At 37.0% G+C, this 288,358-nt stretch overlaps 6 protein-coding genes and 2 long non-coding RNA genes across 12 annotated transcripts; 2 read left to right on the top strand and 6 right to left on the bottom strand.

Moving 5' to 3' along the window:
- Nucleotides 1–9,769: 9,769 nt before the first annotated feature.
- LOC149933632 (glutamine--fructose-6-phosphate aminotransferase [isomerizing] 1-like) lies at nucleotides 9,770–21,126 on the top strand. Of its 2 annotated transcripts, XM_090155978.1 has the most exons (19): nucleotides 9,770–9,975; nucleotides 11,847–11,954; nucleotides 12,033–12,119; nucleotides 13,334–13,459; nucleotides 13,540–13,598; nucleotides 13,846–13,974; nucleotides 14,422–14,483; nucleotides 14,550–14,629; nucleotides 14,956–14,979; nucleotides 15,507–15,645; nucleotides 15,706–15,776; nucleotides 16,193–16,285; nucleotides 16,930–17,123; nucleotides 18,187–18,465; nucleotides 19,238–19,352; nucleotides 19,424–19,551; nucleotides 19,805–19,957; nucleotides 20,388–20,564; nucleotides 20,842–21,126. In XM_090155978.1, the coding sequence occupies exons 1-19, from the start codon at nucleotides 9,969–9,971 to the stop codon at nucleotides 20,884–20,886; spliced, it is 2,076 nt and encodes a 691-aa protein (XP_090012104.1). In that variant the 5' UTR covers nucleotides 9,770–9,968; the 3' UTR covers nucleotides 20,887–21,126. The 2 variants fall into 2 exon arrangements, with proteins under 2 accessions (XP_090012104.1, XP_090012105.1); XM_090155979.1 differs by lacking the exon at nucleotides 14,956–14,979.
- Nucleotides 21,127–58,259: 37,133 nt separating this feature from the next.
- Nucleotides 58,260–222,014, bottom strand: LOC149933628 (uncharacterized). Of its 2 annotated transcripts, none has more exons than XM_090156662.1 (3): nucleotides 221,857–222,014; nucleotides 220,300–220,470; nucleotides 58,260–58,316 (listed from the first exon to the last, which is right to left on the bottom strand). In XM_090156662.1, exons 1-3 carry the CDS (start codon nucleotides 221,915–221,917, stop codon nucleotides 58,288–58,290), a joined length of 261 nt encoding a protein of 86 aa, XP_090012788.1. In that variant the 5' UTR covers nucleotides 221,918–222,014; the 3' UTR covers nucleotides 58,260–58,287. The 2 variants fall into 2 exon arrangements, with proteins under 2 accessions (XP_090012788.1, XP_090012787.1); XM_090156661.1 differs by lacking the exon at nucleotides 58,260–58,316 and adding an exon at nucleotides 218,593–218,919.
- Nucleotides 177,832–180,600, bottom strand: LOC149933631 (uncharacterized). Its single transcript, XM_090156456.1, has 3 exons — nucleotides 180,418–180,600; nucleotides 178,792–178,962; nucleotides 177,832–178,100 (listed from the first exon to the last, which is right to left on the bottom strand). Exons 1-3 carry the CDS (start codon nucleotides 180,476–180,478, stop codon nucleotides 177,832–177,834), a joined length of 501 nt encoding a protein of 166 aa, XP_090012582.1. The 5' UTR covers nucleotides 180,479–180,600.
- On the bottom strand, nucleotides 182,145–183,797 carry LOC149933630 (uncharacterized). 3 transcript variants are annotated; one of them, XM_090156837.1, is made up of 4 exons: nucleotides 183,704–183,797; nucleotides 183,560–183,619; nucleotides 182,585–182,760; nucleotides 182,145–182,507 (listed from the first exon to the last, which is right to left on the bottom strand). In XM_090156837.1, the coding sequence occupies exons 3-4, from the start codon at nucleotides 182,669–182,671 to the stop codon at nucleotides 182,238–182,240; spliced, it is 357 nt and encodes a 118-aa protein (XP_090012963.1). In that variant the 5' UTR covers nucleotides 182,672–182,760; nucleotides 183,560–183,619; nucleotides 183,704–183,797; the 3' UTR covers nucleotides 182,145–182,237. The 3 variants fall into 3 exon arrangements, with proteins under 3 accessions (XP_090012963.1, XP_090012964.1, XP_090012962.1); XM_090156838.1 differs by having other exon boundaries at nucleotides 182,585–182,796; nucleotides 183,560–183,797; XM_090156836.1 differs by having other exon boundaries at nucleotides 183,560–183,797.
- LOC149933629 (uncharacterized) lies at nucleotides 219,750–220,294 on the bottom strand. Its single transcript, XR_016473017.1, has 2 exons — nucleotides 220,206–220,294; nucleotides 219,750–219,912 (listed from the first exon to the last, which is right to left on the bottom strand). It is a non-coding gene; the product is annotated as an uncharacterized LOC149933629 (long non-coding RNA).
- Nucleotides 222,015–234,297: 12,283 nt separating the features above from the next.
- On the top strand, nucleotides 234,298–236,742 carry LOC149933627 (zinc finger MYM-type protein 1-like). Its single transcript, XM_090157356.1, has 4 exons — nucleotides 234,298–234,483; nucleotides 234,546–234,726; nucleotides 235,192–236,580; nucleotides 236,696–236,742. The coding sequence occupies exons 1-4, from the start codon at nucleotides 234,298–234,300 to the stop codon at nucleotides 236,740–236,742; spliced, it is 1,803 nt and encodes a 600-aa protein (XP_090013482.1).
- Nucleotides 236,743–237,391: 649 nt separating this feature from the next.
- LOC149933626 (uncharacterized) lies at nucleotides 237,392–246,199 on the bottom strand. Its single transcript, XM_090157355.1, has 7 exons — nucleotides 244,898–246,199; nucleotides 244,004–244,649; nucleotides 243,435–243,962; nucleotides 243,224–243,374; nucleotides 243,045–243,151; nucleotides 241,855–243,003; nucleotides 237,392–237,510 (listed from the first exon to the last, which is right to left on the bottom strand). The coding sequence occupies exons 1-7, from the start codon at nucleotides 246,197–246,199 to the stop codon at nucleotides 237,392–237,394; spliced, it is 4,002 nt and encodes a 1,333-aa protein (XP_090013481.1).
- A 13,534-nt stretch (nucleotides 246,200–259,733) lies between these two features.
- On the bottom strand, nucleotides 259,734–272,766 carry LOC149933625 (uncharacterized). Its single transcript, XR_016473036.1, has 3 exons — nucleotides 272,612–272,766; nucleotides 262,412–262,581; nucleotides 259,734–260,065 (listed from the first exon to the last, which is right to left on the bottom strand). It is a non-coding gene; the product is annotated as an uncharacterized LOC149933625 (long non-coding RNA).
- Nucleotides 272,767–288,358: the final 15,592 nt, after the last annotated feature.

Genomic DNA, 288,358 nt, shown 5'->3' with positions numbered 1-288,358 from the left:
CACTCGCAAATACACCACAAATCTTACATTTATTGAAATACATTAAAATTTAAGCTTATTTTATGATTGGTTTACATCTATCTAAAGCTTATCACGCTAATAAATTATATAATTATTACATTATTATCATGCCATTTAAATAAAATTATTAAATTTCGACAGGGTTGGCACGGTGGTAACCAGTCCGGTTTTATCCACCTGGATTAAAACCAGGTTAAACCGCGTTAAAAAATCGATGAAAAAATCCGGACTTTTCAAAAACTCATTGTTTTAAAAAAATCACTAAGAAACGTTTCTATACTTAGCCAAAAAAAGCTTTTTATTAGTGGAAACATACAGTTTAATCTATGGAACTATCCCAAATTTGCTGTAATTAAGTGTAATAACAGTAATTTACTGTTATTATAATTCATAAGCTAGGGGGTCACTGGTCATAAGGACCAGTTAAAAAAAAACTTATTTCCAAGGCTGGTGTTGGATTCCAAAAGGGGGTGGGCATCATAGTGGACGACGGAAAATAACACGATTTTATTTATAACAAGGCAAATGTATGATTTTTGAAAAACCCGGATAAAACTCCAAAAATCCGGACTTTTCAAGAAAAAACCGTTTTTTTGCCAACCCTGAATTTCGACCAATTTAAAATAATTGCAAATTTAGGTTCAAGTACATAGGGCATATGGAAATTATCTGTCATACTGTAGTATTTTTAGCCAAATACGCCCCTGAGCGTATACTAAACAACTAGCTACCTCTATTAACTATTCGGTCGGGCGGAAAATAACTCTACCCTTCGGCCATACGTAAGAATAAAAAGGCATACTTGATTTAAATGAGTAACCCATAAGAATAATTTTAAATGAAAGATGTGATCGCTTTGATAATAAATGTAACGGATAAAGTTTTCTTTCAAAATAACGCATTGTGTTAGCTTAATAAAAAAATATGCAAGTACATACACACTATAAATCATGAAAGGTTTTAAGATTGTGCCTGAAATTTACAATTTAAAGCCTAACCTATACTAATAACTAGTACTTCACAATTTTAGGTTAAATACTTTTTGAGAAATAAAACAATTTCAGGCAGACTGTAGAAGAATATTGTAGGGTGAGAATATAGTTCTTTGGCTCCCTCTATAACTAATTCTTAAAAAAATTGAAATATTTGAAGAACTAGAGGATAAGTGTTCTGGCATTTTTCAATGGCAGCGAGTTTTAAGCTGTTTTGGATCTAGAATGAAAAAATGCACAAGCTCCCTGATGTATATATTCAATTACTCTTATAATCCCAACGATGTATTAAATAAATCATGCAATTTAATTTAAATTTAAAACTAATTTCTAATCACTCTACCCATTAACTTAATTCGCTTTCTATATATAAGTAGCTAAGATAAACCTTTAACTAACGGAGCGTTTACTGAAGTCGCCTGTATATTCACCCTGTACTTTAATATGATTCGCGCACTAAGCATTAACTTTACCACGAAGAAAACACAATAGAGCGCTATCTCAATCACCTGGAAAAATTAGCAACGATTTTTATAAACAATAGTTTTCTGAACCACCATGATAATACTTTAACAAACTAAATGTAATTTTTAACCACTCTCAACCACTCAGCCCCTGTAGCACAACATTTAAATATCCCGTAAATATGATAATCGCCTTGTACAAGAACTACAATATATCAATCATCCTTTTCTTTAAAAAATATAGCTCCCTAAACATTACCGAACTAAAGCCAACTTTACCTAAAAGAAAAATCCCTATCAACCCTATTATACTCAGCCATATTTCAATCACTCTGTATAGGAAATATAATATAAATTTTAATTACACTTTTCAGTAAGAACAATACATTAACAACCCTGTACATTAACAACATAATATCAATCACCCTGTACATTAACAACATAATATCAATCACCCTGTACATTTACAACATAATATCAATCACTCCGTACATTAACAACATAATATCAATCACTCCGTACATTAACAACATAATATCAATTACCCTGTACATTAACAACATAATATCAATCACCCCGTACATTAACAACATAATACCAATCACCCCGTACATTAACAACATAATATCAATCACCGTGTACATTTACAACATAATATCAATCACCCTGTACATTTACAACATAATATCAATCACCCCTTACATTAACAACATAATATAAATCACCCTGTACATTAACAACATAATATCAATCACCGTGTACATTTACAACATAATATCAATCACCCTGTACATTTACAACATAATATCAATCACTCCGTACATTAACAACATAATATCAATCACCCCGTACATTAACAACATAATATCAATCACCCCGTACATTAACAACATAATATCAATCACCCTTTACATTAACAACATAATATCAATCACCCCGTACATTAACAACATAATATCAATCACCCCGTACATTAACAACATAATATCAATCACCCCGTACATTAACAACATAATATCAATCACCCTTTACATTAACAACATAATATCAATCACCCCGTACATTAACAACATAATATCAATCACCCTGTACATTAACAACATATCACATTAAAAACAGAATATCAATTAAACATTCATTACCGCTATCATAATCACTATGTCCATTTGAAAGAAATTTTTAATCACCCTGTCCATTAGAATGAAAATTTCAATCACCCTGTCCATTAGAAAGTAAATTTTAATAACCCTGTCTATTACTATTAACTTAATAAGCACACTATAATAATATAAATGTATTATTTAAGAAAGGAGTTTTCTTAACCGAGCGGTCCACAAGGGACAATATTCCAATTACCTGTACATTAAGATATAACATTCAAAATTGCTCTTTCTTATCGAAATTACCAAACTAAGAGTGGATTTAATAACAATATAATCCAGTACAAATCTATCTTAATCACCCTGTCCAGGAGCACTTCTTTAAGCAAACTGTACATTAAAAACAAATCGTACGTGTCATTAACGCACTAACAATGGTAAGCGTAAGCAACCGGAGAAAACATGATCATGAAGTAGACGTTTTCACATCAACGAACGAAATGTTTATTTTTTACCACTCAGAAAAATCAATAACAATAATAACAATAACGAAATTGAATTTTACAAAATCCGCTAATGTTATAGAGTTCGTATTTTCATCTGGATTTTTTGTTCAATATTTTAAAATAAATAAAATAACGCATCCCAAATCAAATTCAATTGGATATATTTCGATAATAGCTAGGACGATTTAGGCCTAATTTGTTTTTCGAATAATTGAATTCAAATAAGTACATTTGAACACTTACCGCTGGAGAGGACTCAGACGAGCGTAGGATTGGCCAGGCTTGCGATTTTGCATCATTGCAACCCAACCCAAACTCTCGGGGAAAATGTGATACGAGTATCTTTAAATATACGAGTTAAATATCTCTCGAGAAACTGCCCATGACGTCGAGTTTCGAATAATTTTTATCGTTTGATCGCCTACCAATTTAAATTTACTCTATAAAATCTCCGCTTTCTAAGAATTATTACTCAAGTTTCGAGATATCATCCGAATGACAAATATCGAAAGTAAAAGTTATACATTTGCGAACGTAGTGGTATACGAACGTGACAATAAGCAAAATTACTACTCGTAAAACGCGAACGTCGAGCGTCTTCGACTAATGAACGAAATCGATCTTTTACGAAAGTTATTTATCGGCTCGTTGTAATTTGGATACACGGCTTTAACGTCTCTGTAAATGAACAAATGAAGAAGATATCTCTACGGGGTTTTCCAGCTCCGCGTTTGAAGTTGTAAAGTGACCACTTAATCTCGCTTTTAGGACCAGTTTTCTAGAGAGAGAGAGAGAGAGAGAGAGGAGGAAGTAGCCTTAGAATATAAGAAACATGTAAGCCACCAAATGCCTTGTCTTATTAACGGATGTCTGGAATTTTTCTACAATGAACACTTTATTTCTGATAATGAAACGATAAAATTAGATATTTAAACTGAAAAAACCAAAACACTTTACTGTGTAAAAAATATTAACTTACTTTCTTTCATAAAGCTTACAGAATTACCACCAGGGCATGAAAACTCCGGTATATTTCAAATGAAATATATTTAAAACATTTCCACGAAGTAACCATATTTTTAAAACCTTTTTACTTTTAAATATATACAAAGAGTTTTATTTGGTCAAATAACTCTTTTTGCAATTTTTGATTAGTTTCAATAGTAAAGGAAAATAACACTAGCCGTATACCATAGGTGGTTCTACGGGGTTAAATGTAAGTGCTTTAACTTCAAATATTTTAACTTCACGTGATTATGTAGCTCCAACCTCAAACTATTTTGTGTCCCTTTAAGTAGAAAAATAATTGCTTTTTAATACCACTTTTAATAAAACAATTTCTAAGAAAAAAAGTCCGAAAATATTAAGATTAAAGTTCTGATAATTACGATTTCAGGCCTCTGCAGTAAACCCCGCAAAATAGAAGCAAGGGAATTAAAAAAAACCATGCGGGTTCATTTTCCGTTACTAAACCTTAGTAAGGTTTGACTTGATGTTACTCCTACATGTAGATCTATTTCGTTTTGTCGCGTTTCCAGCTGTATGCAAATACAGGGTGTTAACTAAAAAACGATACAGAGCCAATTACTCAAAATTTGTTTTATGTAAGAATTTGAAATTTGCAGGTTACATAGAGGGTGCAGGGGGACATTGGACAATGAAAATTTCAATGACCTTGAACCATGTCTTCAAGGTCATTCAAATTTTATCTCGAGAACCATTAGGATTAGAAGAATGGTATCAATTATAAATGTGTTCTACGTTTAATTTTAAATCTAAACAGTTTTGACCCGATCTAATTTGACCAATGGGAAGCCGATAAATATTAGACCAAAAACCATATGGTCGTGTGTGGTATTCTAATCAAGGCCACATTTAAGGGCTTATAAATCGAAAACTACCGGATCTAATGGATCAAAATTGTCGTGACACTGTAAACTGAGTGGGGAGTTCAAAATTTGTAACTTACGATGACCTTGAAACATTTGAGGGGGGGATTCAATTTTTGCCAACTTAAAGCCTAAAAATTGCCAACTTCATGGAAAATATTTTTCACCATCAACTGTCTAATAGGCGCTTAAATAAAACATCTTCCCAGAAATTGCCTAGAAGTAATATTTCCGACAGCCAGGACTCATAAGTTACTATTTATATAGTGCTTGTTGAAATATTAGAAAGCTGGAAACTTTTCTCGAACATAACATCGGTTTTTTGAAAAGCCTTAACATGCCAAAAAACGTTACCTGGTTAAAAGGAAACACTTGTTGCATACCGTACTGCAAAAGTAATACGTTTAGTTCTAAAGAAATTAGTTTTCAACTTTTTCCGAAAGATAATTTTATACGAAATGAATTAACTCTGTCTCCATGAGAAGCCTTAAAATTGCCCGGTAATATAAAAATATTCCGTATAATTTTCATTATTTGTACCATACGAGGATGATAATAATAATAATATTATCTTCTAATACTTAGTTTTAGTAACATTATATAGTTTACCTTAAAATATATTATCGAAAATTAACATTCGTATGAGAGCCGACGCATTTCTTATCTGACGCAAAATTCTCATGAGGGCAAAAACGCGTCTCCAATTGGCTTAAATATGACTTTTTGGCTAGCCATTCTAACCGTTTAACCGACCGACCGGAAATAGTTCCTTCCCAGATGAATTTGGAGAGGGGAGTAAAAACCGAGTATCTTTTATTGAAGCGTCCATTTAATTCATAGTAAATGACTTTTATTCAATAATATCACTAAAAATATATTGGATTACGGGAAATATTGGTGTAAACCCAGATTTAACGCGAATGGTTTAAAAAGCTACGCCAAGAATGTTTGGCGGGTCGGTTTGGTGAGTATAGTGTAACCCTTCAGGTTCATCTTTCCCCGCATACTTAAATTTTATTGTGTTGTTTACTTTTGCCATTACATTTCCCCCCCCCCGCAATATTGACCGTTTTTGATACTTATTTAGCTATTTATTGATAGTATTCTTGATTATTCCTAAAAACCCATATGCTTAATGACTTAACATTTAAAGATTTAATTATTAAAAATAATCCCCGTTGTTAAATAATATTTAATTAACATTAACTAGAAACTTAAATAACTTTTAAATGTCACATACAAATTAAAAATAGGTTATACAGATAATAGAATTTGACTTACCCCCGCTATAAAAAATAAAATTAAGCTAATTAACTAAACCATTCTTTCAAAATAAATTAAAAACTAAATCCCTGCCTGCAGCAGGGCTAAAATCAAATCCCTCGCTAATCAAAAGTGTTTTTCTCTTTGTCACTAGACCGTGTTGCAATACATTCCTCTCCCTTCACAAGCCCAGATTTGTCCAAAACTTTTCCGAGCTATGAGTTAGACAAAGACAAAACCAGAAACATTCCCTCAGCTTACAGAGATCCCATGAAACCATTTTCATGTTCACAGGCGTCAGAAACGAAACTAAAAGTAACCCCGAGATCCTCTGGAACCCCCCCGCAATCACGAGCGAAATTCCCTAGATCAGAATACGTCATCCGGAGCATCACGGGACACCAGTCTTAAGTGCACCAATCATTCACATAAAAAATGAGGGCACCATTTGTTTTTATTTCAACTCCGCTCCACAATACCCGGAACCAAACCAGCTTGAGACAGATCCCCAAAAAGGCAGAATCCTGATTCTCGGAATAAATACAAAAGAATGCGCTGTGAAGTCGCGCTCATATCCACCTTAACCCTCGTTGAATCCCTCTCGCCAGATGACATCCATCCAGGGCATTTGAATCAGAAGAGCATAATCCAAATGGCCATGAATCTGGGAAGCGTAATGTCCTCGCCACCCTCAAATCACCTGGTGATCACCAATTATCTAGCCATTCCGAGAGAAGAAAGCCAGATGAATGAGACCGATTCCCTCGCCGAAATAAATGTTTCAGATCGAAACCCGAAGTACCTACAACCGCTTGTAAGAAGTTCGTCGTCGTCGTCGTCATCCGGACATCCGTACCGTAATCGTTAGTTACCCTAATCCTGGCATCAGTGCCGTAAGCGAGACGATTTGACAGTTTGGAACTGTCACCGCGAAACAAGAAGCCCCCATCGAACCCCTCCAAGAAAGCGCGTGTGTGTGACTGGCGTAATCCGCTTCCTTAGAGCCATAGGGCGCCTGAATTTACAGATTCAGGAACTGATCCCATGGAAAACCGTAAGAGATAAAATTTTCATGAATATATGGTCAAGTAGTGTATTGTTGAATTATATTAATTAAAAATATAGTCGTGGTGGCTTAACCATCACGAGAGTAAAGTAGAATTATTCCCCTGGACCCCTCGCTATCAAAAGGATGATAATCATTTCCCCCATTTTGTTCATTTTGTATCTAGTGTTTTATAAATAAGTGTTAAATAAAGATTTTTGTGATTGATTATAGACAAAGGGTTTTCATTCTGAATTCGAATCTATCCTCTTTCCCTTCTTATGTAACCCCCTCTCTCAGATTTAATTCACCCCACGATAAGGTGAATTAATATCTTTGATCAAGGGTAGGAATATTTTCTAGACCTTATTCGTTATCCCAACCGATACGATACGCGTTGTTTGGGAAATATAATCCGAAAGGTTGCAATAGTTACGAACTTACGACGGATGGAGCATTCTCTAGGTATTTTTCCGTTAAGCCGTGGTACACGAAAAAATGAAAAGTGCTTAGACGAGGCTAAAGCAATTATAATAAAAAGCTCATAGGACTGCAGATCGTGATTTCTATTCCATCATCATGTACCCTATTGTAGAAAAAATACTAGCCATCCACCTAGGCTCATTGTTTGTTCCGTCGTCTTTCCTTAAAGGGGAACGGCCAAGCTTTTCCAAATATGGCCTTATTTCCGTATCAAAAGATTAACAAGACGTTCAATATACTAACACGTATCTTTTTTGTCTTAAAAAAATAGCTTTAGGCCCAAAAAGTTGAAACGAAAAATAACGCCAGGTGTTTGGGTTTGAATTTTCGCCGCCATCTTAGGGGCTACCTCCAGCGCCCCTAACCCCGTATGAGCGATTTGCGAACTATCCTAACTTTTAAAATCGCGCAATTTAGGCTTACGTCTCTTATAACTGGAACGGGCCGCGCGTGCAAAACATATTTTTTGCGTCTTCAGCAGCGCGCGCTTTTACGTTCTTCTGCTGTCTCACCGAATTCTCACCAGGTGTCGCGGCGGACGGGCGCTTTTCGATTTCCTGAAATTTCTTTATTTTATTGAAAATTAACCACTCAATATTTTTTGATGCGGTTTTCGCCATAATGGGCTATAGGGCTATCTAACTGGTTAAAGCTTGACCTTTAAGAAAGGGAGGAACGACTGCGGAACAGACCAAGCTAGGAGGTAGCAGAAGTGAGTATGCCCCAGATTTGGGGGAAAGGAACCAAATTTTATAGCCCTGACTTTCGGAAACGTCTATGCGAAACGTATTAATTTACGAAGAATACCATGTAAAATTAAGTAACAATATTATACAGGTTGCCCACTAAAATATGGAATAGGGCGAATATCTCCAAAACTCTTTTAGGTGCGAATTGGAAATTTTAAGGTCGCATAGAGTGTGTAGGGAGAAACCTACTTTGAAAATTTCGATGACCTTGAAGACATCCAATAACTATTTCGAGAACCGTAAGTGTTAGAAAGTTGGTTCCAATTATAAAAATGTCCGGATTCGACCAATAGTAAGTCGAGAAAAATTTTACCAAAATCAAAAAGGTCGTAAAAGAGAAAATTGCAAGACAGCGCTAATAACTCCAAAACAAGTCGTGCTACATTATCGAAATTTTCTAGATAATCGCATCATGGTAGGAGATCTTAATATTCGGAAAATTGTATGACCTTGAACCATGTCTTCAAGGTCATACTAAAATTATCTCGAGAACCATTAGGTTTAGATCAAAAATTCCAATTAGAAATTATAATTTCAAAACTTATTTCAAGTAATGAATACATAAAATATGACGAAGAACAACTTTCTTTTATGAAACTATACATGTAAACAAGTATCCAATATATTATAGACTGTATAGATAAAATGTAAGCACTGGCGAGTTTTAGATTACTCTCTCACTGTAGTTTCATTTTTAATCAATTTTTTGGGCAAGGGTTAAGGGGGTTGATGAGAAATAGTTTATTAGAAACGACGATATTCCCACAGTTGTTTAGCATTATCTACACGTATTTGCTTATAATAGTTAGTAGATTTATTTAAATTTTATTAACGCTTAGTTTATATATTTATTTATTTAATTTATAAGTTATTTATATTTATTAGATATTTGTATCCGTTTTCTCTCCCACTAAAGAGTTTATGAACTCATTCTTAGGCATTGGCTGAACTATTCCAGGGCATCATTTCAACAAGTTGGGCAAGCGTAAAGACATTTTATAAAATAAACTATTGATTATTTTCTTTATAACGCTTGGTAAAAAAATTTATCAATTAGATTTTAAATAAATTTTAACGCTTAGTATATTTTTTATAACGGCTATTATGCATATTGATTTTTACAACGGTTCTAAATGATTACGCGCTTAATTTTTGCTCCAGAATTTTAAACACTAGTTAATCGATTAAAAAGATCAAATTGTAAACACTTTTTTTGAGATTCAGTAATAGGTGTTTGAATTACCTTTGAACATTGGCTGGACACGGGGTCGAAGATTAAACGGTTAAAAATTTTATAAAGGAAAGCACACGCTGCTTTTAAGTTAGATCGTTCTCGACATCTCGTACGGTTTACCCTTTGATCAATAGTCGTTGATAAAGCCTCGGGCCAGTTTGTTCTTCAATACTGTTACTTATCGTATATCGGGAGTCAAGCTAGATTACTATCAATTATAAAATGTGTGGTAAGTTTAATTTTGATATATTATTAACTACGGTTTAGCTGAAACTAAGATTCCCTAGTTTATACAACCTTCAACTAAAAGACGAACCAACTGTAATATATTACAACAACTTGCTAATTTTATAAAATACGAAAAGGTATTGAAAATCAGAACTGTAATTGGAAAGTCGCGGTTTAAATTTTTTCCATATCATCATATTTTATTTCTTAATTTTAAATTAAAAGCACGTGTTTGCTTAAAGTTAAAAATAGGAAAGCGAGGTAGGGAAAAGATCTTGAGACTCGGAATAAAAATATTTTAATAGGTCCTTTATTTGGTTTTTTACTGCGCAAATACTGGTTTTACAAAATAAAGGGTTTGTACGAATGTGCGTTTTAATTTCTAAGCATTTAAACAGTTTATGCAAAGTATCGTGTCACGGATGTAGTGCCCAAACTATTTAGAATAGCATACATGTAGTAACCTCTCGCTGTGCTAATCATTAGTGGCAGGGCCGGATTAACCAATAGGCCGAATAGGCCTGGGCCTAGGGCACCAAGCCTACAAAGGGCACCAAGAACGTTCGAAAAAAATAAATGTACAAAACTTTAATCATTTGCTTTTCACAAAATATTTTCCGGAGTTATTTTAGTAAATGCGTCCACCCCTATGAACCAAAAACGTTTGATTGTCACATTCTCTGACGGACTGCCGTCTAGCCCCTGACGTCTGACGACATACTAAATCTGGCAGCAAAATGAATTTTCCTTCCATTTCTCAATTATAAAATGAGGAAGCGCCTAGCTCGCTTCGCTCGATATTGAAAGGGGGGCACCAAAATTAACTTGGGCCTAGGGCCCCATAAAGTCTTAATCCGGCCCTGATAAGTGGGTACGACACCCGCTGTATCAGGTTCACAGTTGCTTAATTAATAGTGGTAGATTACTAATACGGCGCAGGATAATCTGTAATATAAGTTTCCGTACTTAACACCATGGTGAAAAGAAACTAAGTGGTCAAGGTGTCCTAAATTAATATCAATATAGTTATGTACCAAATATTGAACTGCAAGACGTAGGCTTATTTAAACTGCACCTTTTGTAAAACCTTCATAATTGAAAAAAAAATTCTACGTTGAAATGACACTTCGATACCCAGGGGACGCTATGAAATATTTTTATAGATTAAAGACTGACAATTGTGAGTGCAACCTCCAGGATTCTTTCCTTCATGGTAATATTCATTGGTGGAAGCGTCCTATACAGCGTTACGTGAAGATTTTATCGTACCAACATTCATTGTTTCTGTTGTAATTATGAAAGTGTATAACACTGTATACGTAGTTTAATTTCTTATGTTTAATTGAAAAAGCGGCCGTTCAGAAATTACGTAGCAAAGAAATTATTTTTAAATTACTTTTATAAATAACTTAGATGCGTTTAATAAAATACCTTAACATCAAATTTATTTATTTAATACGATTATTAATACATCGTGATCTTCTGATAATTCGTTATTTAATAATAAACAAATTTATTAAAATAGACTGGTATTTCATTGTTAATAAACTATATTTATCATTTTGATAATATTTAAAGTTGTTGATAGTTTCTCATAGACCCTTAGTAATCAGTTAAATAATATTTAAAATTCGTGATAGGCTCTCATAGACCCTTAGTATTCGGTGATTTTAGTCTCCCTGACTTTTCGCTTAAAGAAAAAAACTCTTACTAAATGACGGCTATAGTCAAAGCTACGAAGTGATATTACACTGCAGAATATGTAGCTAAACCGGCCTGGCAGATTTTTGTGGTATTTTGTTTTATGCTGAAGTGTAGAAGCGTTTATTTAGCGCGCAGCTGTTACAATTAATTGGGAACCATGTCTTCCAGGAATTTTTGCCTACCTCAACTACCTGGAGCCTCGATCGAGGCAAGAAATTCTTAAATGTCTGATCAACGGATTGCAACGGCTGGAATACAGAGGATACGACTCCGCTGGTAATTATTTACCTTTTGAAAACAGCGCATCTCTATAGAAAGAAACCGAATTCTATCACTTTGCGTTGCCACTTAAAGGTGTCGCTGTGGATGGAGACGAAGGTTCCAAGATTAATATTATCAAACGCACGGGCAAAGTCAGTGCTCTCAAAGACGCGATTTCTTGTAAGTACGTTATGCTTTTTAAAAATGGTATTCGCCTTTTCAGTTGACATAGAGGCACGTAATGGTCATAGAGATAAGCTCTTAAAATGCTAGATTTATCTGCTAAATTTTGTTTTGTGATTTATCGCCTACTTAGCAGACGAAACCTGCAGTTCGTTAACTATTTAGGCAAGCCTAATTTTACTGGCCGACAAGTGTCTGGAAATTGCGGGACAACATTTGTGAACCAGTGCCTTCATTAATAATGCCAATTTCACATTGGGGAGGGGGGCGGGGGGCTGTGCCATGGCACACTTGTGAAGAAGGGGATTTAGGTGGTAGGAGTGGTAATAGGTGATAACCATTTAAATTCGAAAATTGGTCTTAGTAATTGGGGGGGGGGTAGTACTTTATTTTCAAATACCCGTTTAAGACAAGCAAATATGCACTCTACTGTCCTATGACGGGAGATTTACCTCCTGGCTTACGGAGTGGGACTGTGGGAATTAGGAAGATGTTACTACAGATGTTCGACCAAGTAACATTTGTTCATCCATCGTAGAACTTCCTCAAGGGCTTATCCAGGATCTAATTTAGAATGATTTCAAAACATTGCGCCCCCTTTTGACCTAAAAGCCACTTACCGTTTTGCACCCTTACCCTTGAGATCTAAAAGTAAATTTTAGTTTTGGCAGCGGACCAAGATCCATTTCGGACTGATAGTAAGGGTGTGCCGACCATAGGGGCAGCGGGCCGACTTCCCCTCGCTTCTATTTCGCAGCTTTTTTTTTCAGGGTGGATTTTGCGGGGAGCTGTAGTTCACAGAGGGTACTTTTATCCAGTGATTTGGGGGAACAGGCAAAATGATTATTGGCGCCTTCTAGTTATTGAAGCACACGCCTTGTCCTTTTCTCTTGCCGGGGAAAACTAAGCCATAGTGATGGAGCATCATTTCAACATCGCTATTTTAATCTACCCCTCGTGTGGCGAGAACTTGTAGAAATATAGATTTTTCACAATTAAGCCAAGTTTACAACCCTAAAAGTTTCTTCACTCGTATTTGAGGGCTGGCTTAATCACTATCCCAAAGTAGACCGAAATGCGTGCTTCTTTTCATTTTTGGTATCGCAATGTGGCAATTTGACTGTGGAAGTAGCGACAAATTATTTCTTTCAGATTTGAACAGTTATTCAACGTTATCAAGATATTTTAATATGTTAATTTGTCATTTGCAGGTGATTTGAGTAGTAACTTGGATCGGGCTTACGACATCCACGTGGGAATCGCGCATACTCGTTGGGCCACTCACGGCGCTCCGCACGAGTACAATAGTCACCCGCACAGGTCGGACACCACGAACGGTCAGTTATCCCTCGATGCACCCTCAGTTTAACAAACCATTAATCCTGATCACAATTGGTGGTTTTTGTTTCATTTTTAGAATTCGTAGTTGTTCACAATGGTATCATCACGAACTACAAGGATATTAAGCAATTTTTGGTACGTTTCATATAGTCTATCAGAAAGCAAAAATTATTAGTTTTCACCCGAACAAAAATTTACCCTTTTTACGATTTTCCAAATTATTCGCGTTCTAATTTTACACTAACTACTCTAGGCCGTAAACTGGAAGTAGAAGTTCGGACGCGTTGTCGTTTTATAAAAAAGACAGGGTTGAAGACATAATTATAACTTTTTATAAAATGTGTAATAATTAATAATCTCGTTATTTATGTCTTCTTGATAGATACTCAAAGGATTCGAATTTGAGTCAGAGACTGACACCGAAGTCATCGCCAAGTTGATGAAGCACATCGGAGACTGTCACCCCGACTCGTCATTCCGGGAATTGGTGGAGCAAGTCATTCAACAATTGGTTAGTGTACCACCGCTTTAGATAGCATGGGAACGCGAAAAGGATTGATATCTAAGAACTATTTGCGACACGTAATTACCCATAGTGAAGCGCGCTCTGCTCAATATAGAGATGGTCGTAGCATTCTTAGGTAAAGGATGATAAAATTGGCGAATAAGTAGATAAGTCCATAATGAAAAGGGATAATAAAGCTAAACCCTAAACAAATTTGAAGAAATTTAAAAACTTACTAATAGCTCGTACCGATAGGTCTTCGAGCAGACAAAAACTCGAAACTCGGAACCAAATAGGGTTTAGGGTTAAACTTGAGTAATAATGCTCTATAAGAAAAAAATAATGTGAAGTTTGAATCTCGATATATTCCCATTATTGTCACCCTTAAATGTTATTTAAATCAAATATTTTTTAATAAAACTACAACAGAAGTTAAATTTATTTAATTTTTAGGAAGGAGCCTTCGCCTTGGTCTTCAAAAGCACGAAGTTCCCGGGACAATGCGTCGCCACCAGGTCAGATTAGTGCTCCTTAATTCTATGCAATATCGGCGAAATGCTTGACGTTAATCTTTTAATTAGGAGCGGAAGTCCACTTCTAATTGGCATCAAAAGCAAAAACCAACTTGCAGCTAATTACATTCCCGTTGTATTCAGCAATGGTAATTTCATAAAAACATTAGAGTATACCAAAAGTACATTGATGCGTAAGTATGTCTCTTGTGGAAAATATTTTACTGAGCGCTATTCACGTAGTGACATGATCTCTATAAGAATATTAAACTGTAGCAAGGAGTTCTCAAAGGCTTCTTTGACGCCAGAGTTTATGATCATAAAAAAATTATGAAGCTCTTTACTCTTGTGTTGTGTATAGCTCTAAGAATTGGAAAGGTCATACTTATGAAGTCATAGACTGATCATATTTTACGGTTCGATTGCTAATATATTTCTTCTCATTTGTCATTTCGCTTTCCTGGTATTTCTACAGACTCCGACATCAAATCTGCAGAAGGTATTCATCTTTTCCTTAATTTTTTTGAGCATTCGACAAATTTTAGTCCAATATCAATCCACAACCTGCTGGTTATTTAATAAAGCTGTTGTATTAAGCATACCTTTTAAAATTTGTTTGTTGTTTGCTATTGTAATGAGCATAATCATTTTCAATTTATCAATTGTAAGCGTTACTACCTCAATTTAAAAATAATTTTAAACGATTTTTTAAAAAATAATTGCCACAAATCGAATTACGTACAGTTAAATTTAAGTATTATCAAGAGCATATAATACGTGGTTAAAAATACGTTTCAGAAGAAAGAAATAAAGTTTATAGGCAGTGTTATCTTTAAGTTTTACATAGCTAGGCAATAGACACCGTTATGTTTAAGGCCCATTAGAATCCGCTTGGAGCCGGTGAAATAAGTCTAGCCTAGGTGTCTAAATATCTCGTAAGAGGTATATTACAAACCTCTTGTTTTACTAATTTGCTAACAAAGAATCATTTTTGACTTGGAATAATAATAATTTTTATTTTGTCAGATCAGAGACATGGACAGTCGCAGCTAATCGGCCTGACATCTGTGCAAGGATCTGCTTACCAAAGGACGGACTCCACGATTGATTTCTGTCCATTGGGTGAAGAAAAACAGGTTGAGTATTTCTTTGCCTCGGATGCTAGGTAAGAAAAATATAATACCTTACTTTGTTCTAAATACCGTAATAAACGTTTCTCACGCAGTGCCGTCATCGAACATACGAACAGAGTCATGTTTTTGGAAGATGACGATGTGGCATCCGTTGAAGACGGACGTAAGTGTGCAATTAGCTCATTACTCGGGACTTTCTTCAAATTATGAATACAGGGACGTACAATATTATTACGAATACTTCAGGATTTCACTTCGGTGAAATTGCAACTGGGCTGAAGGTTTGCATATTTAGCGCTGCTGAGAAATTTAAGTCTTCGTATTAATTAATACAAAGAACATTGACTTATTACGCATACTAGCTGATTATTGTTTTAAAAATATTTCTGATCTGTGCCCATACGTTTAACTGATTCGTCTAATATTTTGTCGAACCTTGGTGAGAAGCTGTTGACTAGTCGCTCATTTAGGTTTTAAATTAGAGGCCAAAATGGAAAATGGCGCATACTATTATATCACTTAATAAACTGACCAATTAAATCCTATTTTAAATTTTTTGTAAAATCAATTATTGTGTAGGATTGAGCATTCATCGCGTGAAACGTACCCTGGATGGATCGTCGTCTCGAGAAATTATGACTCTCAAAATGGAAATCCAAGAAATCATGAAAGGTGAGAAAATTTGTCGTTTGAATGTGACCCAGTGGCGTCAATAGCTCCCCCACGGTGCGGGGGGCCCCTATTTTATGATTGAAATCGGTGCTATTTGAAAGGGCTCAGTCGTTTTTCGCAGGGGGGGGGGGCGGAGTTCCTAGTTACGCCACTGATGAGACCTAAATCATCGAACCAATTAGGAAGTTGGTACATCCACTAAAAACTGGCTGCGTGTAACTGCCAGGTAACGAAGCCAGCTAAGTTTCACTTGAAAGTATCAATAGCACTTCTTCTAAATGTACATTCAAATTTAGTACTAAAACCCCTTGACACGAATTTATAATCATCCGTTTTATCGACGTAACTTGCTACATAATCTACTTATGCTACTATAAGTGTTTTAGGTAGAGCAAGTAATTGCTGATAGCTGTGGTTGGAATTAACCAAAAAAAGGTGCATCTAGCGATAAAAATACGCAATTGAAAATCTTAGTACTAAAAAAAAGATCGGGTATTGGGACTAAAGACTTAATATATCACACTTGGAAGATAATGAACTGACAGACGAATGCTGGTAGGCATTCTGACAACAAAGAGCGATAAATTCCTAGGTTGTCCGAGAAATCTGAAAACATTTATATAAATAATTAATATTCTTTTCAGGAAGTTACAGTTCGTTCATGCAGAAGGAGATTTTCGAGCAGCCCGACTCCGTGGTCAATACCATGCGAGGTCGCGTTAATTTTGACAAGAACACGGTTGTCTTGGGCGGGGTCGCAGATTATCTCGACGAAATCAAGCGATGTCGCCGGCTTAGACTGATTGCTTGCGGAACCAGCTACCACAGCGCCATTGCCGTAAGTTTCATCAGATTCAACGCGACGGAAGTATATCGAGGTGGGAGTATTTAACTGCCCATGCAGACTTGCTTCATCGAGTAAAGTATAGCGTTGGAAGCGAAAGCACATAGCAATTAGACTTTTCAGTTTACATAGAGCCTCATAACGGCCAACGTGGAAAGCTCGTAAACTGCTGAATTTTCTTCTAAGCAGACGTAAATCGAGCAGTTAATGAGCTTCTCTGTGTAAATGAAAAATGATTATTCCTGCGAATATGTAAAATTAACCATTTCTATTAGTGCTACCAATAGTTCAAAAGCAATACTGAGTGTGCGTGAGAAAACGAATGACAGCCAGTGGAAATAATACGAAAATGAACAAGTCAGAGCGTCTTTTAATTAGATTTAAATCCGAAATGGGACGGATATGAAACGAGTCGGTGACACCGCAATTCACCGACCCCTTTTTTCAATTTTGAACAAGCGTGCCTCGCGCCGGCATGCACCTGCTCAAATTTGAATCTATCTTGATGTAACATGCTCTCGTAAACGCAGGAGTTCAACTTGATTTACTGCTAAAACTATATTTATTAGATCACATTTGAAAATGGACAGTACAGCTGAGCCATTTCTAGCTAAAATGTTTGGTTATTCTAGATTTTCGAGCAAGGAACGAAGCGTAGGACCAAATCTTGATACTTTTTTATTATAAGGTTGCATATTTTACCCGTTTGAGGCACTTATCGTTTTGGGTATGGCCTAATTCTATGTCACTCCAGACGTAGAGCTCTGATATAATCATAATTTAATGGCTATATACTTACTGTAGTACTCGCCCGGTGTCGACCTTCTAAATAACCCAAGTTCTGGAGTATGCAACTAAAACGTTGAAATTACTTCAAATACCAATAACGTATACACTGGTTGGAGTTCTAAGAATTAATAATAAAAATAGTTTAACGCCAACTGTAACGAACATCGCAAGAAAGTATTATTCGCTAAGTAGAGCGACCCTGGAGAGGCCTATGGAAATACTACCGAATAACATAAGCTTAATTTTAATAAATATTTATCATTCTTAGACGCGGCAGCTTTTGGAAGAACTGACGGAACTTCCGGTGATGTTGGAATTAGCCAGCGACTTCTTGGACCGCAATTCTCCAGTTTTCCGCGACGATGTCTGCATTTTCATCTCTCAATCCGGAGAAACGGCGGACACGCTGATGGCCTTGCGCTACTGCAAACGCAAAGGCGCCCTCATCATCGGAATCACCAACACAGTTGGCAGCAGCATTTGTCGGGAGAGCCACTGCGGCGTCCACGTCAACGCCGGACCCGAAATCGGAGTGGCCAGCACCAAAGTCAGTTACAAGATGGAAATTTACAATTGGCTTTTTTCAATTTCTTAAGAGCCCCGTAGCAACCAACGCGATAATCTCTTATACTATCCTGATTTTTTTGTCTTGGTATTTTATATTATGAAACTGAAAACTAAGCGAACGAATATCAAGCAGTATTAGCTTCACGGGTTGTCCGCTATGTGGCTTTGCAAACCTCAAAGGATAATTTGTAAGCATGTTCTATAGGCAGATGGGCAATAATCCACGGGGCTGCGATAAAATTTAGCTTTGGAGGCTGGTCACGTTACGGAGGGAACGGAAATATTCAACAATCGATTTCAATGGGTTTTAGACCTAACTTGGTTATTAGCCTAGCTGATAATAATTTTTTATACGACCACCTGCAGAAAATTACGCTCGTTTGCAATATAACGATGCGATTAATATTCGTTCGCTTACCTTACAGGTTGCTAGAGACATTATATTATTTCTGGCTAATTTTATCGGAGTTTTAAAATTAAAAAAGATTGTTACCAGCAATATGAAATTAACATTTTGTATCGCAAGAATCTATTGTGCTTTGGGGAGTGTGCCAAGTAATAAAATTAAGGGAAGGCCAATTGCCACACCGTCTGTAAGGTCAAAGTTGCGTGTACCAACAAATATCGGTAATACAATTGCGGTTTTTTACTTGACCAACTAGGCAATCATATTTTTTCGAATGCCCCGAAATAGTGAATCGGCTATGAAAAGCTAGTTATTTTTAAAAGTATAATACGTTTTCCTTTTTTAGGCTTACACCAGTCAATTCATTTCTTTGGTGATGTTCGCGCTAGTAATATGCGACGATAAAATTTCAACTGTTCCAAGAAGAAGAGAAATAATTCAGGGTTTAAAACACTTACCGGGTATGTAACTATACTCCCCTATTTAAATTCAAAAGCTAACTGAATGTTTTCGTTTCAAACGTGTTCAACAGAACACATAAAGGAAGTTCTGGCCCAAGATAGCAAAGTCTTGGAGCTGGCTAAAGAATTACACGACCAGAAGTCTTTGCTATTGATGGGGCGCGGTTACAATCACGCCACCTGCCTCGAAGGAGCCTTGGTAATTAAGTACACTAAAGCTACGGTCACACTAGTGCTTAACCTGTTTAAGTCAGGTTTGAATGCCAGTTTTGACTTATGAAATTCCGAGCCACTTGCTATGAAAACTGGTTTAAGCCGACGTTGTGAAAGCGGCTTTGGTTTGGTGTACTGCAGTCTTTTAACCCTAAAAGTCAATCTGAGTTGTGTCAAAAACGCGAATTTTGTTGCCTTCGAATGTCTCTATTCATTAAACCCTTATCTTCGTGATGTAGAAAATCAAGGAGTTGACGTACATGCATTCTGAAGGAATTTTGGCGGGAGAGCTGAAGCACGGTCCATTAGCCTTGATCGACCGAGCGATGCCGGTCATTATGGTCATGACCCGGGATCCTGTTTACATCAAATGCATGAACGCCCTTCAACAGGTAGGTCTCACCCTAATTGTTACGTCACAAATAAATGCGTAATACACTTCTATGCTAGGATTAGTCAAATGTTTAAATTTAATTTCAAATTGGTTGCCGGTCTCAATGCAGTTGACTGATAACGGCGTGACACAAATATCGCCCAAGTCTCGTACTAATCTATTATCATGAATGTATTAATTTCCATCTTAAACATAAACCTGCATTACCTTTTTTACCATCTGAACATTTCTGCATGGTACGAAATCTCGCTTAAGTCAATCAAAAGACTAGTGTTTGTCCTTGTGAAATTTGTTTTAGAATTGGCAAGAATTTTCTTTAAAGCATCAGTACTACTATGCAGTTTGGTATTCAGGGTGGAATTGAGCTCATCAATGTTAAAACCAAGTTATAAATTATTTAAAAAGTATTATCTGCGACATTCGAACAGGTGACTGCGCGAGATGGACGGCCTGTGATCATAGGCGAAAAGGGAGATTGCGAAACCCAAAAACTGTCTTTCCGCTATTTGGAAGTGCCTCACACCGTGGACTGTCTACAAGGCATCCTCACGGTCATCCCGTTGCAGCTGCTTTCCTACCACATCGCGGTGCTCAAGGGATGCAATGTAAGTACCGGTGATGCGTGCTATAGGCTCTTAAACGCGCCTTACCAATCGACCGCCATTACCTTACGGCCGACGGGGAGGGTGATGAAAAAACTGGTTTTGAGGGGATGAAATTTCTGCGGTAGAGGGATTGCTCGTTGGTTGTCTGTACGATAATGGCGGCGCGCAGTAAACGTTTCTAAAAAAGAGGGTATAGAAAGCAGAATTTATATATTCCTTCATGGGGGAGTGTTTTTTTAGTCCATCCATAATTAAATAATTTTATGTGTATGCTTAGGTTGATTGTCCGAGGAACTTGGCCAAATCTGTAACCGTGGAATGAAAAACTTGGAAATACTAAAATATCGTCATCAATTTCCTTAATTTTTAAAAGCATTTTAAAAGTAATACTTTCCTCCCAGAGAAACTGAATATCATTTTTAGTAAATAATTTTTTAAAATTTGGTAACCATTCCAACTTCATAATTTTTTAAAACCTAAATTTGGTTACTATAACCAAACTTAATATTTTAAAATCATTTCATTCTTTTTGAAGCAAAACATATTCCAAATTCTACTATAAGTTAAAATACTCGGGATTTATTTTTAAAGTATTCTAAAATTAAGACGATTTTTGAAATGGTATGTCAAAGTAAATCTAATTAATTTTCCTATGAACTGTATCCGCAACAATTCGTCATCTGCGGAAATCATTCCGTCATTTGACGTTACAATAAAAATATTTAACTTTAATATCCGGTCATTTTTCTTGACAGAAGAGCAACGAATATACTAGGTTAAGCCGATTCAATCTGGCAACTAGTGGTCGGACTATTATATTCCCGGTAGAAATATTTAACAACTATTTCAATTGCACCAAAGTTTCCATTCCGTTATTGCTGATATTAAAATGAAAGCAACCAAACATGACAAATTAGTCACGGCTTTACCCTTTTGCAATAATCATGAAACATTCCTGTGGGGCACGAATTATAGAAGTTCGGATAATAGAAAGACCTTTACTTATATTTTGGATTTAGGAAATTAAAACATTACCGACCATTTGAATTTGGAGAAAGGATATCATGAGTAATGGGTTTTTCCAATGTCAAAGTATCAAATTCATAATATCCCACTAGATCAGCGTTTTCTTTCTGGCATATCTCCGGCAGGGGAAGTCGACCGCCACGCCCGAAGCTTCGAGACTATCTTGCTCACATTTAAGGTAAATTAGAAAATATTTTAGCTTTTTTGTTGTAAAAAATTGCTTTAAAATTGTCCAAACACAACATTGTTATCGCATTTCTTACCTACTGTCGGGTTCAAGCCACCGTCGTCGTTTATTTTAACAACCGCTGATAAGATAGTGTCTCCTGCTTAACTGCAAAATGAAGAGACTAATACTATTGTTCGGATGCAACTACTCTGACTCATTTATTTTTTTCTATATAGTATTATCCAAACATGTTTTATATTTAGTATTATCCAAACATTTTTTCTATTTAGTATTATTCAAACATTTTTTCTATTTAGTATTATTCAAACATTTTTTCTATTTAGTATTATTCAAACATTTTTTCTATTTAGTATTATTCAAACATTTTTCTATATAATATTATCCAAACATTTTTTCTATATAATATTATCCAAACATTTTTTCTATACAGGGTATTACGGATAAGAGTACCGAAGCTTTCTATATGCATTCTATGGGTCTCTGAGTAAAAAATGTCTAATAAACATGGGTCCTAAAGTGCTTCGTTTCAGAGATATGGGCTCATAAATAACTACCCCAAAAAACCGGGCACACCCTTAAATCTGGCAATTAATATTCTTCCTTGAACCAAATTGTTTTCATTACACTATCAATTGTTTTTATCCGTGAGGCGAGAAACTTTAATAACAAGTGGCAAAAGTTCATTAATGTCCTTTTAGAAGTTGAATGAGTTTGAAGACAAATACAAGCCATTTTAATTTATTGATACGATTTTAATAATTAAATTTAAGATACAAATGTCATTAAAGATCTTAAGGAATGGTTTTAAAATTGTCTAATATTGTAGCTAATATGGCACATTGGTCTAGGAACGCTTATTGCACGGACGGACTCGATAAAAATGGGTTAGAAGCTCAAAGATTCAACCAGCAGTAGATTCCCAAAAGACTGGTGTCAGATCGACTGGCGTTTGAGTCTGTAGATAGACGGCTAAGATAAATACAATAAATTTGTATCTTTAAATTTAATTATTTAAATCGTATCAATAAATTAAAATGCCTTGTATTTGTCTTCAAACTCATTTTACTTCTTAAAGGACATTAATGAACTTTTGCCACTTGTTATTATGGTTTTTCGCCTCAATGATAAAAAACAATTGATAGTGTAATGAAAACAATTTGGTTCAAGGAAGAATATTGTTTGCCAGATTTAAAGCTGTGTCCGGGTTTTTTAGGTAGTTTTTTGAGTGCCCATATCTCTGAGAAACGAAGCACTTTAGGACCCATGTTTATTAGACATTTTTTACTCAGACCCATGGAATGCATATGGAAAGTTTCGGTACTCTTATCCGTAACACCCTGTATAGTATTATCCAGACATTTTTTCTATATAGTATTTTCCAAACATTTTTTCTATATAGTATTTTCCAAACATTTTTTCTATCTAGAATTATCCAAACATTTTTTCTATATAGTAGTATCCAAACGTTTTTTCTATATAGTAGTATCCAAACGTTTTTTCTATATAGTTATCCAAACATTTTTTCTATGCGTGTATCCTGCTGTCCTCTTATTTTTTTGTGAAGTTCATGATCGACCGCGAAACTTACAAAGTTGAGGATAATCCATGTAAAAATTTTCGAAGCTGACGTGGGGTATTGCAAATTACAAAAGCCTCGATGGAAAGATCTATCAGTACTGAATAAATCTAGAAACAGAATGGTACCCGGAACCCTGATGCAATGTATGCTGAAAAGAATTCAGGGGCCTGAGATTCCAACTGATATTCTTGGCAGGACAATGGACTTTTATGCATCGAAGAAAATGCGGTGGATACGATTGGTTTAAACTGTAACTATATTCTTTGGAATATTTAATTTTTAACAAATTTAAGATATTGTTTTAAATCATCAATGGCTTAAATGTAATATTAAAAGTAATTTTTTGGTGTACTGACGAACTTTTAATTCTGTTAAAGGAACATGTAGTTCGATTATTAAAAAACCATGGAGTAATTGCATTTTCCATCTATTTGTCAAATTTTATATTGAGGGAGCACCTTGTTCACTTCGCGTGGAGGGCTCGTTACGCTCGCCACTAGACCTCCGCACCCCCGGGGAAATTTTTTTCAGACAAACAGTATACTAGATACGTGATATAAAAATCAAATTTGTGCCTCCATCCGCTCTAGTCGGTTTCCTACAGACTCCTAACGACGTATGTAAACAAAATGCACTCGGTCAATTTTTTTCCGAATTTGCAATAGTTTGCCTCTGTAGTAATTTTGAAACCATTGGCTTTAAAGCTAAAGAAATCTATCAACATAATTATAAATTAATTTGACTAACGTTTTTTTGGACGTCACCAAGATGGCTTTCCAATCTCAGGATACCATGCACCATTCAGGCGCACTTACCAATTGGTCCATGTTTAAAAAAAAATCATTCTGTGTCGGATTAAGGACTAGGCCTACTAGACATAGGTCCCCACCAAACTCTGCCTAGTGCCCCACCTTCAGTAAATCCGGTACTGGAATAATTATAGCATTTGTCAGTTTATCAGAATGTTACTTAACTTAAAAACTAGTTATTTTTGCTTAAAATTTAATAACGTAATAATATTAGACCACGATCTAGCTTAGTTTATATTGGGTGTTTCCGATAAGTATGTCGTTAACTCTAGGGCGTGTTCTTTGGGCTCTAATTAGTTAAAAAAAAAGACCCAATGATCATGGGTGTTACAGTGCTTTCTTTCAGTGATATGGGCCTTCAAAAAGTACCGTCTTAAACAAAACTGCCTCAGATGTACCAAACGATATTGTGCCTTCAACCAAATTGTTTGAATGAAATCATGTTTTTATAGGTGATTAGTGAAATGTCAAAAAAAAAATTTTTTGTCTTTACAAGTATCTATTAAATCAGTGTTGTGTCGCAAAAATCATACTTTTTATACAACTTTGAGATGTATTGGCATTTATTTATTCTCCAATTAATTTAGAGGAGTTAAAAAAAGCCCGACTGAAAAAAATAAGTATTTGGAAGTTATAAAATAGGATGCTGTTTCTAAAAGTCGTACTTTCCATACAACTTTGTAAATGGTATCGTTTATTTAACTAATTCCAAATATGCGGATATGCAACAAGTCTTGAAAAAAGGGCGCTGAAGCTCTAAGATGGTACCAGGAACAGTTCCCCAAGAAAAGTAAGAGCTCGTCGCACATTCATGGCCGTTCATCGTAGACTAAGAGAGCCGCCGAATACAACCAGCAAGGAATCGATACAGAGCTCGAAACGATAAAGACTATACTGAAGAACAGATACATATAAAAACCATTCATTATTGGTACTTCCGCCAAAATTATTTAAACAGCGTAGGTACTTGCCATAATTGAATACTATCCTTGGACAAGTACCACACGGATTGGTCGGCGTATTTTACGTGGGCATCAATTTCACCCACACCCCTTCCTAAAAGGCTCAAGCCTTAAACGAAGCAGACTATCTTCTGCGAAATGACTTTTGTTAGTCGTTATTGAACAGAGTAGATAATGACTTCCAGTTCCCGAGTAGTCTGTTGACATCGGATGAGACAAATTTCTTTCGAGACGGAATATTTAATTTGAATAACAACCGCGAGTGGAGACAAAGAAACCCACACGCGTCTTGTGTTAGGTCTCACCAAGTGCATTTTAATATAAACGTCTAGTGTTGTATTGTCGGCGACCATTTGGTTGGATGCTAATTTTACCGCCTAGGCTAAATGGTTAGACTTACTTACGTTTTCTTCAAGATAATTTATTCGAAGATAACCCACGGAAAACAGACAAAGAATGCGGTTTTTGCATGACGGAGCTCGAGCCCATTTTAGTCACGATGTAAGCGCTCACCTGGATACTACGTTCCATTGAGCTGGATAGGACGAGGTGGAGCAGTTGTGGGTCTGTCCTGATCTGCAGATTTAAACATGTGCAATTTTTTCTATGGGGTTAATTGAAAGACTTGTGTGTCAGAATTTATAGCCCAGTGTACCTAGTAACAAAGACCATACCACCGGGGGTCTATCATCATAGTGCCCTACGCCAGCGCCCACAAGCCCAGACAGGTGACAAACCCAGCTTGAATAGTAGTACCCTACTACTGATGGTCGCACCTTCGACGCAAGCCACTCAACCCAGCTGAATGTGCAGCAATGGGACGACCAATCCCCACTTCGCACACAGCAGTGGGATTAAGAGTGGATGCTGTAGCAACTTCAGCCTACACCCTACCTACGTAGGTAAAGAGTCATACCCTTTGGAGAGAGCTCCTAAAGGGGAACGACGGGCACACAGCGGTAAACATCAGCCGGCACAGCTGGCACCGGAGATCCCGTTGTGCCCCAAAAGGCCGAGAAACAGGACCACTGCGCCTCATACGGAGACCCACCGCCCCACAGCAGGCTACCAACAGGTACTATATTAAATATCATTATTATAAGTAACATAATACCCTAGTGTCTAAAATCTGCTACTCTTATAACCTAATCATCAATGACAAAAACGTACCACTCTGTTTGGATCTAAGTCAGAGAGGAGTAATTAACGGTGTCATTAGAAAATTACCATAAAACAATAGGCAGTTTCCTACTTATTAGTGTTATTATACTTAGATAATTTGTTAAGTCAGTGTGATACCAGATATCAACTCCACTTATCCAAAAGCCTAACCATACGGAGACCTGACCGAAGTCGGAGGTGGAGATAGGACCATTTGATCAGAGCTAACATCTCCCAGTGCGCCACCGCCCTTATGGCTTACAAGAGCCGGACCCCGACTCCCCGTAAAGCCACCAGTTATTGCACCCTCTAACCAATTTAGGGCCGACCTTGAGGACCATAGAACTATGTATTTATACCCCGCCGTTCCGCATTAGCACTATGGCGGCCTACGAGACTAAACAGGCCGGGACAGAAAGTGCGCTTGCGAAACAACGTTCGGCTAGTGAGACAGCCATCGTGACTGCCCCACATATAGCAACAAACGCCCTCATCATGGCCCAACAGAAGGCGACACCGTGGGCTGCCCGAGACCCTCGCTCGCCCAGCTGAGGACTAGTGACTTATTCTTCCACTGCAAAACCACCCCTACCCTCCCCAGTAGGTTATAGAATGCCGAGTATGGAACACCCCTTAGGGTCCAGTGACCCAGAACGCCGGGTATAGAACCCCCCATGGGCTCTAGTGACCACATCAAACCACTAGATAGGGACAGCGGAACGACCTTGAGAACCAGTGACAACATGTAATTGAAAATGGTGAGACAATTCAAAACACGCCTGGAATTTTTGCCAGAGTTCGTGAAGCATTCGTTCAACGAGCCAATTCGTGTAGTCGAGCTGGCAATGTTCATTTCTATGAATTATTGTAATAGTTCTTAATATTAATTGCATCTTTAAATCTAAAAAATATATTAGTATCATAAGAATTTTTGTCAAAAATAAATTTACAACTGGTTTTTGAACGGTATCGAGACATATCAGGTTGGAATATTGTTGTTTTGGGCGCAACTGTTTTGTGACCCATATCTCTGAAACGAAGTACTGTAGGTGCCATATTCATTAAGACTAATTAGAACCCAAAGGACACGCTATCGAGTATTGGAAACACCTTGTATTTGACGGTCGAAGCTGATTTGTAAAATAATAAACTGTTATTTTGTTATTAAATTTTAAAATTATCTATTTATTGGGGCTAGAGCAACAACTAAACCGTCTTCTGAAATTTTGAAAAACAAGTAGCGTATTCTTAATCTGGTCCGGTGCCATGTTTGTGCCGGTTGTTACATAATGAAACAAGAATCTAGTTCATTCTTACAAAAAATATCCATAAATATTTTACCAAGAAATATTTATTTTACAAAACAGGTTACAAAGTGCTTTCTAAGTTTTTGCAAAGAAACAAATTTTTGTCGTTTGTTATAGAGCTTACAAAAGTTGTTTAAATTATGAAATGATATGACGTTGTAGAATTGTACAAGTAATATAATATAATCGTGTTTCTGGTTTAATTTGAAATTTTAAGAAATTTTACTAAAACATACTTCGAAAATAACGGATAACACGTTCAAACTTATTGAGGTTGAGATAGTAAAAACATGAACTATCGAAATCATATGAAATTAATACCAACATTTTCAGTATTAAAATCAATAGTTTGAGGTTCAATAGTTTTACAAAATTTTCAAAATTATTGGTTACAAATTTTACATTACTAACGATCCCCTCAAATTAGTTAACATATTTTTGAAAGGTTTGACGAAAGTTGTTTTTGATAATGTAGTAGTACAAAAATTATTTACACATGATTAACATTGTGTTTAACTTGAACAAAATTTTCAGTTTACTTTCCATAATTTTAAAACATGTGAATGACTAAATTAAAATGTTTTTGGAAGTAATTAACATTAGCAATTACATAACATTTATACAAATGAAAAATATAGAATAAAACCATAAAATTACAGTTTTTGAGTGACAAAAAGAAAATATTTTTGGGCATGATATTACATGACTTGAACATAAACAATTGTGGTTTACGCCAGTATAAAAAAAATTGATTAAAAATCAGAAATGATTGAATAAAATACTGTAGACTTTTACAGTTTGTTTCTAAAGCATAGGTTGCCACTATAAAATGAAACTCATTGCTATTAATACACGTAGTTTTAATTAACATTTGACGTTTAGTCCTGTTTGTGTAACTAAAAAAATGGTTAAAAAAATTCGAAACGATAATTAGTGTTAATTTTGATCCAAACATCTACCAGTTCGGACCTGGTTTCTCCTATTTTCACGTCGAAAAGTTAGTCGCAGTTTCCAATTACTAAGAAATTCCTTAGACAGCGCCCAGCCCTGTTTCCAGAAACATGTTGCGACTGTGGTTTGACTTCCGGTTTGGCCGATTGCTTCCCAGGTTTCTGCGTAATGCCACTGTAAGATGAACTTCCACTGTGGTATTTTCTGAAATGCCTTGTTAAATCCATTTCCTTTATGGCAGAGTACTTGCATTTCGTACAGAAAAAGGTCCTATTAACATCGTGGATTATTTTGTGACGATTCATGATGCTCTTGCTAGCGACGTAGCCGCATTCCAAACATGAAATTTGTTTGTATCTATCATCGCACATCTTGTGTTTTTCGGCAGTCGCCTTATTTACTCTATTAGAGAACAGATTGGACTTCCGCTTCGCAACTAGCTTCGAAGACGTGCTATTTCTAAATGGACTTTCATAATGGCACATACTGTGGTGACGTTTCAAGTCGAGACTTATTTTGGTAAAGTAATTACAACTGAGACAACGGAAAAGCTTGTCATTTCGGTGAATTAATTTGTACCGTTTAAAATCGTTTTCCCTACTAGTAACGAAGCTACATCCGGTAGATTTTAATTTAACGTCAGAATTTTCGTCAGCGGACATCTTCGTGTCACCAACTCGAACAGAAGGTTGCTTCGATTTCTCTGGGGTTTGAATTTTGAATGAACTTATACCGTGTTTAGTTCTCTGGTGACGTTTTAAGTCAGCCAGGCGTTTAACGCAATAAGAACAAATTGAACAGGCAAAAGGTCTGCCACCATCGTGAATTGTCTCGTGACGTTTCAGGTCGGTTTTCTTCTTCGTAAAATATCCATAATCAGGACCCATTATTTGCTGGTCAGAGTTTCTACTGTCGGACTTCTTTCGGGCCCTAGATGACATATCTACTTTAGCCGGCAATGGTTTGGACTTACGTTTTGCAACTGGCTTTTTAATGTTATTCGCGTCAGCATAGGACGTTCTTCGATGTTTTCCAGTTGACTTATCTACAATATCAGAAAATAAATTAAAAATTTTCTGTGTTTAGTGTTAGCCTAATTCTATAATTGCGTTCCATAAACGTGTCAGTTACTTTGTCGTAACTGCAATATATCTATTACGAGAGGAGTATTCGTCTACCTACATGTTTCTTGTTATGTTATTAGCTTAAGACACGTAACTACGCAGGCTCCCTGTGATTTTTCAAAAACTGTTTGGGAAGAATAAACAATGCGTGGCGAAGACGGCCATATACTGATTTTCAAATGCAATTTCATCAGGGGCGGCCCGTTAAAATTGGGAGCCCTGGACTAACACTGTTTGCGGCCTATCCAATTAACTCAAGTTCGGGGGTATCGGATGCATTTTGCAGGGTATATGGAAAATTTCGTTTTACTTAAATTTTTTAATTAAAATTATATTAATTATTTTAATTTTTTACCTTGAAGGGGGCCTTTTGATTGAATGGGGCCCCGGGCTGCAGCCCACGAAGACCATGCCTAAATCCACCCCTGTATTTCATCGGTAAAATTGGTTTATCAATTGCAAAATATCCCTACGCAGTTTTACATCTTAAAGCGAAGTAAATTTGAGCCGTGATAGTGCCCAACGGAATCAGTGTTGCCAGATTGCGAGAAATTTCCCATATTGTGGGAATTTGTGGGGTTCATTTTCGCTTTGTGGGAAAAAGTAATTTGTTTTCAAAAAAGTTGTTTTTGTGGGAGTTCATATGTGCGAGGTTTTTTAAATTGACTATCAATAGAAAGCTAAAAATTATCTAGAGCAGTGTATTTTCGTGAATCTTGGGATTTTATAAATAATATAAAGGAGGAGCCTCCTAATACTTCAATAGGAAGATATTTTTACCTTCTAAAATATAGGAAGATATTTTAACCTTCTAAAATATAGGATGATATTTCTACCCTCTAAAATATACGAAGATAATTTTACCTTCTAAAATATAGGAACCAAAATGTTTAAAAAATTTAATTTCAATACACTTTTATTTTAAGAAGTTCATTTTTACGTGAGATTTTCCATTGAGTCTTCGTTGGCGGCGGGGCTAAATAGGGGTTTGGGAATTCGTGAGAAATTTACTATCCAGCAATGGGAATTTCGACTTTTGAACATTGGCAACATGGAATGGAATCGCCGTCAAGCTCATTTAAAGGGCTTAAATAGATAGTTCTCTCGTAAGAAAATTGTGTCGTAGAATTGCAGTCATATCCAAATAAATAAGCGCCTCTTTCGAGAAAAAAACGCAACTAAGAACCCACTCAAAATAAGTCGATTTAAAGTTTCAGCACGGCTCTTTGCACGCGATCACTAAGACGATGAGGCATATAGCACGAAATTAAACCTAACGACTTACTCTGAAGTCTATCAAAAATGAGCAGTCATTCTAAAAGAAGACTCTCGGTAAACGCACTTATGTGAAACAGTTATAAACCTAAGGTGTTATTTAATAATGGTTACCTTCGAAGTTGCCCTTCCTTTTAGACGCGAGGTGGCGATTCTTGTCAGGTAGTTCTCCCTGATTTTCGTGGTGAGATTTGGAATTATATCGATAATCTCTGGCTTCCGATATCTTCGTGTGAATAAAAATTTCCTCAGTTGTCAGTTTTTCGATCTTTACGATACAGGGTTTGAATGGCTTCTCCATTTGACTTTTCACTTTTAACCTCTTGCGTTTCTGAATAACACTACTTCTCAATTCGTTTTGGCCGTGGTACTTCGTTTGGTGGGTTTTCAAATCGCCGTACCTTTTGCCAGCGTACTTGCATTTGGAACAGGGAAAAGGCCGGTTACCACTGTGCGTTTGAGTGTGTCGTACCAAATTATTTTTAATTTTGGACCCGTAGTTACATTCGGAACACGAATAAAGATTTTCCATTTTAATGGTTAGGGTATTTGTTTGAGTTCTTTCAGATTTCTTCGTATAAACTAATATCAATAAAAATATACATTAGAGATACGTTGGATAATAATGGGTGAAATGACGAATATAATTCAAGGGGTAGAGTCTAAGACAAGAGGGAAAATCTGTGATCGCGACCTTCAAAATGATGATCTTTTAAATTGGAAGTTTTGAGCAGCCCTCGCCTAAGAAACACGACATTTAGCAGAAGAGCGTTATTAGAATTATCGATTAAGATTATTCCCAAAGCCTTGTGCCTTTTTTGGGGATTAATTCGTCGTCCGCTTTTATAAATGGCGGAATTCTGAGCTCCCGAATCGCGATGGTTCCAACGCTAGACATTTTAAAATCTAGCGTGGGCATTTGCATTTACGCTTTTCATACGGTGTTTAAATTATCTAATATTGATTAATAGCGAGTTAATTTTATTGGTCAAAACGCTCAATCAAACCGACTTAAACTAGATTTGAAAAGTCTGGTGTCTTACCTTGTCTGCCTAATAAATGGTAACGACAAATCCGATAATTTATATATATTTATAAACAGATAAATAGGCGATGACTATACCTGAAGTTGTATTACATTTTGGGAAAATGAAGTTAAGCAGAGTACGCGAAAAGAAAGTCATTGTTTAGACAGTAAAACTGCAGTGAGCAGACGAACCATATATTCATTTTAATTGCAGTAGAACACAAAATATCTAGAATCTTATATTATCTCAATATCAAATTAATATTAAGTAACATCAGATTTGAGTAAGTTTTTACTTCATCATTTCTTAAATAACATTGAAATGGCTCCCCGCGGTAGTGACTTAGCAAACTATATTTCCAAAAATAATAAAATTGACAGCGCTTGCTTTTTCATCATTTGACGGGAAATAGGCGCGTCAATAAAACATCTTCAAGGAAATCACAAAAAAGTAATATTTCCGGGAGCCAGGACCAGCATATTACTATTTGTATAGTGCTTGTGGAATTAATGGACACTTTTCACCTGTACGGTATGCAACAATGGTTTACATTTAACCAGGTAGCTTGTTTTGACCTATAAAGACTTAGCAAAAACGCGACGTTCTGTTTACAAGTGAAATGTTTTCATTATTTCAACCTGTACTATACAAACAGTAACTTGCAAGTCCTGGCTCTTGGAAATTTTACTGGCCGATTTTCTCGAAGATGTTTTATTGAAGGGTCAATTTAAAAAGCTTTGAGACAGATAACTAACGGTTATTTTGTAGGCCCTATAAACCTCGTTGACACCTAAACAAATTAGTGACTTTATTTTTACACTTTTAAAGAAAAACGAAGTATATGTTTATTTTAGATTCCAAAAGAGAAAGAACAGTAGGATATAGCATATTTCTTTTATTAGACCTATATTTAGTTGTTGTGTTTTCCAAAATTAATTTCAGGAAGATGGCTAGAAAATATAAGGATATGCGAGAAAGATAAGATTACCTATATCGTCAGCCTAAATTACGCGCCCGGCATTTTGAGTAGTCATGTTTAAATTAAATTAAATTAAATGTTAATTTAGGTTATATTAATTTATATCAAGTTGGTAAGCCAAAATATACCTATCATCGGAAGAATTGTCCCTATATAGTGGTATTAATTTCTCGAGACGTCCCTTAAAGATATCTCCGCAATTCAGAGTTATTTACTAAAAACGTAATCCCGGTTCAATCCAGCCCGGTATACAATTTTAATTTTAATTTAAATAATTGAGACGAAACGACCGAGTTTAATTCGCCAAAGCTGGTTTCGAAAAACACCGTAGCTTAACAAGCGTCAGTGGCCCAGTGGTTAGAGTAAATCTCTTGCAACCAGCAGACTCTGGTTCGATTCCCGGCCGGCGCCAATAAATCGCGAATTGATACTAAGGCGAATACCGTGAACACTTGGTGGAAACCCTACCATTGGATGTTGAGAGGTTGCTATATGTCAATAAGAAGAAGTTGTACACACAACAAACACAACCGTCATAACACAAACACAACAAGCTCAGCATTCATACCCTACACATAAACATTACTATAATGAAATATCCAATGAAACTGAATTCAAACCGTCGCGACGGTGAGCGTTAACGAAAAAAACCAACCAAACCAACCCCACCCGCAAATTAATCCGTTAACGCTCACCGTCGCACGGTTCTTTTGCCAACCCTTCGACAGTCCTACTTGGTTTCTTATTTGTTGCCGTTAGCTCTCATAAAATATGTAAGCAATGAAATAAATAGAACCATGTACCGAAAATTTTTTCTCCCCGAGTACAGGTGGTGTTGAGATCGTCCAAAATTTAAAAAATAAAAAAGGTTTTCGGGGGGTATAGATAGTTGCGTATCTCTATAAGCGCTGCGACTCATAACATATCTGTTATTAGAGAGGCGTATCTCTTTCAAAAGCCGTATTTATTAATTTAGCGGGAAAATATCCACAGGATCCCGATAAGAGATGGCGCCACCAGTGTCGCCAGCTAGTAGCGCGCGCTTTAACATTAGGTGGTTAAAGCTAGTGTGGGCTACATCCGAGCCACTATGACATCTCTGTACCACAATTATGAAATTAAGTGTCGCCCTGAGCTTGCTCAGTTTATCTCTCTCTCTGAACAAGATCAGCCGACTTTCGAATTTTAAGCGCTCGTTCATTACTAGGTTATTTTCAAATTTGAGCGCTCGCAATTTTTGCCCATCTCTGGGTTATGGAGCTAATACCAAACACACCTTCTTGCCAGCTAGCGACGTTTACGTTTATTATTTTCTCCGTAATAAATCAACCTATTGTCATCCATAGAAATCGGATAACAAACTAGAACGCTTTTTGAAATTTTGTCGCGTTGTCCGATTAGAACTTTTAAAGAACCCGGCCTTTGGCCCATGCTTTTTGTTTGGCTGGCAACGAAAGTTACGCCATCGGCGCCGCACTGATGATCTAACATTCTATTTTGCCTAAGATTAAATGGCCGACTTTATCTCGCCGCTACCGTGGTTTATTTGACATATTGAAAGCGATTTATGTTGAATTAAAGTTGAAGAATGGCTAAAAATTGCGTAATTAAATCGTGTAAGAGTAAATACTCAAAAGAAAACATATCTTTTCACAGGTTAGTGTTATAAATATTTTTCTTTTTACCATAATTTCCAATCGCTAAGAACGAACTAGAAAACGCGTTTCTTTCAAATCATAGAAAGCTAGTTTTTTAAATGAAGAATGGTTCAAAATTGCGTAATTAAATATTTTAGGAGTAATTACTCAAAACTAAAACATATCTTTTCATAGGTTACCGTTAGAAATTGTTGTTTTACGCGCAATGGTTATGGGGAAACCGGTGCACAGTAATGGGTTATCGCGAATATCTACGTTAGTATTGTATGTATGGCTATAAACCCAATTACGAACATTAGGGCCCGGCTATTTCCTACAAAAAGTTCTATGAACATTTTACATACGAGCAATCGTTGTGTCGTATTCCCGGTTTTAACGTGGTACCCGAAACGCGTTTTAAAATTTTGCGCCTTCGTTGACTTAAAACGCGTCCGCCGCTCTTCATGTAACCGCGTTTAAAATTTTTCCACCCAGCTAACTCTTGTTATTTCTGCAATAAATCGCTTGAAAATGAAGCTATTGTGAAGGTTGTGTGAGAGAAAATGATGGGAAAGTCGGAATAATGGGTCACTTCAATTTAAGTTCATACTGACTGCCGTAAGTAAATAGTGAGGCCTATGTGACCAATGTAAAATTCCCAAACAAACAGTGAAGAAAAATTTAACTTTTGGATATGAGCTAGCTAGGTAACATGTAACTCCATAACATTAGCTTACAAGAGTGACAGAATCAGATAGCAAAGGCAAAACCTAAGCCTTACTAACTAGCCCTAAATACAGTAAATAATTTTTTTAATAATAAAGATAAGTTCTGGCTACAACAATTATTTAAAAGATAATCTATTATAAAATAACAAAGAAATGCTGTATTTACCTTTCGAAAAATATGAATCTGAAAACCACATTCTGGATAGTTGCAGATTTCTCTCGCTTTGTACTTACAGCTAAAACCATTAAAATTGGAAAGACCCCCAATGAATCAACAACACCTGTAAATGGTTATTTGCCTCAGTGCCTACGTTATTCACAAAGTAGACCCGATCACAAGATAAAATAAGCTTCGTGCGCGCGGCGTAGATGGTGTAACTGTCATTTTAGCCAAGAATCTAATCGGTGGACTGCCAGCCAGCGTTCTAGTTTGTTATCCGATTTCTATGTTGTCATCTCTGCATAATTAGGTTAAGGCGTAGTATGTGGTAAGAAAGAGTATGTTATCTTAGATATATCTAGTTTCGCACTCCCATCTCATATGGCAAAGCTGTCTAGCTACGCCGTTTGCTGAGTCCTCACGAGTATGACTTCAGCGACCGCTTACAACTTGTCCTTGTCGATGGTGTTGATAGCAAAGCAATGTCTTCATACCCTTATTATTTCTTGTAAACCTCAACAAGATTACCGACTTTATAATAAGATAAGGAAAAAGAGTGTGCATTCTGCTTTTTTTCGTTGGTAGCCCCAAAGAGTAGCGCGTTTACACAAAATGGAAACAAAGGGCGCGTGCCTTTAACTTTTTTTCAATTGTAGCAAGAGGAGCGCGTTTTTACGGTACGGAAGCGAAGGTCACGTTCTCTTGCTTTAATCATTGGTGGCTGCAAGAGGAGCGCGTCTTTACGGTAGGGAAGCGAAGGTCGCGTTCTCTTGCTTTAATCATTGGTAGCTGCAAGAGGAGCGCGTTTTTACGGTAGGGAAGCGAAGGTCGCGTTCTCTTGCTTTAATCATTGGTAGCTGCAAGAGGAGCGCGTTTTTACGGTAGGGAAGCGAAGGTCGCGTTCTCTTGCTTTAATCATTGGTAACTGCAACAGGAGCGCGTTTTTTACGGTAGGGAAGCGAAGGTCACGTTTCTTCTGCTTTTTTCTGTATTTTCGCTATAAGCCGCCAAGTGAAGCACGTTTTCATGATAGGGGAGCGAAGGGTGCGAGACTTTTGAATTTTTCGCTTTTAACCGAAAAGGGAAGCTTGGTTTTCACGAAAGGGAAGCGAAGGGCGCGTGCCTTCTTTTTTCTAATGATTTCCGCAAAGCGAAGCGCGTATTCATGATTGGAAAGTTATGGACGCGTGCCACCTGCTTTTTTAACTTGTAGCTGCAAAGAGCAGCGCAGCTTCACGATAGGGAAGCGAAGGGTGCGTGCTTTCTGCTTCCCTCGCTTGTAGCCGTAAAGTGAAGAGTGGTTTCACGATAGGGAAGCGAAGGGCGCGTTTCTTCTCCTTTTTCCATTGGAATCTGCAAAGCGAAGCTCGTTTTTTACGAAAGGGAAGCGAAGGGCGCGGGCGTACTCCTTTTTTCAACTGCGAGGCCCTTGAGTGTTGACTGTCGGCCACCCATGCAAATGTCTCCCCTGAAAATATTTTTCATTCAGATAATAACTAGGTACTTTTCTTGTTTGAAATTGTTTAATACAATTCAGTAACAAAAATTATTTCATTAGCTTCGGAATCACCATTCACCATTTTGTAAAACAAAAAATGTCTGATTCTTTACGTTATTTTGCGACGGGCAGACCATTGAATTGGGAATATTAATCTAGAGGTCCAATCAAAACGTGGGATTTCAGTATTTCGCGAAACAAGTTTAAAAAAAATAAGAATACTGCCATCTGTTCCCAAATCAAGGAGGATAGGAAGGGAGGCGAAGTAGGAGGGATGAACGCGCCAGCATCCTTGTAAGAAGCTCAGCGCGCGCTCGGCAGGAAAATTTCGATAAAATGGCGGCCAGATTGCGGCCACTACGCTACGTGTTGCCGCCATTTTTCCGAAATTTTCCCGCCGAGTTCGCGCTAAACTTCTTACAATGATGCAGGCTCGTTCATCCCTCCTACTTCGCCACCCTTCCTATCCTCCTTACCAAAATGACGAGAAAACTTTATCATTCTACCCGTGGCGCCGTCTATCTCACAATGGTTCGTTCAAATAAGACGCGTTTTTTTCCCAGAAAATAATGGTAGGCGCCACGGGCCATATGATAACGTTTTCTCGTCATTTTAGAGGAGACGGAGCAGATTTGATTGGATCTCTAGATTAATATTTCCAACTCAACGGGGCAGACTTTCGCGGATATGTGATAGACGTAACCCGAGTAGAGTCGTAAATTGTGTTTAGGGTCGGAACACCTGAGTTGGGAATAAATAGAGGTACAACTAAATCTGGCTGGCACGGGACCAATTTCGTTCAATAAGGAGACTTTATCAACTATATCGTTCTACCGTGGCGGCATCTGTCTCTAGTGGTGGCAATTATATTGCAATTGAATTTTTTCGCGAGCTGATGCGAAATCGACCATATTCCTATTTACGCCAAGCGGTGAAAAGGGGGAAGATCATCGGGGACAATGGAGTTTTTGTGCGGGCCTAATAGATTCAGAGGGCTCTGACCGATTATTGAGTAGCCTCTGATCGTAGATTGTTAAAATGGCGGCGTAGTTACACTCGGCGTTTGTTTTGACAGTTTTTTCGACTGCTTCCATTACGCATGTTTGTCGTACGATAAAGATAAGTTATTTATTTTATTCTTTTGTACTTGCACTTTACTTGGAAAAAATTCTAGAGTAAAATTTTATTTCTATCGTTTTTTCCCCCGAGATACCTCCCCTAAGCCTTGGCATATAATGCATGAAATATAATTATTAAAGCCACTATAAAACCCTTTTCGTGTTATTCAAAATCGCACAATAAGTTTTTTTTTTAAACTTAGCTGTTTTGGGCTTAAGATCTTTGATATATTTAAATCTTAGATATTTTGCTGAATAGTTAAAGTATGCTGTGTAACAAAATTATTAAATTTATTTCAGTTTCTAGGTGATGATGATGTTAGGATGAAACGGGCAAAAGCTGTTAAAAACAGTCTTATGATATTAAGAACTACGAAATAGTTTGTTTGATACATTTTGAAGAAAACTCGTGTTTGAGATCATTTGGTGTAGGAAAGATACCCATTCTGAAACACTATGCTACGCTACCGATATTTCCCTGGTCAACTGAAAATACTGAAACTGAGCAACATTCAGACCACGCTTATTCTCTGGCAGCCGAACACTACAGCAAAGCTTTGAAAGAACATTTTTATGTGTATACCAGCATGACCGATAAGTATATTTTACAAACAGGCAGTAGTGATGATCAGGAAACATTTCTATCAAGGACTTGGAAACTCCCATACCACAAGCTGAAGAACCAATTATTGATTCCCAATATGCCATTAAGTAGTATTGGATCTGATTATAGTACTATATCACTGGCAACTTAAAGTACCAATTTGTTTTTCAAACTGAGGCAAAAAGGGGAAATTGACTTAAAATAAATTTCTATGCAGCGATAAAACAATTACATTTTATACTGGATTTCCATCCTGTGAACAATTTTGTGCTTTCTACCAACTTTTGTTGCCCGAGGCAGCCTCCGTATCATACATTGGCCAGGAGGGTAAAACTAAAGAAGTGCTTGACGAGATAGCGAATGTTAAACGTGGTCCAACAAGATAATTAACTCCTATGGAGGAACTTTTCATTGTAATAGTGCACCTCTGTAACTCTGTAAAGTTATTATTGAAGTAAATATACATTTGGAAAACTAAATAGTTTATTTTGCTTCATTTTGTACATAGTCAGCCGTATTCTGCATGACCCCCTAGGCAAGAGAGGAGCCGCCCTCTTGCTTAAGAAGCTCCGGTTGGCTGAAATACACAGGAAACAGTTCTCCCTCCCCCCTTTCAAGCCTTCTTGTTTTGGCCCTTCTATTGGCTTATCACACGTCATTACTATGACGCAAAGATGATATAGATAGTTCAGTTCAGCTTAAGGCAGTTCACCCATAGACAATTTAATATGGCATGGACTAAGCACTACTTAATAGTCTGTTTATTTTCTGTTCCCAGCTTAGTGGCCTGCCATCTATTTGTGACCCTCACAAATTATCTACATTCAGCTCGCCATCTATTTGCAACCCTTAAAAATAAATATCATTTTATTCGCCATCTATTTGTGAACCTCACAAATTATTTACATTTAGTTCGCCATCTATTTGTAACCCTTAAAAATAAATATAATTTTATTCGCCATCTATTTGTTATTGTTAAAAATAATTAAAAAGTTAAATAATTATAAATAAATATTTTTAGTTAAATTATTTATAACATAAATTCAACATTTAAAGTCTTTTTTATTACATACAAATTATTTAATTTTAAATAAATTTTGTTTGTATAGTAAATTTAACCTCTTGACGTTTAAGTATTACTTAACATCTTTTAATAATGTAGAATTAACATGCAATAATGGTGCTACTATTTTCAATTTGCCATTTATTTAATCCAATTAGATCGTTGTGGTACAATAATTAATAAAAAAAAACTTAATACAATACACAAAATAAATTTGTAGTATGTTGTAACTATTAATGGTATAATTTTGTCTATATAAAGTCATGTTCAAATAAAAGAATTCTCTTTTGTTGGTTTTGATTATTCATATCACAAGCTAATAAACATTTTGAGAAAATTTACCCTTGGATATGGGACCTAAGAAGGTTAAAGGCAGAGCCTTTTCTGAGGAAGAGACCAATGTTTTGGTATCCTAGATGGAGGAACGAAACTTTACAGAACTTCGACAACATAAAGGTGCATTACATATCTTAGTTAAGAAAATTTTGGTTAATGAACGCATGCTGGGAGGAATTTGAATATTCTCGCGTTACCTCTATAAAAATTATTTTATATATTTTATCAAGGTGCTCTGAACACCCAGCAGCACAAATTATGGACAGAAATAACAGACGCAGTCAACGGGATTGGGTCACAAGATAGGAATCCCTCTGACATCCGCAAGAAGTGGAATACTTTAAAATCTAGTGTCCGGGCTAAAGCCGCTTCTAAAAATGCGAAGATCAAACAAACTGGAGGAGGTTCGGCATTTGATTTGCCAGAACTTACTCCATTGGAGGAGAGGGTAAAAGCTCTAATTGCAGAGGTTTCATATGCCGGAATACCAGGTGGTATCGACACTGCATATGATGCAGCAGCTTCTGGAAGTGCAGAGTAAATATTCATATTTGTAACGTACTTTCTAAAAAATAATATTGCGTATTACATTCCAAATATTAAAGCCATTATAGGACAATTTAAATACAATGGTAAAAGCTGAATAAAATGGTTAGCTGAATAATTGAAAACGATGAAAAGATAAAAAACCATTGCACGACATACAAATTAAATACAGCCCAAACATTAACATGCAAAAATAAACAAATAAATAAATATTTAAATACGGGCAAAACATGCGAATAAGTGTAAAGCACTAATAATTACAAATTAAATGTTTTTTAAGGAATGCTCCTGAGACCTTCCAGTTTGTGGATGAAATTGCCCTGTAATTGATAAATAATAACCAATAAATTGAATTATTCGTATTAACCTTAGCTACTATACATTTCTAGCGATGGCCAATCAACTAAAGAAACTGGCGGCGATAGCAATCCTTTTCAGACGCTATTTAATGCTGTGGCACTTGACATCACAAGTGGAATTTCCATTTCCAGTAAGATTGTTATCAATTTGGACTTGTTGTTCATAGTAATAAGAATGTTGTTATAGGTTTCGATGATGGTCAACAGGGACAGGGTGAAAGTGTTCAAAGCTCTACGCATAGTTTCCAAGAGCAGGAAGAAGCCACTAACACCCCAATTGTAGCTGTTCCGAGTAGTCGGCCAGAAGTGGTATCAAAAACACCTGCTGGTAAAATTTATAACATGAGTATGAATAATATTTGCAAAACAAAGGGGCAATACCTCGCAGGGAGGTGGTTTTATAATATCCACTACGAGACTGATTTGAGAACGCTTTCCTCAAATCAGTTTCTGGCTGCTTGGCCGTCATCAGTCGTAGGCAGGGTAACTTCCACTTGAAGCTCATTCCTATCCTTCTTATAGTTCCGGCTTCAAGGAAACGTACTCTCCCGTTTAAGGAGAGAATTGGTGATGCTCTGGATGGTTTTGCATCTGAGGAAAAAAAGCTAGCGGTTGAAATTGTGGAGTTGAAGGAAACTCAACAAGAAATAAGGGACACCTTGAATCGAGTAGCTGATACCTCAGAGAGGAATGCTTCAGCTCTTGAAGTAGTGGCCGACAGTTGTAGAAGGTTCGCTGATGCGCTTGAAAGACTGGTGGCTTGTGAAGAGCGAAAGACTGAAGCGATATGCCAGCTATTGCTAGCAGTCACTGCAGTTCAATTGCAGCCACCTGTTGTGGTAGATGAGTCATGAATTAATTTTTCTGGTTATGATGCCCGGGGACTTAGGCCTGAACCCAATTACAATTTTTGGAACTAAATGTGGTGATGGGATACCTCTTAAAAAAACGCGCCAATATATCTACCTTCGGGGTGGTGTGGAAACGAAATAACTCACATGATATTTTATTCACAAAAATGTTAGAAAAAATTTTACTATACCTTTAGTGTGCGATACAGAGGTCTACAAGCTGTTGTCGTAACAGTCGTCCACTTTCCAGAAATTTGTCTTCTCCCACTTCCTCTAATTCGTCATTTTGCATTTCATGGGCCGCAGCAATCCTGAGTACATCTGCAGCTACCTGTGCTGTAAGAGCCAAAATGTTTCAGAATTAATTAAAGTTCAAGGTCTTAATATTTAACAATTTTTATTTACCAGGTGCTACAGGATGAGGAACGTTGTTGTCAATGCAATAATTGTGCAAATAACAACAAGCTGTGATAATTTCACAAACTTTTGCTGGCTCATAGCACAAATGACCTCCACTTTCGTCAAGACATCTAAATCTTGATTTTGATATGCCATTTAGACGTTCAATAACGTTTCGTCCTATTACATCAACATCTTTTGATTATTTGGATATTTAAAATAATAGTTACACTTTACCTCGTTTATGTCTATTATTAAATTCTAGCTCATTTGGTGTTACAGCATCCAAGATGGGAGTTATCAGCCAAGGTTGCAATCCGTAACCATTATCACCAAGTAAATAACCTACAGGCATCCTTCCATTAACAAAACTTTGGAATAACCCACAGTTACGCCAAATGAAAGAATCATGTATGCAGCCAGGCCAACGAGCAACGACATTAAGAATCCTGAGGTTATTATCACAGACTATTTGGACATTGATTGAGTGGTTTCGATGTCGGTTCAGATACTCTACGGCATTTTCACTTGGTGCCTTTATATTCACATGCGTACAATCAACTGCTCCAATGATATGCGGTAAAGCACACCTATGCAAGAATGACCTCTGAAATTATGAAAATTTTGTAATTGTGTGACCATCATAGTATATTTCAATAAAACATACCTTAATTTCTTCAACCGTCTCAGCGAATACAGGAAACACGCATGTGTTAGGCATTGTTTCAATAACAGCTCTGGTAACTCTATTTATTGACCTACTAACAGACGGTTGGCTCATTCCAGTTTCATAGTTGCTAGCTACGATGCGTTGGAAAGAGCCAGAGCCATAAAATAGTAAGGTCGATAACACTTCATCTTCAACACTCAGAACATACTGGTTGACATCTTGTTTTATCAAATTTGGCCTTAATAAATCGCATAAACGACGCACATCACCTTTTCTCATACGGTATTTAGAAAGAAATTCCCTATCCGGCATTTCGAATGCATCGCGGCGTTCTCTTCTATAAATTTCATTTTCTTCTAAGCCTAACGCAGCTAGTGCGGCGACAGCAGCAACTGCTCCGGGAAGCGCCATAGTGAAGAATGATAAAAAAATGGCGGAACGAGCGCCGGAAGTCCAAATGTTACGTAACACTCATGACGTAACCAGAGCCAATAGAAAAACAAAGGCAAGAGAATTCCCGCCAAACATTTCAGCCAACCAGAGCTTCTTAAGCAAGAGGGCGGCTCCTCTCTTGCCTAGGGGGTCATGCAGAATACGGCTGAGTATCACAATATTTGAAAATAGAAAAACAATCAAAACTTAAATTCTGATTTCTCATTTTTTTTTAAATATCTCTCTACCACATTAGCTTTTTAATAAAATATGTATTGTGCAAAACACCAGTTGTTGTATGGCTACATTATCACGCTTCTGCCCATTTCATTCAAACATCTTCATCAGTTGGAAACTGAACGAAATAATGATTTTGTGGACTGTTCCCGGGTGTCGCTATGACATCCTACCACACAGCATACTTTAACCATTCTGCAACATTGCTAAATACCTTAGACTTAAATATTAAAAGATTATCACGACCCGTTAACTTTCGGGAGTGATCATCTTGTTATTTTTCTACTTTTTATCGTTTTTTCCGCAGTATAGCCATCTAGGGACCACTCATATATTGTTTTTTGTTTCATTGCGTTTCTCTGGCCTATTCTGGCAGTCCCGTAGCTTTTTTATTTATTTACACACCCCGATAAGATAAGGGGTCATCTATTTATCTAGTATATAAAGCCAAGTCAGCTTTGGACAAAAAAATCAGTTTTTCTTTAATTTGTTTCAATCGTAGTCTTCAAGGTTTTAATGATCAGGATGTGGTATACAGCATCCGGTGACGCGGTTCGACGTGAAGGTTAAAGTGCACGGTATTTGTGCGGGTATTTCGCGTCAGATTCGTGGTTGTTCGTGATAATTCTTGGTGAAGAGAATTATATGCGGTTCGTTCCTTGGTTTAAGGACGGTTACTTGAAGAACGTTAAGTACTTTTAAACTATATTGTTTCATTCTTTTGTTATTTATTTTGAAGTGTATTTTGTATAACTTTAACTTAAAAGATTCGGCCAACCATAGCCAATCTACTTAATTACCCAACCGAAGCTACCCCTACTATAGTCAGTATACACCCCAAAGAGCCCACCATAGCCATTAAGCATTAATCATCTCCAAATAATTACCAATGTTTATATAATTACCATAATTGAATCTGTTGTTACCAAGTCCAATAATAAACGAAGACTTATATTTTTGCATAATTACCATTGATTTCATTTACCTACTCTGTAACAATACCGACTCGAAGGATCCCGAACAAATAAATTCGATACATACGGGGAAATAAGTATTTAAATTTCCATCGAGTTTAGTGCGTGGGTCAGATTCTCAAGGTTACAATTGGAACTTTTTGAATCTTCCCTCCCTTCCAATCTCCACGACTCCCCCCCCTGAAAGTTATAGTGTCGTAATAAGATCTTAAGCCAAAAACAGTTAAGTTTAAAAAAATCTAAGTTTGCAATTTTTAATAAGACAAAAAGGGTTTTATAATAATAGTAGTCCTATTATTAATCCAAACTTAAATAACCCTATAGTTCATGCAATATTTGCCTAGGCTTAAGGAAAATACCTTGGGGGGAAAACGATAGAAATCGAATTTCACCCTAGAATCTTATTCCAAGTAAAGTGCAAGTATAAAAGAATAAAATAAATAACTTATCTTTATCGTACGACAAAAATTTGTAATGGAAGCAGTCGAAAAAACTGTCAAAACAAACGTCGCGTCGAGTGTAACTACGCCGCCATTTTAACAATCTACGATCAGAGACTACTCAATAATCGGTCAGAGCCCTCTGATCCTATTAGGCCCGCACAAAAACTCCATTGTCCCCCGATGATCTTCCCTATTTTCACCGCTTGGCGTAAATAGGAATATGGTCGATTGAAATGTATGATTACTCGTAACAAACAAACCTTTGAAGTTGTTTAAAAATAATTTTATTCTGTCAACACGATCCTTTTTAACTCAAGTTACGGTGAGTTAGCTAATAATTATTTATTTTTAGCTATATAACTTTACAAAATATAGATGGCGCTACCGCCCAAATATAAAGATGAATTTCGTACAATCTTACCAGAACAGTTCCCGCGTAACCATGGCAACGGTCATCGTAATTGTAATTCTAGCAGTATTATCCCCAATTCAATGGATAGACCATTGCCGGGAGTAGTGGCGTCGAGTACTCCTGTAATCCCAAGCATCTGGGAGGCAGAGTTTGTGGATGTCCCCACCCCTGTCCCCACGTATCCCCCAGTTGGCGTGGCCGTTACACATATCTCTCCCTGTTTATGTTTTGAAACAATTGTGAAAAAAGAAGCTGTTTCACGGTATGGCTTCTGTTGTGTACTCATTATTAGATTAATGATATCAATTTATAATTAAATGTTTAAAAATTATTAAATGAAATACCAGACTCAAAGCCTGGGTTAATGTGACTAGGAAATGTCTCCCAAGGAGAGTACCCGAGGTGTTTATTGCCGATTTTGTTCAAAGTCGGGCGTAATGTAGACCTATATGAAATTTCCCAAAAGGAGACGTTGTACTACCCATTCGATTTGCCATGGCAACCGAAAATGTTTTTGATCACTTAAAACAATAAAATCTCCATTTAAAAAAGCATGGGATTTTCTCGGTTTCACAGGGTCCTAGATACGAAAATTTTGAAAAATTTTGAAAATCACAAAATGTGTAATTTGGACCACATTTAGGTAAATTTCATCAAGTTTGGGTAAATTGAAACATTTTTAGGGAAAATTTGTAACAAATTTTGGGTAAAATAAGGAAAAAATCTTATTTTGGTAGTAAGTGGTCAAAAACATTTTCGGTTGCCATGGCAAATCGAATGGGTAGTGCAACGTCTCCTTTTGGGAAATTTCATATCTCATATAGGTCTACATTACGGCCGACTTTGAACTAAATCGGCAATAAACACCTCGGGTACTCTCCTTGTCAATAAAATGGGAAATTTAGAGAAGATTTATAGGGAATTATAGGACGTAAAATGGCACAATAAAAGAAATTATAGAAAATAAGCAGTGTAAATATGCCAAATAAAAACTTTAAAAAACGCATTATGATAATTAATCCAAATAATAAGTAGATGTGCCCTAAACAAAAATATTTTATGTGATGAGGTAGGATACCCGAAGACAAAATACCAAATACAAAGCTGAACCATCCACCAAAACCAAAAATGATAATATATACTAAATAATTAAAAATTATCAATCAATCAATCAAAGGAAATTAATAAATTCTAGTAAATATATCAATCGAGGTAAATAAAATAAATCAATACATAAACAATCAGGGTTAGCAAAAAAACTGGCTTTTTCGAAAAAATAAATAAATAGCCAGTGTAGTTTCAAGAATGTATTTATTTATATTTAGGAAAAATGATTATAATTGAGAGAAAGGCTAAAAACCGTCTCGACATAGACATTCTCCCTAGGTATAAATAAATACATTCTTGGTAGTTTTATCCTTAGAAAGTAAAAACGTTTTATTAAATTCAGTGTCTTGAATTGTTTTTCTCAGTGAGAAACTGAAAATTTTAAATTAATTTTTTAAAAATTAACTAAAATTTCGAAATTACGATTTCCTGAGGAAATTGTTACCCAAAAAGTGAAACAATTTAAAAGTAATTAATATATTATATCTGAGGGGTTCTTGTTTTGGAACAAAGATAGGCTTTTTAGCTAAACACTATGGGAGGACTCAGAATTTAATGGGTTAGCCCATGCAAAGATAATTTAAACTCGTACCCTTGATTCGAAATCACTCACTCGCGCGTTGCCGATAGCGTTTACCCACTTCCCGCTGGAACTCAGAAAAAATTCGATCCATGGTTTGCGCCTTACCGCAACAGATGGAGCCCGATTTTTCTGAGGTCACGTGCCGGAAAAAGGTAAACACTTCCTAACAAAACCGTCAATGGGAAAGCTCTTACAAGGAGACTAACCGAGGTGTAACTCAACGATTTTCTTTAAATTCAGGGATTAAGTAGACCTTCACGTAACTTAAAAAACCCCGAAGGGAAAAAATGCGATGGGCTTTAGTTTTACCATGGCAACCGAAAACGTTTTTGACAACTAAAATATGTAAATTAACATAGGAAAATTGAAGATTCCTAAATTATTCAAAGGTGGTTAATTTTGCTTAAATATCAAATTTGATATTTACCCAAAATTAACCAAATTGGTTTAAAAAAAATTGAATAATTTCATAACGGGGGACCCTTAGAATCTTCGATTTTCCTATGTTAATTTACATAGAGAAATATAATATTTTGTTGTCAAAAACGTTTTCGGTTGCCATGGTAAAACTAAAGCCCATCGCATTTTTTCCCTTTGGGGGTTTTTTTTAAGTTACGTGAAGGTCTACTTAATCCCTGAATTTAAACAAAATCGGTGAGTTTCACCTCGGGTAGTCTCCTTGTTAGTATTCGAATCTAGGGTACGAGTTTAAATTATCTTTGGCCCATGGAAGAAAGATATGGAAGGCCGACTCTGCCTTTGAGCCACATATGCTTAATATTAGTTTTTTTAAGGCGTGACGTGCCCAGAAGTAACCAATAAGAGTGACACTCAACGTGTGACCAGAAGTAACAAATAAATGTGATACCCAACGTCTGACCAGAAATAACAAACAAGTGTGACCACCGAAATAACGAACAAGTGTGACCACCGAAATAACGAACAAGTGTGACCACAGAAATAACGAACAAGTGTGACCACAGAAATAACGAACAAGTGTGACCACAGAAATAACGAACAAGTGTGACCACAGAAATAACGAACAAGTGTGACCACAGAAATAACGAACAAGTGTGACCACAGAAATAACGAAGTGTGACCACAGAAATAACGAACAAGTGTGACCACAGAAATAACGAACAAGTGTGACCACAGAAATAACGAACAAGTGTGACCACAGAAATAACGAACAAGCGTGACCACAGAAATAACGAACAAGCGTGACCACAGAAATAACGAACAAGCGTGACCACAGAAATAACGAACAAGCGTGACCACAGAAATAACGAACAAACGTGACCACAGAAATAACGAACAAGCGTGACCACAGAAATAACGAACAAGCGTGACCACAGAAATAACGAACAAGCGTGACCACAGAAATAACGAACAAGCGTGACCACAGAAATAACGAACAAGCGTGACCACAGAAATAACGAACAAGCGTGACCACAGAAATAACGAACAAGCGTGACCACAGAAATAACGAACAAGCGTGACCACAGAAATAACGAACAAGCGTGACCACAGAAATAACGAACAAGCGTGACCACAGAAATAACGAACAAGCGTGACCACAGAAATAACGAACAAGCGTGACCACAGAAATAACGAACAAGCGTGACCACAGAAATAACGAACAAGCGTGACCACAGAAATAACGAACAAGCGTGACCACAGAAATAACGAACAAGCGTGACCACAGAAATAACGAACAAGCGTGACCACAGAAATAACGAACAAGCGTGACCACAGAAATAACGAACAAGCGTGACCACAGAAATAACGAACAAGCGTGACCACAGAAATAACGAACAAGCGTGACCACAGAAATAACGAACAAGCGTGACCACAGAAATAACGAACAAGCGTGACCACAGAAATAACGAACAAGCGTGACCACAGAAATAACGAACAAGCGTGACCACAGAAATAACGAACAAGCGTGACCACAGAAATAACGAACAAGCGTGACCACAGAAATAACGAACAAGCGTGACCACAGAAATAACGAACAAGCGTGACCACAGAAATAACGAACAAGCGTGACCACAGAAATAACGAACAAGCGTGACCACAGAAATAACGAACAAGCGTGACCACAGAAATAACGAACAAGCGTGACCACAGAAATAACGAACAAGCGTGACCACAGAAATAACGAACAAGCGTGACCACAGAAATAACGAACAAGCGTGACCACAGAAATAACGAACAAGCGTGACCACAGAAATAACGAACAAGCGTGACCACAGAAATAACGAACAAGCGTGACCACAGAAATAACGAACAAGCGTGACCACAGAAATAACGAACAAGCGTGACCACAGAAATAACGAACAAGCGTGACCACAGAAATAACGAACAAGCGTGACCACAGAAATAACGAACAAGCGTGACCACAGAAATAACGAACAAGCGTGACCACAGAAATAACGAACAAGCGTGACCACAGAAATAACGAACAAGCGTGACCACAGAAATAACGAACAAGCGTGACCACAGAAATAACGAACAAGCGTGACCACAGAAATAACGAACAAGCGTGACCACAGAAATAACGAACAAGCGTGACCACAGAAATAACGAACAAGCGTGACCACAGAAATAACGAACAAGCGTGACCACAGAAATAACGAACAAGCGTGACCACAGAAATAACGAACAAGCGTGACCACAGAAATAACGAACAAGCGTGACCACAGAAATAACGAACAAGCGTGACCACAGAAATAACGAACAAGCGTGACCACAGAAATAACGAACAAGCGTGACCACAGAAATAACGAACAAGCGTGACCACAGAAATAACGAACAAGCGTGACCACAGAAATAACGAACAAGCGTGACCACAGAAATAACGAACAAGCGTGACCACAGAAATAACGAACAAGCGTGACCACAGAAATAACGAACAAGCGTGACCACAGAAATAACGAACAAGCGTGACCACAGAAATAACGAACAAGCGTGACCACAGAAATAACGAACAAGCGTGACCACAGAAATAACGAACAAGCGTGACCACAGAAATAACGAACAAGCGTGACCACAGAAATAACGAACAAGCGTGACCACAGAAATAACGAACAAGCGTGACCACAGAAATAACGAACAAGCGTGACCACAGAAATAACGAACAAGCGTGACCACAGAAATAACGAACAAGCGTGACCACAGAAATAACGAACAAGCGTGACCACAGAAATAACGAACAAGCGTGACCACAGAAATAACGAACAAGCGTGACCACAGAAATAACGAACAAGCGTGACCACAGAAATAACGAACAAGCGTGACCACAGAAATAACGAACAAGCGTGACCACAGAAATAACGAACAAGCGTGACCACAGAAATAACGAACAAGCGTGACCACAGAAATAACGAACAAGCGTGACCACAGAAATAACGAACAAGCGTGACCACAGAAATAACGAACAAGCGTGACCACAGAAATAACGAACAAGCGTGACCACAGAAATAACGAACAAGCGTGACCACAGAAATAACGAACAAGCGTGACCACAGAAATAACGAACAAGCGTGACCACAGAAATAACGAACAAGCGTGACCACAGAAATAACGAACAAGCGTGACCACAGAAATAACGAACAAGCGTGACCACAGAAATAACGAACAAGCGTGACCACAGAAATAACGAACAAGCGTGACCACAGAAATAACGAACAAGCGTGACCACAGAAATAACGAACAAGCGTGACCACAGAAATAACGAACAAGCGTGACCACAGAAATAACGAACAAGCGTGACCACAGAAATAACGAACAAGCGTGACCACAGAAATAACGAACAAGCGTGACCACAGAAATAACGAACAAGCGTGACCACAGAAATAACGAACAAGCGTGACCACAGAAATAACGAACAAGCGTGACCACAGAAATAACGAACAAGCGTGACCACAGAAATAACGAACAAGCGTGACCACAGAAATAACGAACAAGCGTGACCACAGAAATAACGAACAAGCGTGACCACAGAAATAACGAACAAGCGTGACCACAGAAATAACGAACAAGCGTGACCACAGAAATAACGAACAAGCGTGACCACAGAAATAACGAACAAGCGTGACCACAGAAATAACGAACAAGCGTGACCACAGAAATAACGAACAAGCGTGACCACAGAAATAACGAACAAGCGTGACCACAGAAATAACGAACAAGCGTGACCACAGAAATAACGAACAAGCGTGACCACAGAAATAACGAACAAGCGTGACCACAGAAATAACGAACAAGCGTGACCACAGAAATAACGAACAAGCGTGACCACAGAAATAACGAACAAGCGTGACCACAGAAATAACGAACAAGCGTGACCACAGAAATAACGAACAAGCGTGACCACAGAAATAACGAACAAGCGTGACCACAGAAATAACGAACAAGCGTGACCACAGAAATAACGAACAAGCGTGACCACAGAAATAACGAACAAGCGTGACCACAGAAATAACGAACAAGCGTGACCACAGAAATAACGAACAAGCGTGACCACAGAAATAACGAACAAGCGTGACCACAGAAATAACGAACAAGCGTGACCACAGAAATAACGAACAAGCGTGACCACAGAAATAACGAACAAGCGTGACCACAGAAATAACGAACAAGCGTGACCACAGAAATAACGAACAAGCGTGACCACAGAAATAACGAACAAGCGTGACCACAGAAATAACGAACAAGCGTGACCACAGAAATAACGAACAAGCGTGACCACAGAAATAACGAACAAGCGTGACCACAGAAATAACGAACAAGCGTGACCACAGAAATAACGAACAAGCGTGACCACAGAAATAACGAACAAGCGTGACCACAGAAATAACGAACAAGCGTGACCACAGAAATAACGAACAAGCGTGACCACAGAAATAACGAACAAGCGTGACCACAGAAATAACGAACAAGCGTGACCACAGAAATAACGAACAAGCGTGACCACAGAAATAACGAACAAGCGTGACCACAGAAATAACGAACAAGCGTGACCACAGAAATAACGAACAAGCGTGACCACAGAAATAACGAACAAGCGTGACCACAGAAATAACGAACAAGCGTGACCACAGAAATAACGAACAAGCGTGACCACAGAAATAACGAACAAGCGTGACCACAGAAATAACGAACAAGCGTGACCACAGAAATAACGAACAAGCGTGACCACAGAAATAACGAACAAGCGTGACCACAGAAATAACGAACAAGCGTGACCACAGAAATAACGAACAAGCGTGACCACAGAAATAACGAACAAGCGTGACCACAGAAATAACGAACAAGCGTGACCACAGAAATAACGAACAAGCGTGACCACAGAAATAACGAACAAGCGTGACCACAGAAATAACGAACAAGCGTGACCACAGAAATAACGAACAAGCGTGACCACAGAAATAACGAACAAGCGTGACCACAGAAATAACGAACAAGCGTGACCACAGAAATAACGAACAAGCGTGACCACAGAAATAACGAACAAGCGTGACCACAGAAATAACGAACAAGCGTGACCACAGAAATAACGAACAAGCGTGACCACAGAAATAACGAACAAGCGTGACCACAGAAATAACGAACAAGCGTGACCACAGAAATAACGAACAAGCGTGACCACAGAAATAACGAACAAGCGTGACCACAGAAATAACGAACAAGCGTGACCACAGAAATAACGAACAAGCGTGACCACAGAAATAACGAACAAGCGTGACCACAGAAATAACGAACAAGCGTGACCACAGAAATAACGAACAAGCGTGACCACAGAAATAACGAACAAGCGTGACCACAGAAATAACGAACAAGCGTGACCACAGAAATAACGAACAAGCGTGACCACAGAAATAACGAACAAGCGTGACCACAGAAATAACGAACAAGCGTGACCACAGAAATAACGAACAAGCGTGACCACAGAAATAACGAACAAGCGTGACCACAGAAATAACGAACAAGCGTGACCACAGAAATAACGAACAAGCGTGACCACAGAAATAACGAACAAGCGTGACCACAGAAATAACGAACAAGCGTGACCACAGAAATAACGAACAAGCGTGACCACAGAAATAACGAACAAGCGTGACCACAGAAATAACGAACAAGCGTGACCACAGAAATAACGAACAAGCGTGACCACAGAAATAACGAACAAGCGTGACCACAGAAATAACGAACAAGCGTGACCACAGAAATAACGAACAAGCGTGACCATTGAAATAACGAACAAGCGTGACCATTGAAATAACGAACAAGCGTGACCACTGAAATAACGAACAAGCGTGACCAGAGAAATAACGAACAAGCGTGACCAGAGAAATAACGAACAAGCGTGACCACTGAAATAACAAACAAGCGTGACCAGAGAAATAACGAACAAGCGTGACCACTGAAATAACAAACAAGCGTGACCACTGAAATAACAAACAAGCGTGACCACTGAAATAACAAACAAGCGTGACCACTGAAATAACAAACAAGCGTGACCACTGAAATAACAAACAAGCGTGACCACTGAAATAACAAACAAGCGTGACCACTGAAATAACAAACAAGCGTGACCACTGAAATAACAAACAAGCGTGACCACTGAAATAACAAACAAGCGTGACCACTGAAATAACAAACAAGCGTGACCACTGAAATAACAAACAAGCGTGACCACTGAAATAACAAACAAGCGTGACCACTGAAATAACAAACAAGCGTGACCACTGAAATAACAAACAAGCGTGACCACTGAAATAACAAACAAGCGTGACCACTGAAATAACAAACAAGCGTGACCACTGAAATAACAAACAAGCGTGACCACTGAAATAACAAACAAGCGTGACCACTGAAATAACAAACAAGCGTGACCACTGAAATAACAAACAAGCGTGACCACTGAAATAACAAACAAGCGTGACCACTGAAATAACAAACAAGCGTGACCACTGAAATAACAAACAAGCGTGACCACTGAAATAACAAACAAGCGTGACCACTGAAATAACAAACAAGCGTGACCACTGAAATAACAAACAAGCGTGACCACTGAAATAACAAACAAGCGTGACCACTGAAATAACAAACAAGCGTGACCACTGAAATAACAAACAAGCGTGACCACTGAAATAACAAACAAGCGTGACCACTGAAATAACAAACAAGCGTGACCAGAGAAATAACAAACAAGCGTGACCAGAGAAATAACAAACAAGCGTGACCAGAGAAATAACAAACAAGCGTGACCAGAGAAATAACAAACAAGCGTGACCAGAGAAATAACAAACAAGCGTGACCAGAGAAATAACAAACAAGCGTGACCAGAGAAATAACAAACAAGCGTGACCAGAGAAATAACAAACAAGCGTGACCAGAGAAATAACAAACAAGCGTGACCAGAGAAATAACAAACAAGCGTGACCAGAGAAATAACAAACAAGCGTGACCAGAGAAATAACAAACAAGCGTGACCAGAGAAATAACAAACAAGCGTGACCACTGAAATAACAAACAAGCGTGACCACTGAAATAACAAACAAGCGTGACCACTGAAATAACAAACAAGCGTGACCACTGAAATAACAAACAAGCGTGACCACTGAAATAACAAACAAGCGTGACCACTGAAATAACAAACAAGCGTGACCACTGAAATAACAAACAAGCGTGACCACTGAAATAACAAACAAGCGTGACCACTGAAATAACAAACAAGCGTGACCACTGAAATAACAAACAAGCGTGACCACTGAAATAACAAACAAGCGTGACCACTGAAATAACAAACAAGCGTGACCACTGAAATAACAAACAAGCGTGACCACTGAAATAACAAACAAGCGTGACCACTGAAATAACAAACAAGCGTGACCACTGAAATAACAAACAAGCGTGACCACTGAAATAACAAACAAGCGTGACCACTGAAATAACAAACAAGCGTGACCACTGAAATAACAAACAAGCGTGACCACTGAAATAACAAACAAGCGTGACCACTGAAAAAACAAACAAGCGTTACCACTGAAAAAACAAACAAGTATAAATGCAAATAGGTATGGCCGTGGATATATATTGGTTGTGATACCGGCGTTGCAGGTTGCTGTGAATAGCTCAAAGAAACTTAACACATCAGGAGGATTGTGTGTATTCTGACCGTCGTACGTCTTGTTTCACTTGTTGCCGCAAAGAGCAGCGGGTTTTCACAATAGGATAACGAAAAGCGCGTGCCTTCTGCTCGAACGTCTTTCAGAAATTTACTTTTAATGATGGAGAAAAAAAGGCTAGGACATTTTTAAGGACAATTTATTTTTTGTTGAACGTTTATACGATTTGATAAGTTTACAATTTTAAATGTGTCTAAAATATCTTATTTTCAATAAAAATTAATTGTCAATTGAAAAGTTAATTTAAGGGGGACACCCTTGATTTTCTAAATATAAGCTAATGTTTCTGTTAACTTCTTGAAATTTTCTTTCACATGTTTCTCGAACTCTTTTAAAAAAAAAATTGGGAGTGGGGAAGACAACCTCAGTTCTCAAAAGAACGTCCGTAAATTTATACAATATTCATATACGGCATTGGTGCCTAAATGCGCAATCTTTATTTAATATGGATATTAACGTTGAAAATGATGATCTTGACCATTATTGGCTTTAAGTACTTAGTCTTGGACGAGGTTCTTGCAATTTGGGGCTTGAGGTTAAACATAGAACCAAAATTTAAGAAATAAATTATTATTTAACTAAAATTAAGAATTAAATTTTTATTAAACTAAAATTAAGAATTAAATTATTTTTGAACTAAAATTAAGAATTAAATTATTTTTGAACTAAAATTAAGAATTAAATTATTTTTGAACTAAAATTAAGAATTAAATGATTATTTAACTAAAATTAAGAATTAAATGATTATTTAACTAAAATTAAGAATTAAATGATTATTTAACTAAAATTAAGAATTAAATGATTATTTAACTAAAATTAAGAATTAAATGATTATTTAACTAAAATTAAGAATTAAATGATTATTTAACTAAAATTAAGAATTAAATGATTATTTAATTAAAATTTAGAACAAAAAATCTCTCCGATTAATGTGTGATCTTTAGTAATGACGAACATATTAATATCTTATAATAAATAATTGTGGTGATCTTGACCGTGATATAATGTGGTTCTCGAACTTCAAAATGTCCATCTTTAGAAATCGATGATAGTAGTCGGTGTTTTCTATATAGGCCGCCAGGGGCTAGTCATGCGACCAACGCTCAATATGAGAATTGACAGAATCCCCGCGCCGCAGTCCGGCTGTAGCGAAGTAAGACTAAACACGCGCCATTAAATATTGTATTCTCTTGACAATCAAACGCTTTATTATTATTGTTATATCTTTATCAACTCGCACGTTATAATCAAATGAACATTCGACATTTGGGAAATCGCTCTAAGTCATTTGTGATAGCGTTTTCAATATTTGCCTCGATGCTTCAAACAATTCTAAAGCTTCATCCTTTTTCAGGGGCGGGGGGATTCCAGCAAGAGGGGGAAAGCATCGGGACTCCAACTGGAGAATTTGTCGTTTTGACTCACTCTTTGACGTCATCCCGGGCGAAGTAAGGGCCTGACCCTGATTTGCGGAATTTCATTTCGACGTCTGTCATTTTGGATGCTGAAAAATGTCACGATTGGTGGCGAATTAACTAATAGGCTGAGCAGGCTGAAGTAATAAGAACCCCCCATGGACCAAAATTGTAAGAGTGTTAAAACACAAGAAAAGATAGAAAGGTGCACAATGAAAAGGGAAAAAATAAAAGTTAAACCCTAATCGAATTAAATGATACTACAAGCTACTCATACTAATAAGTCTTTGGAAAATTCTGGCTATTTTATTTTATTTTTAATTGGTTTTTGACCCGATAATCGCGTCTTGAAGACCTATTGGTAACAGTAATTTTTAAGTTTGAAAATTTTGTTAAATTCGTTTATGGTTAGCTTTTATTTTTGACCATTTTCGAAGGGAATTTTTTAACTTTTCGCGTTTTCTATCATACTTTAGGAATGCTTAAAGGTCAAGGTTTTCTTCTGCCTGCCACCCTTTAAATTTACTTTCCTTCCAAACAAATACAATGGTGGAAGGCTAACAGCAGAACTCATTGGCTTACCACCAGGGTATTTTATTGGAAGAAAAGCAAACTTAAAGGGCGACAGGCACAAAAAAAACTTAGCCCTTAACGCCTAGGGGCCCACACACTTGCCTTTTGAAGTTCACACCTGGCGGCCCTCTTCGTGTTTTGTCACTCCCTATTTTTCTTAAGAAAATTCCATTTGCCTTAAGATTGGGAAGACTAGATCGAGCCGAATGACAATAGGTACGATGTCGCGATGTTTGAGTCCAAATATCCACCGTGGTCTATGGGAATTTGGAGCGTAGAAGCCTAGTGGCCGCGCTAGAGCCAAGGAGAGGAGTGCTGGCGGAACATTATTGAACTCCGGAAAGCTCGTTCAGTTTCCGGAAAGCGTCCAGCCCCAAAAGATCATTCCCGTAAGAAAAACCGGTTGACACTCCGCTCAGATCCTGGGCTTTCTCTCTTAAAGCAATTTGACTCCCAATCCCCATCACGCGCAAACAGCAACGTCCTTCTATCTAAAGATTATCCATTCTGCCCGGAATCTTATTGGCTCCCGAAAACTGACACGAAGCTCACGCCGGTGACGTTTTCTATTCTGCACTCTCGTTCTGGCAGAAAAACCAGATCCTGAGCGTCACACCGTTTTAATTATCCCTTATTATAAATAAATAAATTTTTAATCGAGGTATACGAATAATAAATATTCAGTTATTTTTATTTTATTTTATTTTATTTTTTTTTTATTTAGGATTAGTGTCCGAAGACTAAATTTGAGCTTAAAAGCATTGGAAAATTTGCCAAGATGAACTCCAACTGCCAGATTTAAAATTGTCACATCTGGCCTTTTTAGAATTAAAGCATTTCATCTTCGAGCAGTTAGAATCTGTTGTATTTTTCAATTGGTAGAATGGCTTTTTGCAAGTGCATTGACATGTTTGGTCACTACGGACCCTAGATAGTGAAAAGCATTTGGCTTTTTGCAATCAGATTCCTTTGCACGACGTGCGCTGGCAATTTTAGTCATTGTCGTCTGTCGATGGGCACTCTGTCAACGATAATTAATTTTCGGGGTTCAAATTTATTTCGTTACATCAAATAAATCAAATATTCGTTTCCTGATAAATGTTCACGAATATTCCCTTTTACGATCAAATAGCTTAATATTTTTCTTATTTCAAATAGTTCGCAAACTAGTTGGCTCTAAAATAAAATACTTAAATTATATGGTATTCGAAATACTATTTGGTATATCATTTTAAAAGTTGCGAATTTAATTTAAATATTCTTTTTGGTATTTGACGTGGCTAAAAAATAAATATTGGATATAGGATTCCCAAAAGATTGAATTTGCAAACTTATAAAAAGAGTTACATCTATTAAGCGCCATCTATTGCGAGCGAAAAAGAAACTACTCGTAGATATTCTTTTGAAAAATACTGTAACGAAAAAGATAAATTAAGATTCAAAATCCTAGATATTTTAATAGACTTTATATGTAAAATCCTACATAGAAAATTCCTAATTTTTAAAAAAATGCAAAATCTCGTAGCCCGAATTGTTTAATTACTTTCTCTGACAAAACTTTAAATTCAGGGTATATTTTTACCTCTCCGAGGGGACAATGTCCTCTAGGAGGGGTTTTACAATCATCGTGTCTGTCTGTCTGCGTGTGTCTGTCTGTGGGCTGTGAACGCATTACCGGGGCAAAGTCCAAAACGCGTTACCGGAGCAAAGTGGAAAACACGCTTTTGAAGGTTGGCGTCCACGGATAAATACGCGGTTGGTGCGGTTTGGTATTTATTTTCGTTAACGTTCACCGTCGTGACGGTTTCAACCCAGTTTTATTGACAATTTGGTTATTGCAATGTTTATGAGTAATGTGGGAATGCTAAGGTCAGTTTATGACGGATTAATGTGTTGTGTTTGCGTTTTTTAAGTATGGGCGTTTCCTCTCTAATTTCTTCTTATTGACTTTTAGGACGACCCGAGTGTTGAGGGTTACGATAAACGTCTACACGTCCAAATGGCAGTGTTTCCACCAATTGTTTACGGTATTCGTCTTAGTATCGATATGCGATCCCATCGGGTGGGATTCGAACCCGAGAACTCCTGTATGGCAGGTGAACGTTCTACCAAAGAACCACCGATACTTATTACGCTTCATCGAAAATTAAACCTTCCGCTTTATTGGAAGCGTTTATTACAAATTAACAGAGTATTAAATTTCGTTTTTTATTAAAATAGAACGAAATCGTGTTCCGTTTAAATTATTGCATCGAAAATATTCTAATGTAGCATCTTCTCTGTTGATTAAAAACGAATGCGCCTCCCAGGTTTCGAACCCGAGTCATTCTGCGTGGCAGGCGAATGTTCTACCACAGAACCAACGATACATTTTACACACCCTTTGTCTACATTTTTTACTTATGAAATTTTAAAGGTCAAATCTTGTTTTAGCGCAGTCAGCAGAGGTAAGAGGGTTAAAGGGTAGAACCTGTGGGTGGTCCACTTAGTTTTTGTTATTTATTTACGGGTTTGTTTATCGACTTAAATAAAGTTGTATTAATGCAAGCCGTTTATTTAACTTTTATTGATATACGAGCTGTCGTTTAGTCAAGTGGCTCTCTGTGCTTTGTTGATGATAAGGTTTTTGCTTCTTGTTAATTCATTTAGTGTGGATATTTGGATATCTACGATTCCTAATGCAGTCATTGATTTCCTGGGTGTTCGAGTCATTAAATGATATAAGAAATTGGACGGCATTGGTCTTTTTCATGCGGTATGTGTCACAACGTCAACTAGAAGTCTACGAGTGGTCCACTACCAGATGTCGAATATAGCTATTCTACGGTATCTTCATCAAGCGTGAGTGTTGAAATAAAATGAGCGTTAAAGATGCGGCAAGTATTTCGTAAGCGAGAAAAATACCAATACCCTCTGTGGATATTTCTTTCATTAAAATTTGCTTCGTATTATATTCAACTGATAAACTTGTGCTGTAAAAAAGGTTAAATTCAATTGTGCATTATTTTAGTACGTCTAACTCACTGTTGTAACTACTTAATTTATATTATTCTGAATAAATTAAAATAGGATGTTTTGTCTCAATTATTTTAATTATATTTAAAATTTTATACCGGACGGGATAAAACCGGGATTACGTTTTTAGTAAATAACTCTGAATTGCGGAGATATATCTTTAAGGATCATCTCGAGACATTAATACCACTAGGGACAATAGAGCGTTCTATAAAATCGGCCCAAAACCGGCCAAACGTTTCATACAGACTATAGAGCTAGTACAGCAGGACTAACAACTTTTGTTATTCTTTGGTTTAAGTGAATTCTGCTTATGTAATGTCTTTATATGAATATTTTACAGACGCAGCAATTAGGAGTTGTAGGAGGGACCCTAGGGGTTAAAGTATGTTTGGGGTTAAGGTTATTTTCATGATCTTAGTTTCTTTTTAACCCCGTGAATTTTGGGCTTATTTTCCATCATACATTTTCTACAAAAATTATTTTAAATAAAAAAAACGGCGCGAAAAGCCGGAAATTAGTGAAGCCTAGGCTAGCAACTACGCTACTCCTAAAAATCAACTACTCTCAATTTCTTACGGGTTTGCCAGATAAATATTTTTCACTCGCACGAAAAACTGGCCAAACCTTCACCTCCTCCGAACTCAAAAGGGGGAAAGCACACCACACCGATTTTATAGAACTCTCAATTCGTCCGAGGAAAGGTATATTTTGGCTTGCCAACTTGTTAATATTGACATATTTCATTTGCACTACCGCACAGTGTTCCAAAAGTTCGATATTTTGGCAAAAATTCCAGAGAATGCATATAATAAAAAACCTGGATTTGTGATATCTAAATACATTTTCATGCGACCCCTAGCGGCCAAGTTAGCTTCCGGTTGCGTTTTGGACAATTTTGACTTTGGCATTGGATAGATTAAGCTCTTCATAACACGTGGTATTTTTTGGATGGTGATGTCTCGTGTTCATATAAAGATACGATACGCAAACCCCCTTAAAATTCACAAAAGCAGCCACCTTTGACTGGCTTTAACTCCAAAGGAAACCAGCCAATTTCATAGATCTTTTCACTATGGGTAGACAAGAAGTCATATAATGTAGTAACGGTGAAATATCGGTGCGATCTCTGTTAGTTCGGCAACCATTGACGTTTATCTATGATCAAACAATTTCTTTAATATAGCCCAAATCTCGCGAAAATTTGGGCGATTTTTGGAGTGGAAAAATTAAATGTTAAAAACCAATTTCGAAACTTATATATTTTTTTCTCTTTTTAAGAATAGCAACCTATGTAAGATACATAATGCTGAGTTCCAATCTTTCAACATTACTCGCCAAAATTTAAATCGTTCTCTTTGGGAATGGTAAGGCCCGAATCCAGCCATGAAGCGTGAGCCATCTTTAAGTGTTTTCTACATCTGAAAGCGTCTTTCCTCCACTTATCAAAACGATACTTTTCCTTTCAAAAAAATATTTTAAGGATTTGAATGTCATCATTTGAACGATTACCTTTTAAGTGGTCTCCTAGCAAAGAAAGTGTTTTCTGGGCGCACACGTTTATATCTTTTTCGGATATAAATATAGTGACTAAATCTAACTTTTTAATGGAGATACTCGATTCCAGCTACACCTGTGTATTTTTATTTGTACATTCAGGCAGTGGCGTCGGAACGTTTTTAGACCTGGGTTGGGGCAAGGACATTGAAATAGGCACATATCGGCCTCGCTCGCTTCTCTCGCTCGCCGGTGTGCGTGTATTAACCAGTGGCGTAGCTATCATAGGGCTGGGCGGTGCGGTGCACCAGGGCCCCATAGCTTAAGGGGGCCCATAAGCCTAGGCTATACTGTGGAAAAATTCGGGAAATGCACGTATTTACGTTACGTAAATACTTCGACGCTTCGTCACACCGCGTGACGAAGCGTCGAAGTATTAGAGAAAGAAGAAGCCACGGGGTTTTAACCCTCTTACGGAAAGACGTTAGAGTCACGTGACGATATTCTAAAACTAAAACTAAAACTCTATCTCCACCCATAAGTTGCAGTTTAGCCTGTTTAGGCGCGCCGCTCGCATAAGAGGAATCGAGGACTCCGAGACCGGGTCATCGGGTCGCGATAAGATTCCTTCATCAAGTTTGGTGCGTTGCTGCCTTAGTTTAGAGGTTTTAAAGTTTAATAAAGTACTATTTTAATAATTTAATTATTTAATTATGGATAAAAAAAGGAAAGTAGTGGTGCTTTTAATCGAAAAAAAGAAACAAGAAAGAGAAGAAAGTAAACAAAAGTTGCCCAAACTAGATAAATATTTAGTTAAACCGGCCTCAGCTATTTCTGTGAAAGTGCCAGAGCCGCCCGGCCCGCCAGATTCTACTGTTGATAAGGAATTATTACCTGAAGATGTGGAACTGGTCGCCACCTCATCGGGTCAATCGGTTGAGAAATCTAGACTAGAGGCGCTAGATGGTCGATTCGATCCGACGTTTCAAATCAATACCCCAGCTGCCGCGGACAACCGTGTTGCAGCAAGCTCTGAGGAACAATCGACCCCCATACAGTCGTCCGATATTCTTGTGACATCCAATGACTTGGGAAACTTTATAAACAAGAAATTAACTGATCAAGTAAAACATTTAATTCTTGATATGGGACCATTACAGCCTTCAGGTCCTTTCCCAAAAGACCCACACCAGGACCGCAGGTGTTTTTCAGAATCATATTATGTTTCTACGTCGAAACATGGACCAGTCAATCGTTTTTGGCTCTGCTATTCCAAAATACTAGATACTGCCTATTGTCAACCCTTTTGGTTGTTTGCTTCGCAGGGAAATAAATGGTGTACGGGCATTAGAGACTGGAGGCATTTGTCAGATAGAATTAAACATCACAGCTTCTCGAATGGCCATATGGAAGCGTGTGCTGTTTACGAAACGTGGCAAAAACATAAGACTATTGATGAAGACCTTGAAAATGAAATTCGCAAAGAAGCGTCATTTTGGAAAATGGTTCTTCGAAGGTTATTTGATGTTATAATAACTCTTGCAAAAAGTTCATTGGCCTTAAGAGGGCACAGAGAGGATCTAAGTCAAGAAGGATACCACAGAAATTTTTTATCACTGGTACAGCTTGTAAGCAGATATGACCACGTCTTGTAACAAGTATTGGATATGCCTAAAGGTAATGGTTATGATTTGATTTCTTATAAATTTTACATGCGCATTATGACAGGCCAACTTGTTGAGGTTAACGGTAATAGGGAGCTGTTGGTTCGCATGGCGTGGAGAGCTTGCCACCACGCATTGTTACCCAGCCACCTGTTTCAAGGCATTAAAAGTCGCTCGATGACTTAGGTCTAACGTGGTGTCTTGGGTAATAGCTTAGCGTATAATATACGTATAATTGTTGTTTTTTAGGATCAACACTGTATCTAAGTTCAACAATTCAAAATGAAATGATTGAGTGTTTAGGCACCAAACTTGACGATTATCTGCTCGAACAAATTAGAGGTCGGGGATGGTTAACTTTTATTCAATAGATAAAGCTCTCAAAATTATTCGTAAAATGTTTTGATCAAGTAATTTATATTATCCGATTAATTTTAATAAATTTGTAAAATTAATCGGAAAAACGACGTTTTTTTCGATAAAAAGCTCAAATTTGACGAATAATACTGGTTTTTTAATCATTTTCCGAAATATTAACCGGTAAATTTCTTTGTTTACATTTTTTTTGCAAAAAAATCAATTTAATCATGGATAATGATTAACCGTTACCGACCTCTAGGAACAAATTAGAGCGTCGCCATTTTTTGCTATAATCATGGATACCACTCAAGAAATTTCGAAAGTAGATCAGCTAAGTATTGTTGTGAGATATACAAAGATATCCAGATCCGAAAATTTACAACCTGTCGGCATAGAAGTGAGAGAAGTGTTCCTAGGTTTCTATGTAGCCATCAAACACGGAGCAACTGACTTAGTCAACCAGACGAAAAATTTATTTTCCGAAAAAATCTTGATTTGAGAAAGTGTGTTTGCCAAGGTTATGACGGGGTATGAGTGGTATGTATAATGGTGTACAAAAACAAATTAAGGATATTCAGCCAAACGCCGAATATGTACACTGTGCTTGTCATAACCTAAATTTGGTGATAAACGATGTAGAGGATAGCGCCGCCGATCGAACGCCGCCGCCGCCGATTATTTAGATAACGTCGAAACGCCGCCGCCGATAAATTGAATTTCAGCGGCGCCGCCACCGCCGCCGAAACATGTTTATTTCGCCGCCGAATTAATTTCCATTATTAAAGTATAATAATTGCGTTTTGAGATCTAAATTCAAACTACATAGATTTTTCTATTGGTAGTGGTACGATTTATAGGCTGTTGGGTGCACACATAGAAATCTCAAAGGTAACTAGAATGCTGCCGCCTACGGCCGAGCTTGTCGCCAGTTCGTTTTGAACCTTCAGCCAATGAGAGGCCGTAGAGTGGTTCCGCTACTATCGCGGGAGATAGGTGACGTCATTCTCTCTGGTGACATTTAATTCTTGGCAGAACCACTCTTTGAGCTCTGATTGGCTGAGATCTGGCTATCGTCTGCCACGGCGTTTGGTCCATTTGCCAGTTACACGGCAGCATTCTAGTTACCTATGAGATTTCTATGGGTGCACCGTACTCGCGTTATAAAATTGGAAATAATTAATAATTTCCAAAAGAACTGGCACCATTGCACCGCGCGCACCAAGATTTTCTGCAGCAGACAGCTGGGATCGGAGAGAGAGAAACGAAAACGGCTTTGGAGTTGGCCAAGTTGCCTCGCCTCGTATTTTGTAATAAGTACAGAAACGAATCAGCTGCATTCAGCAATAACTAGTCTATTATATTTTTAAAATTCCTTTGATACAAAGATAAAATAACTTGTGATAATAGACTTTAACGCGCCTTCCCAATCGACCGCCATTACCTTACAGTCTACGGGGAGGGTGATGAAAAAAAAAACGGTTTTGGGGCGATGAAATTTCTGGGGTAGAGGGCCCGCTCGTTGATTGTCTGTACGATAATGGCGGCGCCCAATAAACGTTTCTAAAAAGAGTGTATAGATAATAATACTAGTGAAATGGTAGTAAATAAGTACAGTATTGTTATTACTAGCGTCAATGTTTTAGTTTAATAGTATCATATGTAACATAGTTACTCATAAGTGTGCCTCTGTTTAACATCTCTGTATTTAAAATAGATCTTTTTCGTTTGAAACGCGCCATCTACTGGGGATTCGCTAGGTATTATGGGTATCAACATTTTCGCGATTTCCGTCTGCTTAGCTAGGACCCTATAAATCGTCTGCTACGTAAGTTATCGGAAAGGCTTAACCAGTTTAGGTGTAAAATACGACTTTCAAACGAGATGGAGAGACAACACAGGTAATTAATAATAAATATTTTCGCTTATTTTATTGAATGTTCAATTTTTAATGATTGTATATTATTTTCAGTTCTTCAGAAACTCCCAAAAGGGGAGGAACAAGATGTTGTGTTATCGGTTGTGGGAAAAACAGCTACAAGAGTAAAGCTAGCTTTCTCATTTGTTTCCAAGGGACAAGACTTTGAAAGAGGAAAGGATTAGTAGGATTCAATCAGCTCCTCATGATTTTAAAACCATGCACAAGTTCAAAAGCAAAATTTGAAACTGGATTCCTTTAGCAACTAGCAAAATCTGTGGATACCATTTCAACCCAGCTGGAGTCAAACATTACAATGACTTTCTCCCTCGGTACTTTCCTTGGAAATCTTTTGAACATATTGTTTTAAAGCCTTTCAAAGGTTGGAAATTAACTTATAAATCCATTGTCATTTAAAACATTTTTACCGTGTTTTTATTTACAGAAAGGTTAGGTTATAACTAACTGGTTCTTCCTCCGGATGAAACATCGTCGCTAGGAGCAGATGTTGTTATTAACAACGAGAAAAGTACGTTACCAGTACCACAAATGAGCATGAAGAATGAGTTTACCATCAGCCACTGTGAACATTTGTATATAATAAAAGACCATTACTCATCAATTATCAATGAAAAGGATGCTCTGATTAAACAGTTGATATTTGAAAATAAGGAGCTTAAAGAGAAGGTTTCAACGCTTGAAAAAAATAAAAAAGACACCTTAAATGAATTAACGAATAAATGTAAAAAATTCATAAATCCTGAGATGCAATTTGAGGTTTACAAAGCAACTAATAAGTCATTCAACGTAAGAAGAAGTTACAGTTTTCGAAAGCAAAAAAAGTTTATGGGATTTTATAAATTTGTAATGGCTGGTTATGCTGTAGCTCGTGAAAAATTAAGGATACAGGCGTATTAGCAGATGTAAAGAATACCAGAAGTGGAAAACAATTCTATATTCCTGAAATTGACCAGCTCTTCCTGGTACTGTGTAGGCTACTGGAAAGTGATCTTGCGTATCGATCCTAACTTTCTTTGATCTGGCCATTTTATATCCTTTCGTAAAATGTTTACCTGACTTATGATTGTTTTTATATTTTATTATTTCCTGTTCACTGAAGGTTTTAGGAAATTTTGTTTTGTCCAATTTCTAGTTGGTATGTTAGGTTTCGCTATATCACAGTTATTTGACGAATAATTAACCACTAATCTACAAATAAAAACATTGTCATATTAAAAACTACTTAGCAATAGCAACGGTAACTATATTTACACCAGAGTCTATCCACTATGGACACTGTTTACACTGTAAATTCAACTTACTGGTTTTGGTTTTCCATGTTTGAAATATGTGTAAGAGATTTCTATTCCTCACATTACCACCTAGGCCTAGCTACAAATTTCAACTTTTTCTATAAAAATATAATATTTTGTATAATTTTATGTACGAAAACTATAAAGAATAGTTTAGGAATAAATTGCTTACCTGTTTAACGTATTCAACTTTTTCATTATCAAATTACTAAGATAATGCAGGAACGATTTAAAAAAAAACTTTTCCTAAGCAGACGATATTTCTGGAAAAATTTCAAAGAACTCTGGGTAAAATGTGATTTCCCATAATTCTCGGAATAGTTTGAATTTATTTCACCAGGTGTCGTATTCAAACGATAAAGAACTATTTAAATGAGACCTTGTTTCAAAGCCACCAAAGAAAAAACAGCACTAAAACTGGTTTTAACTTCCTTCCCTCCCCGCCAGAACTACTTTTGATGATGATAAAACCGCCATCCACTGGGAAGTGACGTCAATTACATCATATCTTTGCAAAAAGGTCTCATTGTGAAAAAGTTCTTTCTGGCACACTTATAATTAAATAAGTTACATATGATAGTATGTAACCAAAGTTACCTCTTTCTCGTTTTGGAAACAAGTGGTTCCTATTTTAATAAAATACATTCTATTAAACATGTATTTTTTAAAAATGTGTTTAACAGTTTAAGTTCTAGCGGTCTATTAAAAGAGTGGCGCTATTTCTGAGGGGGGGGGGGGGCAGTTTTTCCCCTTAGGCGCCGCCGCCGCCGACTTTTTTCAACGCCGCCGACTATTTTCTGCAAATCGGCGCGCCACTAATTATCGTTCCCGCCGCCGCCGTTGAAAATTGGTTCGGCGCTATGCTCTACGTGCGTGGTTGTGTGGAAATACAGAACTTTTTCGGAACTATTCAAGACCTGGATAATTTTTTTGGTAATAGCATTAAGCGTTGGGATCTGCTATCGAAATTCACTAGCGAATCAGAAATCAGCTTGAAAAAATTAAATCCAACCAGATGGTCCAGCAGGGTTAACACGTTATGTGCAGTGAAACTTCGTTTTTTCGATATTATCAAAGCATTGTCAGAAATAATCCTTAAAAGTCACAGTAAAGACGAACGGGTTGAAGCAGAAAATATTAAAACAAAAATGTTCAATTTCGAATTTTTGTTACTCTGCGAATTCATGCACCGTGTATTGAATGACATTAACTATGTTTCAAAATTTTTGCAAAAATGTGAAATCGACTTGGACGAGGCATGTAGAGCTTTAGAAGGCGCCCGAATTAAATTGAAAAGTTACAGAAATGACTTCGAATCATTTAAATGCAAGGCCAATGAAACTGCAGCAAAATATAATATAGATCCCCAATTTCAAGTAAAACGGCAGAGAAAAGTTAAAAAACATTTTGACGAATTAGCTTCTGACCACCGATTCGAAAAAAGGGAAGATATTTTTAAAGTGACCATTTTCAATAATGTGTTAGACATTTTGATATCTCAAGTAGAGCGGCGTTTTACTGGTATGAGAGAAATATGTAACACGTTTGATTTTCTAACGCCAAAGGTTTTAGTAGATATCGACGAAGCAGTTTTATTACAAAAATGTGATCAATTTCATTTAAAATATTCTGAAATAATTGGACCACATTTTTCGCTTCAATTTCTCAATGTTTACCATTTGCTTCTACCGGAATTAACCGAAGCGTGGACTGTTCAACAATTATGCAGTGTAATTATAACGAAATTTGGAGTTCTTGAATGTGACGTTACAGAAGTGTTCACTGCAATGTTATTATTTCACACTATGACTGTAACTTCTGCAACAGCTGAAAGATCTTTCAGCAAACTGAAAATAGTCTGCGGAATAGTCTGGGACAAAATCGGCTTTGTCATTTATCATTAATAGCAATCGAGAACAAGGCTGCATCAAAATTGAATTTGAATGAAGTGATTGATAATTTTTCACACATTAAAGCGCGCAAAAGATTGTAAGTTTTCGTTTAAAAGTTTTTAAATAGAAAAATAAAATATTTTTTATTATCTTTGGAAACATATTGGATTAGGGGCCCATTTGTTTTTTTTTGCACCGGGGCCCCTCGCCCTTTAGCTACGCCAGTGGTATTAACGCAATTATCCTACGTTATCCAAAAATGAAAAATGTTGCCTTATTTGAACTTAAGTCACTTAAAACATATTTCGAAATTTTTATGTATCGTACTTTTCGTTTATTTATTTTATTTAAAAGATTTTAATTATCGTAACGTTTAGGCATTTATTCACTTTTCCAGTATTCCTGTGTTTAAAACGGCTTCGCTAGCAAAGGGTTCCCTGCAACCCACTTTTTATTACTATCTTAAAGTATTCCGTAAGATGGCGCATTTTTATTTCGCGATGATTTATACTTTCATATTGGTTTTCTATCAGCAACAGTTTCTACTATATGTATAATAGAAAGTTACGTGTGTCGACGTCAAACAATCTTGTAGAGAGTTCGGCGGATAATTCGTCGTAAAATGCGATTTTTTTGCAATTCAAAATTTCAAACTCTTCACAAGGATTATTGCCCAGTAAACACAAATACATTCTACAAACGTCTCTAGGACAAAACATTGGATATTCAAATCTCCAAGATGACCAAATGTAAATAGTTTACAGTTCAATGATATATTCGGATATCCAGATGTTAAAGATTTGAACATCTCAAAATCATCTGAAAAACACTAAAAATGAGCTGTTTGGAGAATGTTTGCATAATAAAGATATTTATTTGACATTCAAAACAAGACATTTCGTTATTAGATTTATTTTAGATGTATTATTTTATAATTTTAGAAAATTCGCTATAAATATGATATTTGAAACGCATTAGGAACGTATGTTATGCATGAATACTTTTTAATGGATATTTAAGAGGCATTTGTTAGTTTTTTTTTAATTTTCCGCCTTGATATCGACCTTTTGAAATTAGCTAAGGTATCCTACGTGAAGTGAGAATGTTTAAAAATATAGCAATATTATTTATGAAATTTATCGACAGTCGATGGTATTGATGTTTCTTCCGTTTCATACGAAAACGAAGGAAAAGGTTTACGAGGCCATTGATATTTTAATTAATCATGAACATATATAGAACGAACTATTTTGGATAATTATATATATAATCTACCAGAGATTCTTGGACAAATACTTGATATCTAGGTAAAATTTTGCGCCTTGAATATTTCGATATTACCAAGAAAAGACTTTTAGTCCAAAATAAGATATTCCTGTGTTTGCTGGCTGAAAACTACGTTGTTTATAAACAGGACTTACCCGTTTTTTTACCCTTGGATTTGATGCCCCTCCCCCCGGTTCCAACGCCACTACAGTCAGGTGTACGTTTCCCTGTCTGAATTGGCATAATTTCACATCAACTACAATTTTTTTCGTAACTGAAAACAATCGTCTTGCCTGCTTTTGGCGATCTACGAAGACTTCAAGGATTGTATAAAACCAAGAAAGGAAAAACTGCGCACTTAATTGGAATCTTCTATAATATGGACTAAAAATGCATGTTATTTAAAAATAAAGACGCTTATAACGTTCAAGGTGGTGTCTTACATAGGTTGCTTTTCTTATAAAGGGTAAAAATACTATTTTTGAGGCAATTTAAGTTTTAAATTTTTTTCAATTTAATTTTTCCATCCCAAAAACCGCCCAAATTTTGGCGAGATTTGGGCTATATTAAAGAAATTGTTTTATCATAGATAAACGTCAATGGTTGCCGAACTAACAGAGATCGCAACGATTTTTCAACGTAATTACATTATATGACTTCTTGTCTACCCATAGTGAAAAGATCTATGAAATTGGCTAGTATCCTTTGGAGTTAAAGCCAGTCAAAGATGGCTGATTTTGTTAATTTTGGGAGGGTTTTCGTATCGTATCTTTATTTGCACGCGAGACATCACCATCCAAAAAATACCAAGCGATATGAATAGCTTAATCTATCCAATTCCAAAGTCAAAATTGTCCAAAACGCAACAAGAAGCTAACTTCGCCGCTAGGGGTCGCTTGTAAAAATATTTAGATTTCACAAATCCAGGTATTCTGTATAAACGTAATATCTAAAAATATTTATTATATGCACTCTCTGGAACTTTAGCAAAAATATTGGCTTTTTGCAACACTGTATACCGGGAAATTTAATTTAGTAGACAAAGTAATACATAGAAGTTGCAAAGAAAATTCAAAAACGCGCAAAACAACTTTTTTCTCTAGATTATGAGGCCATGAAAAATCTATAAATTATTCTACCTTAAAAACGTTTTCGTAAAGATAACAATATACAATTTATTTTAATTTGTTCAATGAGTTCAGGAAAAAGTTCAATTAAAGGTCCACCAGCCTTGGAAATATTGTTTTTTTTAACTGGTCCTTATGACCAGTGACCCCTTAAATTATGAATTATTAAACTGGTCTCATTTAAAATGTTCTAATGTCATTTTATAAGCCTATAAAAACCTATACTACATATGGTAACATTAATTTTACACGTATTCAAAATAGTTCACTTTATTTTATGAGATTCACAAGCAGAGGCGTAACCAGAAATTCGTCAAGGGGGTGGTAATCTAGTACAGTCAAAGGTACACGGAACCCCCTCCCTTGTCTACGCCACTGATCACAAGAATAGTACAATATAGTACTATCTCACCTAAGACTTCTGCCATAGCCTAGAAGACCCTCGTAATGGACCGTATTCTCTCTCTCTACTCTAGGCCCCGTAGCTCCCCGAGAGGATTGAGGGTTTGGGACTTCGAGGCCAGAGGGGGTTCGACAGTTCGACTCGTTCGTGGGATGCGGAGTCGCGGTACATAGAAATCCGGTGAATAGGGAAATCAAAATTGATAGAAACCTTGAAATAATAAACTGTTCATCTTCTCTTATTTGATATTATTTCGAACTATTAAACTGGTCACATTCTACTTTTTTGTAATTATTTCAAATTAATAAACTGGACACGGTGACCAGTGACCCGCCAAATTTTTAATAAATAAACTGGTCTGAGCAATTAATAAACTGGTCTTTGACCACCTGACCACCGTTATTTCCAAGGATGGTCTCCACCCGATGAATCTTGTTTCGAGGCTTGTCACGTGTCTTTGGTACACTCGTCCCTTTATATAGCCCCCGTTGACAACGTCCATCAGTGTCAGGTCTGCAACAGATCCAGGCACCGTCCTGTGGAAATCATAGTCCAGAGAAACGCAATTAACGTTCCCAAAGTTGTTGCAGTCTCGAAAAGCAACTGTCGGCTCTCATTGCCACCTGTATTATGAAAAGCCCCCTACAGATGACCATGAATCTATCCGATTCTTCGAAAAAAGGCGACTTAAGCGGAGAGCGTAGTGTCATCTATTAATGGCAAAGGAAGTGAAATTCCAAATAGCCAAATGAAACCGTTGACAGAGAGCCTTTGTAGAGTATTATATTTAGATAACTTAAACTTTATTTAGTGGGCTTTATCCTAAACTATATATCCCATTATAAAAATATTGTTTAAAATTACTGTAATTTATGTCATTGACCAATTTACATACGATCCAATAAACGCGAGGGGTACCTATAATACCCGCCATTTGGGTAAAAATGTAGCTGAACTAACTTGTTTTGATTACGATCATAGCGGCATCTGTTGAAAAAAAGAGCAACATGACGTCGAGCTGACACTTGCTTTAAGAGAACGGTTTTATGACTGTGTATTCTGTGAGGATTGCGTAAACTTAACAATTGATTTATTATAGCCGAATAATAATTCTACCATATTTTTAGTGATAATGAAGAGGCGTACTTGATAATATTGATTAAATGATATTTATTTAAGCTAAAGAAGGTGTCGTTTTAAAAGTGAAAACTCTCCATTGTACAGAGAATTGCAATGCGACCAAACATAGAGGCTTTGCCTACATTCCGATTGAATGGGAAATGGTTGAATTGTAATGAAAACGTTTTTATGACTTCATAATCTAGTGAGAAATCGGAAATTTTCCATAGAAGTTATTTCTTTTTCACCTTTTTGAGTATATCCAATAACTTTATCTTGAACTTTTAGTCTGCCATCTACCAGCGAAATCGTGAACCTTTTAATTTCTTTGAAATTGAGATATTAATAAAAACGCTAAACATGAAAATTTTGTAATTCTAACTTAAATATATTTTGAAGATTAGAATTAACACAAAATAATATTACAAAACAAAGGCTTATAAAAATTATATTTATAATTAATAATTATTATAATAATTATTAAGTGTAATATTTCGTAACCCTTTCAAGAGTTTGCGCTCTTGACCTAAAATCAAGATAGAGCCTAAAATGTGGCAGATTTCTAAAACTGTGGGTCGGTTCTAAAAGTCTGATAGATAAAATTTTCTTCTCCCTATCGTGTGAAGAGCTACTTCCCCTTCGTCTAACGTCCTCTGTTCCGTCGTCTTCCCAAAATTTGGTACAGTCGCGAAGAAGACGACGGAGTAGACGACGTCGTGACGTATGGGAAGTAGCCCTTCGCTAGAAAAGGGGGACGTTATTTTCATCTACTGATCTTAGAAATCTAATAATTTAAGTTGCTGCAATGAAGAATAAAAAGTATTTGAAACGTTTCTAAGAGATGAAACAATGAATCTATATAGAAATGATCAAATATGAAAATGGTGGTGCCTGGCTCCGAACTATCGCGCAATTCAGTGTGAAATCTTACCCCCGCAGTGTTTGAAGGGTCCGAGCCACTTTCCTTTGTCGCATATGATAGATTTGGTTCCCCCAGTTTCACATGGAATGGTGCATACCTGCATCGTCCGTCCATAAGCGGAATGAGGTATATCCGTACAACGATGCTTGGAGTGCATGAAGAATTCGTGATTAGGACAGTCTATTTAAAGAAAATAGAAATTATCTACGCAAATCTCGGCTTTGGTATAAAATGTGAAAAACACAAATTGACAAAACGTTTAAAGAAAGCGCTTCTATGTAGAAGCACCTTCCGGCAATATTTATGTCGAAAGTGGTTTGACCTCCATCTATTAATGGCAAAGCGTACTAAAAATGGCATTTTCAGTAGTAGTAGAAAGATTTTATGAGAATAGCGAGTACGTATTAAGTTGAGAAACGCATCGGATTACTTCGTCTGTATTTTCATTAGCTTTAGATCCAACCTTAAAACTTGATTTTTTCAAAGAACATTGCAGCAAGGCTAAATTTAAATTGGTCAAGGACACCATATTTAACACATGCAACGAGTTCTACGATACTAGAAACGAGGAGACAGCTGATGTTGACACCGAGGGTAGAGATTGTTTTTAAGCAATATATCCGAAACGACCAAAGAAATATGTGACAGGTGCTGAAATATTATAATATTTAAAGGACGATCTACTTCCTCCTCAAACGTATATTCTTCAGTGGTGGCAGGTACGTTCGATTATTACTAATGACAAATAAAGAATGTATACAGGATGTCCCAAAACGTTGAATCCAGCTAATTTACCCGAAAACTACATGTCGTAGCATCCTGAAATTTTCGAACGAATAGAAAAAATATAAATCTCTTTACTAAGAAAATATTTAAACTTTTAAAGGTCCACATCGGCGTTCAATAATTATGATCAAATTTTGTCACGTGATTACTAGTAACTCTTACTACGAAATTGTAGAGCACATGCAAAACAAAATTGAAATCCGTGAAATATTTTCCGAATTTATTGAAATTTATTTAATTATAATTATAAATTATTATTATTATTAACATTTATTTAAATCATTCAAATATACATTTATATTGGGTCTATTAATCCAGATCATTTTAGGATTTTACGTTGTAGTTTTTGAGTTAATACATGGATCATTTTGGATCAACCGTACCTAATTGTTTTATGTTTTTTAGATAAATGAAATAAACTACCCCACCGTAGGCAAAATGGCAAAAGACTACTTATGCATCCAGGGGTCGTCAGTTGCCTCAGAGAGATGTTTCTCATTAGGAGCAAATTTGATTGGTACGAAACGCTGTTCAATGAAGCCAAAAACCATATCGGCTATGAAGTGTCTTAAATCCTGGTGGAGTTAAAAATTTTAAATGTGGAAATTGAAATATTAAATTCAGATCGTATTAGCAGCTACTCCCATTATTTATTATCCTACAACAGGTTTACGATGTATAAAAGAAGGACTGAATCGATTAAAACAATTGTTGAAACTTTTAGTGATTGCTCCACCCCCCCCTCCAAAAAATAGGTCATGATATCCACAACTGTTTCTCACTTTCGTCCAAAGGTTAAACTCAAACCCTAAACCCTTGACCCAATTATGGGAAAGTTTGATTTGAACGGAAGTATAAAGTGTAAATAAAAAATCGTCTGCTATAAGGCGCTACTTCAACTATTACTTTATTTTATGCTATTTTTCTTAGGGTGGTGGGGTGGACGTATTTATCTTGGTGGCAGGGCCGGTTCAGCTGTTTTCCGGGTCCTAGGCTAACTCCTCGAACAGGGCCCCATACATGTACTTATTTTATTTTTCTATTATAGAACGTATTGCATTATAGTAATAAGTTCACAAAATTAAAATTAGTTTTATTCTTACTTTAATTTCTTCTTTCTTTTTATGTAGCCGCTATATCTGTATAAAAATTAGTCGGCTTTGTGTGACTCGTCAACCTTTCGAAGATAATATAGTTTTCGGTGCATCAGGGTACGTGAAGACAAAACTCACAAAAGGGCAGGAGTTAGTATTAATTAATTAAAACAATACTAAATCGTGCCCTTTTTGCGAGGTTTAACAGATTAAACATCCTTTTTATCACCATGTACCCTGTCTCAACTGAAATGTAAAAAGGTTTAAAAATTCTTTCGAAACCGTTTTCGTTTGGTCCGTTTTGCTAACCCTAGAGATTCCTTAGTTGGAGGACGTGTAGAAACAATTAAACTTTACCACGAAATAGATAACTTAATCGGAGAACAAATACGATATTTTGACTTTTGCAGCCTTTACGCTTTTTGTTTCCAAAAAAAAAGAGTTTGGATGTAAACAGGTTAATATTATTACAAAAAACTTTGATTATGCTCCTAACGCCTATTTGGAATTATTAGTTGTCGAATCCTCCCGCCTCGTGATCTCTACCTACCCGTTCTCCCTTTTCGTTTAAATAAGAAACTTTATTATCCTTTATGCGCAAGTTGTGTAAAAGAGAATGATGAAAAATGCACCCATACTATTGATGAACGAGCTATAACGGTGGTCTTACCCTCGGTGGAAATCTACTACGCGATAAAAGAGTGTCAATACCAATTGTTAGATATTTTCGAGGTCTACCACTACAGTTATATCACCAATTTTTTCAAACCATATATCGATATTTTTTTCAAAGCAAAAGTTAAAAATTCAGGATTTCCACCAAATATTAAAACATATCAAGAGCAAAAAGAATATTTAGACGCAATATACGAAGCGGATGGGGTTAGGTTAGAGCCTGAAGAAATTGTTGATAACCCATCTTTAAGCACTTCCGCGAAATTGGCTCAGAATTCTTTATATTGTAGGATGGCCCTAAGAATGGATAAATCAACGAATAAAATTAATCATCGCTACTCTCAATTAACAGAAATTCTCTCAGACCAAACAAACAGATTAACAGACTTTCATCTCATCAATAACGAGGTTGCCATGGTAATGTATTTACAAAAGGTAACGTAATAATCGCTGCCTTTGTCACTAGTTATGGACGTATTTATTTACATAAATTAATTAATAAGTTGGGAAATCGAGTACTTTATTTTGATACAGATGGTGTTCAATTTACACATTTACCAAACGAATGGCTACCCCCCCTCGGTGGTAACTTAGGTGAACTAACGTGCGAGACCCCGAATACCAACATAACAAAATTCGTATCTAGTGGTCCTAAGTCGTATAGTTTTATCACTGCAGATAACAAGACCGTTATAAAATTAAAAGGCAAATTATTTTTGTCCCAAATACAGAGTTTAAAGTAAAAATTCCTTTAAACGTAATAAAGGATAAATACCAAATGTTGTTGCGAATTGGTAATCTAAATAAAACTTTCAAAAAAACATTTAGTTAACGTGTATTAAAAGACAACCCCTGTAGCGTACCCTACGGTTATTTAGAATGTCAAAATGAACAATTGTAAAAGAAAATTATCATCTTTTAATCATAAGACTAAGAAAAAATGTGTGTAACAAAAAACCCACAAAACAAGTTTCTTTTAGCCAGATAGTTGTAATAAATGAAATTTCTACCGAAAATAGAGAAAATACTTTATTTTTAAACAATTTAAGGTTTAAACTTTTAATTTCTAAAATTGAATGTTTACTAAAAAATGGAAATTAATGTATAATTGGTGTTTATTTTTGGTAAAGGAATTATTATGTTTTTTATTCGTTTCTCAAAAATAATGTATGTTTTATTTTGAAACTTTATATATCTGGTGAAGGAATTTTTTTTAATAAATGATTTTGATTCAAGCATATTTTAATAAAATGATTTTTAAAATTAAAAATGTGTTTTTGTTGATTTTAAATATTTTGTATAAAAACCAACAATTTACTAACAAAGTCTTATATAAAACTTCTTTCACCCTTCCGAATAATGGTTTCAGGCCCTACAATGTCAGGAAAATCTTTTTGGGTTAATAACGTAATTTCTCGGAGGAATGTATTAATTGATAAACCTCCTATTAAAATTATTTATTGCTACTCCGTTTGGCAACCCGGTTACCAGGTTCTATCTCAACTTTTACCCGATGTAGAGTTTATTCAAGGACTACCTCCGATGGAGAGTGGTTTTTGGGAATCAAATAGAAATTCCTTGCTTATTATTGATGATTTAGCGGACGAGCTTTACAAAAATGATCAAATTGCTAAATTAGTCACTGTCGACCGCCATCATTATGAGATTTCAGTCATATTAATATCCCAAACCTTATTTCCTCGAGGCAAACAATCTCGTTTAATCTCTCTAAATATGTCATGTTTAAACCTGTTTAAATCTCCTCGAGATTTAAGTCAAATTCAATATTTAGCTAATCAGATATCTCCCAATAATACAAAACTAATTAAAAAAGCGTATAATATGGCTACTAGCGAACCTTACAATTCCCTATTTATAGATACATCTTTTACCACTCCAGATAGCTTACGATTAAGGTCGTACACATTCAACCAAAGCGGACCACAAATGGTAGTTTTTTCCGATAATAAATAATTTACTATATTATTATCAAGTTCATTAAAGACAATGGCTTCAAAAAAGACGGTACGAAAAAAACGAGTGCTATTGCAAACCCATCTACCAAGTTTAAAACACATTATCCATATTTGAATTTATTGTATAAATCTAAAGGGGACATACGTAAAAATTTATTAGCTCATAGTTCTCCAACTCAATTAAAAGCCTTACAAATTTGAAAGGTGGAGAAATTGTTTTATCTAAATCCAAGAAAAAACAATTATCACATATAAAAAACCAATAAGGTTTTTGGCCAGTCCGAAAATTTCCCAAAAACGGAAGTGTGCTTTGTTAATTCAGAAGGGAAACGGCTTTTTTATACCAGCTCTCCTAGTATCTATTGTTCCATTAATTGCGAATTTATTCAATAAAAGATAAAATGAAAAAAATTATTTTAGTTCCCGCATCGAGTGTCGGACAAATATCTCAAGAACATAAACACTTGTTTCCCCTCAGGAAACATATTACAACTTACTAGATAATGAAATGCAAAATATATTATCTTCAAATTTAAACAGTCGCTCCAAATTACGCGAATTTTTAAGAGAACTGAGCGAGGCCATAGCTGCACGCCCCGTGTTGGACTCGGGCTCGTCTCAAAGTTTTTACAGAAATGTTTAAGTGCTCGGGCTCAATATAAGGGAATATATTGTACAGGCTCAGCTCAGACTCAGTTAAAATGACAATATTCGAAACGTCTCGTCTCGGACTCGTGTTAAGCTTTATTTTTTCTGTGGACTAACCTCAGTCTCATTTGATTTAAAATTTTTCGCTTGTCTCGTCTCGAGCTCAATTTTCTCAAGTTAATGAATTTGGACTCGTCTCGGGCTCTTCTCACCTAAACAATTCGTTTAGGACTTGTCTCGTACTAGGTCTCTGAATAAATATTAGGGGCCTCAATCGTTTTGAGTCCACGGCTCAACACAAATTTAGCTATACTTAACTTAAAAATTATATTTTTATCAAAAAGAAAACGGTAGAAAGCAAAGCCAATCTGAGGCCCGTGGCGAAAGTTACTTGCGAGCCCTTTAGTTAGCCTCTCCCGTCCAGTTTCTGGGTTAACATGATTTGGCACCCCCACGCCTTGTAAACATTGTCCAAGTTATCCCCCTTGAGCCTTTAGAGCGTTTTAAATCCGTCTGATTTGAACCCCCCTGTTGTCTCTTTGATGGACCCCGATCAGTCCTTCGTGCAGTGGCGGACTTTGTCTTATATTTTGGGCTGCCAGAAGACAAAGGGCCCCAGCTTTAACAACTATAACGCGCTCATGTTTGAGGGGCCCACTTCATGAACGGTCCGTGGGGCCCACCTGCCATCGGGCCGGTTCACTCAATGGCCAGTCCACCACTGTCTTCGTGGGAGATTTTCAGCACTGCCCCGGGGATTTTGCCCCCTCCTGCACGGTCTTGATGAGTCACAAGATTTTTAGATATAGCATGATACGTGGATTACGTGACAAATAAATTTTAAGCTTTAAGTCTTTGTTTTGTGCCCTACGGAATTTTAACTATTGCTATAGTATAGTATCCTCCAATCCAGGGACGGAGATCCCGTGGGGGCTCCGGGGCCAGTGTCCCCAAAGAGAAAAAAGTAGGCGCATAGCACCCACTGAAAAATATTAGTGCGGAAAGCCCCAAGACCAATTTAAAACTATTGTTTTTAATTTATTAAAATGTAATAATTTGCTATTACTAAGGAAGGGTACATAAAAATAAATAAGCATAAGTTTTAGTCCTATAAAATGTTTAACCCAAAATTTATCCGTCGCGTACACAGCTTTATCAAAATATTTTAATTAACCGAAGACAACGACTTTGAATTAACTATAAATTAATTCATTGACGTTTCAGATATCAGAAAACACTTTTATAGAAATGAAACATTAATATTACCTATTTTAGTTTGATGTAAATAAATTTTATATGAAAAAATCAGCCGAGCGCCCACCATAATTTTTGTGATCGCCGCCGCTGCTCCAATCGCTTTTTGTACACCTTTGTGTACCCTGGTTTATGTAAAAATACCAATACTTAATTAATCCGATCATATGAAAACTGCCATGTCTAACACTTTTCCTCCTAATTAAGAGACTAACTAAATCTACTTTATGCGTTATAACATAAAATAACTATTGTACTATAATAATTAGTCTTTGGCATAAATCGAGTGTGTTATACCTCCCTGTATAAAAATGGGAACTGACTGGCAACCCTGTTTCCCCTTAACTAAGATCGGCTGCTGTAACGCGTGTGGCTAGCCACTTCTCTAGTTGATAAAATACGCAAAAAAGTAGATAAGTCCATAATTAAAAGGGATAATATAGCTAAATCCTAAACAAATTTGAAGAAAATTAAAAACTTACTAATAACTCGTACCGATAGGTCTTCGAGCAACGCGAAACTCGGATCAAATAGATCTTCGAGTAATAAACTAAATTAAAAATAAATAAAATAGCCAGAAATTCCAACGGTAGACCGGTTTCGTTCTATTTGGAACTCATCAGTACCGTGCGGGAAATCTGGCTGCCGACTATCAAATCGAAAAGAGAAACTAAGCCTAAACATTAAAAATTTCAAAACGCGTTGCGTATAGCAACGGAAAGCCGAAAAGGGGGGAGTGTGGTGGAGAATAGTATATACGATAAGTTAAGTTAGAAGAAACCACCTATGGACTATGAGAAGGATGATAAAATACGCAAAAAAGTAGATAAGTCCATAATTAAAAGGGATAATATAGCTAAATCCTAAACAAATTTGAAGAAAATTAAAAACTTACTAATAACTCGTACCGATAGGTCTTCGAGCAACGCGAAACTCGGATCAAATAGATCTTCGAGTAATAAACTAAATTAAAAATAAATAAAATAGCCAGAAATTCCAACGGTAGACCGGTTTCGTTCTATTTGGAACTCATCAGTACCGTGCGGGAAATCTGGCTGGCGACTATCAAATCGAAAAGAGAAACTAAGCCTAAACATTAAAAATTTCAAAACGCGTTGCGTATAGCAACGGAAAGCCGAAAAGGGGGGAGTGTGGTGGAGAATAGTATATACGATAAGTTAAGTTAGAAGAAACCACCTATGGACTATGAGAAGGATGATAAAATACGCAAAAAAGTAGATAAGTCCATAATTAAAAGGGATAATATAGCTAAATCCTAAACAAATTTGAAGAAAATTAAAAACTTACTAATAACTCGTACCGATAGGTCTTCGAGCAACGCGAAACTCGGATCAAATAGATCTTCGAGTAATAAACTAAATTAAAAATAAATAAAATAGCCAGAAATTCCAACGGTAGACCGGTTTCGTTCTATTTGGAACTCATCAGTACCGTGCGGGAAATCTGGCTGGCGACTATCAAATCGAAAAGAGAAACTAAGCCTAAACATTAAAAATTTCAAAACGCGTTGCGTATAGCAACGGAAAGCCGAAAAGGGGGGAGTGTGGTGGAGAATAGTATATACGATAAGTTAAGTTAGAAGAAACCACCTATGGACTATGAGAAGGATGATAAAATACGCAAAAAAGTAGATAAGTCCATAATTAAAAGGGATAATATAGCTAAATCCTAAACAAATTTGAAGAAAATTAAAAACTTACTAATAACTCGTACCGATAGGTCTTCGAGCAACGCGAAACTCGGATCAAATAGATCTTCGAGTAATAAACTAAATTAAAAATAAATAAAATAGCCAGAAATTCCAACGGTAGACCGGTTTCGTTCTATTTGGAACTCATCAGTACCGTGCGGGAAATCTGGCTGGCGACTATCAAATCGAAAAGAGAAACTAAGCCTAAACATTAAAAATTTCAAAACGCGTTGCGTATAGCAACGGAAAGCCGAAAAGGGGGGAGTGTGGTGGAGAATAGTATATACGATAAGTTAAGTTAGAAGAAACCACCTATGGACTATGAGAAGGATGATAAAATACGCAAAAAAGTAGATAAGTCCATAATTAAAAGGGATAATATAGCTAAATCCTAAACAAATTTGAAGAAAATTAAAAACTTACTAATAACTCGTACCGATAGGTCTTCGAGCAACGCGAAACTCGGATCAAATAGATCTTCGAGTAATAAACTAAATTAAAAATAAATAAAATAGCCAGAAATTCCAACGGTAGACCGGTTTCGTTCTATTTGGAACTCATCAGTACCGTGCGGGAAATCTGGCTGGCGACTATCAAATCGAAAAGAGAAACTAAGCCTAAACATTAAAAATTTCAAAACGCGTTGCGTATAGCAACGGAAAGCCGAAAAGGGGGGAGTGTGGTGGAGAATAGTATATACGATAAGTTAAGTTAGAAGAAACCACCTATGGACTATGAGAAGGATGATAAAATACGCAAAAAAGTAGATAAGTCCATAATTAAAAGGGATAATATAGCTAAATCCTAAACAAATTTGAAGAAAATTAAAAACTTACTAATAACTCGTACCGATAGGTCTTCGAGCAACGCGAAACTCGGATCAAATAGATCTTCGAGTAATAAACTAAATTAAAAATAAATAAAATAGCCAGAAATTCCAACGGTAGACCGGTTTCGTTCTATTTGGAACTCATCAGTACCGTGCGGGAAATCTGGCTGGCGACTATCAAATCGAAAAGAGAAACTAAGCCTAAACATTAAAAATTTCAAAACGCGTTGCGTATAGCAACGGAAAGCCGAAAAGGGGGGAGTGTGGTGGAGAATAGTATATACGATAAGTTAAGTTAGAAGAAACCACCTATGGACTATGAGAAGGATGATAAAATACGCAAAAAAGTAGATAAGTCCATAATTAAAAGGGATAATATAGCTAAATCCTAAACAAATTTGAAGAAAATTAAAAACTTACTAATAACTCGTACCGATAGGTCTTCGAGCAACGCGAAACTCGGATCAAATAGATCTTCGAGTAATAAACTAAATTAAAAATAAATAAAATAACCAGAAATTCCAACGGTAGACCGGTTTCGTTCTATTTGGAACTCATCAGTACCGTGCGGGAAATCTGGCTGGCGACTATCAAATCGAAAAGAGAAACTAAGCCTAAACATTAAAAATTTCAAAACGCGTTGCGTATAGCAACGGAAAGCCGAAAAGGGGGGAGTGTGGTGGAGAATAGTATATACGATAAGTTAAGTTAGAAGAAACCACCTATGGACTATGAGAAGGATGATAAAATACGCAAAAAAGTAGATAAGTCCATAATTAAAAGGGATAATATAGCTAAATCCTAAACAAATTTGAAGAAAATTAAAAACTTACTAATAACTCGTACCGATAGGTCTTCGAGCAACGCGAAACTCGGATCAAATAGATCTTCGAGTAATAAACTAAATTAAAAATAAATAAAATAGCCAGAAATTCCAACGGTAGACCGGTTTCGTTCTATTTGGAACTCATCAGTACCGTGCGGGAAATCTGGCTGGCGACTATCAAATCGAAAAGAGAAACTAAGCCTAAACATTAAAAATTTCAAAACGCGTTGCGTATAGCAACGGAAAGCCGAAAAGGGGGGAGTGTGGTGGAGAATAGTATATACGATAAGTTAAGTTAGAAGAAACCACCTATGGACTATGAGAAGGATGATAAAATACGCAAAAAAGTAGATAAGTCCATAATTAAAAGGGATAATATAGCTAAATCCTAAACAAATTTGAAGAAAATTAAAAACTTACTAATAACTCGTACCGATAGGTCTTCGAGCAACGCGAAACTCGGATCAAATAGATCTTCGAGTAATAAACTAAATTAAAAATAAATAAAATAGCCAGAAATTCCAACGGTAGACCGGTTTCGTTCTATTTGGAACTCATCAGTACCGTGCGGGAAATCTGGCTGGCGACTATCAAATCGAAAAGAGAAACTAAGCCTAAACATTAAAAATTTCAAAACGCGTTGCGTATAGCAACGGAAAGCCGAAAAGGGGGGAGTGTGGTGGAGAATAGTATATACGATAAGTTAAGTTAGAAGAAACCACCTATGGACTATGAGAAGGATGATAAAATACGCAAAAAAGTAGATAAGTCCATAATTAAAAGGGATAATATAGCTAAATCCTAAACAAATTTGAAGAAAATTAAAAACTTACTAATAACTCGTACCGATAGGTCTTCGAGCAACGCGAAACTCGGATCAAATAGATCTTCGAGTAATAAACTAAATTAAAAATAAATAAAATAACCAGAAATTCCAACGGTAGACCGGTTTCGTTCTATTTGGAACTCATCAGTACCGTGCGGGAAATCTGGCTGGCGACTATCAAATCGAAAAGAGAAACTAAGCCTAAACATTAAAAATTTCAAAACGCGTTGCGTATAGCAACGGAAAGCCGAAAAGGGGGGAGTGTGGTGGAGAATAGTATATACGATAAGTTAAGTTAGAAGAAACCACCTATGGACTATGAGAAGGATGATAAAATACGCAAAAAAGTAGATAAGTCCATAATTAAAAGGGATAATATAGCTAAATCCTAAACAAATTTGAAGAAAATTAAAAACTTACTAATAACTCGTACCGATAGGTCTTCGAGCAACGCGAAACTCGGATCAAATAGATCTTCGAGTAATAAACTAAATTAAAAATAAATAAAATAGCCAGAAATTCCAACGGTAGACCGGTTTCGTTCTATTTGGAACTCATCAGTACCGTGCGGGAAATCTGGCTGGCGACTATCAAATCGAAAAGAGAAACTAAGCCTAAACATTAAAAATTTCAAAACGCGTTGCGTATAGCAACGGAAAGCCGAAAAGGGGGGAGTGTGGTGGAGAATAGTATATACGATAAGTTAAGTTAGAAGAAACCACCTATGGACTATGAGAAGGATGATAAAATACGCAAAAAAGTAGATAAGTCCATAATTAAAAGGGATAATATAGCTAAATCCTAAACAAATTTGAAGAAAATTAAAAACTTACTAATAACTCGTACCGATAGGTCTTCGAGCAACGCGAAACTCGGATCAAATAGATCTTCGAGTAATAAACTAAATTAAAAATAAATAAAATAGCCAGAAATTCCAACGGTAGACCGGTTTCGTTCTATTTGGAACTCATCAGTACCGTGCGGGAAATCTGGCTGGCGACTATCAAATCGAAAAGAGAAACTAAGCCTAAACATTAAAAATTTCAAAACGCGTTGCGTATAGCAACGGAAAGCCGAAAAGGGGGGAGTGTGGTGGAGAATAGTATATACGATAAGTTAAGTTAGAAGAAACCACCTATGGACTATGAGAAGGATGATAAAATACGCAAAAAAGTAGATAAGTCCATAATTAAAAGGGATAATATAGCTAAATCCTAAACAAATTTGAAGAAAATTAAAAACTTACTAATAACTCGTACCGATAGGTCTTCGAGCAACGCGAAACTCGGATCAAATAGATCTTCGAGTAATAAACTAAATTAAAAATAAATAAAATAGCCAGAAATTCCAACGGTAGACCGGTTTCGTTCTATTTGGAACTCATCAGTAGTAAGTTTTTAATTTTCTTCAAATTTGTTTAGGATTTAGCTATATTATCCCTTTTAATTATGGACTTATCTACTTTTTTGCGTATTTTATCATCCTTCTCATAGTCCATAGGTGGTTTCTTCTAACTTAACTTATCGTATATACTATTCTCCACCACACTCCCCCCTTTTCGGCTTTCCGTTGCTATACGCAACGCGTTTTGAAATTTTTAATGTTTAGGCTTAGTTTCTCTTTTCGATTTGATAGTCGCCAGCCAGATTTCCCGCACGGTACTGATGAGTTCCAAATAGAACGAAACCGGTCTACCGTTGGAATTTCTGGCTATTTTATTTATTTTTAATTTAGTTTATTACTCGAAGATCTATTTGATCCGAGTTTCGCGTTGCTCGAAGACCTATCGGTACGAGTTATTAGTAAGTTTTTAATTTTCTTCAAATTTGTTTAGGATTTAGCTATATTATCCCTTTTAATTATGGACTTATCTACTTTTTTGCGTATTTTATCATCCTTCTCATAGTCCATAGGTGGTTTCTTCTAACTTAACTTATCGTATATACTATTCTCCACCACACTCCCCCCTTTTCGGCTTTCCGTTGCTATACGCAACGCGTTTTGAAATTTTTAATGTTTAGGCTTAGTTTCTCTTTTCGATTTGATAGTCGCCAGCCAGATTTCCCGCACGGTACTGATGAGTTCCAAATAGAACGAAACCGGTCTACCGTTGGAATTTCTGGCTATTTTATTTATTTTTAATTTAGTTTATTACTCGAAGATCTATTTGATCCGAGTTTCGCGTTGCTCGAAGACCTATCGGTACGAGTTATTAGTAAGTTTTTAATTTTCTTCAAATTTGTTTAGGATTTAGCTATATTATCCCTTTTAATTATGGACTTATCTACTTTTTTGCGTATTTTATCATCCTTCTCATAGTCCATAGGTGGTTTCTTCTAACTTAACTTATCGTATATACTATTCTCCACCACACTCCCCCCTTTTCGGCTTTCCGTTGCTATACGCAACGCGTTTTGAAATTTTTAATGTTTAGGCTTAGTTTCTCTTTTCGATTTGATAGTCGCCAGCCAGATTTCCCGCACGGTACTGATGAGTTCCAAATAGAACGAAACCGGTCTACCGTTGGAATTTCTGGCTATTTTATTTATTTTTAATTTAGTTTATTACTCGAAGATCTATTTGATCCGAGTTTCGCGTTGCTCGAAGACCTATCGGTACGAGTTATTAGTAAGTTTTTAATTTTCTTCAAATTTGTTTAGGATTTAGCTATATTATCCCTTTTAATTATGGACTTATCTACTTTTTTGCGTATTTTATCATCCTTCTCATAGTCCATAGGTGGTTTCTTCTAACTTAACTTATCGTATATACTATTCTCCACCACACTCCCCCCTTTTCGGCTTTCCGTTGCTATACGCAACGCGTTTTGAAATTTTTAATGTTTAGGCTTAGTTTCTCTTTTCGATTTGATAGTCGCCAGCCAGATTTCCCGCACGGTACTGATGAGTTCCAAATAGAACGAAACCGGTCTACCGTTGGAATTTCTGGCTATTTTATTTATTTTTAATTTAGTTTATTACTCGAAGATCTATTTGATCCGAGTTTCGCGTTGCTCGAAGACCTATCGGTACGAGTTATTAGTAAGTTTTTAATTTTCTTCAAATTTGTTTAGGATTTAGCTATATTATCCCTTTTAATTATGGACTTATCTACTTTTTTGCGTATTTTATCATCCTTCTCATAGTCCATAGGTGGTTTCTTCTAACTTAACTTATCGTATATACTATTCTCCACCACACTCCCCCCTTTTCGGCTTTCCGTTGCTATACGCAACGCGTTTTGAAATTTTTAATGTTTAGGCTTAGTTTCTCTTTTCGATTTGATAGTCGCCAGCCAGATTTCCCGCACGGTACTGATGAGTTCCAAATAGAACGAAACCGGTCTACCGTTGGAATTTCTGGCTATTTTATTTATTTTTAATTTAGTTTATTACTCGAAGATCTATTTGATCCGAGTTTCGCGTTGCTCGAAGACCTATCGGTACGAGTTATTAGTAAGTTTTTAATTTTCTTCAAATTTGTTTAGGATTTAGCTATATTATCCCTTTTAATTATGGACTTATCTACTTTTTTGCGTATTTTATCATCCTTCTCATAGTCCATAGGTGGTTTCTTCTAACTTAACTTATCGTATATACTATTCTCCACCACACTCCCCCCTTTTCGGCTTTCCGTTGCTATACGCAACGCGTTTTGAAATTTTTAATGTTTAGGCTTAGTTTCTCTTTTCGATTTGATAGTCGCCAGCCAGATTTCCCGCACGGTACTGATGAGTTCCAAATAGAACGAAACCGGTCTACCGTTGGAATTTCTGGCTATTTTATTTATTTTTAATTTAGTTTATTACTCGAAGATCTATTTGATCCGAGTTTCGCGTTGCTCGAAGACCTATCGGTACGAGTTATTAGTAAGTTTTTAATTTTCTTCAAATTTGTTTAGGATTTAGCTATATTATCCCTTTTAATTATGGACTTATCTACTTTTTTGCGTATTTTATCATCCTTCTCATAGTCCATAGGTGGTTTCTTCTAACTTAACTTATCGTATATACTATTCTCCACCACACTCCCCCCTTTTCGGCTTTCCGTTGCTATACGCAACGCGTTTTGAAATTTTTAATGTTTAGGCTTAGTTTCTCTTTTCGATTTGATAGTCGCCAGCCAGATTTCCCGCACGGTACTGATGAGTTCCAAATAGAACGAAACCGGTCTACCGTTGGAATTTCTGGCTATTTTATTTATTTTTAATTTAGTTTATTACTCGAAGATCTATTTGATCCGAGTTTCGCGTTGCTCGAAGACCTATCGGTACGAGTTATTAGTAAGTTTTTAATTTTCTTCAAATTTGTTTAGGATTTAGCTATATTATCCCTTTTAATTATGGACTTATCTACTTTTTTGCGTATTTTATCATCCTTCTCATAGTCCATAGGTGGTTTCTTCTAACTTAACTTCTCTAGTTGAACCAGTGATGATAACTTGTAAATAAATTAACTCTTAATAAATTAACTTCGTTTAATATCAGTTTAGTTGTTGTTCTTCAATAAACCCTAACATGTGGTAGCAGAGCGTGGTTGACATATTCATGGGCCAGATTTAAAGAACCATGTCGTTTTGGCCAAGGCTTAAGATGCAATAGATAAAACGTGCTCTTCTTTGTACGACGTCAGTTCGAGAACAAGATGGCGGATGGAAATGCTGTATTAATGGTGGGGCAAGTGGCTAAATTGAATTCACTAAAATATCACACATGGAAGTATGATATATAACTGATACTCAGAGGGCAAGGCCTTTGGGAGATTGCCACAGGAATAGAAACATGCCCGGTAGCTACTACAGAAAGCACTTATAGGGAAATAGAAGCCATAAGACAGTATAAATTGCGAGAATCAAAGGCCTATTCCATCATTGCATCTGGGGTGATTGAAGACTTGAGAAGTATAATAACCGAATCAACGACAGCGAGTAATCTGTGGACAACACTCGAAGACGTGTTTGAACCTAAAACTCGAGCACGAATATCAACATTACTTAACGAATTCTATGGCATCAAATATATAGAAGGAGAGAATATGCCTGTATTTATTGGTCGTGTATACCATTTGAAAAAACAGTTGGAAAACGCGGGGAAGACTATAGCAGATCAAGATATTGCGTATAAATTGATCGGGACACTACCATCATCATATGAGTCATTGGTTGCTAATATTTACCAACTGGACGACTCGAGGTTCAAACCGGAGCCGATTAAACAAATGCTGCTAGCAGAATTTGGAAGGCAAACTCAGAAAGCGATGAATTATGATAATACCTCTGACGCCTATATGGCACGATCAACTAATAAAGGCAAGATGGACGATAAGACAGATCAAACAAAAGAGGATCAACAACTTCAACCAAGAGGGTTTGCAGGAACATGTTACAATTGTAATCGTGCTGGACATAGATCTTCAGACTGCAGAAGTCGGAGACAGCAAAGTAGAGGAAGGATGCGAGGAGGATCGAGAGGTGGAACAAGAGGAAGTTCACGTGGAGGATCGTCGAAACCGCAGACTGGCGCCTATTATGCTTCAGCACATTGTACTTTCACGGATACTAATGACTGGATTATGGACTCTGCGGCCACAAAGCATTTCTGTAACTAGAGAGAGTGGTTTTTCACTTACACACCACTCAGTGCGCAGATTACGGTAGGGGAAAGAAAGTCTCAGGCGGAAGGCAGAGGAGACATTTGGATACAAATGACCAATGCAGGACGAAATATTATCTGTCTAAAGGACGTTATCTATACCCAAGGGATGGGACGAAATTTAATGTCGCAACGCCTAATGGACCAGGCAGGTTATACTGGTGTCACGGCATATTTTCCAAATGGAACTTTTGCGTTTGAGGCTCCGTTATCGACTGATAACTTTTACACTGTTCACGCAAGGATTCTATGATGTGGACTGAAGGATGCCATATTGGACTGTGATGGCGGATCCCGAGCAATACTACCCGAGGCATATCAGGCAGAGCACGGTAGACCAGACAAATGGAACCTAACAATTTGGCATCAACGGATGGGACATCTGAATGAGTCTGACCTGAAATATATGGCCTCACACTCAATGTTGAGAGGGTTGGTACCCTTAAAGGGTGATTTAGACCATGGCATTTCATGTGAATTGGCAAAGAGCACCAAACAGTCACACAAACCAATCCAAGAAATACGGAGCAAAGGCATACTGGATCTAGTCCATTCCGATGTGTGGGGTCCTTCACTAGTCGCCTCGCTAGGGGGAGCCCGATACTACATCACATTTATCGACGATAAAAATCGCTATTTACATGTATATCCAATGAGAAGGAAAAGTGAAGCTTTACATATGTTTAAGAGGTACAAGACGCAGGTTGAACGAGAGACCGGAAAACAGATTAAGGCAATAAGGACAGATAATGGTCTTGAATATTGTTCAAGGGAATTCAACGAATATTGCAATGCTGATGGCATAAAACATGAGCGAACCAACACCTATTCCCCAGCCATGAATGGAGTGGCAGAAAGGATAAATAGAACCCTTTTGAATATGGTCAGAGCGTTTCTCAATGATGGAAGATTACCCGCAAATCTATGGGCTGAACTGGTTCGTACCGCTGCTTTTGTTAAAAATCATTCTAAACATTCCAAATTACCAAACACTGTACCACTCGAAATATGGATGAAACGTTAACCAAGTGCATCCCACCTTAGAAGAATAGGAAGTTTGGCATTCGTCCATATTCCTCGGCAGAAGAGATATAATAAATTTCAGCAACGTGCAAAACTGGGTGTAGTTGTTGGTTATGCTAACAATACGAAGCGGCATAGGATTTGGGATCCACTAGACAATGACGTGGTCGAAACAATGCACGTTACTTTCGATGAAACCAAACTGGGCGTTGAAAATATTCCACATCATAGGATCAACGAAGATGCGTCTACTTTAGTGTGGACAATACTAAATGAAGAAATGCCAAATACATCAGGAGATGAGCCTGAACCTGAGGTGACTTCTCCCGAATCATTGCCAAGTCAATCTACGGTTTTGAACCTACCGGAGGGATTTAAAAGAGAAGTAGTCATTCGTCAGAGTGGAGCCACTCAAGGGCAAGCAGACATCTATTACTTTGATCCTAATGGCCATCGTTTGAGGTCCAAACCAGAGGTCCAGCGGTACTTGCAAGAGAATAATATCGAATGTGATATTAATGCATTTGATTTTTCAAAGAAATCATTAGCAGCCTCATTAATGACCACATTATCTACCGACCAGAATATAGAACAGGAACCTCTTGAGGCATATTGCACAGATATCAGTATTCCGAAAACCTACCAGGAAGCAATAGTCTCGGATCAAAGATAAAGATGGCTAGAAGCAATGAAGTATGAAGTGGATACACTAAACAGCCGAGATGTAGCAGAGATAGTAACAAAACCTCATGATAAAAAGATCATAGGTTGTCGCTGGGTGTATGCGATTAAATATGATAGTGAAGGGAATATTGTACGCTACCGTGCTCAGCTTGTGGCTCAAGGATGTACCCAAGTTGATGGCATTGACTACGATGAGACATTTTCTCCCGTTGTAAGTTGCAGTTTAATTCGTTTATTTATTGCCATATTTGTAATAACCCTTGGGTGGGTGCATGAACACCTCGACGTAAAAAATGCATATTTATATGGGAAGCTCGATCATGACATATATATGAAACAAATTCCAGGATTTGACACAGCTGATTCATCCAAGTGTTTGAGACTTAAGAAATCTCTTTATGGACTGCCACAGAGCGGGCGTCAGTGGTATTTAGAGTTGGACCAAAGCTTCGGGATACTTGGATTTCATAAACTTGCAGGTACTAACTGCGAAAGATAGCACCATATTAGGCAATATTTAGCACGCATTGTCCTCCCGATATACAATGAAGACACTAGGACCCATTAAGAAGCTAATATGAGTGGAATTTGCTGTACAATCTAGCTGATGGTAGTCTTAAATTGCACCAGGAATCATATATCAAACGTATCATTGAGAGGTTTGATCTACGAGCTGATCTAAAAGTCTATTTACCTATAAATACGTCAGAGAGGCTCAGTAGGAAGGACAGCCCTACCACTACAGAAGAGAAACAGGAAATGGAGAACGTACCGTATAAGTCCTTGATTGGCTGTCTCCTATTTATGGCACAAAGAACTAGACCTGACATTCTGTTTGGCGTAACTGCTTTATCACAGTTTAGTAGCAATCCAGGCTACAAGCATTGGGAGTTATTGCGCCGACTAGCATGTTATGTATCAACCACCGCTACATACGGATTGGTTTATCATCAAGAACAGATACCGGATTTTGTCATCTATAGTGACTGGGGGTCTGATCAGGACACAAGAATATCTCAAAGCGGATATACAGTATTTTATGGCTCCTCATTAGTATCCTGGCGGTCAGTTAAACAAAAATCTATATCGCTATCATCCATGGAAGCCGAGTACTATGCAATTTCAGAAGCCACGAAAGAACTATTATGGTTTCTACCCATTCTCGAGGAATTAAAACCATTTAATGTATCTATAACTCAACACAAAATATTTAGTGATAGTCAATCAGCTATATTTTATACTAAAAATTGTATTGAAAATCAAAGATAAAAGCATATAGACATGCGGTATCATTTTGTGAAAGATGCTTTAGATAAGGGTCTCTTTACATTGAAATATTTTGAATCAAAAAGAAATGCGGCGGAAATACTAACCAAGGTTTTAGTTAAACATAATTTCATACATAACGTCGAATTACTAAATTTAAGGGTTAACTGCTAATATTATGTCAATAATATGCACTTAATAATATTAATATTGTGATTGTATTTATGTCAAAGAGGGGGAGTATTGTACTATAATAATTAGTCTTTGGCATAAATCGAGTGTGTTATACCTCCATGTATAAAAATGGGAACTGACTGGCAACCCTGTTTCCCCTTAACTAAGATCGGCTGCTGTAACGCGTGTGGCTTGCCACTTCCCTAGTTGAACCAGTGATGATAACTTGTAAATAAATTAGCTCTTAATAAATTAACTTCGTTTAATATCAGTTTAGTTGTTGTTCTTCAATAAACCCTAACAATAACATCTGCCACAAACATTATAAGGTTAAATTATAAAAAGTAGCGTTGTAGAGTTTGCTTAGAAAAATAAATGTACCTCCAAAAAACACAGGCCTCTGCTGCCGCTTAGGTTACAAAATAAACACGGCAGAAGCGTACATAATTTGACCGTTGAACGCACGAAAGCTCGGAACAATCGCGAAATGCGCGGTTAAAAACGAACTTTTCAAAAATAAACGTGGGTCACGTGGGTGCAAAGGTCCCATGACTCGCATCATCGACTTAACAGCCAATAGAATTCGGTTCAGTCAATCATTTTTTAGGGGTGATGAGACGCGGAATAATCCGCGACCGGTCTCAGCTCGTATTTAGTCACTCGAGCTCGTCTTCGGCTCGTATCATTAAGAACTCTTACGCTAAGTCTCTACTCGGGCTCTTTTTTATACTATTTTTGGGACTCAGACTCAGTCTCGTCTCAAATCAATTAAGGGTCTCGTCTCAGCTCCTAAATAAGACAATATATTTCTTGGTCTCGTCTCGTGCTCAAAATGTAATACGATTTTTTGAATGGTCTCACCCGAGGCTCGAGATTTAATGAAATTTAGAAGGGACTCGTCTCGGGCTCAAAAATTAATAAGAATATTTAAGGACTCGGTCTCAAACTCACAAATTGGCTCAAAATTGAGACGAGCCCGTGCAGCTATGTACGTATGTCGATAAAATTGGTACGCGAACTAAAAGTAATATTATTTGAATAATTATTTAACAGGCCGGATTTTTGAATACCAGTAAAATAAATATCAGGTGGAATTTTAAAAAGATCTGCTAATGGATTTTGAAATTTAATTTCCATCCCTTCTGGTATTTCTAAATTAAAATATAAATTGTCTTCATTATCGGACGATATCGCGGTTTTTAATCCATCAAATTGTCTCGGTTTACATCGTTCTAATAAATAACGCATAATTAAATGTAATGTAAATGGTTGATTTCCATTATTATATTGTCTTTCTCCCTCTTACCTGCCTGCCTCAAACACAATCGCGTAATTATTCCATTGTATTGGTTAAATGGTAGGTTGAGAAGGTAGATTAATTGCTATTGGAAGAGAACTTGGTAAATTATTTTCTTCGAAAGGTTTTAAAGATTCTGGTTGGTTGACGTCTCCATTAATATTTGGAATTAAAGACTCTGTTGGTGAAATGTTGTTTAGATTTTCTTCTTTCGGATTTAGTTTTGGTTTTTCTTCTAAATTTAGATCTGGTTTTACTTTTGGTTTTTCTTTTAAATTTAGTTTTGGTTTTACTTTTGGTTTTTCTTCTTGTTTTACTTCTAGATTTATTTGCGGTTTCTTTTTAATTTTCTGTTTTTCCTCCTGGGTTGTAATTCCATTTCTTCTACGGGAATTTGTCGTGGTAAATATTTTTCTGGAAATTTATTTACAATTGAAGCTTTTTTCACTCGCACTTCAATAAAATTGGTTGCATAAGTTAAAGAAATTTTTTTGGCATGATTTGAGAGTGGGTAATTTGAAAAATAGTCACTGTCGACAAAATCGTTTTCCCGAAACTCTAAAACAGATGCTAGAGGTGATGCTTGTGGTATTCTTATTTGAACATCTTTTTGTAACTGTATTTTTAATTTTTAATTAGGTTCGTTTTCATCTACTTTTACTGTATTTATTTCAATTTTTCCTTTAAGTGTTTGATTGGCCTCAATACTTTTAGCAAACTCATTAAGTATATTATTTTGAAGAGATGTAGGGATAGTGTTCTTATTTCGGTCTACATCACCCTCGTAACGTTTGGGTAGAATTTCAATTTTAATATAATCCCATTGATTTTCTTCGGGTGAAATAACATCGGACACGTGCCCTACTTGGAAATGCGAATACGGCTTTGTTATATTCGAATATGTTTCAGGTAAAATTATTTCCGCTAATGCGCAGGACCATTTTACATTTTTAAAATTTAAAGGTTTTGATGACTGTACTTTAAAAGTGGAAGGCGTGTTTTCCGGATAAATGTCGGGTAGAAATACCACGAAACTTGACATGTTTATAGTGATAGTTTAGTTGGGGCAACATCTCTTTTTATATTAATAAAAGATTTAGCGTGTTAGATGGAAAAGCTTCGGAGTCGAACTTTAAACTATTTGGTTAACATCCTGCAACGCTACCGATCTACCACACTAAACCTTAACACGAAAGAATTAAAATATCTATTTTACGTAGGAAAAATAAGAACAATATAGTTATTAGAAAAAAAAAACAGATTTATTCACATATTTTCGATCATTTTACAAGTTTTTTCAAGATTTTCCAAAACTTCAATGGGCGTTTCAACTTCGTTAGGAGTTAAAATTTGATTATTTTTACAATATTCTTGAAAAAAGATAATCGCTTCCATCTGCTCATCAGACGGCATGATAAAGTCGGGGGAGGGGGGGATACGTTTGGTTTCATTGTTGAATTTAAACTCTCTTCACTTTTAATAGCAATTGTCTTTTTTTACGTTGAATTATATTGGGGTTCCATTATCATTAACAAAGTTGTCGAACCATTATTGATTTTTTACGTTAAACTCGTTTAAATCAGCAATAATTTGATCGTCTAATATTTCTTCTTCGGTTGTGTATTCCGGTTGTTTAGAATGAGAACAATCGCAAACGTCAATATTAAGAAGCGTTTTACTAGAATAACTAGATGTCAAATGGTTCATCAAATACATCTTAAAAGTTCTTCGTTCCAGAAATAAAGCTTGACAAATCGAGCATTTAACCCTAAAGTTAAAACTATCTTTAAAATTAAACGCGTGTTTACGACATGGCGGTTCATAATAACAAGGGTTTTCGGCGGGAGATTTGTATTTAACTTCTGGTTTCCCCATAAAAAACTTATTTTTTTTAACTTTTAAAGAGATCGATTTTTGTGACGTCTTGCGCTTACACATCTCATTTGGCTTTTAAATGTAAAAACAATTATTATTTATAGAAATAGTTTTTATCGCAAGTTTAGACTCGTTTATTAGCTGTTTAAAGTATTTTGGCTGGGGCCAAAGTTGTTCGAATGGGGATATACCTCTTTTCGGGGGACTCAGTTCTCGTGGTACGTTCAGTAACCGACATGGATGCGAGCGTCGGTATAACTTTATTTTTGTGTTTCCGGTTTTTCGATCCGGTAACCGGAGGTACCGACTAGAGGCATAGGTTTTTTTGGTAAATACTCTGAAGTGGACATTTTAAATGAAGTTACCTATATGCGTAATAATATTTTTCATTATAGCAATAATTACTGAATTGTTTAAGTTTTGAATGTAACATTTGTAAATTCAGTAATTATTTACTAATCTTGTTTAATTAGTTTTCTAGTCCAGATAAGAAACTGCAGTTAAAAATATGTTACATTAAGTACCTTATTCTTCGATGGTGCTAGTTTATGGTAAAAACTTTCTTTAGCCTAAATTCCATGATTTGTTCTCCAAATCGAAGGCGCCTCCTTGATAGCCGTCCCTGGTTTAAACCCCACCCCGGTCGATAAGCTATTGCCCTCAAAGTAAACTCCTCAGAGAAGGAGTCGGAGATGGTGGCTCTACGTCGAAACGAGGTAAACTGGAGCCCCTGCCGAAAGACGCGCCAAGACTCTGGGCCCAAGAAAATGGGCTTCACATTCCGTGGCACCTCAAAAATTATCAAACATTTGCAAGCTAAATTGTGGTTTACTATTGCTTACGGCGACGATATTGCACTCGTAAATACTTGAGCATTCTCACAATTTTAAATTAAGTTTGATTGTCAAAATCCATATTAACAACATTGAAGGCATTTGTCCCAAAGTCAGTGGGTAAATATTTTCTTACCCCAATGGACCTATGTCTAAATATCACCTGTTCCGACGTCTTAGTTTAAGCTTAACAGAATTGCAGGAAAATCGACGGAACAGACGTCATAACGAAGGGGGGGGGGGGAGCGAGTATCAATTGTATGGTTGTAACAAGGTAAGAAAATATTCAACCACTTACTTAAGGAATAGATGGATTCCGAGTCAAAAACATTAATTAGGTTTTTGCTTAAGATAAAAAGCCTGTAGATGAAACAGCAGCAGGGTAGTATTTAAACGGTTGAATTGAAGATAAAAGTAAATAATTGCATAATACATATCGCTTAGCTAAATTTGAAAAAGTTTAAATGTACGAGCCTGAGTCACTAAACCAGTGAAATAACCAGGATTCTGGTCCGGAGGTGGCAAACAAATTATTTAAATAAATTTCAGGTCCACGAGTCCCCTAATTTCCCCTGGCAACCCTGAAGCTAACCAAAGACCCCAGTTGCGTAATTACAATTGCTGACACCCGGTGCCGTCCTCGCAAAGGTTCGCCGAGGGTGACACTTTTCTTTACTTACCCCAGCTCTCCCTCGTGATTCCACTGCTCGACAACACAAATTTAAACTGATGAATCAAATATTTTCAGACTATTGTGGGTCAAATTTCATTCACCATTGATGGTTGGACTTCAGCCAACAGAATTCCGTTTCTCGGCGTCACTGGGCATTGGATCGACAATAATTTTCAGATCCACAACCAATTGATGGGGTTTATTCATTTTCCAGTACGACACACAGGGAAAATATTTGTGACGCTTTTGTTTCCCTGGTACAAACGTTTGATACAAAGGTCCGCGCTAAACTGTTATAAGTTGATTTTAATACCATATAATACCCTAAATATATTTTTATTGAAATCTTTACGTTCACGAAGGTCCTTGCAATTACGATGGGCAATGCTTCAAGTAACGATACGTTTAGCAACGAGCTTGATAAAATTAGTGGAGAGTAAGGAATTCGATATAGTTCTCAAACGCATATTCGATGCTTCTTCTTAATTTGGCAGTGCAAGATTTGTTAAAACACCTTAAATCGCAACCTAGCTTCGAGACTCTCGAAGAATATATAGATAATTCTAGTGATTTGTGTACCAGTACAGACTGCAACATTGGGAATACTGTGACCAAAGTACTAATTTTTTCTTCATATTGAAAGAAGCGTTTATTGAAATTAATTTAGTTACTATGTATTTAGATCAGAGCCGTGGTAACCAAAATTAGATTATCGGGTCTGCGCGAAGATCAGCTATCACAACTTAACGGCCACGTTCGGTATCAATGACCCGTTAAGACGCGGTGTAATTCCACTTACGCTATGCTTTTTCGGGCAGTTTCGTTGAAACAGGTTATTAGATAAATACAAAGAACACAGTTTCAGGTTTAGGAGTAGTAGTTAAATTTTCTTTTATTTAGTCTTTGCAATCAAGGATGCAAACTGACAAGGAAATTAGGAAGTTAGCTTTGACAGAACCAGAGTGGGAAACATTGGATAGACTCCTAGTTTTGTTAAAGGTAAAAAAATTGCCGTTAATTTAGCCTTAAAAATCGCTAGGTGACTTGGGACTGTGGCGGTGATTTGGGACTGTGGCGGTGACTTGGGACCGTGGCGGTGACTTGGGACTGTGGCGGTGACTTAGATTTCTCAGTACAAGGTTTAGAATTTATAGAATCTCCATTGTTTTTTAGGATTTCGATGTTGCAACGAATTTTTTTCCCTCGGTCCAGTATCCAACCATCTCAATGGTAATGCCAGCCTACCACTGGCTGCTTAAAAAACTCAACCATCCGACTTTGGACCCACTTTTGGAGAAAGCGTGTTTGATTGCGAGATCGAATCTTGAGACTTATAAGGAGTTGTCAAATATCGAAGGATTTTGGATTGCTATCGGTACGATATTATTTAGAGTTTTCATATAACGCTGAGTTCTTAAGCTTCGAAATCTTTTAGAAGGCGTCAAAGCCAATTTCTGCTTATAAACAAACAAGTCCCTGGGTCGGGCTCGGGTGAAAGATTTTGAACCCTTTATTAACGGGTCGACAATTTCGGGTTGGGTTGAAATGATTTAGGTTCAAGTCCAACTCAAGCCTACTTATGAAATAACTTTATTTTAGCTCTAGATCCTACTTTAAAATTCGATTTAATTGAAAAGAACTATGGAAAATCGAAAATGAAAAAATTAAGGCAATGGTTCTAAGTGTATTCAATACACATTACGAAAAGAGTTCGGGACCCTTAACTTCAAACTCAGCCAATGAGGAATGTAATGGAATATTCGCGTTCTACCCAAAGAGTTCCGTGAAATTGGCCCGTGGATCAGAGTTATTGAAATTTTTTAAGGATGAGCTCCTACCACCAAAAACCAATGCTCTTAAGTGGTGGAGAGTAAGTGCTAAGGGACTTCACCATATTTTCTTATATGAGCTTTAAGTGACGGAGAAACGCCAAAATAACCCTAACCAAATTGATTTTTATCGATATAACTAAATTTTTAATTACTTAAATCCTCGTGTAATATTCTTTTCGCTTTGGATATTATAAACCAAATAAGATTCACTGACTTAAACAAGCAATTAAGCCTACCTAGGAATTGGAAATTATTGAGAAATGAAGTTTATTCCATGAGTGGCTGTAAACATAACTTTGGTAATTCTTATATCAATTTGTAGATGAAAATAAGGTTAATTGGACGTTTCACCATCCCCTTAGCGATGCCAAGTAATAATAATGGTATTCTCATTTCAGGATAACGAACTGATTTACCCGGCAGTGTCGTCAATGGCGAAAGATTACCTGGCGATACCTGCAACATCGGTTGCAGTAGAAAGAACATTTTCGGCCGGCACGGATCTTATCAGTCCTAAAAGGGGAGGTCTGCAGGCCGACACCGTCACTGCCATTAGGTCGTTAAAGTCTTGGTGGAAGCGGAATGAGTAAAAATAACTTAATCAGAAAAATAAATTATAATAATCAATTGTTAATTTGAAATCCAATATTTTTTCGTCAGTTTATGCGTATTTAAGCAATATTCCCGTGGATAATGATAAACAACATGTTCGGAAAACAAATAAATTTGATTATATTTATTATTTTATAAACTTTTTTATTAAAAGAAGGCTATTTTTTATCAAATAATTTAATTTTGAATAAGGAATATGCTATATAATTATTTGAAAAAAACCATATTAGAGTTTAACGACTTTTTGAAAAATTATCTACTTGTGTGGATAATGAATAAAGAAACGCCGACCTCTATTCAAGCGTACAGTTTAAAGCATTCGAGGAATGTAAATAGTTTTAGTATTTTTTTAGCGTTAAGGTTGCTCTATACAGTAGTATGCTCTAAGACTTTTAGTAGTCAATACACTATTTTGGGAACCTTTGGAGTTAACGTCGGCTATTGATAAGTTTGGGGGGCTACAGCCTACCTTTTAAAGGGTCTTGGGGAAAAGTTTGAGGGGCCAAATTTTGAATTCAAAATTTGGCCCCTCAAATTTATGCATGCTCCCCCCCCCCCCCCCAAAGGGTCTGGTGAGGCCACTTTTTTGAAGCGCTTTCTAGCTGCATGTGTGAACGTAGAGATATCTACATATATTTCGGAAATGAATAAATTTGGATATTGGCTTAAGTCATACACCCTAGATTATGCAAAACTTCAAAATTGTCATTTCTTGGACGAAATAGACATTTCTGTAAATTCGTAGTTCTAAGCAAAACTGTTGAATTGTTGATTGAAACAATGTTTATACAAAATATTTTTCCGTGTTTTAAAAACAAATGTTATAAACAAAGTGCGTTACATAAAAAAAAACAATACTTCAAAAAATTAAGTTTTATCCGAATGAATAATGTGGAAATATAGAACCACAATCATCGTGTTTTGCAGATTGTTGATATAACTATCAGTTTAGGATATTGATCAACGCACCACATTATTTTGTGTAAATCTATCCAATTCATAATTATTGCTATATTTAGTAATATTTTTAGATAATGGCTATCCGATTCCGACCACTACTCTGGATCTTCCAAACGAGGTCGACCAAAAGTTAGGCGCAAAACATTTAAAAGTTCTGGCAACTTACTTTCGGCGGCAGAAAGCGTTACGAAAAGTGTCGCAATTCCCAATTGCCTAAGCATAGCTAACATTTCCTTCTGTCGGTGTTTACCAATACGAAGGAAACGACTGTAATCTTTCAAACACTCTAAAACCATCATCTTCCTTTACAAGCGTGTCAAGAGGACCCTCAGACGAAATATAACCGGCTGTATAATATGAACTATTCTTTTTTTTTTTCGATTTCCTCATACAAACCTGGATAGCCTGACTTACTTTCAATGTTTCCAATTTAACGAACGAGTAAAAAGGTTTTGAAGAGTTCTTTACGCATCTGCGATCAGAATTTCGAAGCTCCCACTTAACAATATCCCCATAGCTTCCTTTAATCTTAAGTGCAGCTACTCTAGTAGGTCTTTGCAACTGTTGGTTAGTATTATACCTAATTTCTGGCCTGGTAAGGCTCAGGACCCCCAAATGCTTTTACGATCAGCTCTGTATTATTGACCGCCATCTGTAAATATCGTAAGGTATACATCACATTAGACTGTAATAAAGCATTATATTTTGGTAATAGACCCATTTGAATCTGTTGAATGATCATAATTTCCGAGGGGCGGTTAGTATCCGATAGTTGATTATATAAGGTTATCAATTTTTCTGCCAACTCCCCAATTTTCTGTCGGGACTCATAAATGCGACACCAGATTTTATTATTATAGAAGCCTGTAAGAAATTGTTGATCAAAAATGGTTTCAAAGTCTCTCCATGTCGATTCAGTGGACGATCCAAGCCCTGGCGTTTCAGCTGAATCATCGGTTGCAATCCATCAGCCTGAGGTTTCAGCTGGATCATAAGTTGCAATCCATCAGCCTGAAGTTTCAGCTGGATCATCGGTTGAAATCCATCAGCCTGTATTTTCAGCTGGACAATCTAGTAGTAAAGTTGTTTAATTTACAAATATTATAATACAAAATGTAGGATATACCAATACCTATAATCCAAGACATTAAAGATTGCCACTACAAGACTGATTTGAGAACCGTTACGCTTTCCTGAAAGCAGTTTCTGGCTGCCTGGCCGTCATCAGTTGTAGGTAGGGTTACTTCCACTTGAATCTAAAACTGATATTATAATAAGTTCATCAACCAGGAAACGACCATTTAAGGACCAAATTAGTGGTTCCTTGGAAGAAATTGTCCACGATGAAAAGGAGCTCATCGTTGTCTTAGACGAACATAAAGAAAATCAAAAAGAAATGACAGCAGCCATACAGAGAAATGCTGCTGGCATAGAATCTCTGGTGGAGACTCTGAAGGATACTAAAAATACATTTGAAGCTTTTGTAGTGGTTGAGAGGAGGAAATGCGAAGCTTTGTGGCTGTTATAACCATTTTGTAATACACATTCAAATATTCCCGCGTAAATATAAGTAGTTCCTATTTTGGTTAATAGATGGAGCTAGCGTCATTAGAACAAAAATATAAAACAAAAACAAGAGAGATCAGAGTTAGGAGAGAAGGATGTAGATAAGTTCATTTATTCATTATTTGTCAATTAATATTATTTAGTTCATAACAACCATCAGAGCTTTATTACAACTCACGACACAACACTAAGAATGCGTCCTAGAGCTAAGAAATTGTTTCCAATTTCCAGTTGATGCAATTCATCATTTGGCATTTCGTGTGCAGCGGCAATCCGTAGTATAGCACCTGCTAATTCGGCTATAAGTTCATAAAAGATTTAAGTTGTATATTATTTTACATATTTATATTTTTAGGGTTGGCCGATATTTGTAATTTCACTTATTCCGATACTAATTTTGAGAAATTTCCAATACCGAAACACGTTAAATACTCGTTGACCTGGGGTAACCTAATTCACGAAGTCAAAAGGTCAAGGTTAGTGGCTTCATTCACCTTGTTTTTCAGTAAATGGAATTTATAATAACGGGAAAAACTCGGTAGCGAATAAGATAGGCCAAATAACAATAGCTGTCCAACACTAACTATTTTCTTTGTACCCTGTGCAGCGGGATGAGGAATATTGTTATCAATGCAGAAATTATGCAAGAGGCAGCAGGCTAAAGTTATTTACAAACAACTGGTGGCTCGTAACATAGACTACCTCCAGTTTCGTCAAGACACCTGAACCTTGATTTCAATATTCCATTGACACGTTCAATAACGTTTCGCCCTTAAAACGAATGATGTTAATGACGCTGAATAATAATTATAATAATAATAATAATCATGTATGTACCTCATTTATGACGCCTATTAAATTCTATCGCTTGCGGTGTGACAGGATTTAATAATGGAATTATAAGCCAAGGCTGAAGATCATATCCATTGTCACCAAGTAGATATCCCGGGGGCATTTCACTATTTTGAAATCGCTTACATAATCCCGAGTTAAGCCAAATAAAAGAGTCATGTGTACAACCCGGCCAACGTGCTACGATGTCGGTTATCCTCAAATCATTGTCGCAAACCAGCTGTACATTTAATGAATAGTTCCCTTTACGATCCAAATATTCGAGGGGATGCACACTCGGGGCCTTTATATTTATGTGTGTACAATCGACCGCGCCTAGGACATTTGGTAGCTCATATCTATTCAAGAAAGACCTCTGAAAATATAAATATATTTATTTCCAAGCCATAATAAACAAACAAGAAATTGTAATATTCGATTGCATCTTCAACTGTTTCAACCAGAAATACACAAGTGTTGAGTTTGACCTCTATTATAGCAGATGTTACTTTTTGAATAGCCCTTCTTTCTGATGGTTGGCTCATACCAGTTTCATAGTTACTAGGCAAAATACGTTGAAAATAACCAGAACCATAAAACAATAGCGTGACACAAACCTTATCTTCAACGCTTAAAACGTAAGCACTGCGATCCTGCTTTTCCAAAAACGGTCTTAACTTGTCACATAACACAAGCACATCATCTTTCCTCAAACTATATTGAGAAAAAATTCTTTGTCAGGCATAAAAAATACATCACGATGCTATCTACGATATATTTATCGTCTTTCCTCTAAGCCTAACACTTCAAATGCCGCGATAGCAGCAACTCCAGCAGCAGCTCCGGGAAAAGCCATTTTACAAATGACAAATAAATTAGGACGACAATCAGCCGTATTCTGCATGACCCTCTAGGCAAGAGAGGAGCCGCCCTCTTGCTTAAGAAGCTCCGGTTGGCTGAAATGTTTGGAGGGAATTCTCTTGCCTTTGCTTTTCTTTTCTCTGGTTACGTCATGAGATTTACGTAACAATTTGACTTCCGGCGCTCGTTCCGCCATTTTGTTATCATTTTTCACTATGGCGCTTCCCGGAGCTGTTGCTGCTGTCGCCGCAATAGTTGCGTTAGGCTTAGAAGAAAATGAAATTTATAGAAAAGAACGCCGCGATGCTTTCGAAATGCCGGATAGGGAATTTATTTCCCAATACCGTATGAGAAAAGCTGGAAAGGTGATGTGCGTCGTTTATGCGATTTATTAAGGCCAAATTTGATAAAACAAGATGTCAACCAGTATGTTCTGAGTGTTGAAGATGAAGTGTTATCGACCTTACTATTTTATCCAACGTATCGTAGCTAGCAACTATGAAACTGGAATGAGCCAATCGTCTGTTAGTAGGTCAATAAATAGAGTTACCAGATTTGTTATTGAAACAATGCCTAACACATGCGTGTTTCCTGTATTCGCTGAGACGGTTGAAGAAATTAAGGTATGTTTTATTGAAATATACTATGATGGTCACACAATTACAAAATTATCATAATTTCAGAGGTCATTCTTGCATAGGTGTGCTTTACCGCATATCATTGGAGCAGTTGATTGTACGCATGTTAATATAAAGGCACCAAGTGAAAATGCAGTAGAGTATCTGAACCGACATCGAAACCACTCAATCAATGTCCAAATAGTCTGTGATAATAACCTCAGGATTCTTAATGTCGTTGCTCGTTGGCCTGGCTGCATACATGATTCTTTCATTTGGCGTAACTGTGGGTTATTCCAAAGTTTTGTTAATGGAAGGATGCCTGTAGGTTATTTACTTGGTGATAATGGTTACGGATTGCAACCTTGGCTGATAACTCACATCTTGGATGCTGTAACACCAAATGAGCTAGAATTTAACAATAGACATAAACGAGGTAAAGTGTAACTATTATTATAAGTATCCAAGTAATCAAAAGATGTTGATGTAATAGGACGAAACGTTATTGAACGTCTAAATGGCGTATAAAAATCAAGATTTAGATGTCTTGACGAAAGTGGAGGTCATTTGTGCTATGAGCCAGCAAAAGTTTGTGAAATTATAACAGCTTGTTGTTATTTGCACAATTATTACATTGACAACAACGTTCCTCATCCTGTAGCACCTGGTGAATAAAAATTGTTAAATATTAAGACCTTGAACTTTTATTAATTCTTAAACTTTTGGCTCTTACAGCACAGGTAGGTGCAGATGTACTCAGGATTGCTGCGGCCCATGAAATGCAAAATGACGAATTAGAGGCAGTGGGAGAGGACAACTTTCTGGAACGTGGACGACTGTTACGACAACAGCTTGTAGACCTCTGTATCGCACACTAAAGGTATAGTAAATTTTTTAAACATTTTTATGAATAAAAAATCATGTGAGTTATTTCATTTCCACACCACCCCGGAGGTAGATATATTGGCGCGTTTTTTTTAAGAGGTATCCCATCACCACATTTAGTTCCAAAAATTGTAATTGGGTTCAGGCCTAAGTCCCCGGGTATCATAACCAGAAAAATTAATTCAATGACTCATCTACCACAACAGGTGGCTGCAATTGAACTGCAGTGACTGCTAGCAATAGCTGGCATATCGCTTCAGTCTTTCGCTCTTCACAAGCCACCAGTCTTTCAAGCGCATCAGCGAACCTTCTACAACTGTCGGCCACTACTTCAAGAGCTGAAGCATTCCTCTCTGAGGTATCAACTACTCGGATCAAAGTGTTCCTTATTTTTTGTTGAGTTTCCTTCAACTCCACAATTTCAACCGCTAGCTTTTTTTTGTCAGATGAAAAACCATCCGGAGCATCACCAATTATCTCCTTAAACGGGAGAGTACGTTTCCTTGAAGCCGGAACTGTAAGAAGGATAGGAATGAGCTTCAAGTGAAAGTTTCCCTGCCTACGACTGATGACGGCCAAGCAGACAGAAACTTATTTAAGGAAAGCGTTCTCAAATCAGTCTCGTAGTGGATATTATAAAACCATCTCCCCGCCAGGTATTGCAATTTTTTTTGCAAATATTATTCATACTCATGTTATAAATTTTACCAGCAGGTGTTCTGGCCGACCACTCGGAACAGCTACAATTGGGATGTTAGTGGCTTCGTCCTGCTCTTGGAAACTATGCGTAGAGCTTTGAACGCTTTCACCCTGTCGCTGTTGACCATCATCGAAACCTATAACAACATTCTCATTACTATGAACAACAAGTCCAAATTGATAACAATCTTACTGGAAATGGAAATTCCACTTGTGATGTCAAGTGCCACAGCATTAAATAGCGTCTGAAAAGGATTGCTATCGCCGCCAGTTTCTTTAATTGATTGACCATCGATAGAAATGTATAGTAGCTAAGGTTAATACGAATAATTCAATTTATTGGTAATTATTTATCAATTACAGGGCTATTTCATCGACAAACTGGAAGGTCTCAGGAGCATTCCCTAAAAACATTTAAATTTGTAATTATAAGTGCTTTACACTTATTCGCACTTATATAGGTAACGCGAGAATATTCTAAATTCCTCTCAAAATATATAAAATAAATTTTATAGAGGTAACGCGATAATATTCTAAATTCCTCCCAGCATGCGTTCATTAACCAAAATTTTCTTAACTAAGATATGTAATGCACCTTTATGTTGTCGAAGTTCTGTAAAATTTCGTTCCTCCATCTTAGATACCAAAACATTGGTCTCTTCATCAGAAAAGGCTCTGCCTTTAACCTTCTTAGGTCCCATATGCAAGGGTAAATTTTCTCAAAATTGTATGTTTATTAGCTTGTGATATGAATAATCAAAACCAACAAAAGATAATTTTTTTATTTGAACATGACTTTATATAGACAAAACTATACCATTAATAGTTACAGCATACTACAAATTGATTTTGTGTATTGTAATAAGTTTTTATTTTTTATTAAGTATTGTACCACAACGATCTAATAGGATTAAATAAATGGCAAATTGAAAATAGTAGCACCATTATTGCATGTTAATTCTACAAAATTAAAAGATGTTAAGTAATACTTAAACGTCAAGAGGTTAAATTTACTATACAAACAAAATTTATTTAAAATTAAATAATTTGTATGTAATAAAAAGACTTTAAATGTTGAATTTATGTTATAAATAATTTAACTAAAAACAGTTTTTTATAATTATTTAACTTTTTAATTATTTTTAACAATAACAAATAGATGGCGAATAAAAGGATATTTATTTTTAAGGGTTGCAAATAGATGGCGAGCTGAATGTAGATAATTTGTGAGGGTCACAAATAGATGGCAGACCACTAAGCTGGGGACTGAAAATAAACAGACTATTAAGTCGTGCTTAGTCCATGCCATATTAAATTGTCTATGGGTGAACTGCCCTAAGCTGAACTGAACTATCAATATCATCTTTGCGTCATAGTAATGACGTGTGATAAGCCAATAGAAGGGCCAAAGCAAGAAGGCTTCAATAAGGGGAGGGAGATCTGTTTCCTGTGAAGTTCAACCAATCGGAGCTTCTTAAGCAAGAGGGCGGCTCCTCTCTTGCCTAGGGGGTCATGCAGAATACGGCTGAATATGATTAAATAAAAAACACAAGAAGCAATGACTCACGGATCGATTCCCGAGTCCCGACCCGCAGAATATTTATTATTAAAAATAAAATAAATTGTCTTTAATTTTCCATAAAGGTTTTCCTTAAAAGTTTTTTACACACAATCCTAAAGATTTGTGTGTATTAGTCTCACGTACAGTGTAGCCGTTGCCGATGCCGCCGTGTCACGCATACCTCTTCAACGGTTAGGGCTAGAAGAGTCAATGATACATCGTTCGAATGTACAAACATCGCCATTGATAGCCTTTCATAAAGTTTTCCAATCGGAGCCCAAGAAGTTGGGCATTTGCCCAGTTTACTATTTTCGGTGATTTCCTTTATGTGGTAGATATTTTCTTTAAAATTAAGTCCGATAACGTTAAAAAAAATATTATTGGATAGGTTAGGATTAACTTGAAATACAACTTCGGTTATATCAGTAAATATTAAATTTAAGTATAGTTTTCGGGGTTATTTACCGGACCCCAATGTTCGTGGTTTTATATTTCCGCCAGAAAGTCGACATAACGTTCCTTAATTTAAGTCCGATTTTCATGAAAGTTATATTTTTTAATAGCTGTGGTTTACACTTAACCTAGAATTGCAAATACGTTCCTTAAATTTAATTCTAAGTAAGGTTTTTTGGGCAGCGTATACGGACCCCCGCAATTTCCAACATTGTAAATCCGCGTGTTTATAGAGGTCTACGCGCCCGTTTCCCTCTAGCGTTTTTCAAGGCCGTTCAGAGTGCGCCGCGCTTTCAACGTATGACCAGAAGTAACAATTAAGTATGACACTGATCAACCTAGTCATAGGCGTATGACCAGAAGTAATAAGTGTGACACTCAACGTAACAAATAAGTGTGATCAGAAGTAACAAATAAGTGTGATCAAAGAACTAATAAGTGTGACACTGAACGTAACAAATAAGTGTGATCAGAAGTAACAAATGCGTGTGATCAGACGTTACTAATCAGTGTGATCAGAAGTAACAAATAAGTGTGATCAGAATTAACAAATAACTATGAAACTGATCGCTCTTGTCTTTGTCGTATAACCAGAAGAAATAAGTGAGACACTCAACGGCTGACTAGTAGTAACAAATAAGTGTGATCAGAAGTAACAAATAAGTGTGATCAGAAGTAAACAATAGAGTGACACTGATCGAAGGAATCTTCGATGCTTTCAAAGTATGACTAGAAGTAACAAATAAGTGTAAATATGTGTGACCGTAGATATATTTTGGTTGTGATACCGGCGTTGCAGGTTGCTGTGAATAGCTCAAACAAACTTAACACATTAGAAGGATTGTGTGTATTCTGACCGTCGTACGTCTTGTTAATCAATAGAGAAGACGCTACATTAGAATATCTTCGATGCAATAATTTAAATCGAACACGAAATCTCGTACTATTAATTAGTAATATACGCTTCCGATCAAGCTGAAAGTCTAATTTTCGACGAAGTGTAATAAGTGTCGGTGGTTCTCTGATATAACGTCCGCCTGACATAAAGGAGGACTCGGGTTCGAATCCAGCCCGATGCGATCGGAAATTACTACTAAGACGAATACCGCGAACAATTGGTGTAAATCCTGCAATTTGGACGTTGAGACGTTTACCGTAACCCTCAGCGCTCGGTCCGTCCCAAAAGACAATTAGAAGACGTTGGAGAGTAAACACCCACAACAGTCATAACGCTAACATAACCAACCCAACACCCTCAACCAACACAGAACCAACCACCGTCATAACACGCTAATAAACATTACAATAGCAAAATTTCCAATGAAACTGAGTATTTACCGGGACTGGAAATATAAGAGAAAAGTTCCTACCTCACTCTTAAAGGCTGTAGCGAAGTGGATTCATTTACATACTTTTGTAAGTACCCAGCTCAAACTTGCAGTATGATATTTTGAACAATGATTTATGTTCTTATTATTAAACAACCATTGATGACATCGTAGAGCATTTATAGAAAGTGAACAATCCTGCTAAATAAATATTTTTGCAATAATGTGTAATCTACTGCTTAATTTGGGACAAACATTACCTGCTGTTCAACAACACACAGGTTAACAAGTTCTTGGCGCAATTGCCGACCCCTCTGTAGACGGTTGGGTCCTTCACCTTCTATAACAGGAATGGCAAGAGCTTGTTCTTCATCAGCAATGCGGTGTATGTTAGCCGCATGTTGAGCTAAACGTTTTAAATATTAAAAACAATGGAAGAGTTACTTTTTAAATTTTAAAAACCATGGAAGAGCTTTATTTTAAATTTTTACCAGCAGGCTCAGGATTTGTTACTTTGCGGTCAAGGCAGAAAATTTGCAGAATGCAGCATGCAAAAGTAATTGAACAAACCTTCCTTGGTTCGTAGCACAAAGCTCCTCCCATACTGTCAATGCACCTGAACCTGGACTTCAGTATGCCGTTGACCCTTTCGATAATGTCAATATGCATTCATTAATTTCATGTCATTGTTTATTTAATAAGCTCAAAACCTTGACCTTCAGTAAAGAAGAAAAAGGTTTCTTGCTTACCTCTTCTGTGTCGTCTACTAAACTCTTCTGCTGTCACTGGTTTTAGAATTGGAGTAACTATTCTTTCTGTCCGGTCAAAACCGTTATCACCCAGAAAGTAACCAGCGGGCATGCCTTCTCCTTCGAAGAATCTTTGGTATAGACCACAGTGAGTTCAGATAAAGGATTCATGGCAACTTCCAGGCCTTTCCACCACTGTATCTACGATTCTTGTGTCGTTATCTGCCACCTGAAATATGAATGATTAAGTTTCCATACTTTGAAGCTTCATTGAAGCAATAGAGTACCAGTTGAACATTTATAGAGTAATTGCTTTTTCTGTCCAAATACTCAAAGGCATCCTGCTTTTGTTTCTGTTTCATTATGTGTAAGAAATCCAAAGCTCCCAGAATATTCGGTAGCTTGCACCATTCCAAGAATGAAGTCTGCAAATAAGCACAATTGATTCAAGCTGTTTGTGCATTTTCTATTAACAAGTCATACCTTTGTGTGCTGAATGGCCTTAATATCAAATGGGAATGAGATCAAGTGACGCAGTGACGTGATGATAGCATTAGTAACGCATTCAATCGTTCGACTGATGGTGGGTTGACTCATCCCATTCTCATAATTTGCTTCCACTTCCCTTTGAAATGACCCTGAACCATAAAACAGAAGAGTGGCCAAAAATTCGTGCTCCTCACTTACTACATATTTAGTAGTCCTCTCTTGTTCTAAATGTTCAGAAAGAACATGAACATCATCTTTTCTCATCCTATACTAAAGCAAGAACTCTATATCGGGCATATCAAACACATTATTTCGGGTTCTTCGGTAAATTTCAGTTTCTTCAATCGCAGCAGCAAATCTAGGATGCGCCATTTTAAAGAATAACAGATGACAGTCGTTAATTTATTCCCGGTAGAGGGCGTCACAGCCACCAGCGTTCATCAGGCTGGAAATCAGAGTTTATTTTCAATGCGGGATCTGAAAAGGCGTGATCTGATTTGAACTAGCTTTCTCAGCCCTGTATAGAGGGCAGCTGTATATTCACCCTCGCACGTCACGGCAATGACATCCAATGAGACGCCGCTTCCTCCAATACACCACGTGTCGTCTTGGAGCCAATGATAAGGCCAGATTCCAGACGGCGCGGATTAACTTTCTTGGGGAAGTCTACTGAATTACCTCGAATATGATATCCAATGAGACGCCGCTTCCTCCGATACACCACATGTCATCTCGGAGCCATTCTTTAGGCCAGAGGCCAGAAGTTGCGGTTTAACTTTCGTGGGGAAGTCTACTGAATTATATTGGTTATCTACTCCAAAATATATGGAAAAATATTTAAAAATAATCGAAACCTAGGGGTGACTTAATCAAATGAAAATGTTCCACCTTGGTTTCTCTATCATAAAGATATATTTATCTGCTTGACTTAAAAAAATAGTTAATCGTAAAGATTTTAAATATTGAATTTTATTTTTTAATGACGAATAGTCGTTTTATGTTTTAGAAATATTAATATTTTTAATGATTAAACATTTCTACAGGTCAAAATACGTTTACTTTGAAAAAAATAATCGTATCACGGATAATGTTAAACGATTAATGGTACCGCAGAATAGACACCCGCTATAAGTGGATAACCATCGACTGAACGCCGAGCCCTAGGAATAAACGTAGAGCGGTTTCAACTATAAGCTGATCTATTGGTAAGAAACCTAGATTACTATATGACAGTGATACCAAAGTAGATAGTTTAATTGTAAAAGGAGTTCAGCTTACGGTAGAGGATATAGAATTATTAAAATTTGAAACTCAGTGTTGTACTAATAGGATTATTTATGCCTTTAGTTTATTATTAAAGGAACTTTACCCAGACAAAAATGGTTTTCAGGATACTATGAATGGGTTTGGTTCAAGCTTCGAAACTGTTCCAAAGGATATGATCCAAGTTTTACCTTGTGGCTCAAAACAGCATTGGCTAACTGTTTCCACCATAGGGTGTGATATTGGTGAGATAAACATTAAAAATTCATTTCCTGGTATATTTCCAATCGAGGTTGTGCAACAAATATGTAACATTATAAAATGCCCAAAGGTAACTTTATCTATGGAAGTGGTCCAAGTTGAACGTCAATTTGATGGACATAGTTGTGGTCCATTTTCATTGACATTTGCCTATTGCTTAGTTGCTGGTTTGGACCCTAAATCTTCAATATTTATAGAGCCAAAAGACATAATAGCTTTCGTTACAGATTGTCTATTAGAAGGAAGGTTAGTCAAGAAACCAGAAGAAATTATTAAAAACACTACGCCACCTAAAAATGAATTGATTAACCCCATCGTATATGACCTTTATTGTACTGATAATTGTAGAAAAACTTTTATCCCATCAGGTAAATCAATTGTCAAAAATTATTAATATCCTGAAAAACTAGTAGAATGTAATAAGTGTCAAAAATGGTTTAATCTTAAATGCACTGGAGTAAAGATATGCATTGGTTTTTTAAAAAAATCATCGATTTAAATCAATTTTTATATAGTATTTTTGAAAAATATATATCGCCAATTACTTTAATTTAGGTTTAAATATAATATTTTTTGTATCCCCCCTAATGTTGCCTTGGATTCTCCCTGTGGGTGGGAATTCGAATTTGTTTTGTAAAGTTTCAAAATAGGTTTTTAAAAATTAAAACTTCTAATTATTTCTGAAATCGACAGGGTTTGTTGCTCGATAGTGGTGTATTTCAACCAAACTTTTTTGTGGGTTTATATAGCACTCGTATGGAAATGTATGAAGCACGCGGGCCCTAATTGAAAAATTTCAAAAGTTATGAATTTTTCAAATTTGACTTTTAGGAATAGATTTTGCGCACTGTCTTCATATTATATTGAATATCTCAATTGGCATTGGTTTTTAAATACGAAATTTGGTATCCCAGGCTAAAAGGACCATCTAAAGTCGATATTGAGGTCAATTTTTTATAGATGTTATAGTTTTAATATGAGCTCATTAGGGGGGTAGTACTTGATGTTTGATTCAGAAAAAGGGTCAACTGGAAATTCATTAAATATTTTAGCTAAAAGCCTACTTATAGAGAGAAAATATACGTTAAAATTAAATTGATGGTATCTCGATTATAAGGTCAAAATATTTTTTTTAAATTTTAAGGTTAATTCATTTTCTTACAAAATATTGCTAATAAATTAAACACAAGGTAGGACTTATCATTTATTTACACAAAAAGGGGGTGCTCCAAAATTGATGAAATTTTATATGAAACATCTTGGCGCACGTATATTGCTTATCTATAAAATACCAAGATAACTTGGGTTAAAGTTTTCAGGGCTCAAGGGGGGCGGGGGTGCAAAGCCAAGGGGCCCGCGAGTAAGTTTGACCCCGGGCCCTAGGATACCTCTGCACGGCCCTGGCTTTAATCTTCACGTAGTTTTCACGGTGAAAACCTTCCCCCTACCAGGAGCGCAATGAGACCCCATATATTAAGAGCACATTACCTGTGCTGCGTTTGGAAAGGTTCGCGAGAAAATCACCCGCGCTTACCACTTTCAGAAAGCTCAGGATGGAAACTAAATGATAACAACCCGGGAAGCTACGAGGTGGTTACAAGCTTCGGGTACCGGCACCCGAAGCTATCTTAGAGCTTATAAAATGCGGGGGTAAAAGTGGCTGTAAAGGCAACTGATCTTGTCGAAAAAATTACATGCGTTGCACAGACGCCTGTATTTGTGCTGATAATTGCCAAAATGTTCCAATATTAGAGGTCGGGGATGGTTAACTTTTATTCAATAGATAAAGCTCTCAAAATTATTCGCAAAACATTTTGATCAAGTAATTTATATTTCTGTATTATCCGATTAATGTTTTGATAAATTTGTAAAATTAATCAGAAAAACGACGTTTTTTTCGATGAAAAGCTCAAATTTGACGAATAATACATGTTTTTTAATCATTTTCCGAAATATTAACCGGTAAATTTCTTTGTTTACTTTTTCCCGAAAAAAATCAATTTAATCATGGATAATGATTAACCGTCCCCGACCTCTATGCAATATTGAATTTTGAGATATCTGTCGACGAAGAAGAATAGATATTTTCTTAATGTTTTTCGACTTAAAAAAATTCCTTTTTTTAAAGTGTCTTTTTTTCCCTAAAATGATCACAATATATGTAAATTAAATAAAAAAGGCTTTAATCAAAGCGGTTGGAAGGTAGATTTAAGGGGTAGTTGGGATCTATGAAGGCACAGATATTGGAAATGTTTTAGAATTAAAGAGTTATTTTTTGGAATTATTTTAAAAAGCAATATATATTTCTAAAATAATTTCCATCGATTTTCCTCACCTTTTATAGATTTTAAAACCCTTTCCTTAAATTTGAGCCTTGAAACTGTAACAGTAAACTGAGAAAATTTTAAATTGTAAAGGAGTACGCGTGTTTAGTTCAGAATTAAGTATAAGTGGTCGGGATACTTCCGCCACGCGTGTCCCCACGTACCCCCCCCCCCCCCCCCCGTTGGCGTGGCCGTTACACATATCTCACCCTGATTAATCAGTTATTGTGTGTGTGCTGGTGTATAAGGCCTAGGGTCGACACCGATGTGTGTGAGTCTCAAACAAAAAAAAAACAAAAAAGCCCTGTATAGACGTCTGCTAGGCTGTCGTAACTGGATTCTGCAGTTTCAAACTACTACCATGCTACTCATAGAAATCTCATAGGTAACTAGAAGGAGGATAATAATCCTTCTTGATTCTGCTACTATAGTGACGTCATTATCTCTGGTGATATTAAATTCTTTGCAGAACCACTCTTTGAGCTCTGATTGGCTGAGATCTGGCTATCGTCTGCCACGGCGTTTGGTCCATTTGCCAGTTACACGGCAGCATTCTAGTTACCTACGAGATTTCTATGATGCTACTACTCGGAAAATATTATAACCCTAATTAACGTGCTGTTTTATATGTTAAATAAAAATTCTGTATAAATACATAAGAAATTAAACGGTTAAAGGAGTTTGCAACTTTCTATCTAAGCTAATTCTCTTAATCAATTTATAAAACAGACATATACTAAATTATATCTATCCAAGTCTGCACTTATTATTTTAAACTTCTGGTTTAAAGTAGAATTATACATCAGTATTTAAATTTAGCATGCATCATGAAAATCTGAAGATCCTCACAAGTCAAGTACCCGCTGGTAGTAAAAAAGAGTAACATTTAGAGTTACATTAAAATGACCACATTCATTTCTAGAAAGGACTGATAAAATGTGTGCAGTTACACTGCAGTAGCCTGTTTGAAATGTTAAAGGGACTTTCTTTTCTAAGCTAAAGGACAAGACACATGGCTCTCCTTGCACTTGCATGCTCTCTCTATAGGAACATACTATCATATGTTGTTCGTGAAAATAGAAGCTATAATTACATCCAAATTTCCTCTCTTAACTTGAACAGTCTTGATTAAATTTATTGCAAATCCCTTTTATTGATGACTTTTTTACTAGTTTAGTTTCTATAATGAGTTTCAGCAATTTAAATGCTGTAATTTTACACGTAATCCTTTACAAATTAAAATTTTCTCAGTTTACTGTTACAGTTTCAAGGCTCAAATTTAAGGAAAGGGTTTTAAAATCTATAAAAGGTGAGGAAAATCGATGGAAATTATTTTAGAAATATATTTTGCTTTTTAAAATAATTCCAAAAATAACTCTTTAATTCTAAAACATTTCCAATATCTGTGCCTTCATAGATCCCAACTACCCCTTAAATCAACCTTCCAACTGCTTTGATTAAAGCATTTTTTATTTAATATCTGTCTCTTTGCTCTGCCTCAGGGCATATTTTTCCTAAAATTAATAATTTAAAATAAAAGCCATAAGTTCGAAAATAAATGTTTAATTTTAAATATATTTTGAACAGAAATTTTAATATTATTGAATGTAATTTAATATATTGAATATTATTTTAAATATTTTACTTAACATTGGGAAATAATGATGATAATTGGTTATGTTAAATTAAGTTTTAATTTCCCATTAAGACTTAGATAACAAGATAATAGGTGTATAACTGGTTCTAGTAAGCAAGTGCAATATGCTAATTTTGGTAAAACTTTCAATAAAACAACAGACCTTTGATAAGAGTGTTTATGGGTAGCATAGCATGATTTGTGAAGAGCTTTTAATCGTTTACTTTTATCTCAATCATGTATCAAGAGTTTCCAACTCTGCCGAGCTTTCAAATTAAAAACCAACCATGTGTAATTTATATTCACCGAGGCAAAGTGTAATTTATATTCACAAAGGGAAACATTTATCAACAGTACTTGAATGGTGAGTCTCCAGCCCTGTTCTGGCTGTACAACCTTACAACGGTATGGCTCGTACACTACTGATGATAACTCATCTTCAAATAACAATAAATTCAGTCTACTCACGTTAAGCTTCTGAATAATTAAAACGCCTTTACATAGAGGATTAAGTTTGAATGCCCAGAATGCTCATTGTTATGAAAAATTATTCAAATATTTACCATACTTCATTACTGTAATTAAAATTCCCAAAATTATTTACACAATGCTAGATGGATACACCTAAATTAAAATTTAATTAATATTTTTTTTTAAGTCAGCTTGTTAAAAAACTTATGGAAGAGATAAAACAAAATTAACTTTAAACTAAATTTCACTTTCCACAAAATTCTTTCTAGTACTACTAAATTATCTAAATACGTTATTTTTTACCTAGAATATATGATCGGGTAATTCGGGTTCTAACTTCTACGGGCTAATTTTCCCTAAGAAGCAAAGGCTTAACGGTTAAATGTTAATTACTCTTGCACTGCAATTAAATTAATTACGATAATGAAAATTGTTAGTTAAAAAATACTTAATTACTTATAAATAATGAGATTTAAATAAAGTTCCCATAAGAAATGGTTTATTATTTCTTGAGTAAATTGCGAAAAACAACGTTAACTCGAAGACGGCCAAAATTTGATTTTTGCATTTTTCCGGGAAACTGCATACGAGCTGATCAGTTGGCCTTCCATGTCAAAAATGATACACTAACTCATTACAGTACGAAGGTTCTTATCTACAGTCGACTTACTTTCGTTAAATGACGGGATTCTAATACGTTTCTCGCTGATACATTAAAATTAATTGTAGTACTGCCAGGCAATAATTGTTGACAGTAAGTATAATCCCGCTAGGGATCCACAATACTGAATCTGGGGCATGAAAATCGCTTAAAATAAAGTCTTAAAATATTTAGCGACCAGACTATTGATTCTCCTGCGCTTGGCTGTATTAATTTTAACCAGAGAAAATCGCGCTGACCCCTTAAATAAGAATAGCCTACCTTTTTACAGAGCATCAAAGCAGAACCATTTTTGACAACAACGCCTGCACTACTAGGGCACGTTGGACGTTTAACCTCGCACAAAATTTTACTCTTTGGAATTTAGTGTTCGTCTTTTCTATTTGGCCAAAAATAGGAACTCTGAAACCCATGTGGGTGAAAAAATTTCACCAGAGACTCTTCTTATTCTTCATTTGTTTCCAGAATTAACCCAAAATATAACTTCTCGTCTAAAGTAGTCGCGACATACTGCCCAGGGAGGAAGTCTGGTCGTACAACTGATTCATCGGAAACCTGAACTATAACACGGAATTCATCGCCAGAGAGACGTGATATTTTTTGTTCTGTTTTACTAATTGGAATGAAAGAGTGAGGGCTACGTGTTCCTTGAACAGTTTTAGCCTTCTCCATTCGGGTTTTAATTTTTTCGGCATGTAAATCTAAATTGATGTAAAAATTTATTTAATGTATTGTTTCACCTTTAATAATTTTTCAGTAATTTTTATTTCACATCCACAAACTTTTTCGGTAAGCAATATACGTGCGCCAACATGTTTAATATAAAATTTCGTCAATTTTGGAGCACACCCTTTTTGTGTAAATAAATGATAAGTCCTACCTTGTGTTTAATTTATTAGCAATATTTTGTGTGAAAATAAATAAACCTTAAAATTTAAAAAAAAATTATTTTGACCTTAATAATCGAGATACCATCTATTTTATTTTAACGTATATTTTCTCTCTATAAGTAGGCTTTTAGCTAAAATATTTAATGAATTTCCAGTTGACCCTTTTTCTGAATCAAACATCAAGTACTACCCCCCTAATGAGCTATAACATCTATAAAACAATTGACCTCAATATCGACTTTAGATGGTCCTTTTAGCCTGGGATACCAAATTTCGTATTTAAAAAACCAATACCAATTGAGATATTCAATATAATATGAAGACAGTGCGCAAAATCTATTCAAAATAAGTCAAATTTGAAAAATTCATAACTTTTGAAATTTTTCAATTAGGGCCCGCGTGCTTCATACATTTCCATACGAGTGCTATATAAACCCACAAAAAAAGTTTGGTTGATATCCGCCACTATCGAGCAACAAACGCTGTCGATTTCAGAAATAATTACTCTGTTAGTTTAAATTGAATAAATTCATTATACAAATTATATAAAACTTTGAAATTTTAATTAAAATAAAAAAACATTAAAATCCATAACAATCGATTTATTTTATTTTTTAAATTGATTTCACTTAGCTTAGAATTAATAAACGAAATTGTGAGTTTAAGCGCGATCCTGAGATTTGAAGTGTCGACGCGAAAAAGAAAATGTACGCGTTAAAAAACTATCAGCTTCATTTTTAGCTATTTACCCAAATTAAGCTCAAACTGAGATTAATTTTGATAAAAACGCAAAATAATTTTTTAAATTAATTTCAGCCCGAACTCGTATTGTGAACTTTTAACAACCAAATACCTCTCGTTGAGGTTTTACAAATAAAACTGTTCGATCCTCATTTTTGTGCCTAGAAGTTAAATCTGAAAAAAAAAATAGACTAACACGATTTATTTAGTTTTTCATTCAATATGATTATTTTTAAAACTTTTAGCCTTTGGAATTCAAAATTACCGCCAAAGTTTTAAAATTATTGGTTCGCGGGTTAGTTTAAACTTTCAATTAAGTCTTAGGATCACTAATTTTTTACTTATTAATTATATTATATTAGGAAAACGAACTAAGTTTGGATTACTAAACTAAATGTGTTACCATGTTGGCATACGTTATACCTTTGCATATTGAAATTAGTTATTATGTTATAATATAAGTATTTAAATGATGCACTAAAAAATTATATATATTTTTAATATTACAGTTGCTCATTTTATTTTTTAACTAATTAATTATATTCTATTAGGAAAACGATCTAAGTTTGGATTACTATACTAAATTTTTTACCACCTGACACTAAAAGCAACGAAATACTATGGTACTCTAGCCTTTGGTAGTTATTGGAGGTAACGATTGGGTGTAGCAATAGCATCGTTCTACGTTCACGGCGTGTGTAAGCTTGGATGATGCCCGTTAAAAGGATCCGAACCGATTAAATACAAGTCAGCCCAGACCGTAATATTAGTTCCACATCAATGTATTCGAGTCGGCAAACCCATACACCATTAGTAGACACAGGTAGGCAAGCTAATACAAAAGCTGTGATTTCCTATTGTTTGATATATAATTTACCATCCTATGTTGAAGGATTAAAAATGGGCACCTCCCACCCTCAAGATACGCGGATGGGCAAAGCAATACAAAAACTGTTGAGGCCATGTGATTTCCTATCGTCAGATAGACGGAAAGTATCAAAGGTGAAATAGGTTAGAGTAGGGGGAATGTAAGAGCGAGTCTCCGAACCTAGGTTCAGGTTCAGGTTCGGGATAAAGATCCGGGATTTAAGGGGTGAAATAGGGGTAAAATCGTTGAACAGTCAATGTATTTTTGAAATTTCTCACGACGATTTGTTTTTTCTCATATCAACATATCGTGTTCGGGCTAGCTTGTTTATTTATCTCCGCTTATCTCGAGTGACACTTGAACGTATTTCTTATCGCGTTTTATCGTACGGAATAAGATGAAATGATGTAAAAAGTTATAACCTGGGAGATAGTGCGCGCGCGGATTACCCGTGGACGCAGTTAATTTAAATGAAAATATGGATTTAAGTGTTTTGACGTCATGGAATATTCTAAACTCTACTTTTAATGCAACGAAATACAATTCCGATATTCAAATATTTAAAAATACTTAAATAGTGTACTATGTTATGTTTAAAAGAACCTTTTGTAAACACGCTTTCTAGTTTTATCCTCTTCCAAATATCTTGCATTATTTTCTATCCAATATTATCTGTTTTTATACCTTTAACTTTATTTATCAGTACAATTTCACTTTGACTAGCTTCATCTAGCTTAAATTTCCACTCTTCAATATGCTTTTCCATTTCTTCCAAAAGCTTTCTTATTTCTTGCACATATAACCATGTCACATTATACTCTTCCACTAGTTATATTATTGATGACACCGGAATTCGAACCCAGGTTTCTGGCATCGTAAGCTCCAAAACCGACGTCCTTACCAAGTGAGCCACGCCGTGCTCTTCCGATTTCATGCTTGAACTTTTAGCCTTGAACATTTTATAGTTTGTATAGTTGGTCCAGAGATTTTCCTCCACCACACGCGTTGCCATATTCTTAGTACATAAATACATTCTTTCAATAATATGATTTATGCAGTTGTTAATAATCCATATTAAATATCTGCTCTAAGAAAATACCAATTTAATCACCGAGATAATATAAAATTCGGAAATGACATATTCGGTTAATTACTGTTATGCAAAATTACAATAATGGGTATTTTTTATGAATTTGCGAATTTACATGACTTTTGGTGCCTAAACTACCCGGGGACGCGGTTAATAAAATGAAAATATGGATTTAAGTATTTTGACGTCATGGAATATTCGAAGTAGCGAGTTTTTAACTCCATAAATAGCGATGTCAAGGAATATTCGTCATATGTCACGTGTTTTGTAGAAGGGAATTATTTTTAAACTTCATTTTAGTATCATTAAGTGCCTATATACTAAAGTGACTGTTAAAGCAATGTAGATTTCTTGATAACCTGGGAGATAGGGTTCGCGCGCGTGCGTGGATTTCCCGAGGCGCGGTTAATTTAAATTTAAATGAAAATATGGATTTGAGTGTTTTAAAAGTGGATAAATCAACACACGCGTATTCATGCCTATCGCGGTAGTAAGGTTTCCCTCTCCAAAATTCTTCATGTACCCAAAATTGGACCGTAATTTTTTTATTGTAGGTGAATCTCTATGAGAGTTTAACATTACAAAAAAGCTAATAGGTCCAGTTTAGGGTACTTATGGTCCGAAATAGGGTACATAGGGCCGGTAATGGTGACTTTGGTCGCTTTTAGGGTACTTTCGGTTCATTTTGGTCCATTTTTGGTTACAAGACGTGTGAGGGGTTAATGAAAATAAAAAAGCTCTCGACTAGCTCATTTCAAATGGGTATACGAATATGTTATATTACATTCCGATATACAAATATATATATATATGTACTCTACGTTCAATACGTTAAAATATATTTCAATGCGCAAATAAAGTTGGAAAAATACTACAAACACATATTAACTTGGCGTTCAATACGTTAAAATACTTTTCTGATACGCAAATATAGGTAGAAAGATACTATTAAAACATCTTAAAAATACGATAAAAAACTTACCTATATTTTAAATACGGTAAAATACAATTCGTATACACAAATATAGTCAGAACTATACTATAAAAACACAAAAATTAAAATAAAATAAAATTTGTGTGTGTTTTAATTAAAATATCTTTTATTTTCTACAATAGTTACCTTTTATTACTATAAATATTCGAATATTAAATGGGAACCACGTATGCGTAACAATTTCAATTTGTAAATATAGTCCCTTCCATAAACTGCAACCTTGTACCTCTTCGTGGTGGAAGGGAGTAACAGGTGGAGGGGTAACCCTTCATGCTGGCCAACTAAGGCTCTGCTTCTTCCTTAAGCTAAGGTGTGAGGTATCGTGCTGAGGGCTGAGTGGTACCAGGGAAGCGTAAATACGGTATCGTGAACGATCCCCTCGGGGCACCAGGCGACACCCCGTTGTATTTTAGCCTTCCGCCCGGACAGAGGATTCAGGGCGGTGACTTTTTACTTTCCTCTTTTCTCGTGGGACCAAAATGGAAACACAAAATAACAAACAAAAAAAAACAAAAACCGGGCAAGGGTTCGAAAGAACCCGGCCTTAAGCAAGGGGAGGGTTCGAAAGGACCCAACCCAAAGCAAGGGGAGGGTTCGAAAGGACCCAACCCAAAGCAAGGGGAGGGTTTGAAAAGACCCAACCCAAAGCAAGAAGCAAGGGGCGGGTTCATCTTCGGATGTTACCCCCCCCCCCTGTTTCTAACCTGGAGGGGGGACTTTCCCCTACAAGAACCCGGCCTAGCCTAGTCGGTGAAGCAAGGGTTCAAGGGGGATAAACCCCTCAGTAAAACTCAAAAGCGGAATCGACGCCGCAGGGAAAGATTGATGCAGGAGGAGGTCCCAGGTAAGGACGACCCCCCGCCATCACTTTTAAAACGTTCCAGGGAAAATGACTCCCCCGATTCCCAGTATCAGGTTTCCAAAAAGGTGAAGTCTCACGACCAAACCTATAGCGAAACCTTAAGCTCCACAAAGATGGCCATCGTTAAAGAAGGCTATCCTGTGAAGACCATCTCCGCAGAGGAAATGGGCACCATCCAGTGTGAGGTCCTGAAGCGGATAGATGGGTCACCTTCGGGAGACCTTCTACCTCGTTTTGGGAACTTTCAGCTGGTTGGGGGCGCCATTCACTACCTCTGTAAGGATGCGTTTACAGCGGATTGGTTGGTGGGAGGATTTGACAAGAAGGAATTGGTCTCCGGGGGTCACGGCTTTCAGTAATGAAGGCCGTCGACCTACCGAAACCTTTCAAGGTAGCCTTCCGCACCAAAGACTTCTCCACCAAGGATGGCAATGTCCTCCTTCGTAGACTCAGGACCTACAACAACGCGCTAAATACGCAATGTTGGAAGGTCGTAAATAAAGCCGATGAGCCGACTGCCATCCGCTGGATCTTCCAGGTGGATGGAGAGTCGGTTAAGGCTATCAAGGAGGCAGGACACTGAGCCTTAACGGGTCTGGACAGTGGTATCTCTAAGATACTTCATGAACCTGACCCGACAGCTCCGGTGGATCCTGTAAAGGAGGGTGGTTCAGTCGAACCCTCTGCCTTGGAGATCTCAAGGATGGAAGATGAGGCTCTGGCTGGCGGGGACTCCGGAGAGAACATTCCAATGAAAGATAATCTCGTGGAGGAGCTAAAGGCCTTTGCTTTGTCGGACACCGACGAGATCAAAGAGGTTGTACCACTGGAGGGTGCAACAGGGGGGCAGGCTAGGGATGTAAGTCAGACCGGTGGGTGTGTTGGGGTTTCCACAAACACAACCACCACTGTGTCTGAATAGAAATCTAAGGCCTGCAACCGAGCTCACCTTAAACCAAGATGAGTGTAAAGGTGCTGCATATTAATTTGCACCACTGCAAGGCAGCCACTGCAGTTCTCTGTAGGAGGTTCGCAAAGGAGAGCTTCGACGTCGCTCTCATACAGGAGCCATGGACTGCCAATGGAAAGATACTTGGTCTCCAAAATGCAGGTAATATATTCTATGATTATAACTCTGCTACACCCAGGGCTTGTGCACTGACACGCAAGGGCATTCATGCCCTTCCGCTCTCAGTGCACACCTCAAGGGATATTACCACGGTAAAGCTCATCACGGAAGGTGGGGAGGTTACTATGGCATCGGCATACCTACCATACGACGATGCTCTCCCCCCTCCCTCGCAGGGGGTGACCAGATTGGTCAGCTACTGTGAGGGTTCGGGGATGAGGTTAGTCATCGGTTGCGATGCTAATGCGCACCACGAAATCTGGGGCAGCTCAGACTGCAACCAGCGTGGTAACGACTTAATGGAATATCTGGTTAGTACCAGACTTCATATTTTGAATAAGAAAAATGTACCAACTTTTGTTACTTCTAACAGAAGTGAGGTCATTGATCTCACACTGCGTACAGTAAATGTCGCAGATAAAATCAAGAACTGGCATGTGTCTAGCGAATCGTCTTTGTCGGATCACAGACACATTTGCTTCAATATTCTGGTCAAACCTGTATGGGCTTGTACCACTATTCGTAACCCTAGGGGCACAGATTGGTCCGGTTACAGGGAAGACTTAAATTTCTTCTTAAAGGGTGATAAGCCACGGCTGTCATCGGTGTTGGATTTTGATTTGGCTGTTGAACGCGTTCAACAGTCCATTATCGACTCCTATCACCGCAACTGTCCGGCAAAGCCTGCCAACCGGCCAAGGCTAGTGCCTTGGTGGAACAACGAGATTGGCAGGCTGCGCAAGGAAACTCGTAGGCAAAGAAGGGGGGTGATTGGGATGCCTATAAACGCACCCTCACCACCTACCTCAAGTCTATCCGCGATGCCAAGAAGGCTTCATGGAGAGACTTCTGTGAGAACATAGCGGATGTTCCCAGTACGGCCAAATTAATGAAAATTTTGGCACACGATAATACTAAGCATCTTGACACCATTAAGTTGAAAGATGGTAGTTTTTCCACGGCCGGTAAGGACACTCTGACACATATGTTAGATATACACTTTCCGGACTCTAAGCTCACTAGCAATGGTAACACTGACAATCGCCCTTTGAGGATCAATCGAACCAAAAGGGAAGATTGGGCAGTGGCGAATAAGGTCGCCACTCATTCCAGACTTATATGGGCTGTAAAGTCATTTAAACCCTATAAGTCCCCGGGACCGGATGGGAATTTTCCTATCCTCTTACAGGAGGGCATTGATATTCTATGCCCTATGCTGCTGATAATCTACAGGGCTTGTATTGCTCTAGGGCATTTACCTAGCACCTGGAAGCTTTCTCAAGCGATTTTCATACCTAAGCCTGGTAAATCTGATTACCTGGAAGCTAAGGCATTTAGGCCAATTAGTCTTACCTCTTTTCTCCTAAAAATTCTGGAGAAAATGGTGAACAACTACATTAGGGAGGAGGTTCTTTGCAACTCTCCTCTGTCGGCTGCGCAGCATGCTTACCAGAAGGGCAGGTCTACTGAGACCACCCGGCATGGTATCAGCAGCTGCCTGGAAAAAGCAATTGAGTACAAGAAAATTGCGTTAGCAGTTTTTCTTGATATTGAGGGAGCCTTTGATAAGGTCTCCAGCGCAGTCATACTTAAGGCTGCGAAAAGGTTTGGTATCAATGACACATTGTGCCTTTGGATCAAATCTATGTTAACTGACCGAAAAGTGGTATCCTCCTTGCTGGGTGACTCCCTTATGGTCTCCACCAGTCGTGGTTGCCCACAGGGGGGCGTTCTTTCTCCCCTTCTGTGGTGCCTGGTGGTGGATGAACTCGTTCGGAGGTTGAACAGGGGAGGATGCCGCTGTTTCGGTTACGCCGATGATATTGCTATCATCATTACTGGGAAATTCCCGGCAACAGTGAAGGACGTAATGAGGAGGGCCCTAGCATCAGTTGAGAGCTGGTGCAGGGAGGTCAACCTCATGGTTAATCCTAATAAAACTGTCTTGGTTCCTTTTACTCGTAGGTATGTTTAGGGTATTTCCTTATTTGGAAAGGACCTAGTGGAGAGCTCCGAGGTGAAGTACCTCGGGGTCATCTTGGATAGCAAACTAACATGGAAACCACACCTTGACTACATAGTCAAGAGGGGCAAAATGTTATTTTGGAGAACTAGAAGTGCAGTTAGCAAGACCTGGGGCTTAAGCCCCAGGGCTGTGTACTGGCTGTGCACCATGATCATCAGACCTATCCTGTCTTATGCAGCTGTGGTCTGGTGGCCAAGGGTTACTTTAAGGACTGTGCAGTTTGATCTGCGCACTCTGCAAAGGCTGGCTTGTGTCGGCATTACAGGAGCCATGAGAACAGCCCCAAGCGCTTCTCTGGAAATACTCCTGAATATGCTTCCTCTCCACCTTTTTATTGAGGAAGCTGCCCTTGTAGGTGCCTATAGGCTTAACCAAAATGGCTGGTGGAAGGCTAATAATTGGGAGCATAGCCGCACCAAGCTCTTCCGAGATATGTCCAATCAGATGCCGATTTTAACAATGGGCTCTGATCTGATGGTTACTAAACTCCACTTTAGTAAACCTTTTGAGGTCAACTTCCCTAGCCGTGCGGAGTGGAGTCACTTGACCCTCGGTACCAGAGGAGAGATCGTCTGGTTCACTGATGGGTCTAAGACACACTATGGCACTGGTGCGGGGATGTATTGCCTTACTAATAATTTCGGCTTTTATGAAAGCCTAGGGATACACACTAGTGTATTCCAGGCTGAAATTTTTGCCATTTGCTCCTGTGTTGCTCACTGTTTACATCAGGTGTATCATGGGAAGGTTATCCAGATTTATTAATAATAATAATAATAATAATCAGCTAGGCTAATACCCAAGGCACCACCTTAGGCCTAAGTCATCATGCGACTTTTGAATTGTTTAATTTACCGTAATTAAAATATGGGTAAGTGGTTTTTATCGTATTGTTATACCTATATTTTCATATTGCAATTGTTACGCATACGCGGTTCCTATTTAATATTGGAATAGTTATAGTAATAAAAGGTAACTGTTGTAGAAAATAAAAGAGATTTTAATTAAAACATTTCTCAATTTCTTTATTGTCTAAAATATTTAGAATATTTTAAATTTTTTATTTTGTTTAACGTCTTTAGTTTTTAAAAATGTAATTGCTTGACTTAAATAAAGCGTGAAAATTATTAGTTTCAAAATTATATTTACAAATCATATCCACACAAATTTCAGTACATTAATTAAGTATTTTTAATTTACCGTATTTAAAATATAGGTAAGTTGTTTTTATCGTATTTTTATACCTATATTTACATATTGGAATTGTTACAAAAGGTTCTTTTAAACGTAACTTAGTACATTAATTAAGTATTTTTAAATATTTGAATATCGGAATTGTATTTTGTTGCATTAAAAGTCTAGTTTTGATGTTTTGTAGTATTATTCTATGTATTTGCATATCTGAAATATATTATAGTATCATTCCGACAATATTTGTGTATAAGAAATGTTTTTTACCGTATTTAAAATATAGGAAAGTTGGTTTTTATCGTATTTTTGTACCTATTTTTACATATTGAAATTGTTACGCATACGCGGTTCCCATTTAATATTGGAATATTTATAGTAATAAAAGGTAACTATTGTAGAAAATAAAAGATTTTAATTGAAACACACACAAATTTTATCTTATTTTAATTTTTGTGTTTTTATAGTATTTTTCTGATAAGAATTGTATTTTACCGTATTTAAAATTTAGGCATTTTTTATTTAATTTGATTATCTCTTAGAACCTTAATAACATTGCCTTTACAATCTACTCGCAAGTTTTTTTAAACCTTTTCTGCATCATTTTGTAAATGAGCTTGATTTCCCAAATACAAGTAGCAAGTGTTGTAGAAAAGGGTTCACTTGTACTAGAATGCAACCTTTTTGTGGCAAAGATATCTTTTAAATCATCATTTCTTTTTGATTTCACCATTGAATTAAATAAATTCTGTGTCAATTTGGTTAGCAAAAATTCTTAGTACTTCTGAACAATGTGCAATCTGTTTTTGGTTTTGTAAACCCCTGCACCTAGCACAATTTTGTTTTTCGCTACTTTAGTACTGCGTCTACATTTTGTATTTTTTTACCGCCTTCGAGTTAAAATAATTAGAATGTGGTTTTTCGATAAATGTTTTTATCTCATCCTGACGAATATTCAAAATTTTTACCTTTTCCTTTGTATTACATTTTCTCTGGGTTTTTGAGTACTAGCAATTGGGGAATCAGTACAATTTAATGGGTTAATGTAATTTCCAATTTTGAAAATATTGTTCATTCTGTTGGTCTTTTCGTGAACTATAATAATTTGCATTGTAGCTTTATTTACAAGTCTTTTTGTTTTTCTAATCGGCATCACGCAAATCATTTATTTTGTTTTTTACGCTCTTTCTGTGTATGACTTACATAATTTCCATAGCGATTATACTGGAAATGTACCTTGTATATTTTCTTGGAATTATTTTTGTTGGGGATTCGTTTACCCAATTGTTCACTCATGGGTAAACCACAATTATTAGAAAATGAACTACTCTCATTAGATTCGAAATTTTCCAAGAAAGCTTATCATTTAGTATTGGATCACAATTTTTCCGTTTTATGTTATTTTTGTTGTGGGTAATTCAATTTCTTAACTATCAATAACTACATCATTAAATGTTTTTATTCTATCTTCCTTGTAATTAAAACAAATTTTCAATGAAGTGATTATAGTCACAGGCGCAAAGGCAGCGTAATTTATAGCCACCAAGGCAACGTGTAATTTATATGCACTAAGACAACGTGTAATTTATATGCACCAAGGCGACGGGTAATTTATATGCACCAAGGCAACTAAATACTACATAAACAGATAAATACAAAAAAATATAAAATTATATATTGAATATTGTGTGATAACAACAGACTGAGGCTTATTTACAGCAAACGCATTTAAAAGATTGTGCGTCTACTTTCGCGGAAAGTAGAGTTGTTTTTGATTCCAAGTAATCACACGTTGGTTTTGTAAAGCAAGCGGTTTAACATGGAGATTTTTTTTAAATTGCAAAATTAATTTTGGTGGAGGAGGCTGAGGTTCAGTTCACTCTTTCGCAGAGTGCAGAAGAAGTCAAGGATAAAAATTCAATAGGATTAAATTTAATACAGACAAAGCTACAGACATCAAATTTAATCAGATTTAATCAACCAAGAGTGCAGATTTAATTATGGTAACGAACTGCCCCTCGGAAGAGGCTCAAAGGGGGAAGAGGTGGAAGGCGAGGTAGAGGTAAGGGTGTAGCAAAGCAAGGCAAAGAAAAAATATGCTACAATTGCAAGTTATTTGGACATTTAATCAGAAATTGTCCATTAAATGAAGAAGGTCATGACATTCAAGGTGGAAATATAGAAGGCAAAAAAGGGTCAGAAAAAGCTCAAGTGGAATTATTACAAGATGTGGTCTACAATGAAGTTGGTACTGGTGAAGAGATGCCAGCTGTTGACAATAACATTTATCGCTCATTCTTTGAAAATTTGTATGCGAAATATAAAATGGATTTGAACAGTGGTAAACAAAAACAATTATAATTTATAAGGTTTGTTTATTATTCTGTATTTCAAATGTAAAACATTAAAACATTCGTTTCCTAAACAAATATGTCTGTAGTTGCCATTTAATAATTTCGTTTACACTTGTGGTTATGAACTGGCATTAAAACATTGAGAATGTTGAGTATAGAGATTTACAACATATTTGCTATATTGTCAGGCCTTAAGAGAACGTTTGAGAAGAAAATACAAATTGCTGGTGTTTAGCGAGCTTTGTTTTGAACAAGCAAGGTATACTATGCCTTTGGAAAACCTAGAGTTATCTCGGTGTTGTACAAATTAAAATGAATATATATTATATTACAAAACTAAAAAAAATTGGAACGCACATTTATCAACAGTACTCGAATGGTGGGTCTCCAGCCTTGTTCTGGTTGTACTACTTTACAACGGTAAGGCTCGTACACTACTGATACTCAAATAACAATAATTTGTTTACTCACTCAAATTTTTACCATACTTCATTACTGTAATTCAAATTCCAAAAATTATTAACACAATGCTAGATGGATACAATAAAATCAAAATTCAATTATTAATTTTTTTTTACTCTGTAAAAAATCAGCTGGTTAAAAAAACTTATGCAAGAGATAAAACAAAATTAACTTTAAACTAAATTTCACTTTCCACAAAATTCTTTCACTTGGCTTCATTAAATTTCGCCTTTGGAAAGTGGACTGAGGTCTTAAATAACTTGCTCACAATATTTATTTAAAAATACATTAGCTCGGTCTCAAATTGAGCTCGGCCGTTCTTGGTAGAGCAATATCGGCCAACTCCTTGATAAAATACCAACCACACATGCGTAGAAAAGATCTAACTTTCTTAAGGGGTCTATTCCTATACAGTAATGACTCGCTACTTTCATAAAGAACACGCATTTAGTACGTTTGCAAGCAATGCGGGTTTCGCGAAGATGCTGAAAAATGGATTTGAGAACAGCAAGGTGTTCGTATAAAATGCGCGTTTTGTACCAAATATCGTCAAAGTACAGCTCGAGTACTGGGGTCAGATCCTCCTAGACAATACCCGACATACACGGCGGGGGCGTTAATGAGGCCAAATGTTATCACGTTGAACTCGAAAAGACCCTTTTGAGTAACAAAGGTAGTGTATTGTTAACTAGATTCCTAGAGTTCAATTTGCCAAAACCCATCCCGTAAATCCAAAGCGGATAAATATTTAAAGCCGAAGAGTCGATCCATTTGAGCTCGAATTAAAGGGACGGGATAGTTTTCGGGGATGGTCACCAAGTTAAAGTCGTGGAAGTCCCCGCAATAACGGAAGCCACCGCCTTTTTTAGTGAGCAGGATGGGGTAAGAATAAGTGGAATGACTGTTACGAAGAATCCCGTCCGCGAGTATTTGGACTATCTGAGCGTCGACAAATGCGCTTTTTGGGGATAAAGAAACGCTGGCCTATGGGGTACTCGGCTATCAGTTGATACACTTTATCAAGGCACTCTAATTCTTCTACCATAAGAGGTTCGTCGTATTCGAGACCAACCCTCTTTCCGTGAATGCTTTCGCTATTGTTATAGGAGCATCTACGGTAGGCCCAGTCAGATCAACGGCGTCGCACAACTTGGCGCCGAAGCGGTTGCCATACGACACGAGGGGGTTTTCGTGGGGGCCTTCTCTGGACGCGAAGTTAAGCGAATGAGTCCGAGCGTGTAAACCGGTATGAAGGCTAAAATCTCATCGAAGGAGCACTGGTGATTCTGCGTCTTCGGTTACCGGGAATAACCAATTCCATGATTTATCGTAAATGCGGACTAGAAACTGTCAATTTATTCTTTGTATATTCTAACTCGTAATTTATCATAGATTAACATTAGAATATAATATAATATGGTGTCAACTGAGCGATAGAACTATCATGCCACAAAATATATTAAATTAGGTTTCGGACAAAATAACAACGCAAAGTCAAGGAAAGTAGGCTTAACGATCGGCCAAAACTATAAGATCAATGGTGACCGCGGCAGCCGACATTCCAACAATAAATCCTTTTGAAGCGGGAACAAATCCAAGCGAATGATGGCGTTATTGGCGAGAAGATTACGAAAATGAATCTGAAAAGCGAAAAACTGCATTATTTCGTCACGTATCTGGTCCGGAAATAAAGAAGTTATATCGTACACTCTATCTACAACCATTACAAGGTGCAAATGGAGTGACCTTGAAACAGATTCTAGATGAATTTGATTTGCAGTTTGGGGAGTACCAAAGTGAGATTTTTGCTTCCTTTGTATTTTTGGAAATTAAACAGCTACCAGATGAACGTTTTCAAGATTTTTACTCGAGACTTAAGCAAGCCGTGACTGATTGCAAGTACGTAGACTCCGACCGTTTGCTACGAGATAAAATAGTTCAAGGCATACAAAACAAGCCTTTGCAAGAAAGACCCATTAGGGAAACCAGCCGAAGAGAAAATACTGAACAAGAAGTTTATGGCGAATGCAAATCAGCTGAGCAATCCAAAGCGCAGACGAATGCGATGAATGAGTCCAAACTTGAAGTTAACGCTATATCAAGGAAAGACAGGAATCTGAAACAATCGCAGCAGTGCAAAAGAAGTAGTGAAGATTTTCAACGAGCGGCAAAACCTCCAATTGATTGTAGATTTCGTGGGCGAAAACACGCCAGAGGTAAATGCCCAGCCTATGGTAAAACGTGTGATAATTGTGGATCTAAAAGTCACTTTTCACGGGTATGTGAAACCGGGGAAAAGTTAAAAAAAAAGACCAGAAAAATGCTCGACAGCGTCGTAAATTCAATGCCATAGACTCTATGGCATTGAATTTACGACGCTGTCAAGATGATGAACGTGTTTACTTGGGCGCTCTAACTGGAAAGTCAAAATTAAATATCATTAATACTGAAAACAATGAAGAGAAGGATTGGTTTGAAACCATCAAAATGAATACACATGACTTAACTGTGAAATTGGACAGAGGAGCACAGGTCAGTTTACTGCCAGTAAGAATCGTTCAGTCATGGAAAATCCGTCCTGTAATCACTACACCGGAAGTCAAAGTATTTAATGATAATGATCAAGAATTACCACTGGTAGCAGTTTGCACATTAACGTGTGAAACTGACATCACAGGAGAAAAAGCGAACTGCAAATTCTATATAACCTAACTGAAGTCTTGTCCAATTATAAGCCTACAAGCGTGCAAACCACGGAAATTAGTAAAGAGACGGTACAGAGTGCAAAGCCTTAACGTAGAGCATACTAACTAAATCACACGAAACCCTGAAGACTTTATAAATGAATTCGAGGATGTATTTACAGGCTTGGGTAGCCGGAAGCGAATCGTTAACATCCAACTTGAAGATGGCGCAATTCCGAACGTTAGCGTACCTTTCGATATTCCATTGGCGCAGCACGATAAAGTTAAAGCTGAACTACGAAGAATGGAGGAAATGGGTATTATTTCCAAAGTCACAGAGCCTACCGAATGGGTCATGTGTTTGAATTTCTATACTTCTGCACCGATAATGGAAAACATAACAGGGGATAATGGTGCTGTGAACGAGATGGCACAAACAGAGAGGGAAATGTCCTTACAGAGTACCCTCTTGTAGAGAGAGGGCAAGGATAATAGATAATTAGTAGTCGGAAGATAAAAGCGAAAACTGGCCCCAAAGAAAAGGCTGAGATCCCGAAGGTTATTTAGGTCGGAAGAAGTAGAGACAAGATGCCTCAGAGTGGGGTAGGAGTGATTGAGGAAAGTGGAAAATGTAGTGAAGGGAGTTAGCGCAGTCCGCGCCACAGGCGCTTAGGGGACTAGCTGTGTAACCCAGCCCAAAGAGATAGGCTGGAAACTTACCGTGATCAGTACCTGGCCCTGTGGTAGCGACACGACGGTCGGAAAGAAATCAAAATTAAAGCGACCAGTGCAGTGGTGCCCGTATCCCACATACGCTGCCATTCGCGCAAGGAGGACTGTGTGAGCAGAGTTTTAAGCGACTGACGAATACGATTAAGATATTGTAAAGGGGCAGCGTGGGTCAGAGCGGTGGACTAAGCCAAGAAGTCAGCACGTTCATTACCCAGGGTACCAATGTGAGCCTTAGTCCAAGAAATAAGGAGCAATGGGTATTTAGCCAGTCGGAGCTTAAGAGTATAAATCTGGGTATGGCGGGTTGCGCGATTACGCAAAGAAGATATGGTGGACAAACAGTCAGTGAAAATACGAAAAAATCGGGACGTTGGCCAATAATCCAATTCACAGCACGGACAAGAGCCAGGAGTTCCGTATTAAAAATAGAGCAATGGACTGGTAGACGAAACTGAGAGAAGTGGGTCTCTACATTATTAGAGAAAGCCACAAAAGCACCGTTGACAGAGTTATTGGTCTTTGAACCGTCTGTAAAGACCTCAAAACCGAGCCCAGTGGGCTCCGTAGTCAAACACGGGAAGGATAATTTGAGGGTGGGGTTGGTGAAATACTTAGGCAGGTCATACTGGTAGGGAAAACCATCCAGCGAATTGTCAAAGTGGGTCGAAGGTTGTTTGAGATTGTGGACGCGAAAGAGAGAGCTTCTTTACTGACTGTCAAATGGACAGGCATAATACCCGTCAGAGCCTGTTAGGCCGCAATAGATGTAATGTAGTAGGCGCGAGCGATATGAAGTAAAGTGGTACGTTGAATAGACGAGAGCTTACGGAGCATGGCACTGTGGTTCCGTTCGCGGAACCAGACGCCAGCGGCGTAAGTAATTACGCGTTCGACACCCTTTTTATAGCCATGACCATAACCCCCAAGTGTTGCGAGCAATTAATGCCAGTTTTTGAGTCACGAACCATATTGAGATGCGGGAGAAATGAATGGTCATGAGCAATGATGACCCTAAGTAAAAGTAAAGTAGAAACATTTTTAATATTAGTTCCGGCCATGCGAAAAATAGGCGGACGAACCTTCTTACAACCCGGGAGATAGAAGTTGATGGCTGTAGTATATTGAGATTTCTACCCTCTTTACGAGTCCGACTGTATCCAAAATAGGAGTAGTCTAATTGTGTGTGTACAAGTCAATGCCACGCCATAATAAAGCTGTTAATTATTACTAGTTTTGAGTGTTTTATAATATTAATTGACTCAACCTACATCACATTTTGGCGACGGAGATGGCTCTCTTCCTTTTTTGAAACTCACGGAGGATACTCAATCGTTATACCAAGCAATTTTATCGTTCGCTTTATATTTTTGGAAGCCGAGGCTTAGAAACCCGTGGTTTTCACTTTCAATTACGCATAATACCGCGTACGTATATCTGAAATCAGACCCTCATCATGGCATTGGTATTACCGTCTGTTGTACCGTTTGACCTAACCACCGATCCCGAGAACCTTAATGCTGCGTGGAAGAAATGGTGTAACACTAACAAATTCGAAAATTATCTAATCGCATCGGGTGTTAAAGACGCCACAAGACAGAAAGCTCTCCTATTACATTGTGTAGGCGACCATGTTCAAGATATTTTCTATGACTTACCTGGCAACGAAGAAGTAACTGATTTGAAAGGAACTACCGATCTTTTAAATAACCACTTCGCACCAAAACAAAATGTGGACTACGAAATATTCAAGTTTAGGAGTTCCAAGCAATTACCAAGCGAATCTGTTGAAGAATACCATATTCGTCTACGAACCCTCTCTTCCTTTTGTGATTTCGATGACACCGACACGGAGTTGAAAAGACATATTGTACAAACCTGCACATCAAAAACGCTAAGGTGTAAGGCCTTACAAGACCCGTCGCTTAACCTTGAAAAAAATTTGCAACTGGGAAGACTTTTAGAGGTATCAGAAAAACAAGCATCGTCAATCAAAAAGACCACCAACCACAACGAGGACACACGACACGAAGCGAATATAATTCGTAAATTTACCAAGCCGCGAATTCAAGAGAATACCAACTATGAAACCAGTAACAAGACTAAACACGAGTCAAACAACAAGAGTTGTGGCTTATGTGGAGATAGAGCTCGGCGTTTGGATAAGAATTAATCACTTTATTTATTTTTATCCAAAACACACATTTATCCACAAATTATTCGAAAAAATCAATTATTTTTACATGTTAAATTGCTTTTTAGTCTGGATAATATCCACGAATAAACAGTTAATCTTAATTTTTATGGTTAATCGAAATTTTTGCGGTTAATTTATCTGTTTCGCCGAGCTCTATGTGGAGGATCATATCCTCACGTAAATCAATCGTGCCCAGCGAAAGGCAAGAAGTGCCATAATTGCGATAAACTGTACCACTTTAGCAAAGTGTGTCGCTCACCTAGAAACCATTATGAAAAGAAACAAGATCCTAGTACCATGTCATCACGATTCAAACCTAAAACCAAATCGAGAGTACAAACTATGCAACTATACCCAAACTATCGCACGATTTCGACGATGATGAATTTTTGTTTACACTTCGGGACCGAACTCAAAATAAAAATTACCAACCGACCGTTACCGTACAAATCGAAACAACATCTATTCAAGCTATTATGGACACCGGTGCAAGTGTTAATATCCTAAACTCTTCGACCTACCGATCACTGCGTCATCAACCTGTCCTAGAACCTTCATCACTCGAAATCTATCCATTCGGTTCTGATACACCTTTGAAATTAAAAGGTCAGTTCTCGTCAATGATTTCTTAACAGAATCTATCTACGACAGCAATCTTTCACGTCATTGGCGACAGAGGAGCTTCTTCGCCAGTTAAAATCAAACTCAATATTGATCTCACAATATCACCAGGGGCTCAACCACATCGTAGAATACCATTTCATTTGCGAGCCGCACTAGATAACGAATTGGATATTCTACTACACCATGAAATTATCGAACCAGTTACTGGACCAACGCCATGGGTATCACCAGTAATATTAATCCTGAAAGGTAACAAAGTTCGACTATGCATTGACATGAGATGTCCTAATACGGCAATCCTTCGCGAACGTCACGTCATGCCAACGATAGAGGATGTCATAACTAAACTAAATGGTGCAACAATCTTCTCCAAGTTGAATCTAAATAAAGGATATTAATTAGAACTAGAAGAGTCGTCGCGATACATCACCACTTTCAGTACACATAGAGGACTGTTTCAATATAAACGTGCAAACTTTGGCATTAACTCCATAGCGGAAATATTTCATCATATCATCCGCTGCCTCATCCAACATATAATATTATTACTCTTAATTCAAGCAAGTGCGAATTTAAACAGAGTAAGCTCGAGTTCTATGGTCACGTCTTCAGCTCCGCCGGCGTTACTTTAAACCCATCGAAAAGCGAAGCCCTGAAAACCATAACGAAACCGACCACGCCAGATGAAATTAGAAGTATTCTTGGATTAGCTACATACTGCTCTCGGTTTATACCGCACTTCTCCGACCTAATTAGACCTCATCGATTACTTACAAAAAAGGTACACCGTGGTTTTGGAGTGAAGAGCAGGAGACCTCGCTCCATACCTTACAACATCATCTAACGACAGAAACAATTTTACCTTATTTTGACCAATCCAAAACGACCACCATATGTAGATGCGAGTGCAACAGGACTTGGCGCTATTCTACCACAAACCGACGATAAAAGTATGCTCTACATAATTTCCTTCGCAAGTAAAGCGCTCACGGATGTCGAGTCACGTTACTCTCAAACTGAGCGATAAGCTCTAGCTGTAGTGTACGCGTGTGAACACTTCCATCTTTATGTGTATTCACCTTTACTCACTCTCCTCGGTAATCCAAGCTCTAAAACGTCAGTTCGCATAGAAAGTTGGAATCTTCGTGACACTCCATATGACATGACATTGGAATATCAACCTGGAAAACTAAATCCAGCGGACTACCTCTCCCGTCATCCGACACCAAACACCAAGAATTTAAAATGTCTTTCAACACAAACTGAACACCACGTATCGCTAATCGTCCAGCATGCCATTCCCAATGCAATCTCATATCTAGAAATTGTCGATTCATCAAGAACCGATTCAACAGTTCAGCAAGCGAAATTTTTTTTTATGACTGACTGATGGGACCTGAATTTGTCAAACTCTAAAGTTAATTGGTACGTGATCAAAGCTTTCCAGAAAATCAAACATGAACTGTCAGTAGTGGATGGATTAATTTTAAAGGATCACCGCCTATACGTTCCGAAAATCTTACAAGCACGAGTAATCGCCATAGCACACGTAGGACATTTAGGAATGGTAAAGACGAAGTAACTACTTCTCACGAAAGTGTGGTTCCAAAAGATGGATGACCTAGTTGAACAAACTATCAGGTCATGTATCCCATGTTTGTCTATCTCTCGGCATACGGTTAAACAACCTCTGCACATGAATCGTAGTTGATCACCTAGGACCATTCAAAAACGAGCAATATCTCCTAGTTCTTATAGATGAACATTCACGATTCCCTATCGTCGAAAGCGTTACGTCAACATCCGTTGAAGCTATCGTCAAACTCTTCCACCGTAAATTTTCCATTTTCGGACTAGTAGATGAAGTAAAAACCGATAACGGACCTTCATTAAGTTCGGGCAACTTCTAAGTCCACTGTGTGGTCATCTATTGATAAATCCTGTGAGTGATGTTCTTCAGCGACTACATCTGGTGAACGCGAAGATATGCTTATACCTAGTGGTAATTTAAGTCGGCTGTATGTTCTCTGTAAATTATTAAAAATTGACATGCATTTTTTTTTAAATAGAGTAATTTAATGGTGGGAGTTATACAATTCCGTCTCTCAAGTTGAAGTTATTAGTTTCAGGTATTGGTAACTGTAAAGTTGGAACCGCATTGTCAGAAAGCAACCTTATTTTCGCGTAGTTCCGATATTCATTTTGATCAAAATGATCCCCACAAATCGCGTCTTTATGCGTTGGAGTCCAATATGTTTTCCCAATGGCCTCGAGCCATTTTTTCAACAAATTAGAATTTTTCACCGGAAATCTTGTTTTTAAAATAAAAAACTAATCTCTTAATATTTAAAAAAATAATGTTGTTACTATTCATTAATTTGCTTACTTATACCAGTATTAAAACAATCTCTAACAGAACATTTTCTACCCATTATATTTTAATAAAAATATAATGAAAAATGAATTATTTATTTCTATTGACTATTCATACGAAAACTTGCAAACGCGTTTGTTTGTTACAAGAAATCATACATTTCAATTTCACGTCAGATTCGGGCCAAAATTCAATTGCAATATAGTTGCCACCACTAGAGACAGATGCCGCCACGGTTGAACGATATAGTTGAAAAAGTCTCCATATTGAACGAAATTGGTCCCGTGCTAGCCAGATTTATTTGTACCTCTATTTATTCCCAACTCAATGGTTGCAATGTTTCCTCCTTTGCTTCGGAACCGGATATACGCTACAGCGGCCATTGAGTTGGGAATAATACTATCTAGAGCCCCAGTTCAAATTTTCCCCATAGGCTTTAACACAGCATTAGTGAAGATAGGAACGAAAATCATGGGAGGGTTATCAACTACGACAAAAGCCACCTATGAGCGAAAAATGCAAATATTTAAATGAAAAATTCTTCGATGGCCCCTGCCGCCACCTATTAGCAAAAAATGCAACTATTTTAATAAACATTCTTCGATGGCCTCTGCCACCACCCATTAGCGACTTTGTGAACAATTATAATTTTAACTTATGAATTGTAGCGGGAAAGCGACGCGTTTTTAAGAAAAATTTTGAAAACGCGTTTTTTTTAAATTAAAGTCATATACATCTGAAAACTATTTATTAACACAATAAAGGTTTCTTTTGTGAGTTCTTTACTATTTTGTAATAGATTTTGAGTGAAATTTTAAGCGTAATGGGTAGGAAATGCGCAATTTCGTCTTGCGAAAATAATGGAAGAAACAATAAAGTTTCTTGGCATAAGTAGGAGCAGCACTAAAATTCAAAAAAAAAATAAAAGACATTTTTATTCTAAATTATTCGAAATTACAATAAGGTTTCCAGGTAAAGTGAATCCAATGTTGCAAAAATGGCTCAAAGCCATTGGAAGATCAGACTGGGTTCCAAACGCAACAGATGCAGTTTGCGGTGATCATTTTACTGAGGAAGACTTCAGGAAAAACACCACTTTTAAAATCCTTACAAACACCGCAACACCTTCACTTTTCTTAAATACAAATTTTAGAGCTGGCATGGTACTATTTAAGAAGAAAATAAATTATTAGATCATTACTTAGATAACTTTTTACAGAAAACGTACAGTAGAAGGAACTTTCCAGTTAACGAAGTTATGGCAAGCACAACTACAGAGGATGTCCAAAGAATAACAACAGAGGATTTGCAAAACTCAACTATAGAGGATGCAAAAAGTTTAATTTTTGTGGATTTGGATGTAGGTTCAAATCAAGAGATCCTTGATAACGCAATGGAAACTGGAAATCAAAATACTCTTCCACTTGAGGTACAGATTACACATTTGATTTAAGTTAAAGTTTTTTGTGGAGTAACCAAAATTAAATTAATTTTGAAGACAAGAGAAGACACTGAGAAGAAATTGTGCCACACTGAAACCAAAAACACACTTCTTTCAATGCCCGATCATGTATATTTTTTCCCTAACATTCAAAAATCTTAATTTAATTTAGTCTTTTCATATAGACTTACAACACAACATATGAAAAGCAGCTACTAAAATTTCAGGAATTAGTTGGCAAAAACGTTTTTTTCATTTGTTTTAAAGAAAATGCATGCAATGATTCATTTATAAATTTAATTAAAATTACCACTTGTAAATAATTTCAGGATAAAAAAATACTCAGATTAAAAATGCACTTAACTAAACAAGCTCTTAAAAGAAAAGGAATTAAAAAAGCATTTAAGAGTGTAAAGCAAAAAGTCAAGCGGCAAACGAATAAATTGGGAAGTTTTAAAGCAATATTAACAACATTGCGTACCGGAAAGCTTGCCGAAGAAGAAAATCTTGCCAAAATAGAAGAGCTCTATTCCCCTGTTGCCAAAGAACTTTTTAAACAATTGAAAGAAGCTGGTCTCAAAAATTTTGCTAAAAAACCATACAATAATACATTACGGGAATTTGCAGTCACCCTTAACTTTTACAGCCCTAAAGCTTACCGTTATCTAAGACGATTCTTCACCTTACCACATCCTAACTCACTAAGAAATTGGGCAACTAAAGTTAATGGAGACCCTGGATTTACCAAGCAAAGCTTAGATTTTATAACTATAGAAGTTCAAAAGTCATCTTACCCCATTCTAACGTCACTTATGATAGATGAAATGTCAGTCCGCAAGGAAGTACGATGGAATGGAAAGTTTTTTGATGGGTACATCAATTATGGTACGAGCCTAGAGACATCTCTTGACAATGACACCATAGCAACTTCTGCCTTGGTTTTTTTGGTTGTTGCCATTAATGGCAGTTGGAAAATTCCAATTGGTTACTTTTTTGTTCACGGAACACCAGCCTGGTTGTTGGAAAAGCTGGTGCGGGAAGCTTTTCATCACATCAAAGCCACTGGTGCTGAATGTGTTGCGTTGGTAGGTGATGGACTTTCTTCCAATATTGCAATGGCCCAGCGACTAGGAGTGATTATGACATCCAAAGAAATCAAATCAGTTTTTCCTAACCCTGGTAAAATTCATAATTATTAAAATTTGAAATTAAAATTTATAAAAAAATTAATTTAGCAAACCCAGAGAAAAAAGTGGTATTCATTTTGGATATATGTCATATGTTCAAACTTCTAAGAAACTTGTGGGAATTTTTCAAGTTCATCTTTGATCAGCGAAATGATTATAACGAAGTTAAGCAAATTTTTTTTAACTTCTGGAAAAAAGATTAAATAAGTAACATTATAAACATCTTGACAAATAATAGGAAACATTATGGTCTTTGGCGGAATTACTCGAGAGCATCCAAGCTGTAGAGGGTCTTAGTCTGGCCAACAAACTTACACGCTTTCACATAAAGTTTCATACACAAAAGATGAAAGTAAAATTGGCAGTACAAACAATGAGTGCCTCAGAAGCGAGCGCCATGAAATTTCTGAAGGAAATTAAGGTCAAAGAGTTTCAGAAATGTGATCCAACAGTTAACTTCATTGAAATTGTGGATAGGTAGAGATAGGGTGTTAGTATAAGCACATGTTAAGATATTAAATTTGTTTTGCTTACCTCAGAGCTTTTGATATCCTCAATTCACGAAATCCATACGCTAAAGGGTAGAAGGCTCCAATCAATAGATATAACAAAGAGAGAGCAAGGACAAGCCTCCTGAAAATGAAAGATTTGATGTTAAATTTATGTGATTACGAATGAAACTCGATTTCAGAATCAACTACGAAAACTGGACCTCTGGGTTTTGCAGTTTCCATCACTGGTATTCTACATCTGGTAGATACTCTAGTTACACCTGAAGGACCATTGAAGTACTGATTAGGTTTAAAGTTGAGTTGTAAGAATCAAATTTTAAGAATGTCATTTTATACAGATATCTCCCTACCTACAAGTTATCTCAAGATCACTTAGAACTTACATTTAGTGTTTATCGACAGCAGGGAAGCTACAACAATAATCCCATAGTAGCTCAGTTTAAGTATGCCTATAAGAGGTCTTTTATGGCAAAGTTGGAGGCATCTGGCTGCGCCAATATTTTAGCCCTCGATGATACATCAATTCCTAATTTATTCGAAAGTTCCAATAATTTTTTACAAAAGGACACCACATCTGATGTTTCACTTACTGATGAAATTGAAGACAATGCTGATTTAGAGTTTTATTTTGATGGTTCAAACTTGATTACAGACAACATCCTTCACTATGTCGCTGGCTTTGTTGTAAGGAAGCTCAATAGAGTTCTTAGATGTCATCAATGCAAAGCAGCATTACAGGAAAATCCAGATGACAACAATAGAAGCTTTCATGACTATTGTGTTTCATCAAAATCCTTGCTTTTAATTCGCGACCATGGTGGGTTGGTACATCCATCTAAAGATGTAATAAAGATCATTACACTCACAGAAAAATGCATCAAAAGTCTTAACCTGGAAAAATGTGGTGGTTCTTTGAAAAACATTCCACTCAGAATTGAAACACTTGTAAGACGAAGCTTGATGAACGAAAACATTTTTTCAAATCTAACCGAACACATGTTTGACCAAGAATTTGACTGGAACCACCATTTGAACTACCTTATCAAAACCGCCATAAACATTTCTACCAATATCAGATTGCGTAAGATTGCCAAGACTCTAAATGAAAAAATGAAGAAAGAATCAATTAGAAAGAAATTGACCAAACTAATCCTATTTCAAGGACAATAATATTCACCTTGGCAAGCTTCAGGCAGCCTTCAAGATGTACTGGATTCTTTATTAATTAGTTATATTCTTTATTATTTATATTCATTATTTATTTATTTATATTCATTATTTATTTATTTATTTGTATTCATTTTTTACATACTTTATTTAGTTTTAGTGCAATTTAATCTTTTAAAATACTCTTAAATTATTTCAAAATGATATATGATTTACAAAGAAACTACGTTGTTTTGTTTTTTAGCTTTAAATTATAATAGTCCACAAAGTCGCTAATAGGTGGCGGCATGGGCCATCGAAGAATTTTTCAATTAAATATTTCAATTTTTCGCTCATAGGTGGCTTTTGTCGTAGTTGATAGCCCTCCCATGATTTTCGTTCCTATCTTAACTAATGCTGTGTTAAAGCCTATGGGGAAAATTTTGAACTGGGGCTCTAGATAGTATTATTCCCAACTCAATGACAGCGGCATAGGCTTTTTGGATGGCCTCTGAAAAGCAGTGGACTTCGAGGCTTTCCTCGTCTAGTTTGTTGGTTCCTTGAAAGTAATGCCGAGGAATGACGACCTTTCCCAGATCTCGTAGTTCACAGTACCATGATTCGAATATTTCGGCTAAATCCGCTGGAAGTGGCTCGTCCCAAGGTAAGTGATTTTCTCAAAGACACTGGAAAAGTAGGTTGGCTCGAATGGTGAAATTTGGAAGAAATCCCAGGGGCTCGAAAATCTTCGCGACACATTTTAGGACCCATCTCTTGGTACATTCTCGGCTCTTAACGAATTATAGTAAATCCTTGATCTCAAAAGTCAGAATGTCTCTCGAACTGTCCCATGTGAGAACAAGCACTTAAGTTGTGGCGAAGTCTGTTTGGGTAATTGTGGGCTTCCCATCTTGATTTTTGGTGGCCAATACGTGTCTCGGCCGCGGCGAGTTACTTTGCCATTTGGCGAGCGTCATGCCTGCGTTTCGCATGATTTCTTCCACTTCGGAAATTATCTTCAGTGCTTCTTTGTCTGAATCGGCGCCAGAGATTAAATCGTCGACGTAAAACGAGTCGTTGATCAGTTTGACCTCTTGATACTTCTTGGAATGAAGGCGGATCGTAGCGGCCAGTGGAAAAGGGCTGAAAGTAGCGCCGAATGGAACACGTGTCATCCGGTAGGTTTGGAGTGTGTGACTTCCGTAGGGCTTATCAACGTCTAACCAGAGAAATCTCAAAGCTTCCCAATCTTCCTCGTGGATTCCGATTTGCAAAAACGCTTTGGTAATATCACCGGTTAATGCGATTTTCCTTTCTCGAAAACGAAGCAATATATCAAATAGTTCGGGGTTAAGTTTGAGACCTGTTTCCAGGCACGAGTTGAGGCTTGACACTCCGGTTGCGTGTGCACACAGTTAGAAAAAAGGGTGTCCATGGGTTTTATTAGGGTTTGCTTTGGGTTTAAAAAAGGTTTAGGAAAAAATTATAAACCCTGAAGGTTTGTTTTGGCAACGTGCATGGTTTGAAAAGGGTTTAAATGTTTAAAAGAAACCCCTATAGGTCAATGGAAAACCCTCAGGATTCCCATTTAAGAACCTATAGAAAAAAAATAATAATTTATCACTTTTTAAAACCCTTTTCAAACCCTGCACGTTTTAAACTATCTCACGCCAACTGCGCCGAAATTGGATATCAAGCCGTATAATAATTTCATAAAACGTAAAGGAAGACGGACTTTCCCGAAAATTGTTTCTCTAAACATCGTTGCAATCATACATCTTTCGGTGGATCTGTGGTAAAAAGCCCGCCTGTCGTGCTAGATGGCTTGGGTTCGAAATCGCCGAAATTTGTTATAAAGTCGTAAATTAAATTAATTAATTTTAATTTAATCTATAAATACAAACCCTAGGAAGTGTTTAAAGGGTTTGAAAAGAGTTTAAATATAAACCGTGTTTTGTCGATTGTCTGTATTTACGGGGTTTTTTTGCAAACCCTAGTGACGTTTTTTTAGTATAATTTTCGGATTATTGTTTTTTCTCTCGCTATTTTTCTCTATAGCTTTTTTGTACTAGATAAAAAACGTTGGCTTTAGTGTAATTAGTTTTTTTATATCATATATAATCCTCGGTAATCCGGGATTGGGGATCACTCAGAGAGTAGCAGGAGACTCCTGGTGTAGGGTAGAAATGAAGAGTTAAATTTAAGTTAGTAAATGTCTTTATAGTTGTAATTGTCTTAATGGTAAAAAGTCTGAAAGAGTTAAATAGTTATGAATAGAGTTAAAAAGTTTAAAGTTAATATCGAAGAATTTTTGAGTCGGCTAAAGCAATTGCCCCTCGTGTCCGAAGAATTGTCTTCAGTGTTTTGTGCGAGTTAAGCGAGCGTTTCGTCAGTTATTAGTGCGGTAGAGTCGTGTGTGGCAAGAGTAGTCAAGAAGAAAAACCCCATCTACAAGAACTTAAGTACTTTTTCTTTTATCGATTCAATTGTTCATTATTTTTTTGAGTGTTGTATTATTTATTTACCAGGGTACCTTATATCCGGTCCTTTTTGTTTAATCTATCCCCCAAGACAGACAATATGTGGAGTTACATTTTTTTGCCCATGCAGATTCTCCCAGTTTTTATTGCGGCCATCCAGGGCCCTTAAGTCTCATCGTTAACCTTTAGGCCTTAGAGACCATCCAGTTCCTCTAAGTCCCGTTCTCTCTAAATACAGTCCCGTAAAGAATTTCTGGTTTTGATCTTATAATCTCACCCACCATTGTTATCAGACCTTAAGGCAAGATGCCGTAATTGTGTATATATTAATTAACGGTGAAAAGATTAATCAATGTTACAATAAATCTTTACTATTTTTTGATACGAATTTGAACCACTCTCTTTCATTATCTTACCTTCGGATAACCCATGGGGTCCTAGGATCCGAACAAATAAATTCGAAATTGCGACACAGGGAATTATTTTTCGTCCTTTATTATCCCTGGAATTTAGCGCTCGGGACTCGTCCCTCTAGATTTCCCACTTTTCGGCCTACGATCTGCTCGTAAAGTGGTGCACGTCGTAATAGTTCTTACTCGTAAATCGTAGAGCTCGTTCGATGTAGTAAAAAAAGCGTTTGCAACTTTCAGCACCACAATGTTACAGCGAGAACGCGAAATTAAATATAAAACTGAATTTATCTTAAAAAAAAGGTGAAACAACCGGAAAGTGTTCGTACAATTAGTAGCCGCGATTAATTTCTACAATAAACCAAATGCAATAACGTTCTACTCTCCTTCACAACAAAAATGCAACTGACTTGTTATTTGATTTAAAAAAAATCGTTCACGGTTTACATGGCGCGCATTATATTTAGCAGCTCGCGTCTTATATTTTATGTGTATTCGCGCGCTTAATTTCGAATATACAAACGCGTAAAGGGTAATTATTTAAATTAGTAAATAACAAAAATTATATATGTTGAAATGATACGTGATTTAACAGCCTTTACATTTAAGCGAGTGAAGAATTGCCGGGATCCAAGTATTGTCGAAGGCACCCTCGATGTCCAGGGAAAGAAAAGAGGAATAAAAACCCCTCGAACTATTTTGCTCGATGAAAGAATCGTGGACACGTGAGGGCGAAAACCAAACTGACGAGAGCTAAGCAGGTTGTTCGACTCAAGAAAGAACGTAACCCTTTCCGTTAGAAGTTTGTCGAGGATTTTGCCCAAGGAGTCAGGAAGACAAATCGGGCGATACGACCGAGGATTTGTCGGATCCCGGTCTGTTTTATTTACAAGTATAAGATTTAAATAAAAATGGAGAATAGTGGAGCCGAAGACAACTGAAAAAAGGGTAAGTATAGAATCCCTGGAAAGACCATATAAGACCTTCATGGGGATGGCAGAAACACCAACAGCCATATTTGGAGGCATATGAGTAAGAACACCATTGATTTCCTCAACGGTAAAAGGAAAGTCCTCGAGCAAACCGGAGGTACGCGAACAGAGGTCCGTATGACAGAGTGCTGAGGAAGGTCGTCGTCAACACTATCGGGAAGGAATGGGAGGTCAACAATTGTGTGAACAGTGGTAGGAAGGTCCGAAGTCAGACTATCATCAGGGCGACTGACACAAGCGAGGGAAGGAGGACGTTTCAGGCGCCAAGAACAGATTTAATATGGTATGGAGAACGGGTTTGACGGCGATCCGAAAGGAGGCAGTCTCACGTTTATATACAATTTTGTTAGTTGGCCGAACATGAAGGTCCTTAGTCCACCTAGGAACAGACTTGTGAGTGCGCTGGGAATGTTTGAGTCGCAGGGCAGAGTCACAAACGGAGACAATGCCATCAGTTAAAGAAGTGACAAAGTCATCAATAGAAAGCTGGGGAGATCCGGAACTTGGAAATCCGCAAGGTAGGTAAAAACTAACAACGCAATTTGAGCCAATCAACGTTTTTAAGGCTGTAACCAGGGTTTACATGTGGTTAGAAGGAGCACTGACAAACCGGACCAAGAAACGGTTATGGTCAGACAAAGATAAGCTGTCAGGAATAGACCAGTCAGCAACATGGCTTTTAAAGAAACAGCAACGAAAATTAGGATTTGCCGTGATCCAAGACCCTTGAATGAAGCAATAATTCGACCTCGCTACTTAATAGCAAAAGCGGAAAAAATATTATCAATCCACAAGGGTGTTCGATGTTTACAGTCCTTGATGCTAAAGACGGGTTTCGGCAACTGAAATTACATGACGAATCGTCTTTACTCAGAGCTGGGCAAAACTGACATTTAGTTCACCTCTCTCGAACTTTTTGTAGTTCGTTCGCCCAAAGTTCACTGCATGAATAATTCGGACCCAAACGTACTACTTATCTCTCTCAGCATGAATTCGGCAACACTAAAGTTTGAAAAAATTTCTCCCGCAACGAATTTTTTTTCAATCGAGTCTTGGTACAAAGGTTCTTAGGAGAAAGGGAAAACTGGGTGAACGTTTTATTTACGGTTGCTCTGCGAAAAGTTCGATTATTGAACGAATCTTTCGTGAATTTTGAAATAGAGCGACAATTGGGGGAACGTGTTATTTTCACTCGCTCTCCGAGAAGTTCGATAAATGAACGTAACAGCTGTGAATTTTAAAATAGAGCGACAATTGGGGGAACGTTTTATTTTCGCTCGCTCTCCGAGAAGTTAGATAAATAAATGAATCTTATCCGAATTTGGGAAAAAGCTTCATTTGTGGCAAGTTTCACCAATTGAGTTTAGTAAAGGAATCTTGTCATAATAATTTTATTGGCAGTTTATAAAAATTGATAAGGCGAAAGGATTTTTAAGCGAAGACGTATCGCTAGGTTTTTCGAATATTAAATTTCATTTTTCCAATGGTTTTCCCTAAAATCTGGAATTCGCTCATCGGGTATGATTTCCCTCAACCCTTATCAATACCTTTCACTCTTCGAAACTTTAATCTGACCTCACAACAATCAAAATTTAAGGTAAAGTACTGTGTATGAGCAAAAATCTATGTATATAAAATCTAATGTTTGTTTGTTGGTTTGTATGTTTGTTACTCTTTATGCACGCCCAAGATAATTGTCCGATTCCAACGAAATTTGGTCAGCGGCGTTGTGGCGCCTGCCGTCAGGTTTTAAAGGTGTCTTGAGTTTGCTAGCCTTCGTAGTTTTTGTCCGCGGGCCCAATAATCCGTGACCGCAAGACCGAAGCACCTTGATCTCGCGCTGTCAAGAGACGCGGGTATTCTCTCGCTCCTCGGGCCGGGTTAGACTTTGGATATAATATAATTTATTGAACTGAATTACATAAAAAGCGCCAGCGCTTATTGGCTCAGCATCGTTAACAAAAACAAATCAAAAGAAAGACAAAAAAACCAAAAAACCAAAATAAGGAACGGATTAGGTACATCCCATACATTTGTCCAATCTAGTTTTAAAAGCACCAACTGAAGAACGCGATTTTACAGCAGACGGGAGATATTTCCAAGAATTTACCACACGATGAGTGAAGAAAGTTCGTTTGGATGACGTAACACATCTGGTTTTAAATATTTTTAAAACCGCTCCAAACCACTTGAAAGAATTTATCTGTGGGCAGATCATATAGCCCATGCAAGAGTTTAAAAGTCTCAACTAAATCAATCCGCTAACGTCTGGTTGCTAGAGATTGCATTCCGAGCCTCTTCAAGCGTTCTTCGTACGAGCACTGGCGAAGGCGAGGAACCATGATCATGGTAGCTTTACGTTGCACACGCTCTATGTCCTTAATCAAATGCGGACTCCATTTACTGGAACAGTATTCTAGGTGCGGGCGCACATACGTGTTGTATATAGAATCTTGACCGATTTCTCATCGAGACGAGAAAAAGAGCGCCTTAGAAAGTGGATGGTGGGGCCCATAAGACTCGAGACTTGAATACCCAAATCACGGACCTGGTCAGTGGGAACCAAAGGCCAGCCAGACGAGTGGCAGGTAAAGCGAGGATTAGTTTTACCAAGATGCAAGACCGTAGACTTAGTAGCGTTGAAGCTCAAGGAATTGGTGCTGGCCCAGGCCTCCACGGCAGTGAGATCCTCCTGAAGTGTGCGGCAATCCACTTGAGTACGAATGCGGCTTCCTACTTTGTTGTCGTCTGCAAACAAACGAATGTTTCACAGCCATGGGTAGATAGTTAATGAAAATAACATATAGCACAGGGCCCAAGACTGAGCCCTGGCGGACCCCGCTGGTGACCGGTTGCCAAGCAGACGTTGAACCCCGGTGGTAAACGCGCTGGCTACGGTCAGCCAAGAAAGAGCCTATCCAGTTGATAAGTGTCGGCGGAACTTTCCGATTGCGCATCTTGGACAGCAACAATGAGTGCGGGACCGTGTCAAAAGCTTTTTGAAGATCTCAGTAAATTAAATCGTAGCCGTGGCCGTCATCCAACGCGTCATAGACCTCGTCGAAGGTTGGCAAGAGATTTGTGAAACACGACCGCCAGAGAAGAAAACCATGTTGTGCGGCAGAGAAGAAACCGTGGCTATCCAGCGGAGCGACAACCGAGTCTCTCACAGAGGTTTCCAGATTCTTGCAAGGAATGCACGTGAGACTGATTGGGCGGACGTCTTCCACTTTAATAATAATAATAATAATAATCAGCTAGGCTAATACCCAAGGCACCACCTTAGGCCTAAGTCATCAAGCGACTTTTGAAGCCTTTAATTCAGGTGGCCGGGTTACAATGCGTAGGAGGGTGGTGGCAAGCCCTGCATGCCACACGATCGAGCCAACAGCTCCCTACACTAACTATTACCGTTAACCTTGACAAGTTTTTATGGAAGGGGAAACCGAAGAGCTCGGGGGAAAACCCCTTAAACCAGTGAGGAGAGAACTTGCAAACTCAACGCAGAAGGAGTTGTTCCGAGTTTTCACCCAGTACTGTTAGGCTACGTTTTCAGAGGAATGACGTCAGCCTTTTCCCAATTAGACGGTAGAATACCCGTAGACAACGATTGCTCGTATATAACGAGCAGAGGGCCAGCCAGAATTGAGACACCTTCTTATAGGAGACGAGGGTGGACTCCATCTGGACCGGGAGATTTATCAATTTTAATGTTCGACAAAGATCGCTAGACTAGGCTGTATGTCAACCCAACCAGATGGGGTTCGGTGGAGGCTTTGGGCTCAGAAAGCGGAGCGAAATCGCCGAGAAAGGCCGCTTCAGGGTGAGGCTCCGGATGAAAGACCGATAGGAAGAAGTCACTCATGAGACCGTCGTTGGTAGTAGGATTACCAGGCACCTGGCCATCAGGAAGTTCAAGGACCACAGGAGGAGCCCTGTGCTTTGTAGTTCGTCCATCTAAGTCGAAGAACGCCTTGGAGTTCGAACCTACCTGTTCGACGAGGTGGGATTCATAACTAAATTTGGCTTTTCAAATATGGGAGACGAGAGCATTGCGGTGAACCGAATACTGATGACCAATATCGGAAGTTCGATGTGTACGGTAACGATGAAATGGCCGACGCTTGGCCAGGATTAGGGCCTGAGTATCTTTGGTCCACCGGGGTTCACGACGAAGTTTATTGGTGTTGCATGGCGTAGGAGTAGAGACTGGCACCGCTTCAGCTCGTGCTGAGAAGATAATGTTTGTGAAACAGTTGTAGTTTCGATAAATGCTATTCCTAGGAGATATAAGAGACCAGTCTTGGAGGCGCAATGCGGCTCTATAAAGTACGTAGTCCCCACGGCCGTAAATGTATTTAGGCTCCGAAGGCAAGGCAACGTCTGATCCGTCAGACAAATTGTATGCAATTTGAAATAGCAGAGTGGCGTGATCACTTTTCCTAAGTGGGGCATTAATTTTCAAAGACGAAACATGATCAAAGTCAAAGGTAAGGACAAAATCCAATAAATTAGCCTGATCAGTTCCGCGATACCGAGTTAGGCCATCGACGTGTTGGTGCAAGAGGGCTTCCAGACAGGTCTGAATAAATTTGTAATCAAACGACCGCATGCCTCGCGAAGTTACAGAGTTCATCCAGTCGATAGAGGGAGCGTTGAAGTCCCCAAGGATAACCACACGATCACCGAATCGACAAACTCGGCTGATGGTGTTCAATAACAGTTTATCAAAGTCAGCGGTAGCAGACGGCGAACGATAGCAACTAACCACAAAAAATAGGAACGAACGTACAGGTCGGAATCAGCAGACTAGGATGTTTCTAGACGATAAAGTTGCGTTGAAACTTCCTCCCAAGGATGCTCTCACATACATGAGACAGCCGCCTTTACGCGATGAAGAATCACAAAGAAAAGGGTAGTATCCTTGAAGAGCATAGGCGGTGTCAGTAATGCCCTCGTAAAGCCAAGACTCAGTGATAGCAATCATATCGGTGCTGTCACGAGATACTACAGGTCGCAGTTCGGTTAACTTGCTTAGAATCGATTCAGCGTTGGTGGATAAAAACGTAAGAGCAGTAGGGATGGTATCCGCGAGGGCAGGTAACACCATAGGAGTTACGGAAATGGTAGGTACGGGATGGAATGTTGGTGCAAAAGGCGATAATCCGGAAATCAAGATAGTTGACGGCGAGATTACGTTGTAGTCGCATAATCCTACGTGTATTTTTATGCCCATTTTACGCTCAACATATATCCAGAAGTAAAATATAAGTGTGACACCGTAAATCATAATTTTCTTTAATTATCGGGGAATCCTACCTTGGGCTGCAGTCGCGTAGCAAAAAAATTAAGTTTAAGTGGGTTACTGGGCGTTTCGGCTAGTCTAAAATAAAGTGATGAAAAATTGGCACCTGACGGAAACATTAATCCCAATGAACCTAGAGCTAGGAGTCTGCCTATAAAGCTAATTATTAAATAAAGGATTATCGGGATACGCACACTTCTTCAGGTATACGTATATTATACACTTCCGCTGTAGCTTTGTTTTTATTGGGTATCAAAAATTGTATCAAATGTATATATACACTCAACTCATACGCCTTTAAACTTAATATTAATTGTAGGCTTACAGGTGATAGTTCTTCGCATTCCTAATATGTAATTATATTTTTGGTATAGATCCCGCATTGTAACTATTGTGAATATTTCCAGCAACTACAATGGCCATGAGAAGTCGGGATTTGGGTTTGATGATTTTCTATTTGGGTTTGCTGGTTCTCTGGGGAGTAATTTTTACTTCGCCGACTGAATAAAACGATATAAGAGGCAGTGCCGTGTTCAATTGGGCCTACCATTGACTGTACTTTTACCACCGTCTCCACCGACTCTTAACATTCACATACTTCTATCGGAAAATGGGACCAATGTGTACAAATACCGCGCCAACCCGCTGACCATTTCCCCGTCAGCAAGAATCCTTGGCAATAGACAGTTTCAGCAAACCCATTTCTAGGCGTTTAGGTGAACGACTACCAATCTCCTATACATTGCAGACGCTCGCGTCAACGTCTAGAAATCGGATTTAATGTCGACAACCAAGTGATGGGGCGAACGCGTTATATTAGAATGCATAGCGGTGTTCTTATGGTTTTACCCCTTGGCGTGAGATAATTAAGAGGGGAAAGAAAATAATATTCACCCCTTTTTCGACCGGGGGGGGGGGGGAAACGTTTTTCTGAAAGTAGACCTTTATGAAACCATTATAGACTTACGCTAAAAGGTGGGCAAAAATTTCAATTTAACATGTAGAATTCGAATTTATATGAAGACCAACAGGGCCGGCTCAAGAAATTTTATACACCCGGGCAAGGGGGATTTTTGGCGCCCCTTTTATTTTGAGACTAAATTAAAATATCCCCCCCCCCGGTAAAAAAACATAACCATGTCCATGTTATAAATTTACCGTTTTCATAAAAATAAATAATCCCTTTAATTACTTTCTCAATACTTTGTGTAAATAAGCAAAATGCTAGTCTCAAATCCATGGGTTTAAAAAGAAACTTAGATCGTGAAAATATTCTTAACCCCAAACGTACTTCAATACCTAGGGTCCCTCCTACAGGCTACCACTCCTAAAAGCATATGTAACTTAATTACTCATAAGTATGCCACTAGAATTATTTCTTCACTAACGGTTTGTTTCACAGATATTGCGTCATACATACCCTTCGTAATATTTGATATCATATTTTATGTCATATTTGACGTCATCGAATCTCAAATGCCGATAATACCGTCGCCCAAATAGCTTTACGTCTGATAAACCGACGGCCATTATTTTAGTAAACAAACCGGTTTGAACAACCAAGGCTTGGGAGCTAAAATATAGTGTCAAGTTCTGCTAATGTAATTATTTTGCCAATTAATTAAGTTCTCGGAGACTCACGTTCTAAAATAAATTTGCATTGTCAAATAAAAGAAGCAGGTTTATTGGAAAAAATAGTTGAAATTCAGGTTGAGCTTTTCCGGGGCATCTACAAGGTTGGAGTTTTTTGAGCCTAGGCCTAACCGGGCCTAACTCTTCTAGGCTTGGTATGGGATTTAATAACGCTCGTGGAATATCCCACTTCGACTACTTATTTCTTTTTCGGAAAGTGATCTCTGAACCGAACCGTATTGGTCATTTTCCTTTTATTTTTCTAAACTACTCAGTATTTAACTTCATCCGCACAAACCGAGCGAGTTTATAAATTTCAATAAAGCTACATTGGGTTGACTAAAATTCCGACGCAAAAAATTCCTTCTCAATTTAGAGGTTTTCCATTGGCTTAAATAAATATGTTAGTAGCCAATAGTGTGATTCCCAAAATTACTAGGATGAATAAAAAGGTTAAAATCTAACGTAGTCCACCTTTTTACTGGTTCGTGGTGAAACAAACCGTTAGTGAAGATTTTTGAATGGAATAAAGGTACAGTGGCATACTACTGAGCAATTATGTTACATATGCTTAAAGGTATGTCTCTAAAATATTCATATAAAGACAGGATATAAGCCAAATTCTCTTAAACCAAAGAATAACAAACTTTGTTAGTCCTGATGAACTAGCTCTATAGTCTGTATGAAACGTTTGGCCGGTTTTGGGCATATTTGATAGAACGCTTTATTGCTTTAACAACTTAATTAAAACAGTATTTGGCGGGATTTTTTAAGGCCTACACTTAAGAACTTTTTTTAAGCTGTCGCTTTCTTTTCTGCTTCAACGGCTTCTCTTAATTTCCTTTTTTTATAATCTTAATTCAATTCAACGTGTCTCTAATTAATATCTATCTAACTGAAACTAATAAATGGCTTTCTGCGCGTGCACGTAAAATAGAAGTGACTAACGCTAACCACGGACACACGACAGATTAAGGGGGAAGAATACAGTAAAAGCCTCTTTTTCGTTCAACGTTTAACAATTACATAATTGAATTATATTTTTATTATTAGGCTGAACCTTCCTCTAGTGCTTAAAATAATTTTGATAATTCTGTTCCTGTTTCTCGGCCTTTTGGAGTCGCACCGGGATCTCCGGTGCCAGCTGTGCCCGTTTTATGTGGACCGCTGTGTTCCCGTCGTTCCCCTTTAGGAGCTCTCTCCAAAGGGTATGACTCTTTACCTACGTAGGTAGGGTGTCGGCTGGAGTTGCTATAGCATCCACTCTTAATCCCACGGCTGTGTGCGAAGTGAGGATTGGTCCACCCATTGCTGCACCTTCTGCTGGGTTGAGTGGTTTGCGTCAAAGGTGAAACCATCAGTAGTAGGGTACTACTACCCGAGGGGCTAACCACTTCCCGTAATCGGTGTTCACCCTAACTGTAATCTTCGGTAATCTTTTGAACTCATTTGTAATCCCGTAATCATTTGTAATTTTCGTACTCATCTGTAATCACGCGTATTCATTGGAATTACCCCGTACTTAATTACTCATCTGTAACAATTTTAAAGATTTGGGTTGCCTGTTTACTCATCGTAATCATTATGTTCTCATCCTAATCATTCTGTACTCATCGTAATCGGTCTGTACTCATCGTAATCATGTGTACTCATCTGTACTCATTATTGATTACGTAATTGGTGTACAAGCAAATTCTTACTGGCTAGCCCCTCGCTGGATTTGTCACCTGTCCGGGCTTGGGGACGCTGGCGTAGGGCACTATGATGATAGGCTTCCGGTGGTATGGCCCCTGTTGCTAGGTACACCGGGCTAAAAATTCTGACACCCTTCTATTCTTGTACTATCGCCCAACCACTTTTTCTTCTTCGCAAAAAACGTTCATCGACGATGTTGGACATTTTGGTTGGTAAAACAGTTTGTATTTCCAATTAGCTAAAGATTTTTCAAATTATGTTATGCTTTCATTAAAATTTTTATAAACAAATCCGATTCTTGGTAAACCAAAAAGGCTCACAACTCAATTTCGGCGCCCCTCTCAAACCGGCGCCCCGGGCAGTTGCCCGGGTTGCCCGGACCTTGAGCCGCCCCTGAAGACCAATCAAAGTCCACTGTTTTGTTACATGTCGTCTGAAATGCAGACGATGCGTATATTGAAAACCAGCAACTACACATGACCAGATGGTGTTCTTCAAATAAATTCAAATTCTGCAGGCTCGGTCGACATTGCCACGAGTAGTGGCGTACTCCTGTAATCCCAAGCGTCTGGGCGGCAGAGTTTGTGGATGGCCGTGTGAGGACGACCACCAATCCCCTAACGGGTGGTCCTGATACTTCCGCCGCGGGTGTCCAAACCCTTGTCCCCACGTATTCCCCCGTTGGCGTGACCGTTACACATATCTCACCCTGATTAATCAGTTATTGTGTGCTGGTGTCTAAGGCCTTGGGTCGACACCGATGTGTGAATGTCAAAAAAAAGGTCGGTCGACATTTAGACAAAAAAAAAATAGTATAGGTCTATAAACGCGAATTTCAGATAGATTTAAGAGAATTGACAAGTTAGCTTGTCGAAATGATGGCTTCGAAAACAACAAACTAGAACTGGGGAATCAAATTTGGTTCGGTAAAAATGCGGTACTTCGGCCGATAGGCCTTCTTGACGAAAAATTAATAATTACGACTAGCACCTGTGAAATATTGTAAGCCTAAAGCGTCGGATAATCGAAATATGAAGTCATTCTTAATTCACTGGTGACTAGTTAGAGCTGAAACTTTAAAATAAGTAAATAATCATGCAGCATTGTTTGAAAAATAAAGCCTGGTTTTCATTTATTTTAGGCGTAAAAATTCTGTGTCGACGGAAAACGTTTTTCTCGTTTCCGCTCTGGGTCGGCGGTAAAGCAGCTATTTTTTACGGTAGATTTTTTTGTGCCTGATCATCACCTTTTGAACTATCGAAATTCTATAACCAATTAGATTTAATATTTTTTTAAATATCCGGTTCCGATTACGAAAATACAAGTTGGCAAGCCAAAATATACCTCTCCTCGGAAGAATTTTTAATTTTCAGTGAAGCGTAACTGTATCCGTGGTTGTGCGGTAGAACGCTCACCTGTCATTCAATAGGGCTCGTGTTCGAATCCTGGCCGATTTAAAAATTATACTACACCCATTGACAAAAAGAGGGCGCTTTTGGAAAAACCTTTTCCCTAATTCTAAGAAACTGGGGACGCAGTGATTACGCTTTGCCCCGAAAATGCGAACGCGTTCGCAGGCCTGACAGACAAACCCACAGACAGACACGGTGGTTGTATAACCACTCCTAGGGTACAAAATCCCCTCGGGGAGGTAAAAACTTCCGCCTTGATGTCGAACAGTGGTATACAGCAGAAGTAAATAGGAGAAGTGGCCATCTTCTAGATTTTGGAGAGGCGTAACTATCTCAAATATTTAGCGCCTTTCATTTTCGGTGGGAACTCGCGCATGAATACATTGTTCACAATAAATATTTTACTGTATTAAAAAACGTCTCATTTTCAACTTTGTACAGTTAAGGATTACCAAGAGCGGATAACTTTATATTGGATGTTAATAGCAGATACTAATACCGAGGGGTCGGACATTTACCAAAATCCCGTACACTTTGTCTAAAATCGCAAAATCTTTTAACTCTCTCTATGGTAAATTAACATTGAAATCCCAAAATCACTTAAAAAATAATGATAAAATCGCCAAAATCTCTACGAAATCCCGAAATCCCGTACAAAATAATGGCAAGTGTCCGACCCCTCAACTAATACTGCTTCATAACAAATAAAAAAAGTTTTTTTATACAGGGCCCTTTGATATCATGCATGGGGCCCAAATGTTGTCGTTACGCTACTGTCACAGCCCGATATAAAACATTCACCCTATATAATTGATAGCTGGTATCGGTAATTCAACTAACATTAAGTTAGTTCGATACTTTAAATTGGTGGCAATAAGGAAGAATCAACGGGGCATAGCTCATGTAAGGGGGCAATTGCCTTATTTACTACGCCACTGGTTTTAGTCTTTAAAAAGGTAAGATGGAAAACCTTAAAAGGGTGAAAATTACGCCATTCTTTTTAAAATGATTTTACACAAAACTTTGAAAGGTCATTTAAAAACATCGTATTGCGTAAAACAATAAAAACACATTTAAGAACCTTAAGGTTTCCAAAAATATCTCTGTGAAAAGGTATTTCCTGGGGTCTATATTCTTTGGTCAATACCATAGAAATCACATAGGTAACTAGAATGCTGCCGCCTACGGCCGAGCTTGTCGCCAGTTCGTTTTGAATCTTCAGCCAATGAGAGGCCGTAGAGTGGTTCCGCCAAGGAGGATAATAATCCTCTTGGGTTCCGCTACTATCGCGGGATTCTCTCTGGTGACATTAAATTCTTGGCAGAACCACTCTTTGAGCTCTGAGGGTTGAGATCTGGCTATCGTCTGCCACGGCGTTTGGTCCATTTGCCAGTTACACGGCAGCATTCTAGTTACCTATGAGATTTCTATGGTCAATACACGCGTGCGAAAGATCTCAGACAATACATATTATCAATAAGCAATAATATACGCAACAAATACCCTTCTCTTATTCTAAGCTATCGAGTTTATTAAGAAAAAAGACATACCTGAGTTGCAGAATGCAACGGTGGCCGACCGCACAATACGTCATTCTCAAGATCTGGCCACAATTGAATAAATACGGGTTTCGGAAGAAGATAATGTTGTAAAAATTCCTTCTCAGACAGCGCTAATGGTTTTGGACGTTCATGCCGTCCTCTTTCGCGCCTGAAATCAGGTTCTGCAGCTTCAATACCGCGATTATTAAATTTATTTAAATCAAGCAACGCGATAAATTTAGCCATTTTTTCCCGCTCTAGCCGATCGGCGGCTGCGTGGGAGCAGTCGCCAATCGGCTTGGAATAATTCTCGCCAGCCAAATGGAAACTATACTTTTGCAACGCGTTTTCGGCCCGGATCGCCAACTAGCTAGACACGCCCCATTTAGCTAGAATCGGGACGTAGAATCCTAGCCGAACGAACTTTTGCAACGGGCCCTAAGTTGTCTATCGTTCTAATTAAAAAATGTACGATTGACTAGGTACCTAATAAATTTGAATTTGGATTTGACTTCTAGGAACCGCAACCAAAACCGATACTATCAAAATTTGATAGTATCCGGAACTGCAACCGATATTTGTAAAAAAATTATAACCGAGACCGGATCCGAAACCAAGTTTTGTATTATGATAAACTGTTCTTTAACGGTTCTATAACTTTTTACCACCAAGTTGAAAATTTACCGAGGAACCGGGTATATTTTAGGACCCAGAATCAAACCGGAACCGATAATATCAAATTTTAGTAAGTTCTACCGGGACCACGACCACGACCACGACCACGACCGATAAATTAAAAATTTAAGAACCGTAACCGTAACCGGAACCGATAAAGCGAAAATTTAAGAACTGGAACCAGAACCGAGATAATCCAAAAAAAGTGGAACCGTTGCATCCCTACTAGACTCTTCAGGTGGGTTATTATCTGTGTACACTTATCTTATTGTTTGGAATTTGCCGGGGTGAGGTTAAGCCCTTTACCGACGTTGAGGGATTTGGTATTCTTCACTTACGGTCCAATAACAATATTTTCATTTAAAGTTTATAAATCCAAATTAATATTTGCCAATTTTGGAATTGAATTAATAAACATTATTTCTAAAATTGAATTAGTAAATCGTAATTTTGCAATGCCATTTTGCAATAAGAAGTCTTAAGATTTTTAAAAGGTACTACCAAGAGAAATTGCCTAAATCACGTAGCACTTTGCAATAGGCCTTTTTATAATATAACACGAACAAATACACGTATAAAAGCGTTTTATCTTGGAGCGCGCGCTGGCACCGTTCTAGTTACGGCACTGAACAGTACGATGAATCTAACGTAATCACACGACCTCTCTTTTTTATAAAAAGAACTTTTCTACCTCTAATATAAATTATATTTTAGCGACCATTACCGAACGGCATAGAAAACGCGTCTTTCATTTAGCGAATGGTTTACAGAATTATTAATAACTCACCTTAGCGATAATTATTTTATTTAACAAATTGAAACTAGCTCAAATTTTGGTTGTCTGACGAGAAATGAGAGCTAACAATTATGCGGAAAAGCGGATTGCGAACAACTCGTGAAGATCCAGTGAGCGAGATTTTTCAAAACGAACCATTTTGGAAAATGCCCGCCACTGTAAATCTCAAGAATAGCATTTAATTTAAAGAAATTTAAACTAGCTCAAAATTTCGATGTCTGATGAGAAATGAGAGCGAACGATTCTGCAGAAAATCGGATTCCGAACAACTCCTGAAAAAGCGGCTCTCGAAATTATTAGTGGGTGGTCGCTCTATTCGTACGAAAATTCTAGGTTATAACTGAATGAGATCCCACGGCCAAAAGATTGGTTCGCTTATCGAACATTTTTTCCAAAATTCGTCTACAGACGTTCGCTTACCGAACTATTACTCAAAACTCATTCTAGAGACAAGTTCGCTTCTCGAACTATTCTTCCAAAATTCGTTCTACAGACGTTCGCTTACCGAACTATTACTCAAAACTCATTCTAGAGACAAGTTCGCTTCTCGAACTTTCTTCCAAAACTCCTTCTAGAGACGTTCGCTTAACGAACTTTTATTTCGAAGCTCGTTCTATAGAGACGTTTGCTCTTGTTCGGAAATCCCCGTTGTAAATCAGTTTTCGCTCACGAACGACTGCCGTAAAACGGTTTAATGCGCTTCAGATTCAGTGAGCGAAAGTTTTTCAAAACGAACCATTTCGGAAAATGCCCACCTCTGTCTTTACTAACTACATTCACCACATCTTGGGGGAGGTTCAAGTATCTAAGATTACCTTTTGTACTCGTTCACGCCCCAGAAGAATTTCAAAGAGCAATTTATTAAATCTTTGTAAACGAGCCTCGAGTGAACCCAAACTTTGATGACGCACCCTAAGGCTCGAATAATATTACAGAACATTGCAAGTTGTTAAGACGAACGCTCACGATTGCCGGGAGTAGTGGCTCACTCCTGTAATCCCAGGCGTCCGGGAGGCAGAGTTTGTGGATGGCCGTGTGAGGACGACCACCACTCCCCCAACGGGTGGTCGGAATACTTCCGCCACGGGGGTTCCCACCCCTGTCAATTTTCAATTTTCAATTTCAATTTATTTGCTTTTTTATGATTTTCAAAAAACGTTACTTATTTTTAAGGGCCAAGTCATCAAGCGACTTATAGCCCTTCATTACAGCAATTTTTTTTAAATAACATGACAAACATAAAATTTAAAAGTTAAAAATAAAATAAACTAAACAAGTGTAAATATACACAACAATAAAATCTTACTACAAAATATTTAAACAAAACTGTTTTAGTATAAACATTATCATCTACTTAAAACATCTTAATTATTATACGTATCCCCCCGTTGGCGTGGCCGTTCCACATATCTCGCCCTGATTAATCAGATGGTGTCTTCGCCGGGCTCGCGGTCTTCTCATTCTCAATTCAGCCCTTCCTTCTTTGAATAAAAAAACGCTCACGATTGCGAGGGAAGCGAATTTAAGATTCAATCGGACAAAAGTGCAATTAGGAACCAATGAAGATAGAAGAGATTAAGTATTTTGTTACACCTCAGAACTAGGGCTTAGCTATCAGGTAACGGCTATCCACTAGCAAATGCGCTCCATTGTGGATTGATTAATTATTTAATACCATACTTCAATTTGGATAAAATTACCCTTTTTATCCATGAAAGTTTAATCAGTAAAGAAAATTTCCTTTTTTTATTTGCTACTATTGTTGTGTTTGAACAAAAAAAAATTATTCCTCTTTAACTATCTAGAAAAACTAACCTCCTTCTTGACCAACTTTAACCGCTAGGGTTTTTTAATCCTAGTCAAATAATTCGATCTACGTTAGTGTCATGTTTAATTTAAAAGATTAATTTCAACTATAAAAAGTTTTTCTTATCAGATATAAGCGGTTGAGCTATCTTTATATCTTTTTAACCGATGAAATAAAAAATATCACCGTTGACGATCTTGTAAAGTAAACACGAGGAAAAGCCGGGAGTATTGGCGTACTCCTGTAATCCCAAGCGTCTGGGAGGAAGAGTTTGTGGATGGCCGTGTGAGGACGACTACCAATCCCCCTACGGGTGGTCGGAATACTTCCGCCAAGAGTGCCCTCACCCCTGTCCGCTCGTGTCCTCCCGTTGGCGTGGCCGTTACACTTATCTCACCCTGATTACTCAGTTATTGTGTGCTGGTGTCTAAGGCCATGGGTCGACACCGATTTCTGTCTATAAAAAAACACGGGGAAAAACCGATGATTTAACTGTAATTATTCAATCGTTCGGCTGAAGAGTTACGGTTAACACACTAGCAGAGAAAACGGAAACTTGTAACTGTTTATTTAACCAATAACAAAGGAGCTATACGTCCTGACGAAGTTTAACCACTAGAGTATACGTGTTTCACGGATTAAAGAGAAAATTAACCGTTTTATAACTTCGAAAGTAATCACGGTTAAACCAAACGTTTTAACCGTAACTAACCATTCTATCGGACTAAGGGTTACGGGTTACTAAGATAGCTGAATTTCCCACGTACCGATATCATGGCGGAAGCTGCGAGTGACTTAGTGGATTCGGAAAACGTCAATAAGAGAAGAATTTACCGGAGCGTTGTGTGGGAACATTTTAAAGTTGAAGAAAATATAGCAATTTGCAAATATTGCGAAACGTATGTAAACCTAATTTTATTATGGTAATTCATATTAAGAACATTAGGACTTTGTTGGAACAGGCATTTAGGCGGGACCACTTAGAAGCCTGTACATCTAGGTCCAGCGACATTTAGGCGCCAGCTAATATTTAAGGGGCGCGAGGGGAGAGGGGATATTTCTTTAACTTGAGAAATTCTAGCTTCGTCTAGGGGAAAAGTAAGGGTCTAGGGTAATTATCACCTTTAAGGTTAGGTTGATCACGGTAGGCAACTATTCCACGTCGGTAGTTTAGTTCAGGTTGGGTTAGGTTATATATGGTAAGCAACTATTTCATTTGGTTATATTGGGTACGAACTGCGCTATCGGATAACTTTTTAGTTTCACATCGAATATATTCGAAGTGACACTATTGCTATGGACGGAATGTCGTTAAGCGTTTGTTTGTTTGTTTGGCGTGGAAAAGCGACGACACAGTAGATGGACATTCGAACCCAAATATCTGCTGGCCGCGTAACTTCCAAAACCGACCCCTATACCAACCGAGTTACGCCGTACTCGTCAAATTTTAGGCTTGAACTTTTACCCTTGAACAATGGCCCCGGAACTAGCCTTCTTTAAACGAAAATATTAAAAAAAAAATGCTAGTTCCTGGGCGTAAAGGTAAGCAGAGAGCCAGTTTAGCGTGCGACCACGGACCCCATAAGAGTGGAGCTTTGCCTTGAGAAGCTTGTGGGGGACCGAATCAAATGCTTTAAGTAAGTCAAGGACACGGCCAGCCTGCTCAAGGTAAGATTTCGAATCCTCGACGCAGCACAGGAGCTGGTTTTCGATGCTGAAGCTACTCCTGAAGCATTGCTGGAACGATTTCATCAGATTGTGCTGGAAGAAATGCGTAGAAATGGCAGACGCACAGCCATGCTCATCGGCTTTCAGAACTTCGGACAGGAGAGCAATTGGGCGGTACTCAGCAGGATCGAATTTATCTCCACCCTTGGGTATCGGCGTGACGTTAGCAAGACTCAAATCACACGGAATAGCACTGGCGTCATATGACAGCTGGAAGAGGGTCGTAAGCGGAGCCGCTAATGCATCGCCGCACTGGTGCAATACAATTGACTGGATGCCGTCAGGGCCAGGGGCTTTATTCGGTTCTACTTTGGTCAACAGCTGGTGTATTCCTTTGACTGAGAAGATGATGTGCAAGAGGCGCTAAGTGCGGAACTACGGCTACATTATACGCCGGAAAAGTACGTCAGAAGGTGACGCCAGGAGATTGGCTTTTTCTACTGCTGTGGTGAACGTCGTTCTAGAGCTGGAGAGATCGGGAACTCCCGCTGATTTCGCGTTCTTGGAGACTAGATGGTAGAACTTTTTTCTGTGAGTTGTTATATCCGACACTACTTTGTCAACATGATGGGTGCGCGCAGCTCGGAGTGCAAATTTGACAATAGCACGATGCCGCCTGAAGGCTTGTACATTGGCAGCAGAAATGTACTTCCGGGAGTGGTTGTACCTACGCTTTGTGAAGCGCATCAGACGTCTGAGGGAAGAGCCACTCCCAACGACTTATTCGATCTCCGTTTTTTTACCTTAATGCTTACATGACCCTAAATCCGAGACATTCTTGCCCTACGTTTTTCATTCAGTACGCCCGATACCTGGCATACGAACATTCGTTTTTTATCCGGTGTGCGATAACATGGAACTTATTACCTAGTGACATTAGGGAGAATTGCGCTGCCCTCTCTATTCCTATATTTCGCTCCTCCACGTCAAAATGTTTCTTCGATGTTTGGCTTTGTATTAATTCCTAATCAATTCCAATTTTTTATTCCTAGTATCCTATTTAATATTTTTGTTAAATTTATTTGTTTTAATTATTTCTGTATTTTTTACATTTTCTGTTTGTGTTGTCCGGTGACCACTAATTATAGGCTTTGCCTCTGTGGTCGCCTGCTTGTCGAAATAAATATTCAGCCGTATTCTGCGTGACCCCCTAGGCAAGAAGGGAACCGCCCTCTTGCTTAAGAAGCTCCGGTTGGCTGAAATACACAGGAAACAGTTCTCCTTCCCCCCATTCAAGCCTTCTTGCTTTGGCCCTTCTATTGGCTTATCACACATCATTACTATGACGCAAAGATGATATAGATAGTTCAGTTCAGCTTAAGGCAGTGCACTCATAGACTATTTAATATGGCCTGGACTAAGCAATAACTTAATAGTCTGTTTATTTTCAGTTCCCAGCTTAGTGGCCTGCCATCTATTTGTGACCATCACAAATTATCTACATTCAGTTCGCCATCTATTTGTAACCCTTAAAAATAAATATCATTTTATTCGCCATCTATTTGTGACCCTCACAAATTACCTACATTCAGTTCGCCATCTATTTGTAACCCTTAAAAATAAATATCATTTTATTCGCCATCTATTTGTGACCCTCACAAATTATCTACATTCAGTTCGCCATCTATTTGTAACCCTTAAAAATAAATATCATTTTATTTGCCATCTATTTGTTATTGTTAAAAATAATTGATAAGTTAAATAATTATTTTTTGTAAGAATTATTTATAACATAAATTAAACATTCTAGTCTTTTTTATTACCTACAAATTATTTAAACAAATTTTGTTCATAAAACATAACCTCTTGACGTTTAAGTATTACCTAACCTCTTTTAATAATGTAGAATTAACATGCAATAATGCTGCTGTTATTTTCAATTTGCATTTATTCAACCCAATTTAATCGTTGTAATACAATAATAAACAAACAAAAATAAAAACCATTACAAAATCAATCTGTAGTATGTTGTAACAATTAATGGTATAATTTTGTTTATATGTTAAAATAAAAACATCCTCTTCTGTTGGTTTTGATTATTTGTATAACAAGCTAAGAAAATTTGAATCTTGAGAACATTTACCCTTGGTAATGGCACCAGGTTAAAGGCAGAGCCTTTTCTTATAAAGAAACCAATATCCTACTATCAAAGATGGATTAACGAAACTTTTCAGAACTTCGACAACATTAAGGTGTATTACATATCTTAATTAAGAAAGCTCTGGTTAATAAAAGCATGCTGGGAGAAATTTAGAAATTTCTCGCGTTAGCTCTATAAAAATTATTTTATACATTTTATAAAGCAGCACAAATACTGGATCGAAATAACCGACGCAGTCAACAGCCTTGGCTCTCAATATCGAAATCCCTCTGACAACCGCAAGAAGTGGAATATTTCTACTAGAATAAATCGAGTCTCCGGGCTAAAGCCGCATCAATCAATGCGAAAATCAAACAAACTGGCGGCGGATCGGCATTTGATTTGCCAGAACTTACTCCATTGGAAGAGAGGGTAAAAGCTCTATTTGCAGAGGTGTCATATGCCGGAACACCAGGTGTTATCGACACTGCAAATGATGCAGCAGCTTCTGGAAGTACAGAGTAAACATTCATATTTCTAACGTACTTTCTCAAAAATAAAACCGCGTATTACATTCCAAATATTAAAACCACTATAGTTAAATTTAAATTCAATGGTAAAAGCTTAATAAAATGGTTAACTGAATAATTGAAAATAAGAAAAAGATTAAAAACCATAGCACAACATACAAATTAAATACAGCCCAAACATTTACATGCAAAAATAAACAAAGCCAAAATATTTAAATACAGGCACAACATGCGAATATGTGTAAAGCACTAATAATTACAAATTTCATTGTTTTTTAAGGAATGCTCCAGAGACCTTCCAGTTTGTGGATGAAATAGCCCTGTAATTGATAAATAATTACCAATAAATTGTATTATTCGTATTAACCTTAGCTATTATACACTTCTAGAGATGGCCAATCAACTAAAGAAAATGCCAGCGATAGCAATCCTTTTCAGAGGATATTTAATGCTGTGGCAAGACATCACAAGTGGAATTTCCATTTCCAGTAAGATTGCTATCAATTTTGACTTGTTGTTCATAGTAATACAAATGTTGTTATAGGTTTCGATGACGGTCAATAGGGTTAAAGTGTTCAAAGCTCTACACATAGCTTCCAAGAGCACAGCGAAGCCAGTACCACCCCAATTGTAGCTGTTCCGAGTGCTTCCCCAGAAGTGGTATCAAAAACATCTGCAGATAAAATTTATAACTTTAGTATGCATAATATTTGCAAAAAAAAGGGCAATACCTGGCGGGGAGATGGTTTTATAATATCCACTACGAGACTGATTTGAGAACGCTTTCCTCAAATCAGTTTCTGGCTGCTTGGCCGTTATCAGTCGTAGGCAGGGAAACTTCCACTTGGAGCTCAACCCTATTCTTCTTATAGTTCTCTCCTGTTTAAGGAGATAATTGGTGATGCTCTGGACGGTTTTGCATCTGAGGACAAAAACTCGCAGTTGAAATTGTTGAGTTAAAGGAAACTCAGCAAGAAATAAGGGACACTTTGATCCGAGTAGCTGATACCTCAGAGAGGAATACTTCAGCTCTTGAAGTAGTGGCCGACAGTTGTAGAAGGTTCGCTGATGCGCTTGAAAGACTGGCAGATTCTGAAGAGCGAAAGACGGAAGCAATAAGCCAGCTATTGCTAGCAGTCACTTTTGGTTAATTGCAGCCACCTGTTATGGTAGATTAGGCGTTAAATTAATTTTTCTGGTTATGATGATGCAAGAGGATTTAGGCCTGAACCCAATTTCAGTTATTTTAAACGAATGTGGGGATGGGATACCTCGTAAAAGCACACCATTATTTATACCTTCAGGGTGGTGTGGAAATGAAATAACTCACATGATTTTTTATTCATAAAAATGTTAAATAAAATTTGGCGATACCTTTACAAGCTGTTGTCTCTTCTATAAATTGCATTTTCTTCTAAGCCTAACGCAACTATTGCGGCGACAGCAGCAACAGCTCCGGGTAGCGCCATAGTTAAAAATGATACCAAAATGGCGGAACAAGCGCCGGAAGTCAAAATGTTACGTAACACTCATGACGTAACCACAGCCAATAGAAAAGCAAAGGCAAGAGAATTCCCGCCAAACATTTCAGCCAACCGGAGCTTCTTAAGCAAGAGGGCGGTTCCCTTCTTGCCTAGGGGGTCACGCAGAATACGGCTGATTATTATTATTATTATTATTATTACCCACGGGAGATTATACCTGGAGGATAGATGCTTTGTGGGAACATGATCCGTCACCACTGGCCTGACGGCCGAGGTGAAAGCGCTCCACATCTCTTCAATAGAAGTGGCATCGGGGAGGTCTATATTAGAGAGCGAGCATGCCATGGACGCGAAGTCGGCCTTGTTGAAGTCAGGAACCGATCTAGGAGGATTCCTTAGTAGGGGTGGACCCCACAAATATTGAGCAGGAGAAAATCATGGTCACTGATGCCTGGAAGATGGAAGACAGTTTCAAGAATGTTTTCATCGGAAACCAGAACCAGGTCAAGGATGTTGGCAGCTGAATCACGTACCCTGGTGGGCTCAGTGACACGCTGGTGAGGTGAGAGGCCAGGAGAGTATGTAGAAAGCTCGTTGCCACTGACGAGGAATTTTTCTGCATAACGCAGTCAATACTGGGAAAGTTAAAGTCACTGGTGATGATGAGATCGGACTTCCCCCCGGCAAGACATCCAAGTAGGGAATATTGTATCTTGGTGTACGTAAGGGTAGCCGTCGGTGGCCGATAAATGTATCAGAGACGGAAACATGAGGAGCCGATGGTAGGACTTGAGGTCCTTGTGGACGGCCAGGCAAAAACCACCTCCATGTTTGTTCCTGTCTTTCCGGTAAACCAACAAGCTCGAAAGACGATATGGTAGCATCTAGCTTGGTTTCGGTGAGCGCTATGAAGGGAGGACGATGCGTATCAATATAGGCACGGAGTGCGTAGTACTACGTCTTAAGCGAGTCGATGTTGGTGTACAGGAGGGAGAGCTGGGTTCGACCTAGTAGTTAATGCGATGATGGTGGAGTATCCCGCTGCTCTGTCGCACAGGACGCGTGAGGTTGTTGAGCAGGGGAACGATAGAAGTCCACGGTGATTCCTTTGGTCCAACGTTCTGGCGCAAAAGCAAGGGGAGCTTCTTGCGCAGGAATGGAGACGATGAACAAAGAATAGTTCCGGCGATCAGCTCGAGTTTCAGTCAGGACAGAAATGGGATGAAGACCCAAGTGGCCCACAATCTAAGCCGCCGTAACAGAGGTATGCACCTGGGAGACGCGGAGAGCTTTGGTAGTCTTGGCCGCTAGCCCGGAGTCGACAGCAGCCGGTGGGTTGGTGCCCCATTGTACTTGCTTGCTTTTTCGTTATCGTTTATCCAGCTTTATGATAAATAAACTAGCAGGCCATCTTCTATTGGTTTGTTAGGCTCTTATGAACCTGCATTCAATATTCTAAAATGTATTTATATCGTTTTCGATGGATAGTTCAAAAGCAGTCTATCGGTACGATTTCATCTGTCGTGTGTCCGTGGTTACAGTTAGTCTCCTCCATTTTACGTCCACGCGCAGAAAGCCATTTATTAGTTATAGTTAGATAGATATTAATTAGAGTCAAGTTGAATTGAATTAAGATTTCCGAGAAAAAGAAGCATTCTGGTTCTTTTTATAAAAAAAGGAAATGAAGAAAAGCCGTTGAAGCAGAAAAGCAAGCGACAGCTTTGAAAAAGTTCATAAGTGTAGGTCTTAAAAAATCCCGCACAAGAGTGTTTTAATTACGTTGTTAAAGCAATTAATGTAAGGAATAAAATAATTAAGTTTACTAAGGACAACCCTTGAGTTAAAAATTAAAATATTCATTATTTTTATCTTTAACTCACGGGTTCTTTGGAAACTTAATTCTTATATTTCAAATATATATACCGTGATACTATTCAGTATGGACATTATAATTAATGTACTTAAGGTATATTAGTCTTACAACCATACGTAGTGTTTCAAGCTCCATGTAAAATGACTATGTACCATAAAAAAAGTTATTAAATATGTTTACACAAAGTATTTAAAATGGGATCAAAGGGATTATTTATTGTTATGAAAACGGTAAATTTATAACATTGACATGGTAATGTTTATTACGGGGGGTGGGGGTAGTTTAATTTAGTTTCAACATAAGAGGGGCGCCAAACATCCCCCTTGCCCGGGTGAAAAAAATATTCCGCCGGCCCTGCTGTTATGTCAACTTCTACCTCTAATATCGGACAATTTGGAAACCTATTGTTCAATTAAGTTGTGGTTAAAAAGTCTTAACCTAACTAAATTGGGCGGGCAGTTTAAAAAAAATAGGTTACGATAATTTTTAATACCCTATATTTAAATAAATTGTTGACAAAATTATTGAAAATATGAAGAAGATACTTACTTGTTGCCTAACATTAAATACACATTTAGCTTCAACATTTATAAATAAATCTTAAATTTTATATTTAATTGATTGTTTCACCGGAAGTAAAAATTTATAAGTACAGATCATTAAGTAAGAAACATAGTGTGATTATACGGCACTATTTTAACAATAATATAGGAATGGAGTTAAAGTAATATGAACTTTGTTAGATTAATTGAATTCTCACAGTTTATTTAGTACTCAGAATTTTGCCCACGTCTGGCAAAGACTCCAACTTTGTAGATGCGCCAGAAAAGCTCAACCTGAATTTCGACTATTTTTTCCAATAAACTTGCTTCTTTTAATTGACAATGCAAATTTCTTTTAGAACGTGAGTCTCCGAGAATTTCATTAATTTGCAAATTAATTACATTAACAGAACTTGACACTATATTGTAGTTCATTTTAGCTCCTAAGCCTTGGTTGTTCAAACCGGTTTTTACTAAAATAATGGCCATCGGTTTATCAGACGTAGAGCTAATTATACGACGGCATCATCGGCATTTTAGATTCGATGATGTCAATTATGACATCAAATATGACGTCAAATATTACGTAGGGTACGGGTGACGCAATATCTGTGAAACAAACCGTTAGTGAAAAAATAGAGCAAGTGGCATACTTATGAGTAATTATGTTACATATGGTATTATCCTTATGAAATGGAGTAAATGTTTCAGCAATTTCTCTATTAGTTCGAATACGGAAAATTTACCAATATGAAAAAATAGGGCCCCATTTTTTAATAAATTTGGGGCCCCTTCTAGTTTTCCACGTAGGCACGTGCCTACTCGTGCCTATTGCTGGCGGCGCCACTGTCTATATTTTATTTGATGTAAGTTCCATGTAAGGACGGTTAAGAATTTCCTTCCTCAGCTTATTTTCGTGCCTCGACCAAGACCCAAAGTATACTAAACTACTTTCTTGTATGAGGGAAATGACATTATAGGTGTTTCTTTTCGCTTGTTCCGGGATTTGGGAGTAGGATTAGAATAGTAACGCTGTGACGTCATTTTACTCCGATTTTGTGGTGGAGAATGGTTTGACTCGGGAGTAAAAACGTTTTTCCAAAATGGCTGTCTGTGGTCTCTTTAGCAGATAGATTTAGGCTAGCAGACGACAAAATCCGAATTACTCTCTTAACACCTTTTCATAGTAGCCCTACCAGGCTGAGAAATAAGGATTTTTTTTAAACTGGACCTGTGGCCAATAGATCCTAGGTAGTGTAATTCAAAAATTGGACACTGACCAATTTTAACCTTCCTAATCAGGCTTTCACACAATTGACACAAGTCCAAGCACACATTATAGAAACAAAGACCAAACAATTTTAGGTATTAATATAGTATTTTTTTAATGAACTAAAATCTTGAAGGGAAAATACTTTGAATTAATTAAATGGTCACCAGGGCCACTAACAACCCAAGCATTTATTTTTTTAAATGGCGATTGGCCTGTGATAGTGATTTAAGTATCAGACTGAGCCCTACCCTTGCAGCTCCAAGAGTCGATTTAGGGTCGGTCTTTGATCAAAACGTCGTTTAAGGGTCCCGCAGTATTTTAAGGTATTAAACTATTAAACACCACTTCAATATAGGAAGTTATTTTTACCTTCTGAAATATATGAAGATATTTTACCTTCTGAAATATATGAAGATATTTTAACTTCTGAAATATATGAAGATATTTTAACTTCTGAAATATATGAAGATATTTACCTTCTGAAATATATGAAGATATTTTACCTTCTGAAATATATGAATATATTTTTACCTTCTAAAATAAGGAAGATATTTTAACCTTCTAAAATATAGGAAGATATTTTGGTGTTGGTTCATTTGATCGAAAAATATGTGATCGACAGTCGAACATTATACGTTGCAATTGATCGAAATTCCATTTGATCGAATCCCATTTGTCATTTGTTTCATAAGATCGAACCTTCAAATGATCGAATACTATTTGATCGAATTCAAAAGTATTTATAGTACCAGTTTTTATGTTTTTATTTTACCGAATGTAAATATGAAGTGCAGATGGAATAATGATGGAATAATTAATTTCTTAAGTGCAGAAGGAATAATGATGGAATAATTCATTACTTAAGTGCAGAAGGAATAATGATGGAATAATTAATTGCTTAAGTACAGAAGGAATAATGTTTGAATAATTCATTACTTAAGTGCAGAAGGAATAATTAATTGCTTAAGTGCAGAAGGAATAATGATGGAATAATTCATTGCTTAAGTGCAGAAAGAATAATGATGGAATAATGCATTGCTTTAACTGTATTAAACCACAAAGATGAAGAGATTTTACGTTATACACTATATGATGCAATTTTTATGAATCGCGTACTATATATAGTATACGAGTCATTATAGGCTGGTGTGTGTGTGAGAGTAAGAGAGTGTGAGTGAGAGTGAGAGTGAGTGTGAGAGTGTGAGAGTGTGAGAGTGTGAGAGTGTGAGAGTGAGAGAGAGAGTGAGAGAGTGAGAGAGTGAGAGAGTGAGAGAGTGATAGTGTGAGAGTGTGAGAGAGTGAGAGTGTGAGAGAGTGAGAGTGTGAGAGTGTGAGAGTGTGAGAGTGAGAGAGTGAGATAGTGAGAGAGTGAGTGAGTGAGAGAGTGAGAGAGTGAGAGAGTGAGAGAGTGAGAGAGTGTGAGAGTGACAGAGTGACAGAGTGACAGAGTGAGAGAGTGTGAGAGTGTGAGAGTGTTATAGTGTGAGAGTGATAGAGTGAGAGAGTGAGAGAGAGAGTGAGAGTGAGAGTGAGAGTGAGAGAGTGAGAGAGTGAGAGAGAGTGAGAGAGAGAGTGAGAGAGAGTGAGAGAGAGTGAGAGAGAGTGAGAGAGAGTGAGAGAGAGAGTGTGAGAGAGAGTGAGAGAGTGAGAGAGAGTGAGAGTGAGTGAGAGTGAGTGAGAGTGAGTGAGAGTGAGTGAGACTGAGTGAGAGAGAGTGAGAGAGAGTGAGAGAGAGTGAGAGAGAGTGAGAGAGAGTGAGAGAGTAGTGTGAGAGAGTGAGAGAGTGAGAGAGTGAGAGAGTGTGAGAGTGAGAGAGATCGGGTAAGATTGGGAACGCGAAAAAACGTAGCCAAGCAGGGGACATTCCTCTTATTTTGCGTTGTGTAGATCATCAAGAGCCCTATACAACGGCAAATTGACGTGGCAACACAGGTTGAATTATATTCAATTCACGACTGCGCGCATGCGTTTTTCGGCTTCCCGGCTAGAAATGAAATATAAAAAGATGGCCGAACGTCGTCGAGAAAATACGAGCATTCAGGCAAAACGGGTTTAGTTTCTAGTCAAAATTAAAGATAATTCATAATACAAAATCTAGTTGCAAATTGAGTTTGTGCATTCCTCTCGCATTTCTCAAGGCCGTTCGTGCCGTGCTTTCAACGTATGACCTGAAGTAAAAATAAGTGTGACCACACAAGTAACAAATAGGTATAAGTGCAAATATGTATGGCCGTGGATATGTCACCGGCGTTGCGGGTTTTTGTGAATAGCTGAAACAAACTTAACACATTAGACGGAAAGTGTATATTCTGGCCGTCGTACGTCTTGTTTCACTGGTAGCTGAATAGAGCAGCGGGTTTTCACAATAGGAAAGCTAAAGCGCGTACCTTCTGCTCGAACATCTTTCAGAAAATTATTTTTAATGACGGAAAAAAAGGCAAGGAAATTTTTAAAGGATGTTTTTCAAAGTTTATACGATTTGATAAGTTCACAATTTTAAATGTGTCTAAAATATCTTATTTTCAATAAAAAATTAATTGTCAATTGCTATTCATTGCTCATTCTCGGCTGTTTTTTATAGTAATTTTGAGAATGTTTATTTAAGGGGGAGACCCTTGATTTTCTAAATATAAGCTAATGTTTCTGATTAACTTGTTGAAATTTGCTTTAAATTGTTTCTCGAACTTTTTTTAAATAAAAATTGGGAATAGGGAAGACAACCTCAGTTCTCAAAAGAACGTTCCTAAATTTATATAATTGAGCGAAGTGAGCGTAGCTCTCTTAGCAGTGAGTTCTATGGGAAAGTTTTGTCCGTCCGTCCGTTAGTAAGTTTCAAAGGAGGGGGACGCAAGAGAAAGAGGTATGAGCCACGGGTTGCGAGAGAGGGGAGGGGGCGCTAGACAGGGATAGGAACGAGTTGTACGGAACAGTTTTGTAGAGATGTGGAGGGGGATGGTAGGAGGTGCTAGAGGGGGTGTCAGAGGCGTTAGCAGAAGCGAGACAGAGCGAGAGCTGGTGGAAATTTTCTCCGTTCGTGCTCCGAGGGGATGCTAAAGAAAAGGGGTAGATAGGTAAAGACTACATAAAACCATTTCGAATTTTTAGATTAGAAAAGGGTACCATGGAAATTATTGCATGGGGAAAGGGGGAGGTGGCCTTACGGGGGAAGGTCGACTATGGGGTTAAGAGTACCATGGAAATTATCGCATGGAAAAAAGGGAGGAGGCCTTACTGCGGTGGTTCGACTATGGGGAAAAGGGCGCCACGGAAATTCTCGCATGGTTAAAAGGGGGAGGGTGCCTTACTGCGGTGGTTCGACTATGGGGAAAAGGGTTGCACGGAAATTACCCCATGGAAGAAAGGGTTTGGGGGGCGTACTGGGGTGGAGTGCCTCGAAACACACAAATAGCTGAGGGCCGCAAGCATAATTTTTGATCCTCTTCGCAACCGACTTGGAGAAGAAACAGCAGTAAAGCCAGTGGCGTAAATAACGCCCCGGCAGACTTCCATCGAGGGGCCCCCAAATTGCCTATGTGACTGTGTACAGTCCACTCACGCGAGGCCTCGCCTAGTTTTTTCTCTTGTCAGCTCAAGTTAATGTTTTACTTGTTTCAAATATTTCTTTATGCCCAAAACTTTATAAATAGTACCACAATAACCGTCGCATAAATATCGAAACAACGTACACTCTGTTTAAAAAGTCTTCGACAGTTGAAATTTTGGCCCTCTTTTTAATTATGCTAGAAAACTATAATAGATAGATCGATGAAACCAATTGCAACTATTATTTATTTTCCAATATTTTTCGTTATTTATTGGTTTCGTCCGCCAAAAATAAATATTTTGGCGGGAACCGTCAAAACTCAGTTTTGCTGGGGGGGGGGGAATTAATGTTATTGCCCCTTCAACTTTTTGGTCAGTTGAAATCTTCAAAAGCTCAAATTCTCAATTTAAAAGCATATACAGCTTATGGAAGATCAACAGTGTCTTTTCCCGCCAATTGACATAGTAGTCAAACAGTAACACATGCATTCGGTGAAGCTACACTCCTTTAAAAATTCAAAACCGTTCTCTTTTATTATTGTGGATTTGGGTATCTTAAATTTATACACGACTCTAAAGACTTAAAAACCCTTCGTATGAAAACTGTTGTTACTCTCAATGCCTTAATGACATTCGCACCGGTAACTCACTCTACATCGGTGGTTAAGCTCCTTGACCCCCGTTTCGTTTCTCTTTGCCCCCTCCAACTTCTAAAGCGTTCCTACGCCCCTGAAATGAGGAGCGGAAGGGAAGGCAATGTCTCCCCAAAACTTGAGAGTACATCATCCCCCCCACCCTCCTCCAATTGAAACGATGAAACCGTGGGAATTTTCAAACAGAATATTTCATTTTTACCCTACTTTATTTAATAAACAAATAACGTGCTTACATGAGTTCCCTACCAGAGAATAGTAGCAATATTTTTAATTTTTTTACACTAAGTCATCTAGACAAAGCCATTTTTAAGGGTTTTATATATTTAAAATGCAAGTTTTAATTTATCAAAAACAAATTATAAAATTATAAATAAATTAATTTGGGGGATTTTATTTATCTTTAACTTCATTTGAATTGCTTGTGTATTTAACTTTAATTAATACTAAACACACTGGAACCGTATTGGAAACGGAACCGCTTAGTTCTAAATTTTGAGAAACAGAACCCAAACCGGAATCGATAAATTAAAATTTTAAGTACCGTAACCAGATCCGGAACCGAGATAGTCCAAAAAATGGAACCGTTGCATCCCTACTTAACACGCGCCATTAAATATTGTATTCTCTTGACAATCAAACGCTTTATTAGTATTGTTAAACCTTTACTCGCACGTCATAATCAAATGAACATTCGACATTTGGGAAATCCAGCTAAGCCATTTGTGATAGCGTTTTCAATATTTGCGTCGTTTATTCAATTAGTTTGAAAGCTTCATTCTCTTTCAGGGGCGGGAGGATGACAACAAGAGGGGGAAAGCATCGGGACTCCAACTGGAGAATTTGTCGGTTTGACTCACTCTTTGACGTCATCCCTGATTTGCGGAATTGCATTTCAACGTCTGCCATTTTGGCTGCTGAAAATGCCACAATTGGTGGCGAATTCACAAATAGGCTGAGTAGGCTTAAGCAATAAGAACCCCCCGTGTACCAGAATTGTAAGAGTGATAAAACACGAGAAAATGTAGAAAAGTACGCAAGGAAAAGGGACAAAAATAAAAGCTAAAATCTAATCGAATTAAATGAAATTACAAGCTAATCATACTAATAGGACTTTTGGAAGTTCTTGCTATTTTATTTACGTTTTAATTAGTTTTTGATCCGAGATTCGCGTCTTGAAGACCTATTGGACCCAGGAATTTTTAAGTTTTAAGTGCCTTTTGAAGTTCACACCTGGCCCACGCACTTGCCTTTTGAAGATCACACCCGGCGGCCCTCTTCGTGTTTTGTCACTCCCTATTTTTCTTTCTAAAATTCCATTCACCCTAAGATTAGGAAGGCTAGATCAACCCGAATGACAAAAGGTACGATGTCGCGATGTTTGAGTGCAATTATCCACTGTGGTCTTTGGGAATTGGGAGCGTAGTGGCCGCGCTAGAGCCAAGGAGAGGAGCACTGGCGGAACATTATTGAACTCCGGAAAGCTCGATCAGTTTTCGGAAAGCATCCGGCCCCAAAAATCATTTCCGTAAGAAAAACCGGTTGACACTCCCCTACGATCGTGGGCTTTCTCTCTTTAAGCCATTTGACTCCCAATCCCCATCACGCGCAAACAGCAACGTCCTTCTATCTTAAGATTATCCATTCAGCCTGGTATGACAATAATAATTAGCTAGGTATAAGTCATCAATTCTCATTGGCTCCCGAAAACTGACACGAAGCTCACGCCGTTGACGTTTTCCATCATCCACTCCCGTTCTGGACGAAAAACCAGACCCTGAGCGTCACACCATATTCATTCTCCCTAGTTTAAATTGCGCCTTCATATGCTCTATAAACCCGAAAAATTATGAGTCGAGGTGTACGAATAATAAATATTCAGTTATATTTATTTTTATTTTATTTGCAGTTAGTGTCCGAAGACTCTAAATTTGAGCCTAAAAGCATTGACAAATTTCCCAAGATGAACGCCAAATGCCAGATTTAAAACGGCCACATCTGGCCTTTTTAGAATTCAAGCATTTCATTTTCGAGCAGTCAGAATATGATGAATTTTTCGATCCGTAGATTGGATTTCTGCAAGTACATTGGCATGTTTGGTCACCACTGACCCTGGATAGTGTAAAGCATTTGGCCTTTTGCAATCCGATTCCTTTGCACGACGTGCGCTGGCAATTTTCGTCACCGTCGTCTGTCGATGGGCACTCTGTCAACGATAATTATTTTTCCGGGTGTAAAAATTATTTCGTTACATCAAATAAATCAAATATTCGTTCCCTGATAAATGTTCACGAATATTCCGATTTCTGATCAAATAGCTGAATATTCCGAAAGGGTGATGGATATTTTTCTTATTTCCAATAGTTTGCAAAATTATTGGCTCTTAAATCAAATACTTAATTTACATGGTATTTGAAATATTATTTAGTATTTCATTTTAAAAAGTGCCAATTTAGTTTATATATTCTTTGGTGTTTCACGTGGCCATACAAGGGAATTTTGAGCGGTATTTGGGCGCTAATGTAAAAAAGACATTTAACCACTCATCTCCGCTCAAAATAACTAAGCCGCTCACGAGAGCTGCCCATTTCTGGACGTTGCTTGAAAATAAATATTTGATATAGGATTCTTAAAAGAATGTATTTGCAAACTTTTAAATAGTGACCGGGCTAAACGAATATTTATTTTGATAAGAGTAACATCTATTAAGCTAGAAAAGGGGGACATAATTTTCATCCACTGATCTTAGAAATCTAAAAATTAAAGTTGCTGCAATGAAGAATAAGTATTTTAAACGTTTCTAAGAGATGAATAAATGAATCTATATAGAAATGATCAAGTATGAAAATGGTGGTGCTTGGCTCCGGACTATCGCGCAATTCAGTGTGAAATCTTACCCCCGCAGTGATTGAAGGGTCCGAGCCACTTTCCTTTGTCGCATATGATAGATTTGGTTCCCCCAGTTTTACACGGAATGAAGCATGTGTGCATCGTCCGTCCATAAGCGGAATGAGGTATACCCGCACAACGATGCTTGGGGTGTTTGTGGAATTCGTGATCAGGACAGTCTATTTAATGAAAACAAAAATTATCTAAGCTTTGTTTTAAGCTGAAAAGACATTGAAAGCCAATCTCGGCTTTGGTTAAAAATGTGAAAAACACACAAATTGCAAATCGTTTAAAGAAAGCGCTTCTATGTAGAAGCACCTTCCGGCAATATTTATGTCGAAAGTGGTTAGACCGCCATCTATTAATGGCAAAGCGTAATAAAAATCACATTTTCTGTAGTAGTAGAAAGATTTTATGAGAAGAGCGAGTAAATATTAATGTCCATTATGGGGGCCTTATTAAATATTTTATTAAATCACGCAAAACTTTTGCGGAGGCCAAAGTTGAGAAACGCTCTTCTAGATAAAGCGGATAGTTTTTTGATCCGAGAGGTCATCGAGAATAGTTCCGTAGAAGCCTTAACAAAGGACCTTGTTCAGTTTCCCTGCTTTGCGCTTGTGTTTCTTTTACGCAGACGATATAAAGACCAAAACAACTACATTGAACCCGAATACATTCATTTCTACGAGGAACGACGAACTACCTGTCTATCATCTGGAGTAGGGATGTCCGTTTCCTATCCGCGTTTTATTTAATTGCTTAAGACAAAGAATAATTCAACTTTTGTCGTTGACTCAATCCGCAAAACGTTCAAGAAAACTCCTTGTTTTTCTTAAAAAAAAGCAGTTTTACTACAGAGTCAGCTGATAATCGCAAATAAACGTATTTCTCATTAATTTGGATTTCTATTTTCATTCAATCGAAAAGATGCTGTTTAAAAATTTACAAAATAAATTGAATGCTTATTCGTGGTAACAAAAGTGATCAAGCTTGCCAGCGATAAAAGCTGATATGTAAGCACACGCTTTTTGCTTCCCTTTTCTGTGAACGCACTTCTCTTTGCGGCTGCCAGTACAGCGAGAAAAGCCGAAAGCACGCGCCATTCGCTTATATACCCTAAAAATCCGCTTCCCTTCGCAACTGCCAGTGCCAAAACAAATTAAACTAACTAAGCCGTAATTTTCCTCCTTGATTAAAAGAAATTTTGCCCTGGTTATTTTCACTTTCAATTTTATTTATAATTCATACCTCGATAAATTTCATCACCAGGCGAAATTAACGCCTTAGGCTACATACGGTACACTTACAAAAACCTACTTAGACTAACGCTTAATAAGCAGATTTTGGCTGGCGAAAAGTAAATTATGAAATCCAAGTGGCTAGATTTTACATTCTTAAAGTCTCTTATATCGCAAAGTGTGCTTTTGAAGGCTGTCATTAGAGATTATTATGGTTACCAATTTCAAATTCTCCATTCACGTGCAAATAAATTAAAACCTTAGAGCGATTCATGTAATTTTGACATTGAATGCAATTTTGAAAGGTTTGTCGCACTAGGGCAAATGTGTGGAAGTATTTAGAGAGGCAGACATTTGGAAATACATATTAGATAAAACCTTATCAATAAAACTTACCTTCAGCATTCGTAGGGCAGAGAGCGCTAAGTATGAACGCGGCGAGAACCACACAGTTCATTTCCAAGATACTTTGAAACCCCTTTCTGTAACTCAAGCTTTGGCACTTAGAAGCGTTATATGCCTTTTCCCAGAGCGAATTGAAAGTCAAGTCCTTCTACTCCAAACAAAAAACGCCACGAGTAAAGCCACGAAACAATATAAATCACCACTTATTTTTTCAAAACTTATTTCAATAAAATATAAAATAACAAAAACTAATAAAGTTGTACTCACTGAATTGTCAATTTACCTTTTAAATCAATTTGAGAAATATTGCTTATTGTAGGGAAATAATGGAACTAACAGCCTTGCGTACACGTTCTAGGCTTAAAAAGCAAAGATGTTAATATTTTGGGATTTTAATATTAGAAATATTATTACATTAATTTTTGGCACGGATTTCGTGGAACCCTAACGACGAAAATGTCAACAAACTTCCTGCTTTTTAAACGAATTCAACAGTTAGCTGCTTCTCTAGTTCTTTTTTACACAATATTCGCTCTTACATGTTGCAACACTTTTATAAATAAGATGAAACTAAAGGTTTTAAAATAAAGTTATTCTAGATGGTTAAAGAAAGTGTGAGCATTGACAACAAGAAAAAGTTTCATATTATAACTCCTTTCTTAATTCTTCAGTTAACAATAACGATAAGCAAATAATTGAGCGATCGTTGGGTACTACCCAGGTAGCACGAGCACGTGTCTTTTAGGTTTATATTAATACACTCTTAGAAAATTTCGTTCATAATTGTACAAAACATGATCCAAATTGTTGTCACTGAGACGTCACGTATTTTTGTCCAAAATTGCACAAAAACAATAAGTGCAACGTTGGACTTTATGTGGATCAAATATTGCACAATATTACGAGATATATTGGTAGTTAATTTGTCCAATATTCTATAATAAAGCATCAAATATATTTTAATTTTGGGACTTAAATTGTCGAAAATTGGGAGGTTATTCGTCCGATATTGGAGTCTAATTCATGTAATATTAGCTATTTATTTGTCCAATTTTGAAAACTGTTATGTTCAAAATTGGGAGGTTATTTGTCCGATATTGGAGTCTAATTAATGTAATATTCGCTATTAAATCTCCAATTTTGAAAGTTGTTATGTTCAAAATTGGGAGGTTATTTGTATTATATTGAATTTAAATTCGTGTAATATAAGATATTGTTTTATCTAATTTTGAACGTTATTTGGTCCTAAATTGAAAAGATACCTGTTCGATAGTGAACACCAAACCCATCAACATCAATTTTTAAATAGGCCTTTCTATAAAGTAACATTGGCCTTATTGTTTCGATGTTGCTGCTGCGTCACGGGTGACCTATCAATGACGTTTTACTAAGAAAACCCTGGACATAAGAGTAAATTCGACGAGGCACCCTGTTTTTAGGTGTAGACTAAACTGAACTTCTACGTATTTCGTAACGAATGAGCTACATAAAAACAAGTTAAGCAAGCGTAGCTTATTTTATTGAAAGGCCTATTCTATGATTTGGGAGCTGAAAATATTTAATATTGAGTAATAACTTAAATAGTAATGTTGAATATCAGTGGTTCAATATAGATTTATTTCTTTAGGTAATACCGTCCAATACTTAGTGTTGACTTTAGACAATGAACTGTTAATTTTTGGAGCGCCTTATATCCATATTTTGATTTCAAGGTACGCTATTAAATTAAATGTTCACTAGACGGTCTTAAATCAGTGTTACAATTATATTTCCATGTCTAATTGAAAGAACCAGTGAAATTATAATTTTATTTATAATAATAATTGGTTTACAATGAGGTCCATTGAGTTCGATACTTTAGAGGCTTCGATTTTAATCACGATTTTTTGAAGGTACTCCATGGTCTTTTTAAGAGAGGCAGGGTACTGCATATTAAATGCGTAATAACCAGCCAGGATTGTTGCAACAGCATCTTCAATTGGTCCGACGTCGAATGTACCATTTTCAATGTGTACTTCTACTAAGGCCTCAAGAACATTATTTTCGTTAAACACCATAGTTGATGTGGCTTTTTTCGTTTGCTTAAAAGAATGTTAAAAAGAGTTGTCGATATAGACACTTTATATTAATTTATTTGATTCTGAAATATTTCACTTACATGTACATCTATAGTAAAAAATAAGTCCACAGACTCTCCAAAGATGCAGGGTAACAAAATAAGTGCTGAGCGAATTTGAAGCTCCATAAAAACATATTAGTTGAACATTTCTATAGCGTTGTGATTTGAAGTGCGGTTACCTTTAACCTGCTCCTCCCGGTAGTAGTTTTTTTGTTCTAAAAGGAAATTAACACTCCCTTTACGTCGCGAGTCTGTTAGCATTCAAAATCATATTTTTGAGAAAAAGTGGGGAAAACGACAGATAGGTAATCACCCCCCAAAAATATTGTAAATGTTTTTTAAAGAGTATCTAACCCCAAAACAATTAGTTTTGGTTGATACTAAATTTAATTCGATATTTTTTTTAATTCTTCATTTAAACAATATCAGATTATATTTTTTATTTTATTTTTATAAAAACAGTATACTATCTTAAAAACTATTTAAAATTACAAATCCTACATGTAAAGTATTTTGTAATTAGAAAATAGAGAGTATGTACCGAGTTTTCTGACATATACAATAATTCAATCATATCCGAAACAGACTTTAGATGGCTATCCATAAAAAAATCTAAGACTTTATAGAAAAATAAAGAAAATAATAAGGTTCAATATAATGAATTTATTTTTAAATCTTCCCTTGCTATGACCCTTAAAGATATATCTCCGCAATTCAGAGTTGTTTACTAAAAACTTTATCCCGGTTCAATCCCACCCGGTATAAAATTTTAATTATAATTAAAATAACTGAGACGAAACAACCGAGTTTAATTTATTCAGAATATTATAAATTAAGTAGTTACAACAGTGAGTTAGACGTACTAAACAACAACAAAAATAACCAATAGAAAAATATAAAAGAATATTCCACCAAGAAACAAGTTAATATAAATACTTTGAAATCAAGAATAAATAAACCCAAATACCGAAAGTTGAAAAAATTATGTGAAAGGAAAAACGAAAAAAATCTTACCGTTAGCAATACACGGCTTACAACGTACAATAAATGACCGTAGACAGAATAGTTATGGTTCTTTATAAATAAAAACAAACAATCCCAATTTATCAACTGCAGTAAACATCTTAATCCGTCGAGAAAACGTTTAAAATAAATTACGAAGTAATGACGACCCAGTTAAAAACCAGACCAACATAGATGTAAGAGCACGATGTATACCACTTGAAATTTTCTTCATAAATGAACCATAACGCTTGAAAACTAAACACGCTAAACACACAATAGATAAACGAGGTAATTCAGTAGACTTGCCCACGAAAGTGAAGCCGCGCCTTCTTGCCTCTGGCCTTGTCATTGGCTCCGAGACGACACGTGGTGTATCGGAGGAAGCAGCGTCTCATTGGATGTCATTAGCGTGACGTGCGAGGTTGAATAAACAGCTGCCCTCTATACAGGGTCGAGGAAGCTAGTTCAAATCAGATCACACCGGTTCAGTTCCGGCATTGAAAATCAACTCTGATTTCCGGCCCGATGAACTATGGCGGCTGTGTCGCCCTCTACCGGGAATAAATTAACGACTGTCGTCTGTTATTCTTTAAAATGGCACATGCTAGAGTGGCTGCAATAGAAGGTACAAATTTATAAAAGAAAAATATATTTGTTATGTCTAATTATTAATGATAAGTAGTTTCTGCTTCAATTTGAAATTCCAAAAGACGATGTTTATGCTTTATTCGGATGGGTAAAACCCCTTTTGGGAAAAGATAGGACTACCAAGATCAATTTAGCAAAATGATATGGGTGTAAACAGCAAGTGTGAAGCAGGAAGTTTCGGTTGCAATTCTGTTTAGTGCTCCAGCCTCCAGTCATTCCAAAATCTGGTGGCAGCAAATTATGAAACGTAAGCAATTTAGAATGTGTCGTTTGATCTATTCCCATTGGACAATATGTGGCCACTCAGCGTACAAAGGAATGTGTTGTTTTTAGAAATAGCTCAATCAGCTTAACACAATTATGCTTATTCTCAGATGTGTTCCTCAATGTGGTGACACCTACCAAATATTCTGGGATAATTGGATAGCATGTGCATAGTGATGGAGAAGTCAAAAATGTACGCCCTTGTGTATTTGGACAGCAAAAACAACTACTCTTTAAATGTTTCAATGGTACTTTTATTTTTCAAGGAAGCTTAATCATTCTCTGTGGTCAGTTCCAAAGAGCTGGACTCATCTGTAGGTTGTCCAGGTAACTTTGCTACCAAGGCTAGCAGAGCAGAGATTTGCTTCGCTTAATTTTCTGCCATAAGCTTTAAGGCATCTGCTTGCGTCTGTTGGGCAACCGCTTGCTGAAGCTGAGCATCTACTAATTTCTCCACTGCTGCTGTATGTTTGTCAAATTACTCACGCAACGCATCCACAGAAACCTCAAAGCTTTGATTTCGTGGCTGTACCACTTCCCATCTTGAATAACTTCATTGAGGGATTCAGTTAGTGTTTCCTTAAAAGGTAGTGTGCGTTTCCTAGAAACTAAAAGAATGCTTCTTTATTAAGCTTTCTTCTTTCAACTGACAATGGCCAATCAGCCAGAAACTATTAAGGTACGGTTTCTCAATAGTTTTGTAGCCAGTAGCTTTTGACGTCAAAATTTACATTTCAAAATGCATTTTCACCTCAACAATATTTATTAATAAAATCAGTGTTACCCGAAGCTGGCTCAGACGGTGAAGGGTGAAATGAAAATTCCTGTAAGATCATTTGAGAATTTGAATTTTCGCCACATTCACTGTCACCGGCAGCTTCCAGCAGCTGGTCCAGATCCAACTCAATCACAACTGTTGCTAAAGCATCGGGTCTGAAAAGTTTTTCAAAATAAGAAACCATTCAAATGTTTGTAGTAATATTACAGGCTAAATAATGCTAAGTAAGTAAGTAACTGCATATCAATTTAAAAACTATTGTTATAATTTTTTGTCATAGGTTCGTTGGTGATGGCTACTTCAAAAATTGTGTTATTGCACTTTCAACTTCAAGGTCAAATAAGCTGGTAATGGGGACCCTACAGGCTTCTTATTCCCCTTAACTTTATTTTTTTGAGGGCCACTGGCCTAAGGGGGTAGGCGGAATGGAGGAAACTTTATAAAAATAGGCAGGTACCACCGTTCGAATGAATTATTTAAAGGGCCCCCTTATCAGGGGCGTAGCGAAAGGGGTTGAATTATAGGCGAAGGCATGATTTTGCCAACTAAAACTTCGGCGGTTGGGAAAAATTTCAAGGGGAGGGGTGCTGATGGAGGTATTCTTCATTTCGCCAAGTCGACCTCGATTTGCCATTGGTCCCAGGACTCTCGCTATTTCCAAGTCTGGTAGGAAATACGAATTCGTGCACTTTGTGAAGTTTGTGTACTCAGGACGAAAAGCAGTGTATAAAGGGAGCGCTTGCTAGGGCTACCTCCCTGATTGCGCCACTGTGTGCAATACATAAAGTTATCAATTGCATTCCAATTTTTCTAACCTTGCTTCACCTCGGCACAATCCTGCTTGAGGAGCCGAACTGCAACTTGGTAGAGATTGAAACAAAACTAGTTTTCATTAATGTTCAATTTGTTTTTCCGTGTTTATACCTTTGGCCATCAATCAAACTCTCATAAGTTGTCGAGGTGTTACTAAGATTCATTTTGAAATCCAATTTGAATTTGAATATTACTTTTCAGAAAAACGACTCTTACTTGGCACTAATTGGAGGGAAGGAACTGTCAAAACTACTTATTCCTTCATAAGCAACTGAAGGCAGCAGAGCCATCACCTTGTCCTTTAATGGGGACATTTGTGACGTGTCTGATTTCGGACCACCACCAGTTTTCCGCAGGGATACGCTGACTTGGGCTGCAGCTTTCCGGGCATCGCTCTTCTCCTTGCTCCACTTTTCCTCACCTTGATTGCCAATTGCATTTATGTAGCCACTGCTTATGTTGGCTTGATGACAGTTGACCGTCTTTATACAGTCGGATGCCCTCATACTCTGGCTGTTCCACACAAGAAATTAAGGCCTCTCTCTCCTCCTGACTCCACACTTTTTTACTTGCCATTTAAGAATTATGACAAATTACTCCAATAAATAATTGAATTTAATTGTGATCAATGCACAATTAAAGGCTTAATTCATTAAGCAAAACAATAGACCCTGTTGGTTTGTCAAAGACTAACTAATTAGTCGGTCAAGCCCGTAATATTACCTCTCCTCGGAGGGGATATAGTTCATTCCCCACACTCCGTTTCCCATCACCCTTCAACTCGAGTATGTTATTACGCTAAAAAGTAAAAACCAGCTGAGGATAGTTAAAATGATGTTTATTTCAATTATGTAATTTAATCAAAAATATCTTGCGAAGCCGCTTCTGTAGAACATTCATTGTGTACTTTATCTGCAGCGCAAACTATCAATAAAGTCTTCTATTTCTTTGGCATTAGACAAATCGTCCTTCAGTTTCGGTTCCCCTTTTAACCATGTTGAAGAGGGGAGCCTCTTTGCTGTATTTCAATCCTAAAGTAGTAATCTTCAATGACACCAAGTCGATCTAATTTCTGAAGAGCTTTAAGCAGAGCTCGAAAACAGTAATCAACGCAAGTAACTGGATAATTCTGAATTAGTTTCGCCTTTTCCGCGTAACCTAAAGACAAAGCCTCTCAATCATCCAAACGTCTTTGACCAAAAGTTACGCGCAAAACATTTAAAAGTTCTGGCAACTTACTTTCGGCGGCAGAAAGCGTGACGAAAAGCGTCGCAATTACCAATTGTCTAAGCAAAGCGAACATTTCCTTCTGCCGGTGTTGCCAATACGAAGGAGACGACTGTAATCTTTCAAGCACTCTAAAACCATCATCTTCCTTTACAAGCGTGTCAAGAGCACCCTCAGACGAAAGATAACCGGCTGTATAATAAGAACTAATTTTTTTTTTCGATTTCCTCATACAAACCTGGATAGCCTGACTTACTTTCAATGTTTCCAATTTAACGAATGAGTAAAAATGTTTTGAAGAGTTCTTTACGCATCTGCGATCAGAATTTCGAAGCTCCCACTTAACAATATCCCCATAGCTTCCTTTAATCTTAAGTGCAGCTACTCTAGTAGGTCTTTGCAACTGTTGGTTAGTATTATACCCAATTTGTGGCCTGGTAAGGCTCAGGACCCCCAAATGCTTGTACGATCGGCTCAGCATTCATGACGGCCATCTGTTAATCTCGTAAGGTATACATCGCATTAGACTGTGATAAAGTCGAGGGGCAGTTCACTCCCATAGTTAAATCTGCACTCTTGGTTGATTGAATCTGATTAAATTTGATGTCTGTAGCTTTGGCTGTATTAAATTTAATCCAATTAAATTTTTAACCTTGATTACTTCTGCACTCTACGAAGGAGTGAACTGCCCCTCGGATAAAGCATTATATTTTGGTAATAGACCCATTTGAATCTGTTGAATTATCATAATTTCCGAGGGGCGGTTAGTATCCGATAGTTGATTATATAAGGCTATCAATTTTTCTACATACGCTTACTGCCAATTCTCCAACTTTCTGTCGGGACTCATAAATGCGACACCAGATTTTATTATTATGGAAGCTTGTAAGAAATTGTTGATCAAAAAGGGTTTCAAAGTCTCTCTATGACTGAGTTATTGCGGCCCTATTTCTAAGATACCAGGTCTTGGCTTGACCTTCAAATAGTAGTGGATAATTCTAAGTAGATCATCTTCGGCTATTCGTATGGCGTCTTGGTAATCGAGTAAACTATCTTTAAAGTCTTTAGGATCAAAATGTTCATCCTTGCTAAGCTAATATGAGGGATTTTAGGTGGTCTCGAAACCGGCACTTGCCAGTAACTTTGACTAGGAGCAACTGATGGCGGTAGAAATTATGGTTGGGCTTGGATTGGTATAACAGAGGGCATAACCGGTTTATGTTGGGCTGAAAATTGCGGATTGCCTATACAGTTTGACATATTACTTGATACCATACGGGGGCATTGATTGCTGATTATTTAACTGGTAAAAATTACCAGGCTGGTATGGGTTGGTTTGATGAAACCAGGTGGAGGATTCACCTGGTGAAAAAATTGCGGTAAGGGTGGGGTCACTATACAACAAGTTATTTGACCTCAACCTGCAGTATGACAAATGTAAATATTTAATTTTTACCAGTAACAAGCGAACCACTGATCATATATCCCTCCACATTGATGTAAACATTTTGGAAGAGGTGACACAGTACAGATACCTCGGTATAATCTTCGACAACAAACTGACCTGGAATCCTCATGTTACTAACCTGCAGGCAGAGAGTAAACGACGGATCAATCTTTTGAAAGCAATCGCAGGGACAAAATGGGGTGCAAGTAAAAAATCCATGAACATGTTATATACGCAATATATTCGCTCCAAGATAGAATATGGGTCGCTACTCTTTTCCAGCGCTGCTCGAACCCACATCAAAAAACTTCAAAAACTGCAAAACATCGCTATCCGCCTAATATTAGGAGTCCCAGCCTCCAGCCCAATTACAACGTTTATATCTTCTATGGTATCCAGCACACTGTGGAATTGAAGGAAACGTAGCAGCCGATGCCCTCGCTTGGGGGGTCATTGGGCAGTACATCAATGAAACATTCCAACTGGAACATCGCACTTTGGCTTTTACACATTTCGATTCAAAACACACTGGGGAAAACATACTTGCCAAACTGGAACAAATTCTTAGTAATCTTGGCGTCACGTCAACGCGGGTAATTAAGTTTTACTGAGGGTTGGATTAAGGCTTGCTTAGACCATAAGATTTGAGAATTATTTGAGGCACCGCAGATTAAGAATCGGGCAAGGTGAGGCCCCATTTTATAATCGACGGACCATGAGGCCCCATGACAGCTTATTTCACTAGTCCTAGTGAATGTTCACGGTACGCGCTGTGGTCAGTTCAGAGTTCAAATAAGCAACGTCGGTTGTAGGGCTAAAAAGAAGCGCTGTCCGAAAGTGGTGGTAAATTATGTTGGTGTGCCTTTGAACAATCTTTCCTTATCAGGCCCTAAATCCAACCTTGAATCCGTCTAATTGGCTGTGGAAAGACCTTTAATTGTCCCTCAAAAAATCGGTTCTTACAGTTTGCGCCGACAACGCCAGTAACATGATTAAAGCTTTTAATCTACAAGAAATGTATTCGGAACCCTGGGATGTTGACGATTCCGATGATGACACCACTGATGAGTTGGACGATGGTAATATCATAAGTACCATAACACTCATAAGTATGCCACTGGGTACAATCGTGTAATGAAGGTTGGTTTTAAAACGATTGCGTCATTGCGTATTTATGACGTCATCAGGAAACGGAAATCCCTGTCGCTAGCCAATGAGGCGCGTCAAAATGGATCACTAGAACAAATAATGCAGCGGAAAAGGTTTACAGTCCACGTTTTAACAAGCCCCAGGTGAAACAGACCTTCATTTAAGAATTTTATATGGAGCAAAGGGAGAGTGGCATACTTATGAGTATTATGTTACCTAATACCTATGGTAATATTAGTAATAAGAGTGGTTCCAAGTCGAAAGCTAGAGGAAATAAGACGGAGTTCTTTTCAGTTACCTTTTCGCCCAACGACCATTGTGAAATTTGAAAGGTAGTCAAATTTCATTTTTAACTAATTAAATGTGTTTTTAGCCTGGAGCGATACTAGTTGGATTCTGGTCGAAAACACTATTCAAAAATCCAAATGGACTCGATTAGGCTGTATTGCACATACCTTACAACTCGTTGTGGTCAATAATCTTCAAGGTGACACCACGTCAAAGCCGGTGTGCAATTATGTCAACGGGGTGATTATGTTTTTTCAGCGATCAACGCAATGGACTGAGAAACTAAAAGCCAACAGAAACGGGCTTGACTTAGTTTGCCCAGCCAAAACGCGATGGAGTTACTTATGCTTTTCAATAGAGCGATTATTAATGGTAGAGTTATTTTAACTTTTGTGAAGTACAAGAACGTTTGATCTATATGGTTTACCACTAACCAGAAATAAACAAACCTTACTTATCACCTGTAATGTAATTGGCGATATTATCTGTGCGTCCTTCCTCCAGTTAAACTCCAACGGTTGCTCGCCCGTTCAACTGCTAAGAACCAAGGGGCGGGGTGTTAGAGAGCTTCCTGTTTCAAATTAAAATATTGTCATCTACTTGATAGGTTTGTTTTATTTATTAAATACATTACAGTTTAATGTCGTGCGCCTTCGTGACGTGTCGGGTCAAATAATTAACTCGCCCTGGTACCGTTCTCCCCTATCAGCTGTATTAGTGAAACCTTACTAAAACACCAAGGGCCAAACGTTTTTTTTAACTTATATTTCGAGTGTATATTTTATATATTAGGTTTCTTTATCTTTAAGCCGGTAATGAGGACTGCAGTGACGAGAATTGTCATGCAAGCAATAAATGATAAAGAACCTTCTTTGACGACTCATGGAATAACCGAAGCACCTTCTCCTAGCAAGTTTACCAAAATAAAAGGTTTATATACTTTGCTACTACCACTGAAAGACGCCACAGACTGTCTTCAAGGAGATGGGCCGCAGATCGCAGTCGTGGTGATGAAGTTATTGGATGCTTTCGACGCAATATATAACAACAGCACTACGAAATTTCCAGCGCTTCGAAACAACATCCTAAAAGATATGGAATCTCGTTTTAGTGGTCACCTCTCCGATCCATTTTACATACTACCAGCCATGGTCGACCTAAGCCAAAAATTATTTATTTTTAAAGGTAATTATTGTCAAAGTAAACTTTACAGTTCTTTAAAATCTTTAAGGCAAGGTTGTAAAACTGCCAGTAGCACAGGCCTTACGGGTCAACGTCGCCCCAACGGTAGGCAAACGTGCATCAAATGTCCGGGTGGTGCGACGTGGCACCAGTTGCTGCTGACTGCAAAACCGCTAAGCAACCAACGTCAAAATGACGTCGTAATACCGTTGGTTGTTTAGCGGTTAGGCAGTCGGCAGAAATTGGCGCCACGTCGCGCCACCCAGACATTTGATGCGAGTTTGCCAACCGTTGGGGCGACGTTGACCCGTAAGGCCTGTGCTACTGGGGACCTGGGGACCTTGCCATCGTAAAGAACACTTACTAAAGGAGTAGAAAATAAATAATTTATGGCCACGGGTCTAAAAAGTGATTTCTATATACTATAATAAGGAGATTACGAAGAAGTAGGCTAGCGGAATAATTTCCAATACTTTAAGGCAGTTCTCCATGCGACCATTTCGTTGTACAGTGAAAAAACGGGGCTTCTACCAGAGAAAATTTGCTGTGGCCAAAATTATACTACTAGCAAATAACATTTGGATCCTTTGTCCTTTGGTTTTTCGTTTTATTGGGGTTGTTCCTCATTTTATAATGTGTTTTAATGGGTGGAGTTTTTTTGTGTGGCCTATTTCTACGGGAAGAGATATGCGAGGAAGCGGGTTTTTGGACAGTTTTATTTTGGGGTTTATTGGAATGGCTCCGGGTCTGAGCCGGGTTTAGCTGACGGTCCGGGTGGCTGTTCGGGCTTTGGAGGGGAATGGTCTCCTTTGGGTCCTCCGGAAGGCATCGGGATGGTTCGGGGTCGTCGCTCTAGGAAGGCGCGGGTTCGAGAGAGAGCAGAGGGTGGTTTCCCGTGGCGGCCTGGTTGGCAGGACGTAGCAAGGTTCGAAACTTCTTTTTGGCTTTGCATGGAGGGGTCTTTGACGGTGGCTTAGTGGAACAGAGTTTGCGGGGTTGTTGTCGTCTGGAAGGAGGAATCTTGGGCACTTGGATTGGGTACCCGCTGATCTCGGGGACAGAACTGATGGGTCGAAGTGGTTTGAGTAGCGACGCGACGTCTTGGTGGGCATCCTCAAACTGGGGTTAAGCTTATGCCGGGGAACGTCGGGCTGCAGGCCTTCGAAGGAATCAGGGAGCCCAAGGAGCAGGGCTGGGGTTATTTGTCCCACCGGTAGTTCACTTACTGGTGTTGTGTCCCGATCTCAATTTCCCGACGATGTATTGCTTTGGTTCTCTTTGTCTTGTTTGCTACCGTTCTGGGATCCTGGGTGGAATGTCATGAAGATTCGGGGTTTTTTGGGCCTGGGTTGCAAGGGTCCATTAGTCCTAAACTAAGGCGACGGGTGGTTGTTGCTGGGTGATGGGGGACCTTTGTTTCGACGGTATCCGGGGGATGGATTTCATCGGCGATTTCCGGGCGACGATCGACTATGCGAATAATGCACTGAGCTGTGCCAATGGTTAGGTTCTCTTGCTGGGACTTTATCGGAAGGTGGGTCGTCGGCGCGATGTCTATTATATTACCCCGGGGCCGGTTTAGGGAAAGGTTGCGGTCGGGTCCTCAGGTTGCGACGTGTCTACGGGATCATCCTAGCCAGGGTTGGGTGTTGGGTTTGGACGGGATTTTATTTCTTCGTCTGGACCAGTTGGGGGTCTTGGTTTGAGACTGTTTAGTAGACTTCATGGTAATTTGGTTGGTTTCAGGTATGGCGAAGAGAGTTGCGAACCTGGGGTTTGTGGAGGATGTCCTGGTGCTGAGTGCGGTAGACGAGGATGGCCTGGCGGATATAGGGGCCCCGATGACTTTAGTGCGCAGCGTTCCTGAGGTTCGGAGTGTGGGCGATCGTTATTGTCCGAGGTTTTGGTGGCGGCGGCTGGTTTAGAGGAGGTACCGGTTTCCTTTGATGGTTCAGCGGAACGGAGTTTGGAGGCGGTTCTTCTGCAACCCGTGGATTCATTCCGGTCAGTCAACGTGTCAGCATCGGTGGCAGTGACGATGGATCCTCGGGCTTTGGAGTCCGGAGCATCATCGGGAGGAGTGGCTGACGGGGCGTCATCGGCGGCTGTGTCCGTCACAGAAGTTCTGGCGGCTGTGCGGCCTTCGGCAGTTGAAGTACAGCTGAAGAGGGGCTCTTTTCGACATCTGGATGGTTTTGGGTACGTTACTCAGATTTCAAAGAGGTTGGCGTGGCCGTAGGACATGTCATTTGATCGGTTGGTGGAAATGAAGCCTAGGTACTTTTGGGATGGTTTTCTGGGGTGTGTCTCTAATTTGGCTCTTCCAGCTACCCTTCCGGTGTCGTTGGATCGGTTGGTGGCCAATTCTCGGGTTTGGGTGGTGGTTGGTGTGCCGCTACGTAATGCGTTGGACTGTGGAGTGGGGGCCTTTTTGTCGGCCATTGAGGGCATCCTGCGGCATAGTCGGGTTGTGGGGATCGGGGCTTGCGGCTTGGATCGAGGTATTGGGGGAGGATACCTTATGGGGTCCAGAAGGATGTTTTTGTGATGTAGCTCGGGTTGGCACGGAAGTATGGGTATCCGTTGGTGGTACAGTGTCGGGGGGCGTATTCTGGGGTGTTTCGGTTAGTCCCATCATGTTCTTCTGCACAATTTTTCGGGGTCTCGGTGGGATGCGGACCAGTTTTTGGGGTATTTTCCGAACCTTTGGTTGGGGTATTCACCTATGGCGACGTTCACATCAATGGGGCCAGCGAGGGAAGTTTTTCGGGGGATGGCGGTTGGCCGGATTATTGTGGAGTCAGCGGCACCGTTGTTTGTTCCTGTGGGTCTTCCGGCTGACTATTTTGAGGATATTGCGGGTCCATTACCTGGGATTGTGGGGGTACTTGTGGGTCGGTTGGCATCTTTGAGGGGATGTGAGGTGGATCCGTTGGCGGGGGGTTTGTTACGGAATGTGCAGGAATTTTATGGACTTTATTTGTCGGGTTGAAAATTGTTCGGGTGGATGTGTTTTTTAATAAAGATGTTTTTCCCGTTGTTTCTTTGTTTATGTTGTTTTTCCTCTGGCGTGTTTTTTCTCGAGGCTTCCCTTTTTTGGGGAGGGGGAAGATGTAACGGGGAGCTGTATCGGGAAGCCTCGGTGTGTTTGTTTACGTTTATAGTACCCTCAGGAGTGGAGAGAGGGCGCCACCAGTCTGGCGGCGGTCGGCCCTATCTGTGGTTCAACGGTCAACAACGGCGGGCTCTTTCGGATGCGATATTAAAGAACGGGTCGAGGAGGCCAGGGGTCACTTCGACCTTGGGTCCAGACTGGCATCGAGCCATCGGAAAATTGTGACTTTACTGTATATTATCGGTTGGCTGAAATAAAGACTTTTAATCTCCTAAGAACGTATTCCTAATTCAATTCGGCTAACAAGTAACTCAGTGGCCAAACCTTGGTCTCACGTACCCCTACAGTTGGAGCCAGGCTCCCTTAAAGACATGATTCATTCCTACTTAAATGATACACCAGCAAGTCCCGATTTCTCATGTCCATTAATGTATTGGCGAGAGAACCAACATAAATACCCAGCTATCGCTGCACTCGCGAAAAGACATTTGTCCGCCCCGCAACGTCGGCTGCTTGCGAAAGAATGTTTTCTGTAGGAGGATCACTTAAACGACCAAGACGCGCTAGGCTTTCTATCGAGATCGTAGAAGATTGTTTGTTATACCAGGAATATCGAAAACCATATTTGGAAAAATTCTTAGCGCAAACGAAAGACAACAAAACCGAAAATGAGGCATAAAAATTATTTATTGCTCTTAATAGATGTAATACAATAATTGTAATATTGCTCACAAAAATTAAGTTACAACTGAAAATTGTTTGGTTGGAAATGGGTCGTCATGCGAAATTAAATTTTGAACATTTTTACTCTGAATTTAGTCGGGTTCACGCCCCTAAACATGAGTCGCAATATATTTCACGCTTTGAAAAAAATTAGCGACCAGAAAAATGATCTCACAAATATCGATTGGGACTTAAAAAACGATTTTCTTTCAAGCTACGAAATATCACTGTTAGCGAAAAAAAGGATAAATCTTTTGACCAGAAAAAATCTTCCCAGTGTTATCTCCTGTATCAACTTATAATATTGGCTAACAGTTTTTCCGTTTGACATATTTCGCATAAATATTAACATATTTGAGATATTTGGTCTAAAATACTAAAATGAACCCACATCGCCTAATGATTGAAGTGATAAAGGTATCACGTGACCGTTCACGCCGGGAATTCGGATTAAGATCCCGAAACGAACTGTTCTTTTTTCATTCTTACCAAAAGAGCGCGATCGTTCTTACCAAGGACTGATTTAGGTTAACTGAGAACTCCGGAGTATACCTTTAAGACTTGCTGGAATCACAGCAGCCCAAAGTCCCGCCCACAATTTGCCTTTTAAATTTTATAACGCGGATGGTGCCATCTAGTATCGGTCGTAGGAACTAGTAATGTTTTTTATTCGATAAAACGAAAGATAACGTAGTCATGGAAAAGCTCGATTTAACTTCTAAAATAGTTGCGGATTTAATTCGTTCCTCAGTAATTAAAGGGCAATTTAACGATTTGAATGTTGAATTGGTTTTAAATAGCGAAATAGTTGGTAGCTACTCAATTATTTTAACAAGAACAAATCATTTTTACTTCCCTAAAGTTCCACAGAAACCAAGGCTTAGCTCTAATTGCTTGAAACGTAAATATCCTCGTTGTTATTAAAATTTCGGTTACAGTTTTATATTAATTAAGAACATTTTCTTTTTTTACAGAACCACAGATTAATGCTATTGATGTTGACCATAATTACACATTAAAGACCAACACCCAAAGAGAAATTACCGAACAGAATGTTGTTTCATGCCCCTTCAGAATTGTAATTTCTGGTGCTACACTAAGGGGAAGTTTTCAAATCTGTGGGGTAGAAAAAGATTTCATTGACCCTGTAGTTGTGTTCTGTGATGGTGCGTGGCAAGTGTCTAAAGATTTTTATCAGCTTATGCTCTACATTTCTGAGAAAGGAAACTACGAGATTTGTGAAGGAATAGATCCAGAGTGCTTAGTATTAAATACTGAAAGATCTATTAAAAACACGTCACTTGTTGTAAGAACATACCCATATTTGAGGTATGAGTCACAAAAATGTAGTTTCATTAAACTAACTCAATATGAAAGCACCAAAAATTGTACTGGTTGTTTAAAATGGCTTAGTAATTTGAGAGGATATGCTAAACGAAAAGCAGCATGTGATCTAACAGATTTAGAATCTGGAGTTATAAAGAGGCCAAAAATTGATGCATCTTCAAGAGTTAAAATTTCTACACTTACTCCTCGTAGTTACAAGAAACGAAATGAAAGTATTCGCAAGCAGAGAAATTGGCTTTTAAAAGCAAATAAAGACTTGGAAATGAAACTGAAAAAACTTAACATACAATTAAATAATGCACAAAATAAAGAACTTACAACGCTTGTAGAAACAATTGTCAAAGAAGCACCGGAGAAGCTTGAAGAAGTTATTGGTGAATGCAAAGATGAGAACACCTCGAGAACGTTAAGACAGATTTGGAAAGCTGACAGATTGAAAATACATGAACGGCAAAAGGTGGAATTTTTCAAAGACCAACAGAAAAATGGTAGAGTTAAATTTGGGTTTCAATATTTTATACAAGGATGAATTTAGATTAAACTAAATTTAGTTAATCTAAATCTGTCCTTGCTTGTGGTTTTAGGGAATTAATAATTTATTAATGAAGGGAATAAGTAAATTATTCTTGACGTTAAATTACTAATTTACGAATTATTATTCTTTTCCCTTCCTAGATATAAGTTTGTGATGTTGTTTTAGACTTAGTGGGGCCCCCTTAAGAGCGAGACCCTAAGCTTTAATATGGCTGCCCCATGGTGAAACCTAGTGAGCGTCATTTTGTTAAACTTAAGTGATTTTTTTAGTTTTGATTAACATTATTTCTTATTTTAAATATTGGTTTACCTCAATGAAGCTGGTTTTTAAGAATTGGAGTTTTTACAGTAGTTGTGCAAATCACATTTATTCTGAAATTTAATAGTAACTAATAATTTTAAAAAATAGCGATTACCAGGTTTTGCCAAATTACAGAAATCTAGACAAAATTTGCCTAGATTGCCTATGCATAAAAGCCGCTCCTGATTTAATATTATAATATTTGGTTTTGCTTTTGAAACTGGAAGTCATAGCAATATGTGGTCCATGATAACCTATAGGATAGCGTTAGCTGTGTATGTCCGAAGCCCTTCCGCATTTAAAGCATTGAAAAGTTTCAATATTCTCCAACTACCAAGCGAAAGTTCTCTGAAGGATTTCACTCGAGCGAGGCTGCAAAAACCTGGAATAAGTTACAGCTATCTCTCTGACCAAAGAGACGCATATAAAAAACTACAAGCAGAACAGGTTTAGAAAGGTCTACACAAACCTCTCGGTGAGGGCATTTTAATATTTGATGAAGTTCGTGTAATATCCAAAGTCGTTTGGAACTCGAATAATAACGAATTATCAGGACTGGCTTTGGAACCTCTCGAATATAAGTCATTAGCTGATGTCTATGACTTTGTTGAAAACAAAACACCGCTTCCAACAGATTACGTTCTGCAGTTTCTTTGGAGGGATGTATCCTACGTATTTGACGTCATTGGGCCTTATGTCACTTCTCATGGACCAATAAAACATACTTTATTGTATGTAATTCTTTTGGATGTTCTGGACGATTTCCATAACTATGTATTTAAAACAAGAGCTTTAATTTGCGACGGTGCAAGCTCAAATTTAGCACTGATCAAATACACTTTAAAAGTTGAGGGAAATTTTGGTTTTAAAGTTGTAAATAAAATTAGAGACCACACATTTTCTCCCAGTTTCAAACACCCTTGTTGGCTGTACCATCATCTAACGTGGATAATCTGTCCCTCTCACGAATTGAAGAGCCTTATAAATGCACTTTTCTCCTCTCGGATGTACGGCACCAAATGGTTTGAATTTTTGGGAATTGTTTTCGGATGGGCTGGTCCGACACAGGTCTATGATGAAGATCTCAAGAGAAGTGAAGAGGGATTACCAAAAAGAGTGCGCAATCTTTCTAGAAACTACATCAAACGGGACAGTTGGACACGTTTAAACGTGGCTCCATCGAAAATAATGCAACAAGAAGAAATGCTACTGGCATTATATGAAATTTCCCATACACCAAAAGAAGGGAAATTACCACCAAATAACGATGCGATTATGATGACTCGAGAGTACCTTTTGAACTGCAACTAAATATTTGAAGAAGGGATTCTTCAGAGAGTGAGGTTAGACAGCCTTAACCACTCAGTTCTTTCAAATATAGAGGAGGGATTCAGTTTCTTTGAGACCTGGCTAAACAATGTTTTAGATACTTTTGTCGATTTTAATCCAAACTCTGCAAAGCAAAAGGAGTTCCTTTCATGGCAAACTTGGGAGTTGCTACGCATTATGGTCTTCGGGTTCAAGGAGTTCACTTGTAGCTATCTCAAAGACAATCCAGGGTATTGTATAATACCGGGAAGAATCAATGGAAGCGCCATTGAATCATTATTTGGACAGTTTCGCGAGTCAACTAGTGGAAAATTATCTGGTAGAAACTACTGTTATGCACAAAGAAACAACCTAGTAAAACAAGACATGCAAGGTAAGAGTTACTAAAGATGATTATCGGGGGTGTCACATAGCTGTAGCAGAATCTGAGTTAAAAAGAATTAGGCGACATCCTAAAAAAAGGGAAACTGAAATTATTGATTCTGAAAACAACCTTGAAAATATTCCTCCTGAAAACGACCTTGAAAATTTCACTCCTGAAAACAACCTTGAAAATTTCACTCCTGAAAATAACAATGAAAATTTCACTCCTGAAAATAGGATGGACTTGGTAGATTTATACATTTAAAATAACTTAGAAAATTGATATTCTGAAATTAATCTGGAATATTGACATTTTAGAAATAACCAGAAAGAGTAGTATTCAGAAAAATTTTATATTGATAAACTGTAAATATGCAAAGTAAAAAGTGTTTACATTTTACTAAAAAAAGGTATTATTTATTAGCCAAAATAAATAAACACTTAGTCAAGGTACTGTAGTCGTTTAGGAACTATTTTCATAGAATTTAGTGAACTTTTTCCAGTTTCAACAGGTGACACAGAAAAACTGGCCACTGTAGTATTTATTGCACCATATATTTTCTTTTCTTTCTTTGGCTTTGGTTTTGTTTGAGGTTTTGTTAGTTCATTTGGGCCTTTTTGGACAATATCAACTTTTTGTTTGGTAAAACGTTTAGCTCTCTTAACTTTTGGTTCATCGACTCCATAGGAAAAATTTACTTTTGGTTGAATGACTTTAGTTAGACTCCTTTTTGATTTCATCACAGTAGATTGGTTGTCTTCTTTGGTAGATTTTGAAATTGAATTTATCACAGTTGGTGGGTTGTCTTGTTTTGTAGATTTTCGTTTTGTAGATTTTCGTTTTGTAGATTTTGTCACAGTTGGTGGGTTGTTTTGTTTTGAAGATTTTATCACAGTCAGTGGCTTCTTTTTTGTAGATTTTATCACAGTCAGTGGCTTCATTGTTGTAGATTTTATCACAGTCGATGGCTTTTTCTGTTTTGTAGGTTTTGAAATTGGGTTTATTACAGTGGGTTGGTTGACTTGTTTCGTAGCACTCGAAATAGGATTTGTAATCTTTGGCCCTTTCTCTACCCTCGTCACAGTTCCTGATGTGGAAGCTTCGATTTTACCTCTAGGTTTCGTTGTTTTTTTTTTCTTGTTAGCAAACCAAGACAATCTCTTAACAAATAGCCACCCTTAGGAATTTTTTCAGTGAAATTACTAAACATGAAGTCATTGAACCTAGCATTGACCATTTTAGAAATTAATAATTTGTAGAATGACAATAAGTAGACACACGATGGACTCTCTTTTAAAATACTTTTGGAGATCTTTAGAAAAGTGTTTTTCAAATTTCTATCATTTTTCAACATTGGGAGAATCACCTAAAATTAAAGAAAATGGTTAACAACATTATAGTTGGTACAGGCAGTTCATAAATTTTAGTCGTACTTGGGCCATTTTGGGTCCTAGAGATTTCAAGTTTTCGTTTCTTATTTTACTCTTTAACGTCTCATCAAAATTGTATAAGAATTCATTGAATTTTTTCTTTAGGAAAAACATATACCCCTTATCCCTTGTTTTTAAGCTTTCAGAGAGATCTGTTTCCTTTTCAATCTTGGTCATGGATAAAGTTCTCACAAGGCTTAAATAATTTCTCAATTCATTTCTTCTGTTGCAATTTTTTCTTTTTAGAGTATTTTTGGTCACTTTATGAATTCTTTTCAATGCAGCTCCACCTAACTGAATGACTCTACTGTCTAGATTCAAATTTTCATTGTAAACACAGGTTGATGCGTTCTCACTACCTATAAAAAAGAAAAAAAACTACTGTATTGCCATCTTATAGATATTTGTTTCTGCAGCGTTCTTCAACCTTTTAAACCTATGTGCCGACCCAGTGGCGTAGCCAAAAATTCGTCAATGGAGGGGTCTAAGTAAGAGGGGGTCGAGAAAGGGGGTGCCAATTTAATACAGTGAAAAGTAGGCCCAAGAGGGGGTCTGGACCCGGAGACCACCCCCTTGTCTACGCCACTGTACCAACCAAAATAGGATAAATGTTTTGCGAATCAACTGATGGCTAAGACAGAAATGAAATCCAATGAAGGTAGCATTTTATATATTCTATGAAAAAATAAGTGCGAGGGGCTGATCACTATGCGCAAGGACGGATTTAGGTTAACCCAAATCCGTCCTTGCTATGCATAATTGGTGTACAACATTATAGCTTTGACTGTACTAAAAAGAATACGCATACTGAATACTACCGAAGGCAGTACTCTCTGTACTCGGTGTACAGATTTTGGGAAGTGGTTAGCCCCTCGATCTTGTGTAGCATCCCACTCGTTCCACAACAATTGAACGGCCATATCAGGTTGAAGAACACTGTGTTACTACACATACTATTTGGCTTTGGATCCAATTCCCTTTTATCAATTATGACTGATATTAAAGTCTCCAGCACTCCTTTTCCAATACTGATAACTACAATTGCAAAGTTGTCTAGTAGTTTCTAAATAAGATTAAAAATGAATTACAATTTTTTAAGTCAAAATTCATCTTGTTATTTACAAATTATATTTACCATAGTCTTTGAAAACTCAGAAATACTTTCAATTGCTTGAAACCACATTTCTGAAAGCACAATTGTTATTGGCTCCAATGGCTCATGAAAATCTTCACAAAATGTGCAGGTTTCAATCTTCTCGATTAGAAATTCTCGCCATTTTGATTTAAGTCTCATTGTGTTGACATTCGACGTACAATTCTCATGATAACTTTGTTTATACATTTCTATACTACTTTCCCACAATTTCATAACCAAATAATCAAAATATGAAAATAATTGACTAGTAGGCTGAGAATCATCCAACATCATAGCATTGGGCCTTGCCTAAACTATTTAAAATATGACTCTGATTCTGAGATTTTAAGCAATTTAATTTTTTTTCTCTAAATTCTTTCTGTTTACTGTTACTCTCACGTTTGTTTTCCGCGTACGCCTTCATTTTTGAAATTAAAGTTGCCGAATCCCGATAGATGGCGAGGCTTGCCGTTTCGAGTATTAACTCCGCCCATAAATAAAAAATAGATAGTCCGTCTTGATCCCAAGAATAGCCTACTCGGGAGTTCTCAGTTATCCTAAATCCGTCCTTGTTCTTACTTTAGGGGGAAGTCTGAGGTTTTGTGTTTCGAGAAAAAAATACTAGATGGCGCTGAAACTCGTCTCTTGGCAGTGTTGCCGGTAAATATTTTCGGCTGAACTTTACGGGCGAATTTAAAACTGAAAGCATTGATTGACAGTGAGTAACAATAGAGCTTCTACTGGAGGATCGGACCGGCGACAACGCGCAGCCAGAGGTCGCTGAGCACTGATTATAAACAGACGAAAGCCCTGCTTGCGAACATGAGGCACCAGCGTAGGAGTATGGGGTGAGGGGGAGGGTAGGTAATGCAAGGTCAAACGCTCCCCTAATTTTGGATAAATATCTTATTTTGGATAAATATCTAATTTTGGGTAAATATCTAATTTTGGGTAAATGTGTAATTTTGGGTAAATGTGTAATTTTGGATAAATATCTGGTTTTGAGTAAATGTGTAATTTTTGGTAACTATCTTAATTAGGGTAAATGTCTAAATTTTGGTAAATATTTAAATTTTGGTAAATATTTAAATTTTGGGTAAATGTGTAATTTTGGTAAATATTAAAATTTTGGTAAATATTAAAATTTTGGTAAATATTAAAATTTTGGTAAATATTAAAATTTTGGTAAATATTTAAATTTTGGTAAATATTTAAATTTTGGTAAATATTTAAATTTTGGTAAATATTTAAATTTTGGTAAATATTTAAATTTTGGTAAATATTTAAATGTTGTTAAATATTTAAATTTTGGTAAATATTTAAATTTTGGTAAATATTTAAATTTTGGTAAATATTTAAATTTTGGTAAATATTTAAATTTTGGTAAATATTTAAATTTTGGTAAATATTTAAATTTTGGTAAATATTTAAATTTTGGTAAATATTTAAATTTTGGTAAATATTTAAATTTTGGTAAATATTTAAATTTTGGTAAATATTTAAATTTTGGTAAATATTTAAATTTTGGTAAATATTTAAATTTTGGTAAATATTTATTTTGGTAAATATTTAAATTTTGGTAAATATTTAAATTTTGGTAAATATTTAAATTTTGGTAAATATTTAAATTTTGGTAAATATTTAAATTTTGGTAAATATTTAAATTTTGGTAAATATTTAAATTTTGGTAAGTATTTAAATTTTGGTAAATATTAAAATTTTGGTAAATATTAAAATTTTGGTAAGTATTTAAATTTTGGTAAATATTTAAATTTTGGTAAATATTTAAATTTTGGTAAATATTTAAATTTTGGTAAATATTTAAATTTTGGTAAATATTTAAATTTTGGTAAGTATTTAAATTTTGGTAAATATTTAAATTTTGGTAAATATTAAAATTTTGGTAAGTATTTAAATTTTGGTAAGTATTTAAATTTTGGTAAATATTTAAATTTTGGTAAATATTTAAATTTTGGTAAATATTTAAATTTTGGTAAATATTTAAATTTTGGTAAATATTTAAATTTTGGTAAATATTTAAATTTTGGTAAATATTTAAATTTTGGTAAATATTTAAATTTTGGTAAATATTTAAATTTTGGTAAATGTTTAAATTTTGGTAAATATTTAAATTTTGGTAAATATTTAAATTTTGGTAAATATTTAAATTTTGGTAAATATTTAAATTTTGGTAAATATTTAAATTTTGGTAAATATTTAAATTTTGGTAAATATTTAAATTTTGGTAAATATTTAAATTTTGGTAAATATTTAAATTTTGGTAAATATTTAAATTTTGGTAAATATTTAAATTTTGGTAAATATTTAAATTTTGGTAAATATTTAAATTTTGGTAAATATTTAAATTTTGGTAAATATTTAAATTTTGGTAAATATTTAAATTTTGGTAAATATTTAAATTTTGGTAAATATTTAAATTTTGGTAAATATTTAAATTTTGGTAAATATTTAAATTTTGGTAAATATTTAAATTTTGGTAAATATTTAAATTTTGGTAAATATTTAAATTTTGGTAAATATTTAAATTTTGGTAAATATTTAAATTTTGGTAAATATTTAAATTTTGGTAAATATTTAAATTTTGGTAAATATTTAAATTTTGGTAAATATTTAAATTTTGGTAAATATTTAAATTTTGGTAAATATTTAAATTTTGGTAAATATTTATATTTTGGTAAATATTTATATTTTGGTAAATATTTATATTTTGGTAAATATTTATATTTTGGTAAATATTTAAATTTTGGTAAATATTTATATTTTGGTAAATATTTATATTTTGGTAAATATTTATATTTTGGTAAATATTTATATTTTGGTAAATATTTATATTTTGGTAAATATTTAAATTTTGGTAAATATTTAAATTTTAGATTTGGATAAAAATTAGTCTTAAGGGTTATTCTGGTCGATAAAGCCGAATAAATTTGGGTAAAAATCTAAATTCAGGTAAATTGGTATAATTCATATCAAATGTCTAAATTTGGGTAGATTGATCAGGTACTGTAAATTGGGTAAAATTTTATCAGCTACTGTGAATTGGATGAAATTTTATCAAGTTTTTAAATTGAATAAATTTCGAGCAGATTATGTAAATTTAATTCGAAAAGCTTTAATTCAAAGAATTTAGATAGAGCAACCATGTGACGTTAGCGAGACGAGCAAAATCCCCTGTTTTCCCAAATATTTCTAATTCTGCACTTTTTAGCCCCCCCATTATACCCAGAGTAATGTTTGACTCGCCCTTTTCCCTTTCTTTGTTTACCCACCCCTTTCCTACCCTACGGACATTTTTCTACCGGCTATCGGCGGGTGGTTCGGTGGCCCGCGAGACTCCCTGTTGTGACTACCGAAAGATAGCGCGTACTCCTCCAATTGTCATAATTCGTGGAAATGGGATTTTTACCTCTCCGAGGGGACAAAGTCCCCTAGGAGGGGTTATACAACCACCGTGTCTGTCTGTGGGTCTGTGGGTCTGTGGGTCTGTCTGTCAGGCCTGCGAACGTGTTCGCATTTTCGGTGCAAAGTGTAATCACTGCGTACGCAGTTTCTCGAAGGGTTGGCAAAACCACCGTGTGACGGTGAGCGTTAACGGATTCATTTGCGGTTTGGTTTGGATGGTGTTTTTTCGCTCACCGTCGTGACGGTTTGGTGTATTACGTTTTTGTAATGTTTATGCGTAGGTTGTGAGTGTTGAATTTGTTGTGTTTGTGTTCTGATGGTTGTGCATGTTGAGTCTGTTGGGTTTATATGGGCGTTTTCTCTCCAACTTCTTCTTAATGACTTTGGGACGGACCGAGTGCTGAGTGTAATGCTACCTTCAGCTTTATCGGAAGCGTATTTAATAGAGTACGAAATTTTGGTTTAATTGAAATAGAATTGAAATTATTGCAAAGAAGAAATTCTAATTTAGCGTTTCTCTATTGATTAAAAACAAATGCGCCACCCAGGTTTCGAACCCAGACCATTCGGCTAGGCAGTCGAGCGCTCTACCACAGAACCATCGAAAGCTGCCTAGGTTCACTGAAATTAAGACACACATCGTAAGCATAATAGGTAATAAAGTCTTTTTTTATTAATGAATTTATGAAGGCCTAATCTGGTTTTTTACGAATGAAATTTTAAAGGTTAAATCTTGTTTTAGCGCAGTCAGCCGAGATAAGAGGGTTAAAGGGTAGACCCTGTGTTGGTTTTTTGTTATTTATTTACGGGTATTATTAACGACCTATATATAGTTGTGTTAATTCAAAGACGATAATTTAACGTTTATTGCTTTAAGAGCTGGCGGTTAGTCAAGTGGCTCTCTGTGCTTTGTTGATGGTAAGGTTTTTGCTTCTTGTAAATATATTTGGTGTGGATATTTGAATATCTATGATTTCTAACGCAGTCAATGATTTCCTGGGTGTGCGAATCATTATATGATATTGGAAATTGGACGGCATTGGTCTTTTTCATGCGGTATGTGTCACAACGTCAACTGGAAGTCTACGAGTGTTGAAATAAAATGAGCGTTAAAGATGCGGCAAGTATTTCGTAAGCGAGAAAAATACAATTACCATCTGTAGATATTTCTTTCATTAAAATTTGCTTAGTATTATATTCAACTGATAAACATGTACTGTAAAAAGGGTTAAATTCAATTGTGCATGGTTTAAGTAAGTCTAACTCGCTGTTGTAACTACTTAATTTATAATATTCTGAATAAATTAAACTCGATTGTTTCGTCTCAATTATTTAAATTAAAATTAAAATTTTATACCGGCAGGGTTTGAACCGAGAATACGTTTCTCGTAAATAACTCTGAATTGCGGAGATATCTTTGGGGGTCGTGTCGAGAAATTAATACCACTAGGGACCATTCTTCCGAGGAGAGGTATATTTTGGCTTGCCAACTTGTCTTTTGTCGCTTAAGTGATTGACACACTGTCTTCGAAAGACCTATATATTCCAAATATCTCACAGTAGCGACATCTCTGATCTTTCGATTTAAACCACGAAAAAGCGGTGGGGTTTCAGTAAAACATTAATTTTTAATAGTAAAATTCATACGTCAACTTTGATAAAGATTCATTAAATACCCTGTTGGTTTCTCTACTTTTCAAAGGTTCAACCATAGTTATCTGACAAGCCGTATTTTAATTATTATGACAAATAGAAAGTTACGTTTATTCATTTGTATTTAATTAAATTTTAGTATTAGCTTTACGAAATGCACTCATTAACTACTTCCAACCTTTTACTTCAAAGCGCCGCAAACCGTTTATTTTTATCAGTATTAGTAATTCTGTAACTAGTTCAAGAAAAAACTATGTTTTTCTCAACTTACCTCAGACTTCCCCCTTAAATAGGTATTAAGACTTGGACTATGTACTCATACAACGATTTTGGAGGATGATAACAGTTTCTTCTTATTTCATTTCGTGAGCTGCCGAGTTAAGGTGGTATTGCTCCAACTAGTGAGTGAATGAACATCAAAATTTCATGAAATGCCCACCTTTGCTTTTATCCAAACTTCTAGAGTCATTTCGACAGTCACGATAACAACAGTTCTTAGTCGGCACCATTTTTATTGCACTTAAATTACAAACTAGTCCTAAAATTATAACTTATTTTTAGTTAAATATTAAATTTATTACCGATTCTACCGAACTTTAGTAAGCCTTAACCTTAGCCTTTGCCAAAAACGCAAACGAACAGAGAAAGCTCTCTCTTGACTGTGACGTAGTTGCGCACAACGATGCGCGTTATTGTACAAGATTCAGTCGTTAACCATGGTAGCCATATGACGTGAAGAGCCACTTCATGAAAAGGGGAAATACATTGAAATTACTCTTCACCATCTCTCCCCTTCCTTCTTTCTCTATGCTTCTACCAACGGTCAAGCGGAACGTTTTATTCAAACATTGAAACGAAACTTAAGACATTAACACGAATCTAAAAATATTTATTTCGCAAAGAAACAAACTTCGCAGGTAACCACAGAGGCAAAGCCTATACGTGGTGGTTACGTCACTAAACCGCCACGTTCAAGTCTTCCCCCTGACCTACCGCAATACCCCACATGCAACAACTGATGTAACAACAGCTCAGTTATTTCTTCGAAGAGGTATTCGTACCAAATTGGATTTACTCAGACCCAACACTGATGCCAAAGTCTGAGCCACACAAACCTATCAAGTGTTACGAAGGGAACCTACTGCGAGATATGTCACCTTCAATGTAGGCGACCAGGTGTTTGCTCGTGACTACAGAGGCAACCAAAAATGGACATCTGGCTGAATTATTTCCCAGACTGGTCCAGTTTCTTTAACACTTCAAACTCGTGACAACGTGGTGTGTAGACGTCACATAGATCAACTCATTCACAATCAGACAACTCCTGTCCGAAGTATTCCTGTAACCAGTGTGACCCCTCCTTCAGTTTTACCACAACCACCACAAGGCATTTCACCACCGCAATCCCATTTGATCGGAGAATCCGGTACTACTAATCGGTCGCCACATTCGACTAGACCTGCAAGACAGCTCGAGGGAAGAGGAGGATTCAATCCGGAAACACCTGTTATTCGACGATCTGATCGCGAAAGAAAACCACCTTTCAGACTAAATTTATAGATCGAACCTTTCGGGATATATATATATATATATATATATATATATATATATATATATATATATATATATATATATATATATATATATATATGTTAAACTTGTTTTCTAATTTTTTTGTTAAGGTTACTTTTCGACTTATCAAGGATGAGTTGTCATGTTTCTAAATGGTTAAGCCAGATGGCGCCACCTCCTTAGACATTTAATAACATTCTCGCTTCTTCATCTAAATATACCTGTAAAAATAAAGATGCGCTAGAATGGAACCTGACGACTACACGGCGAGCTAGGAGGTACTAGTTTGTATTATTCTTGTAAAATAAATGTTAGTTGTTGTTAATAGTAAAATAACGAAGTCTTATTTACTGTACTTACCAGACTACAGATCCGAGATAAGGTTTATCAGAACTAGCTTAATTTAGACTAAGATAGAAATAATAGAATAGCAAGTTTTTACAAGCTAGGCTTCGGACAATAACGTAACAACACCTGAACCTTGATTTCAATATTCCATTGACACGTTCAATAACGTTTCGCCCTTAAATACGAATTATGTTAATGACGCTGAATAATAATAATAATAATCATATATGTACCTCGTTTATTACGCCTATTAAATTCTTTCTCTTGCGGTGTGACAGTATTTAATAATGGATTGTTAAATTTTAAAAAAGCTGCTACTTCATGACTTAGAAAAAAACTTTATTTTATTCGGAGCTTTCGAACCGTGGTCCTTCTTCAGCGAGTGACTGTTACAAGCTCCGAATAAAATAAAGTTTTTTTCTAAGTCATGAAGTAGCAGCTTTTTTAAAATTTAACAATTTATAATAAACCATGGCTAAAAGTTTTAATATTTATATTTAATAATGGAGTTATAATCCAAGGCTGAAGACCATATCCATTGTCACCAAGTAGATGTCCCGGGGGCATTTCACCATTTTGAAATCGCTTACATAATCCCGAGTTACGCCAAATAAAAGAGTCATGTGTACAACACGGCCAACGTGCTACGATATCGGTTATCCTCAAATCATTGTCGCAAACCAGTTGTACATTTATGGAATAGTTCCCTTTATGATCCAAATATTCGAGGGGATGTACACTCGGGGCCTTTATATTTATGTGTGTACAATCGACCGCGCCTAGGACATTTGGTAGCACACATCTATAACAGGAATGGCTCAAGAGCTTATTCTTCATCAGCAATGCGGTGTATGTCAGCCGCATGTTGAGCTAAGCGTTTTAACTTTTAAAAACCATGGAAGAGCTTTATTTTAAATTTGTACCAGGAGGCTCAGGATTTGTCACTTTGCGGTCAAGGCAGAAATTTTGCAGAGCGCAGCATGCAAAAGTAATTGCACAAACCTACCTTGGTTTGTAGCACAAAGCTCCTCCCGTACTGTCAATGCACCTGAACCTGGACTTCAGTATGCCGTTGACCCTTTCTATAATGTTCCTACCTGTAAATATGCATTCATTAATTTCATGCCATTGTTTATTTAATAAGCTCAAAACCTTGACCTTCAGTAAAGAAAAAAAGGTTTCTTGCTTACCTCTTCTGTGTCGTCTATTAAACTCTTCTGCTGCCACTGGTTTTAGAATTGGAGTAACCATTCTTTCTGTCAAGCCATAACCGTTATTACCCAGAAAGTAACCAGCGGGCATGCCTTCTCCTTCGAAGAGCCTTTGGTATAGACCACAGTGAGTCCAGATAAAGGCGTCATGGCAACTTCCAGGCCTTTCCACCACTACATCTACATTTCTTGTGTCGTTATCTGCAACCTGAAATATGAATGATTAAGTTTCCATCCTTTGAAGCTTCATTGAAGTAATAAAGTAGCAGTTGAACATTTATAGAGTAATTGCTTTTTCTGTCCAAATACTCAAAGGCATCCTGCTTTGGTTTCTCCATCATTATGTGTAAGCAATCCAAAGCTCCCAGAATATTTGGTAGCTTGCACCATTCCAAGAATGAAGTCTGCAAATAAGCACAATTGATTCAAGCTGTTTGTGCATTTTCTATTAACAAGTCATACCTTTGTGCGATGAATGGTCTAAATATCTAATGGGAATTAGATCAAGTGACGCAGTGTCGTGATGATAGCATTAGTAACGCGTTCAATCATTCAACTGACGGTGGGTTGACTCATCCCATTCTCATAATTTGCTTCCCTTTCCATTTGAAATGACCCTGAACCATAAAACAGAAGAGTGGCCAAAACTTCGTGCTCCTCACTTACTACATATTTTTCCTCTCTTTTTCTAAAAGCGGCCTTTAAATGTTCAGAAAGAACATGAACATCATCTTTTCTCATCCTATACTGAAGCAAGAACTCTCTATCGGGCATATCAAACGCATTATTTCGGGTTCTTCGGTAAATTTCAGTTTCTTCAATCGCAGCATCAACTCCAGGATGCACCATTTTAAAGAATAACAGACGACAGTCGTTAATTTATTCCCGGTAGAGGGCGACACAGCCACCAGAGTTCATCGGGCTGGAAATCAGAGTTGATTTTCAATGCCGGATCTGAAAAGGCGTGATCTGATTTGAACTAGCTTTCTCAGCCCTGTATAGAGGGCAGCTGTATATTCACCCTAGCACGTCACGCTAATGACATCCAATGAGACGCCGCTTCCTCCGATACACCACGTGTCGTCTTGGAGCCAAAAGGCGCGGTTTAACTTTCCTGGGGAAGTCTACTGAATTATCTCGGTTATCTACTCCAAAAGATATGGAAAAAATATTTAAGAATAATCGAAACCTAAGGGGACTTAAACAAATGAAAATGTTCCTCCTTATTCTCTCTAGCATAAAGATATATTAACTGCTTGTCTTAAAAAAAAAGAGTTAATCGTAAAGATTTTAAATATTGAATTTTGTTTTTTAATGACGAATAGTCGTTTTATGTTTTAGAAATATTAAAATTTTTAATGACTAACCATTTCTACGGGTCAAAATACGTTTACTTTGGAAAAAAATAATCGTATCACGGATAATGTGAAACGATTAACGGTACCGCAGAATAGCAGACATTTTTTTATTTAAGGGAAGTGCAGACACCCTCTATAAGTGGATAACCATCGACTGACCGCCGAGCCCTACGAATAAACGTAGGGCTATTTCAACTATAAGCTGGTCTATTGGTAAGAAACCTAGATTACTATATGACAGTGAAACCAAAATAGATAGTTTAATTTTAAAAGGAGTTCAGTTTACGGTAGAGGATATATAATTATTAAAATTTGAAACTCAGTGGTATACTTTTAGGATTATTTGTGCCTTTAGTTAATTATTAAAGGAATCTTACCCAGACAAAAATGGTTTTCAGGATACTATGAATGGGTTTGGTTTAAGCTTTGAAACTGTTCCGAAGGATATGATCCCAGTTTTACCGTGTGGCTCAAAACCGCATTGGCTAACTGTTTCCACCATAGGGTGTGATATTGGTGAGATAAAGATTACAAATTCATTTCCTAGTATATTTCCAATCGAGGTTGTGGAACAACTATGTAACATTTTAAAATGCCCAAAGGAAACTTTATCTATGGAAGTGGTCCAAGTTGAACGTCAATCTGATGGACATAGTTGTCCCCCATTTTCATTGACATTTGCCTATTGCTTAGCAGCTGGTTTGGACCCTAAATCTTCAATATTTATAGAGCCAAAAGACATGAGAGCTTTCGTTACAGATTGTCTATTAGAAGGAAGGTTTGTCAAGAAACCAGAAGAAATTATTAAAAACACTACTCCACGTAAAAATGAATTGATTTATTCCATCGTATATGACCTTTATTGTACTGATAATGGTAGACAAATTTTTATTCCATCAGGTAAATCAACTGTCAAACATTATGAATATCTTGAAAAACTAGTAGAATGTAATAAGTGTAAAAATTGTTTAATCTTAAATGCATTGGAGTTAAACGTAAAGATATGCATTTATATGATAATAAAGATACCCAGTATTTTTGTAGTGTGAATTGTTGCAAATAATAAGTCTAAAGTGTATCACGGTAAAGTTAATCTATTTAAATGGTGACAGTTAGCCAATGAATTTGTAAATATACCAATGAATAAAACTTTATATCTCTTAATTAAATTAGAGGGGCAAATCACTAGCATGATTATTAAATCGCCCTCAAATGATTAAATCTCGTAAAAGTGATTACATTTCGATTAAAATTATTAAATATTGATTGAAATGATTAAATCTCGTAAAAGTGATTACATTTCGATTAAAATGATTAAATATTGATTGAAATGATTAAATATCGATTAAAATGATTAAATATGGATCAAAATGATTAAATATCGATTAAAATGATTAAATATCGATTAAAATGATTAAATATCGATTAAAATGATTAAATATCGAATAAAATAATTAAATCTCCACTGAAACATCGATTTAAGATTACTGTGTTTATAATTTACCTCTTTAATAAAAACGTAAATCACGATTTAAATCAATGATTTTTTTCCAAAAAATCACTTATTTAAATCAATTTTTATATAGCATTTTTGAAAAAGAAGAATCTCGCCAATTGATTTAATTTAGGTTTAAATATAATCTTTCTTGTACTCCCCTAATATTGCCTTGGAGTCTCCCTGTGGGTGGGGATTCCGCCGAATTTGTTTTGTAAAGTTTCAAAATAGGTTTTATTAATTTAAATTGAATAAATTCATTATACATATACACACATGTATATATATATATATATATATATATATATATATATATATATATATATATATATATATATATATATATATATATATATATATATATATATATATATATATATATATATATATATATATATATATATATATATATATCTATATATATATATATATCTCTCTCTCTATATCTATAGATTAAGTCTTCAAGAAATTAAAACATATTTGTTTTAGGTAAAATTATGATATTGAACTTGGAAATTTTAATTAAAATAAAAAAATCCATTAAAACCAATAAAAACTTATTTATTTGATTTTTTCCAATTAAATTCACTTAGCTTAGCATTCATAAACGAAATTGTAAGGCGTGTTAATGAGGTAGTTAAATGTATATACAAAGAAAAGTATTTAATCGATTTGAATTCAGGAAAATGTATACGTTTACGGTTTAACAACAACGTGCCTCTCGCAGAGGTTTTAAAAATAAAACTGTGCGATCCTCATTTTTTATTTTCTTCCATAGAGTGTTTACTTGATTTTTTAAATTAGGTTAAAGTTTAATCTCAAACTAGTAGACTAGACACGATTTGTTTAGTTTGGCATTTAATATGATTAATTTTAAAGCAGTTTAGCCTATGGAATTCAAAATTCCCGACAATTTTTTTAAATTATCGGTTCGCGGGTTAGTTTAAGTATTTAATTAATAGTCTTAGGATCACTAATTTTTTAACTTATTAATTATATAATATTATATCAGGAAAACGAACTAAATTTGGATTACTATACTAAATTTGTTACCACCTGACTCCAAATTTTGTTATGGTGGCGTACGTTACAAATTTTAGAAAAGTATTTAAATGATGCACTTTTAAAAATTTATTATACAGTTTTTATATTGCAGTTGCTTATTTTATTTTTTAACTAATTAATTATATTACATTATATTAGGAAAACGAACTAACATTGGATTACTATACTAAATTTATTACCACCTGTCACTAAAAGAAACGAATTACGATGGTACTCTAGCCTTTGGTAGTTATAGCAGGTAACGATTGGGTGTCGCTTTACCATCGTTCTACGTTCACGGCGTGTGTAAGCTTGGATGAGCAAAGAAGCTTCGCTTCCTGCATATGTCACTCGCACTTTCCCTTACGCTCGGCAGTGGTACAAATTTATTGCGCATGCGCCGCGAATACGGAATAAGACCTTTTAATTGATAATTGATTAAAAATAGTACATATGAACCACCCTACATTTCTAGATAAATACTCGTACGCAAAATGTGTGGTTTTTTTAAATCGACGGACCAAACCGTGATGAAAATTTATAATATTATCCAAAGTTCTTCGAATTTTAATCAAGATTTGATCGCTTAATTTTTTATCATTAATTGGTCAGATTTCGATCAAACAATTTCTTAAGGATAACAGATATATTACTACCAACAGCGACAACTAAATCTTAAAAGATTACCCCATCTTGACTACATAAGAAAATGGAAAATGTCCACCTTCAAAACCTTTATTTCAAAATAAAATAAGCTGATATAGATAGATTTTCGGTAGGAAAATAGATACAGGCTATTTACCACCGAAAATCGGGGGTAAATACCAACGGCCTTATTAATATGTCAAACCTGCTTTGATAAAATTTAAAGCCTTAATAATATAACACTATATAGTGTATGGCAAATCCCACTCTCGTAAATATAAATAAAACTTAATGTAATAATTGTAATAGGCAATAGCCATCAATCAAGACGACGGTCAATAAATCCAATTGAACCGTATAGGAGAGAAATGTGAAGGCTCAATTAAAATAATACATTAATAATCGCCTAAAACCAAGGTGAATAGGATCGGCAACACACTAACCACACAGTATTACCATAGGCTTGATTGACTCCATTTTCATCACTTTTTTTCACATGTAAAAACGACTAGAAATCAATTACGTACCCATTAATAGTACAGCCCCAGGCTAGAATGCGCTTTGTGATTCATATACTCTTCTCCCGGGTAACTGGTACTTATTCTTGCCTTGTTATGTTAAAAATATTTTATTTAAAGTTTTAAATAACCCTAATCCTCACGAAAACGAGATTAATTCTTATATGTATTATTCATATGGTTATTTCATAATACACCACACCTGATACTGTAGAAAATATATTAAACTTTTCCTATGAGTGTAAATGTTCTTGTCCTATGAGTACATTTAACAGTTTTGTAGGCCTATGTCGGAAATTTTAATATTTTTAAAATTAAATTATAATTTTTCCAAATTTGGATCTGGGTATTGGGAAGGATATCTAACTATTTCCCACGTTAATTGTAGATTTGGTATATTATGGAACGAGAATCTTGTATTCGGAACGAAAATGGTTGTAATGTAATATAAGGTGAAACCTTGAGCCGCAAATTGCTAATGTTGTTTAGATCTTTAATGTTAGTAATAGAATTTGGAATAGTTGGTGGAAAATCACCTTGTACATTTAAAAAAAATGTTATTGGGGCTTATTGGGTGAAATATTATTGATTGTGCAAATCACTTAACGGTATGTCGAAATTTTCCAAGAGGAAGATACTCGAATACAACTTTTAAAATTGATTGATTGGAATTATTGATAAATACTTTTAAGATACAGCAACAATTGCTACGATTTCTTCAAATTCTTTTCGGAATATATTGAACTCCACTAATTGTCATACCAATACTAAGGTCTGCACACCTATACCCATACACGATCGTAAAAAAACTTAATTATTATCTAATCAATTACAGATGGCGAAATACAAAATGTAATTTAATAATTATGCAGTGGCTCATCGTTCTACGATTAATCTTATTTCTTCCAACGCTCAATCTACAAATTTCAATTTATAAACAATTTCCGCTATTTGATGATTTATAGCCTTAATTTTTTTTAAGTTCAATTACAATTTATTTAAATAGACTAGTTGTTGTTTCTACTCTGTAAATAATTAATTACACACAAATACAGGTACTTTATACAAAATGTATCCCAGGAAAACGATTCTGTAAGTTTTAAAGTCAGAATAATTAACGTTAAGCCTATATTTATTTTCGTGGGAAGAGAAAAAATTAAGGCATTTTACGGAGGAGCTGCCCGGTTTTGAAGTTTTCTATGTCACTATTTTTCAACATGAACAAAATGGCACACATATTATACTCCGCGACAGCGCAGTATATTTAGAGCTCACTTTTCCCTCCGCCTTAAAAACCCGCTGAATTGTATAGGATGCTTTTTAAGGCAGCCCAAAACGGGGGAATCCACGTCACGTCAACTTAACGTGTACACGATCGGGATGGATCCGCGAATCGAAACTTTAAAGTCGCCCATTATTTTTGCGCATGATTATAAAATCAACCACTCGCCCGATTTTAATTTGGAGACCAGATTTGGATTCCTTGGATTGCGTAGCACTGCCCACGATATGCAAATTTTCCTATTTAAATAGTTAACACCGTCAAACAATTTAAAACATCGAAACACTGTTAAAAATTTAAAGTCGCCCGTTATTTTTTGCTGGTGATTATAAAATCAACCACTCGCCCGATTTTAATTCTGAGACCAGATGTGGATTCCTTGCATTTCGGAGCTTTAGATTCGATATCCACATTTTACTATTTAATTAGTTAACACCGTAAAAAAATGAAGTATTTAAAACATAGAAAATTACGAAGAAAGCGGGAGCCGCGTTCTCCGTATTTTACTTTTTAAACAATTGACCCATCGGAGAAGCCGGTGTAAGGGTTAAGGACGCGCACTTTGGAGTGAACGGATGAATGATCGAATCTCGCTTCCGTTAATATTTTTTTCATTTTAATTTTACTTTCAGTTTGAACTGTTTCTCCTCTTTTTATATCAAAAAAATTATATTACTTTAATAAAATTTTTTGTTGGAGATTACTGCAATAAATAACTAATAAACTAATGATAACAAATTTTAAAATTTTAATGTTAAATGAGTAGTGAAGAAAATAAATATAAATTTGGATACCTTTGTGTGCAAAATTTGACCAAAGATTTTGTGTTAAAAATTGGAGGAGCAGTGGATTGTGATTTGAAAGCAGAATGACGTCATTCTGTTGTTCACAGGAGTATTTTGTAATATTATTTCAATTAATTTGACAAATTAATCAACAATATAAAATAATATATGTCCCTTTAAGGCGAAGGGCTAACCACTCTTAGAAAGTCTGTACACCGGATTACGCTTAGATTAGCACTGCCAAAGGCATGGACTTCAAAGATTAGGAGTAATCCCATTAGTACAGTCAAAGGTACGGCTCTGTACACCGATTACGCGGGGTGATCAGCCCCTCGCTTTAGGCTGCACCTCTAACGAGCTCTAAACTGTTTTTTCAGTTCGAAGAACTGTTTTTGTTATAATCTATCTTTTTACCTGTCAAAATCATTTAGAAATTCAGCTAAGCCATTTGTGATAGCGTTTTCAATATTTGCCTCGTTTATTCAAACAATTTGAAAGCTTCATCCTTTTTCAGGGGCGGGGGGTGACAACAAGGGGGGGAAAGCATCGAGACTACAACTGGAGAATTAGTCGTTTTGACTCACTCTTTGACGTCATCCCGGTCGAAGTAAGGGCCTGACCCTGATTTGCGGAATTTCATTTCGACGTTTTTGCTGCAGAAAAATATCACGATTCGTGGCGAATTGACTAACAGGCTGAATAGGCTTAAGCAATAAGAACCCCCCGTGGACCAGAATTGTAAGAGTGATAAAACACGAGAAAAGGTAGAAAAGTAGGCAAGGAAAAGGGACAAAATAAAAGCTAAACCCTAATCGAATTAAATGAAATTACAAGCTACTCATAATAATAGGAATTTTGGAAATTCTGGCTATTTTATTTACTTTTTAATTGGTTTTTGATCCGAGATTCGCGTCTTGAAGACCTATTGGACCCAGGAATTTTAAAGTTTTAAAGGGTCGACGCACTTTCCTTTTGAAGATTACACCTGATGGCCCGCTTCGTGTTTTGTCACTCCCTATTTTTCTTTCGAAAATTCCATTCGCCTTACGATTAGGAAGGCTAGATCGACCCGAATGACAATAGGTACGATGTCGCGATGTTTGAGTGCAATTATCCACTGTGGTCTTTGGGAATTGGGAGCGTAGTGGCCGCGCTAGAGCCAAGGAGAGGAGCACTGGTGGAACATTATTGAACTCCGGAAAGCTCGTTCAGTTTCCGGAAAGCGTCCGGCCCCAAAAGATCATTTCCGTAAGAAGAACCGGTGGACAATCCGGTACGATCCTGGGCTTTCTCTCTGTAAGCTATTTTGAGCGTGACTCCCAATCCCCCTCACGCGCTAACAGCAAGCTCCTTCTATCTAAAGATTATCCATTCAGCCCGGTATAACGATAATAGTCAGCTAGGCTAATACCCAAGGCGCCACCTTAGGCCTAAGTCATCAATTCTCATTGGCTCCCGAAAACTGACACGAAACTCACTCCGTTGACGTTTTCCATTCTCCACTCCCGTTCTGGCTGAAAAACCAGACCCTGAGCGTCACACTATATTCATTCTCCCTAGTTTGAATTGCGCCTTCATATGCTCTATAATCCCTAAAAATTATTAGTCGAGGTATACGCATAATAAATATTCAGTTCTATTTATTTTTATTTTATTTGCAGTAAGTGTCCGAAGACTCTACATTTTAGCTTAAAAGCATTGACAAATTTGCCATGATGATCTCCAAATTCCTGATTTAAAATTGTCACATCTGGGCTTTTTAGAATTGTCAAAGCATTTCATTTTCGAGCAGTCAGCATCTGATGCATTATGCCATTTGGTTCTTTTCCTTCTGCAAGTACATTGGCATGTTTGGTCACCACGGACCCTAGATAGTGAAAAGCATTTGGCCTTTTGAAATCCGATTCCTTTGCACGACGTGCGCTGGCAATTTTCGTCATTGTCGTCTGTCGATGGGCACTCTGTCAACGATAATTATTTTTCGGGGTGTAAAATTTATTTCGTTACATCAAATAAATCAAATATTAGTTTCCTGAAAACGAATAAACCCTGATAAATGTTCACGAATATTCCTTACTAAGAGTAAAATCTACTAAGCGCCATCTATTAAGTGAGCTAAAAAGAAACTATACTCGTAGATATTCTTTTGAAAAATACTGGAATGAAAAAGATAAATTTAGTTTAAAAATTCTAGATATTTTTCTAATAGACTTTAAATGGAAAATCCTACAAAGAAAAATCCTAATTTTGTTAAAATGCAAAATCTCGTAGCCCAAAATGCTATTGTTCAATGCCTTTGCAAAATTGCTCGAACAAAATTTTAAATGTGTATTCTGTGAGGATTGAGTAAACTTAACAATTGATTTATTATAGCCGAATAATAATTCTACCATTTTTTATTAGAAATAATGAAGAGGCGTATTTGATAATATTGATTATACTCGAGCAATTTCCCAGTGATAAGCTAAAGAAGGTGTCGCTTTAAAAATGAAAACTCTTCATTGTACAGAGCATTGCAATGCGACCAAATTGGTTTGTGAAGTCAAGTGAATATAACCTAGAGGCTTTGCCTACATTCCGATTTAATGGGAAATGGTTGAATTGTAATGAACACGTTTTTATGACTTCATAATCTTGTGAGAAATTGGGAATTTTCCATAGAAGTAATTTCTTTTCAACTTTTTGAGTCTACAAAATAACTTTCTCTTTGACTTTTTGTCTACCATCTATCGGTGAAATCGTGTACCTTTTAATTTCTTTGAAATTGAGATATTAATAAAAACACAATCAATGAAAATTTTGTAATTCTAGATTAATTCATTTTTAAGACCACAATTCACACAAAATAATAATTTAAAACAAAGGATTATAAAAATTATATTTATAATTAATAATTATTATAATAATTATTAAGTGTTATTTTCGTAACCCGTTGAAGAGATTGCGCTCTTGACCTAAAATCAAGATAGAGCCTGAAATGTGACGGATTTCTAACACTATGGGTCAATTCCCAAGTCTGTTAGAGAAAATTTCATTCTTCCTATCGTGTGAAGAGCAACTTCCCCTACTTCTAACGTCCTCTGTTCCGTCGTCTTCCCAATATTTGGTACAGTCGCGAAGAAGACGACGGAGCAGACGACATCGTGGCGTATGGGAAGTGAGCTTTCGCTAGAAAAGGGAGAGATAATTTTCATCCACAGATCTTAGAAATCAAAAATTTAAGAAGAATAAAAAAAGTATTTCGAACGTTTCTAAGAGATGAATCAATGAAACTACATAGAAATGATCAAAATGGTTGTGCTTGGCTCCGGACTATCGCGCAATTCAGTGTGAAATCTTACCCCCGCAGTGATCGAAGGGTCCGAGCCACTTTCCTTCTACGCATGTTATAGATTTTTTTCCCCCAGTTTCACACGGAATGGTGCATACGTGCATCGTCCGTCCATAACCGGAATCATGCATATCCGTACAACTATGCTTGGGGTGTTTGTGGAATTCGTGATCAGGACAGTCTATTTAATGAAAACAGAAATTATCAACGCTTTGTCTTAAGCTGAAAACACATTGAAAGCCAATCTCGGCTTTCGTTAAAAATGTGAAAAACACACAAACTGACAAAACCTTTAAAGAAAGCGTTTCTATATAGAAGCACCTTCCGGCAATAATTATGTCGAAAGTGGTTTGACCTCCATCTATTAATGGCAAAGCGTACTAAAAATCACATTTTCTGTAGTAGTAGAAAGATTTTATGAGAATAGCGAGTACCTATTAGTGTCCATTATAGCGCCTTATTACTTTATATCACGCAAAACTTTTGCGCAGGCAAAAGCTGAGAAACGCTCGTCTAGAGAAAGCGAATAGTTTTCGATCCAAGAGGCCATCGAGAACAGTCGCGTAGCAGCCTTAACAAAGGACCTTGTTCAGTTTCCCTGCTTTGCGCTTGTGTTTCTTTCACGCAGACGATATGAAGACCAAATTAACTACATTGAACCCGAATGCAATCATTTCTACCAGGAACGACGAACTACACCATTAACCGGTCTACCATATGGAGCCAGGATGTCTGTTCCTATCCACGTGTTATTTAATTACTTAAAACAAGGAAGTATTATACTTTTGTCCACAAAAAGTTTCAAGAAAATTCCTTGTTTTTTTTAAGAAACAGCAGTTTTACTACAGAGTCAGCTGATAATCGCAAATGAAGTTATTTGTCATTAATTTGGGTTTCTATTTTCATTCAATCGAAAAGATGCTTTTTAAAATTTTACAAAATAAATGTAATGCTTATTCGTGGTAACAAAAATGATCAATCTTGCCAGCGATGAAAGCTGATATGTAAGCACACGCATATTGCTTCCCTTTTCTGTGAACGCACTTCTCTTGGCGGCTGCCAGTGCAAAAACAAATTTAACTAATTTAGCCGTCATTTTTCTCCTTGATTTTTATCGGGGGACGAAAAAAAGTGATTTTGCCCGGGCTCTTTTCACTTTCAGTTTTATTTATAATTAATAACTCGATAAATTTTATCACCAGGCGAAATTAACGCCTTAGGCTACATACGGTACATTTACAAAAACCTACTTAGACTAACGCTTAATAAGCAGATTTTGGCTGGCGAAAAGTAAATTATGAAATCCAAGTGGCTAGATTTTACATTCTTAAAGTCTCTTATATCGCAAAGTGTGCTTTTGAAGGCTGTCATTAGAGATTATTATGGTTACCAATTTCAAATTCTCCATTCACGTGCAAATAAATTAAAACCTTAGAGCGATTCATGTAATTTTGACATTGAATGCAATTTTGAAAGGTTTGTCGCACTAGGGCAAATGTGTGGAAGTATTTAGAGAGGCAGACATTTGGAAATACATATTAGATAAAACCTTATCAATAAAACTTACCTTCAGCATTTGTAGGGCAGAGAGCGCTAAGTATGAACGCGGCGAGAACCACACAGTTCATTTCCAAGATACTTTGAAACCCCTTTCTGTAACTCGAGCTTTGGCACTTAGAAGCGTTATATGCCTTTTCCCAGAGTGAATTGAAAGTCAAGTCCTTCTACTCCAAACAAAAAACGCCACGAGTAAAGCCACGAAACAATATAAATCACCACTTATTTTTTCAAAACTTATTTCAATAAAATATAAAATAACAAAAACTAATAAAGTTGTACTCATTGAATTGTCAATTTACCTTTTAAATCAATTTGAGAAATATTGCTTATTGTAGGGAAATAATGGAACTAACAGCCTCGTGTACACGTTCTAGGCTTAAAGAGCAAAGATTTTAATATTTTGGGATTTTAATATTAGAAATATTATTACATTAATTTTTGGCACGGATTTCGTGGAACCCTAACGACGAAAATGTCAACAAACTTCCTGCTTTTTAAACGAATTCAACAGTTAGCTGCTTCTCTAGTTCTTTTTTACACAATATTCGCTCTTACATGTTGCGACAATTTTATAAATAAGATGAAACTAAAGGTTTTAAAATAAAGTTATTCTAGATGGTTAAAGAAAGTGTGAGCATTGACAACAAGAAAAAGTTTCATATTATAACTCCTTTCTTAATTCTTCAGTTAACAATAACGATAAGCAAATAAGTAGAAGGAAAGTAAAGTCGACACATCAAACCCGTGTTCGGGTTCAGGTTCGAGTACGTGTTTAGGGATTTATGGGGTGGAATATGGGTAAAATCGTTTAAAGGTCAATGTATTTATGATATTTTTCGCGACGATTTGTTTTTTCGGATATCAACATATTGTGTTCAGGACCAATTTGTTTTATGTTATCTTTGTCTCCGCTTATCTCGAAGAGTACACTTATATGGTACGGCTGGTTTATCTCGCGTTTTATCGGATGGAATAAGTTGAAATTATGTTATGATACTTGATAACCTGGGTGAGAGATAGCGCGCGCGCGTGGATTACCTGTGGCGCGGTTTTAGCGTGCGCGGATTGAGACGCGGTTAATTTGAATTTAAAACAAGCATTTTGTTTAAAAGTGACGTCCAGTTTAGGGTACTTTTAGTCCATTTTGGTCCATTATTGGTTACTCAGGGCCGGCTTGTTTTGCGTTATCTTTACCTCTGCATATCTTTTTCTCAAGTGTTTCAATACTTTAAAGATATAAACTTTTATATAAGACGTGTGAGGGGTTAATGAAAATTAAAAAAGCTCTCGACTAGCTCATTTCAAATGGGTATACGAATACGGTAAATTATATTCCGATATACAAATATATATACTTGACGTTCAATACGTTTAAATAGCTTTCCAAAATGCAAATATAGGTAGTAAAATACTACAATAACCTCTGACTCGACGTTCCATACGTTAAAATATATTTCAATACGCACATATAGGTGGAAAAATGTTACAAAAACACCTTCACTTGAAGTTTAATACGTTAAAATACTTTTCCGATACGCAAATATAGGTAGAACGATTATATTTAAACATCTTAACTCTACTTTAAATCGGATAAAATATATTTCAGATATGCAAATACATAGAAAAATACTAAAAAATTATCTAAACTCTACTTTTAATGCAACAAAATACAATTCCGATATTCAAATATTTAAAAATACTTAATTAATGTACTAAATTACGTTCAAAGGAACCTTTTGTAACAATTCCAATATATAAATATAGGTATAAAATTACGATAAAAACCACTTACCTTTATTTTAAATACGGTTAATTTAAAATACTTAATTAATGTACTAAGTTACGTTTAAAAGAACCTTTTGTAACAATTTCAATATGTGAATATAGGTAAAAATACGATAAAAACAACTTACCTATATTTTAAATACGGTAAAATACAATTCTTATACACAAATATAGTCGGAAAGATACTATAAAAACACAAAAATGAAAATAAAATAAAATTTGTGTGGATAAGATTTGTAAATATCATTTTGAAACTAATAATTTTCACGCTTTATTTAAGTCAAGCAATTACATTTTTAAAAATGAAAGACGTTAAACAAAATAAATTTTTTTAAATATTGTAAATATTTTTAGACAATAATGAAATTAAGAAATGTTTTAATTCAAATCTCTTTTATTTTCTACAATAGTTACCTTTTATTACTATAAATATTCCAATATTAAATAGGAACCGCGTATGCTTAACAATTCCAATATGTAAATATAGGTATAAAAATACGATAAAAACCACTTGCCTATATTTTAATTAAGGTAAATTAAAAATACTTAATTAATGTAGTAAGTTACGTTTAAAAGAACCTTTTGTAACAATTCCAATATGTAAATATAGGTACGTGGTTTTTATCGTATTTTTCTACCTTTTTAAATTTTGTAGTATTTCTTTATCTATATATGTGTATCGGAAATGTATTTTAACGGATCGAACGTAGAGTAAAGAGTTTTTTTAGTATTTTCTGTCTATATTTGCGTATCGGAGTTGTGTTATGCCGTATTAAAAGTGGAAAAAGGAATTTTTATATTATTATTCTACCTATTAATACACCTATCTTCATTTCCTTTGAGGGAAGACGGAATGTAAGGGGTAGTTTCATTTTGGACAAAAATTTTACGATAGTTCCTACGTGAGATGGCGCATAAGTCAAAATCTTCTTTCGCTCTTCTCGAAGAAATCGTCTGCTTTTTTTCAACGATGGCGAGAAATGTTAGTGAGTTAATTTTTCCTATTACATGATATGTTTCTTCTTTAAAAGATATACCAAATATTTCTCATATAGATATAAAAAAACTTTTACAAATCAAAAAATGATACAGAGAACCATTTTTCATCGAGGAGTACATTGAAAGAAAAACCTTGCTATCATTTACCGATAGTTAAGCCTGGTCATTAACCTTAAATATCATGCAGACATGGGCAAAATCACGAGTGATTCTAACAAATCACTCTCGCTCAAGAGTGGGAGTGGGTAAAATAATTAAGTTCACTCTCACTCAAGAGTGGGAATGGGGTAAACACAATTTAGTCAACTCTCACTTAAGAATGGGATTGGAACAATTTTTTTATTGCACTATCACTCTCGCCCAAGAGTGGGAATAAAACATTATTTTTATCGCACTTTTAATTTTTTACCACTCGTGGAGTGCACTTTCGCCGAAAGAGTGAATTTATACAAGGTCATCATTTCCACTCTTTTTCTTGGCAGGACATCTGCAATTTCCCGGCGGGAAATTCGAATTTCGTGTTGGAAATTATCTCGGAAATTATACTTTAAGGGATAGGTCATTCGAATTTTTATTGCCAGTGTTACCAAATTAAATAAACAAAGGGGCAAACATTAAACGTTTTATAAATAAAATACGTATAGTTTGTAGAATTTCTATAAAAAAAACTACAAAAAAATAAAAGGTTGTGTAGCCCCTCAGCTCTTTTTTGTAATTTTGTCTTATACATGTAAATTTGGGAGAGGCTCAAAATTAATTTTTTAATCTTGCTTCTTATTTGATCGTTAATTTAGCGATATTTGGTAAGAGCACGTTGAGACCAATCGAATGATACCAATATCAAGTCATATCAATTTTCAACGTCACCGAAATAAGTGACGTCACGTGGTTCGTATTTCCGGAAAATCCCCATTTTGCCCCGTAAGATACACAGTTCTTTGTGACAAATCACGAACCTAATTTAAAAATATATTGACCCACCGTTTACCTTATCACATGCTTATTTTGTCATGGGTTCTGGGACTATAAGTATGACGCTGAACGATTTCAGCTAATGATATTCTGTCACAGAGTGAATCCGTAATTGGAGAATTCGGAACCCAAAATTGATGTCTGTCTGTATATACGAGGCATTCGAGAGAAATAGGATATTTCATACTTATATCGTGTAAAGCAGCTTATGCTTAAAGTATATAAATGTACTACTATACTTTTCCCGCGAAACAATGTTATTTTATTAAAAAAATTTATTCCTTGGGGCCCGGAAAAAATTTACTGGTGCGCCGGCCCGCTTTCAGCGGCCCTAGCTATATAACCTTGCCCCAAAACAAATACCTTGTGACGCTTAAGATTTCATCAATAATAGTTGAAAACCCGATAAAATAGGACGGTTAGATTTCAGTCAGATTAAATAAAAATATTCGTACTAAATTAAAAAATATCGCTCGGAATTTCGAATTTCCCGCGATGCATTAGGGGTCGAGAAAACAAAATAAAAAGTGAACTCCGTGACTTTGCCCAGATTCACTCTTACTCCGAGGCCGCACTCCGCGAGTGTTTTTTTTTTGTCGAAGAGTAGAATGAGAAAAGTGAAGGGCAAAAAATATAAATAGTGGAAGTCATGACCTTGACCAGATTCACTCTTTTTTTCCTAGGGGCACTCGGCTTGTGAGGAAAAAGTGAAAACTCCACTCTTGCGTGTGGAGTTTTTTGAAAAGTAGAGTGAATAAAGTGAAGGGCAAAATCACTCCCAAAATTTCACTCCGAGTTTTGCATATGTCTGTAAATATGTAACCAATGTTGAAGGTCTTTACTTACATTAATAAAAATATTAATTATCTGTAGGAAAGATAACGTGTTCCACGTTAAAGGAAAATGTTTTAGGAGTCAGCGAGCCAGGGAAGCACCATACACCGTTGTTGCAGCTCTAAATTTACCAGAAGGAATCGTTTTAGATTCATATTGTGAATGTGTTGCGGGTTTAGGTGGTACGTGTAACCATCTCATGGCTCTGTTGAGGCTATTAGAATTTATAAAAAGCGAAGAACGAAACGGAATAGAAAACACTGCGGTGTCTAAAACTTCGGTAAAGCAGACCTGGAATAGAAGAAGTGGTGATCAAATCCAGCCATTTACACTACTTGACGTGAATTTTCAATCACCGAAGGAGAACCGAGATATCAAAGATATGAAGTGTAAACTTTACGAAAGCAGGAAAACTACTAGGGGCAAGGATGATTTAGAAAATGCTGTTTCAAAACTTGCAATTCATTTTGAGTTTTTCGCCAATACATCTGAAGGAAAAAAAATTAGGTTGTGCTCCAAAAGGCTCGCCGTTATTTTATCATCTACTGACGGGTAATGGAGAAGTAATTCATAACCTAGCAGTGTACAAGTATCAGCTTACAAATTCAGAGTATGAAGACATAGCTAAAGTAGTTATACCCAGACATTTTGTGACCACCACCCTACAAACAAACTTTTTCCCATTGCCAGAGAAGGAATCATCAATTGTTGAGGTAATTAATAATTTCAGTTTTGGGGTCATTCACAAATTACATATTATGGTAATGGGGTAGAGGGCATTATATTTGTTGTAAAGTTACTTATTAGCTGGTAACCATGTTATAAATATATAAATATTGCTAGCGGGTAACCATGTTTAGGATATACGAGACTGCCGGATATAAGTGAACGGGCGAACTAAGAATGAAAACAGAATAAAGATTCCTCATCTCAAACTAAACTTTCTACTTATTTATACTTATAAACAAACAACCACAACATGGTGTCAGAAGTTCGGAATCCTCGCTCTCTCCCCCGCAAGTAATAGTTTCCTGTTACGCCGTTTATATTGCTTTCCTTCGCCGTTTTCCTCTCCTCTTCGCTAAGCCTTGCCCGCCTCATGGCGGCCGCTACTACCGCTTTTGCTGGGCCCGACGCTTTTGCTGCCGACCCCAACAATCCTGCCGCTTCCTGGGCGGCGTATGAAAAGAAATTCCGCAACTACGCCATTGCCACTCGCCTCACTGATTCCTCCAACGTCGTTCAGGTTGCTACGTTTTTGAATTTTGTGGGCAATGATGCTCACTCTCTTTATGAAACCTTTGATATCATAGTGCCCAACGATGGTGAACTAACCCTTGACTTGGTGTTCACGGCTTTCGCTGCTCACTATGCACCGTACAAAAATCTGATAGCCACGCAATTTGACTGCTTAACGACCAAACAATTACCTCAACAATCATTCGATGATTTTTTGACCATAATCAAGACTAAATCTCGCCTTTGTGAGTTTGGTCTGGCTACCAATTCTCTTTTATGCACTTTGATTGCCATGGGCATTTCCAATGATGATCTCCGCAAGCGCATCATCAGCAAACGCAATCTCACGCTCCCTGAAGTCGTTGCTCTGTGCCAAGCCGACGAAGCATCGTCCCTGCATGCCAAAACTTTGGCACCCTCTACATCGCATACTTCGCCTCCCTACTCATCTGTTTCTCTCGACGCCCTGCACAATGCTCCCATCCGGGTTCACTACCCCCGCCGTGGCGGATTTCCAGGCCGCAACTCGAACCACCCAGGTTACCGCCCTGCCTTCCAAGGTTCCCCGCAGCCTACTGGTCGTTCCCGGACCCTTCCTTCACCAGTTGCGCGCCCTCAACCACCACCACACTCTCCCGGGACACGTCCACATTTCAACAACCGCCACTCAGGATTGGCAGGCTGTCGCAACTGTGGCACTGGTCACCAATCCAGTCAACACTGCCCTGCTGCCCAGGCGATTTGCTATCATTGCCAACGCCGAGGCCATTGGGCTAGCCATTGCCGCTCCATCCATCGCTCCGCCAATGCCTTCACTGCTCTCCCCACTCAATACTTTCATCAATCCGAGTATACACAGTCCGACCACTCCTTTGATGTCGGCCAACTTTCCCTCGGTTCCCCTCACCACGATGGCACTTCCGGGTCACAGTTCTGCGAGCTAGAGTTCTCCTCCCCCACCAATGACCTTGACTACCCTTCCCACTACGGTGATTTATGACTGGACTCTCTGACCTCCACCTTATACTGTCACACCACACGCACCAACCTTGTCGACACTGATGAATGGTTTGATACCGTCTACCTGATGAATCTGCCGGTATCCTTCAAACTCGATACCGGCTCACAGGTAAACATCATCACGCAATCCATTTATCACTCTACCACCCTTACAAAAACCACTGCACAAGATCTCTTCCTACTCCGGACATGAAGTCCCCATATTGGGCATACTGACGATACAATGTGCTTCTGACCATGCCAATGCAGTTTGCACGTTCTTTGTAACAACACAGGATACGACTCCCATTCTGAACGCTGCTGCGACTGTTCAACTAGGCTTCATAATCCGCATCCAATCACCACTACGTTCTGTGATGCCTTCCCCGCCTCCACCATTGACTGCCCACATGGTCCAGAAGCCCCACGCGGCCTCGACGGACCTGTCTCCTGTGCTGTTTGAAGCCCAACATATAATCACAGAGTATGCCGACTGCTTTGATGAAATAGGAAGACTACCAGGCACACATCACATAACACTCAAGGACCATGCTGTTCCATTCATCACGGCCGCGCGCCAGATACCCCAAGCGTATCACTCCAAAGTCTATGCTGAACTGATCCGAATGCAGGAGCAAAGAATTATCACCCCGGTGACAGAACCAACCGATTGGGTAAACGGAATGGTTCTCGTATCGAAACCAGATGGCTCAATACGAGTCTGCCTCGATCCTCGAGAATTAAACAAATATATTAAAGCAGAACCACACCGCACGGAAACAGCGCAAGAGATCTTTGCCGACCTACACGGCTCCGAATGCTACACAGTTTTGGACGCTAAAAGTGCATTTTGGCAAATAGCACTCGACAAGGCGAGCTCTTACCTTTGTACCTTCAGTACACCGTGGGGGCGGTTCCGGTTCTTAAGACTACCCTATGGAATTTGCACCGCAACGCAGATCTTCCAAAACAAAATGAGCACCATATACCCGCCTAATCTATTCCCTAATGTAAAAATCTCAACTGACGATTTTCTGCTAATTTCCAGGCACAGTTTGCAACATAATCACTTGCTTCGACAAGTCTTGGATCAAGCTCGCCTGCACAACCTCAAGTTCAGCACGTCTAAGATGCAGCTGGCGGTAGAAAAAAATCCGCTACCTAGGACACATCATATCCCCTTCCGGCATACAGGCAGATCCATCCAAAACAGCGGCAATAGCGGAGTTACCATCCCCCGCGGACAAACTCTCCTTACAGAGGTTTCTTGGAATGGTCAACTATCTCGCCAAATTTCTTCCAAACCATTCACAGGAGACAGCTCCACTACGTGCGCTGTTACGAAAAGATAACGTCTTCGTGTGGGATGCAAACATGGAACACCACTTTCATCGAGTGAAACGTTTACTCACCACGGCCCCAGTACTGGCACTGTTTGACCCCGGAGTACACATGACAATATCCGTTGATGCCAGTCCCACCGGTGTCGGCGCGGTACTCCTTCAGAATAATAAGGCTATTGAATACATCTCTACATCGTTCAACACCACCCAACAGAAATACGCACAGATAGAGAAGGAGCTACTGGCTATGGTATATGCCTGCGAAAGGTTACACTATTACGTGGCTGGCACACACTTCACGGTGCAGACAGACCACAAACCGTTGACTTCCATCATCAACAAGCCTCTCCAACTTCTGTCTCCACGCCTACAACGCATGGTACTTAGGCTGATGCGTTATAATTTACATGTAGTGTATGTGCCAGGCACTCAACTACCGGTGGCTGATGCCCTGTCAAGAGCGCCCCGGCAAACCACAGCCATCAATACGCAAGAACTCGAAGGCCCCAGTGCCGCAGTCCACACGTTGACAGCCTTGTCATCATCTAAACAAGAAGCTGTCCGGGAGGTCATCGCACAGGATGCAGTCTCCCAATCACTCATGCAATTCATACGCTGTGGTTGGCCTTCTTGTTTTGACAAGCTACACATCGCTTTAAAACCTTACTGGGCTTACAAAGATGAACTTCACGTATCGGACGGACTACTATATAGAGGCAACCGACTCTACATCCCTACTCCACTCCGAAACGATACTCTTGCCAAGATACATGCTGCCCACCAGGGCACAAATGCATGTATCGCCAGGGCCAAAATTCATGTCTTCTGGCCATCACTGACCGCTGACATAACTGACTATGTGCGCACTTGCCCAAAATGCCGGACACGAGACCCTGCAAACTTACCGCTATCAATGAGCCCCCATCCTATACCACAGCTGCCTTGGGAAGTGGTGGGCACAGACCTTTTTCATGCCCGCAACACGAACGTAATCATTTTGGTAGACTACTATTCCAAATTTGTGGAAGCGGCGGAGCTGAAACACACAGATACCAACTCGATCATACAGTTTCTAAACCCGCACTTTGCTAGACATGGTGCCCCGCAAAAACTGGTCTCCGACAATGGACCCCCATATAATGCACAGGCTTTTCAACACTTTCTAGAGCAATGGGGTGTGCAACATATCACATCCAGCCCACATTACCCCAAATCAAACGGTATGACTGAACGAACTGTTCAAACTATCAAGAACATGATCATGAAGGCGACTCAAGAGGGCCGTGACCTCCAATACATTCTTATGGAATACCGTTCCACCCCCATTGGACATCTGCCATCTCCATCCGAGATGTTAATGGGCCGTCGCATCCGGACACCGCTAACCACCACTATGGCACCGCTTCAGCCCCACTATCCAACGGAACACATTCGCGCTACGCTACAGGCTCGCCAAGCCAAGATGTTAGCACAAGAACGAGGACGTCGCCACCTCTCGCCAGAAAGTCTAAATATTGGTGACAGGGTTCTCTACTATGCAGCACACCGAACGTGGCTCCCTGCTACCATAATCGCCCTGGCTGAAGAACCACACTCATACATAATTCAAACCCAGAATGGCAAGTCCTATAGACGAACTAGACACCACCTTAGAGTAAGACCCCAAACCTCGCATCACCAACATGAGGGACTGACAAGTCGCCAACTCCACCAACAAGCGGCACCCTCAGTACGCACACCGCAAGTGACAAGTCCAATTGTACAAGTCAACCACGGATCGCAGCCACATGGCATCATCCCTGACAATCAATCCCGCTTGCCAACACAAAATAATTTCCAACCTACCACTCCACGCGCACCTTTCGCCTCATCAATCACCACTGACACCAGCTTCTTGGCACACCTGCCTCCTCCAATGCTGAACAAATCCTACCAACCGCAAATAACAAGTACCCCGCAGCCTCGGGTTCCACCACCTCCATTCTCTTCCCCCAACACCATCTCAGGAACCCCGCATCCTGTAGTTCCTGGTAACTCACCGCGACCATTGGCATCACCACAACGACATACCACCCCAGCTGCAGTGGCCACATCCCAAAAAACAGTCTTGAAAACCCCAGAGATTCGTTCGGCAAGGGGCAGGCTGATCAAGCAACCATCTCGATATAAACAATAACAATCACAAAAAAAACCCCAATAATAATAATAATAAATAAATAAATAAAATAAACAAAAAAAATTATAATAAAGGAAAAAGTTGTTGTAAAGTTACTTATTAGCTGGTAACCATGTTATAAATATATAAATATTGCTAGCGGGTAACCATGTTTAGGATATACGAGACTGCCGGATATAAGTGAACGGGCGAACTAAGAATGAAAACAGAATAAAGATTCCTCATCTCAAACTAAACTTTCTACTTATTTATACTTATAAACAAACAACCACAACAATATTAAAGTCTAAGTTTTAAATTATTTTCATTTAGCCACAATTTAGATAATGATTTTTTTTTAAATAGGCACTGCAACTTTCACAAGAAAAATGTGTATTAATGGAAAAGGTTACAAGAACCCAATCAAAATGTGAAGTGTGGCTAGCTGCGAGAAAATTCCGTTTAACTTCGTCATCATTCGGACCTGTTTGCGTTAACAAACGGAATGGTCGTTGGACGGAGAACGGATTCAGAAATATTATATTTCCTTCTGACATTGGTAACCTTAGAACGGTTAAGAGAGTCGTATATGCATGATTTAGGTCCCAATATTAAAGTACGGGAATGTGGAATACTAATAACTCCGGGAAGGGTTTGGTTAGGATCATCACCTGATGGCCTAGTTTATGATCCGAATGAGGATCCACCATTTGGTGTACTTGAAGTTAAAAGTGCGTACGCACTTAAAGAATTAATGCCATCCAAGGCAATTAGAGATAAAAGTTCGTATGTTAGCCTAGTAAATGGTAGCCCACACCTAAAATAATCTCATAAGTATTATAAGCAAGTGATGGGGCATCTAGGTCTATCAGGATTCAGCTGGTGTGATTTTGTGGTCTATTTTGAAAAAGGTCTGATAATAGAACGCATTAAATTTGATAATAATCTGTGGGAAGAGATGCTTGTGAAAATTGATCACTTTTATTTGGATTTAATGCTTCCTAAACTAGCTGAAGTGTGACTTTTCAGTTTTAAAAAAATGTGATAATTCCTTTTCCTACTAAATACGTACAAATATACCCAATGTTTACCTTGTGGATTTAAACTAATTTCATATTAATGATCATTAATATGGAACTTAATATTAAATTGTCCAAAGTATTTAACAGGGGCAGGGCCGGATTAAGGGGGGGCCCAGGGGGCACTTGCCCCCGGGCGCCAGCCAAATGGGGATTATGGGGGCGCCCAAGAAATTAAATTATTGGAGACCGAAAACCATGCTTGCGCTCCATAACGGCCCGTACGGTTAAGGAAGCAAATTACGGTTGCGCCACACATCACGTCAGAAGTCTAAATGTTATAAACCACAATTTTCACAGTATTATTCTTCCACGATATAGTTATTAGTTTTTGAATTACACTATTCTAATCATCTAATGCGAAATGTGTCAAAAATATTCGTTCTTTCAACTCTAGTTGCTTACAAAGTTTCGTTAGTCCACATTTTGTTTTAATTTCGTCGCGAGTGTTGCTCCATCCAAAACGTTATTTTCACCATAGAGATCACTCACGGAAAATAAGAAAGTCGTCAGTTAAATTTATACGAATAGTTGACAGGAATGAATGTAGATATCTTTTTCTATAACCATTTAACTTTGCGAAATTGCTAGTTTGTTTTGTCTTTCAGTCTTTCAGATTTAAAAGAGTAGTAGGTAAGTTTTATGTAATCTTTATTTGAAAAAAAAAACAAAAAAACAACAACAACTTTGAAATGAACGACAGCCACGGTACTGCGACTGTCGGCGGTAGATTTTATGGCAGTTGTGTTTCGATATGCCACACTGTCTTCGCACCAGATGTATCGCTACTCTGACTATATCTCATCTGCGAATCTTCCTACCGTGGGCCGTCACGCCGTGGCGTGTTAGCAATCTCAGTCGCTAACTGTCGCTTCGTCTACAGTAACCTTTCACATTTTTAATATAATAATTTCACATTTATAAATTATTTAGGCGACGGAGGCGAGTCACGAGTGAGACTGTGAGACTAACAAAGAATTGGAATTCACTGTTTATAGATAGTTATTTTAAATGAAAAAGTGAAATTAAAAATTATTATCATAATGAATGAAAAAACACCCAAAACAAAACTAAGTGGAGCCCAAAATAGAAAACGAGAAGCTGAGAAATCGAAAAGAGAACAAGAAGTTTTAGAAAAAGTACCGAAAATTACGTCCTATTTCATTTCCAAACATTCGCAGAACAAGGAAGCCGCGGAAGAGTCCGAAGATTCAGAGGGTCAATCAAATGTAATCACCGAGACTCAGCCAAAGAAACTAACGTATCTATTGATTTATCGTATGAGGATCAGGATTACAATGAGATTGAAAATGAGACCAAAGAGAGTGGGGCGGCAGTTCATTTAACTAAACATTTAGGAAATGACCCAGCACTTTGGAAAATTGATGACAATACTAGAAATCTATTTGCGGCTCACCCCGTTATACAAAATGTAAACGATATAAACTTTTTAGAGACGAAGCGCCTAATCGGTAAAAAACATAGACAATAATCTAGGGATATTTTCACTCGAAAATTGGTAAATGGCGAAAGAAAAGTCCGAGTTTGGTTGCTGTATTCAAAGTCTCAAAACGCATTGTATTGTGCGGCATGCTTACTCTTTTCGGATAAGCAAACAGTAACATCCGACTCCTCTTTGGCTTCAGATGGTTTTAAAAATTGGAAAAAAGTAAACGAAAGGATTTTGTCGCATGAAAAAAATAACAATCACACAACTTCTCAGAGTAAACTTGTGCTACGCTCTAATGGTAGACATCCAAAAATTGATAGCTATTTAAAGTTACAACTCTAAACTGAAATACAATATTGGAGGAATGTTCTGCGAAGAGTGGTTGCAACAATAAAGTTTTTGGCTTCAAGAGGCCTTGCTTTTTGGGGAGAAAACGAAATAATTGGTTCAAAACACAATGGTAATTATCTTGGAACTTTGGAATTAGTTGCAGAGTTTGACCCCTTTTTAGCTAAACACTTGACTAATCATGCAAATAAGGGAAAAGGACACACCTCATATATTTCTTCAACTATATGTGACGAGTTTATAGAAATCATGAGTGCTCGTGTTCGTCATGTGATACTACACGAAATAAAAACTGCGAAATACTTTGCAATCAGTGTAGACTCTACCCCCGACATTGCAAAAATCGATCAATTAACTCTCATTTTTCGATATATTCTCCGAGACGGTACTCCTGTAGAGCGTTTTTTTAAATGCATGCCTTCAGTCGGTCATAAAGGCCTTGATATGTTACAAGCGCTACTATTAGAATTTGAAGAGCAAGGAATAGACGTAAAAAACTGTAGGGGTCAATCTTACGACAATGCGTCCAATATGTCAGGGTTGTACAAAGGATTGCAAGGACGTATTCGTCAAGAAGCTAAGTACGCTGATTACGTACCGTGTGCCGCACATTCCCTTAACTTAATCGGAAATTGTGCAGCTGATTGCACAACTGTGTCAACGGATTTTTTTATATTTCTTCAAGCAATCTTCGGTTTTTTTTCCGCATCTACACAAAGATGGGAAATACTTACAAATCATTTGAGAACCAATTCTGATTCCAAAACTGTAAGATCTCTTTCGGAAACCCGATGGTCGGCTCGAGATGATGCTTGTGAAGCTCTTTTTAATGGTTACAAGGAAATTAAAAACGCTTTAGATGAAATATCGAACGACAATTTACAAAAACCAGCAATTCGCCATGAAGCTAAAACCCTTAGAGATAAATTATCTACCTTGGAAATTGCTTTTATGCTGGTTTTCTGGACTCCAGTTCTAAAAAGGTTTAACGCGAGTAGTAAAATTTTGCAATCCGAAAACGCAGAACTATCTACTGTTGTGAAGGTTTACAAATCTCTAGAAATGTTTGTAAGTTCTATAAGGGTCGAGTTTGATCAATTACAAAAAGATGCTGAAGCTCTTAGTGAAAAAACTACTTATAGGTGGGAGACTAGCAGGATAAAAACTCGTAAAAAAGCTTTCGATGAAGGATCGTCAAAAGATACTGAAATCAGTGGAAAAGATAAAATGCGAATTGTAACATTTTTTGTTATTACTGATACATTAAAAAATGAGCTTCTTAAACGAGGGGAATGTTATGATTCAATTCAAAAGCGTTTCGGCGTTATTTTTGACCTTCCCAAATTTGACAATGAAGAAATTAAATCCGGTTCGAAAGTATTAACAGATTATTACCCCGAAGACATTGAACCTGATCTTACTTTTGAACTTCTTCATTTTAAAGGATTACTTTCTACAATAGAAATAAATCGTGAAAACTTAAATGCTCAAGAATTATTAAAAACGCTAATTGAAAAAAAATTAGATTGTATGTTTCCTAATATCGAAATAGTATTACGATTATATCTCTGTTTGCCATCTTCTAATTGTTCTGGGGAGAGATCTTTTTCAGCTCTTAAAAGAGTGAAAAACTATTTGCGAAGCACCATTTCACAAGAAAGACTCAGTTCTTTATCTCTACTTGCAATAGAAACTAATTTACTTAACCAGATAAATTGGGAAGAAACCATAACCAAATTTTCAGAAAACAAAACTAGAAAAGTAAATATTTAAAACGTAACTTATCAAACTCAATTTAAAAAATGTGTAATTTTTTGTAAAACACAGCATACACTTTTTGTAAAACAAATCATACACAGGCTTCTTAATCACTGTGTTGAATTTGATTATAACGTGAAAACCATTAAATTGTGTTTCCATCCGGAGTCTAAGTATGATCTTTTGTAATATGCAGCTGAGCTAACCGAAAAAACGGTAGGTTCTTCACATGGGGTGGGGGGGGGGGGGGGCAACTGCACCTGGGTGACAGCCAAATGGGCGTATCTTAAAATTTTGAGGACCTTTTTTAAGAAAATCAATAATATAAAATATTATTTAAGTGGGCGCCAAGTGAAGAGTGCCCCCGGGCGCTAACCGCCTTAATCCGGCCCTGAACAGGGGTATAAATAGTAATCAGTGGCCAAATTTTCAAAGTATTAAAGCTTTGTGATATTGTTTTATTGAGTCATGGAATAAAGTTTATAAAATTTTAGTGTTTTATGTTCAAAAAGTACTTAAATTATCAGCTATAAAACTTACTACTTTTTTGTTCAAGTTTTCGTTAATTAATTTTGATTTAGTTACATGTCACTACCATCGCAATCTTCATCCATATTTACATGTAATTGTTCAATATCACTAATTCTATAATCATCTAACTCATCATCACTGATATCTAAATCGATTGAGGAATCGCTGGCTATAAGTGGTTTTTGAAAATTTGTTAAAAGAGCGGCCACTATCCACGATTGATTTATAACAGGTGCTAAATAGATACTGTATTTGACTCCAAAGGATGCGAGCCAATTTCATAGATCTTTTCAGTATGGGTACACAAGAAGTCATATAATTTAATTACGTTGAACCATCGTTGCGATCTCTGTTAGTTCGGCAACCATTGACGTTTATCTATGATCAAACAATTTCTTTAATATAGCCCAAATCTCGACAAAATTTGGGCGATTTTTGGGAAGGAAAAATGAATTAGAAAAAAATTTTAAACTTAACTTAAAAATAGTATTCTCCCTGATGAAGCCCACATTATGTGGATCTTTTATTTCGTTTTAACCGTATTTACATGTATAAGTGCCGCTGCTATTTATAATATTTCTACGAGTAGTTTCTTTTTCGCTCGCAATAGATGGCGCTTAATAGATGTAACTCTTAGTATATAAATATTCGTTTAGCCCGGTCATTATTTATAAGTTTGCAAATACAATCTCCTGAGAATCCTTTATCAAATATTTATTTTCTAGCCACGTCAAATACCAAAAAGAATATTTAAATTAAATTGGCAACTTTTAAAATTAAATACCAAATAATATTTCGAATGCCATATAATTTAAGTATTTGATTTAAGAGCCAATTATTTTGCAAACTATTTGAAATAAGAAAAATATCCATCACCCTTTCGGAATATTCAGCTATTTGATCGGAAAAGGGAATATTCGTGTACATTTATCAGAGTTTATTCGTTTTTAGGAAACTAATATTTGATTTATTTGATGTAACGAAATAAATTTTACACCCGGAAAAATAATTATCGTTGACAGAGTGCCCATCGACAGACGGCTATGACAAAAATTGCCAGCGCACGTCGTGTAAAGGAATCGGATTGCAAAAGGCCAAATGCTTTTCACTATCTAGGGACCATCCGAACTAAATAATAATTACGTTCGTTTGCGTTAGGCGACCTGTAAATGCACCCTTTGTACTTGGTATATCTTTAGCGATGTATTAAAAAATTACCTACAAAAAACAGTAGAGATAGAGATAAGGAATGTTGCAGATATAGCCCCTAAAAAAAAACAACTACCAAAGGGCAAAAATTTAGATTCGTAAAATACATAATTCGCAATCAGTTACAGAAAAAAGGTTTGTGTAAAAGTTTTTTATTAATCTGTGTTCGCCTGATAATAGGTAGTACCTTTTAGCCACAGTTGTATCTTGTAGCTAAAAGAAAGTAACTTAAATCGTAGCTAGATCCGTATCTAGCTATCGTGTATCTCGATATCGCTGAACACTGAATATAAGTAATATAATTCGAGGAATTTAAGTAATATAATTTATTTGATATAAAAAGAAGAGAAACAGTTCAAACTGAAAGTAAAATTAAAATTAAAAAAATATTAACGGCAGCGACATTCGATCTTACACCCGTTCGCTCCAAAGTGCGCGTCCTTAACCATTATACCGGCCTCTCCGATGGGTCGATTGTTTAAAGAGTAAAATACGGAAAACGCGGCTCCGGCTTTCTTCGTAATTTTCTATGTTTTAAATACTTATTTTTGACGGTGTTAACTAATTAAATAGTAAAATGTGGATAACGAATCTAGAGCTCCGAAATGCAAGGAATCCACATCTGGTCTCAGAATTAAAATCGGAAGAGTGGTTGATTTTATAATCACCGCGAGTGGTGGATTTTATAATCACCGCGACTTTAAATTTTTAACAGTGATTCGATGTTTTAAATTGTTTGACGGTGTTAACTATTTAAATAGGAAAATGTGCATATCGTGGGCAGTGCTACGAAATCCCAGGAATCAAAATCTGGTCTCCAAATTAAAATCGGGCGAGTGGTTGATTTTATAATCATGCGCAAAAAATAATGGGTGACTTTAAAGTTTCGATTCGCGGATCCATCCCGATCGTGTACACGTTAAGTTGACGTTACGCGGATTCCCCAGTTTTGGGCTGCCTTAAAAAGCATCCTATACAATTCAGCGGGTTTTTAAGGCGGAGGGAAAAGTGTCGCGGAGTATAATATGTGTGCCATTTTGTTCATGTTGAAAAATAGTGACATAGGAAACTTCAAAATCGGGCAGCTCCTCCGTCAAATGCCTTAATTTTTTCTCTTCCCACGAAAAGAAATATAGGCTTAACGTTAATGTTTCTGCCTTTAAAACTTAGAGAATCGTGTTCCTGGGATACATTTTGTATAAAGTACCTGTATTTGTGTGTAATTAATTATTTACAGAGTAGAAACAACCACTAGTCTATTTAAATAAATTGTAATTGAACTTAAAAAAGTTAAGGCTATAAATCATCAAATAGCTGAAATTGTTTATACATTGAAATTTGTAGAGGGAGATGCGCTTCCGAATATAAAAAAAATAAGAAGCGTTGGAAGAAATAAGATTAATCGTAGAACGATGAGCCACTGCATAGTTATTAAATTACATTTGGTATTTCGCCATCTGTAATTGATTAGATAATAATTAAGTTTCTTTTACGATCGTGTATGGGGATAGGTGTGCAGACCTTAGTATTGGTATGACAATTAGTGGAGTTCAATATATTCCGAACAGAATTTGAAGAAATCGTAGCAATTGTTGCTGTATCTTAAAAGTGTTTCTCAATTATTCCAATCAATCAATTTTAAAAGTTGTATTCGAGTATTTTCCTCTTGGGAAATTTCGACATACCGTTAAGTGATTTGCACAATCAATAATATTTCACCCAATAAGCCCCATTAACATTTTTTTTTAAATGTACACGGTGATTTTCCACCAACTATTCCAAATTCTATTTCTAACATTAAAGATCTAAACAGCATTAGCAATTTGCGGCTCAAGGTCTCACCTTATATTACATTACAACCATTTTCAAGATCTTTACGACATTCTAGTTCCATAATATAAAAAATCTACAATTAACGTGGGAAATGGTTAGATATCCTTTCCAATACCAAGATCCAAATTTGGAAAAATTATAATTTAATTTAAAAAAAAACATTTTATTTTGGTCAAATATTAATGTCATAGTACATTTAACAGTTTTGTAGGCCTCATTGGACAAGAACATTTACACTCATACCAAAAAAATTGTATATTTTCTACAAAATCATGTGGTGATGTATTATGAAGTAACCGTATGAATAATACATATAAGAATTAATCTCGTTTTCGTGATGATTAGGGTTATATAAAACTTTAAATGTTAGTATTCGTAAAATATTTCGAACATAACCAGGCAAGAAAAGTACCAGTTACCCGGAGAAGAGTATATGAATCACAAAGCGCATTCTAGCCTGGGGCTGTACTATTAAGTGGTACGTAATTGACTTCTAGTCGTTTTTACATGTGAAAAAAAAGTGTTGAAAATGGAGCCAATCAAGCCTATGGTAATACTGTGAGGTTAGTGTGTTGCCGATCCTGTTCACCTTGGTTTTAGGCGATTATTAATGTATTATTTTAATTGAGCCTTCACATTTCTCTCCTATACGGTTCAATTGGATTTATTGACCGTCGTCTTGATTGATGGCTATTGTCTATTACAATTATTACATTAAGTTTTATTTATATTTACGAGAGTGGGATTTGCCATACACTATATAGTGTTATATTATTAAGGCTTTAAATTTTATCATAGCAGATTTGACATATTAATAAGGCCGTTGCTATTTACCCCTGATTTTCGGTGGTAAATAGCCTGTATCTATTTACCACCGAAAATCGCGGGTAAATAGCGCAATCGCGCTGACAAAGCTATTTCCCACCGACACGAACCCAGCCCCGACTTTCGGTGGTAAATAGTCTCATCAATGGTGGAGGCTATTTTCCACCCTAAATCTGAAGTTTTTTCGTTTCGGAGGAAAAGTCTTCGCCGCGCGTACCGTGCTATTTGCCACCGAAAGTCGGGCTTACATTTTAATTCTAAATACAGAAATCGGCTTCCATAATACTATTATTATTAGTTTCAGTTTCAGGCGGCTCTTTCAGCGATAAATGTCCATTTGATCTGGTTATTCGCGAAGTACCGCGCGATTTCTGGATTCGCGATACAGCCCCACAGTTCTTGTAAATCACTCTTGGCGCGTTTGAAAGTCTTCGCGTTATCCGTCATAACATGTTTTACCATACCGCGACGCGACAAGAATCTCCTGAAGGCGAGGAGGAACGTGTAAGTTGATAGGTTGGTCACGAGTTCTAAGTGAACCGCCCGAGTCACGGCACAGGTAAATAATGCTACGTAGCATTTACTTCCGTCGCGATCAAATAATGGGCCTAAGAAATCAATTCATATGGACGAGCTTGAGTAGTACGAAATTCTGGTAAGGGGGCCATGATTGCGTCCGACTTAGAAGCGCGAAAATAGTTGCAAATGGAGCATTTCCCGAGAACAGATTTGGTAAACCGACGCGCTTGGCTCAGCCAAAATTTGGCTCGGATCGCGACCGTGGTAATGACGACTCCTCCGTGCATGACTTGTTCATGCGCGTCTCGAATGATAAGTTCAGAGAAATGGTTTGGCATCAAAATCCAGGGATGTCGCTCTTGGTACGAGAGATTGCTACCTTTAAGGCGTCCTCCGAGACAAAGAAGTCCATTTTCATCTAGTCGAGGGTTTATCAGACGAATTTTCGATGCCATTGGTACCGTCTTCTCGGCTTTTAATTGGCGAATTTCATCTGGAAATTGCTCTTCTTGCGTATTTCGAACCATATAGATTTCCGCTAGTTTAATTTCTTCAGCGCTTAGCTCTCCGGTATGTTTTACGGAATTCCTCTTGAGATTGTTTGCAATACGTAGTACGCGCGCGACTACGCGGTAAAGTTTCTTCAGCGAGCTGAAAAGTTCAATGTTTATGAGACGTTCTTCAGATTTTGCGGCGATCGCAACGGTGACAGATTTCTCTGTTTTGCGCATTTCATTCTTGACTTCCGAAAAGTCATCGTCTTTAATCATGGGTGTTGTGCTAAGCTCTAATGGTTCCTTAAGGAACTGCGGTCCTTGCCACCAAAGTGGATCAGTGATTAGCTTGCTTAAGCTGCTGCCACGCGTCGGAAGGTCAGCCGGGTTCTCGGAGCCCTTACAAAGACGCCAATTCATCGTGTCACTAATACTCTGTATATCTTTGACTCTATTGGCTACGAACGTTAGCCACCTCGTTGGGGAACCTTGAATCCAACCCAAGGCAATACGAGAATCGATCCACATGTAGACGCTGGCTGGCTTGACATCCAAGGTATTCATGACGTGGTTTGTTAATTTAGCTCCTAGGAGCGCGCCCATAAGTTCCAAGCGTGGAATAGACATGACCTTCTTGGCTGGTGATACTCTGGATTTAGATGTGACCAGCGACACTCCGTATTCTCCCTCCCCTGTTTGGTAACGAAGATAAACTACTGTGGCGAATGCTTTGGGACTGGCGTCTGTAAAGCGGTGAAGCTCTACGCTTGAGGGGTTGACATCTTGATTATCAAGGTAGTAAAATCGTGGACTTTCACGTTACAAAGTTCTTCGAGCTCGCCGCACCAGTCATCAAACGTCTCTTTTAGATTCGGTGGTAATTCTTCGTCCCATGACAGGGCTTCTTTCTTTTCGGTTTTCCAGAGTTGTCTGAAAATTAATTTCGCACGTACAGTGAAAGGTGTGATTAGCCCAAGAGGATCAAAGACCCGAGCGACCGACTTCAGTACCCAACTCCCTCTGTTCTTGATATAAGTCATCAGGTTCTCTACGTCAAATATGAGTACGTCGTTGAAACTATCCCAGGAAAGTCCCAAGACTTTAGATGGCGAGAATGATGTAAGCTCTTGACTGTTGGTTACTTCAGGATTATCTTTATTTAATAGACTTCGTAACTTCGGTGAGTTACTCTGTCATTTTCTAAGCTGCATGCTGGCTGCCTTCAATATTTCATCCCAGTCTTGTATTAATTGAAATGCGTTTTCGTCGTTATGGGCGCCAGAAATCAAATCATCCACGTAGAGCGACTTGTCGAGAAGAGCGCTGGCTTTAGGTTTGCTGTCGATGTATTTCTTTGCGTGTAGACGAACAGTGGCTGCCAGGAGAAACGGACTTGACGTCACCCCGAATGGTACTCGAGTGATGCGATATACTAGAAAGGTAGATCTTTCCTTTGGGTTGTAGACATCGACCCATAAGAATCTTAGAGCGTCCCGGTCTTCTTCGCGGACTTCTATTTGTAGAAACGCCTTGGCGATATCTCCAGAAAATGCGACGAGATTTTCCCGAAATCGTAGTGTGACGTCGTAGAGATGCGGATTCATCTGGGGTCCAGCTTCTACGCAGTCATTTAGAGAGGCGTGTTCCGGTGAATGAGAAGAGCCGTCATGGACAATGCGAATTCTTGTGGTTTGACTCGATTGTCTAATTACCGGACTGTGTGGTAAGTAAAATACTGGACCTAAAGGCTTGGTTTTGTAGTCTTCACGAGTTCCACGATACCGTCTTCCAATTGTTGCTTGATAATGTCATTATATTCCAGAAGCTGAACAGGATCTCTTCTCAGTTTTTGTACGAGGTTAGCGGTACGTTTGGCAGCTATTGCGTAATTCTCTCCAAGATCATCGACATTACTTTTCCAAGGCAAGGCGACTTTATAGCGGTTGTTTTGGTATGTAGTAGTTTCCTGAAATTTTTCTAAGACTTGACTTCCTGAGGGAGAATCGTCGTCTTTATCATGGACTCCAAAAGCTTCGAGGCTCCAAAATTTCTCGAGTTGATTAGAAATGTTTTCATCTTCCGTGGGAGTGACTGAAACTCTCATAATGGCGATAGTGTTGACACCGATGACGGAGGTCCCCATTGTAGTCGGGCCTTGAAGAGTCCAGCCAAATAGGGTTTCGAGAGCAACGAGAGCTGTACCAAACCGTTCAATTTTTGTGCCCTCCGTTATCTGCCAGATGTAATTGTTTCCGATTAAGACTTCTACGGATCGTGGATCAGCTCTTGATTTGCTAGACGAGATGGTGTCAGCCAAGACCAATCCCTTTTCACGGCATTTATCTTCTAGTTCGGTCCCAGGGATGGAGAATACGGCGCCGCATATATCCGGAGTCTCGTACGCTTCTAGTACTCCAGTTGAACTTTTCTTTTCACGGTGCGAACGGGTTTAGAACTTCCAAAGCTATGGACTTCTAAAGCCTCCTCTTCGATAACTTCGAGGCCTAGTTCTCTCGATATATTTTCTTTTATGAAGGTTGCGTGGCTGCCGTTATCGAGAAGGCAGCGAACTTTAATTTATTTTCCACTAGAGGGCGCCTTAGCTTTCGCAAGGGCGGTTTGAAGGAGAATCGTGGAGCGCTCGGCGGTCTTGAATCCGGCCACCAGTTGGCACACCTGTGGAGTCGCACTCGTAGGCTCGGAGGCGTGTATTTGCTCGCCGCTCTTGATATCTTGGTCGCAAATAGTATAATGGTGTCGTCTCTCGCATTTCTTGCAATTACGTACTCGAGCTCTACAGTCCCTCATCTGATGTTTTTCTCGCAAACATAGAAAACAGCGTCGCTTTTTAACTAGCACATTTTTCTTCTCTTCTAATGTGGTTCTTGCGCAATTGGAGGTTAAATGGTCACTTTGATCGCAGAATAAACAGGGAAGCGATACTACGTTAGTCGTTAAGGCGCCTGCGCTGGGAAGGCTTGAGGTACCGCGCTTCTCAGGCTGGGTGTGAGAACGTGAATAGCTGGACTGGGTAGGTTTTCGTTCCGCTTCTCGGGATCCGCATAAAACTTGGGCTCGCTCCCTACTGCTAATTTCCTTTTCTAAGAATGACATCAAATCTTCGACATTCAAATGAGTCGCCGAAAAGTGCACTCTGCTAAACGCGAGAGTTATATCCTCTGGAAGGCGCCTCGTGATTAAAGGGCAAATTACGTTTCCTCGCGTAACATCTATCGCTCCGAGGGATTCGAGGCTTCGAATTTGCACCCGGCAGGTATCATGCAGTTTTCTTAAGGCGATTACGTCGTTTGACGAGCGTACGGGAATTAAGTTTCTGAGTGCTTCCATATGCGCTCCAATAATTGATACTTTATTGCCAAAGCGGCCATGCAACAGTTCGATGGCCTTGTCATAATTAGCGTCAGTTTGAGACAAACCCGCTATACATGCCAGGGCATCGCCTTCTAAATACGAAAGTAAATAGCTGTACTTAACAGATTTCTTGAAGTTTCCGCTGTGGATTTGAGCCTGGTAGTTTTCCCAAAAGGTTTGCCATTCGCTGTACTTTCCGTTGAATCGACGTATTTCTAGTTTCGGCAGCTTGACGGTACTTGGCGGTGCAAGTATGGTGGTTTCGCTCTCCGATGGTATACGATGAATATTCAAACGGAAACCGGGAATAGATGTTTCCAAATAACGCGTAGCGCGTATGCGAGATATCGTGAGGTCGTCCATATATTCCTGCGCGACGTTGAGTTCCCTCTCGAGTTCAGGGCCGTCGTAGATTAATCTTTCGATCTTGGCATCCAGATCGCGAAGTAGTTCTTCTTTGGCGATGATCACGGTTAAGTAGCCTTCTAATGTGGCATCGTCCGGACGCTCTTTCGCGAGTTCCGCGTCCAATAGGTTTTTCGTGCGCGTCGTAGTTTGCTTGGTACTAGTGCGCTTCGCTTTTACACGCGTGAGTTCGTCCGCCATAGTTACGAGTTCCAAAATTAATTCCAAAGGTGATTACGCAGTTGATGAATACAACGCCCTTGCCAGTACTTTTCCCGGGTTTCGGCACCAAATTATGTGATAACACTAGGTGATTTACTGAATATTTTTACTGAAAATCTAAAGGTAATGGTTTGGTAGTACGTGGCTACGCGTTAAAAGAATAATGACGCTCAACTGAAATAATAGCAACTTAAATTTTAATTAGAAAAATGGTAAAATTATTAAAGATACAAAAATGGCGCGACTGTTAAGAAGTGGGCAGTTTAAGACGAGTCGGAGAGTCCGTGTTGTCCGTCGAAAGGTTAAAATTGGAACTGCTGAAATTACAAGTAAGGGGGGCAATGAACTAAGAAGTCTTCAGGGCTTCGCTTCACGCAGAGAGATGAAAAATAAAAACCCAAAACTTTCCAGAACGTTTTCTTAGGAAAAAACGCCAGTTACACACTGAAGAAATAAAGCCAAAGTAGGCATGATTTTACAATGTACGGGGTCAACTATAAAAATACAGTGCTACGGGGGTTAGTTTTGGCTAGTTTAAAGGAAACGGGACATACTTTATGCGAATGACTCAAACCAAGGAATTTATATATATAAGATACGACTGTTACTAAGAACAGAAGTAAATGACTGAAAGTATATCAAAAAATGTTTTTAATTGTTGATTCTTCAACATACGTCGACGCATTATTAAAAATCTGTGGTCGGCCGACTGTCTGCTGACTGTCGGCCGACCGTACTATTTTGAGTTGAAATGTCTTACCCGAAAAAGGGTCGGCCGACGGTCGGCCTACCTTTGACGTTTGACTGTATGCCAACGTGAAAAAGTAAAGGGTACCTACTCTAATACATCGTCGGGCCGCCTCAAAAAGACCAGATTTTTAATATAAATATTTACGTACCCCTGTAGCAAATCAGAGTCGGGCCGACGTCGGCTTTTTTACGTAAATAACGAAGTCGGCCGACCGTCGGCCAGATAGGCTTTTTAAGGTCCAAATGTCCGAGGGGTAAACGAGTCGGCTGACTGTCGGCCGACCCCAAACGCTCTACAGTATACAATTGTAATCCGACTGTAACAGGATACGTAACCGACTCTGAAACAACGTTGGCCCGACTTTACATACTCCAGAATTACCGACCCATTAACAAGCACATCGACTGTAAATAGATGAATGACCCGACTAGTAAATGACTTTGGTCAGTTTTCACAAAGGTCTGAGTTGCCGATCCAATTACAAGCAAAGCGACTATAAATTGATATGTTACCAACTCTAAAAACACGTTGGTCCGTTTTGCCACGAACTCTAATTCTGATCTCTACCAATTTAAACAATGATATTTTGCTTAAGGTAAACGATTTTTAGAAAAAAAAGTTGACATTCTATCAACGTAAAATAGAAAAAAAAAACACTGTTATACCTGCTAGTCCATGCAGTCCTATTTATATCAAAAATTGTGATAAAATCTCATTAAAGTTGAAATGAAATGAAGTAGTAAACAAAACGCAATGCATATCTTTCGACTTAGATTTTTTATTCAAATAGAAAATATAAGATTTATAAAATAATTCGTGTATTTAATGTGTATATGAGGCAGGAACATCCCCAGCAGCACAGTCTAGTCGGTTTTTGGGAAATGGTTGGAAAGTCGGTTAATGGTCTCGATTGACAGCCGACCTAAATGCGACCATTGCAAATGGTCAATTTTTAGTTGGCTTTTGGTCATTTTTTTGAGAATCTGTGATAGTTGGTACGTGGTCATATTTAAAAACAAAAATGAGTAACACCTACTTTGGGCCAACTCACACATTGATAAATCATATATTTATCAAATATGCATTTAAATTACACGTAAAATACATTGAATTACCTTAGAAGTCAGATTTAAAATATATAAACCTGAAAGATTTGACGAGAGGCTAAACCAGTGAAAATAGTTGGGTTTTGACATGGTATCGTTGGGACGACGTCGCGCCTACGTCGGGATTTTTTTTTTTAAAAATGGGCTGAAGAAATAATCATTTCGATTTCACTTGCAATAAATGTGCGAAGATGAACTATATCTAAGGATTTTACGCACATATTTTATCAAAAATAATAATCATGCAAATTTTTAAATGTCACGATTTATTTTTATTAAACTTTTTCAGTCTTTTTAGGCTATTCATATACAATAGTTGGCGGGTAAACTCTTGATAAGTCGGCAACACTGCAAATGAACTCAAGATAATCTAGACTACGTCGGTACGTTAGAATTGAATGCATGTGTAAACTTTATGAGCAGGTAATAACGTTGAATTGAATACTTTAATGATATAAAATATTATTAAATGTTAATATTTAGAATTACTACATGTATGTAATAGCTACATAAAAGGTAAGATCGTTTGATTTGCGAGCTTATAAGACTTAGCTAAAACTTAAGTTTTGGGCCTCGGTATCTTCAATGACCTTGGGTGGCGTAAACTTCAAATTAGTGCAAAGTTGCCAGATTGAATATACCAAATATATATGGCACCCACTATCCAAAATCAAGCAATTCTAAGACAAATTATAGCACCTGCACCTAATTAAACCTATATTTATAGAAATTGAGGAAATTGTTGACTTCAAAATTAGGATGGTGACTACAGAATATTTTAAAATCCTTAATAGGAATTATATAACATATCTCAGTGAAATAGAGGAAAATATAAGAAGTCAATTTGGGGATAAAACCAATAGGACACAAATAATTTGAAGCTGACGCTCGCGGCTCACAGGAGGTAATTGAATAGGGTAGTTAATATGAAAAAAGCGTATCAAAAGAAATAGTCGAAAACTATCGCCAAACAGTGTTGGAAATAACCATATTTAAAAACTGTTACGTTTTAAAGATTTCCAAGGGTAAAATAAAATATATTTTTTTTAAATTTCTTCAGACTTTGGACTTTAAATATAGGGTATTATTGTATTGCAGCGGACGGTGGAATTATTGAACCTCATTTAAAATAAGACGCGTGAATTCTGGAATTCTACTATGTAAATTGTATTTTTTCTAAGTAATTATTTAAATTGATTTGGCTTAAAAAACAGTCCCTTTTTTATCTTTACAAACATACGATCATTTCAAATTAGATAGGTTTCTCTTTCTTTTTCATGAGACGTAAACCTTTTTGGGTAGTACCAACTTGTTTTTTTTTCATGACGTATTATTTCAGTGAAAAATTGTCCGTTTTTGACCAAACCAATTTCATTAAGGTTTTCGAGTACGCTCTACAACTGTTGATTGATCGTTCAAAACAAATTCAAAACGTTGAAAAATTTCACGATTTTTCTGAAAGTTCCAAAAGAAAAGGCTCCTCCCCGAGAGAGTATATCCTGATAATTTCACATTTCTAGCAACTAAAGTTTTTGAGAAAAATGGCTGGGCCGATCAAATTAAGACACCCTGTATACACATTTTAAGTACCTGAACTCATTGTGTAAGTCGTGTGTTAGTGACTTTCATTCGATTAATGTCAATTACATATAGTTTCAAACTTGTATGTTAATTAACATACGTTTATATTTGTTCTTAACTAAAATTATTTTGTACCTTAAAAACAAGACGGGGATTTATAATTAAACTAGTTTGTATATCTAATTTGTTTGTGCACCGTAAAATGTAACGAATTTAAAAAGCATTGATTTGTTTTCCGGTTTTTTTTTTCAAATAAATAATAGCGATGAATACAAAATGTACAATTCTATAAAGTCCAGATATAGCGTATTTGGTTATTGGCGGAAAGATTTCACTAAAAACGTTTAGCCAGTATTCTGTATCTTAATTGATTGTTAGAAACACTCGTTTAATGTGATAATTGAGTTCCTATATAGTTTTGTGCAGTAAATAAATGATATTAAAGTGAATTAAACATTTCTTTAAAACATGCAAATCCACATGTGTTTAATTAAATTAATTAGTAAATTCAAAGGGTGGATGGGTTTTACACCGTAGCTGTTGGGTTTCAGTACGCACCAACGCTGGTGTACGTCGGACCTACTTATATTTCTGGAGGAAATGTAGCGTTGGTCCGACTTTTAACACCGTTGGACCGACAATATGTTATTGGACTGACAGTTGGTGTTTGTTTACGTACCAACGTGGGCATTCGTCGGGCCGACTCATTTTATATTTATGTGTTATGGGGCTGACAGTTGGGGTTTGTGACGTACCAACTTTGGCAGTTGTCGGGCTACATTTAATTATATATATGTTATTTCGCTGATAGGTGGGATTCGTTACGTACCGACGTTGGCTGTTGTCGGGCCGACATTTATATGAAAGTAAACCGTAACGTTGGCACAATGTCCAATGCAACTGTCGTCGGAACGTCGGTCCATGATGCAGTAAGTTAAGTCGGATCCACGTATATCTGATAAGTCGGGCTCAGGTGGCATTCGACCCCAGCGGGCCGGCTTTTTGCCCACTAGTCAGGCCCCTGTGATGCCATCGACGTAGGGCCAACTTTTTTGTGCTGCTGGGGATGTTAAATGTATATCCAAATATTTATAATTTTAATAAAGGGACTTTAAAGTCATAGTGTTAAGTTACAGTTAAAAAATGCAATGTTATAATAAAATATGTAGTTTCCATTATTCAAATCAGAGCTATCGTCGAAAAACTCAGTTATCTTAAAAGTGTTACATGTAGTTCAAATCACAGTTATCACCCCTCGTCAAATGTGTGTTTAACCTAAGATTTCATAACTTCTTCAATGTCAAATAGCTTTACGATATTACGGCAATGGACGAACAGCTTCTGCATTTAATAGAAACTTAAAAATTAATTTAACCGAATTCACACTTATCAATTTAATTTAGCTAGTCACTACATTGTGAACAAAAGCTAGGACCTTATTGGTATATTTTATTGCTTTAAGGGGGAAGACTACAGTGGCCATTGTCTACTTTCGCGCTATTTCCAGCTAACTCTTTTAATTTTGTATTTTAAATTGTAAAATTAAATATTTCAGTGTAAAACAGCCTCTTGTTTAGTGACTAAAATAATTTGGAAAATTTTAAATTTAAAAGTAATGAAGTTAATACGTTTTAATTCTGACCCCGGAGCTAAACAAGTTGGTCAAGCGCCCAAACTACCCTTTAGTTAGGACCTTATATCTCGTTAACTATTAATATTAGAATTATCAACATTATTTTAAGCACTAGAGGAAGGTTCAGCCTAATAAGAAAAATATAATTCAATTATGTAATGGTTATAACAGAAATGTTCAGCTTGAACGAAAAAGAGGCTTTTACTGTATTCTTCCCCCTTAAACTGGCTTCACTGCTAGTCAATATGACGTTGTAAACAAAAGAAAACCCAAGGTCTAATTTACATTATATTCCAATCCTAAAGTTATAAGAAGATTATCTTAAATTAAAATGAAATGTCAATGAAAAAGCTTACCTTAAAAGATTATCTTGATACTGTATGCAGATAATTTAAATGTTTTACATAAAATTGTTAAATATTTCATATAAAATATTTAGAAACCGAAAGCCGAAGAACAACGATTGTCGGATGTCAATCAAGCCTACAATACTTTTGAAGAAAAAGTGACATATGCCTATAATAAATCCTTTAATTTTAAGAAAATCCTAGAAAATAAAGACTCTTGGCTCACACCCGAAATTCGAGATGCTATTAAACTAAAAAATAAACTGCAAAAAATCTCAAAAAAACGACCGACGTTGGCTAACATTGAAAAATATAGAGTCGCCCGTAACCATTGTAATAATTTAATCAGGAATGGACGTAATGATCACTATTTTAAAAAATTCTTTAAGACCAATAATCAAAAACAAAAATGGAAAATTGCAAACTCCCTAATGAATAAAAACAAAAATACGACCCTAGACACCCCACTAGACCCGGATAAAGCTAATAATTTTTTTACAATGACCCAAGCTACCATAAGAAATCCAATAGCGGACGGGGTGATAAATGTTGATAATAACCCCAATACCATGTCGCTCTTTGCCCTAGATACTGCCGAACTGAGTAATATTATATCAGGACTCGCTAGTTCTTCCGCCCCTGGCCCTGATGAAATTCATCCAAAAACGATAAAATTTGCTATGTCTTTCATATTGGTCCCTTTGACATTTTTGATAAATCTATCCTTTTCTACGGGAGTCTACCCGGATAAACTGAAGCAAACCCTAATTATCCCAATTTTTAAGAAAGGGGATCCGTCCGATCCTACTAACTATAGACCAATTTCTCTCCTGTCTTGTATTGCTAAATGTTTTGACAAAGCATTTCACAATAGATTACTATCATTCACTGAAAAATATTCACTTCTTTCGAATAATCAATTTGGATTTAGAAAGGGCCTGGGTACGATTAATGCAATAGCGAGAGTTTATGATAAAATTATTACGGCTTTAGATAAGAGTGAAAGCTGCCTCGGCGTATTTCTAGATCTACGCAAAGCTTTTGACTCAGTCTCACATGTCAGACTATTGCAGAAATTGTACCGTATGGGGATAAGAGGAATGGCGGGAAGTTGGTTAAAAAGTTATCTTCGAGGGGCTGATCACTCCGCGTAATCGGTGTACAGAGCCGTACCTTTGACTGTACTAATGGGACTACGCGTAATCTTTGAAGTCCCTGCCTTTGGCAGTGCTAATCTAAGCGTAATCCGGTGTACAGACTTTCTAAGAGTGGTTAGCCCCTCGGTTATCTTGCAAATAGACCCTGCAAAACCAAAATAAATGACAAAGTATCAGGTTTTAAATATCTTTCTATAGGGGTCCCCCAGGGGTCGGTATTGTCACCTCTACTATTCAACTTGTTCATTAACGATATATTTAATATTGTTCGAAAAGAATTTATTTTTTTATATGCCGATGATGCAATACTAATCTATTCGGCGAAAAATCTTCTTCATCTAACTCAAAAAATTAATGGTCTACTGGTTAAAATTAATAATTGGCTAAAAAATAATGGCTAAGCATTGAATGTTGCAAAATCTGAATATATAGTTTTCTCAAATAGAGACACAGTCCACTTTAACAATAAAATTGAGTTTGATGGCACTGAGCTAAAAAGAGTAAACACCTATAAATACCTCGGTATATGGCTAGATAGCCAATTAACTTGGAATAACCACATTAATAATATATGGAAATCCCTTTCGAGAGTCTGTGGTATTCTTTACCACTGTAAAAAAGCTATTCCTAGAAAAATGTTAATTGATATGTATCACGCCTTGTTTAATTCAACCTTATCCTATGGAATTGAAATTTGGGGAAACACGTCGAATCAAAATCTTAATAGACTTTCGACTCTACAAAAAAGGATAATTAGGACAATTTACAATGCGCCTTTTCTGGCCGGTACTAGGGATCTATTTAAAAAAAGTAAGATCTTAAAAGTCGAACAATTATTTAAAATGAAGGCACTACTATTTATTTATAAAGATCTACTAAACGTTGAACCCCTATTTGAATTAAAAAAAACCAATGTGCATTTACGACGCTACGATAAATTAAAGCTCCCCTTTGTAAAACAACAAAAAAATTGAACTCAATTTTTTACCATGGCGCTAACTTGTTCAACAAATTAGGTACAAATATTATAGAAATAGAAAGTTTTTTTAAATTTAAATCCTGTATTAAAAAGATTATGTTGGACGAGATTTAGCCTAGTTTTATATTTTATACCATATTTATTTTGTATTTTTGTTTACTTTGTTTACTTTTACTCTCCCTTTTTTTTTAATTAATATAATTGTTTAATGTATTTAATGTATTTATATATATATATATATTGACGAAAAATCTGCAATTGCGGGGCTTACAAGTCGCTATTGACTTAGCCCCGCTATCCCCCCTCTTTTTTGTATACACCAAATGCACAATTAAATTGAAATTGAAATTGAAATTTATCTCTAATAGTTACGAAACGGGACCAAAGATGGCGCTCCGATAGTAGATTTCAAAATTTAGTCGTTTTAAAGTCGGCAAATGAACTATAATTTGAAGTCTTCTTCGCGTCGGCATACCGACTCCAAAAAGTCCTAAGTGCGTTGCTACCTATTTTCGTCGCTAAAACGTTAATGACTTTTTAAGTCGGCTTTTGGTCTTCGACTTAAAACCGACTTTTCGACTACAACCCGACTCTAATACGACCGGCTGTGCTACAGGGGTATTGACTTTGAGTACTTAGTCTTGGATGGGGTTCTTGGAATTTGGGGCTTGAGTTTAAACATAGAACCAAAATTTAAGAAATAAATTATTATTCAACTAAAATTAAGAATTAAATTATTGTTTAACTAAAATTCAGAATTTAATTGTTATTAAACTAAAATTCAGAATTAAATTGTTATTAAACTAAAATTAAGAATTATATTATTATTAAACTAAAATTAAGAATTATATTATTATTAAATTAAATTTAAGGATTATACTATATTATTTATCTAAAATTAAGAATTAAACCAATATTAAAATAAAATTAAGAACAAAATTATTATTTATTTAAAATTAAAAACAATAAATGTAGCGATAAATGTGTATATATTAATATCTTATAATAAATAATTGTGCCGATCTTGACCGTGATATAATGGGGTTGTCGAACTTCAAAATGTCGATCTTTAGAATTCGATGTTAGTAGTCGGTTTTTTCTTTATAGTCCGTCAGTGGCTGGTCATGCGACCATCGCTCAATAAGAGAATTGAAAGAAGCCCCCACGCCGCAGTCCGGCTGTAGCGATGTAAGACTAAACACTAGGCATGCAACGGATAACCGGAACCGGCACCGAGAAGAACCGTGTAAATTCTAGGAACCGGAACCGATAATTTAAAAATTTGATAACCGTATCCAGAGCCGGAACCGATATTTGTAAAAAAATGATAACCGGAACCGGGTTTTTCATTGTTTTAAACGGGTTTTAAACGGTTCTATAACTTTATTTACCAATATTTAGCGCATGTTGAAATTTAGTAATTAAACTTCCTAATTTACTATTAGTTTTTCATGTAAGGTCATCTTTATCCTATCTCAAATAACTCTATGTGGGTTTCTACGTAACTGTCAACTGACACACCCTTACGTATTCTCCATTGAAAATGGGCTCGTCCTCCAAATGTGTGCTTTCCGGAAATCCGCGATAGTTTTAGTTTTATTTTCTTCAGTTGGAAAACTCGGCACAATTTCACAAATGTAGCACAAAATATTTGTCGTCTACAGCTACTAGTGTGCCTTCCGAGCAAATATTTAGTGGGGCAATGGGCAAGCATAATTTTTTATCCTCTTCGCAACCGACTTAGAGGAGAAACAGCAGAAAAGCCAGTGGCGTAAATAACGCCACGGCAGACTTCCATCGAGGGGCCCCCAAATTGCCATTATTGCCTATGGGACTGTGTACAGTCCAACCGCGCGAGGCCTCGTCTAGTTTTTTTCTCTTGTCAGCTCAAGTTAATGTTTTACTTGTTTCAAATATTTCTTTATGCCCAAAACTTTATAAATACTACCACAATAACCGTCGCATAAATATCCAAACAACGTACACTCTGTTTAAAAAGTCTTCGACAGGTGAAATTTTGGCCCTCTTTTTAATTATGCTAGAAAACTATAATAGATAGATCGATGAAACCAAAAGCGACATAAGACCCAAAAGTGTGTCAACTCTACCTTTGCGCCCGTTAAAATATTTACTGAGAGCTAGTCTCACACCAGACTACATAACCTACTAGTTGGAATAGTACTAGCAACTTTATATTTAGTCTATGTTTGCGCGATTTTATCTCTTCGTTTTATTCTCCCGTAGACATACGTTCTAAAACGCCTCACTCGGCGGCGCTGAAGTGGAAAAAAATTAAAATTTTGATGACGTATTTTCAACCCCTCTCCCACTCCCTCTTTTTACTTCGCGACAAGCTCTCATTAAACATTATACCGTACTGACACACTTTTGGGTCTTATGTCGCTTTTGATGAAACCAATTGCAACTATTATTTATTTTCCAATATTTTTCGTTATTTATTGGTTTGTCCGCCAAAAATTAATATTTTGGCGGGAACCGTCAGAACTCATTTTTGACAACTTTTGAAATATTGGTTCTACGGCACTGACTTTTGAATTCGCAATGGTCGGTTCAAATTTAGAAAGTGGAAAAATTATCCCTCTACAAACAACGGTTGAGAAGTTATCGCGTTTACAAACTTTCGTCGAAACTAGGAAACACCTAAAATGCATCAAGCGATTATAAATATCACAACTTCGACAGCGATCCAACAACATATATTTAATTAAAGGCTGGTTTAAAATTGTGGTAACAATTATTATAAACAAATTATAACGCAAATAGCTTTTTAAAAGCTTTAGCGTATAAAAAAGGATATTCTTTAAATAACTTTCCAAGTTGTCCTAGGAATTTGTTTCTTTTAAACCGGCCTTTAATTAAATATGTTTTCAATGTTGTTGGATCGCTGTCGAAGTTGCGTTATTTATAATCGTTTGATGCATTTTAGGTGTTTCCTAGTTTCGACGAAAGTTTGTAAACGCGATAACTTCTCAACCGTTGGTTGTAGAGGGATAATTTTTCCACTTTCTAAATATGAACCAGTGCCGTAGAACCATATTTAAAAGTTGTCAAAAATAAGTTGACGGTTCCCGCCAAACTATTAATTTTTGGCGGATGAAACCTTTAAATAACGAAAGATATTGGAAAATAAATAATAGTTGCAATTGGTTTCATCGATCTATCTATTATAGTTTTCTAGCATAATTAAAAAGAGGGCAAAAATTTCACCTGTCGAAGACTTTTTAAACAGAGTGTACATAATGAAAGTGGCATACTGAAGTTTGAAAAGTATCGAGACACGTGTTTTATAGCTAATTCGTTTGCATAATATAATCGCTGGCCTGCGTAGTTTTTGTCTAGAAAATCTAAAATTTCAACTTTCAGAATTTGCGTCCATTTCACAAATGACAATGCTTAATGAACGAAATAATATGGACTCCATTTAGAACGATAAACTCAACTATAATCAAATCGATTCTTAGAAATCCCGTCTTTATATTTTTCAATGAAATGAGGCAGGGGCGTAGGAATCAGGGGGACAATGCCCCTCCCTAGAATTTTGCTGGGAGGGGCAATTAATGTTATTGCCCCTTCAGTTTGAAATCGTCAAAAGGTCAAATTCTCAATTTAAAAGCATATAAAGCCTATAGAAGCTCAACTGTGTCTTTTCCCGCCAATTTACATAGTAGTCAAACAGTAACACATGCATTCGGTGAAGCTACACTCCTTTAAAAATTCAAAACCGTTCTCTTTTATTATTGTGGATTTGGGTATCTTAAATTTATACACGACTCTAAAGACTTAAAAACCCTTCGTATGAAAACTGTTGTTACTGTCAATGCCTTAATGACATTAGCGACCGATTACTCCCTCTACATAGGGGGCTAAGCTCCTAGGCCCCCGTTGCGTTTCTCTTTGCCCCCTCCAACTTCTAAAGCGTTCTCCCCAAAACTTGAGAGTACATCATCCCCCCCACCCTCCTCCACTTCCAAAGATGAAACCGTGGGAATTTTCAAACAGAAGATTTCATTTTTACCCTACTTTATTGAATAAACAAATAACGTGCTTACATGAGTTCCCTAGCAGAGAATAGTAGCAATAATTTTTTAAATTATTTTACATTAAGTCCTCTAGTCGGACTTGGGAGTCTGAACTCCAGACTTCCAAGTTCTACCAGACGCTGATTGCCGTGATTTATCTTAATCGTTTCACTTAGGGCTTAAAGCCATTTTTAAGCGTTTTATATATTTAAATCTAATTGTAAAAGGCGATACATGTTAGCCCTAACTCTAGATGGCGATAATCGCGACTCGGCCTTCATGATTATAAGGGACCCCAAAAACAGTTTCAAGGGAGGACCCCCGAACCCATAGCTACGTCACTGAGAAAGCTACTATTTTTAAAATATAATTTATCAAAAACAAATTATAAAATTCTAAATAAATTAATGTGGGGGATTTTATTTCTCTTTAACTTCATTTGAATTGCTTGTGTATTTAACTTTAATTAATACTAAGCACACTGGAACCGTATAGGAACCGTTTAGGAAACGGAACCGATCGGTTCTAGATTTTGAAAACCGGGACCCAAACCGGAAACGATAAATTAAAATTTTAAGAACCGGAACCGAGATTGTCCAAAAAATGGAACCGTTGCATCCCTACTAAACACGCGCCATTAAATATGGTTTTCTTTTGACAATCAAACGCTTTATTAGTATTGTTAAATCTTTACTCGCACGTCATCATCATTCGACATTTAGGAAATCCAGCTAAGCCATTTGTGATAGCGTTTTCAATATTTGCCTCGTTTATTCAAACAATTTGAAAGCTTCATCCTTTTTCAGGGGCGGGGGGTGACAACAAGAGGGGCAAAGCATCGGGACTCCAACTGGAGAATTTGTCGTTTGGACTCACTCTTTGACGTCATCCCGGGCGAAGTAAGGGCCTGACCCTGAATTGCGGATTTTCATTTCGACGTTTTTGCTGCAGAAAAATGTCACGATTCGTGGCAAATTCACAAATAGGCTGAGTAGGCTTAAGCAATAAGAACCCCCCGTGGACCAGAATTGTAAGAGTGATAAAACACGAGAAAAGGTAGAAAAGTAGGCAAGGAAAAGGGACAAAATAAAAGCTAAACCCTAATCGAATTAAATGAAATTACAAGCTACTCATACTAATAGGACTTTTGGAAATTCTGGCTATTTTATTTATTTTTTAATTGGTTTTTGATCCGAGATTCGCGTCTTGAAGACCTATTGGACCCAGGAATTTATAAGTTTTAAGTGGTCGACGCACTTGCCTTTTGAAGATTACACCTGGTGGCCCGCTTCGTGTTTTGTCACTCCCTATTTTTCTTTCGAAAATTCCATTCGCCTTACGATTAGGAAGGCTAGATCGACCCGAATGGCAATAGGTACGATGTCGCGATGTTTGAGTGCAATTATCCACTGTGGTTTTTGGGAATTGGGAGCGTAGTGGCCGCGCTAGAGCCAAGGAGAGGAGCACTGGTGGAACATTATTGAACTCCGGAAAGCTCGTTCAGTTTCCGGAAAGCGTCCGGCCCCAAAAGATCATTCCCGTAAGAAGAACCGGCGGACAATCCGGTACGATCCTGGGCTTTCTCTTGAAACCATTTTGAGCGTGACTATCAATCCCCCTCACGCGCTAACAGCAAGCTCCTTCTATCTAAAAATTATCCAATCAGCCTGGTGTAACAATAATAATCAGCTAGGCTAATACCCAAGGCGCCACCTTAGGCCTAAGTCATCAATACTCATTGACTCCCGAAAACTGACACGAAACTCACTCCGTTGACGTTTTCCATTATCCACTCCCGTTCTGGACGAAAAACCAGACCCTGAGCGTCACACTATATTCATTCTCCCTAGTTTGAATTGCGCCTTCATATGCTCTATAATCCCTAAAAATTATTAGTCGAGGTATACGCATAATAAATATTCAGTTATATTTATTTTTATTTTATTTGCTGTTAGTGTCCGAAGACTCTAAATTTGAGCCTAAAAGCATTGACAAATTTGCCAAGATGAACGCCAACTTCCTGATTCAAAATGGTCACATCTGGGCTTTTTAGAATTGTCAAAGCATTTCATTTTCGAGCAGTCAGAATCTGATGCATTATGCCATTTGGATATTTTCGCTCTGCAAGTACATTGGCATGTTTGGTCACCACGGACCCTAGATAGTGAAAAGCATTTGGCCTTTTGAAATCCGATTCCTTTGCACGACGTGCGCTGGCAATTTTCGTCATTGTCGTCTGTCGATGGGCACTCTGTCAACGATAATTATTTTTCGGGGTGTAAAATTTATTTCGGTACATCAAATAAATCAAATATTAGTTTCCTGAAAACGAATAAACCCTGATAAATGTTCACGAATATTCCTTACTAAGAGTAAAATCTACTAAGCGCCATCTATTAAGTGAGCTAAAAAGAAACTATACTCGTAGATATTCTTTTGAAAAATACTGGAATGAAAAAGATAAATTTTGTTTAAAAATTCTAGATATTTTTCTAATAGACTTTAAATGGAAAATCCTACAAAGAAAAATCCTAATTTTGTTAAAATGCAAAATCTCGTAGCCCAAAATACTATTGTTCAATGCCTTTTCAAAATTGCTCGAACAAAACTTTAAATGTCGATATTCAGGGTATATGTTTAATATTGACGTATTTCATTTACACTACCGGGAAATTTAATTTAGTAGACAAAGTATTACACGGAGAAAGTTGCATGGAAAATTCAAAAACGCACAAAGCAATTTTTATGTTCTAGATTATGAGGCCATGAAAAATCTCTAAATTATTCTACCCCAAAAAAAGTTTTCGTAATGAAAAAAATATACCATTCATTTAAATTTGTTCAATGGGTTCAAAAAAAGCTCGATTAAAGGTCCGTTTGCGACAATACGTGCCCGATGAATCTTGTTTCGAGGCTTGTCACGTGTCTTTTGTTCACTCGTCCCTTTATATAGCCCCAGTGGAAAACGTCCATCAGTGTCAGGTCTGCAACTGATCCAGGCACCGTCCTGTAGAAATCATAGTCCAGAGAAATGCGGTTCAACTCTTTCTGCAGAAGCACCTAAAATGTTTGCCAGCTCAGATGATTTGGCAGAAAAGGAATACTTGATGGATGGCCACTTAGAGTAGAATAAGAAGGTCCGGATTTTCGTTAGACATCACACGAGGCCAGTGATAAAAGTCATAACGACGTTCCGTATCTCCTTCGTGAAATTCTTGCAATGGAGTCACTCAAATCGGATGGAAGTTGTGATTGCGCACTGAGCACAATTCTTTGGTAAACCTATATTTGCTCGTCAGAGAGCCTTATTGGAGAGTTATATTTAAACAACTTATACTTCATTTATTGCGCTTCAACCTAAACTACATGTATATATCCCTTGTAAAAATATAGTTTAAAATTGATGAAATTTATGTCATTGACCAATTTAAAAACGATCCAATCAACGCGAGGGGGCCTTTTGGGTAAAAATTTAACTAACTAACTGACTAACTTGTTTTGATTACGAAGATAGCGGCATCTGTGGAAAAAGAGCTACTTGACGTCCTGCCGACACTTGCTTTAAGCGAACGGTTTTATGACTGTGTATTCTGTGAGGAGTGCGTAAACTTAACAATTGATTTATTATAGCCGAATAATAATTCTACCATTTTTTATTAGAAATAATGAAGAGGCGTATTTGATAATATTGATTATACTCGAGCAATTTCCCAGTGATAAGCTAAAGAAGGTGTCGCTTTAAAAATGAAAACTCTTCATTGTACAGAGCATTGCAATGCGACCAAACTGGTTTGTGAAGTCAAGTGAATATAACCTAGAGGCTTTGCCTACATTCCGATTTAATGGGAAATGGTTGAATTGTAATGAACACGTTTTTATGACTTCATAATCTTGTGAGAAATTGGGAATTTTCCATAGAAGTAATTTCTTTTCAACTTTTTGAGTCTACAAAATAACTTTCTCTTTGACTTTTTGTCTACCATCTATCGGTGAAATCGTGTACCTTTTAATTTCTTTGAAATTGAGATATTAATAAAAACACAATCAATGAAAATTTTGTAATTCTAGATTAATTCATTTTTAAGACCACAATTCACACAAAATAATAATTTAAAACAAAGGATTATAAAAATTATATTTATAATTAATAATTATTATAATAATTATTAAGTGTTATTTTCGTAACCCGTTGAAGAGATTGCGCTCTTGACCTAAAATCAAGATAGAGCCTGAAATGTGACGGATTTCTAACACTATGGGTCAATTCCCAAGTCTGTTAGAGAAAATTTCATTCTTCCTATCGTGTGAAGAGCAACTTCCCCTACTTCTAACGTCCTCTGTTCCGTCGTCTTCCCAATATTTGGTACAGTCGCGAAGAAGACGACGGAGCAGACGACATCGTGGCGTATGGGAAGTGAGCTTTCGCTAGAAAAGGGAGAGATAATTTTCATCCACAGATCTTAGAAATCAAAAATTTAAGAAGAATAAAAAAAGTATTTCGAACGTTTCTAAGAGATGATCAATGAAACTACATAGAAATGATCAAAATGGTTGTGCTTGGCTCCGGACTATCGCGCAATTCAGTGTGAAATCTTACCCCCGCAGTGATCGAAGGGTCCGAGCCACTTTCCTTCTACGCATGTTATAGATTTTTTTCCCCCAGTTTCACACGGAATGGTGCATACGTGCATCGTCCGTCCAAACCGGAATCATGCATATCCGTACAACTATGCTTGGGGTGTTTGTGGAATTCGTGATCAGGACAGTCTATTTAATGAAAACAGAAATTATCAACGCTTTGTCTTAAGCTGAAAACACATTGAAAGCCAATCTCGGCTTTCGTTAAAAATGTGAAAAACACTCAAACTGACAAAACCTTTAAAGAAAGCGTTTCTATGTAGAAGCACCTTCCGGCAATAATTATGTCGAAAGTGGTTTGACCTCCATCTATTAATGGCAAAGCGTACTAAAAATCACATTTTCTGTAGTAGTAGAAAGATTTTATGAGAATAGCGAGTACCTATTAGTGTCCATTATAGCGCCTTATTACTTTATATCACGCAAAACTTTTGCGCAGGCAAAAGCTGAGAAACGCTCGTCTAGAGAAAGCGAATAGTTTTCGATTCAAGAGGCCATCGAGAACAGTCGCGTAGCAGCCTTAACAAAGGACCTTGTTCAGTTTCCCTGCTTTGCGCTTGTGTTTCTTTCACGCAGACGATATGAAGACCAAATTAACTACATTGAACCCGAATGCAATCATTTCTACCAGGAACGACGAACTACACCATTAACCGGTCTACCATCTGGAGCCAGGATGTCCGTTTCCTATCCACGTGTTATTTAATTACTTAAAACAAGGAAGTATTACACTTTTGTCCACAAAAAGTTTCAAGAAAATTCCTTGTTTTTTTTAAGAAACAGCAGTTTTACTACAGAGTCAGCTGATAATCGCAAATAAACGTATTTCTCATTAATTTGGGTTTCTATTTTCATTCAATCGAAAAGATGCTTTTTAAAATTTTACAAAATAAATGTAATGTTTATTCGTGGCAACAAAAATGATCAAGCTTGAGTAGAAGGAAAGTGAAGGCGAGACGCCAGTCCCAGGTTCAGGTTTAGGTTCGGGATCGAGATCCGGGATTTATGGGGTGAAATAGGGGTAAAAACGTCGAAAAGTCAATGTATTTATGTTATTTCTCGCGACGATTTGTTTTTTCGTATATCAACATATTGTGTCCAGGCCAACTTGTTCATTTATCTACGCTTATCTCGAAAGATACTTGAACGTATATCTTATCAAGTTTTATCGTACGGAATAAGTTGAAATGATGTAAAAATTGATAACCTAGGCGACGCGTGCGCAGATTACCCCGGGGGACGCGGTTAATTTGAATTTAAGAGTGTTTTGACGTCATGGAATATTCGTTGTTAAAGTAGAATGGAAATATTTTTAAACTTCATTTTAATATAATTGTAGTACGCTTGGCACTTGAACCTATCTCACGAGTATTTCTTAAAACGAATATCTCGATCGCGTTTTATCGTACGAAATAAGTGGAAATTATGTAAGTTGTATGATACTTGATAACCTAGGCAGGAAGATAGCACGCGCGTGCGTGGATTACCTGGGAGGCGCGGATTGCCCGGGCGCGCGGTTAATTTGAATTTAAAACATTGATTCCCTCTCCGAAATAATTCATGTACCCAAAATTGGACCGCAGGTTTTTTTCTTTTAGGGGAATCTCTATGGGAGTTTAACATTACAATAAAGCGAATAGGTCCAGTTTGGGGTAATTTTGGTCCGAAATGGGGTACATAGGGCCGAAAATGGTGACTTTGGTCGTTTTAAGGGTACTTTTGGTCTATTTTGGTCCATTTTTGGGTACATCAGAAAAGCAGTTGGAAAAACGAAGAGCCTTATTTTTTTTTCCACCCATCTCCAAACTCCAAAAATTTATTGCTATAATTTATTTATCCCTTCCGTAGGTATAAAATAAGATAAAAACCACTTACGTATATTTTAATTACGGTCAATTAAAAATACTTAATTAGTGTACTAAGTTACGTTTAAAAGAACCTTTTGTAACAATTCCAATATGTAAATATAGGTATAAGGATTGAAAAAATACTTAAAGTGGTTTTACTGATAAACTCTAAAGGAATTTAACTTTAAAGGTATCTTAGATTATTGTTTTTAATTTTATTCAAGTTGAAAACGTATTAAGAGTCCTTCAAAGTACTATAAAAGGATTATATTTACGAACTTAATTCATATTTTCTTCAAACTTTCAATTCGCTTTTATTACTATTTAAATACGGTAAAATATAATTCTTATACACAAATATAGTCAGAAAGATACTATAAAACACTAAAATTAAAATTAAATTAAATTTGTGTGGATAAGATTTGTAAATATCATTTTGAAACTAATAACTTTCACGCTTTATTTAAGTCAAGCCAATAAAAACAATTACCTATATTTTAAATTCGGTAAAATATAAATACATTTCCGATATGTAAATAGGTAGAATAACACTATGAAAAGTTCCTTTTTCTTCTTTTAATACGACAACACACAACTCTGATACGCAAATATATAAAGAAAATATAAAAAAAATTTACTCTACGTTCGATATGTTAAAATACATTTCCGATACACAAATATAGATAAAGAAATACTATAAAATGTAAAAAGGTAGAAAAATACTACACATTAACCATTATGAATTTAAGCTTACAACATCCTTCACGTATAGAGCATAACATATATGTTCAGAGTTAACTTGTTTCCTCGTTATCTTTATCGCATGTGTTTTAAATAGCGTATGGAATAAGTTAAGAATGTACTGAAATGGTGTATGTTTAAACCTCGTAGAATAAAGAGTAAAACATATGTTCAGAGTCGGCTTGATTACTAAAGCGAATAACACAGACGTTTCCGGTGTAGTCACGTAGGAAGAAAAATACTACAACACTCTCTATACTCTACATTCAACACGTTAAAATATACTTCCGAAATGCCAATATAGGTAGTAAAATACTACAAAATCTCTATACTTTACCTTCAATACGTTAAATTACATTCCAATATGTAAATATAGGAGGAAAAATACTGCAAAAGCCTCTTTTCTTGGCGTTCAATATGTTAAAAAAGATTTCTGAAATGCAAATGTAGGTAGTAAATACTACAAAATCTCTATACTCTACCTTCAATACGTTAAATTACATTCCAATATGTAAATATAGGTAGTAAATACTACAAAAGCCTCTTTTCTTGGCGTTCAATATGTTAAAATAGATTTCTGAAATGCAAATATAGGTAGTAAATACTACAAAATCTCTATACTCTACCTTCAATACGTTAAATTACATTCCAATATGTAAATATAGGTAGTAAATACTACAAAAGCCTCTTTTCTTGGCGTTCAATATGTTAAAATAGATTTCTGAAATGCAAATATAGGTAGTAATTACTACAAAAGCCTCTTACTCTACGTTCAATACGTTAAATTAATGATATGCCTCCGATCGAATCGTTCATTTTTTCCTATTTAAATATACGCATTTAAATTAGAATAGCTTCTAGTGTTCGGCAGTCGATTAATTTTTATCCACAAATTTTCCGATTTATTTAAAAAACGTTGGTAAAAAGAATATAATTTTAACTTATTTAATTGTGTTTTTTACCCAACCAAGCATTTATTTGAATAAAAGTGGTATTTATTTAAATAACCAATAGTTAAATAAAAATTGTTAAATGTTTAAATAATCGAAAGTGAACAAGCCTATTTTTTAAATAAAACAAACAGACTTTAGAGTTGATAAGATTTGTAAATATCATTTGAAACTAATAATTTTCACGCTTTATTTAAGTCAAGCAATTACATTTTTAAAAATGAAAGAAGTTAAACAATATAAAAATTTGTAAATATTGTAAATATTTTTAGGTAATAAAGAAATTCAGAAATGTTTTAATTAAAATATCTTTCATTTTCTACTACATTTTTAAAAATGAAAGAAGTTTAACAATATAATTATTCTAATATAATTTCAAAATCAGGTATTATTTAAAGTACAAATGCATAATTTAGTGAAGCAATTCTTATTTAAATACTTTTATTTAATTAATTTGTGTATCTGAAATGTATTAATTGAAAAATAAGTGGGTTTTACTATTTATCACGGTTTTTTATATATATATATATATATATATATACAGGAATTGTTACAAAAGGTTCTTTTAAACGTAACTTAGTTCAAAACGTATTAAGAGCCCTTCAGAGTACTATAAAAGGATTTCATTTACAAACTAAATTAATATTTTCTTCAAACTTTCAATTCGTTATAATTTGAATTTAAATGAAAACATCATGGATTATAGGTGCGTAATCTACTATTAGACCGAACTAATTAAAAAAATACTTAAAGTAAGTGGTTTTACTGATAAACTCCAAAGGAATTTTGGAATTTTCTAGAATAGCAAAGTAAAACTAAAACGTAAACCAAGTTTAAAACGAAACTAATAACAGGGAGAAAGGTTAAAGTAAGTAATTTTTTTGATTTTTCGTTTTTTAATTTGAGTTCCCTATATTATTATAAACTAAATTAAATATAATTTTTGAAAATTTGTGATAAAAGATCTGCTCCTTCGTGTTTTACATATATTTAAAAACTCGAGATTTTAATGAATTGTTTTCAAAGCATGAAAAATATAGCAGATCCTTTGATTTTAATTGTAGTTAGTAGTTACTTAAAAAAAGTCGCTAGCTGACTTGGAGCTGGTGTAGTTAAATTTTAAAAATGTGTATTTTAAATTTTGTTTGTAAAAGTTTTTTTTGAAAAAGTTTAGTATTATAGTTTAAATTTATTAAATAAAATAAAATATAAATTATACATTTGGTTTAGTATTTTACTATTGCAAGTAAAATTAATAGTAATTTCAATTACTTTTTTAGTTTTTTTTTTGACAAATATGCAAACTATTTAGTTATTTCAAAAACAAATACGTCGAATTATTTGGTATTCGAAATACTATTGGTTAGTTTTTATATCTTTAATTTTATTTTTCAGAACAATTTCTCTTTGTCTAGCTTCTTCTAACTTTAATTTAGATGGCCTTAAAGCCAAGTATTTAACAAATTTTGTAACCAAGTAGATGGAGCTTTAAACAATTTTTCAGTCATGTAGTCAAGGAAATGTTCAAATATACGTGTATTTGGTCATTTTGATGGTCAAATAGCCCAGTATGGAACTGTGAGATGATAGTCAGACATTGAGACGCGGGTGGCGCCCGTGCCCCAGCGTCCGCGCCCTCGCCCTGATGGTGCCCTGAGCCTCCGTCGACGTCTGAAATGTGAAATGGGGCACCGACGGGGCTGGCGCGGACGCTGGGGCACGGGCGCCACCCGCGTCTCAATGTCTGACTATCATCTCACAGTTCCATACTGGGCTATTTGACCATCAAAATGACCAAATACACGTATATTTGAACATTTCCTTGACTACATGACTGAAAAATTGTTTAAAGCTCCATCTACTTGGTTACAAAATTTGTTAAATACTTGGCTTTAAGGCCATCTAAATTAAAGTTAGAAGAAGCTAGACAAAGAGAAATTGTTCTGAAAAATAAAATTAAAGATATAAAAACTAACCAATAGTATTTCGAATACCAAATAATTCGACGTATTTGTTTTTGAAATAACTAAATAGTTTGCATATTTGTCAAAAAAAAACTAAAAAAGTAATTAAAATTACTATTAATTTTACTTGCAATAGTAAAATACTAAACCAAATGTATAATTTATATTTTATTTTATTTAATAAATTTAAACTATAATACTAAACTTTTTCAAAAAAAACTTTTACAAACAAAATTTAAAATACACATTTTTAAAATTTAACTACACCAGCTCCAAGTCAGCTAGCGACTTTTTTTAAGTAACTACTAACTACAATTAAAATCAAAGGATCTGCTATATTTTTCATGCTTTGAAAACAATTCATTAAAATCTCGAGTTTTTAAATATATGTAAAACCCGAAGGAGCAGATCTTTTATCACAAATTTTCAAAAATTATATTTAATTTAGTTTATAATAATATAGGGAACTCAAATTAAAAAACGAAAAATCAAAAAAATTACTTACTTTAACCTTTCTCCCTGTTATTAGTTTCGTTTTAAACTTGGTTTACGTTTTAGTTTTACTTTGCTATTCTAGAAAATTCCAAAATTCCTTTAGAGTTTATCAGTAAAACCACTTACTTTAAGTATTTTTTTAATTAGTTCGGTCTAATAGTAGATTACGCACCTATAATCCATGATGTTTTCATTTAAATTCAAATTATAACGAATTGAAAGTTTGAAGAAAATATTAATTTAGTTTGTAAATGAAATCCTTTTATAGTACTCTGAAGGGCTCTTAATACGTTTTGAACTTCCAAAATAAATTTATGTACTAAGTTACGTTTAAAAGAACCTTTTGTAACAATTCCAATATAAATATATATATAAAAAACCGTGATAAATAGTAAAACCCACTTATTTTTCAATAAATACATTTCAGATACACAAATTAATTAAAAGTATTTAAATAAGAATTGCTTCACTAAATTTTGCATTTGTACTTTAAATAATACCTGATTTTGAAATTATATTGGAATAATTATATTGTTAAACTTCTTTCATTTTTAAAAATGTAGTAGAAAATGAAAGATATTTTAATTAAAACATTTCTTAATTTCTTTATTACCTAAAAATATTTACAATATTTACAAATTTTTATATTGTAACTTCTTTCATTTTTAAAAATGTAATTGCTTGACTTAAATAAAGCGTGAAAATTATTAGTTTCAAATGATATTTACAAATCTTATCAACTCTAAAGTCTGTTTGTTTTATTTAAAAAATAGGCTTGTTCACTTTCGATTATTTAAACATTTAACAATTTTTATTTAACTATTGGTTATTTAAATAAATACCACTTTTATTCAAATAAATGCTTGGTTGGGTAAAAAACACAATTAAATAAGTTAAAATGATATTCTTTTTACCAACGTTTTTTAAATAAATCGGAAAATTTGTGGATAAAAATTAATCGACTGCCGAACACTAGAAGCAATTCTAATTTAAATGCGTATATTTAAATAGGAAAAAATGAACGATTCGATCGGAGGCATATCATTAATTTAACGTATTGAACGTAGAGTAAGAGGCTTTTGTAGTAATTACTACCTATATTTGCATTTCAGAAATCTATTTTAACATATTGAACGCCAAGAAAAGAGGCTTTTGTAGTATTTATTACCTATATTTGCATTTCAGAAATCTATTTTAACATATTGAACGCCAAGAAAAGAGGCTTTTGTAGTATTTACTACCTATATTTACATATTGGAATGTAATTTAACGTATTGAAGGTAGAGTATAGAGATTTTGTAGTATTTACTACCTACATTTGCATTTCAGAAATCTTTTTTAACATATTGAACGCCAAGAAAAGAGGCTTTTGCAGTATTTTTCCTCCTATATTTACATATTGGAATGTAATTTAACGTATTGAAGGTAAAGTATAGAGATTTTGTAGTATTTTACTACCTATATTGGCATTTCGGAAGTATATTTTAACGTGTTGAATGTAGAGTATAGAGAGTGTTGTAGTATTTTTCTTCCTACGTGACTACACCGGAAACGTCTGTGTTATTCGCTTTAGTAATCAAGCCGACTCTGAACATATGTTTTACTCTTTATTCTACGAGGTTTAAACATACACCATTTCAGTACATTCTTAACTTATTCCATACGCTATTTAAAACACATGCGATAAAGATAACGAGGAAGCAAGTTAACTCTGAACATATATGTTATGCTCTATACGTGAAGGATGTTGTAAGCTTAAATTCATAATGGTTAATGTGTAGTATTTTTCTACCTTTTTACATTTTATAGTATTTCTTTATCTATATTTGTGTATCGGAAATGTATTTTAACGTATCGAACGTAGAGTAAATTTTTTTTATATTTTCTTTATATATTTGCGTATCAGAGTTGTGTGTTGTCGTATTAAAAGAAGAAAAAGGAACTTTTCATAGTGTTATTCTACCTATTTACATATCGGAAATGTATTTATATTTTACCGAATTTAAAATATAGGTAATTGTTTTTATTGGCTTGACTTAAATAAAGCGTGAAAGTTATTAGTTTCAAAATGATATTTACAAATCTTATCCACACAAATTTAATTTAATTTTAATTTTAGTGTTTTATAGTATCTTTCTGACTATATTTGTGTATAAGAATTATATTTTACCGTATTTAAATAGTAATAAAAGCGAATTGAAAGTTTGAAGAAAATATGAATTAAGTTCGTAAATATAATCCTTTTATAGTACTTTGAAGGACTCTTAATACGTTTTCAACTTGAATAAAATTAAAAACAATAATCTAAGATACCTTTAAAGTTAAATTCCTTTAGAGTTTATCAGTAAAACCACTTTAAGTATTTTTTCAATCCTTATACCTATATTTACATATTGGAATTGTTACAAAAGGTTCTTTTAAACGTAACTTAGTACACTAATTAAGTATTTTTAATTGACCGTAATTAAAATATACGTAAGTGGTTTTTATCTTATTTTATACCTACGGAAGGGATAAATAAATTATAGCAATAAATTTTTGGAGTTTGGAGATGGGTGGAAAAAAAAATAAGGCTCTTCGTTTTTCCAACTGCTTTTCTGATGTACCCAAAAATGGACCAAAATAGACCAAAAGTACCCTTAAAACGACCAAAGTCACCATTTTCGGCCCTATGTACCCCATTTCGGACCAAAAGTACCCCAAACTGGACCTATTAGCTTTATTGTAATGTTAAACTCCCATAGAGATTCCCCTAAAAGAAAAAAACCTGCGGTCCAATTTTGGGTACATGAATTATTTCGGAGAGGGAATCAATGTTTTAAATTCAAATTAACCGCGCGCCCGGGCAATCCGCGCCTCCCAGGTAATCCACGCACGCGCGCGCTATCTTCCTGCCTAGGTTATCAAGTATCATACAACTTACATAATTTCCACTTATTTCGTACGATAAAACGCGATCGAGATATTCGTTTTAAGAAATACTCGTGAGATAGGTTCAAGTGCCAAGCGTACTACAATTATATTAAAATGAAGTTTAAAAATATTTCCATTCTACTTTAACAACGAATATTCCATGAAGTCAAAACACTCTTAAATTCAAATTAACCGCGTCCCCCGGGGTAATCTGCGCACGCGTCGCCTAGGTTATCAATTTTTACATCATTTCAACTTATTCCGTACGATAACACTTGATAAGATATACGTTCAAGTATCTTTCGCGATAAGCGTAGATAAATGAACAAGTTGGCCTGGACACAATATGTTGATATACGGGAAAACACATCGTCGCGAGAAATACCCTAAATAAATTGACTTTTGGACGATTTTACCCTCATTTCACCCCTTAAATCCCGGTTTTCGATCCCGAACCTAAACCTGAACCTGGGACTGGCGTCTCGCCCTCACTTTCCTTCTACTAGCTTGCCAGCGATGAAAGCTGATATGTTAGCACACGCATATTGCTTCCCTTTTCTGTGAACGCACTTCTCTTGGCGGCTGCCAATGCAAAAACAAATTTAACTAATTTAGCCGTCATTTTTCTCCTTGATTAATATCGGGGGACAAAAAAAAAGTGATTTTGCCCGGGCTCTTTTCACTTTCAGTTTTATTTATAATTAATACCTCGATAAATTTTATCACCAGGCGAGTTTAACGTTTTAGGCTACATACGGTACACTTACCAAAACCTACTTAGACTAACGCTTAATAAGCAGATTTTGGCTGGCGAAAAGTAAATTATGAAATCCAAGTGGCTAGATTTTACATTCTTAAAGTCTCGTACAGGGCCCTGCTTAGAGGTCTCGCGGCCCCGGGCGAATTGCATGGGGGAAACTGAGTGTAGCGGCCCTCCGGTATATACATCCCCATGGGAAAATTTTAGCGGCCCTGGGCGACCGCCCGGCTCGCCACCCCCTAAGCACGGCCCTTGTCTCTTATATCGCAAAGTGTGCTTTTGAAGGCTGTCATTAGAGATTATTATGGTTTCCAATTTCAAATTCTCCATTCACACGCAAATAAATGAAAACCTTAGAGCGATTCACGTAATTTTGACATTGAATGCAATTTTGAAACGTTTGGCGCACTAGGGCAAATGTGTGAAAGTATTTAGAGAGGCAGACATTTGGAAATACATATTAGATAAAACCTTATCAATAAAACTTACCTTCAGCATTCGTAGGGCAGAGAGCGCTAAGTATGAACGCGGCGAGAACCACACAGTTCATTTCCAAGATACTTTGAAACCCCTTTCTGTAACTCGAGCTTTGGCACTTAGAAGCGTTATATACCTTTTCCCAGAGCGAATTGAAAGTCAAGTCCTTCTACTCCAAACAAAAAACGCCACGAGTAAAGCCACGAAACAATATAAATTACCACTTATTTTTTCAAAACTTATTTCAATAAAATATAAAATAACAAAAACTAATAAAGTTGTACTCATTGAATTGTCAATTTACCTTTTAAATCAATTTGAGAAATATTGCTTATTGTAGGGAAATAATGGAACTAACAGCCTCGCGTACACGTTCTAGGCTTAAAAAGCAAAGATTTTAATATTTTGGGATTTTAATATTATAAATATTATTACATTAATTTTTGGCACGGATTTCGTGGAACCCTAACGACGAAAATGTCAACAAACTTCCTGCTTTTTAAAGGATGCGAGCCAATTTCATAGATCTTTTCAGTATGGGTACACAAGAACTCATATAATTTAATTACGTTGAACCATCGTTGCGATCTCTGTTAGGTCGGCAACCATTGACGTTTATCTATGATCAAACAATTTCTTTAATATAGCCCAAATCTCGTCAAAATTTGGGCGATTTTTGGGATGGAAAAATGAATTAGAAAAAATTTTTAAACTTAACTTAAAAATAGTATTCTCCCTGATGAAGCCCTCAAACGGCTATGGCGAAACTAGTCGTCTCCTTTTTAATTAAACAACTTTATTATACATTATGTGGATCTTTTATTTCGTTTTAACCGTATTTACATGTATAAGTGCCGCTGCTATTTATAATATTTCTACGAGTAGTTTCTTTTTCACTCGCAATAGATGGCGCTTAATAGATGTAACTCTTAGTATATAAATATTCGTTAGCCCGGTCATTATTTATAAGTTTGCAAATACAATCTCCTGAGAATCCTTTATCAAATATTTATTTTCTAGCCACGTCAAATACCAAAAAGAATATTTAAATTAAATTGGCAACTTTTAAAATTAAATACCAAATAATATTTCGAATGCCATATAATTTAAGTATTTGATTTAAGAGCCAATTATTTTGCAAACTATTTGAAATAAGAAAAATATCCATCACCCTTTCGGAATATTCAGCTATTTGATCGGAAAAGGGAATATTCGTGAATATTTATCAGGGTTTATTCGTTTTTAGGAAACGAATTTTTGATTTTTTTTATGTAACGAAATAAATTTTACACCCCGAAAAATAATTATCGTTGACAGAGTGCCCATCGACAGACGGCTATGACAAAAATTGACAGCGCACGTCGTGCAAAGGAATCGGATTGCAAAAGGCCAAATGCTTTTCACTATCTAGGGACCATGGTGACCAAACATGCCAATGTACTTGCAGAAGGAAAATATACCAATGGCATAATGCATCAGATTCTGACTGCTCGAAAATGAAATGCTTGAATTTTAAAGAGCCCAGATGTGACCATTTTAAATCTGGAAGTTGGCGTTCATCTTGGCAAATTTGTCAATTCTTTTAGGCTCAAATTCTTCGGACACTAACTGCAAATAAAATAATAATAAATAGAGCTTAATATTTATTAGTCGTATACCTCGACTAATAATTATTCTAGTTTATAGCGCATAATTTATGAAGGCGCCATTTAAACTAGGGAGAATGAATATGGTGTGACGCTCAGGGTCTGGTTTTTCAGCCAGAACGGGAGTGGATAATGGAAAACGTCAACGGAGTGAGTTTCGTGTCAGTTTTCGGGAGCCAATGAGTATTGATGACTAAGGCCTAAGGTGGCGCCTTGGGTATTAGCCTAGCTGACTATTATCGTTATACCGGGCTGATTGGATAATTTTTAGATAGAAGGAGCTTGCTGTTAGCGCGTGAGGGGGATTGGGAGTCACTCTCAAAATGGTTTCAAGAGAAAGCCCAGGATCGTACGGAAATGATCTTTTGGGGCCGGACGCTTTCCGGAAACTGAACGAGCTTTCTGGAGTTCAATAATGTTCCACCAGTGCTCCTCTCCTTGGCTCTAGCGCGGCCACTACGCTCCCAATTCCCAAAGACCACAGTGGATAATTGCACTCAAACATCGCGACATCGTACCTATGGTCATTCGGGTCGATCTAGCCTTCCCAATCTTAAGGCGAATGGAATTTTCGAAAGAAAAATAGGAAGTGACAAAACACGAAGAAGGCCGCCAGGTGTGAACTTCAAAAGGCAAGTGTGTGGACCACTTAAAACTTATAAATTCCCGGTACCAATAGGTCTTCAAGACGCGAATCTCGGGTCAAAAACTAATTAAAAATTAAATAAAATAGCCAGAATTTCCAAAAGACCTATTAGTACGAGAAGCGTAAAATTTCATTTAATTCGATTAGGGTTTAGCTTTTATTTTTTCCCTTTTCATTGCGCACTTTTCTACCTTTTCTCGTGTTTTAACACTCTTATAATTTTGGTCCATGGGGGTTCTTTTTACTTAAGCCTGCTCAGCCTATTAGTTAATTTGCCACCACTCGTGACAATTTTCAACAGCCAAAATGGCAGACGTCGAAATTAAATTCCGCAAATCAGGGTCAGGCCCTTACTTCGCCAAGGATGACGTCAAAGAGTGAGTCAAAACGACCAATTCTCTAGTTGGAGTCCCGTTGCTTTCCCCCTCTCCTTGTCATCCCCCTGCCCCTGAAAAAGGATGAAGCTTTCAAATTGTTTGAATAAACGAGGCAAATATTGAAAACCCTATCACTAATTACATCGAATTCTAAAGATGGACATTTTGAAGTTTGAGAACCCCATTATATCACGGTAAAGATCGGCCTGAATAAAGTCACAATTATTTATTATAAGATATTAATATATTCGCCATTACTAAAGATAACACATTAATGTTCTTAATTTTAATTAAATAATCATTTAATTCTTAAATTCAGTTAAATAATCATTTAATTCTTAATTTTAGTTAATTAATCATTTAAATCAAAATTTTTGTTAAATAATAATTTATTTCTTAATTTTAGTTAAATAATGGTTTAATTCTTTATTTAAGATAAATAATAATCGAATTCTTAATTTTAGTTTAATAATAATTTAATTCTTAATTTTAGTTTAATAAAAATTTAATTCTTAATTTTAGTTAAATAATAATTTATTTCTTAAATTTTGGTTCTATGTTTAACCTCAAGCCCCAAATTCCAAGAACCCCGTCCAAGACTAAGTACTCAAAGCCAATAATGGTCAAGATAATCATTTTAAAGGTCAAATACCCATATTGAATATAGATTGCCCATTTAAGCACCAATGCCGTATATGAATATATATCTATAAGTTTGTCCTTTTCTTTTTATTTATTTGTATGTCATGTTCCTAAATACTCGAGAACGGTTAGCTCTACAGATTTGAGATATTAACTCAATGTTCAGGGCCTGATTTCCAACTAAACTTAATAATAAATTTGATAAAAAAACTAAGAGTAAATTAAACTTGAAATCAGGGATAAGAATATCGAATATAAGAACCAAATAGGATAAACGTCAGGGCAAAAAAATCCCAAAATCACAGCTAAGAAAACCTAGACATCAACACAAAAAAAACTAGAACCCAGCCTACCCAGGGATACAAAAAATGTTAAATCAAGATAACAAATCTAAAAATCAGCGCTTAAGACGACGAATTATATTAAATAAATCGATAAAGTTAGCTATAATTCAAGCTTCTCGAATTAAATTAGTTAAATTTAACTTTTGCGTAAGCTAATTGTTCATTTTGAAAAAAGATTATGACTCAAAGTAACTAAGTTCTATTGACTATTTTGCAATTTATGATTAATTGAATAAAGCAAATAACTAATTGAATTTCCTACTTATTACAGCTAACATCAGCAAGTGTTTTTAAAAAGGTAAACCCAAGATCCATTGGGAATACCCTTTAAATCAGTGGGGGTATTACGTCAGTTATTATTAGAGTTAAAGAAAAAAATGAGAACAATGATCAATCTTTTTAAATAGCATATGTAATTATACTATATTCTTAAGTTCACCATCCGTAATTGATTACATTAGTTCCCTTTTTATTGTATATATTAATAAAATCCTATTATTATCCGAGGCGCTAAAATATTTGAAATAACTATAGTAATATTCTTGTTATATATTTTACCTTATCATAATTTCCTAAATCGAGGGCACGAAAAAGTCATGTCTGATGTTTTGGATAATTGAAGGAGTGGTCGGTGTGGTAGGATTCTTGGTAAGGTAGAGGATATGGGGTGACATTAATATGTCTGATAAAAAAAGCATAAAAAATTTAATTTCTAATCAGTCTTTTTCATTTTCTTTAGAAAAATGTCACAATACATTATACGACTCGTAACTAATAAATTCGCTCCTAGGTATAGTTTATTGACTACGTGCGAAAAAGTTATTTCAAATGTAGTATACTAGGTTTATAATATCTTTTGGCCAAAAGGCACGAAAGTTGTCAGTCGGATCATGCTAGATTAAAAATTAGGAACGCTTATCACTATTATTCCTACTGTTGACATCAACGGTTAAACTCTTAAAAATTAAATTAATTGACAAAAGTTAGTTGCCAGTACAAAAAACTTAGTTGGCGAAGGCTAGTTGACAGTATATTAAAATATGTGTGCCATTTTGTTCATGTTGAAAAATAGTGACATAGAAAACTTGGGTATTAGCCTAGCTGATTAATATTATTATTATTATTTTATTATTACATTCAAAATCATGCAGCTCCTTCGTAAAATGCCTTAATTTTTTCTCTTCCCACTAAAAGAAATATGTCTAAGGCTTAACGTTGATTTGTTTGCCTTTAAAACTTACAGAATCGTTTTCCTGGGCTCAAGGTTTCACCTTATATTACATTACAACGATTTTCGTTCCGAATACAAGATCTTTACGACATTCTAGTTCCATAATTTACAAAATCTACAATTAACGTGGGAAATAGTTAGATATGCTTCCCAATACCAAGATCCAAATTTGGAAAAATTATAATTTAATTTAAAAAATATTAAAATAGGACAAGAACATTTACACTCATACGAAAAGTTTATTATATTTTCTACAATATCATGTGTTGATGTATTATGAAATAACCATATGAATAATACATATAAGAATTAATCTCGTTTTCGTGATGATTAGGGTTATTTAAAACTTTAAATAAAATATTTCGAACATAACAAGGCAAGAATAAGTACCAGTTACCCGGGAGAAGAGTATATGAATCGCAAGGGGCATTCCAGCCTGGGGCTATACTGTAGTGTTCTGCCTCTAAATATTATCCCGTATTTCCTGCCCTGTTCTATAACAAACTAACTGCGTAGTCATGGCCAACTTCGCGCGCTCACTACGCTCGCACCAGGCGGCCTACCCAAAAGATTAAAAATAGCGAAATACGTTCTTTGCCGCTGCGGAGGCGCTGGAGCCACCTCCGGACCTAACTATTAGCATAGAATCGAATGGAACGATTGTGGTTTTTCGTTACTTTAAGGAATTTATTGAAAACTATTCGATATATTCGTCGATGTCAGATTTAGAATAAACCTTTTTCCATGATTTACAACCCTTTTCAAAATTTTCTAATTCATTTTTCCCGCCGAGATCGACTATTTCCAAAAGTGCCACCGCTCAGGCGCCAGTGAAAATCACGTGTTTAGAATGGAATGTAAACAAACCGACATGTGGAATTTTTCACCAAACGTTTTGGTTTGGATTTTAAACTATTTGATGGCAAGTAGATAAACAATTAAACTGATATTTAAAGTGATGCAACTAAAATTTTAGTGTAATGAGCATAAAAAATACTTTTAATATTTTTATGAAATAATTTGTTTGACGTAAAAGTTAATAATTGCATTTTTTCATTAAATTTTAGAGACATATATAGTTGGAATAATAGTGATAATGAACGAAAACATGAATGAACATTGGTAAAAAAGTATGAATACTGGTAGATATGAATGAACGCTGGTAAATATGATTATATGAATACTCGTAGATATGAATGAACACTGGTAAATATGAATACTGGTAGAAATGAAGGAACACTGGTAAATATGAATACTGGTAGATATGAATGAAAACTGGTAATTATGAATGGTAGATATGAAAGAATCCTGGAAAACAATGAAGTATCACTGGTGACTGGTGTATGGTATGAAAATCCATAATGAAAATGAAAGACCTTTACATTTTCAGAAGTTTTCTCGATTGAGGTTTGTAAACTAGTTCCTTTACTTTCTCAAATCAAATTGTCCTAGTTATGTTATCAACTACGGGTGGTATTATTTTGTCACAGAAAAATTTGGCAGATATCGAGGCATGAGGGACATTAAAATTACAATGCAAAATTGGACACCTGGTAAGTTTCGGCAACACGGGAGATTCAATATTTTCGCTAATTCTTGCTGATTCTCGAAAATAAGGAAGTGCTCTGTACTCAACGCATTTGGTATCATATAAGTTGGATACTGTATAGCCACTCTACTCTAGAAGGTTGGGTAACGTGCCTTCGGAGGCCTTAGAGCGAACTATACAATAACTATCCTATTATAATAAGATACTAATATTTCTTAGATATTCCCACCAAGGGAAGAGAATGCAACCTGGCAGCCACTGGGGGAAAACTACAACTGACTAGCAGGCTAGCTGGGAGTTAACCACTCCAATACTAGTTTCTGACTGCTACTAACCACTGACTCTACAGCTCTGCCTCTATGCTCTTAAAAGCCCTATCTCTCTCTCTGCTACCTCCTTTTATACAAACTCCCACACTGGTGCCACCACCCGCGCCCTTGGGAGTTAGGCCTAATAACATAAGGGTTTGCCTGTTTGGCCTACTAGCAATATGACTGCCACTGACCAGGTTGGCTACAACTGTGGGAATACCGTAGGTATTGCCGTTTTTTCCAGCGTTCGTAATTTAAGACCTTTACGGTAATCTGTTTCACAAAAATGTAAACTACATACAATGCTCAATTCTGATCTGTCATTTATTTGAAAATTATCCCGAGATATATTTTCTAGCCACATGCCTCTCAACGCCCCATCAGAAGGAAATTCGTGGAAAGAAACTCCAGGTGTTTTGCCTTTTACAGACGGGTCATAGGGAACGCAACTCGAAGGCATTTTTGGGTAATTTATACAAAAATTATTGATATGTAACAACTTTAAATAATATTTGAAAAATGAAATAAATATCTGTTTACATAAATCTAATATCATTCAGCATTAAGTAATTATCAAGTGTTCGAATTTCCCGCCGCGAAAATTGTTTTCAAAGACAACAAATCTAAAATCCAACAAGGCTTAACTATTCATACAAACTATTTAAAAATTACATAAGTAATGAAGTATTTGAGGGGTTATTTATGGAAATTGAACTTTTAAGTTATAACCTAAGTATAAAATAAATACAATTTTCTGATATTTAAATAATTTCCAGTACTATGTACTCATTATGGTCAAGTTTCGCGCCATTGAAAACCATGTTATTTATATCGTAAAAGGAGCCGACTTTAAGGTCCGGAAGTAGCGCTCCCGACGGCCGTCGAAGACACTAAAAACCAAACTTTAATTTCGCGCCAATACATGGATTTGAAATTCTTTGGGTAGGCCGCCTGGTGCGAGCGTAGTGAGCGCGCGAAGTTGGCCATGGCGTAGCAGACGATAGAAATGGGGTTCAGAAGCGCGACCTTGGCAGTGAACACACCGGGTTTAAAACTTGTACCTATCTGTTAATAAATATATTTGTAGTTTGGATTAAAATGATTATTTGTCTTAATCTGCACACATCACATATACTATTATGGGATACGTAATTGACTTCTAGTCGTTTTTACATCTGAAAAAAAGTGATGAAAATGGAGCCAATCAAGCCTATGGTAATACTGTGAGGTTAGTGTGTTGCCGATCCGGTTCACCTTGGTATTAGGCGATTATTAATGTATTATTTTTACTTAACGTTCACATTTCACTTCTATACGGTTCAATTGGATTTATTGACCGTCGTCTTGATTGATGGCTATTGTATATTACAATTATTACATCAAGTTGTATTTATTTTTCTGAGAGTGGGATTTGCCATACACTATATAGAGTTGTATTATTAAGGCTTTAAATTTAACCATAGCAGATTTGACATATTAATAATGATATCCTAGGTAAAATATTTCAAAAAGTATTATTAGATAAATGGACAAAGTTTAAAGACCATTTTTATACAACGTTATATCGTAATGGCTTTAAATTTTAAAATATAAAATTTATTTTAACATATTTGACATATTATATATTAAATTTTTTTGTGGTACTTTATGAAGATTATAGTAAAATATCGCATTGAGGAACATAATGTGAGTTTTAATGGCATATGCAATTGTCATAATAAAAGTAGCAGTCCATCAATTTGATATTTTAGGCCATGTTGAAAATTATGTGATTATTAAATCTTAAGAGTAAAATCATATTAAGTTATTACAACAACTTTAACAATAACACCAGTTTGTTTATTTTAAATAATGTTTGGAATATATACTTTTTCTCAATCTTACAGGATTTACTGGTTCTATTATAATATTTATATTGCTATTGGTCCAAGGTTATTAATATTTATGTAAATAGTAAAAAATAAAAAAGTCTATATTCCAATTATTACAATCTTCATAAAGTACCACTCTCTCTCTCTCTCTCTCTTGAGAGACACGCGAAGTCATCACGCTTCCGCAACGCTCCGTCACTTTTTAATTTTTTCACAGGTATTTGCCTTTTTTCCACTTAATAATTGCTTATTATCGTAATTATTAACACGGCCAGAGTCTTTTTATAGATTATCCGCTTTTGCAATTATATATTAGTCGCGAAACGCGTTTTTGTTTACGCGTTGCGCGCCTTTTCATTAAGTCTTGTTTAATCCGTGGCTGACGCAAAGTCGGACGGTGACGCGTATCAGGCCGTGGATGATGCTGTCCTCGGTACCGGCACGCACCATTTTTCCCCGGGCTCAAGGCCAATTATCTCTCTCACCTCCATCTCCAATTCGGGTAACGCTGTCGTTACACCTACGAGCGTCACCCCTTCACCACTCAATGACAACGCAGCCGTTCACTTAACGGGCGCTTCTCCTACCTCCTCGTCTCTTTCATCAGCTGGTCAAACCACCGTTACATCAACGAGCGTCCCCCCCCCCGCAACTCACTACTCTACCGGTAGCACCACTGGTACTCCAACAGGCACTACCCCCTCCACTTTATATGCCAATATATCGCTTCTTCAGCCGCTATTGCCACGTACATCAGACCAAAGGTACGCCATTTCCAACCTAATAACACTCTTTTGAAGTCGTGGATGTCGCGCGCCGTGTCCTTCAAGGCTCAACATCCCAATACCTCTCTGATTGAGTACCTACACGCAATATATGCCGCATCGTACCCGCTGATCAAATAACGGACTCCGCCCGTATTTCTGGCTCGGTAAAACTTTACAAGTCTATTTTAAGAATTCCAGCTGGGCCCAGCAACTCAACGCCACTGGCCTCGATTTTCGTTGATAATTTATTGACATCCTTCCGGTGATTGAAGGCTCACCTAAGCACATCACCGTTTCCAACGCTCCGCCCTACTTTCTCGATTCTGACCTCAGCACGCTAATGTCTGATTTCGGTGAGGTTCATGGCCGAATAGAGAGGCTACCCGCTTCCTTCGATACTTCGGTATTCGGCCCTATCTACAGCTTCCGGGCAAGTCGTCAACATTCAGTTCGCGACAGCCAATGACTTTGCTAACTTACCATCTTCCGTCGACTGCTACTTGGGCTCTAAGAAGCTCACTTTCTATCTCAACAAACCACTCCGATGCCACCTATGCAGGGAGATGGGTCATCAACAACATGACTGTCCGAATTTTCCGGCCTCTCAGTCAGTTAGCGAACAACTCTCCCAAACCACTAGCTCTGAAACCACACCAAATCAAGTCGACGCGCCCACAAATTCCACTTCAACTACCGTTGAACCAATGGACGCTTCGAATGAAGACAGCTCCATCACCAATTTTCGGAAACCAAGAAGCCGCACCAAAAGGAGGCGCCCATTCCAACAACCTTCGAGCGGTACCACCACCGTTAGGGCCTCGCCAGTTCCCGCCCATAAGTACTCTTTCGTCGGGGCGACGAATACATGGGAAGACGCTGACCGCTGCTCTAGTGGCCTCTACTGAGCCAGCTTTGAAGGGTTCGTCTAATCAAGGACATTGTTACGGACGGTGACTCGGCTTCGGCGCTCGCCAGTCAGGTGACCATTTTTGCATACACTGACCCCCCCCCCCCCCATCGCCGCGGATAATGACTCTGCTGCCCGACATCGCTTGCGCCGACGATCCAACGATACGTGTACATCGCAAAGGAAATCCGCCGGTTGAACTCTTCCTCAACAACAATAGATAACGATGCAACATCTCTCACGCAACAATAGTTCTTCTATCATTCTACCTTCATTCTTAATTGTTAATTTGTATATAATTTTAATCGTAATTTTTAGTCTTTGAATGGGCACTAACGTGCACAGCCTTCGCGCTTTGGACTATGTGAACTGCTTCCGTCCGGATATCGTTTGCGTTCAGAAAACAATGTCTCTCACGCGTACTCTCGTTCGTTTTTGTGGACTAAATGATCTCACAACCTAATTCACGCGTACCCACGGTTCCGGAGTGGCTATTGGCCTCTCATCTCGGTTCCTCACGCAACTCGATCACAGCGAATCTTTCGAGAGCCTTTGCGTTTACGTCCACCTTCGCGAAGCGAAGCCCATTAACACCGGCGCAGCTTCCTTCAAACATATTTTTGCGGTTCACGTACCGACCAAAGATGACGACAAGGCGATTTTATTGTTCGATTTTATCCAACGTCGGTGCCAACTAGCGAATGACGACCATAAAATCTTCGTTTGCGGTGAGTTTAATTGCGCATTGGACCCCTCTCTTGATCGTTAAAACTGCGTTGAACGACCTCGTAGCGAATTTCGACCTTTCTGATGCCTTCCGTGAAATCAATCCAACGCTCCAGGCTTACACCTGGCGCTCTACGGCACACGACAAGGGTGAAATCCACGCACGAAAACTCTCATCTGTAAAGTTCTAGACACACTCCCACCTACTTCTCCGATCATGACGGTGTGTTGTGTGATTTCTTCGCGCCATCCTCGGAACCTCGGTGAGCCCCGTATTGGCATTTTCAAGCCCATATTCTCGAGCTCGTTGATGTAAAATCGCCAGATATTTCCTACGGAATCTGGTGGTTCGATCACTTCAAACCGCAGATTAAATCTTTATGTGCCTCCTTTTGGCACGCGATTATTACGTGAAAATTCGAGAATCAAACAACTCGAACACCTTATCGAATCGTCTCCCATCGACTCACCTTCGCGGACGATTAGCGTTACTGAATTGCGAAATCTACATCTTAAAAAATCCTAGACGTCCTTATCGCGGGCTCGTTTCGAACACTTTGCATCAGTCGGCACCCCATCGAAGGTGTTTTTGAATCTCGAGAAGAAGTCTTTCGGTCTGTGGTGTGGCGCGTGGCGTGGTCGATCTGACCAGCTTCTCGCTATGCCTTGGAACTCTGTAACTGGCCTGATGTCACCACTCGGTTTCGTCGCACTTTGGGTCGTTGGTACTCCCTTCAACACCTGTGCTCCTTTTATACCGCGTCCTACTCATAAAGCAACTCGCGTCTTCGGTTCTCTGACACAGGCTGAAGGTCCTTGATTCACCTAAAGCTTTCATCTCTGACGTCCAAAGGTCTTAGTCCTGATTCTTGTGGGACGGTTTCCATTGGATTTCGGAGATAAAACTCACTTTTGACAAGCGTTGCGGCGGTATCAGCCTGGTTCACGTAGAGACCAAGGTCAAAGCTTTCGCCTTGCTCTCGTGTCTGATCTCCTCAGAGGCGATAGCGCAAATGACAAACCACCTCACATAGTTACCGCCGAGAGCATCTTGAAACTCTTAAACCCAGACTTCTCAAATGTCACCGCGACTCTCTTTTCCAATACTCCGTTGGAAAGTCTTTCCCATCGCTAATTTTTCTACATCTCGGTACTCCGGGTTTGGGCGGATTCCCCCGTCGCCCTACTTACTGACCAACGCAACCTCACCACTGTCAAAACCCTCCCGGTTTCACTAACCCTGATGGTGGTCCACTTTGCGCGACGCTCCATAATCGCTTCATTAACGCCAACCGTGAAAGAATCGCGGATTTTCTTAGTCCCGTTAACTCGCCTTTGTTTTCACTACAAAATATCATGCCACTTCACCACCCCTCCCGTTTTATCGATCGATTATTAAAGCTTTTCCACGGTTTTTTAACCATAATGGTTCTACTCGAGTATTTAATAAAGCCACGAACCAACCAATTTTCGCTCTTCAAGCATCAACGTATTTTGGTATAAAATCACTATTACGAAATGACTCGACTCCTACTAGAACAATCTATCAACTTTTAGTACACCATGACTTGACACCTCCTTCTCCCTTCGCGCCTCTGCCCGTCGCAAACGGTATCCGGGGAAGGAGAGTCTCTCTCATGTGGATGGTCTCTCGAAACGTCACTCTTACCACTCGTATGGAAAACGCCGTTCAATGGCGCCTTCTGCACGGGGCACGGCCTTGTCCCTCTCGCCTTTACCACGTTCCGGACAGTTGTGACACCCCGTCGTGTCACCTCTGCCCGGCTCTCGGCGATTTATGCCACCTCTACTTGGTTTGCCCCCTCGCTGAGCGCGTCATTGAAATGGCCTTTTTTGGATCGAGCAACTGTGTGGTCACAAGCATTCCGCCTCTGACTATTGGTTTCTCGTCGAAGATTGCGAACATAACTTTTGTAATATAATTTTCATATTAATTAAACGACTATTACTTCAATATAATTATTCCCTATCGAAAGAAAATGTAAATAGTTTTCAAAAACTTAAGCCAATTGTAATCGACTGTGTTAACGTTTATCGCGAACGCGCACCAAATCCGTCCTCTTTTTTACACGAACTCGGTATAACCGGCACTTTTCCTTATCCTTATCTCTAAATTTTTAAACTTCTACTAAAATATCTATTAATTTTTGTAATGTTTAGCATGCTTTAAGGACATGCTATTCTCCTTTTCTCATTTTACTGAGATATATAAAAGTTGGTTTTAAAACTCAAACTCTCTCTTGGGTGATAATTTTTGAGAAAAAAAGGGAGCAAAATGAGCGTAAATAGCAATACATTTAGATTTAGCAGCCTCTCCCGCTAGTGTCATGGCCAAATCGCGAGGAAATTCCGAGTTTGTTCTCAGCGGGGAGCTTTTTAAGAAACTCTTATTTTGACGTTTTCATTGGTGCGGAGCGAATAGAATGCTTTTGTCTAATACGATTTGGAAAAATTGTAACGTCAATTCAATTTCAACCTAAGTTTTGTCAGTTTAAAGTATTCTGAAATTCGAAATCGATCGAAATAAAAGTTAGGCCCTAATGTTGGGCCTAGGGTATTAATGTATTATCACCGCCATGGATCCCGATTTTTCAGACTTCAAACTCAGTAAGAGCCTCACGGCGCTCGCGCCAATTGGAAATTTGAATCTAGGGTACGAAGTTATATTATCTTTGGTTGATTGTTTAACTGTTTCTCAAAGTAGACGTAGAAAAAAGTACAATTATATGTTACAACCTTAAGTATCACCTTAAATTAGCCAAAGCAATTAGCCTTTTAGTTAACATAGAGCCACGTAGCGGCAAACGCGAGAAGTTCATAGACTGCTGGATTTTCGTCTGCTAAGCTGACGATTTGCCATAATAAAAATACAAAGCGTCTGCTAAGCAGATGAATATCCAGCAGTATATGAGCTTCTCACGTTTGGCGCTACGTGGCTCTATTTAAACTGAAAAGGCGAAAGACTAAAATAGGCCTACTCCCATATTTCCCAACAAAGACGGCAAAGTTTGAAGGGTTGTCTGCTACTGAACTTTTATTGGCATTCCGAAAAAAGGCGTCTGCTCTTCGTGGTTGCCGGTCGCTTCCCGGCCTTTCTCACAATACCGGGTGTTAAATTCCCCCTTCTTTGTTGTGGCTTTTTCGGCAAAGTGCCCTTTTAGGTTGACATAGAGCCACGTAGTGGCCAAAGCGAGAAGCTCGTAAACTGCTGGATAAACGTCTGTTAAGCAGACTATTTTCCCTGATAAAACATCAATGCGTCAGTTTATGAACTTCTCGCCTTTACCACTCCATAGCTCTATGTAAACCTATAAGCCTAAACTCGACGGCCGGACTAGAGTAATCGGTATCGAGATATGTTTTAAGGCCACATCAAACGTAGGATATTCAGGGAAAGGGATATGACAACCGCCAGATGGGAGGTGGACGGTTGTCCTCAACAATTTAAGCTCCCCACACTCCCGGCAAGAATGCACCATTTATAGATATCTTGTCTTAAAAAACTTTGTCTTAAACCATGCAAGCACACGGCGTTTACGTATTGCCCTTATGACGATATCGAACGAATAATGGGCCTATTATCAGGCTCTTTGCTCACTGCTTTAGCAAACGACATTTTCTCGGTGACAATTTTCCTAAGATAGCGGAAATATTTATGTGAACAATGCGAATGGTTTTCCCACACGTGGCGGGAAGTTGTGCCACTGGCATAGAAATCAGAATTAGGTAACTATAGAACGATTGTTACAATAGTAGACCACGCGGCGATGTAAAACTGGCGGAGTAGGCAGTTACGCCGTCTTTTAACAATATCCTTTATTCGTAACAAAGATAAACCGTTTTAGTTCAAAAACTAGCGGGAGAGGCCGCCAAATCTAACTGTAGTGCTATTTACGCTCATTTTGCTCCCTTTTTTCTCAAAAATGGGGATAAAATTATCACCCAAGAGAGAGTTTGAATTTTAAAACCAACTTTAATATATCTCAGTAAAAATGAGAAAAGGAGAATAGCATGTCTTTAAAGCATGCTAAACATTACAAAAGTTAATAGATATTTTCGTAGAAGTTAAAAAATCATTTAGAGCACAAACGTTAGAAAAACGTTTTCTGGTAGTTTATTGAACGTTTAATAAACGGTTTTTTGTATAACGTTTTATTTACGTTTGCACAAGTAACGTTACTATTAAAAAAATACTAACGTTAACTAAACGTATTTCTAACGGTTTTTTATAGTATAAATCACCGGACATGATCTACGTTATTATAACGTTTGATTTCCTACTATTTATCAACGGTTTTAATTCGGTTTTTTACCCACATTTTGCTACCTGGGAAACTCTAGGAGCTAGGGGAAAATGGCAATGGACAATTTTGCTCCTTTGATCAAGTCCAATAACATGTTTCAATTTGAAAAAAATCTGTAGAAAGCCAAATCCCAAGAAGTGCGATATCCTTTATTCCTTGACAATAGTAACGAAATGCCAAAAAAGAAAATTCGAACGAGCAAAGCTAGATTTCCAAAGCTGGTGGAAAAACGAAAAAAAAGACGTTCATCAGCAATTGGCAAGTTTCGTTTATGAGATTATGTAATGTACTACCTACAGACGTCCTAACCAGCTGTGGTTTCCGTAGTTCAAGCGCCTATGGAAACATTACTTCAACAATTGCTCTTCATTTGAACTTTTATTGAAGTAAGTAATTTTTATTGACAAAACAAATCAA

This window comes from Leiobunum rupestre, chromosome 8 (assembly GCF_980474605.1).
Source record: "Leiobunum rupestre chromosome 8, qqLeiRupe1.1.hap1, whole genome shotgun sequence".
Classification (NCBI taxonomy): Eukaryota; Metazoa; Arthropoda; class Arachnida; order Opiliones; family Sclerosomatidae; genus Leiobunum; species Leiobunum rupestre.
Note: the sequence above shows the minus strand (reverse complement) of the source record. Positions and strands in the feature narration are given on the sequence as shown.

Coding starts and splice junctions, on each gene's coding strand:
- LOC149933632 (XM_090155978.1), top strand. Junction 14,484..14,549: donor GGACAATGCGTCGCCACCAG/GTCAGATTAGTG, acceptor TCTTTTAATTAG/GAGCGGAAGTCCACTTCTAA. Junction 19,958..20,387: donor GCATGAACGCCCTTCAACAG/GTAGGTCTCACC, acceptor ACATTCGAACAG/GTGACTGCGCGAGATGGACG.
- LOC149933631 (XM_090156456.1), bottom strand. CDS start 180,478: ATGAACTGTGTGGTTCTCGCCGCGTTCATACTTAGCGCTCTCTGCCCT. Junction 178,963..180,417: donor CTGCCCTACGAATGCTGAAG/GTAAGTTTTATT, acceptor TTCATTAAATAG/ACTGTCCTGATCACGAATTC. Junction 178,101..178,791: donor ACCCTTCAATCACTGCGGGG/GTAAGATTTCAC, acceptor TATCGTTGACAG/AGTGCCCATCGACAGACGAC.
- LOC149933630 (XM_090156838.1), bottom strand. CDS start 182,671: ATGGAGCTTCAAATTCGCTCAGCACTTATTTTGTTACCCTGCATCTTT. Junction 182,508..182,584: donor TTTTTACTATAGATGTACAT/GTAAGTGAAATA, acceptor CATTCTTTTAAG/CAAACGAAAAAAGCCACATC.
- LOC149933626 (XM_090157355.1), bottom strand. CDS start 246,199: ATGGCGGACGAACTCACGCGTGTAAAAGCGAAGCGCACTAGTACCAAG. Junction 244,650..244,897: donor CTACGAGTGCGACTCCACAG/GTGTGCCAACTG, acceptor CACCGTGAAAAG/AAAAGTTCAACTGGAGTACT. Junction 243,152..243,223: donor AGAGGGAGTTGGGTACTGAA/GTCGGTCGCTCG, acceptor ATTAATTTTCAG/ACAACTCTGGAAAACCGAAA.
- LOC149933627 (XM_090157356.1), top strand. CDS start 234,298: ATGAATGAAAAAACACCCAAAACAAAACTAAGTGGAGCCCAAAATAGA. Junction 234,484..234,545: donor ATTCAGAGGGTCAATCAAAT/GTAATCACCGAG, acceptor TATGAGGATCAG/GATTACAATGAGATTGAAAA. Junction 234,727..235,191: donor AGAGACGAAGCGCCTAATCG/GTAAAAAACATA, acceptor CTTTGGAATTAG/TTGCAGAGTTTGACCCCTTT.
- LOC149933628 (XM_090156661.1), bottom strand. CDS start 221,917: ATGAACTGTGTGGTTCTCGCCGCGTTCATACTTAGCGCTCTCTGCCCT. Junction 220,471..221,856: donor CTGCCCTACAAATGCTGAAG/GTAAGTTTTATT, acceptor TTCATTAAATAG/ACTGTCCTGATCACGAATTC. Junction 218,920..220,299: donor ACCCTTCGATCACTGCGGGG/GTAAGATTTCAC, acceptor TATCGTTGACAG/AGTGCCCATCGACAGACGAC.